At 41.1% G+C, this 230,443-nt stretch overlaps 3 protein-coding genes and 1 non-coding gene across 5 annotated transcripts; 2 read left to right on the top strand and 2 right to left on the bottom strand.

Annotated features, from left to right (window-relative positions):
* Positions 1–28,380: 28,380 nt before the first annotated feature.
* Positions 28,381–28,453, bottom strand: trnar-acg (transfer RNA arginine (anticodon ACG)). Its single transcript has one exon. It is a non-coding gene; the product is annotated as a tRNA-Arg (tRNA).
* A 13,431-nt stretch (positions 28,454–41,884) lies between these two features.
* kbtbd8 (kelch repeat and BTB (POZ) domain containing 8) lies at positions 41,885–52,482 on the top strand. The gene is made up of 5 exons (XM_085456041.1): positions 41,885–41,977; positions 47,658–47,865; positions 48,078–48,384; positions 48,879–49,698; positions 49,866–52,482. The coding sequence occupies exons 1-5, from the start codon at positions 41,962–41,964 to the stop codon at positions 50,327–50,329; spliced, it is 1,815 nt and encodes a 604-aa protein (XP_085312167.1). The 5' UTR covers positions 41,885–41,961; the 3' UTR covers positions 50,330–52,482.
* Positions 52,483–54,217: 1,735 nt separating this feature from the next.
* LOC146709094 (monocarboxylate transporter 2-like) lies at positions 54,218–68,239 on the top strand. 2 transcript variants are annotated; one of them, XM_085456040.1, is made up of 5 exons: positions 54,218–54,564; positions 55,140–55,360; positions 58,882–59,025; positions 62,210–63,013; positions 66,794–68,239. In XM_085456040.1, exons 2-5 carry the CDS (start codon positions 55,144–55,146, stop codon positions 67,066–67,068), a joined length of 1,440 nt encoding a protein of 479 aa, XP_085312166.1. In that variant the 5' UTR covers positions 54,218–54,564; positions 55,140–55,143; the 3' UTR covers positions 67,069–68,239. The 2 variants fall into 2 exon arrangements, with proteins under 2 accessions (XP_085312166.1, XP_085312164.1); XM_085456038.1 differs by lacking the exon at positions 54,218–54,564 and having other exon boundaries at positions 54,667–55,360.
* A 42,599-nt stretch (positions 68,240–110,838) lies between these two features.
* suclg2 (succinate-CoA ligase GDP-forming subunit beta) lies at positions 110,839–217,041 on the bottom strand. The gene is made up of 11 exons (XM_085456037.1): positions 216,932–217,041; positions 199,833–199,974; positions 175,332–175,431; positions 174,177–174,267; positions 172,430–172,582; positions 170,301–170,390; positions 168,315–168,411; positions 162,163–162,324; positions 160,885–161,027; positions 120,778–120,898; positions 110,839–111,711 (listed from the first exon to the last, which is right to left on the bottom strand). The coding sequence occupies exons 1-11, from the start codon at positions 217,013–217,015 to the stop codon at positions 111,599–111,601; spliced, it is 1,296 nt and encodes a 431-aa protein (XP_085312163.1). The 5' UTR covers positions 217,016–217,041; the 3' UTR covers positions 110,839–111,598.
* Between the last annotated feature and the right edge of the window lie 13,402 nt (positions 217,042–230,443).

Raw genomic sequence — 230,443 nt, 5'->3', positions numbered from 1 at the left:
TTGTTTTCTAGAGCAATTATCCAGTTAATTAGCTGGAAAGTGTCACCTCCAGCAGGGTGCGAAACAGCATATGAACCACGATGCCAGGCTAATTGACATTCTGACTCCATAATCTGCTAAATAAATGAAACACCCTTACAGAGATGTAAATTATGATGCCTAGATTGCAAAATCCCTCTGTGCTATGTATGTGCTGCAAACAATTATTGATCATTTCAGAGTTGAGAACTTCAAAATTCAGAAGTAAAACAGAAACACAGCAGTGTGGAAGAAGCTACGTTAAACAGTTAGTTTGCAGGATGCTAACTTGCAGAGATGTTTACTTGTTGTTGTTTGTTTGTTTTAGCAGTGTGTATTATGTAAGTGCTGTGCATTAAAAGAAGCGAGACAGGTGAGTCTGAACCTTTTTTGTATTGACCATTTCCTATATTTGATCTTTAACCTATAGCATATTTAAACATCAGACATTGACCCAAAGTGCTTTAAATGGTAAATGGCCTGTATTTATATGGCGCTTTAGTCTAGTCCCTAAGGACCCCAAAGCGCTTTACACATCCAGTCATCCACCCATTCACGCACACATTCACACACTGGTGATGGCAAGCTACATTGTAGCCACAGCCACCCTGGGGCGCACTGACAGACACATTTACATTCCAGGTCAGCCCAGTTTCAAAATACATGAAAAGCTTAAAGGTGTGTGTGGTTGTTGAAACTAATTATTATGGAAAGTAAAAATCTCAGTGATTTCGTGGTCATTAAAAGGTGTTCAGAATTTGCAAATTGATGATGAATCATCTCATAAATCATGACACACTGCTCTGCCGTACTTGAGCTGCCTCCATAGGTTAAAATAATGAGAATCGGTATTGATATCAGCAATACTGGCTGATATCAATACTGATACTGATGTACCACTAGCCTGTATCTGTGGATACAGGTACAGGCTAGTGTACCATTCACTTGTCATGTGCACACCTCGAGTCCAACGTGCACAGCCCATCAGGCTCTAAGCGGGAGAAAATTACTCCACACTCATGCATGAGCGCACTCAATCCGAGGCAGATATTCACTCACCTACGGGTGAGGAACAAACCCCCCGTCTGACCTCATGAATAAAATAAATAATCTGCTTTTTAATGTCTTAGAAGCAGACAGTCTGCACACAGAACTGCCTATTTTTACGCCGGTCACACAGCTTGGTTGTAAGCTTGTTTTTATTTATTTATTTTTTTAAGGTGAGCTTTACAGCTTTCTCTTCACTCCACAAATCAGCAGCAGTGCTTCAACGTGTGCCGCTGCGTGACTCCTTTTCAGAAACCTTGACGGAACGCACGCTGTTTTCTTTCACACATAAGGTGACGTAGTTTAGCCGCACAAACAACCTCACTTGCTGTACATTCACTTGCAGAAGCCCATTAAAGTGTGCGGATGCACAAGTGCACACAAGCGCACACACGTGTAAAGATATTGAATACATTTAGATAGCTATGGCGTCATGCGCAAACAGACATTCTGTAAGAGTCATAAAACATTTGTATGACTCCTGATTCAGATTGAGAAACCCTGCGCTGGAACAGTTGGGCTCTGTGAGTTGCAGCATACCACCAGGAACACGTAACGGCTTGTATCAAGCTGATACAGATGCAGAGAAATGCTGCAATCCAAGACTGTGCTGCCAAACGCTGCTACAAACAACAGCAGCAGCACCTGCTCGAAATCTGGGGAGCGAGTGGCGTGTAATGCCTTGGCTTCGGAGTGGATGTCTGCATATGTTCTTTCAGGAGTGATCGTGATGAAACAGGGCTAGTATTAGGTCATCACTTCTCCTGGCGTCTCTACAGCTGCTGGGCTTGACTGGTGGAGACATGTCCACATATGGAGGTTCTTGCTGCTCTCAAAATATTTTATACTAACGACGTTTTGTGCTGAACTGGAACCAGAAAAGACCACTTTTTGCTTTCAAAGGGATCAGTAATAAACTTGTTATTAAGGTGGTTGGTATGGACTCTAATGTTGCACATTGTATGAATGGACACAAATTTGATTTTCAAAGATTTTTAAGAATAGTTTCAGATTTTTTTTCATTAGATTTTTATTTTGTGTCTTCTTCAGTAAATAGACAGTGAGAAAAATATGCAGATTGCCAAATAAATGCATTTTCATTGTTCCATGCTATGTGTTCTTTCTTTTTAGCTCTGTTTCCCATCTGATTGCAGTTAAACCAGGACAACGCTCTGACTCATCAGCCGTTACAGTGGCGTACTTTCTTGCAATCCATATGTGCAACAGGCAAATCACTCGTGCACTCGTTTTGCGCCCTCGCACGCGGTCCAACAGCATCAGTGCCGTCGAGCTATTCCGCTGCCGGGTGCGAATCTGTGCTGTGTTTAGCGCATGAGATTGTGTATTTTGAGTTTGAGAGTGTATTGGGAGTACAGCGGGTCAATAAATATTTGATGACAGCGCCACCTCTCCTCAGCGCCCAAGTCCAAGCAGATGATCTCCTGACCTTCAGACACCCAAGGCCAGATGAATTATTAAGAACAGAGCTGTCAGTCATGAGTGCCGCGCCAGCTCCAGGTGGAATAGAGAGGGAGGGCTATCTGTGGTCACATCTCGCTCAGATGTCAATCGCCAGACCACCACCTGCTGTTTGGACACTTCGAGTAAGGGGGAAAAGCTCTGCAGAATGTGAGCGCTATGGATAGATGGATCACAGGATCCCTAATTGATGATTATAGAAAGCGTTCTTTTCATCTTTCGGCATTATGAGTGATGGTTATGACCTGACAAATGAGATTAATGGGATTCTTTCATCATTCTAACATTAGCATAGGCTTGCTGCATCATATGGACGGCCCGTGTTTAAGTATGCCAGATGCTTCAGTCGTCTTCTAACACACTTTCTGCTTGCCTACAGTTTTGCTATCACATTAATGTTTTGTTTGCTTTGAGGAGATTCTAAACAACTGGTCAGGACTTTGTGCGTTGAGCTGAGTTATTGTGGTCTCTAGACCAATACCAGACAGCAAACTACTGAAATAATTCTGACTTGCTAAGCTTTGTTTGGGTGGAGCCCTCCAATTTCACCACTCAGCTGTAAGAAGCCGCTGTGTTTGTGCAAGCCCATATGGATTAATCAATGAGTGTGTGCACTGGCAAATTGGACTTATGCTGAGAATGTGACTCGGTGTTTGCTTCATCTTGTGAGTATTTGTGTGTCAGTGTGAGCAGTGGGTGTTAATCTGTGTGTGTGTTTGTCTGTAGATTTGTGTATCCGTCAGCGTTTCCTGAGACTTGTGGTCCTGCTCAGCCCAGAGTAACCTTCTCTCATGAAGGTGTCGCATATGATACTTCCTCAGGCTTTGGCCAAACATCATCCGATCCCTCATCTGACACTCCAGCCTGATTTCTTCCATCCCCTGTATTCCCTTTCTGCAGTCCCACAGCTACCTTACTGCCACCCCTTCCCTTTTCCCAGCACTGGACATTTAGTCACCACCCCAACCTAATATCTTCTCCATGACACCCAGTCCCGGCAACAGCTGGGCTCAACTTGCAGCTGATTGGCACTTTTGCTTTGTTTGAATGAGCTTGGATGCTTCAGCTGGGTGGCAAAGGACCAGAGAAAACTGTGTGTCAGACTGAGATTTGATGAATGAAAAATGCTTGTTTTCAAAGTTATGCTTTTAATAGTGTTGAATGGGTTTTACTCTGAAAGGCCCCAATACTTCAAGAGAAGTGTTTTATTCACTTTGGGAAGTTATTGGTCTATTTAAAAGCACTGTTTAGATTGAATGAAATTCAAAGACTTAAGCTGGGCATATTTGCCCTGAGTTTAAGGAAAGATGTTTGAGTTTCTTTCTTTTCACAAGTTTTCCTCTATTGTATGTGCCAAACACATGCAGCACAGTGCAAAAGTCTTCAACCACCCCTAGTTTCTTTATGTTTTCTTTACAATGAGCCAGACTGTCTTGTATTTTTTAATGGTCCTGAGCAATATGTTTTCTAAAAGTCGTTCATAGTTTATCTTTGGACATTGCATGGTTTTTCATGCTATTTTCAGTCCAGTTCTTGTACCTGCCCATTCTTAGAGGAATATTCTTTCTTTTTTCTTGACTGGCTGAAAACAAGTGGCAACACGCCTTATGGAGTGATTGAAATTATTATCAGCATGCATGGAGGAGATCATGAGAGATGTACAAGAATGAGTGTCTAAAGCCATCTGTAAATACAACATGGTTTGGGGCTGTATTTTAACCAGTCGTGTTGGACATCTTGTCAAAGTTGATGGAAATATGAGTGCAGAAAGGTAACTTCAGGTTTTGCTCCAACATGCAGTATCATCTGGAAAGAATCTCATTGGTATCAGCTTCATTTTTTAGCATGACAGTGATCCCAAACACATTGCCAGTGCAGTAAAAGCACACAATGAAACACCATCAGTCATGGATTGGCCTCCCCAGAACCTGGATCGCAGCATTACTGAAGCAGGGTGAGATTATGTTGACAGAGAACCGAACAAAAGTCAGCCAAGATCCAAAGAAGAGCTTTGAATGTCCTTCAAGAATCCCGAATAACTATTCCTAAAAGTGCTCAAGAGAGTTCAGGTTGTGTTCAAGAATAAAAGTGGTCATACCAAATAGTGACTTTCAAACTTGTTGTAACTATACAAATTCAGTTTTTGCCTTATGTACTGTATTTTCATGCATGCTTGCATGTTTGAATAATTCACCGCACCTACGGTCCCCTTTTCCAAGCAAAATATAAAGGAATGAGGGGTGACCCAGGACTTTTGCACAATATTGCAAGAAATAAGACTATGATCATACTCGTTAGTGATAAAGGAGCTAATCATTTTACCATTACGAAGATTACTTTATTGATCCTTTGAGAGTACGTAACTCTTAATCCAGCCACATGCACTTCAAAATGAATCCATGTTAGACCAGATCTCTCCATGTGGACTTGTCATCCATTTTTCTTCTGTCCAGCTTTTGTGTACTGTCGAGTTAGGGTTTCAATCACGGCAAGAGTGTGGCATTTAGTTTTCCTTCTGAATTATATTCTGGCAGGTTCACCAAATCAGGTTTCCTGAATGTTTTTGTCCTGCTTGTGAGTGACAGGTGACATTGTTATTTCTCAAAGGCAACATGTCGGTCAATGTAAGCGAGCTGGCATGGCTGATACACAGTGGATTTCCACCCAGCTGTCATCGTGTGATTGGAATGTAAACATTAAGGATGTTCTGCTGCTCGGATCTGACAAACACCATTACAGTGAAGCTATTGATCATAGTGGACTTGAAAAGACACAGGTTGTCATAACGATCAGAAAATGGATGGTGGATTTTTTTTTTTTTTATAGCTTTAGATAGTTTGACAGTCATGAAAAGGGTTTGGGAAAGGGTCCAGCATCATGTTAATATACAGTGTCCTTCAAATTGTGCACTTGCTGATTTGCATGACTCTTCAAATGTTTAAAAAAAACAGATGCACACAGACAGACACAGAGACATTTGTTGCAACATGAAAAGTACTCTCTAGCTGCTTTGAGAAAGTGAGCCAGCATCAGACGTATTGTGCCCAGCAGACGCAGTTTTTCTGTTTGTTTCAAACACAGTGTCCCCAGTGCCGTCTTTGCTATCTCAGCTATGGGTATCAGGGGAGACATTCTGCTCAGGGCTTGGATTCTTATGGGTTTCCTAAGTGAAAAGACAGGCCACGCCAGGATTACTCCTCCGCTTTACCACAATGGCTTTTCCAGTGACTGGACACTTACACAGTGTTTGGGGGAGGGGGGGCACCTGGGGCTGTATCTCTACTGTCAGCACTTTTTTTTTGGACAATGCCTCCACAAAAGCTCAAGTTCAACGATCTGTCTGCTTCCTAGATCTCTCGAATCTGGCAGAGAGCAATGAGACATATTTCACGTAGCTCGCTCTCAGCTGGGACCGCAGTATAATGCTTCACTGCTTCACTGGTTGCATGTGTCTGGAGTCTCGGGGCAGTGCTTTGCCTTATATACCAAATCAGCAAAAAATAATCACCCTTATCATTTTACCTACATCAACACTCAGCCAGTGAAATATTATCAAGTAAAACACACAGGTGCTGAATATGACTGATCAAATCCGACGAGTCCAGTTTCATAACCTGTGAGGAAGACATACGGCTGGCATCAGACTCTTTGGCAAATGATCACCCCTCCTCCATTTCTTGCTTGATATTCAGTTTTATATAGCTCACTCTCTTGGTGTCTCATTAACACGTACTCCTGTCCATCACTTCTCCCCTTTTCACCTTTACCATTTCTCATCTTCTCCCTCCGCTTTGCTCTTTTTTTTAATCATCGCTCTTCTTTGCCAGTACCTTTGCATCTGCTATGTTGCTGTCTGGCTCCTCCCAATCCTGCTGTGTGTGTATTATACGGCGTCTCCTAGTTTAAGCCTGAAAAAAGAAAAAATGCTTATTTCACATTTAAGCCAAAGAGTATATATTACCACAGGACCCCACAGGCACGGCAGAATAGTGATAAATTGGTATTTAGTTGAACGAGGTCCTGTTATGAACATCTATTTGGAGTTGTTAATGAAGTCTGGGGACAAAGACTTTGCTCTGGAAATTTTCATGCATCGGTTGAAGTGATTCCCGAGACAAATAATGGACTTTTTCAACTTCATTTGGCGTTAATAATGTGATTTATTCCCGCTTTCTTTAATCAGCACTCTCTAACTTCCTGTCATGAAAGTCATGAGAATACCAGAGAATTACTGTAGACAAATCCGAGGAACGTACAACTCTCCCCATCTTGTATTTCCTTGGAACGCTATAAGAAAGAAGAAGCGAAGAAAGAGGGAGTGAAAAACAGTTTGGCAGCTGTGATTGTGAACTTTTCCCCAGTTCCACCTGGCTGCAGCGGAGCGCTTTTCAGCCACGACAGGCCCCCGGGATCTGGCGCTCAGTGGAGCGGACCATGCATATGGGCTGTGATCCCATTTGTATGTGTGTCTGGAGAGACAGCTGTCCAGCTCATCTTCCCCTGTTGCGGGCCTGCCTCATTTATAATTAACCCAGATGACCAGGTGGCTATGTCCTTCTGTCCCTGCCAAGGCATGCTTCATTCTGACCTCTGAACTTCTATCAGACATTCTTTGGATCATGTTTATCGCCCATATACTGTTTGAAACAGAGCACTGTGCATACATAGAGTGAGATTTTTAGTTTGCTTTAACTGAGGTATTTGACTGTTATCTTAATTCATTATCCTGGGCTTATAAAACATTTAGTTAAGCCACATCACTTGTGGGTTTTGGATTTAAAGGCATTTAAAGATGAGAATTAAGGGGAAGATAAAGGGAAGTGATTGTGGTTAACAGAAAGACTGCAACAAGGAATGGTAAAAAGTTTTACTGAGTCACACTGGGCTCTGAACCTTCCTGAAGTCCTTGGCTTACTCAAGGCCAGGTCAAGGCAATAGGAAGTTTTATCGCCACCTGCTACTCTCATTCCTAGTGTCTCTTGCTGAGTACCAGGCTAGTCATTTACAAGCAGAGAGCACTGTAGTTGCACTACCGTTTGGCTGTTGTGTTGTTGGCTTCCATTTCATGCTAGCATTAAAGAGTTTCCCAGATGTGTCCAGGAGATTTAGCTGCTTTTGGGAAATCTCCACAAACCTCCATGTAACCGATTATCCACCAAATGTTGCCCTTGTAGCCGAAGAAGCTGCCCATCAGTGTTCGGTCCAGAATAGATTAAAGCTCACACTTTTTTCTGTGCCCTTCTTTCGTCGCCCTCATAATAGTGCGAAAGGGGCTGAGGGCAGGACAGAGACCCAAGGTTAGCGAACAAGGCGTATCCAGTTTCTGTTGTGTAACAGCTATACCTCCAAGTTTCCTGTGCACATGTTCTGTGTAATGCTCATGTCCTGGTGATTGGGTGGGCCATTAGAGGACATGAGGCAAGTGAAACTCTACCTGATTCATACTTCCTCCCGCTGCTGCCGCTGCAAGTTGGAGCCGGACTTCAAAGTTGTCCTACAAGTGCGAGCAGATGAAGAGTTGATTGCCGTTCAAACACTACCTCTTTGTTTGGCCGGGGAAATGAAAGCTGGCTTTGACATTTCTCATTTTGCCTTGTGTTATTTTCAAGCTGAACTCTGCTCGCCCCCCCTTGAAAACACACGGGGCATGATGCGGCAGAATGTGACCCTTTGTGCTGTCACCCCTCTTTATCACTGGTCACACCTCTCTAAAGGGCAGGCCCATGGCACACTAATCTCCCCATACCCACTTTACTGCCCCACCCTGACCCCACCTTGCCTACCCGTGTTTGCTTTGGCACTCTCCAGAACATCCGTCACAGCACCTGCCACTGTGGCCTGCAGCCTGCCTTCACACCCCACCCCTCACCGCCTCAAGCATGCTAAAGGGTGAGCCACATGTACCCAGCACCTTCTAAACGGGTGACAATACCGCTGTCTGGATTAAGCACAATGTAATCAAATGGCTGCTTCAAGGGTAGTGCTGGAGAAGTAGTTTACAACAGGTGTGCCTTTTGTTGTTGTTGTTGTTTTTATTTTCTTAGCTGTCTCCTGTGGGCTCTGTCCCAGCAAAGCAGCACTGGGGAGGGGAGGCTGGTTATAGTAAAGCTACTTTCAGCTGCTCCGTTGTTCTCAAAGGGTTGCCACAGCGGGTAGCTCTGCTTATTTGATTTGGCAGATTCTTTTTATGCCAAATAGCCTTCCTGACAGAACCCAAAAGGGATTTGTGTCTTCTCCCAGGATCGAACCAAGGATCTCTTGTTTGTTTGGAGGCTTACAGTCAATGCTGAAATAAATAAGAGTGGGAATGTAACAGAATGAAATGGATCTAAATATGAATATAATTGAATTCTAGTACATCATCAAGCTAACCTGTAGGGCGGTCTTTTTTTTTCTTGCTCATGTAGAAGTAGGCCTTTTGGGGCGTCTGCTGCTTTATCCTTGGATAGAAAATAACCTAAAACAAGGGTTGAACTCAGCACACAAAGCAGTCAAAATCACTGGCACCTTTTGACACCTGCATTAAGGCCTCTTTGCCTGGGCACCCATATGTGGAGCACAGGGAAGTGACTAAGCCATGGCCACAACTAGGCCAGACTGTAAGGGAGAGAAGCTGCTTTTGTCCTTGGGGGTCTGTAATGGACTGATAGCATCTTGCTGACTTCCCTACTTCCCCACCTGCTTCTATTCTCCCCATTCTAGTCTTTGGCTGTTGGCTGTTAAAGGGCCCATTTAGGGTTGCTGATACTCTCAACTTTTGCCTATCAGCAACTGATGGGCAGGGAGAGGTGCAGATTTTGTGTTGTAATAGATGAGGTACCAGTGGGTAATGGATAGAAAACAGTGCATTCTTGTCCATCTTGAACAGTGGCTTTAGCTGGTATTACACATTCTGTAACATTATATGGTCCTGTTCAGAAATAAAGCTTTAAGGGGGCAACAATTGAAATGTCACCGTGAAGGTGATATCCTACAGCTCGGCCAAACTGACAACAGCATCTTCTTGAGTTCATCAGAGGTGAATTTACAGCGTCCTTGTAGGTTTCATAGCATCATCTATTCAGACATGTCCCAAATGTACAATGGGATGACAGAAGCCTGTATATTAGACCGCCCACAGGGCTGATTTGGTCTCCGTAGCAGTGCCACAGCCAACATCATACTGTGATCCTTCCACTTTGTGAGAAGACCTCCGTTGTTAAACCCAGAATGAAAGAGAACATTTTTCCTTCCCTTGCCGGGTCATCTGACAGTCCAATCTACCAGGCCTCCAGTAACATAATATCCCCTCTTCTGATATGGGTCTCTCCACCACTCGCTTTCACATCACTTGCTTTTCTCCCTGCCTCCTTTCTTCTCTTTTGGTCCATGTTGTTGTGGCAGGGATCTACAGAGAGTGCTGATGGTTGGCAGGGCAGGTGTCTGATTTTCATTAGAATTGCAAATAACAGTGAGTGGATGCCCGATCAGATAAGAAGGAGAGGTGAGAGGAGGAGAGGAAAGGAGAGCAGAGCAGAGGAGAGGAGAGTGTTTGAGCCTTGCTTTGCTTCCTTTTATTCCTGTGGGTACAGCCAAGGCTTATCTACCTCATCACCACACCCAGGGGATGGGACCCCCCCTTCACCTCCCTCGTCCTTCCTCTTTCAATCCCCTCTCCCCCAGCAGTCCCATTCTCACTATATGATGGGTAAGAATAGTTTAGAAAGGTCGAGCAGGGTTCAGTTTCATCATATAAATTAAATGTTCATAATTACATTTTTCATGTTATATTTTAAGTGCTTACCCAGAAGTGTTTAGTAATGGTCTTCTTTTTCTTCCTGTGGCTTCATAGCTCCATCTCACATATATTTAACACCTCATCATCAGTGCTCTTTCCTGTATTTCAGACGCCACGCTTCATTATATCTGCTATTCATTTAGCAAAAATAGATGAATGAATTTGAAAACTTTTATGAGCAACTGGTCGAATAACACACGCGTGCTTATCATACGCACACATACACACAAACATCACACACGTTGCCTAACACTAACATATACCTAAACTCACCCCAACCTTAAATCATTTATCACCTTAAAATGTAATGATTTGCCCCATGGAGACTTTCTTTTAGCACCCATAATGCCTATGTGTCAACACACACACACACACACACACACACACACACACACACACACACACACACACACACACACACACACACACACACACACACACACAAAAACAGACTGAGACCAGCTGTGCCCAAAGCTGTCAAAGCCAACAGCTGGACTTTACAATTCTCCCCTCTCAGTGAAATATCACACCACATTTCTGGAACCAAAACCCAAATTAACAAAAGCATGTCTGAGCACCAAGTGGTGTGAAAATGTTCATCCAGTAAAAAAAAAATCTTTTATTTATTTATTTTTTAGATCTGATTTTTGTGCGTAATAGTCTTTGACATAGAAAACACCTTGCCATCCCCACACTGAGCAACCTACAAGCTCCCTGAGGTGAAGTGTTGAAAATCATCAATTCCACTGGGCCTGTTGCCGTGGTAAAGGCTTGCAGTGACAAGGCCGGCTGGCTGGCTGCTGCACTCCAAAACGTGCACCTGGGTGTGTTTGGGAAATGCAAAGGACAGGCCGGAACGAAGGAGCAGCTATGTCAATAGCGCCAAAATGGGAAAAACAAACACAAGTGTGTTTCAGTTATTTTTCCTGCTGAATAGTTTTCCCTCTGGATATACCCCCGCCCCCACCCCCATTTCAGGACGCAGCCTGTGTATCCAGATAAAAATATTTTCCTGCAGGTATCATGTAAACTTTAAAAATGGGAAATTATGTAAATAGCTTTTTCTTACATTTTTTCAAATTTTTTTCAGCTGGGTTGCAGTGGCTGACAGCGGCTACGTAGGAGTTTAAAAGAAGATGGGTACCTCATGAGGCAGAGCACTGCAAGCCTGCGTGGGCGAGCTGCCCCTGTGTTAAACTCTGCTCTGTCCTGGATCAAGTTTACAGTTCTGCTTGGTTTAATAATGTGGATTCCCCCCACAGATAGACGTGAACGGCCCTGGGAGCACCTGGCCGCGCTCTTACTCCCAGCGGGCTCTGTGTTCTCACGATACAGTGCCGCTCCGCACCACCTGTTGGTCAGCCCTCAAGCAGCAGATGTTTCAGCTACATTCCATCCCCAAAAAGCATGACTATTGATTTGGAGGAAATCCCTGCCAGAATCCATCATGTGGTTTGCTTTGAGTTATGAAAGCACCCTGCTCCAATTTGTCCTGCTCTTAAATGGCGGGAAGCAGGCATATTCTTCGTGAAGCACTGGAAGCTGTTTCCTATTTGCTATAAGGCTTGAAGGAGACAGGCAGGTCAACACAGGCACCCCGATGGACGTGCATTTAAACGCACATGCTTTTTACCTTTTTCTTTTTTTGGCTTTGCTTCACAATCTTTTGCTGCCTCTTTCATATCAAGAAACCAATTTACTGCTTTCTGCTATCCGCGTAGGACATTAATCATATCCTTTTGTCTCTTACCATCAACATGCCACCACTCTGTGAAAAGGTTATGTTTTTCTTGCGACTGTGGTGATACTAAACAGGGTTCAGCATGACACTGCAGATATGGATTGTAGTGTTTACTTGTTGACAGACAGTGTCATATAGGAGCAAATCCGACAGCCTCAACAAGTGGAGCAAATTGGCACACAGTTATGTCTCACAAGAAGGGGCGGGATGTTGGCGGAGCAGGGGGACCAGGAAGAAGTTCAATGACAGAATGAGTGAAGAGAGCAAAGAGGGCATTTGGCAGAAATTGTGATGAAGTGAAGGACGAGTAGGGAAAGTGAGTGAGTGGCAGAAACAAGCCAAAGAAATGTGTGAGCAGTTAGAGAGATAAAGGAGAGAAAAGCTTGATACTTTTAAAAGACAAAAAAATAGTGAGACTCACACACACACATAACCAACCCACCCCCTGGTCTTAAACGCCCTCTTTTTGCCATTACTGGCAACGGCCTTAACAGGGCCCTCTCAGAGAAGAGCCCATGCAGCTGCAAGCTCTAACGTCCTAACACACAAGTACAGGCTTTGGTTGCCTTGGCAATATGCTGCTTTCTTCCAAGCCGTGCCACTCACCGCTGTAATGTTCAATAATGCGAACAAAACCAGAGAAAGGACAAAAACAATGGACCTTAGGCCGTTGCCTTTCTTTGTCCTTCCTTTCCCCAAAAAATGACGCGCTCCCCTCCCCACCACGATGACTTCAAACGTCCCGGTTACAAAAACACGGCTGAACGTTCTGTGCATTTGGGATCCACAGACTCAGGGGTACAGAGCGTCCTCGCAGAGGCCAAGGGCTAATCAGACTTTTTTCCTATTATTAGCGACACAGGAGAAAGACCTGGCATGGGCGTGTGACATGTCCCTTGGACCGGTGCACTCTGTGTGGATGTTTCTGGGTAAGCTTGTGTGCGTGTGTGTGTGTGTGTCCCCTGGATACAAACCCCATCTGTTTGGTAGCTGGACACAGTCTGGGAAAGTGTGTGCAGGCGAAGAATTCACACACAGCACAAAGGTCCAATTATAAGCCCCCACTCGGAGAAGCGAGTGGGGGACGAACGAGGGGATAATAGGGGCTTGTCCATCTCAGGAGGGGGTATGATGGTTTCCTTGCCTCTCACCTCGCAATTCCTCTCCACTCCTTGCTCCACCACAAACAAGTGTCAACAAAGAGTGTGGAGGAAATTCCTGTGGAGAAAAACAGGTCCACTATTTTAGCATTTTGTGCATTAGGTGCTATGAGGTGGCCCTGTGAGTTAAAAAAAAGTATGTAGCAGGTATTCAAAAAGATTAAATCAGAAATCCTATACACACAGCACATTATGCTACCACTTTCATGTTTCATGTTCATCTGCATAATGTGTCGCCTGTCTGACGTGGGTTTAATCTCTGGAGTGTTGGGCTTCTGGCGTCCGTACAGCTTCACCTCCAGTCTGTCTCTACTGTACTAACACTGATTAGATTAGCCTGTACTGGGAGAAAGTGATAGCTAACTACGCTACGATCACCTTTTAAGTCCCAACGATGGCTCGGCCGGTGCCAGAGCAACTTTGATTCCTTATCGTCAACTTAAGTAACACACATTTGACAAGCTTCTGTTTGATTTTTTTTTTTTTTGGATCAGAATGCAACCGTTTTATCTCAACAAAATGTCGGGCGACTCCCCGCTTTCCTGTGACAGCCACAGTACGGCGGGAGTCATGAGTCTAGACAGTCTTTGATCTTACATGTCTCGCTTGAAGTGGTGGTACGACGCGTAAAGTCCCTTAATGGGCTATCAGTGGAAAACTGTGAGCACGAGTGCAAATTACTGCACTTGTGGTTGGAACAGAGTAAACAGCCAGAGGAACACGACCAAGCTCAGGATTATGAAGGCCAAAATTGTGGATATGTCACAATATCTTAGTTAGAGTTAAAGAATACCTACCGTTTACAGAGAAGGAAGAAATCTTACATTGTTAACAGTTTGTGAAAAGGTATGAAAAAGCTTTTGTGGTGAGCAGGTGGCCTATACTGTCGAAACACCTAATGAACAAACAAAGGATCGGCTAGATCATTTTTAACTGAATAAAAATCCCTTTTAAAGCACTTGTGTGTGTGTTTTGTGTCTCGGGAGGAGCTACGTTTAACATTTCAGTACCGTGCGTGCTGCTCTTAGAAATATGCATTCATGCATCCTAAGTTATGTGGGGCATGGAGTAGCATATGTCGATGCATGGTGCATGCACGCATATGTAAACGTGGAATTAGCAAATATACAGTACAGTGAATGTGTGCATGCATGTGCGTTTGTGTGCGTGACACTCAAGGATCAGCAGCTGGTAAACCGCTCTCACACACCAGGTGCAACCTGTAGCTCTAGGCAGTGTCAGCACATAGCGTGGCAATCTGACACTCAAAAGCACAAACACACATAGATACACAAACATTTTCCATGCATATAATATTGTAAGCACACACACACACACACACACACACACACACACATGCTAACATTCTGTTCACGGATGCATGAAAGCAGGTTTAACTATGAACTAAAAAATTCACTGCTTGTGTCACAGTGTTCATTTTGATCTGATAGGCTGAGAGCACGGGGAGAAAGAGAGAGGGAGAGAGATTGTATATGAGTTTTGTGTCATGTCGTTCCTGCAGTGTTCATGACTAATGCGATCGGGACACACAAGTGGTAAAGGGAGGCAATAAAAGGCATTTGGTTGCCATCTGCCTATGTGGCCTCGGTGTCAAAGAGTTGGCTGTCAGGCTCATGCCATAGACACACAACCAGGATAACCATTAGTCCATAAACAGGCGCCCCTTCTATAGACAAATGGTTTGGGATTTCTATGGTCATGTCTCTGGCGGGATAATGGCTGTGAAGCTTTGACATGTGAAATGCAGGCTAAATTTAACCAGAAAAGAACGAAGATCTTTACAGAGAGGGGTTTGTTTATGTGTCGAGGAATAACTGGGCTACTTACAGAGGATCATGTGGGATAATGTGATGCGGTTTTTAGCATGACGACAGGTCATGTGGAGTCTTGTGTTTGAGGTATATTTTTCAGAGCTTTTTTTTTTTTTTACCAACTACTCAGTCGCTAATGCATGTATGAAGTATCCAGTTATTGGTTCAAAAATATTTTCTTTTAGATTAAGTCTCTCTTATCTCTCAGATCTTTTGCAATAGCTAGCTTAAACCATAAATTGCGCTGCTATCCCACGTGGGCCCCACAAGGCGCAGCTTGCAGCCATTCCAGTCATAACTGAAGTCAGCATTTGGATACATTTCACCTTTGATCTGATATTCATGCTGTTTGTTTTGGGAGCTGCGCGCTTTAAACCCTGTACTGTTTACAGGTTTTGGTATAGTGCACTTTTCAGATTTACCAGAAGTGTATTGTGTGTCCTTTACCTCTATTTGACCGTCTATTATTTGCTTCTGGACAAGGCATCGGCTTCTCTCAATTACTGGCTAACAGTAAGCACTTTATTGGAGCTTGATAATCTGCAAAATTAATCTTTTTCTTATGAGGAAAACAGAGTGGGCGATAGGAGAGGCACTGACAGACATGCTGAGGACACTGACACTGCCAGCTCCCACAACCAGCCTTCTCAAAGGCAGACTTCCCAATCGTCTCCGGCTTCACATAAGCCAGTCGTGGGGATTTAGAGGTTATTACTTTGTGTTCCCTTCTTTGTCTGAGGGGTCGTCTTTCCGAGTTGAGTTGAAATCAGGGCGGGAGCACAAGAGAAATGCATTGTAACTGTAATGCAGTACTGATGCTAAACACACAATCCTGAATGCTCATCAGTGGCGATGGGTGTAATCTTTGATGACACATACGGGAGTGTTTGTGTGTGTGTTTGTGCAGGTTTGCCTCAGTATAATAGGCGAAGGATGAGAGGGAGAATGGTGAAAGAGCTTATGGAGCACTCCCGGTTGTGAGGCCCATAGTGTCTGAGCACCGAAGGTCATGGGTGACACCTGTTTCCCGTCTCATCTCCCAACATCAAGTTGGGACTCTGGGAGTGATGGTGGGGAGTCTCAGCCTCCACCACAGCGAAGCACAAAACCTCCTGTGTTTCTTTCCTGTCTCGTGAAAGAAGAAGTATATTTAAAAAAAGCTAAAGCAGACATTCAATGTGGGAATATTAAATCTGAGGTGAAAGTCAGATGTAAGAAACCAAAAGAAAAAAGGAATCAATCTGCTTTAACCCTCATAATGTCCTCCCGATTTGCATACAATGTGAGCCATCAGGGGTCAAAAGTGTCCCCACTTCATTTGACTGTTTTTTAAAGTAAAAAGTATAAATTGTCAATCAATTCAGTGTTACACCTTAGTTTTACTTAAGACCAACACATTAACACATAATTTACTCAACATTTTACATTTTAGGGCCACCAGACCTTCTTTACAAAAAATAAACCCTGTTTTTTTAGCGAAAACAAATTGAGAAAATTAAATATTTAATTGTTTAGATAATTTTGACTATCTGAATAACTAGAGAGTGCTGTATGTTGAACTTTAGCGAGAATTTTTTTTTTCAAGCGTTTATAAATTTTTAATGGCAGCAAATAATCACACTGGTGGTCCTCAGGGGTCAAAAATGTCCCCACTTCATTTGACTGTTTTTTAAAGTAAAAAGTATAAATTGTCAATCAATTCAGTGTTACACCTTAGTTTTACTTAAGACCAACACATTAACACATAATTTACTCAACATTTTACATTTTAGGGCCACCAGACCTTCTTTACAAAAAATAAACCCTGTTTTTTAGCGAAAATAAAACAAGAAAATTAAATATTTAATTGTTTAGATAATTTTGACTATCTGAATATCTAGAGAGTGCTGTATGTTGAACTTTAGTGAGAATTTTTTTTTTGAACCATTTAAATTTTTTTAATGGCAGCAAATAATCACACTGGTGGTCCTCAGGGGTCAAAAATGTCCCCACTTCATTTGACTGTTTTTTAAAGTAAAAAGTATAAATTGTCAATCAATTCAGTGTTACACCTTAGTTTTACTTAAGACCAACACATTAACACAAAATTTACTCAACATTTTACATTTTAGGGCCACCAGACCTTCTTTACAAAAAATAAACCCTGTTTTTTAGCGAAAACAAATTGAGAAAATTAAATATTTAATTGTTTAGATAATTTTGACTATCTGAATATCTAGAGAGTGCTGTATGTTGAACTTTAGTGAGAAAGTTTTTTTTCAAGCGTTTGAAAATTTTTAATGGCAGCAAATAATCACACTGGTGGTCCTCAGGGGTCAAAAATGTCCCCACTTCATTTGACTGTTTTTTTTAAAGTAAAAAGTATAAATTGTCAATCAATTCAGTGTTACACCTTAGTTTTACTTAAGACCAACACATTAAAACAAAATTTACCCAACATTTTACATTTTAGGGCCACCAGACCTTGTTTACAAAAAATAAACCCTGTTTTTTAGCGAAAATAAAACAAGAAAATTAAATATTTAATTAAATTAAATATTTAAAAAAAAAAATTTTTTTTTAAAAAATTCTCACTAAAGTTCAACATACAGCACTCTGTATGTTGAACTTTAGTGAGAATTCTTTTTTTGAACCATTTATAAATTTTAAATGGCAGCACATAATCACACCTGTGGTCCTCAGGGCTCAAAAATGACCCCGTTTGCTTTGAAGCAACAAGTATAAAATATCATCCATCTCTGTGTTTCAAGGTTTTATTCAACTTTATTCCAACTCATTGCCTGACAGTTTTCTATATTTTGGCATGGTAGGAGGGCATGAGTCTGAGTGAAGGCAAACTTTCATGAGGACAAAGGCGTGTCCATATTTGACCCAAGTGCAGGAGGAAGCTCAGGTTTATTCCTCTGCACTGGTCCCATCATGGACAGCATTCTTTCTGCAGTTGCAGGCCAAGGGGCATATACAGTAAACAAGCTGTTACAGGTGATTGTTTTCTTTTGGAAACCTGCAATGTTAGGGACAACTCGTGTCCTGACTGCAGGACAGACGGTTTGCCATTGCACACGAGCATGTTCCATGTACAGCTGGACCTGCATCACATGCTGCCCATGTTTTTGTCTCAAAGTTCCCTGGTTTACTTGGATGTTCTGTTGGAGGGGACAGAGTCCTCTGAAGGGGACTTGGTGCTCATACAGTCACATCAGTACCAGGATCTTACATCACAGCAGGAGGAACACCCACTTGTGTTTCAAGTCAAGTCAACACCAACACACATCATACACCTCAAATGGGAGCACGTTTGTGTCATGAACGACGATCATCTATTGTGTCTTTATCAAGAAATTATGTCCTTTTTGTGCTTCTATGATTAATCTTGTGTCAGCATGAAAACTTCTCTACCAGACTCAGGATGTCATAAACTGGCCGTAGCGACTCTACTGGATGCACGGCAGTAAGAATCAACACACCCACATATGCCTACAGCTGCATTCGGTCCATTTTTCTTCCTCTCTTGTTGTCCCTCCTTGTTCATCATTGAGTTGGCTGTAGAGCAGGTCATCTGCTAATTGGATGGTTGTTGGTTCAATCTCTGTGTGCTCTAGTCTGGAGTTCTTACCAAGGTGTCCTTGGGCAAGTTACTGAACCCCAACTTGGTCTCTGATGCATCCATTGGCATGTGAACGTTAAAAAGCAGAATACAAGCAGAATACACTGTGTATAATGCTTTCAGTACTCGAGTAGAAAAGCCACTGAAGGAGTATGGGACCTGGCACATGTGCTTGGACTGTGGTAGATCATCTTTCTCTGAGGCACATGAGAGAGTCAGGCATCGTCTGTCACTGGGAAGGTTAGAAGACCAGATCAGTGTTTCCTCACGTTACTGCAAATATTCCTCTGTCTCAGCTGATTCCTCTTTCCTGCTTGATTCTTTGTCTTCATCATAATTGAAATGGATGATGTGTAGTCCTCTGACACATCTTCTATTTCAGTTTCACATTCTGAAAATTCAAGAAACTTCAAGAAGCCCAGTCACTTTCTCTCCAAGCTCCTCAGACTACCATGTCCTGGATGCCTGAGAACCTACTTGAACATAGTTCAGATTCTTCATCACTTTTCTTCACTTCATAGCCTTCTTCCACTTCTGCAGGTGGCTGATGTGCTTTTTCAGAGAAAGGGTAGCATGTGCTCTAAATATTGACAATATTTTCTATATCTTCTAACCCTGGATCTTCCTGAACATTGATTCTCCCTCCTCATTATACTAGAGGACAATATGTGCTTTGTCCTACTGGTCATTGCTTTGCACAACATGGTAAAAAAAAGTATGCTCATCAAAGTATGCAAATCTCCAGTGCAATGGAGGCTTTTGAGGATACTTTCTGTGTATGTATTATTGTAGAGTCTACCTTACAATACGAAACACTTTGATGCGGCTGTTGTTGTGATTTGGCGCTGTATAAATAAAATTTCATTGAATATAGAGCACCTGCCTCCTCATTGTGCTGCCTGTTGTGGTTGTTATGACCAGTGCTTGACCCCCACACATCAGTGATCCAAGATCAAAGATGTTTGAAAACAGTATGGTGTGAAAATACGGCTCTTTGCAACACTTTGTACTTTGGGGTCATTTTTGTCCACGAGGGCCACCAACGTTATAAAATTGAATAAAAACCACATAAATAAATCAAATTACTTGAAACTTATTCCAATCATTCATAGTATAGTAATGAATAACTTCTGTTATTTTCAGCCCATTTGATGAATAACAAATACATTTTTGATAGCAAAAGATTTCTTTAGAGGACAAAAATGACCCGTGGACCACACAAGGTTAAAGCCATGTTTGAATGTCAAGCTTTGAAAGCTGTGCACAAACTTGAACCTTTGAGCTAAAGAGTTACGATAAATGGACTGGTTCTGGTTCACTGCAGGTACTTTATACAGCATGTCTCTTTGATGCATTTACACACACGCAAGGACTTCTTTGTATGTTGAACCTAACAGAGTAATAATTAGAAGTCAGTTTTCTGTAACTTTGTGTTGAACCCCGAAGCAACTCGGGGTTCAGTGTGTTGCTCAAGGACACTTTGACACACGGACAGGAGCAGCCAGGGATCAAACCACCAATCTTCTGCTCAGTAGACCTGCTCTACCTCCTGAGCCATAGCCATCCCAGTTACTCCTAAATTATATCATACTTCTAAGACAAGTGTGTTGTACTGAGTAGTAAGCCTATTGTGTTCATGGTTCCACATGCAAATATTACAGAGAGAGTTTGCCCTCTTGTGGAGAAAGACAGCACTTCATTCTGCATCTGATAATATCTGATACCTAACAGAGTAATAATGAAAAGTCAGTTTTCTGTAACTTTATAGTTCACATACAGTGAACAGAGAACACAGTCAAAGAGTTCTATAGATTCATACAGTGCAGATCGAGCCAAAACCCTTTAAACAGGCCTGTGTATGGGAAGAACTTTCAAGTCTCTTCATTTGCCGTCTGTTTCCCAGTTGCAGCTGAAGCATGAAACCGCTCCATGTTTAGGCCCAGTCTGGTCTGAGCACTCAACTGTACAGCTGTATCCTGATCGAGAAGGTTCAAACGCAGCTGGTTCTCCTTCGCTCCACCTCCTCTTCCATCATTTCTCTCCTGTACCCCCGCCTCCCCGCATCCACATGATGCGGGGAGCACTTAGAACTCAGGCTTTCTTGCACTGGGCTGCCCAACTGTCAAACAATGGATTCTGCAGCCAGATGTATGCAGCGCTTGCTGAAAAGAATAGCTGAATTAACGCTTTCATGACTTACAAAACACTGCAGCTTTAAGTATGGTGTGGTGGTTAGCACTGTTGCCTCAAAGCAAGTAGGCCATGGGTTTGATTCCACTGGATGTCTTGGGCCTTTCATTGTGGAGTTGGCATGTTCCCACTGGTCACGCTGGCTTGCTCTTGCAGTCCAAAGACAGTAATGTTAGGTTTATTGCTGTTTCTCCGTTGGTTGATGTGTAAATGTCAGCTTGAATAGTTGTCTGTCTCTCGGTGCTAGCCCTGGGATAGGCTCCAGCCAACTGTGACCCTGAATTGGACATGTGGAAATACACTGGAAAAATATCTAATTCTTAGTCCCTGACTGATTGTTTATGGACAGGAAATACTGTTATGTATGGAACTACAATTTGACCTTCTGGTCATAACATCCAGCTTTCTAACAGACAGATGGCATCCATGTGCCAGCTCAGTGTGTTTTCATCTGCGCTCCGATCTGCCCAGGCTGCTCTTAAAAGGGCATTATAGGGACTGAATGTATATCTGATTGTGACCCTTGTCTGCCCTTTGTTTGTGGATGTCAGTAAAAAAGGAACATTTTGGAGGCGATGCTGCACTTTTAACTCATTCTGGGGGACTATATCCTGGAGCGTACTCAGCAAAAGCAAACACTGTTATAAAGATGATAAAATGGAATCACGCGCACACAGTTAATATTTTCAAACCTACAGCAATAATTTTTTTTTCTAAACTTGAGGCGGTAATGACTGTAACGACAGTCTCCTCACTTCGCCACTTATTGCATCCAGGTGTTGTCGTGGGAGCACAGGGTAGATAAGAACTGACAGCTGTCTGGGTCTGGTGGAATTATTCAGCCAATCTGGCGACCCCGCCTCCTGGACAGATGGAGAGGTTGGCAAGGTAGTGATCACATTTAGCAACGTCACACATCACTCTGGATTTGTCATCAGCCAAACTAATCCTCATCATTTTATTTCCTCCGCCCGTGCAGGTGGATTGGCAGCATTTCTAGACAATAGGATCCAAGAGAAATGAAGACTTAGACACAGGATTCAACTGAAGGCCATCTGGTTAGTGTAAAGACCAGCAACTGATGCTTTGCACTGCAAAAAAAACTGCTCATAATATAACGTCTTAGGCATTAGAATTAGCTAGTGGTCCAAGTGAGTTTTCTCTCACTTTGATGATCCAAAAACACTGCACAGTAAGTTCTCTGGAAAAGCCTTACCCCGGACTGTTTGGAGGATTACTTCAAAGCAGAAGCGGCACTCACTAAATTTGGCTCATCAGAGGAACTTATCGATTTGGCCACCAAAGGCCTCATTTGTCTCCCACGTGGTGAAGTCTCAAATGACAGAGTGCTTGCATTTTACCCCTTGCGAGTGGCAGCCAACCTTAGACAGAGAGACAGAGGATTAATCAGGCCTTGCTCTCTCTGCCACCACCACTAGCTCGCCCTCGCCTCCCTGGACGCTCCAGCAGAATGGGCATCTGTTGCCAGCACTGGAAATGAGCCTTGAAAGTGTAATTAATGAGTGCAACAGTGAGATAATTATAGAGAACAAAATTATTGATCAGGCCAGCAAACTCCTGAGTCTTAAAAATGTCTGACCTGGAAAGTCTTACCTCATACTGGTGTCAGAAAATATGGTGACTGAGGTAATGTTATACAGTAGATTCTATCTGGTCTTTTTTTTATCCCCCCCTGTTGGATTATTAAAATGTACAAAAATATGTCATTTTGAGAAAATGTCTTGAACTCTGACTGATTTAAGTTCACTAGGGATGGACATCTATCCTAAGCACAATGATTGTTCTTTCATTAAAGGCGGAAGTACCCCTATCACATCAAGAAAAGAGGAAAACCGATGCTGAGCACAGAACAGAAAAAACAGACATGAAAACAGCACGAACAGGAGGAGCTAAATGGAAGGTGGGTTGCAAAGCAGCGTGCACAGGCAGCAGCAGCAATTTAAGCACAGTTTAAGTAGTGTGCCTTATATCAGATTGGACCAATATGTGCTGTTATTTTGGTCAGCTGTTATCAGCTCACATTATGGGCAGGTTTCATCAAAATGCAGTGATTATGGGATAGACAATGAAAAAGACGATGCACTGATCAGGGCTTGCGCCTAAACATAGATTCAACACAAGCAACATTAAACAAGTTACTGTATCATTTTTGAGCATCAGTCTAAGCTGATGTTAATGCTAATGTTAGTTCTTATGGTTCTTAATTTTGCTTTAATGGGGAAAAGCCATTAATCCACCAGGAATAATAATTTAAAGTTAATGAGAGATTATTAAATATTCAAAAAGTAGTATTTTTCTGTATTAACCTGTATTGCGTATGTGAATATTAGTTAGATAGACTTTAGGTAACATTTTCAAGATTTTCATACTTCTTCTATTCACATTGAACCACTGCGCTTATATTTAAGTGATATTTCTTTCTACGTTGTGTAATATAGACTTTCCTTCCTGCTTCATTTAGTGTATATTTCATATAGGTTATCTTTTTTTTATTGCTGCATCTGTTTATTTTGTTCCTTTTCATTTTTGCTGCTGTGATAATGTGAATTTCCCAACTGTGGGACTAATAAAAGCTATATCATCTTACACACTATGTCAGTGTATGTGACGACAAACAGAAAGTCTCCTTCTGTGGAAAAAAATCCACGTTTAATTTCAGTCAAAGCCAAAGTAAAACAGATTTTCTCAAGTCAAGCTTACATATTTAAAAGTAATATAAGCATATCCCTCTGTGTTTTTTTCTGGACAGCGCTTCATTGCAGATGTGCAGGGGTGGAGTAATATGAGGAAAAACCTGTAAGAGAGTAAATCAAACGCATTTTTCAGGATGTTCCCTTAAAAAGTCAAAGTTGATATGAGTAACTGTCATAAATTAACCAAACAAAACACTGTCTTCAGCGTATTATAAAAGTCTTTGGCATGCATCACGACTGCGCTTTAAAGTGAGAGCAAAAATGTAACTGAAATATTGATTACAGGACCGAGAGGAAAGATGATGATATTGCCTGAAATGAGATCAAATGATTGTCTGACATAGTGCAGCAGACCTGTTAAACAGCGTGTGCTGAACAAGGGATGAGGAATGTATGTCAACTTCTCTCTCCTTTCCTTTCCTTTCCTTTCCTTTCCTTTCCTTTCCTTTCCTCCTTCAACTGTGCTGTGCAGCTAATGAGGCTGCAAGCCGATGGCCAGATGAAAGATGGAAAGTGGGAGTGACACATTTATTTTTGGTCTTGTGGAATAACAGCGAGCATGAAAAATGACGTGCCAGCTTGAATAATTAAAGAGCTTCAGAGCTCCACTGATCAACCTGTCCACAGATCAATAGACAACATTCAGACGGAGCGTGCCATATGCTCTAAAGTAGCCCGCGCCGCCACACACCTGAGAGAGCACGCCAGTGTTATTTCTGGCGAGGATCTGTGTAGTACGAAATGCTTTAAAGACACACAGGTTATTGCTTTCAACAAGGCGAGAGCGACTGACTTGCAGAGCATAATCTTGTTTGACCAGCTGAGGTTATGAATTTTTTTGATCTAAACACAACATCAAGTATAATAAGAACAATTCTATAATGCCCTGCCTATCCTGTTCACTCAGCGGCTGATACGAAATAACCTCTTAATGTCTTTGCTCTTTTCTCAGGGCTCAATTTTTCATTCTATTTCTGTGCATTGAACATCAAATGCTTTGCAGGGCCCTTGTGTGGGATTAGAGGGCTTGTTCCTTCCTAATAGGCCCTTGACCTTCGCGGCTCCCTGACAGGGCTCTGGCATTACCCCTTTTTGCGGTAACGTCCGCTGCCAGGGCTCCCATGATGCAAATTTTATGTCACAACATCAAACAGCACGCTGATCAAAGGTCAGCCCTCCTTTGTGTAGGTGTTTGATATCAAAATTTCTATTTCATCTCCAGCTGTCAGGGGCTGTTAGAGCTGAAGAGCAAAGGATGGAGGGAGGGGGAAGTAGACCAGAAGGTAGCCAAAGCTGAAAAAAAAGCTCCCCCAAAGAAAACCTGGCAAACTAAGCTTGAAAAATAGGCGACCGAGACCCGCTGGAACTTCTGATTGGTAGATGTGCATTTACAGACACGCACTTGAACTCCTGCATAGTTTTAACATTTTTTTTTAACATTCTTCTCTGCAGATTTTTAAGCACAGGCGGGGTAATCAAATGCTACATCTGATAAAGTCGTATCCTTTTTTTCCCTGGGTAGTTCCACTGCTTTGATTGTGTTTCCATTTCTTCACGCTCTCCTCACAAGCCCTTTAAAATTGTCGAGGAAAGGGAAGAGGGAAGTTGGAATCGATGCATCATTCTGATTAATTAAGGGCACGATTTGCAGAGGCGTCTCAGAAATAAAGCGATCTGAATGTGGAATTAGGATTCACGGGAGAACAGTTGGGCCGCGCGGCATCCAGATCTGTGACATTATGCATGAAATTATGGTTAGGAAAGAAACTATCTCTGCCAGTGGTGACGACGGTGTCTTTGTACATGGATGTGCTTTATACATTTGCATGCTAATAAAAAGAAGGGGAAAAAAGTCGCACATCACGCAATCTGGCCATCTTCATTTGTGGTCTCTCACACTGGCAGGCCACTAAATAACCCGAACCCTTCAGTGAATTAGTCGGGATAAATGAAATCACATCCACACAAGCCATTGGTGGGACTTTTAGGACAGGACCAATGTGCAGCATCACCTCATCCCATGAAAATAAAACACCTGGAAGTAAATGGAATGAATAAATCTCACACTGAACGTGGAGTATTCTCATCTGAGGCCACCGTAGCAGAACTGCACACAGAGGGATAGGAGTTTGGTGTAGATGAACCCCTTTGTTGTTGTTGTCTTTGTTATTTTGGCTTATCTAGCTTCCTCGTGCTGTTGTAACAGTGATGTTTAAGGTTTTTGTGCTATAGAATACAGACAGGTAAGATAAAAACAGTGTCGTTTGTGCAGGAGAAATATTAAAAGGTTAGTTGGACGCTTTGAGGTTTTCATAGACATCAGAAAAAACCCAACTTTGAACAGCTTACATGCAACTCTTTTATTTCCTGTGTGTGCTGCATTACTGTTTCTCAGTGATAGATGGCAATGTTGCTCTTCCACAAAAAATAGGCAGCATTTGGACTTTGGATATTATCTTGGAAACGTGTGTACTCAGTAGCTGTTCAATTTAAACCTTCTAAAAAGCATTTTTAGGGGAACAATGTTATACAGACACACAAATTCAGGAGTCACTCGATGTTGTGAAGATAGGAATCGCATGATAGGAGGGGAAAAAAAGAGACGCACCGACATAATAAATGTTTTAATTTTACACTTGAGCAGCGTGTGTGAAGCATTGCATTGTTGTTCACTTCTTTTTGTGCGGATTTACTTTTTTCTGTAAAATTTCAAAGGTTTTCCGACTTAAAAAAGTTTCACCCCTCATTTCTTCCCACGGCTGCTTTTATCTATAATCTGCTTCAATGTTAATTTGTGTTTTATGATTAATATTTATACCTTGTTGCATTAATGCATGAATCTCTGCGCATGGATTATTACCAAGTGGTTGATGTACGGTAAGGATTAAAGCCCGGGCTTCAGCTAAACTCTTAGAGCGGCTGAAATTCATGCTGGAAATCAAAGATTTTGCAATCAGTGATTTAAAAAAACTGAATAAAAAGTGACTTTTGGAAAAAGAAAAGATTAAATATGCGAGACCACCTCAAACAGATTGAGAAGATGCAGAAGATGAATCAGTAGCTGCAGAAATAGATTAGCTGCACGGGGGGTAATTACTTTAACCCTGATACAAATGAAGGAGTGTGTGTGTGTGTGTGTGTGTGTGTGTGTGTGTGTGTGTGTGTGTGTGTGTGTGTGTGTGTGTGTGGGAGGGGGGGGGGGGGGTTATCTTCCAATCCATGAATGAATTGGCTTTGTTTTTAATGGAGAGGCTCCTTGTAGCCATGTGCAGGTACATTAATTGCCTGACAAGTCTAACCCTCGCCTTGTTCGAGGAAAGGCACGAGGGGCATAAAAGAAGCATAGCCGCCTTTCTTTCATTTTTTCTTTCAGGTTTTTTTTCTTCCAAGCCTCCCCACCTGCAGAGAGACAAGGCGATAGAGAGAGAAGGAAGAGGGTGGAACAGAATTAAAATGAAACTGGAAAAGTTGGGAGATGATGGGCAGAGCAAATGGGAGAAATGGGCTGCCAGAAACATGGTTAGTTCCAAAATGAAACAAACAAAAACATAACACGAGAAAAAAGGGCAGGTGAACAATGGGATGAAGAAGTAAAAAACAAACAAACAACAACAACCAAAAAACCCAGACACGCTGCTTCCAGAGGCTGTTCAGGTGCTCCTTCTCTGCCAATCCACTAAGCAGAGCTTCATCTGGAGTCCAACACTAACTACAGCATGCCTTTCAGACATGTTTCCAACAGGGGAGAAAGAATGCAAAACATTTTCCCCGTCTGCACTGACTGTCGAGATTCCCCCCGTCATCATCCACCCTTAATCCATACAGCAGGATGAATAGGGAATGAGTGGAGTTCACTATCAGCCACAACCTGTGGAGTGCAATCCACACCAGAGGTAATAAACTATGACATTTCCAGTCTTATTATGGCTGAGCTTCAGCTCCACCACTCCTTGCTCTGTGCTCTATCTCGGCACCTCAGGTCAGTAACTTTGACTCGCTAACCACTGTCATTAGTATTCTAGAAAGCTCCGTGGCAGACATCCAGTTTCTGTGCAGGGAAAACAAAGGCTGGCGGTGTAGTTGGACTACAGGATCCAGCTTCTTCCAAACTGCTGAAATATGACCATGGCAGGGCTGCATGGAGTTATTGGGATTTTTTTTAGCAAGACAGGAAGTAGTTTGTTGAACAGTACATTGATTATTTTTTTTATATAGTAGCTATATTAGCTCTAAGGTAATGTAAGGTAAAGTTAAGGTAGGTCTACAGTGCAGATGCTAATAAAATAACTTGTGGTATGTCACTAATCACATCTTGCAAGTTGTAATGTGAACATTTAAAATGCCACTTACAAACTGATGTACTGATGACATCAGTCTCGCTCTGTCCCTCCCTGCCCTGCACCCACCTCCTGTTTCTATGCAGTACCACAGTCCCTCTTCTGCCTTCTTATCATATCCTTTTTCTAGAAACATGAAGAAATAGTGAAGCTCTTTCTGACCTTCTCCATCAGCACAAAACAAGTGTGCTCTCTTTTTTTTGCATGATGCCTTAATAATGCTCACTCTTTCCCATATCTGCATGGTGTGGTTCCTCAACTGTTTCCTCTGTAGTTTCTACATGTGAGGAAATAACCCTTGTTATTGAAAGTTTCACTCTTCATCTATCTTTTGTCCATCACTGTTGTCAGCTTTAAGTAGTGCTCTCCACTTGTTAGCTCCTTTTAATCTCTATCCCTAACCTAAACTAACCTCTTTCTTTCTTCATATCCTGATTATTCCACCTCCTCCTTCAAATCAGGTGTCAAAAACACACTTCGAGCCAGCCAGGAGTCGAACCTAGAATCTTCTGATCCGTAGTCAGACGCGTTATCCATTGCGCCACTGGCCCTGTGAATAAACAGGTCATGCATTTAAATCAGAAACAACCTAGATTGAGACTGGTTAAAGCAAGAGTTTGTACAAGAGTTTGCTTTTAGCCTTTGACTGGCTTCTTTTCCTTCCTTAGATAGAGATTGAAATGTTACAGTATCCCTTGCAAAATGCTATCCTTTGACTAAACAACTTCTTTTTTTGTATCTGAGGCCTTTATTTGTTTGTGCAAGCATCTTTTCTATGAAGTTAAGCAAAGAATAATCTTATTCTGTAAGTAAAAGGATCTGAATGTGTATTAAGCTCCTGATATGAACATAAAATCAAATTGGTTCAAATAAATTATGTGCGGAGGGAAAAGAAACACAAATGGGTTCGAACTTGGCCAGAGATTTGGAGTTGTTGTACGTTCTCCCATTTGAGTGCAGAACCCCTCTGGGAGCTCTGGTTCCTCCCACCATCAATAACACCGTAGGTTAATAATCCTGTTCCGATCAAGGCACTCACTTATATATAGATTTATATAAACTCACTCTATACATGGAGAGAGTTTCCTTAATGGATCAATAAAGCTTTCATTCTCTTCCTTATTATTTGTACATTTACAGACCCCCAAACATCATGTTCTTATATACAGACATAAGAGTGTGAAGTTTTTTTAATTATCTTTTTATAGCCCCAAATAAAAGAAACTCATCACTGCGAGTTCTATGAGATGACACGAGTTGGTCATTAAAATATTGCCATACGGTTGCTGGTGTTAGCAATAGTTTAATAAAAATAACCACGTGCTGGCAGATATGTGTATTCTTTGGTTTTATGTTGTAGATAAAACACAGAGGGGAAGGGAAATAAATGAGCGCACAGATGGTAAACAAACTGCTACAGGTAATATACAGTGCACGGGCATAACTGTGATTTATTCCAAAGCATAAAAACACGTGTTCTTTTTAAATACTGTACGTCCTAAAAAGAACACTAGCTAACGCCGCCAGACGTATTCATCAAAAAAGAGCTTTTGGAAATAGCTCCTAGTTAAACAACCTTGCCCCTGCAGTTTAAATGGCACTGTTATGCCTTGCCCACTAATTCAGTGACTTGGCCTGCAGTCATGGGATTAAAAGAGATAAGCACTGGTGTGAATATTCCATTGCTTAGAATGGAGGCCTCCCATTTATCACCCAGTGAGACCAGTGAATAATACATGGGCTTGTCCAGCCCGTGCACAGTAAAACAAGGGCACTTGTGGTAAAAAAGTATTGCCCTTGTCTAACCAGTTAGGCCTCCCCGAGGCTCATTCCGACAGGTCTATTTGGAACAGTCTTGTTTGACCTCTCCCTATGTCTTCCCTTGGAGCCATGCGTGTAGCCGATCAATCACTTGATAATACACACACTGCTCTGTTCATTTCTATACATGTACACACACACGCTTTTTTTCCCTTCTTGTCATTGGCCTTCCCAACCAGTGTGACCAGCACATTAAGGCAGTATCGGATCCACTTCCTATCAAATGTGATACGTGCAGCTCTGAAACACCAATGTCTGGTATGCATGCAAGGCAATATCAATAAAGCCCCACATCACTGCTTCAGCATGCATGGTCTTCCTCAGCGGTGTGGCATTGATCACACTAGAATGACTCTGATTGCAGTGCGCTCCTCAGTGAGGAGACGGGAGTCATGAATCCAAATGTTTCAGCAGGTGTCTGCATGTAACATTGGCGCCCAGCTGTGGTGTTTTTCCGCATGGTTTGGGCCAACATACACATAGGTCTGAGTATTCACTGATCTTCAACTATGTGTGTGTGTGTGTGTGTGTGTGTAGGGGGGGGTGTCAATGGAGAAGCCCCTTAACCATTGGGGACTACGCAACAACACAGCCACCATTAACGATCTGCTTTCATATTGTGTGGAAAACCTTCTCATAGACTGGTGCACCAGGTACTGGTGAGATGATTAAGTGCTAAAGCTGCATTTTCTCCTCTGAGCAGGCAGCCTCGAGGCCAGAGAGGCTGCATGATTGCCTCTGTGTGCTACATTACATTGACATGATGGAGAATACTCTCCTGGGGCCTGAAATAATGTAAAAGGAAAGTGGGAGAGAGGGGGGGGGGGGAAAAGCCCATCCCAGCCTTTTCTGCCAGGACCTAAGAATTTTCTCCATGCAAGTCGGATTTGCTGATAGATCCACCCATGCCACTGCCTTACTGCTGATGACAGACAGAGTATTCACACATGGGCGCATGGCAGTACACACCAGGGAGCCCCGCCTAATCTGTTACCGCTCATAGACCCTCCTACAGGGTGACTAGAGCCTCCAGGACACTCAGGCTCTGCCTAATTCATAGACCGAGTGCAACCATGCTGTGGATGCACAGTCTGTGAAGATGATCACAGGAGGGCGATTTAGAAGGAGAAAAAAAAAGAGGCTAGTCAAATTGGACGAAATGTGTAGAGTGAGTGTTTTTTCCCTTAACTAATTAGCAGGAGGCTAAAAAAAGCCAAATTTTAAAAAACCAAATCCATCAGCCGGACAAGTGGAACAAATGAGTCGACCTCACAGCGGGAGGCAGCATAGCCTTATTTGTTTGCTTTTCCAACTTGAAGGGCAGACAATGCACGGTCACCCAGGAGCAGCCCATTGAAACCGTCCCCAAAGTTGGAGCAGCGCAAACCTCGGCTGCCTACTAGGCCCCGTGGCTTTTGGCAACTAGATCAGAATGCTTTTGATCCGGCGTTATTAGCTCCGTTACATTTCCGCCGCAGCAGCAACACACGCACACAAAAAAAGACCTATCCTTCTAGGGCTCGTCTCTGCTAAACTGAGGATTTTCTTTCCATCTTATAGCTATGAAAGCATGAATGGTTAATATCACCACAGGATAAGGCTGCCCACTGTGTTTGCAACAGACTGGATAATATTCAGGCAGCTTCCAAAAGACTTTGATATTTGTACAATCTGATCTCTCCTCAAATGAACTCAATTTTGAGGAATTCAGTGTCTATGTTGTTTTGAATTATATAAAATACTTCTCTTGGACCTTTAAACTCTGTGCTGCAAATAAAGTAGACCAAACAATCTTCAGCCAAACAAGAGAAAAGTCTGACATTTTGGGGAATAAGCATATTTGCTTTATTGTTGACAGTTGAAAAAGACTGATACCAGACTGATTTCTGTCTGCAAAACAAGGTATTAGAAGAAAGTACAGAGACTGGGAACAAAATGAAACAAGTTATCTCTCATAGCTATATACCATACAGAAGCTTAAGTGTAAAAAATCTAATAACACTAAGAATAATAACAACAATAATACTTTCTTAGTCCAGGACCAAGTGGAAACACAGCCTCATTCAACTTGAGGATTCACAGATTTTAATGCTTAAGGGAAATACATTGTCTGATGCATAACCTGCTCAAAACTGGTATATGGCGCTTGAGTTGATTTGACCAAGCACTGCATATAGTAAATAGATCCACCAGCCAGTTTAATACATTACTTGTTCAAATGCTCATTAGAATAACTATCTAATCAGGAAATCACATGGTAGAAACTCAGTGCATTTAGGCATGTAGACATGATCTAAATGACCTGCTGAAGTTCAAACTAAAGTGAGTTTAAACATAGCAGTGGTTGATGGTGCCAGATGGGTCTTAGTATTTCATAAAACTGCTGATCTGGTGGGATGTGGGATTCCCCCACACAACCATCTCTGGTGTTTACAGAAAATGTTCCAACAAAGAGAAACGATCCACCGGCAGTTCTCTGGGTGAAAGTGCCTACTTGATGCCAGAGGTCAGAAGAGAATGACCAAAATGACTGCTTTGAGTAAAACAACAATAACTTAAATAACCACTCATTACAACCAACAAACAACATGAAAGCATGGATCCATCCATCAACAGTTCAGGCCAGTGGTGGTGTACATTTTTGGCACATTTTGAGCCCCTTGGTACCATCATTCAAACACCACAGCCTACCCAAGTATTGTTGCTGTCTATCTCCATCACTTTATGATCACAATGTACCCATCTTCTGATGGCTGCTTCCAGCGGGCACCATGCCATCAACCTCAAATCATCTCAAACTAGTTTCTTAAAGATGATAATTAGTTCATTGCACTCAAATGGCCTCCAGAGTCACAGATCTTAATCCAATAGAAAACCTTTCTGGGAGATTCACAGCATGGATGTGCAGCCAAAAAATCTTCAATAACCGTGTGCCATTATCATTTAACTATGGCCCAAAGTCTCTGAGGATTATTTCCAGCACCTTGTTGAATCCATGCAATGAGGAATTAAGGAAGTTCTGAATGCAAAACTGGGTCCAATCCAGTACTAGCTACATGTAATTAACAAAGTGGTTGGTGAGTGTAAAGACACAGTGATTGCTCCTAAACCTTGAGCTGAGCATTTTGTATTTTCTAACTGTTATGAAGGCGCTATGGACTTAACTGAACAAACGAGGCTCATGCAACTTCTCAATTGCACGGTAGTCCTACTGCACACCCTGCTGGGCACCAAAATTAAGAAAATGTAGTGAAAAACATTTAAAATTAGCGTCTGATTAGGGCATTAGGAAAATATTTACTGCTGACCATTAAATTGAATGCTGCATTGGCTTCATTTTGTCAGATAAAGAGGCTACGTATATCATTTATATACAGTCTATGTTTGGGACGCTAAAGTGTTACCAACAGTCATCTTCTACTGCATTACTGTGCTATAATAAAAGGTCTGAAACGAAACCTAGAAAACATCTAAGCTAGAAGTTACACCGCTAAACAACAACCATTAACAAAAATCTCTGTCAGCACTTTGAGTTGCTATAGTGGGATTGTTTGGAAATTAAGGTGCTTTTGGGGAAACTCAGACCATCTGCTCATCAGCTACTCAGGTGGGGATTGCTGAGAAAGAAAGTCTGAGAAAAAGAGGAAGAAAGGGACTTTATAAAGATGGAGACGGACCTCCAACTCTGTATTTACAGCAGCCTCCCATTGTGCTCCTATTTGTCTCCTCCTGAGTGGCGTGGTGGGGGAGCCCATGGCCCTTCACAACATCTGCAGGCATTTTCCACTGCAGGCCTCCAGAGGGATATAATAACCCATTACCTCCATTTCTGACAAAAACACACATTTAAACTGCAATTACACCCCCTGCCTCATCTTCCTCATGCATTCCATCTTGTCTCCTTTTTGTTTGTTCTGCAATTTAATCCTCCCCAAATTGTTGACAAATTCTATAGACACTCGCTAACATGATTAACTGCTGATATAATAAACTCAGATATGTGCATTTACCTCACTTAGAACCAGCAGATAGTTGATAAGCATGAGACAGAAAAAACAGTTGTAACCCTGTGTATTCCCTTGAAACACCTCCTTTACTGTCATTTGCTGGGCATAACCTGTGCCGTGTTGTAAATGCACACTATAATAATATAGTGTGCATTGTTAAGAGTGCTGTTACCAGAAAATGCTGCACAAGATGGGGAGAAAGTCGAAAGAGTAGCGGGTGAACAGTTTCAATGTATCCAAAAAGGACATCTATGGGCGGGCGGTGGAGGTAATCAGAAACGAGAGCTATCATCAAATAACTGCAAACCCAGGAAGCCTTTTTCCTCTGATTCAACAGTAGCCGGGCCCAATTTCACAAGCTGCACTGTGGCTGAATGGAAAGAAATTGGAAAAAAAATGTGAAATCGATTGCTAAGATTGCAGTTGTACTTTTATTTGTCTCCTCTTCTGTCATTTTACAGTGTTACGCAGCATTAGGGTGCATTTCCAGCCTGCACAGCACTGATGACGGCACTGGAACAAAGTCCTACCTACCAATCATAAGCTGTATGAAAAGAATGCTCGGAGGTTAATCCATGCAGGAGTACTGTTAACTAGTGTTTAATAATGTCGGTTTTGACTGTATGGTTTCTGTGTAGAACTATTTTTATCAAAAAAATTATACACATCAAAGGTCTGATATCAAAATCACATCCACAGTGGATGTGAATAATGATTCAGGTCAGCAGTTTTGGTTTGTAATGAAACAACTGTAAGATTCATGTGTTTCCCCTTCTTTTAAATTCCCAGAATATTTGATTTGTACTGCATGGCAAATATAGAGCAATCTTACCTACACGCCACCCATGGAAATTCTCAAAGTTAAGCTAAGAGACGGCAGCTCACCTTCTCATTGCTCAATTTCAGGGATGATCGAAAATGTGTGACTGTACAAACACTCTGCATTGCCTAGAAAATGCTAAACTCTCTGGAAAACAAATTCAGTTTTAATGCTAAACGTTACAACTGAAAGAGAAAGACGCTACACTCAAACTTTACTTGGTACATCTGTTCAACTGCTCTTTAACACAAATGTCTAATAGCAACAGTTCAGTGCATTTAGATATGTAGACAAAATCAAGATGACATGCTGGAATTCAGCCGAGCATCAGAATGGGAAAGAACGGTGATTTAAGTGGCTTTGAACAGGGTTTACAAGAGAAAATATTCAGTGAGCATTGAGCATCCGCTGTCTGTGTGAAACTGCCCTGTTGAGGTCAGAGATCAGAACAACAACCTTAATTCAAATACTTTTTACAACCATGCAATCCAGAATGCACAATAGGCTGAACCTTCAATCAGATCGGCTACAGCAGCAGAAGACCGCACCAGGTGCTGCCCTTGTCAGCTGTGGCTGGAATTTGCATGTGGCCACAAAAACCAGACCATGAAGGAGTGGAGAAACAAGGCCTGGTCTAAGTGTTGTTGCTGACCATATCCATTCCATTATGGCCACAGTGTACAATCTTCTGGTGGCTGCTTCTACCAAGATAACACACCATGTCACAACGGTAAAGTCATCTGAAACTGGTTTCTTCAGCATCGCCATCAGTTCACTGGACTCAAATTCCAATAGAGGATCGATCAATGCGATGTAGTGGAAAAAAAGATTCAAAACATGCGTGTGTGGCAGACTACTCTACTGTAACTGTGTGATGCTATCATGTCATCATGGACTAAAATCTCTGAGAATGTTTAGAGGAACCTGATTGAATGAATGCCATGATGGTTTAAAGCAGTTCTGAATCAAACCCAGTGATGTCATCATTAACGTGTCAAGTCTTCTTCTTCTAAGAGGGCCTTTAGCATCCGTGCCATGTTTTACAGTTAGTTTCCAAAATAATTTCTGTTAGTCAACAACATTAATTATCATTTAATTGCAGGTTAACTGCAGGTTCATAAATTACCAGTTTGTCATTTATTAACAGAATCATGAAAATATGAAAAAAGTTGTAAATAAAATAAAATAAAATAAGTTGGCAAGGCCAACAGTGATAGGAGTACTAACACAGTACTTCCATATAAGCCGACACTTCATATAAGCTGAAGTGTCAGCTTATATGGAAATGCTGAGTGAAGCTATAGTATCACTTAAAGTTGCTTAAATGATAGCAAAACGTTTCAAAGAGAGGTTTTTGGGGTCTTTTTATTCAAAGGTTAAAACCAGAGAATGGAAGGATTTGAAATGTCACTTCCCACAGACTGAAGGTTAATTATTTGCTTTAATTAACTGATACAATTTCTGTTGAACTTTCAGCAATAATCATAAAAGAGAGATTTTCTTATAAATTTACTAGTAAAGGTTACTTTCAACTCCTCCCTTGCCACAACCGGTCGTTCTGATGTTTGATTTGTCAGCATTTTGCACTGGCACAACTCCAAATAGGATTTGTATCTCTGACTGGAATCAAACCAGTGACTGTTCGCTTGTGTTAACCACTACGCTATTGGGGGCGTAAATCCATTCATAAAAGCAGTAGTGATTAAAAGACAGTATGTCAATTATGGGGATTACATGGCAATCACAGTTTTCAGTACAGAGTAATTACTCTATTTCTTTTGAGGTTGCAGGTGCTGTCACATGAATGCCAAATGACCCACTGCAGCAAAGTCCCATCTCAGCTCAGACAGACAGCAAATTATCAACTGCCACAGCCACCCAGGGCTTTGCCTCATTATTGCTGACAGCATGAGAAGAGCATGAAAGATGTAATCAACATAATAATAGAGAGTGCAATGAAATAGTCAAGTTTGACTTTATTTGCAGGAGAAAAATGGTTGTTTCCCCAAGAACATATTTATTTTGGTTTATGTTAACACAGCACCCTTAGCCATAAATCAGTAAGTAATGCCACAGTATCGATCTGAACCCTTTAACACAATGTCGGAATTAAAAGGCTTAAAAATTGGCCAACATTATAAATTAATAGAGACTTAAATCTCAGCGTGAGGCTGAACGTTTGTTTTATTTTCTGCCATCAAGCCTCATTTATCTGATTAAAAAATGAGGTGGAAAGTGGGTGGGGGGTGGTGTGTGTGTGTGTGTGTGTGTGTGTGTGTGTGTGTGTGGGGTGAATACAAACAGAGAAGGATAGGATTGTGGCAACAAATATACCCATCTTTCTCATAGAAAATCACTATTTTAAAGTGATTTAATAATAAAAAACATGCCAATTAAACTTGCTATGGCACGAAGACATTTTTCATCTACTGTCATTGCTAATCAAACCTTCACCTGGTTTTTCAAGGATAAGCGTAAACATGCCAGACTGAATTAAAACTCAATTTACCCCACTTTAAAAACATCAACCACAGTACACATAGTTTGCCAAGCCATTCAAGCAACACAGTCCTGTTGCTCTAACACGTGTGTCCTGCAGAAATGAAGCGCTGCGACAAGGCTCGTTTGATGTGTTAAACTGAGAAATGTGAATTTCAATAAGGAGATATTATTTGGATGAAAGCAGAACAAATGTATTACAGGTATACGAACGAGGAGAACTGAACTATTTTGATAGCGATAGGTGAAGGGCTCCCCTGGAGTCTAGCCACTGATGCTGGTGAAGAAGAGAAAGCAGATGTCTGACGGAGACTGTGATTGTGATCCTCTCTACAACCTGAATGAGGTGGAGATGGGAAGGAGGGGCGAACTGAAAAAAAAGGGACACAGACAGAACAGGCTGATAGACGACTGGACAAGAGTAGTAAGAAAGTGAAAAGGGCCTTCTTTCCCTCAATGTTAAGCTCAATGACCACATCTAAAAGAAGACAATGTACAGAATCTGACAATGACAATGTATTTTTCAATGTGTCAAAGTGCTTGAAATGTATGTCTTGAACTCAAGTGGCATTCAGATGTGAATGTGTACTGCATGCAGACTAGGAAATGGTAAGATAACCTATCCATGAATCTGTATGTAGTTTTCTTCCAGCCTTTCACAGCCTTTCAGCACTCAAAGTTATAGGAGTGAAGATGAGATGGAGAGTGGGAACAAAGTACATGTGACCATGTGTGAGCAGGAAATGTCAAAGGGTAAAAATGGGTCAGCGAGTGGGGGGTGCGATGAGAGCAGGCTGCTGAGGTATGGGTTTGTGTGTCTGGCCTTAGAGCAATGAGAGGTGGACCCACTGAAGGACCTTCTGCTCTCAGAAAGCAAATGAAAAGAAAGTAAAATGAGCAAAGATGTAGCTTTTAGTTAGTGGTTGAGTGTTGGGAGAGTCCTGCCTGCACCTCAGGGTGTAGGGGAGCAGCCTTCATTAGCTGGTTGGATGTCTACAGGGCAGTGGTGGTGTTTTTTGGAGGAGATGAAGCTCATGAACCTCAACCTAACAATTACCTGCTCCCAAGGTGTGATGTAGTAACTGTCATGAATCGCTGTGCGGCAGGCAGGAGTTGGACCCAAAGTGCAGGACTCACAGACTCAGGGAGGTGAACTCAAAACTCAGCTTTATTTGCTGGCAGGGAAAAAACATACAAACTAATCTAAACTGGGAACTTGGAAAACTCACAGAGAGACACACAGGGAGATCTACACAGCATGAGGGACAACACGACACTGACTCAGAGAAACACAGGGTTTAAATACACTGGGAAGTAACGAGGGGAATGAGACACAGAAGGAGGGCACAGCTGGGAGAAATCAGGACTGACGAGACAAGCAAAGCAGGACGCATTCACATGAGACACGGACCATCAAAGTAAAACAGGAAGTATCACACAGAGACGCGAACTTGACACAGTGGAGACAGCAACTAAGAAATACAGAGACATAAACCATAAGGCAGAGGTCTAAGAACCAAAATACACAGGGAAATACTCAGCTGGGAACACAAGAGACTAGACTAGAGAGAGTAACAAAAAACCAACCATGAGAACATAATGCACAATGCAGAGTGACAGAAAACAAGAAACTCAAACATGCAAAGACACACAATTACACAGAACAGAGGGGACACAGAGAGACATGAAGGGCAAGGGATCAAAACTAGGAGCCATAGAATAAATCACACACAAGTACAATAATACAAAAATCACAAAGAACAAAAACGCTGGGTCAGGAGACCCAGGACCGCGACAGTAACTGACCGACAGCACAACATTTCCACTGTTTCACATACAGTTAGCTTTCCTGCAAGTTCTTCAGCACCTGGCAACCACGAAGGACATGCTCAAAAAAATAGCTGGAGAACATTTTCAGGACAGATAAAGATCTTGAAGAAGTTCCTAGAGCATCATTTACAAGGTGTTGGGACTCTGCAGTTACTGACTGAGTGCGGTGTATGAGGACAACTGTGGCAATAACCTGAAGCCATTTCATCATCATGCTTTTGTGACATCGTGAGCACCTGTTTCTCTGACCCGGCAGCCATGTTTCTTGGCTATTTAAATACATGAGAAATACTGAGTACTGAGCTCTAAACTGTGCTTAGAACACGTACACACAGTAACAAGAATGGTCGGCATCATTTCACTGAGGCCAAGAGACAGCACATAAGGCAAAGGCAGGTTAACCATAAATAGAAGTCATTATTTTAGAAGGTTTCACACATGGAAGCATATGGCCTTGGCGTGAACCAGGGATTTCACAGAGGATACAATCAGTCTTTGGCTCAATCCAGGCCAGCAGCAGGAGCACCTTCCCAAAATTGGTAAAATAAGATAATTTAACATGAATGTTAACTTACGTACAGAGGTAGCAAAAGTACAAATATTTGTCACTTCAGTAAAGTATAGACACTGAAATGTACTCGAATACAAAAGTAAAAAGTAGCTCTTTGAGGACGTTTCTACCAGGTGTTTTTCTCTGCAAAGCAGACTAAACCTTGTGTCATATTAATAAAATAATATTAATACATGGGAAGTATTTCAACTAAAATTCTAATTCTAATGAATCAAATCAATGTATGCTGAACATAAGCAGAGAAAAACCAAGAGAATTTTTTAAAAATGCATTGAACAGAAAAATTTGTACAGTCACAGGTTAAAGTGAGTCAGCAGGTTCCTAAGATTGGCATTGTGAGCGCCTGTACAGTTTGTGTACAGGCTGTGACTTGTGATGCTGACTTATGTTGTTGCTGCTCTGAGATTCACTGCTTTTGTCAATTTAACCAGACATAAAAATATGTTATGTTGCCGCAGCTACCAGCAGTATCAAGCTGGTATAATCAGCATCATCGCCTTAAATTTAATTGGATTTCTGCTACTCTTGGATAAGGTACACTTCACTTTGTTTTGCAAGATATTTCACAATATGAAATAGAAATCCAGCAGCACATCAGGTATAGATCCAACATCCAAAAAATGGCACATTACAGAAGCTTTAACCTTCTAGACTATCAAATGTCACTGAGCAGTCTTACCCTTTAATAACAATCTCTTCTTCTTCTCCTGTCGTGTCTTTCTTTCAACCCCATCTCCATCTGTGAGTGAAGTTACAGCAACTATACATTTAGTTAGAAACTGCACAGAAAGACAGTTTGTGTGTGTTTTTTATATTTGTTTACCTGTTTGAAATCTGCATTTGAAATCAATGAAAGATTATTCGTATCACAAAGTAGAATTTGCAATCAATTTTTGACTTTTAAATATCCTTTACGTATCCAGGTAAGAGGAAAAAGAGGGCAGCAGAAATGGCAACAAATATAAGATAAGATAAGATAAGATAACCTTTATTAGTCCCACACGTGGGAAATTTGTTTAACATCACAGCTCTATAAACATATTTTAAGTGGCCACAAAGGACTGGATTAGATTGATTAAGTATCAAACACAGAGTAGGTGCTATGCTGCAGATCATAAGGGAACTTGCAAAACAGGACATTTCTTTATTTTATAGTTACCATATCACAAATCCTGATAACTGGTGATAGATACACCAGAAATTGTCTTCTGTGTGTTATTGTTCCCTCTGTTCAGATTCAAATCAACTTGAAGGTGTGCAGTGACATGAAATAATAACTGCCCACAAATGTCTTTAACCTACAGTAATAAACAAGTAATGAAAATGTAAGGAGTAGAAAGGAGATATTTGTCTAAAAACGAAGGAAGTAAAAAAGCTGGTCAGAAACAAACCTTATGTTAAGTACAGATACTGCTCTGTACAGTAACAAAGTATTTGTTACTGATAATGTATTTTACATAGGGTTGCATGTGAGGTGCAAGGGATTATCTACTAACAAAGTCGTGTGGCCCCCATCACTGACATGCAATTTAACAGCAGATTTACTATTTATTAAGACAATAAAGGTAATGCAACACTGGATTGTAGGGGGTTTCATTGGTGTTTAGACTTTTCCCCCAAGATATTGAAGTACTAGAAACAGATCATATGTCTAGAATTAGGCATGCAGTCACAATGAATGTTGATTAACCTTCAAAATATACGCTGTCACGCTGATTTGAACATTTGCCTCCTATGGCATATGTTACTACAAGATCTGCATTGGAACATAACATAAATGTGTCCATCCTGCTGGCTAAATGCAAGGATGCCACAATCCACAAAACATCTTGGTTATGGCTCTTAACATGTGTCACCACATGGTTGTCAAGAATGTGGAGTCTTTTGCCTACACTTGTTATAGTAAAATGCATTATTATCTTTGCTATTTAAAAATATATTTTCCAGCAATATTAATCTATGTCGATATAATATAATTGATGCGTACAATATTTTTATATGGCATGCAATGTTTTTTCTTATTATATTACACTGAAAAAATACTCATCTATTTTTTCAGCGTTCATGTTGCACTATTTATATGAAGTCTAAATAGCTTTCATTTCAGCGCTATAAATCAATAACAGCACTCTTCTGCAAACCAAAAAAGCATGTTGTACATTGTAGAATAAGACGCTACTGTAATGTGTTTATCCCCATGTGCAGTTAGCCTTTTGCCTGCAGGTGAACTTATGTCTACCTCCACTGTTCCCACCAATATATGAAAACAACCTCTGCTTTGGATGCACCTGTTTAGATACTGCTGATTTGACTTCTTTTGGTTGGCTCTAACCGAGTGCCCTGTGTGTAATTTATCCATGCAGTATTAACTTTTTCCTATTTCAGAAAAAAGGAAAATGATTGGCTCTGAGATCCGTTCTCCTCTTGCGATTGGCTGTTCCTTGTTTCCGGGGCTCCGCTCTGCACTCATTTGACGTTTCTGTCGGTCTGCTCTGAGACAGACTGGAGAGAATGGCTGCCAGTGGAGGTTAGCAAAATCTTCATTGTTTTGTGTACTTAAATATTGCTTTTTAAAGTTAGAATATGTAAGTTTATGTGTTCACCAGGCGTAGCTTTACAGATTAAACGAAGGGGTCTTGACATGTTGCAGTTTCATTAAATAAGGTCAGGTTCTAAACGACTCCTCAAAACTGTTGGCTGTCGTTAGCCCGGCTATGTAGCTAACGTTAGCTGTGTGGCTAACTTTCGGCCGGTTAGCTCGCTGCCACAGCTGACTGTGTAAACACTTGTTTATGACAAGAGACAAAGGTTAGACAAGTTGTAGTAATGGCTATAGTCATCAAACGAATACACTAGACATTGCGCTACACACTCTTATGCTTCTATAAGATGAAGACGTCAACACTTAAAACACTTCAGATTTTTGTCGCCATTTATATCTCGCAATGTTGTGTCAAAGAAAGCTTTGCTAGCATTAGCTTGGTGTCTAGCTGTCTGCTAAAAGTTAAGCTTGCTCCTCAACTAGCTAAGCCAACCGCGAGCATTACTGTATTTTATGAAACACAAGCATTCAGGCGAAGTTGTGTACAGCGTCGCTCTTCATTAGTGTCTATTCTTCAAGTTTGTTTTCAGTCTTATTAGCTAACCAGACCGTTACTGCAGGCACAGGGCAGCGATGAGAGATGTTAGCAAGCTAGCTACCACCTGGTGTGATAGTAGTTTTCTATTTACCCACCGAGAGTCTTTGTCCTGTCAGCATTGCACAACCCGAGACATTTGTTGTAAGTTTGTATACCGTATAAGTCAAAGTGAAGCTTTACAGCAGTCATAAAGTTGGTGTGCCACTTTTATAACTTGATATAACACATGTGATAAGAAAGACGTTCACTTTGTGTACGCTTATAAGGGCAGCACTGCTGTACTCACGAGTTTCTAGGCTCATGTATTGTCCTGCTGCTTTCATTCAGTATAAGAGAAAGGGAACAATCTCTCGGTACAAGTTTAGAAACAAGCAAATATAGCGCAGGAAATAGTTATATTTATACAGCTGTATCAGTCATTATATCTGGACCTTTAATCCAGGTGGCATACATCCTTAAAATTTGGTCATCAGGTTTTCACACACTCCACACTTTATTTATGTTATTACACTATAAAAAGAATGTGTGGCTCCATAGTATAGTGGTTTAGAGATTTACCTAACAAAAACTATCCCTCAGTTTTGCTGTTTTTTGTATTTTCATTTATGGAACAACTGCAATGTTCAAGCTTTATTCAGTTGACTTTTTTTTTTTTTTTAAATAATATGTAATTAATGTTTGTATAAAGATGTATTGGTTCATATTTATGCTAATATGAATGTGGGTCAAGTATATGCATGTATATGAGGGTACCACAATGATGATCCTGCTAAATTGGCAGTGTTGAACATGGGGTACGCATAAGCATGTGCATACTTCTTTGTACTCCAGTTTGGGCTTTGATTAATTTTTATTTCATGTAATGCACATTTCTTTGTCATTTGAGTTTATTTCCTTATATATTTGAATGTCTTTAAAATCCAAAATAAAACTGTATATCATATCATGTATATCATAGCACAAGTAAAAGATCCTCAGTTTAATCCCAGAAGGAGGCATAAATCCCCTTGGGGGCTGGAAGGGCATCCAGCTTAGAAACATGTGAAGCTACCCACTTTGGTGGCCCCCTGTGACAAGGGAGCAGCTGGAAATTGCTTTATAATATAAAATAATTAGAAGGTTTTGTATTTCTTTTGAAGATTTTTATGTTAGAAAAGTAACAATATTTACCTACAATGTCTAAAATAATCTCCAAGTAAGTGTTGCTTAAAAGTTTGTGAAACATAGGGATTGAGTAAGATCACAGAAACTCTTGTATTTACACTCTAGTCATCTACACTAAGTAGAGCTGGGCGATATGAGATTTTTTCATATCACGATATGTTTTTTTTTTTTCATTTCAGGCGATAACGATATCTATCACGATATAAGCCAAATAACTATATTTGTAAGATTTAAATGTGTCGTTGCTCACAAGTAAAATGTGAAATAATCAGCAGCTTGTTTTTATTTAAATATTTATTTCCCATAATAAGTTCAACAGGGTAGATGTACTTAAGGAACATGAGACTTTTTCAGATAAATAAAGGCAAATATTGCAAACTACACAAAAGGCAGCCGCTAAAGCGTTTAAGTTTCAAAATAGAACAAACAAAACAGACTAAATTGTCAATTCCACTTAGAAACAAAATATTAATTCTAAAAATAAATCTTAGTTTGTTTTACAGAAGAACAGACAAAACTGACTAACTTTTGTCAATATCAAATAAACTGAGAACTAAAAGGAAATTCTCAATCTCTCCTTGTTGTATAGCTGAGCTTTTCAAACAGTTTTAACAGTTACTTTAGTCTGACAAAAGCCGAATGACGAATTAGCGCTTCCAGTCAGAGACTGAGGCTACGTCCACACGTACACGGGTATTTTTGAAAACGGAGATTTTCCGTTTTCGTTTTAAAAAATAATCCCGTCCACACATAAAGGCAGAAATGAAGGAAAACGCTGCTATGAACATGCCAAAGCAGCAGGTGGCGCTAGATTCCTAACCGTGCAGAAATGTTGGCCAATCAGAAGTCTAGAAGCCTCGGTGGGAAAAAGTAAACAAAGCTGGGGCATAGAAGCAGAACCGAGTCGTATGTGTGGACGGACAGTAACTGTGTGTATATGTAAGCATTTAAACACTGCAGAGAGTAGAATTAACAGTAACAGTATTGTAGAAATTTATTTCACCGAAACAATAACGTGGCGCACAGTGTGACGCATGCACCAGTTTATTGTATTTCCAGACTTGCTTTCGGCACAATTTACAGTGCACGCTACTCTGTTTTTTGTCAGACTTGAAATAGCCGAAATACCTTCACACTACGGAACTTCTATGGCTCTTCCGTTTGACAATCTCTCCGGCGTTGGAACCATCATCTGTTTTCTCTTCGGTCATGCTCGGTTGATTTTTCTAGTCGGCACACTCATTTCCTCCATTACCCGCTGGCTGCTTCCCAAACAAATACACATGTGGGGCTTGGCACTTGTGCTGTACGTAACAAGTCACGCGACGTGACGCTGCGGCTGTGATTGGTTCGGCTCTGCGCTACTTAATTTGGATTGGCTGACCTTTTTTTTTTTTTTTTTTTTTGAGGACAAGAGCGGCGAGGTCTATCGCGATAGCTTAATTTCTCTATCGAGTAAAAGTTATATCGCGATACATATCGTTATCGTTCTATCGCCCAGCTCTAACACTGAGGAAATTCAGATATTTTGAAATCTCTTAGGCAGTGGGTTAGAGGCTGTGTGCTTTATAGAGTAGTTATGATACTAGAAATTCAAACTCAATAGCACTGTCTAAGAAAATCCCATCTTCAATGCCAGTGGAGAAAGAAAATGAAATGAAAAAACTGACAACAATACAAACTGTAACATCAATGATAACACTGTTTCTATATTATTGAACTTAGTGCAAAAACCCCACAATAAAATATGACAGATATTTTAAGATTGTCTGAAATTGTGCTTTGCTTCTTTTGACTTGGCACTATATTTTTGTTGCTGATCAAGTAGAGTTAGTCTGCTAGGTTCTAACTGCTGCTGTTGCTGTCTAGCTGCAGAAACAGTTCAAACACTTCACACTGCCTATATACACTTTATATAGACACCTTTAACTAACACTGCCTATTATAACATTACACATGAGCAGGACTGATTACATTTGCTGCTTACCTGCTACATTAATGTTATCTTTTTATTATTAGTCATATTCGCTAGCCATTACCTTAATGATAACTTAACGCACAGCTAGTGCCTTTCTTATGTAAATGCTAATAGTTAGTGGTGATGTGTGTGGCTACAAGGTTAATATTCATGATAAATGTTTAATACTTTGATGTTGCTGATGGGAACTTAAATTACCTCTTAACATTTATCTTAAGAGATGTTCAGTGTTGTGAAGATTAAACTACTGTTCATGTTAGGGATGTCCCGATCATGTTTTTTTGCCATAGAGTCAGAGTCCGAGTCATTTGATTTTAAGTGTCTACCTATACCGAGTCCCGATCCGATACTTCTATAATACATAAAAAAAAGAATAAAGAAGAGCGAACAAACAGATCCTGGATGTTCCTCATTTTTTTATTTAATTCACCTTATTTTAACATTTAACAGCTCTGTTAACAAACACAGCACTTTTGTGAGGTAGCTTGAACAATCAAGTAATAAATAAAATAAATTCTTCACTTATGGACTTTAGTGCACAGTAAATATTAAAAAAAAGTCTAATATAAAAACAAATAGCACCTCAACTTAAAATATCCGGCAGGCATGTAAACAAATAAAAAAATAAAAGATCCACAGTGTTTGCAAAGCCAGTAATGTGCTTTTAGGAACTGCACTCCTAACTCTTACTGTCATCACAGTAGTAAGTTTCGCAGAAAATATAGTATGTTTCTCTTAATGAAAACTAATATCTCTACCTTGTCAGGTTTGAGCCTGTTTCTGTTCTCATCAAGGACGTTTGCAACGGCACTAAAAAGGCTCTCACTGTCCACAGAGCTAAAGGGGGCATGAGATACTGGGTTGCAACTGGGTCGATACTGGGAAGCTGATTAGCATGTTCTTTCCAGTACTGAAGTGGGTCGCTTTTCCAAGTTTACATATCTCACAATGGCAATGTTGTTGTCATCAACTTTATAATACCTCCAGACCACAGACATACTCGCGTTTTTCATGTGTTCAGCCGCTAATGAGGGAAGCATGGCTGCTTGTCTGCAGCTGGTTTGTAAAATTGTGTGTCAGCTGGATGGGCTGAAGACGGTACTGTTGGTATTGATGCTCTTCCAAATGACTATATAGCAGTTAAGTATTAAAAATGCACATTGTATAAACTGAATAGGCAAATGGTACAGAGCTCTACACTGGCAGCTAAACAAAAACTTCAGGAGAATTGGTAGCTCCAGATCAGAAGCTGTGGCTGCTATTGTCAGGTATGTTAACATCATATTTAAGTCCTTTCTTCTGTAATAATCTATTAATTTTTAATTAAAAAAATGTTTCTACATAAATGAGTGTTTAAACCAGAGCACTGTTGACTATGTACGCTGTATTACTGTTTAAAGAATTTAGTAATTATCATTATTATGTGATTATGTGTGGTTTTGCAACCTGTTTACAACTCTCCTGATCTTGTGTCCCCAGGTAACCTCAGGTACCTGTCATTAGACATCCTCTGGACCTGACCTGACCTATGTCTTATGCTAACTCAGTCAAAGGGATCTGGGTTTTTTTTTCTTTTCTGATTCATTCTCAAAATTGACACTTTGCATTCGTCAAAACAACTAAAGATACTGAGATTAAAGTGCTTTAAATACTCATACCTCGTGCACTGTCTTTATTCTGCTCTTACAGTATATTTTGTTGGCATACTGCATGTGATATTTGTTTGTAGCAAACTAGAGCTTGCATATCTAGAGTGTCTGTGAGGCAGTTTTTTTTTCTGCAGCATTTCCTTAATTTTTGGGGCTCTTTGGTATATACATGAAGCATTTTGTGTTTTCATGTCAGTTATACATGTGTTTAGAGTTGACTGAAAAAATTAAAGTGAGATGATAATAATATTTTTTTCTGTTTCTGCTCTTGTTCAGAGGTAGGGAAGCTGTTACAAGTACAAAATGGGACGCTTCCAATCACCAACTACAATGGGGTAGATGCTGTTCATGCTTGTAACATCCTGCAGCAGCTCAAAGCCTTGTACGATGAAGCACAGCTCACAGACATCGTTGTAGAAGTGGACCATGGCAAGACTTTCTCATGCCACAGAAATGTTCTTGCTGCAATCAGCCCATATTTTAGGTAGGAAATTCAGCACTGCATATGTGCCTATGTCCTTCATTTGTATGTGTTTGTTTACAAATATTTATTAGTTGCTTTCTTTCTTGGTTTCACTGTCATTTTGACTAGAGGTTGTCTAGAAAATACGATTTTCTGATAAACTTTCTCAGTTTTTAAGATGAGAATTTATAATAATCATAAAATAATTTGTGTTTTTTCAAATGTTCCTCTAGGTCCATGTTCACCAGTGGCCTTACAGAGAGCAGTCAGCGTGAGGTTCGAATTGTTGGCGTGGAATCTGAATCCATGCACCTTGTCCTAGATTATGCCTACACATCCAGGGTCTCGCTCTCTGAGTCTAATGTCCAGGCCCTATTCACTGCAGCCAGCATTTTCCAGATTCCTGCCCTGCAGGACCAGTGTGCCCAGTTCATGATCAGCCGACTTGACCCTCAGAACTGTATAGGAGTCTTTATGTTTGCTGATGCATATGGGCACCAGGAACTGAGGGAACGCTCACAGGATTATATCCGCAAGAAGGTCAGTTGAACATAAGCCTAAATTGGTTATTAACCGTTACTTTTGGACTGTGATTTAATGAATGCCTTCAGCTATTTTATACCACAATTTTTAGACATGTTGTGGTATCTACTTTTGTAGTTCTGCTTTCTTTATGACCAGGACATTTGGCTGCCAAAAAACTAAGGATGTACTGAGTGTTAAATTTCTTGGTTGGTACTAATATGTAATGATAATTTGGTAGACGACTGATATAATTTTTTTTATTTCTTTTTTGTGTTTATGGCTTTTTCTACTTTTATGTATTCCTTGTTTAGTGGCCAGGGGAATTGATAAATAATTTAGAGTACTGTTTTATAGTCTTTCAGGTCTTCATCAAGAGCTTAAAGACTTAATGTGACACAGTTCCTGCTTTTGGCAAATGTCTTATTTTTGTTGGAACAGTGGCAGTCAACAACATTGACATCGAACTTTGTAATGTCTGAACTGAAACTCTAAAACTTCTTTTGTTTTAGTTCTTGTGTGTATCACGGGAGCAAGAGTTCCTCCAGATGACCAAGGAGCAGTTGGTCAGCATTTTGAATAATGATGACCTCAATGTGGAAAAGGAAGAGCATGTCTATGAGAGCATTGTCCGCTGGCTAGAGCATGATCTGTCTGGCCGTGAAACTCATCTAGCTGAGGTTTTTTCCCAGTGTATCCGTCTGCCCTTGCTGGATGAGGCCTTTCTCAATCGGATACCTCCCCCCTTTGCTTGCGCCCTCTCCCTTTCAACAGACTCTGCTGAGGCCAAAGCTCGCCTCACTGGCACAAATGGTTGTCCACAGCGCCTGGGTATGACTGCTTCTGAGATGGTCATCTGCTTTGATGCTGCTCATAAACACTCAGGTAAGAAGCAGACTGTGCCTTGTCTGGACACGGCGACAGGAAGGGTGTTCAAACTCTGCAAACCACCTAATGATCTCCGGGAGGTTGGCATCTTGGTGTCCCCAGAAAATGACATCTACATTGCTGGTGGGTACCGTCCGAGTAACAGCGAGGTGTCCATAGACCATCGAGCAGAGAGTGACTTCTGGCAGTACGAGCATGCAGGCAACCGATGGCTTCCACGTGCACCTCTTCTGAGAGCCCGAATTGGATGCAGGCTTGTGCACTGCTGCGGGAAGCTGTATGCACTGGGAGGCCGTGTTTATGAAGGTGATGGGCGAAATGCACTAAAATCAGTAGAGTGCTATGATGCCAGAGACAACTGTTGGACTGCAGTCAGTCCAATGCCAGTGGCCATGGAGTTTCACAGTGCTGTAGAGTACAAAGACCGTATCTACGTCCTCCAAGGTGAGTCTTTCTGTGCTCAGGGGAACTTATGCAATTATGTTTTTTTTTTTGTTTGTTTTTATCTGTACAAAATATGTAAATAAAGTGATATTAATACAACAGACATACTGCATATGAAAACCATTTAAATGCATCTGATCATAACTCTGTCTCTTTGTTTCGCACAGGTGAATATTTCTTCTGCTATGATCCCCGTAAGGACTATTGGAGTCATCTGGCGCCAATGAGTGTCCCTCGGAGTCAGGGTCTGGCTGCCTTGTATAAAAACTGCATCTACTACATAGCTGGGATCTGCAGAAACCACCAGCGTACTTTTACTGTGGAGGTCTACGACATTGAGAAGAACACATGGAGCCGCAAGAAAGATCTACCCTTTGACCAAGCCACAAGTCCGTATATCAAGGCCATGCTGCTGCAAGGCAAGCTACACCTGTTTGTACGAGCTACACAAGTCATGGTGGAGGAGCATGTGTTTCGCACTAGCAGGAAGAACTCCCTTTACCAGTATGACGATGAGGCAGATGTATGGACCAAAGTCTATGAGACACCCGATCGCCTCTGGGATTTGGGCCGCCATTTTGAATGCGTGGTGGCCAAACTTTATCCACAGTGTCTCCAGAAAGTGCTTTGAGGTATTTGAATTTTGTGGACCCCATCTCTGAGGCAGAGGGGGGATAGTGTGGTCCTGCCTGCCTTGTGCCTGGTGTTACCTTGGGTTTGCACCACATGCACCATTTTTGGTTAAGTCTTAAGTTGTTCAACTTCTGGTTTAAAATGATCAAAATGGGGGTGCTTTTAAAGATTGCAGTATTTTTTTTTTCTTCAAGAAAGCACCAACTACCCACACTGAGGCTTGTTTAACAAAACCGTACAATGACTCATAAGTGCAATTATACTATTTTTTTTTTTTTGCTTGTTGTCGAGCCATGTTGTTCTATTTTTGTGTTAGGTGCATAAATACACCAGTCAGCCACAACGTTAAAACCCCTGAGTTGCAGGGTGGGGCCTCTGTGGATTGGGTTGTATTAGTGCTATCTGTAAATGGTTTTACTGTTGTGGCTGATTAATGTGTGTATGAATTTTTACAAATGATAAGCATGGAACTGAGGGTGTTGCCTCTGGAGATATGGATGCTATGTGTCAGCATAAAGTGAAACTCTATATAGATATAGAAATATACAAATAGTCATATAAACGATATATTCATACGGGTAAGATGAGTACCTTAGGTCATTAGTAGATTGCTGGCTCTGAGGTTTGTGTGGATTTTTTTCCTGTTCTGCGTTTATGCCTCTCTTCAGTTTATTTCATATGCAAGTTTTAATTTGAAGTGTGCTTGTGATTGACATTAGTGTTTTTAAAGGTTGAAAGTTAAATGGTAACTTTTTATTGCCCACTCTTCCTCCACAGGTGTCAGTGTGTCAAACATACACTATGTGCGGCTTCCAGACTTTTTTTTTTTCCTGCTTTGAGTTGGCATCCATTAAGTGAAATGTTAGAATATTCACTCTCCACATTGGAGAAACAAGGACGGAGTCAAATTTGTTGCAACACTAAGTGGCTCATTCAGACCAACAGGTTTACCTCAGAAACTTCAGAGATTTTTGATTAGGAGCAAAGGGACATTTCAGGCCGTTGTGTTGATATAAACAAGTGTTTGCTCTGAGTTTGAGCTCTGAGTTTGTTCTTTGACACCGGGTTATTAAACGCTTGAAAAAAAGGGTTCCAATAGCCTTCCTCGTAATGCCAAAAGAGCATTTGAGGTCTTACTATAGTTGTCGTGGAAGTTGGAAACGGATTTTGTGGTAGCAATAAATCTTGGAACTGTGATTAGGCTATATTACATTGTATTACCTTATTAAAAGTGCATTAATTGTTTTGTGTGCTCGTCTCTGCTAGCGAAGATCAGTAGTACCCATAACGATTGTTTGGCTGTTGGCTGAAGTGATGCGGATTTTTCGTGGAGATCTTTTGTGATGCCAATGTGCCTGCAGCTAGAAAAAAAGGGGCATCAGAATCAAAAACTGTTCCTCCTGATGAAGAATATCTGAAAAGTCTTACTCAGCGTTGCACTGAATAACTCGCCACTTCAGCGGTCCTTAACTGCAAACTTTACGAAGCACCCTCGTAAAGCTATGAATCCGTCTTTACACGTCATCACAGAGGATACAAACTTTTGGCGCTGGTGCTTTTTTCTGTTTTTTTTTTTTTTGACAATCTTGTACAGAAGAACGCCACCACTGGAGGGCGTTTGCTGTCAAAGTGTGACATTTTTAGTGCCGTCAGTTTCCTCACGCAGGTTCCTGTTTCATCATTGCACTACACATTTCTTGTGTATTTTATCTAAGCAAGGAGTGCCCTCCTATTAAGTGAAAACATTTTAGCAACCATATAGCAATCATCTTAAGAGATTTACATTGGCATTTAATACAGGAAAAGTCGCATTCATTAAGGACTTGAGGATATAATTAACTTCTCCGAGAGAAGATTCACTGTTGACTGACTTTAACCTGATTTCTAGTCAACCCAGCTTGAACAATGTTTCCCACGAAAAAGGGTCAGAGTGGGTCTGGGCTTCACTCGACTGTCCACAGACAGCCATTTGCGAACCAGGAACGGAGAACTCTCAGGATTTCTACTGATACCCAGTACTGTATTTAAGTTGTTTTTGTTATGTGTAATATACTGTACTATAGATTTGCTGTACTTGCACAGTTTTTTAAAGTTATCTTCAGTTTCTTTTATAACTTGAAAAATAGATGTGATTTCTTTTTGTTGTCTCTAGTGGCTGTTTTGTTTTTTCTTTACATAATTATCTGTTTAGTTATAATAGAGTAATCCTGTTCTGTTGAGGGGGAAAAAAAATTTACCCGCACGAGTGATATATTTTGATTTGCCCCCCTCCCCCCTCCACCCCGTAGTACAGTAGTATCTTTGGAACATCTCACTGAAACTAAGCATTACAGTTGAAGTAACTGCATTGTTACAACATATTTCAAACACCAGTCATGTAATACACAAAGCTATAAAACCTGCTTTCTCCTAAGAGTTGGCTGCCCTGTGCGGCCAAACACAGCTCGTTCTGGTCATCTTCATGCATCACCTATGGGTGCTATTCCATTGTGTCTTTTTAATCCATTTATTTTTCTGTTGGTTTTTTTTGGTTTTTTTGGGTTTCAGGTTATAGTGGTTGTTGAGCTCAACTGTGAAATTCACCTTGCACATAATTTGAAAATAAAACTATTAAAAGTGAAATGTTTTATTTTTATTCTGTTTATTTTTAACTTTCAAGTGACTGAGGCCTTTGGACCTCAATTGTATATTGTTGTGTTCCACTGTGATATTTTTGATCCTAAAAATGTTTCCTACCTTGAACTTCTCTGATACTTATACTGTAGCTGCTGTGTCACAGATAGTGGAAAGCTATGCCAGGTCATTTACATTCACTGGACACTTAGTGAGCAGTTGAACAGATGTAACTTATCTGCTCAGCTAATCAAATGGCAGTAGTTTAACACTTTGAGACTTGCAAACATCGTCCAGAAGACCTGGTGGACTCTAAACTGAGCATAAGAATGGGGAAGAAGGGTGGTTTTAATGGCTTAGCGTGTGCAATGGTTGGTGCCAGATAGGCTTGTTTCAGTGTTTCAAACTACTGAAATACTGGGATTTTCCTGCATAACCATCTATAGGGTTTACAGAAAATGGCCTAACAAAGAGAAGGTGTCCACTATTGGACGATGCCTTGATGCCAGAGGTCAGAGGAGAATGCCTAGTGTTCTTTGAGTTGATAGGATTATAAAAAAGTAGCTTAAATGATCAGTTTTTAGACCCAAGGTATGCAGAAGAGCATCTCTGAATTCACAACATGTCAAACCTTGAGGCAGATAGGTTAGAAAAGCAGAAGACCGCTCCTGTCAGCTAAGAACAGGAAGATTATGCTGTGTGCTGTGACATTTGGTAGGGTTAGAGTTTGCTGTCCATGGTCTATGCATGGATCCTTTTTGCCCCATATCAACAGTTCAGGCAGCTGTTTGTAGTGTAATGGTGTCAGGGTTATTTATTTATTTATTTTTGGCACATCCTGAGCCCCTTATTGCAACTGAGCATAATTTAAACACCAACAGCCTCCATGAGTATTATTGGCAACCATATCCATCCCTTTATGGCTATAATGTACCCATCTTCAGATGGCTGCTCCCAGCAGGATAATATGCCACGCCACAAAGTTCAGATCATCTTGAACTGGTTTTTTCTTCACTGTACTCAAATGACCTCCACAGTTAGCAGATCTCAGTTCAGTAAAGCACATTTGAGATCAGAAATATTTCCAGCACTTTGTTGAATCTGTACAATAAAGTTTTAAAGCACTTCTGAAGGCAAGAGTGGGTCCAAACCAGTACTAGAAAGCTATACCTAATAAAGTGTCCAGTCTGTGTGTATTTCACCGGGTAGAAGAGGCGGATCTTGAGTAGTTAGATTATGACCTCAATTTATCAGATCAGATGGGTCAGATTAACTCATTTTGGCTTGGAAAACGCCTGAAAACCATCATTAGGTACATGAAAACATTTTATGTCTGCCAAAGGTAAAGGACACACAGCCGTAACAGCTTTCTTCCTGTTGTAATAGCTTAGTAGTTGTAGAATTTAGTTTTTCCTTCGGCTGTCATACTGAATGCCGCCGCAGACAGCAGTGTGGCTGAAAAACGCAGAGGAGACAAAGCTCATGTCCCATTGATTTATGAATCGGATCACCTCGGGCCCATGTGTGCGACATGTGACCAGCAGTCAAATAAAGCTGTAGGCTGGTGAAACTTTGGTCAGGAACTTCGTAAAGAGAGGCTGCGCAGACGCTCAGTGAACGGTAAGATGCAGTCAGGCTTTCTGCAGTATATCCACACACGCTGGTTAACCGGTTTCTTTGTCCACGTGGTGGTGAGTAGCATTCCTGCCCCACTCTGCGCGGAACGGTTTAACGAGACGGAGTGATCGGAAAAGTTATCTTGGCTTGTAAAAAACTCTAATGTGGAATTGCAGTGTCAGACCTTTGGGTCTTGCTGTATTTTAATACGTCTAGGGAAGAAATCACACATTTCCCATTATGATGACCACCACCAACAGCAGCAGCAGTATATTACACAAGAGCTTGCTTTTTTGCGTAGTTTTGCGGGTTATTTCCCCCGCTTCTGTTTACAAACATGGCCGGTGTGGTCTAGCATGTCGCAGAATCTGAAAACAGCCCAAACTTTAAGTTCGGTGTGAGTCCATGTCTCAACTACCTGTCAGCAAGTTTAGAATGATGTTGAGACTTTTATTTTGAAATCCGACTCCTCGTTTTTAATTAATATGCGCTTGTGTGTTTTACTTAGATTGTACTGCTTTGTTCATGCATGCAGCGACTGTAACACTGTGTCCCCCTATACTGTACACTCTGAACAGGAACATGCCTCCTGCTCCAGCAGATGTTTTGGGCTCCAAGCCCCTGGATGGCGGTTGGGGCTGGATGGTTGTGATTGGGGCCCATATTTCCATTGGGTTTGCCTACTCCACACCCAAAGCCCTTTCCATTTTCTTTAAAGACATTCAAGAAGACTTGCAGGCTGGCTACAGTGAAATAGCATGGATTTCCTCTATTATGCTAGCTGCCATGTATGCAGGAGGTGAGTTGACTCTGTGTGTGCTTTATTGGTTAAACTGTTTCTAAGCTTTCCTATCCACATAGTTAGCATTACTGTATGCTTTATTTTTGTAGGGACTTTACCTTACAATATAGAGCGCCTTAAGGCAACTGTTGTTGTTATTTGGCGCTGTATAAATAAAACTGAATTGAATTTGAATAGTCTTCTGCAGTCTGTTTTTGTCAGCTGTGATGCTACATCAATAAACCACTTGGTTAGCATAAATATGATAATCTCAAACCCAGAGCTGCTTGGAATGCAGTGTAGTGTGGCCTCATACCTTTAGGCCATCACACCTTTTGTAGTCAGCACCTCTAAATCAGTACTCTTATCACTACTAGAGAACACATTTGTATTGGCTGGTAAATAATAGCCTGCAGGTTAACCAGACTGAGTTTTTTTTGGTCTCTTGTTCTTTTGTGTTTTATTTTGTTGTCCTAGGGCTCTGACATACCACGTACACCCCATACTAGCACCGATCGTGGTCTGTTGATCAGACTTTCTCTACACCTTCTGTAAGAAGTTGCATCAAGCATTACTAAAGCACAGCTTCAAACCAGCCGACAGCAGACAGATCAGTATTTTGAGAAGTCTGCTCTGTGCATTTGTACTTGGCGATAAGCATCATAAACACAAAAATCCCAGTTTCATAAAGATCGTTTGTGTGGTGTCTGTGTCCGCTGCAAAGGCACGACTGTTGTGTATGGTTGTAATTTAGATTTAGAGAAATACAGTAACGAGTATAACTGGCTTCACATGAGCGACTGCACCCGCTGCCTAATAAAGTGAACGTTGCTTCCATGTAAGTCACCTGACCTAAATTTAAGTCTCTTCACTGAGGTCCAAAGGGAATTTATGGAAGTAAGCACCACTGCATGTGACATCTATTGTACATTTGGGTTTGTAGAAGTGAAGTCAGATGTCACAAATCAGACCCTACTTAGATATATTATATACTGTCTTCAAAATACTAACGTTGAGAATAAATAAAGGTAACAAAAACTGTATTCTCTACGATTTTGTGAAGACATAAATATTTTATTCACTGCTGAAAGAAAAAAGTAGAATCTTGAGTTTTTATTTAGTGTGATTTTCTTCTTGTCTTCTTTTTTTTTTTTTTCTTTTTTTTTTAACCTGAGTTTGTTAGTATCTGCTTTCAAGGTTGCAGGACAGCACGCTATGTTACTCACCTGCACTCAACTCAGAGCGGCCTAACTAGTGAAATATTCCCCTCCAATGTGGCTCAGGCACAGGACTTTATCATATTGTCCTTGGCAAGGATTCAACAATGTCACCTAGCGGAGGAGAAGGAAAGAGGGGAATATATCAGAGGAAGGTTCAGCACAGTGGGGTCTGACACCAGGCCCCCATGGGAAAGACATGACAGCCTTTTCAGGAAACCTCTGACTCAACGAGTCACAATGATAAACTTATAATGGAAATGGATACGGTGGTAGAACAAGAGATGCCCTATTGTGACACGGCTACAGCGAAAACGATGATCTATCTTTGACCCTGCTCTGAACCTGTGTAACTGTATAAACAGCTGGGTGGATATTTGATTTCCCATACAGTGTTGTGCAGAAGTCTTGAGTCACCCTTCATTCCTTTATATTTTGCTAGAAAAATGGGACACAGGTGCAGCAATTTATTAAAACATGTCAAATCATACATGGAAATAGAGCATATATGGTAAAAAGAATAAATATTGTATCATTCTAACAAGCATGAATGTCAGTATTTGGTATGACCCCCTCTGTTCTTCACACAGCCTGATCTGTCTTAGGCACGCTTTCTTGATTTCTTTAAGTAGTCTTCAGGAATAGTTCTCCAGGCTTCTTGAAGCTGTTGTTTGGATCTTGGCTGCCTTTTGTTGTTTTCTGTCGAGAGTTTGTATTTTTATTTTTTTAAATTCAGGTATGTTTTTACTGCATTGGAGGTGTGTTTTTGGATCATGATCTGAAAAATGAAGTTTTTGCCAATCAGACACTTTCCAGACGGCTTTGTGTGGTGGATCAAAATCTGTTAATGCTTTTCTGCATTTATTATTCCATCAGTTTTGACAAGATGCCCAACACAACTGGCTGATGTACAGCCCCAAACAATAACAGAGCCTCCACTGGTTGTAGACACTCATTGATCTGAACCAAAAGTTTCACATTTGGATGAATCACTCCATAAGACCTGTTGCCACTGATTTTAAGTCCAGTTCTTGTGTAACTGGGAATACCTCAGCCTTTTCTCCCTTCGGCCTCCCTTAAGAATGCTTTTTCCCTATTTCCCAAGGACACAACTTCTACTTGTCCAGTTTTCCTAGATTTCTTTTTGGACAAACTGCACCATGTTGAGATATGCAATGTCTTCAGCTAATGGCTCTTTAAGGATCACATTGCTAGTGCAAAAATGAAAGAAATTGGAACAAAAAGATTTAATCTATCACTGCTACCACCACTGAACTACACAGCTAAAAACAATTAAAGGAACAGCTTTTAATCAGAGTATAGCATCAGTTCAGTTAAACTGCTGGGATATTGATTAGGTAAGTAGCAGAGGGGGCTGTTAATCAGTTTCACCCACTTTGGTGTTAATGAAATTAACAACAGCTGCACTAGAGGGGCAACAATGAGACAGCTGCTAAAACAGGATACTGCTAAAACTCAGTGATGCCCGGGTCCAGATCTGGGAGGAGATTATCCGCTGTCTCATTAGGAGCACACCCCAACGTTGTCACACATGCATACAGGGTAATGTGGGGACATACAACTGAGCATCATTGCTGCATTGTTTTTTTCCACTTTGATTTTTGGGGGGCAGGTTGATCACTTTTATTGCCTTCAAATGATGTGTGAACTTTTCATTCCTAACACTGTCCACATCAGAATACGTATCTTTTTTTCCCCATTGAGATCTGATGCGTTTTCAAACCGTTCCTTTAATTATTTTTTTTTCGAGAAGCCTGTGTAGTTTGCAATAAGAATATAGAGGTTTTCATTATTCTGGAGAATGACTTGTGGTTCAATGTCACTCTTTCAGGCAAGGTTATGAATGAAGGAAAGAGTGACAGCATATAAAAGGCTTTTTAATTGCTGATTGATCACTGGGTGTAGTGTTTTACATTATCAGGGGAATGTTTAATGACTTGCCAGGTTGCTTTGCTGTGGAGGTCTTCTGTCACCCTCTGTGATGTCCTTTTGCCCTTGGTTTAGATCAGGGATGCTCAACAGCTAATGTGCAAATAATAATGCTTTTCAGATAAAATGAACAGACATTAAAAAAAACATGAAACTCATCTTTTAAGTTATTTATTTTGTTTAATGAGCTATTCATTACAAAATTGTGTGGCAGAATTTAGCCCTATGATCACATGATGAATTTCACTGGTTTAGACCCATCAGTTTACCTTGAAGTAGTAGGTACCCGGATTACTAAAACTTTGGCGACATTAAGACGTAACATAATACAAGAATGTACTGCTCGTTCTCAGTGCTCATCTGTTTTTGCAGGACCGGTGAGCAGCATGTTGGTCAATCGTTTTGGGAGCCGACCAGTTGTCATCATGGGTGGACTGATGTGTGGAGTGTCTATGGTAACCGCATCTTTTGGGAGCTCCATCGCTTATCTCTACTTCTGCATTGGCGTCATTGGAGGTACAGTACTTTTATTCCTAAGCAGTATGTGTTACTGCTGCTTGAACAGGTTTTACTTTTTGTGGTCTCACTTTGGGAATTCATAATTGATCACAGACTAAAACCAAGATATCATGCCATACTTGTTTACCATTCAGTTTGCATTCCCATCAATCCTGGTCCCAGTGGGATTGGGATGTTGGCAGTCTGCATCTTTTCACATCCCTTTTAGAATCTCTTGGTTCAGATCTGCTCCCCATAACTAGACTGCCATGCCTTTCCTGAAGGCCCTGGGCATCTGCCCCGGCTCCTAGGGTGCAGTTAGAGCACCGAGGGGACCAGGACCAGGACAGTAATTAAGACAGAACTGTCTCTGATCCCAGAGAGCATGATCTTCCATGGCCCTCTGTACTCTTCCGTAAGCTCCAATCAGGTTCGTCACATGGGGGCTCTCTGCCATCCTAAGAGGCTCATTACCCAGCCAAGGGCCCCTGTGAAGGATTAATAGGCACAGCGAGTGGCTGGGCCATGTGTGGTGCCTGGGGCATGTGTGGGCTCTACACTGTTCCCCTGTGCCTAGTGCACTGACACACAGGCATTAGGCAGTTTTGCCTAGAAGTCATGCAGACATATGCTTACACATACACAAACACCTGCACGTTAATAAAAAAGCACCCCACACACAGCGAAATACATCTCAGAATTATTCCTCCTCGTATACTCCTTCATTCACTCTCTCACTGGTGTTTGTGATGCTGAGAAGCTGGTGAGGTATGCTGTCCTTGTCACTGGAATAATGAATGCTTCTGATTGGTTGGAGCACCTGCCTGGCACCGTTCAAGCACAACACAAGATCACATGAACAGTTTCACGGTTTGTCTCTCTGCACACACCTCAGCTTTAACAATCTGTGTTGCTAAGATTGACTGCATTGGTTATACACACAGTGGACTTTTATTAAATACACCAACTCTTTGAATTTTGGGCTGAAGGAAGAACAACACTCGGTGTATAAATGCTCAATCAACAATCTCTTTAATCAATGCAATTCTCTTTATTCCATACAACACTTTGAGCATTACAAATGTGCGGACGGGAGATGTGCACAGGAGGGTGTCCGGCAAATCTCGACGTGTCTGACCGATTCTCACATTCTCAAAGCTTCGGCCCCCCTCCAAACTAAACATTCAGATTCTTTCTTTTTCTCAGTGAGCGTAAGTTATGACCTTGCCTTCCTGTGCAGTATGTTCTGTTCTTTCTAATCAGAAAAATAAGGCCATGATTCTCTGGAAAGAGTATTTCTTATAAATCAGCAGTATAATGCATCACAAAACAGTTTAATATCCCACACCTGTTTTTCTCAGAATAAACAATCAGTTACAATCAAACAATCAATCTGCTGGTCCCTCTCTAGTCTAAACAACAGTGTTTCAGTAACTTTCTACTAGAAGGTGGTCCCCTGTTATCTACTTTCTCCCAGGCAAGCGTGAGCGAGAGTCTACAGCATTCTATCCCCCAAGGACATGTAATCTAATGCCTTTATTTTCAGGGCCGTGTCCACTTAATACTACACTATATGGTTATATGGCATTTTAGTTAATATAAAGCATAGAAATGAGGCACTTCAAATAATTTAATCTCAACACTTTCTAGGACATTTTGATGGTAGTACATATTTATAATTGAACTAAGAGCGTCATTTAAATAGTTTCTATAGTGCTTTTCACACACAAAATGATGACAAGATATATAGTTTGGATCTTGTCCATTTAGTCCGTATGTAATACAAGAAATTTTAGACAAATTCTAAAGTCAACTGGGAGCCAAATTAAAAATGATAAAGCAGGGTTAATGTGAGCTCATTTACTAGAATGTGTTAGTGTGGTTGCAGCATTTTGCATTGCTTGGAGGCGTTAAAGATGTTTTATCTAAGCCTGTAAATAAGGCAATACAATAATCCAGGTGTGACAGCACAAATGCATGGAAAATTCCTCTGTTACTATTTTTGGTACGTCATGATTTGGGGTTCCGTGATCATTTAAAACACACTGTTATGCATTAAAACGGGTACCAGGAACGTAGAAACTGTTTTGCATGTGGTGGCCACAGACCACAGGTTTGCCATAGCATCTCCAGACTCTTTCAGATCTGTCAGATGAGCTCTCAGCGAACCTGCCAGTTCTGATGTTCTCTGGCGAATGCCATTGGAGCTGCACGGTGCTGGTTATGAACACTTCATGGAATCTGTTTATGACACTTTGGTCAGAAACATGCACATGAGCTGCCAGCTGGAGGTCATTTTGCTGGGTCCTGTTCCTTCCCATACAAAGGAGCCGACACCACTCCTGCTGGGTTGGCACCCCTTTACAGCTCTGTCTCCTTGTGTAATGGCCTCCACACTCTTGAGACTGTGCTGGGAGACACAGCAAACCATTTTGAGAAGGTGATGTGCCATCCTGGAGGAGCTGGATTACAACTAAATGGTGCCATGTGGCTTTTTGGAGGTTGCCTTTCCAATGAAGACAACCTGTTGTCACTTTCACTTGCACCAAAACAAGTCTGGCAACAGCTTTAACATATGTTATTATACTGTGATGATTAAGTGTTCCTCTTAAGTTTTAGGGGACAGTGTCATAATTCGGTGACTTGTAGATGTCACATTTATTGGGATTGCAGTCAGTCTTTTTAATTTAAAGTCAAAATAATGTGAAATTCCTCATTAGAAAAGAAAAAATTGCTAAATTACACTTTTTATGTCCCCCTAAAAGCCTAATATAGTAAATCCCCATTTAAATGCATTAAAAAAACAACCAAACAACAAAAACTTTATGCATCGTAAGAATACCCTGACATTAGAGGGAGAAATTCTAAACACCGTAGCTATCTAACTGTAACTCTTCATCTTCTTCAAAATAAGGTCCAATTAGATTAAAAATTTCTGCATAGAAAGGCAAGTGAGTAAATGTATTACCCAGGCTCTCCAATTTATTTCTACTTGAATGGAGAAATTATTTCTGAAATAATTCCAGAGTCCTGTAATGAGATTTTAGATGGCAAAAGTGAAATGAGATGGAACCTTAATGAGCAGCCGGCAGATTTAATCTTAATTTAATTAAGTACCCTTTGGAGCTCAGGTTCAGTAGGGTTTTTCTTCCTGAGGGTTTTTGGAATGTGACTGAGATGTTTTCAATCTTTCTACATGCAGGTTGTGGACTCGCCTTTAACCTGAATGCATCTCTCACCATCATCAGTAAATATTTTCTGGCCAGGCGTCCTTTAGCCAATGGACTTGCTATGGCTGGCAGTCCAGTGTTCCTTTGTTTCCTGGCTCCTCTTAACCAATATCTACTGGGCACATATGGCTGGAGAGGAAGCCTCCTTATCCTGGGGGGTCTGATGCTCAACTGTTGTGTTGCTGGAGCCCTCATGCGACCTGTTTGTAAGACACTCGCTTGTGCACCGCAGCAAAACGTGGATCGGCCAAATAAGTGCAAGACTAAGATAAAAGGAAGCTGTATGAAGAACACAAAGAAGTTTGTGGATCTGTCCTTTTTCAGGGACAGGGGCTTTGTCATTTACCTAATAGGAAATGTCATGTTCATCTTTGGAGCGTATGCACCCATTGTGTTCCTGTCTACCTATGCTGTTAGCCAAGGTGTTGAGAAGTACTCTGCGGCCTACCTGCTCTCCATTATGGGCTTTGTTGACATGTTTGTTCGACCCGGCACCGGCCTGGTAGCCAACAGCAAGTGGATCAGGCCTAGAATTCAGTACTTCTTCAGCTTTGCCATGGTTTTTAATGGAACGTGCCATTTGCTGTGCCCTCTGATGAGGAGCTATACCCTCCTGGTGGTCTACGCAGTATTTTTTGGTGTGGGGTTTGGGATGGTTTTCGCCCTGATATTTGAATGCCTCATGGATCTGATGGGAAATCAGCGCTTCCCCAGCGCCGTTGGACTTGTCACGATCGTGGAGTGCTTCCCCATGCTGCTGGGACCACCTGCTGCAGGTAACACATCCTTCATTCATACATAATCCTTTTTCTGTCTTTCTCTTACACAAGTACACATGTTTACTCTTAGATCACTTAAGATTGCTTTACGCTGCTTCTTTCTACAACTGAGGCAAAGAGCAAGGTAATATATACTTACAAACATGCAGAAACACTTGGGGAAAAGAGAAATTTCCACCATTACAGAGGAAATAACCGCTTTCAAGCGAGAGCAGCCTTGCAAACAATATTTGTTTGTTTATCTCTTTCATTCACAGGCTGTGCATTATGTTGCAGTAAAGCTTGGTAACAGTATCATTCCTGTAAGACAGAGCCGCATTATCACGGAGTATGGATGTTTTGTATTGTATGAGACGCCCACACAAAGATGCAGTTCGTCATGGTGATTTCCTGCTGGAAAGAAGCCATCTATCCTCATGGGCACAGGCTTTCATGACATAATGGAGCATCTGGGGCAAATCCAGGCTTCATTTAAAGATAAGAAAAAAAAAGCTGCATTTTATTTACAGTCTGACTTTAACCACAGCTGGAAGAACATTTGCAATAGCAACAGGTTGGGTATAAAGAGCGTCTTAGTGAGGCACTCAGAAATACAGATGGGCAGTTTACCAGTAAGAAGCAAACTGTGTCTATATTGTGGAACAATTTCAGATTAATGTTTCTCAACATCAGATTGTGAAGACTTTGAATATCTTATCATTTACAGTACATACTATCATCAACAGATTCAGAGAATCTCTGTGCACATGAGACGAGTGTATGATGCCCATGATGCTCAGGCCGTCAATTAAAAGCGGGCACGATTCTATTGTGACAGCTTTTCACTGCAGTGCCAGAAATATATCTATAAACGCAGCCCACTGTAACATCCACAGATATTTCATTGTTGAGGCTTTACGAGGTAAAGTTAGGGTGGTATTGTTTGTATTGTGGTATTGTTGGTTTTCATTGCAGTTATAAAATCATGTTGCAAAACTGATGGGGAAAAAACAATGCCAAACTTTAAGACTGATTCACTTATGCATGAATCTACATCATAGTGTATAAACGTCACATTAGGAAGCACACAGTAAGGTTGGGCGATTGGACCCACCGCTCTTGTAAAAGCTTTTGATCGTTTTTACAAGAGCAATTTATTTATTTGCCCACAAGTAAGTTTGCTAATAATGTTGGTTGAAGCTAATAAAAGCAGTCAATGGAAAAAATAATAGCGCTGTTTTAGCAGCACCGTATTCCAGCTGCGAACAAACCCCCCCTCCTCAGAGTCACCCAAATGCAGCGATTCATTTACTTAAACTCATAATAGAAAGAAAGAACGGCAGTAGCCTATGTTCAGAAAAAACAAAAACATTTTATTTAAATTAAAAAAAACTAACAAACACAATGGTGGGGAGGGAAACAAAGAGAAACTGGATTCTTTTTTCCACTATAACCGTGTTTACAGGTCGGTCCAGTGTTTGTCTGTCTTACACACTCAACCAAACAACCAATACAAAATTAAACAAAAAGTAAGTTAAAAATCAAAATATCTCTTCAAGCGAACATTAAAAAAAACCCAAACCCTCAGACGTAAAGTCTTTTGTGTGATTCAGTGCATCTCAAATAAATAAATGATTCAATAATCCAAAAAGTAGCTATATTAATACTGAAACAAACAAGAAAAGAAGGTAAAGTATTCCCTCCAAATGAAACTTACAAATAAATTTTAAATGCTTAAATCAGTTGGTGCGTGATTACATTCCCCCGCCCATCAAAAAGTCACCTGCTCGAATATATCGCCCGTCGTCATTTATTGGATTGACGAATGTCGGCTGGAAAATTTTTACATATGCCCCAACCTTAGCACACAGTACTACACTGACCACCTGTTCAGCATTTTGGCTCATTGTCCCTGTAAAACAAAAAGAAAAAAGCTACTAACATTACTATGAGATATAATGTAATAGCCATTTTAGCCTAGAGTTGATTTTGCAATATCAGTCAAAGTATTTCCTCCTTTTGTCAAAAAAAATGATGCTTTTTTTAAATCATTTATTCCACGACTCTTACTGCTTTTCTTAACAAGTCGAGGCAGACCTATTTTGTCCGATAAATTAGTTACCATCTCCTACATATAACTTTTTTCTTAACTTGTGGCCATCTTTCTTCATGCATGTAAGGATAGACTACAATACTTGTGGGTGTACGCTCCCTAGTGTTTTCAGAAATTTGGTTTTGAAAGGTATTTATCATTTTTGGTGATGTCTGTCAATAACACATACTGTATTGCAGTGAGCAAGCCATCCTCTCTGTTGTTGCTCAACTTGTTCACCAGTGTTCATACAGGCCTAATGTCCTACATAAACAAGGTGAGGATGTACAGTAGTTTAGCTGAACATGACTTAATCAGCTGTGAATATCATCCTGCTGACAAACGCGTCCTTTGCCTCCAACCTGACTTTTAATGAGGTGAAAAGTTACAGGCCCCCCAGTTAGTCTAGAGCGACCGTGTTCCGAGGCGCTCATTTAATAGGGTAAATAAGTGCCTCCCTGCACGTCTAACAATCTCCTCCAGAGGGCTCAATCGTTATGTCTCCCCTATTCTGCTTGTTACTGCTCCCCCAAACCTTCGGGTCAATCCAATTAGGAGGAAGTGAGGTAAGCGGGTGTAATTACCCTTTTGCTTTGGGTGTTTAATGACGCTCAGTTCAAACTCTCGTCATTAAAGTCCTGTACCTGGGCCATAATTAAGCTGTGAATACATTAAAAAAGAGGTGACTATGCCAGATGGACTTAATTACTGCTTAGCCAATCAAGGGCTGTCTTAATGAGGGTGATGGTCATTGGAGTACAGGCACCAGATGAGTGCTATCAATCAGATAATACAGCCGGCATTGAGATGGTTGAAATTGATCCAAATGCAAAGTGACCCCCTCCTAGTATAGTACAGTACATTGCATTCAGTCACACAAACATTATTTTAACACAATCTTCCACTGCAAAGATGGCAGGTGGTATAGTTAAGGAGATCTGCTAAGGGAATCAGTTTAATTTCCTTATAGTTTAACATCATCTTTAATTGGTTTCAGAAGGAGACGGTAGCATGTTTGTACTAAATGTGCTTCCTAATATGTTTGACAAACATCAATTTTATAAAACTGGCCTGATGAATAAACACAGTCATCTTTACTAACTAGATGTTTAATAGTGGAAAGAGAAGGGAAGACTCTAGGAGCAAGAGAAAATAAACAGAAACTAATCCTGCTCAAAATACTTCAGCTTCTGAGGCGAGCTGCCAGGATTCCATACGGCTTTAAGGGTAATGCAGTGAGGTGGACAGTCCTAGATGCCGACACTGAGAGAGATAGCGACATTCGCCTATCGATCCGTGTCTGGAGGGGAAAACGGGGGTCGGGGCGACTTGTGGACTTAGGGCTCAGAAAAGCCGCAGGCTGAAATCTGATCTAAACCACATTTGTCACTTTTCTGCAGACTTGAGCTGGATATTTATGGTTCTGAGAATATGCCTCTCTTCTGATTCGTTTTGGTAGCAGCCATCCAAATTGCATTTCCGGCAATTCAGGAGAGCCAAGAAGGGTGTAATGGCCCCGTCATTTCCGAGATGGCTCTTCTCAAATTGGCCTATGCTCACTCTCGCTCTCTTGCACGCACTCATAAGCAATATCTGAGTCTGATCTTCCTCTTCACCTTCAAACTTGCCGTCTAGACGCTATACTCTCACTGTGCTGTGTTTTCTTTGATTAATTTTAAATATTCTTTCTGGCCTCCTCCACACAGGGTTACTGGTAGACATCTTTGGCGACTACAAGTACCTTTTCCTCATGTGTGGCTCAGTCATCACGACTGGCGGGCTTTTTCTCTTCGTCATGAACATCTACAACTACCACATGCTGGAGAAAGAAAAGAGAGCTACAGACCGAGAGCGTAACCAAACTAACATAGAGAACCAGGAGCAGATGAGCATCTCAGCGGCAGAGATGGAGCAGCCTGAAGCTGAGGAGACGGAGATGAGCGCAGCCCAGCAGGACCCAGAGAGCGCCGAAACAAAATGAAATGTGATTGCTTTATTTAGCGTGAATGCAGCGGGGTGATAGTTGTAGCTGTACAGGTTGATCTTAGCACAGATTGCTTTCTGCTTGCTCGCACTCATTTTTAACAGACTGATTTATTCGTTCAGTCAGTCGGCAATTACTTTGACTTTTGATGAACTGTAAAGTCTTTCAACCAGCAGACAACACAGAGACTACAGCCATGCTAACAGGTTGTATAGCAACTTGAGCTAATTGCTAATATCGGCGCGCAAAGCTGCTTAACGTTGTTAAACGTGGAGATTTCTCACTGGTATAGATTTTTGACTATATTCACCATGTTAGCTTAGTGTGTTTCCTTTTTTTTAATTACTTTTGCTAATTAGCACAAGGTAGAGCTAAAGCTGATGGAAGTTTTGCTGTACAAGCCATACATACATACATACATACATACATACATACATACATACATGAACAACTTTGACCTGATTATGGCTCTTGATGAAGAATTGAAGATGGTTAACCAATTTTTTTTTGAAAGTTTAAAAGTTTTTTCCTGTGCATGTGAGTTTGTGCAGCCTGTAAGTAAATATCAGTATTGGGTCAAGTTTTTTTTAAATGAGAAATGCATCTTGTTGGAGTACCTTTTGTGTTACCAAAAACAAAACCCTTTTTGCAATTCATTCTTGATCCTGCCAGTTATTTTGTTCTGAAGGCACAACTCTTATTATACATTAACCTTTTGATTTGTATTGATCTACCTCATTGCAAACCGATATGAGTGCCTTTTACTCTGTAAACAACAAAAAGCTGTTTGTTTTTCCACAGAGTAGGATGGGGAACTAAAACTAGAAGTTATTATTTCTGAGTTGACTCACTGGCACCTCTTTATCAGTGGACCTCGCCAGCAGCTGTGTTGTGAAGCTGTTGTGCTTTTTCACATTTCAAGCAGCGCTGTTTGTAGCTGAGAGACATTGTTTTCTCAGACACAGTCTGTGATTTCTTGTATTGTTGTTCTTTTTTCTGCACAATTGAAAAGTGATGCGAATATTTACTGTAAAAAATGTAAATTCTGGAATTTACAGTTTGTTGATCAGGTCTTGTTGTCAAAATGATATGATGCTACCCTGTGCATCAAGTTTGGTTGAACTCTTGATGGTTCAGGAGGGGTTTGTGGACAGACAGAGATTTCTGTTTTTATTACTTTCCTCAGTATGCTTCAAGGTTACATGACACTTTCTAGAAAATGAGTAAATTATCCCACAGCACTAAGGCCACACAGAGGAAGAAAAACTGTGACAGTGATTCTTAAAATGAAATGAAATTGTATTTTCTGTCTTTTTATATAATGCGCTAGTAATGCAGATGTGTCTGGGATTTTCTTTTTTGTTTACTGGGTTAAAAAAAAAGTTACATTTGAGTAGTAATGGATGGAAAAGATGCCATGAATTGCAAATGTGGTATGTTACCCGTGACAACAAAGAAATAAAAGAGTACTGTGACAAAGTACAAAGCTAAGACCTTTAGCTATATGTCAAACTTTAGCTGCTCTAAACAGCTAAATATCAGTCATCTCTTTAACATTCATGGGGAAATTATGACCAGCATGTTTTACTAATTTACAGTCATCTGTCCACTCTGTCAGCTCTCTAGAGGTATGACATTTGTACAACTGCACCTGCCTGGACTCTGGAGCAATGTTGAATTGTGTACTTTCCTTTAAACATGTGATGTTTTTCCATCGTTGTTTTCACCGTACTGAAAACACTGATATTTTGTTGTAGTATTGCACATGCAGTGATTACATTTTATAACTTCTACTTTCTGTATGTGAAATACCCTGTCTGCTGGTCCATATATTTCCATTTTTTTTTGGTTGGTCTTTGTAAAGTCTGTAAAGTTTAAACATACACTAACAAAGCCTGTTGTTGGAGTCTTAAACTGACTTTAATTCTGTAATCAACAGCACATGATGACACCTTTTTAACCGTTTGTCAGTATTTATTAATTTCAAGCTGAAACACAAACTAACGAGTGCCCCAAAATGATGCCATAATTTTGTGTTGACATTTAACAGTCACATTTATTTTATGGAGAAGATGGATTTGTATAAACTGTTAATCGATTTAATGCTATGTATTTGCTTTTCTTATTTGATTTCTTTATCTGAGTAACAATTTTAAGGTTTACTTTTCGAAACTGTTCTGATTCTTTTGAAATTTACACACCACATCTGACATATTTTTAAGATGTGCGAATTGTACCAATAATGGTAGATGACACTATGTGGTTTATCTATGTAGATGATTATTTAGGTCTTCAAATGAGAAGGATGAATAGCCCTGTTTAATTTCCCTCCTCACTTTTTGCACTATCCAGCGTGCTTTTTTTGCATTTCACTTTCATCCGGCGATGCTCAAGAAATGCCATCAAATCAAGATGTAGCGTGCAGCTTTTTCAATGTTGGCGCCTGTGTCCAATTTTTCACGACAATTAGAAAACTGGGGAACAAGTTTGGAAATGTCAGCCGCTTAAGGGTGTGAGCGCCTAATGAACCAAAGCCCGGCTGTTCCAGGCTAGTGCTCCTGTGTGCGGCCTCACACGCATCAGCAAATCAGTGGGCCAATAAATTAGAAATGCACAGGCGAGTACAGATACACACGTGTTTGCTATCTCCTGTCCCTTTGCTGAGTATTATACAAGGTCTTTGGACATGACAAGGTGGAAAGGTACCCGAGAGACGAGGCTGCGGTTGCAGCGGCCAGGAATCCGTTTGTCATTATTATATTCACTCTCACCTCGTGCTCCCCTCTGGCCTCCTGACCCTCCTCTACAGGCTGCCCTTGTCATAATGTTTGTTCCTGTGGAGTTCCATAAATGTTGTCCTCCATGCCCAATGGTAAAAAAAAAACACAAGACTTCTGGATCTCCAGAGGGTCTTGGAGGTGGTCCAATGACTAGGCAATGCTGGGTGAAAAGTGCTGTGGAGCAAAAAATAAACAGCCGTGAATAAAATGGCTTGAGGGTAGTTTACACTTCTGCATTGCTGTTTAGTAATTTCACAGTTAATGCAATGTTATGTGATCATGATCTCAATAAACACGGGCTATGTCCTTACTAAAGGGTTCTTTTGGTGTTCTTTCTCCTTGCATCATGGGTTTTAGTGTCTTGCCCAGTAGATCTCTGTCTGCTGAGGTTACAGCAAAATGTAATATAATTGCAAAATAGCTGGAAACACTAAGTAGCATCTGTGGCTGTAAATGTAAACAGGAAGAGTAGTGCTAGTGTTAGAGTGCTTCTTCCTTATCTGTTTATGACGACTACAATTAGAATGCATCTGCTTGTTCTAAGTGTAACTGGCAGTCGGTGTTAAAGAGGTAGCGAGCTCAGGAGTGTGTGAATCTAAGTGGGTATCACTCTTCATAAAGCATCCTACATACGCCACGAAACGTTCTTAGACTGGCGCGTGGATGCTGACTGTCAGCCGTTCTCTTGACCTTTGGATCTGTGCAAATCAGATCCTAGTTGTTTACAATAGGGGGGGCTGACCTGATGAATCTAGTGGTCTTACACAAGCGAAAAGTTGGAGACGAGCAGGAAAGAAAGAATGTACTCCCGAAGGGCTCAAAGAGCACTGGCATCTATCAACAGAAGAAATTGAATGGGATGTTTCGGAGCAGCAGAGATTAGATAGACCCGGGGTTGTTGAGCAAGCAGAGGCACCCGATGTAATGGTTTCCTGGCTGCAGTGAGATCAAACTTATAGAAGGCAGCGAAGGAGGACAAGTGTGCACACACATAAATACACAGACACACTGCGAAGCCTACAGCGGCCTTTAGGGTTAAAGAAGAGATGTGGCGCATGGTTATTTGCTCAGGGACTGCACTGTATGGGATGAGAGAAGATGACACTGGAGAGGTGCTATTTTCACATTAGCCACATTTTCATTAGCGCATGCAGACGCTAGGTTTCTTGTGATTGATTTCAAAAGTTAATCAAATCAGAGAGCTTATAGATCAAGTTTAATCGAGTACAACTGGAAATACAGTGCTGTGCAAAAGTCTTGAGCCACAGTTGAAAGTTCTCCAGGTCTCTAAAGGTTTTCTTTGGATATTAGCTTCTTTTCCACTTATTTTCAGTCCAGTTCCTGCATCTGACTATTTTTAGAGTAATGTTTTTTTTAACCACTTTACACTAAATCATTCAAAGATAAAAAAAAAAAAAGGCACCTAACACAAGGGTTGAGGCAGTGTTGTGCTGACACATACCAAAGAACACATTTTAAATTGCATCTTTAGGCACTTTGTTACGAGCAGTTTGCAACAAGAGGACATCATCTCTTGAATTAAATCTACAAAAACTGTCAAGGATAACATTCCCAGATTTTCAAAACTAGTATTTTTGCACCAACAATGTGATTCCCAAAGAGCTGTTAGCTGAAACATTATATTGGCATTGTGGACAAACTGAGCATGTGGAGGACAAAAGAAAAAATAGCAGGCCTACAGCAGATGAACAGCATCTGAAAATGATGTCAGCAAGAAATAAATACCAGAAAAAAATACCAGACACAGGAACTGAGAGATGCATCTGATCCTTGTGTTGATCCATCGACTGTCTGCTTAAGCCTCTTTGGAAATGGTTTTATTAGAAGGGGAAACGGGGAAAAAAAGGCTGAGGTATACATCAGAAAATCAGTGGTCTGTTGGAGCGATGAAGCCAAATGTGAAAATTTGGTTCAAATTGCAGGAGGTCATTAGAGGTACAACTGTCAATGTTTTGGTTGTACTTCAGTCAGTGCTGTTGGATACATGAGCAAATATGAACAGAGAAAAGTAGAGTCAGATTTTATTCACGTTTCAACTGGAAAGTGTCTGATTGACAACTTCAGCTGCACAATACTGTATTATAACATACCGACGACAAACCTGGGTTTTCTTTCCTATGGTTCATATTCAGTATTAAAAAAATTAAGCGTACCTATTGGGTCCTGAAAGTACCACAGTTATTCATTAATTCATTCAGCTGATCCAAACAACGGTCTGATGGGGGCAATTTTGCCCTACGGCACATTTTGCTCTCTTCTATGTGACAGAGAACAGACATTCCCATTGTCTAGTTGTCACAAAAAAAATTGGGGGTAAGATGCAAAAGACAAATAGGGAAATGCAAGTCACAGGATAACTGGTGCAAAATAAAGAATGAACACGCCAGAAAAGGGTGAGAGAAGGTAAAAGAAGGGGCGTTTGCTACTTGGGGAAGTAAAGCAAACCCCTTTCCATCCATCATCCCTGTCTCTGTCCCGTCGACTGAGCAGGGGAGGTAATGAAAGTAATTTAATGTGTATCTATAATTAATATGCTCTCTTTGGGCGGTGTGGTTGGGCCGAACGGGTGATAGAGTGTGTTTATTATGCGTGTGAGGGAGCTGGAGTGACGGGGCACTGGGCCACTGACATGGTAATTCACTAGCCATCACTCCTGCAGCGCCGAGGTCAGATCGGTGCAGCTATATGTGGCACCACTGGCTCAAGCGTTCCCATAGGTCCATGTAGAAAGTGGGTTTTTGTTCTTTTCATCTCGTGTCTATTCCGTCTCTCTGAGAGCCTCCTGAAGAAAGGGGAGAAAGAAGGCAAAGCACGTAGCAGCGCCCCGGGCCAGTGTTCTCCCTCTATGTGTCCCTTTTTTCCATCCCTTTCTTACCCTCCATGTATTTCACTCACTTGCCTTCCAGTCCACAACTTCCCTCCTCTCCCTGCTCCCTGCTCGGTTAGTAAACCCCCTGTCTTCACGTCTTCATAGCTCCACCACTACTTCTTTATATCCCCTAAAATTTGCTCCCTTTCTAAGAAGACTCAGTGAATGCACTTCAGGAATTAATTCTTTGCTTGTCTTTTTTTTAAAAGGCAGACTGCTTTGCACAAACACAGTTCAAACTCGGCTGCCCTCAGTGCTGTCTCCTTTTGAAAGTGCCTGCTCTTTGAATACCACCCGTTTGAAGAGAATGCCCTCTGCATTTCTTTTACAGTCACTCAGGCATGCTCTCAGAATCTTTTTATTACACACATTAAACTTTTTGCAACCGCGCCTGCATACATACTCAGATTCGTACACTTATTACACCAAATTAAACACGCGTGCACACCTAGCGCATAGAATTCCATCCGTGTAATCTCTACAGACACTCTCTTTACTTTCAACTCCAAGTCCCTCATTTGATTTCTCTGCTTCTCTCTCAGACCGCACTTATATGCATGTCCTTACCTCGGCTACTGGCTATTCTCCAGTAAAGGTCTAATTCAGGTTAAACTGCTTACATGCAGCTTTTAAACCGTACAGCTGATTATTCCTGTTGCAAAGCAGTCATATGGCTGATTCTATTAAAAACAATCACTAAACTTTAGCTAGAACCATATCAAGGCATGCAGATATAATTTGGTTTACTGCTTGAAAACAGTAAGATGAAAGTAAGAAATTTATATCTTCACTAACATTGAATAAACAGTAATTCTCAAGTGCAGTATAACAAAATAGCTATGGATTGAGTGTACTGTGCACAAAGGTTGACTGCAATGAACAGCATCAGGTAAAGGTTTGAGATCTGATCACACAAAATACAAAGCTGTTAGAAATGCATTTTTCATGCTGCTATCACTGCAACCGATAATTTTCAAAGGTAAGTTAAGCTATTCGTGTTTGAAATCATTTATAACCACAGTAGAATATGGTTAGAGTCTGCTGTCTAACATTCAAGCTCAGTCAGTAATGAGCAAAAATCCCTGCAGAGCCCACAGGTGGGCACTTCGGCAGTGGAGTGGCTGTAAGAGCAGGGAGTGTTGCAGAGCAGGGCAGCACCTCAAAGGGAGAGGGTGGAAGTTTTTTTGACTTCATTTCAACATTTTTCATTCTTTATGTTGAAAATTAAGGTTAATTACGTATAACTAAGGTTAGGGTTAAATAACATGTCACTATCTGTGATACAGCCTGATCTTTGCTGATGGATTGCAAAGATGGGATAGAACCCTATTTGGATGTCCACTGAACTCACCAAATGTTTTTTTTAACCCAATAAATGGTTAAATAGGCCACCAAAGTCTGAGGGTGTGTTTGGCATCTAATGCGAGGAGACTGAGGCATGTTATGTGCATGTGGAGCAGTGAAAATGGAGTGAAATGCCTTAACTAGCTTGCAGTCTTCAGACTCCAGATCATTCACCTCAGTTATTGGTTTGGTATAACTGTGTGGATATTCTGTACTTTACCTACTGCTATTCTCAGGCATCTGTTTAATATACAGTAGTTTAAGTCAATTCATTTGTATTTGGTGCCAGCTCACAACAACAGTCACCTTAAGGCACTTAGTAAGGTAATATAAAGTGCACACTACAAAGAAACTCACAACCCCTATAAGCAAGCACTTGGCGACTTTGGGAAGGAAAAACTCCCTTTTAAGAGGAAGAAACCTCCAGAAGAACGAGGCTCAGGGAGGGGCGGCCATCTGCCATGACTAGTTGGGGGTGAGAGGAAAGAGGAAAGAGACAGAATAAAAGAAACATTATGGGAGAACCAGGGTTTAATAATTACTATTTATTAAATACAGTAGTCGTGTATAAAAACACAGCTAATAAAGTGATGAGTGAAGAAGAAATGCTCAGTGCATCATGGGAATTACCCCAGCAGCCTGAGTCTATTGCAGTATAACTAAGGGAGGGTTCAGGGTCACCTGTTCCAGCCCTAATTATAAGCTTTATCAAACTGTTTTAGGCCTAATCTTAAAAGTATGTTTGTCTCCCAAATCCAAAGTGAGAGCTGGTTCCACAGGAGAGGGGCCTGAGAGCTGAAGGCTCTGCCTCCCAGTCATACTTTAGGAAGTAGTTTGTTCTCTCTACTTTGTTCTAGTAGAGAGTGAAGTGCTCTGTTAGGATTATATGGTACTATGAGGTCTTTAATACATGATGGGCGCTGATTAATCAAGATGTGAGGAGAAGGATTATCAATTCAGTTCTGGATTTAGCACAGAGCCAAAGAATAGAAGGTAATGTGGGACAAAAAATGATCTCAGTCAGTACTCTCGCTGCATCAGTTGAAGGCTTGATTGTGCTCCTTTGCTGTGAATGTCCAAAAACAAACCAGATCAGATGTTGTAATAAACAAGAGGCTTTTAGTTTATTCTGTGTTTACGTTACAGGTAAAAACAAAAAGAAAAGAAAAAAAAAGCATGGTGTGGAAATTAGTGGGCCTGAGGCTTCGTGCCACAGGCGATTTAGAAAGCATTGACTCTAAAAAAAACAAAATAACATTTTATCATTTAAGATTTGGATTAAAATTGCCACTAAAAGCAATACAACATGAGGGGTTTTCTGGCTGCTATCATTGCTTTTTGAATAAATTAACTCTTCAGTGAGAAACTGTAAATGACTCATTTTAAGGGAAGAGAGGCTCAGCAACACGTCCGCAGACTAATTCCTCTCCGTCCCTCTGGCAACCTCAGGCAAGCAAATCGTGAAACCCTTTAGGGGATTGTGCACATAACTGCATTTGCATCCAGTATCTGCTACTTTTATAGCGCAACCATTTTGCTGTGCCCATTGTTTCCACATGGACACATTTTAACACAGCAACTGCACACTGAAGTTGTATCTTATAACCCTATTCAATGATTAAATGGTTTGGCATCTGTCCCGATTTCTTTAATCAGTTTATGGTTGCATAAAAAGCTTATTATAGATGAATCCTCGTGGCGGTCATGTCTGCATAAACGAATTATGAATGAGTGACTCAAAATATGAGTATTTGCGCTACAGAGATTTGCCACTAACACACACACACACAAAAAAAAAGTAGTTTCTCTGTTCGGTATAAGTAATGGCCTCAGCCTGGTGAGCCCTCTATAAACAGACATGCTGTCTGACACAAGATGCCGTGAGTGATAAGAGCACATCTGTCACGCAGTTTACTCTGCTGTGCGTTCGGAAAAGTGAACTTTTAGCATGTAAACGTTTCCCTTTGTTCTGCCTCCCCTACCGACTGTCCTTTCCCCCTTCTCCATGCTGCATGTGTTTAAGACTTTGTCAACAGATGTGAGGAGGGTCACTGGGTGTGTGGACTTTGCCAGCCGAGTGCCCGCATGTCTGATTTTAATGGGCAGCATATGGAGGCGGTGAGTGATGAGTGGGACTCGACCGGTGACAGGTGCTGAGTCGTCTGTTGCGCTGACCCTCGCACCACAATGGACCAAATCAGAGGACACCTTCATTCAGCGGGCTTGACCCTAGCAGACACACAAGACGCACACTAGCACACACAGACACACACCTGCGGATCTCTCCAACTATTACATTCATTTGCTGGCTGAATAGCATTAATAAAAGCTTTTGGGGATCCCTCAGTCCTTAGTGCGCATGTGGTATCCTCATGCTTGACTTTCATTGGTTATTACATGGTTCAAAACATTAAACATTCGGCTCCTTGTTTGATTCTGTTAGTTCTCATTTGTTTTGTCTGTCTCCTGTATGAAGCATGACTTGTCTCATTGTTTGTTTCCCTTTTTTGTCTTTGCATCAGGTCTGTGTTCCTGTTTCCATGTTTAGTTACTTCCTGTCTTATTTTGGTAGTCTCTTGTCTTGTCTGTTTTATGTTTAATTTTGCTTCCCCTGCCTCAGTAGTTAGATTCTGTTCAGCTGTGTTTCCCAGGTCTCCTCTTGGTTATTTCAACCCTCAGTTTGCTTGTGTTTTTTTTTCCCTGCCCTCCTTTTTGCTGCGTTCACGGTGTGTTCTGTATGACATTAGCAGTTTCCCAGATAGTTAGCTAGCAATAAAACATATCACTGTAACACAGACAGAGAGGGGCAGGCATGCAGTCAGATTTTGAGATTTGACCAAAACAAAGATGACCAGAGGGGAAAATCAGACAAGTCACAACAAGTTCTTACAGTACATCTAATGACTAAAGATGCAATGTTGTCAGGAATAAGCCTGAATGGCCAAATGAGACTGTGCAAATGAGTCCCTGGTTATCCAATTCAGGTAGACGTTGGTAGTCACATTTCCCCTCGGGCCTTGATGTTTGTGTTTCTATTTTTTTTCCCCATGCATTATAATATGTAGTGTCACCAGCACTAATTCACAAGAGCTCTGCTAAAGCTGCTGCTTTTTAATGTTATCAAAAAGATTTATAAAGTTTATCCTGAATTTTGTCCTCTTTTTTTAATATTTGAGCTGCATTCTTCGAGTCACCGTCTGTGAGATAAACATAATCTTGTGTACAGAGTAAGCTGCCTAAGAACATGCGCCGTTAAAAAGCTATTAAATAGCTTCACATTGTGCAAGCTGACAAAAACTGAAACACACCGCTGTTTACACATTATGCAATTTACATGAACAGATCATGGACAAATTGTTCTCAAATTGCCACCTTAAAAGTATTCACAGAGCTGCGGAAGCAAGTCTGCCAATATCTCTGCTCTGTGTAAAGCTTATTTTGTTTAGTAATTGAGGGTTGTTGTTTTTTTTGTTGAGGTAATGACCTTGCAGCTTCCTGCCCTTCCTCTCCTTCCCCCTCTTTCCTGTGATTCAGAGATGGAGGAGATGCAGTTTGACGCAGGGCCCAGAAGATGCAGCTCGATTCTATGGCAACTGGCGCCTGCAATAAGGTCGCATAGGAGGTGTTTAATTAGTGGGCCACAGCCGTCCCCGCGGAGGAGCTTTTTATTTCCTCAATATGTCATAGAGCGCATCAGCTAGCAGCAAAACACACGCGGGTGCACAAGTACATGGAAACACACACACACAAAACATACCAGTGCTGCCCAGTGAGAGGACAGTGGTGCAGAAAAATATTGAATCTTGCGTGATGGAGAAAGCAATTGGAAAAAGAGGACACTGATGCAGAAGAAGCATGGGAAACGATAGAGGAGCTGAGCGAGGGTCAGCAAAATATCAAATAAGCCAGGATCAGCCCCAAAACTGGCAAGAGCAGGAAAAGGACAAACAGAAAGTAGGAGAGCGAGAAAGGCGGTCACTGTGGCGGGGCGCCACGCTGCGTTGTCACACAGCAGAGACTTCATTTCTCTCATTACTAGCTTGCTGAGATTTTTTTTAGGTGCTTAGCCAGCTTATTGCTGGGTCACTTTGGCCAGCAGAAATGAGTGGCATCTGTTCGGTCCACGACTGCGTGTGCGCCCGCTAAGCCAGTTGGACGGATCACTTTACTGGGGTGGCTTGGGGTGCCAGGACCATTAACAGGCGCCAGCCCTGTGAATGGCTATGTGGCTGCGATGCGCATGCCAACACATCATTAGTCGAGGCAGAGGATGACTGTGAGACAGAAACACACACAGATTTTTTTTTTTTTATTCAGTGATTTCTGATAACTGTTTGCACAGAAGCTGCCTGCAGTTGAATAAACTCAGTATGCAGATGGTCAAATTGAACTCAGAGTGGGACATGAAAGTGTGTGTCTCCATGCTTGTTTGGATCTTTCATCTTTGCTTATGAGCACATATAAGCATCACAGGGGTTCATGGATGAATACCAGGCCACATGCTTTCACATCAGTGTACTTGCCTCCACTTTACGGCTTCTTTTTCCCTTTTTGTTTGTTATCCATGCTCTCCTCCCATATAGACCATCATCTCCACCCTGTCTCCTCTCCAAACATGCTCAAGCTGCTGTGAGTTTCAGGTGGCATCCTCAGTGCCGGTCTGAAAACCCACTGTGGCTCTTACAGAAGAACAGAGACCTGCTCGGGTTTCTCAGAGGCAAAACCTGCATGTTCTTCCTGAATATGGATGAGAGTGAAATGCTGACTGTCATTATAAGTGCTTCATTTTCTTTAACCATCATTTCTATATTTACTAAAAGTGTGGCTGTGTTATAAACTGGAATGCACTGTTACCTCTCACCCCCACTCCCCTGGGTGACCTTTCCCTGTTGCTGTGGCAGGCAGTGTTAAACTTGGGGGGTGGGAGGGTTGCATTGTGTGTGGCCTACACTGGAGCGAGTGATTGATTACATTTTTATAAGAGCAATGTAGAACCCGAGTCAGTAATTGGCCGCGTGCTTTGTGTTTTTCCTCATTATTTCTACTCCTCAGCGTGCTCGATCTCTGTTCCCTCTCACTCACACGCTGGATGATTTAAGAAAGCAATTTTAAAGCCACTGCCGGGGACTTCGAGCGACAAAGTGACACCGACAGGAGAGGTGCGTTAGCCAGGAGAGGTCAGTGTTGCTCCACTGATGGAATTAAGGGCCGGCTTTCTTCCTCTGTCCATCATCTTCTCTCTTCGGTGTCTCATTCAGATTACTCTTTCTTACATCGTCGTCCACTCCCCCCACCATTCATCTTTCTCTCCGGGTCATGCATTAGGAGAAGTGGGAGCATTGCGTGATTATCGCAGTATGGCATACATCTTCTCTGCCTATACTGCCCCCAAATGTGACACATAACCCCACTTTGCCCTCGCTGAACAACTGTGTGCCGTAATTGCATTTGACTCCACTTAATCTAATGTCTTTAGGAACAATGGAACATAAAAGACGTGCTTTAAATGAGGAAATCCAATGAGCATCCTGGGAGAGAAATTAATAGAGTTGTGTGTGTGCATGTGTGAGAGATACTAATGGTATATTGACACACACACACACACACACACACATGAAAGGAAAAGAGATTAAAATTCCAGCATCAAAGGATCCCTCCCATCCTATATTGATTAGTGAATGTGTTGTTGTCAACGTTTAGATTTGATTACCGCTGACACGCAGGGCTGAGGGCTGAAACACAAGGCTGGTAATGACCGCCAATGCCTCGTGCATATCAAATATGGCGCGAATCCTACCGGAGTAATTAATATCGCACCGTGGTTATGAATTTCCTGGCATAAACGACCAATCGGATTTGCATGGCTTGCACGGCAGTAATTAAGATGAAGCATCAGGGAAAACCGGTACGCGAATCTTTCGGCTAATTCTCCCCTCTGTGTTCCTTTCCCCTCTCCGAGGACTTCTTTAGTCACAGCTTTCTTAAATATTTGCGGGGAAAACAAGGTGTTGACATTTTGCCTTTTCATTGTCATGCAGCTCAGAGGAGACACGCTGGGATAATTTCACAGCTGTAACACAGACCATGCAGTCATACTTATTCTTCCTTAGGAGAGAAAAAAAAGAAAAGCGGGCCTTCGGCTTATCGAAGGCAGGCGCAAAATGGTTTTTCCGCAGGTCTTGATTTTCACATTTTTCTCTTTTAGTTTTGTTTGGATAGCTCCGAGTGTGGCGGTGGGTTGGATTTTCTGTTCTTCTTCTTTTAACCACCTCTGCTCCATTACTGGTTACACTAAATTGTATTTCCCATGTGGGGTTGGCCCCAAACCACTCAAAAGCCCAAAAGCTGTCAGCATGGATTGACATCAGCTGGTTGTCATCAGGTGCGGGCAGATATTGACCTTGTGGTAGATAAGCAACACCACACACTGCTATTTTCAGATGTGGTGGTCATTCGACGATGTTAACAGCGGATTTTGTTGCAGTCACTGTGTAACTGAAAGGAGTTATGAGTGCTCCATTATTAATAGAGAAACTTTAAATACTTAAAATTGTCATTTTATTTTTAAGTTGTGTTTTATTATGTCTGCTTTTAATTAATAAACTCCTAATAAATATATAATTTTTGTTAAATTCACCCTCGAGCCGTGCTAATACAGGAAAAGAAAGCATCATTGTATGCCTGTCATTTGAGTGAACAGGCCGTTTTAATGTTAAATTAAATTAATGTTTTTTTTTCACCCTATTTTAAAATCTGTTTGCGGTATGAGAAAAAAAAATACACTCTTGCGTTGGGCCTCTCTAGAGAGCTCAAGCGCCCCTGATGTCCTGAAACCATAATCGGCCCGCATCATCTCCTGGATAATCCTTCTCTAAAGCCATATTTAAAAATCACACATAAAATATTATATTCCGGTGAGTGTGTCCGTGCATGTGCGAGTGTGTGTGAGAGTGCATGCGTGCCTTTCCCACGAGTGTGCGTACGTGCCTTGCGGTGGGGCGATGCGTCTTTGTCCTTCCTCCTCTCCCCCTGCAGATGAGATGACTGATTCTGGAGTATGGGGGCTCTTCCCTCACTCCATGTCATTTCCAGGCCAGCAGACCCCCGGGGACCCTCTATAACGTTCCCTGCCCAACAGCCCCCAGAGCCCCTCGGGCCTATGACACACATAACACATTGACTCTGTCAGCGCCACAGCTTATTTTAGAGCGGCCTCCTTGGCTGCCAGGAGAACTTTAACTTTATGTAAATCATATTAATAAATTTGCGAGCGTTAGGGGAGGAGGGGTGAAGTTGCTCTGAGGATTTCAGCACATGTGCCAGCACCAGAAGGTGAGCGGGACAGTGACAGTAAGTCAACAGATGAAGGAAGAAGAGGAGGAGGAGAGATGGCATACAGTATGGTCCAGTAAGTACTGAGGTTGTGCTGGAAATAAGGTCAGGATAAAAATTGATTTTGAATAACCTGAAGGTGGGTAACGTTACGGCTGGTAATCCTGTAGGTGAAAAAACAGAAGCCGTTGATGGATAACAGGACAGGAAGAACACAGCTGCAGTAAATAAGGGAAAATATGATGTAAAATCTGCCCAAAATGAAGAGTAGTTATTGTCAATAAATGTAAATGAAAATGGAGCAAACACAATCAAATGTTGAAATGAAAAAGTTTGTATTTTTTACAGGCTTCCACTGAAGTTGCCGGAGTTTTGAAAGTGAAATCTTCCATCCTACCTAAAGAGCTGCTGCGTGGGGAACATTCAGCCAATTTAGATCTAAAGTGGAATATTTTGTATGTGAACGTACATCTCTGTGTGATTCCTGCGAGTTAGCCGGGGTAGTTATTGGATTACATCCAAACCCATATGTATGTGCACGTTTGCACATTCCTGTTTAGCCTCTGATAGGATTGCATTGAGCTGGCTACGGTGAACCCAAGATGACAAAAGTGTTTCTATTTGTTCAATTGAGCCCCCGCTGCTGGCATCTAATGGGTCTTTCCACTGAGCTCATTTTCTCTATTTCATCTAACACCTGCCACCCTGCCAGAGATGGAGAGCGCACGAGAGTCACAGACACCAGCTCTCAGCTAGGGTCGAATTATACCGGTAATTTCTGTTTTCTTTCTACTGGATAATGAACGCGTGATAACGGAACAAAAAGAATTCGTGGAAAGACAAACTGGTGTAAAAAATACATCATTCTGACGTTTAAAGAATGATTTAAAAACATATATATTTCTTTTGATTGAGACAGAACTGCTGTTTTTAAGGACATGTGCCTGTTTTGTCTCCATCAGCTGTGAGACAGCCTGTGAGACACGCAACGGTGTCAGGACGACACGGAGTCATTGATTGTTGCGGAGAAGATATTAGTGCAATCAATGCAACGCGCTGATGAGCACGTTTGCAGGAAGCGAAGCCCATCATCTCACTCTCTCACTTCACCTTTCGTCCATGTCAAGGAGGAAGAGGTGGGAGGGAAAATATGGAGCAAATCTCCGGGGATAAATAGCTCTCAGCTTTCCTCTCACACACATTTAACCTTTATGTACTCCTGTTAATATACAGTGAACATGCATGGCCAACAAACTGTGGGATCTACGTCTCCTCCTGGGTTTGAAGCAGAGATCTTTTGCTTGTTAAGCCATTGCTAAAACCATCACACTGTGAAGCCAATGATGAGGCACAATATAGAAGCCACTGTATTTGTTTTCATGCAATAAATCCCTTAAAAAACGATGGGCATGACTGTGGGTTAATCTTTCTGTCAGTGTATTGTGACTTTAGACCCTGTTCCCTGCACTTAACCCACAGCCCTGCTTTCCTCATAATATATAAAACCTAAAAACACGTTTTACCACAATAACAGTCTTCCTTGTTCTCTTTAATAAGATTAAACTCACAGCTAATACACATTCCCACTACTGTCTGAAGAAGCATGGAGGCAGGTGACGTGTGTTGATGTTGGGGAAATGTGAAGACCGAACTACTGCAGCACCGAAATACTGCTGAATTCATAGTAAACAGTTTCTGTGCTACTGATCTTGAGTGTGGTTAAGTTAAGCCTACTCAAAGACTTAGTTAACAAAATGATGCGAGTATTAGCCCCCTGACCTGAACGCCTCAGCTTTTCAGTGCACAACTTAAAGAAGACACGACCTACAGTTCAGACTGACATGTTTTAAGCTATCTTACAAATCAAGATTCCCTTTATTTACACGAACTGACTTTTCAGATGATTTTTACAGCATTTTAATCTGTCCCTGTTATCTTCTACAGCATGCTTTATTACCCCTGTTGATAATACTCCCTCCATGTATCGCTCCATAGATAAATGCACGCACGCGCTCCCCAGCGCGTAGCTCTTAATTACAGGGAGCCTTTGGCGGGACGGGAGTGACGGCAGGCGGCGTAAGGAGGCGCTGGGGCCTGCGTGCGCCCAGAGGGTCACTGTCACACCGCTCTCACAGTTTATCGACGACACTGGACTCTTACCGCAGGGAGAGGGAGAAAATGAAGCCGCCAATAAAATTAATTAGCCACTGTCAGCTTAATAACACTATTTAGGCCAGTGATATTACAATGACTGCTGGGTTTTGCTGTATGTGTCTCTGTGGGCTATAAAAACTGATTGAATATTCCTATCTGTTCACACTCTGTAAATATAATTTTGCTTAGCACTTTCAGTTGAGAGGTTTTTGGTTTTTTTATTGCTTCTTGGCTTCTACATCTGAGCGCACGTTTATTTTGGATTCACTCGTGTTGTGGCGGTTTACCTTATTTCCCTCAAAGCACAGAGGGAAGAAGCGCATTCATTCCTTGGCAGTAGCAAGCATCCTCTCAGCCCATGTGTTGATTAAAAGGCCCGGCACACATACATATGTTCCCTGTCTGTCTGGCTCAAAAAGATGCAGGCTGGTTACATGCTTTACTAATCATTCCAACAGCTCATGCTCTCCAGGGACGCAAGCCAAACTCCGTAATTCAGCACACTCTTGTCGACATAATGGTATCAGCAGCCTTAGAAATATGACATTAAAGGAGAGGAAGAGAAACACTGTCTTGGCATGATTTCCTGCCTCCTCAAAGAAATGGAGAAACTTCAATTAGCCAGTCATCGTAAAACATTACTAACTCATGAAGGGCTGTCACAGTTGCTTTTACTAATCTGGTTATATTTTAACTTGTATTTCTTTTAGGCAAAGCAATTTATAAAAATAATGTAAAATCGAATGTCCAAACCCCACAGACACTCAAGTCAACCAGCAAAGTGGAAATCTGAAGTATACAGTGCTTGACATCTTTGCTGTGAAAATAATGACCGTAATAACCAATCAAATGTTGAACTAGGGGCTCAACTGATTTCCTATCAGTTGATTAAGTTTTTAAGAAGAAACAATCAACACTGTGGGTGAAGATCTTCTCACCTGTAATGTCCTGAAAAACAAAGATGTAACCAAGTTAAGGGTTATTATCGTTCTGCACAGTTATACTGGTGTTTGGCTCTGATATTTCTGTACTCAGAGTTTTCCCTTTGACTTTATTTTTTCTTATATTACGCTAGATCAAATTTCATTTTGGCTTCATTTTTTTCCTTCTGATCTTGATGTTGACCATCTTTCTGGATGAGGAAGTGTGCAATTATTTTCATGACATGTCCTGGAAAAGGGTTCACTACTCATGAATGTCTGAACGAATACAGAGAATATGCATGACCTGAAATCTTTTTAGTTTATGTGGAGAGCAGAAGAGGAAAACATTGTCCATAAAGCCTCAGATATATAAAAAAAAAAACAATTAAGTCTTCATGAGTCTAGCCTTATCATTTCAAATGATCATATCACTACTTCTTTCATTCCTGCCTTCACACACATATCCCCTCGTGGTACTTTTTTCCCCTCTCCATTTTTAAACATTGTACTATTCAGGCTTATCGCAACAAAAAAGGGAGATTACATGTGAAGAATGAACCCTCTTAGACATATGGTTTTCATTTCTGAGAGCTTTATTCAATTTAGATAACTAATAATATTCTGATATTATATAATCCCTCTGGACACACAGTTTAGTTTAATCTCATTTGAGAGAGTCACTTACCCAAATATCAAACATAGCTGACTTTTAGTTGTTAAAAAATCCAATGTTTTGGCACTTTACACCGAAACAAAGCAAAGCTCTAACATATACTGTGAAACGTGTTCACTGCATAAACCTCTCTGTCTCTTTGGCGTGAAACTGGAGGTACAGAGCAGTCGATCATCTTCACCCTGTCAGCACAAAGACAAAGAGCTGCCTCCGAGCGAGCAGAGCTGGTCATAGGTGAATCACACGTACACACACAGATATAGAGATAGCCTCATGTGCTGTGACACACACACACACACAGTCCCATATGCACACTGAGCCGCTAAAGACAGGGGGCTGGCTAGAAGAGTAGCTGGCTGGAGTGCCCTTGGCGTGATCTTCAGGCCACTGTCAGTGGACATAGTGGCTACACACTGCACTCTTTCCACAGACACACACATGCTTTCATCATGCCCCTCTATTCACTAACCTCTGTTGTTCCTTTGACCACCCACCTAGGCGCTCCTGCTGTCCTGTCACACTGCTGTGAGATCAACCCGAGTCTCCTGCTGGGCAGCCGGGAGGTGGTGATTGGAGTGAGGGGCACACTGTGAGTGTGTGTTTAGGTGGAAAAAAAGCGTATGTGGCACACCAGCGTTTGACCGCCAGCTGACGGTTATCAGTTGCTCATTATTTCCACTTCTCCCCCTTTCATTTGTTTATCTGTTCATTTTTTCCAAAGGTTAAACAGAAGCCAGTGGCTTGTTTGTTTTCGTTCGGGGTGCATAATGCACATAGCTGCCAGGGTGAATCATGTGATCACTCGCCACCCATTAGTAGTAGTTTGAATGACAGTGAGGGGAAAAGCTTCTCATCATTCTTCACTTGTGTTTGATCATAAACTGATGGGGGGATATGGTAAGACTGGACTAGAGACCAGTTGGCAACCATCTGGCAACCACTGTAGAATCATTGTAGCGATCACTTTAAAATCTCCTTAGGCTAGATTTCATCTTTGCTTTGTATTGTCAGCTTTGTATTTACACATATTCATACCTAAACACTAAAAGAAAGCCTTTATATCTGTCTTCATTAGATGAGGATTTGTGTTGATGTGGAGAACTGTAGCCTGAGGTTTATAGGGTTGACTGGTGCATAAGGAGAAGCCCTTGATGAGAATAGTCGCCACAGTGAAATCAGATTTGGTTTTTGGATTCATATGAGTAGTGGTATAACATTTTGCTCTCTTATTAGGGCAGATAATAATGTACACACATTAATACCATGTGTACCAATTTTTGAGATGGATAAGAAAACTGTCAGATATTTAGAGCTATAACTTATTTGTTTAAATAAACGAACAATCCAGAGACTATTCACAGAGAAATATTGTGCAAATAGACAAATGCAATATTAAAATGTAATATTAGGATGGTTCTGAAAAAAGTGGTTCCTGTTGTCCCAACTGTGGGACCTGTGATCCAGTCCATAAATGTAAATATGACAAAAACAGAAGCTGGTAACAGTTAGAACGAGTACAGCATGAAGCTAGTTGATGTCACACGTCAGAAGCAAGTATTTTGGTTTGTTTGTATGTTTTCCAGTCCAACCACAAAGCTGCGAAGTGGATTTAGGGGTAGCTGCACGTTTAGAGAGAAAGTTTTTATTGCACAAAGCTTCTAAATCTATAAATGCTTCTTGGCTAACTTTACTAACTCATTAGAAATTATAAGAAGCAAGCCTGTTAATACCAGATTTCCAAAATTCTGCCCTCCTCTGCAGTGATGAACTCCATCAGAGTCTCTGCAGCTGTGGTTCCAAGCCAGGACCACATTGCTGACCAACTGTGTTGCAGAGATATGAGGCCGTAGGAAATGTCTCCTGAAGGGGGATATTTTGGGGAAGGGGAAGATTACAGAATGCTCAGTAAAACCCGCTCAGAAGGAATCAGTAGGCAGTTTGAGCAGAGGCCAGATTATTAATTGATGTGAGTCCTCAATGGGTGTCCTCGCTAGTGTTTATGCCTTTTTCAAGACTGCTTACTTCTTGTGGGTTGGCACCAACAGTATCCTTACTTTTCAGTTTTGCAGTTTTCTCTGACCTTGTTTTTTGAGCAGGGTTTTGTTCTCTTGATATTTTTTTATCTGCTTTTTTCTGCTGCTGTCTGATTCCTCAGCTTGAAAATGTCTGACTCTGCTGAACCTGACCTATGTGAGAGTTTGCTGTCCTTGGTGAGAATGCACATTTAATCCCATGTGACTATCTCCATGTCTACTTTCAACTTTGGTGACTGGAAATATATAAAGTTCAAATTTGAAAAGTGAAGAACAAATGTTCTGGCTTGTATTTCTACTTCTGTATGCATAAGGCTCAACCACATCCATGAACAGATGTATGTACAGTAAGGAGTGTGTGCATGTATGCATTTAACATACAAATTCACCTCTCCCTACTACCTCTTTCCACAGAGTGGCAATTCCTGGCCGAAGAGGAGCCATCCAGGAGCCAGGGGACCTGCCCTCTGCTCCCTCCTCCTGTTCCTGCTTTGATTTCCAATATGTCCTCGCATCACCACAGATGGATGCAGAGGAAACATTTCCTCGGCCGACAGTGCTAGCAAGGCCCCTGGGCCCCAGAAGTTGATAGGGGGCAGAAATTGGAGAATAATGTAATAGAATATTTGATTGGGCTCTGATGTGCAGGACACTGGGAAGTCTGCCATAGTAATGTGTCTGAGCTTTGCTGGAAAGGTGCACTTCTTTCCTCTTCTTCTCACTGCCCTCCTTCTTTTCTCATCTTTGTCTGGCTCCAGGTTGTGATTTAATAATATCTGTCACTCGGTGCACACCAGAAAAAAACAAAAACAAAACGTGGGCATGTCTTTTTTTCTTCTTTTCCAGAATTCTGAGGAAAAAAGTCAGAATTCGGACCTTTTTTTTTTTTTCCGGTGGCCCTAATCCTCTTCCATATCTGATACACTTTTTCAAGAAGAGCAAAATTCAGGCCAAAGAAACATTTATTTTAAAGATTTTATAGAAAGTTGAGGCATGCAACCAAAAATTAGCTCTGCTGCTTCCTAAACAGTGTCACAGAATAAAAGAGAACCTAGGAATTTATTTTGAAAGCCAAATTGTGCAAAAATATCTTGCGTAGTGCTTTCACGAGGGACCTAGTGGACCTGGGAACTGGCTGGGATTTTTGCAGACGGGTGGCTTCAGTGAATTGGGTGGCAGCGCACGTCCTGGCAAATGAATACTGATTTGCATTTATGATTCAGGGTAAAAAAATATCACACAATGGATCATGAAAAACTCAGAGGATTGGTCTGTTACATGTATATGATGGGGCCGCTGATATTTCTGACTTGGCTTATTATGACTGTGGCGAGTTTGGCAGGCACCACCCGTGTCTTTTTTTTTCCGGCGCTGCCGAAAGAAGTGCTTCAGAAGGAGAGGATGTGTTTTTGTCACGCCTAGCCATTGTGCCAAAAGACAAAACAAGTGACAACAGGCAGCCTGCTTTACAACACTTCTATCAGAATCAACAGCAGCCACAGGTGAGCGTTTATGGATCAAAATAGTTCCATCCACGAAACAAGGCACCCGCTCACTCTTAATCGTGTCAACACTCATGACTCCTGAAAGGCGCTCATATAGAAGTTTAGATCAGCCTGCTGAGCAGCTCAATTGTTCACAGGTTATGGTTAAAGTCACACAATCTGAGAATGAGAGGTTTGGCTAGGTGAGCTTGGAAGAGGTTGCAGAGGTTCTGCCTCTCCCTTGTTCTGAGAATGCTTCTGAGCTAGTGTCAAAACGGCATCAGATCAGAAGGGGTCAGCGTGAAGTGTCTCCAAGACCTCCAGGTTTTACAGCAACTCTAACATTAAGTATTCACAATGCTATTGCTCTAGTTACGACAGAGAAATTCCACTTTTAACTACACTCATGCATTATGCACTGCTCTTATCAATGTTTACACCCGATCCATAACTTGAGTTCTGCTAATCAGTCACAGAGGCAGGAACAAAGAAGAAGAAATGCAAATCCAAGACTGGACAAAGGCTTGTGCATACTCATCTGCATAAAAACCAAAAGGTGCTCCAAAAGGTTAGGCACAAAGATTGGGAATACTGTAAGCCTTAACAACTATAATTAGTCTTTTTGGTGCCATTCCCACCCTCTAGAGCCAAAACAGATCTAAGGACTAAAAGAAAGAAACCAGTGGGTAATAGCAACTTAACATCTCTATTCAAAACATCAAAAAGAAATCTCCCTCCCTCCTTTATTTGCTTGCTTTTCCCCTGAGATAGCTGTCTAAAAAAAATGCAGCTAATCACATTCCTTTAAACCAAACAGACGTTTACACTAGCTCTCAGGTGGGTACCTGTTAATTGCCAGCTGCAACTTTGCCCACCTGGTGAGCTGCCATGGGACACAGACTGGTAGAGTGAAGTAGGAAATGAGGAAGGGGCGGAAAAGAATGAGGGATGTTTTAATGGAACAAACAGACGTTCATAACTGGCTATGAGAAGCGTGGCCAAAGAAAGCCCGATGACTTAACTCAGCCTTCACAGTACAGCACTCCCAACACTCCTAATTCCTTTGTTAATTCACTTTCACTCATCGCTGAGCTTAGTTTGCAGTCCTTCACCCTCCCTGTAAACACTCACTGTTTTGTTGCTCTGCCATCCTGGGCTACTGTGGTGATTGTCATTATGCTGGCTCAGCAGTGCAGTTCCCCCGAAGAGAAGAGCAGTCATGCTGGAGGAGGATTTTAAATTTCACACCCGTACTGTGGGAGGGAATGGGACATGGGGGGGCCTTTGGACAAGGTGCTAATTGAGAAGACGATATACCACCTATGTGTGTTCCAAGGCGAGCATTCATCCAAAAAGCTGATGCAGGGGCTTCAGACGGGGCTGTGAAGGGAGGCGTTGGCTCACTGCTTTCCTCGCCTGTAAGGATGCTGAGAAAAGCCATTCTGAATTGGACCCCAGATATGCTACACAATCTCTCTTAATTGCACTTGAATGTGGAAAACATCCAGCTTAGTGGTATTTCATGTCTGCGTGGGTGTAATACACCACAGCCTTCCAAAAGCACGACTGGTTTTTACTGCACGGGCATTTTAAGCGTACCTATGCCGCTGTTTTCAAAACGTAGAGCGATACGGGCAGCTTAAGCAGCAAGCTCTGCCAGGGGTTGGGCACTCGATGGCGGAGGGCCCAATTCCAATGTCCGCCTGGCGATTGGTGCTGTCAGATACACTGGTCAGGGGAAATCAGAGCAAAGCCGAAGACTTCTCCTCCAGTCATCAATCACCTGCCTGTAGCCAGCGCGCGAGCCAATCTGCCCAGGCCTCGGGCCAGAGGATTCATCAGAGGGGACAACGCTTGACATCCAGAAAAATGAGCTCAACCCTCCACACGTCAGGACAAATCGGGGCCCAATGTCACTGACTTGCTCAGCACGAGAGGTCTACATTCAAAAGGGATAAAAGAAAGAGAAAGCGTGTGTACGCTCACTATCCTCTTCAATTTGTCTTCAAATTATGACAGCTGGCCCCCAAAGTCTTCATTCTATTTCTACAGCAAGGAAACGTAGCTACACCGCACATGCGAATATAGGTGTGCCCGTCCCTCATTCAGCCTCACACAGGCGCTCCTCCGGGTTGAGGAGATGAAGAGGAGAGTCATCAGGCTGAAAATGATTAATGCTCCTTTTGGTCCCTTCTGGCATCTGGAGCACATCTGCCCCTCTGGGACCATGACAGCTATGGCACCTGCTTCGGGGATTAAATGCCCTTTGCCCCCTCTCTCGAGGCGTGCAGGTAAGGGATCCATCGCACCACCTCATCAACAACGCCGCCCCCCAAATCGCAAAAAAAAAAGAAAGAAGAAAAAAAGCTAAAAACAAAAACGCAGTCTAGGCCCACCCTGGAGCTCAGCACATTAAGCGGGGGTGATATTTATGATGTGGAAATGGCCTGCTATTTATTCCGCATACAGAGGAAGTGGAGATGAATCATTGTAGTCCCTCAGACCACTCTTTCTCTCTCCTTCTCTCTCCCCAACTCTTTTTTCCACAAATCCTGTGAACTTGTCTCCTGCTCCATCTGTTGGGGTTTCGTCTTCTTTCTTTTTTTCCCCTCCAAATTTGAAATTATTAGCTGTGCATTTAAAATTCTCGAACTCTGTTTTACCATCACTGCACATTTAGTCTCACAACAGACTGACCTGACTCCCAAATGGCCAAAAAAAAAAAAAAAAAAAGGTGGGCTGCCATAGTCCAAATAACACAGTCATGAGGTTAGAAGGAGAAGACATCCACATAAAAGCAAATAAAACTTTTTTATTGTCCAACTTTATCTCATATGTCCAAAAATAATAATTAAAAATTCACAATTTTCACAATTAAAGTCTTTAGATGGGTCAAACATGCCCCCAAAACAACCAAGCATGTCTAAATCTTTCTGCTTCTTTGTACCTACACACAGGGAATCAGACATCCTCTGCACAGTTTCACAAAAGGCTTGTGAAATGTTGCCCTAATTAAAGTTCAAGGAATGCAAAAAACTAATTCTAATTAACAATGATGATGATGAATTAACTGCTGGTGTGACCCGTACAGCAGGTTATCCCAACATGAAGAAATATGAATTTGTCCACTGAAAAGCATAGATATATATATCATAAAGTATAATCAACATAAAGTGCACAACTAACTCAACTTTAAAGACCACGACAACAAATTAAAAAAAAAATACATTTCTCCTATAATTTCAAACGTTTCTGTGAATAAAAATGAGCAACGTTACTACACAATGCCAGGGCGCACCTGCACAATAAAAGATCATTTTGCATTAACAGTGTGGTGCCAGTCAAGAAAGGGAAAATTAAAATTGATTTTGATAGAAGCAGAAACAGTAATAACTAATAATGCAGCACGAGGTCACCCTCCACTCTTTTCCAGGAAGTTGAAATCGTGTAATTTACAAAATGTGATCATATTTTGCACACATTCACTGCAGGCCATTTGTGGCTATAAATAGATTTAAAAAGAAAAGATGCAAAACATAATGCATAAGCCCACAGGATACACGGGACACATCAATATCCCAATACCACATCAGGGGGATCTGTGACCACTTTGGAGAGTGTTTTTTAGCCTGGCTGACACACACATAAACACACACACACACACACACACACACACAACCCAGTTGGCTAAGAGAAAAAGAGAAACGCCAAGGGGAGGAGTGTGTGAGAGCGTGACAGCGGATCAATAGTTGTGTTTGTGGCGGCACTCCCACAGGAGTGAAGCAGTATATGAAAAGCCACTGCTGATGGCTGAAGGTCCTCTCAGAACATTCCCTGTGTGTTTAGCCCACAGCCAAGGTTAACCCCAGCACAAAGACACCACAAAACCTCAGCCTGCCTCCCCGGGGCGACATACACTCACACAGGCGAGGGCCCACAGGAGCCTTTCTTCTTTTCCTGTGTGCGTGTGTGTGAGAGACAGTGTGTGTGCGTATCATGGCAACAAAACGGCGAATCCTCGAATACAGTGACACAGCCACGGGCACGAATAGAAGCTACTGCGTCATGTATCGCGCATCGCCATTAATTTGTTTCACGACGCAGCTGTAATTGAATTAAAGATCATTTCTTGTTTAATGATATTCTTGCAGTGAAAACAATGCGGAGCGAGATCGCACAAGATGACAGACACATTAGCACATTTCCATACAGGGTTAATATTCCTGTTGTGGATAAAGTAATGAATTTCACTGAAGGCACACAGTAATTGTGAGCTAAAGCAGAGTTAACCTCGGTGATTTATCCAGACTTAATTTCCATCTTAACACCTCTTTATTGCTTTTACTAGCATTAAACAGCCCCTTTGAGAGAGAGGCAATAACTGTGGGGCCATAACACTGCTAAATCATGCATTTAAAGCAGTACAATGTGTATATGGAAGTTTCACTGCACCCTGGGTGACAAGAAAACTACTCATGCTCACACAAATAAATGTAACATCGCTTTCTCTAGCTGAAGCTAGACAAGGGGAAAAAAACCCAGTTCCCTCTCCTAAGGCTCATTTTCCTCCTAAATTATATCTTTCTCACCAGATTTTCCACAGACAAAGGATTCATGTTGTTGTTGATTACAGAGATGGAGGAAAATAGGAAGCTTGTCATGCTCTCTGCAGTAATCATAGGATACTCTGTCAAGCAGCTCTCAAGGTGTCTGCATTCCTTCTCTTCAGCCGGCCTCCTCCCCGTACGGGCCGTAACTAGCTGTGATGAGCCTCGACAGGCCGTCACTGCCACAGAGGACTGATGGAATACTAATTAGCGTGCCACCACTTGAATTATTCATGCATCTTAATTAGGGGAGAGATTTCCCATTAGGCTTTTAGATGTGACTGAAGAGTTTGGCCGCTGTTTTGAGAGAGAGTTGGCGGGTGTGTAAATAGACGAGCACCCGCAAAACCATAGGGCACCACGTTCCGTGCATATGTAGGTGTGCGCCTCTCTAATGAAAGACCAACATCCATCACACACACACCCAAAAAAAAGCTTATAGTTCAAGGTTAGAAAATGTTGTCTAAAAGGTCATTTACAACTAGATACAAAAAAAATAACTGTTCCCAAAATGCCAAACAGCCACAACTTTTCAAGGAATAATTAATAGCAGCTGCTTCTCTGCGAGGCTGCACAGAAAACACACACGTCCTGATGCCCTGCTTTAGGGTTCACCAACTAACTAATGTTCTAGAGCTAAAACAGCAGAGCAGCAACCAGTGCATGATATTTCTCCTCATCTCTGTGCTTTTCTTTTATGCTGAGGCACCAAGTGCTAGCCGGTTCGAGCCAAAGCCACATCCATCTGCTGCAGTTTAGCAGGGAAATTAGGCACTCAATGTAGCATATTTGTTTAAGTAATTGGAAAGTAATTAATAACCTGAAAATATAATAATGTGCTCAGCGGCAGCTCTTCTCCTACAAGCCATTCCGGGGGATTGTAGCGTTTGAAGCCAAGTACGTGCGTGCGTGCATCTTGTCAGCATATTACACTGCAGCTGCTTTGTGAGCTTCTAGTGAGATAAACAAGAATGACAGTAGAAAAAGGGGAGAGGGGGAGAAATTAAACGTTGATTCATAGGTGAGGAACTGACGAGGTGCTCCACAAGACATCACGCTGCAGGGTGCTCACTGGGAGCCCATTTGGCTGTAGACACTGCGGCACTGGCTTCCATAACTGCAAAACGAGCACGGCGGGGAAATCGGAGCCCAAGGATTAGGCCGACATTAAACCCAGTCTCTAATTATGCTGTTCAGAGATTGTTTTTAATAAATATTTGATGAAATGTCATCTGCTGCTCTGAGGTGGTGGGAGGTGGTGGTGGGTTTGCGGAGGTGAGAATAGGGCTCAGCTTTCACATTTGCACACATACAGCGTGTGTGTGTGTGTGTGTGTCTGTGTGCACTTGTCTTCTCAAAGACAGACATTTACCTTTGCTTAACCAGCTGAATAAATGGAACTAATGATTTTAACCTCACTTTGTTAAGAAGCAGCATTATTTAAAGGCACGGCCATTTTTAAGGTAATTTAATAGAAAGAAAAATGTTGTGTTCATAAATATACTTTGATCAGTGTGTAATTACATCATCCAACAAACTGGTGTGTTACCCCAAATTTAGAATTAATCTATTAAGAGTCCATTAAAACGACATAGGAGCAGGTGCTGGTTTATGGAAGCTGCCATGTTGTCCCACCAGCTTGAGAAGAAGAAGAGAATATGTATTGATGCATTCTCAATCATCCAGGAAAGTAAATCTCCAAAAGTTGATTCTTGTCATCTGGACGTAGCGTTTTGTGGGAGAAACGTTTCGTCACTCATCCAGGTGACTTCTTCCCTTACCCTTAGGCCCCCTCCTCGATTCAGAGATGGTCTTTCCCTTTTCACGTAAATGGCCTCCTTGACTTCGCACTCAAACCAGCGTTCCTGCCTGTCCAGGATGTGTACATCCTCAGCTCTTTCAAGGAGTGACGAAACGTTTCTCCCACAAAACGCTATGTCCAGATGAACAGAATCAACTTTTGAAGAAGAGAATATGTAGTCATTTGTGTATTGTGGAGACACATTTTAATTCGTGTCTGCACCTGATGATGAAGCATCACACCTATGTGTCATTATAAGAGAAGGGCAGAGATGAAGGAAAGTGACAACACAACCGCATCTCGATAAAATGTTACCCTCTTCCTACAAGCCTCATCTCCTGAACTCTTGTCAGGGCTCTAACACATAAAAACGTGGATAAAAGCGCGTAATTATGCTGATATTGTAACAATTACTTACTATTAGCACTTAAGACATGTGTCCTTCCCATCTCTGGACAGCTGACAACAAGCAAGCTAAATAACAACAACAGCTGGATAAAAACTAACATGTATGCCAGCTAATGTCAGGCTGGAGTGTCCTAAAATCATACTTTCCCTGACAAACAATTTGATTACCCTCTGACATTATATGAGAGTTTATTTGTCCAAGTCCAGCAATGTTAGACCTCCTTCAAAGATGATTTTACTAACATTAGCTAACACCAGCTAACATAGGCTAACAGCAGCTACCATCACCAAAAACAGCAGCAGTTACTAACAACAAGCACTTATGTCATTGGAACGTCACAAAGTAGCACAAAAGTGGATATGTTATTTAGCAAATCTATAGTTATGGCTAAAAATGTATATTGCTGTAACCACAGATTTCTATTTTATGTTAAACAGTGTACCTCAAAGAGAGTTGTTTTAGGCTAGCTTGACAATGATTGCAGTGACCCGAGTGACAGAAAATCTGCAGCACCGACGTGCAGCTGCAGAGAACTTACAGAAATAATGTGATAAAAATTTGTAAACACTGAGCAGAACACAAAAGAAATGTTTCCAACATCCATGAACTGAAAAGCTAATGCTCCTTTGAGAGCAAATAGCCTAGCCAATATTAGCATGGTATTATTGGACGGACTATATAAACACTTTTTCACTCAATTAGATGCTTCTGTTACTTTTTCCACACATACCCACACACGCCTCTCCCTGAGTGGCGCCCGAGCAGCTGCTGCGTTGGGCTTTTTGGGGTCGTTGCCTACATTATTGAGCTCCTCCATGGAGTTTGCCAGGTGTCCTTGAAAGTGTGCATCGAGGGCGATGGATCCAGGTGGAGAAAGACAGGAGGGACCTCCCAGCTCACAGCCACTGCTTTGTAGCTCCACCAAGACGGTAAATTGACAGCTGTTTCACTGTTTGAAAGGGCTGTTTTGAAATTCCCATTTTCCATCTCTGTTGAGCCACAGTGAAATGACTCATGAAGAACAGTGGGTGATGCAGAAACATTGAGCCATTGCTGTGTGGTCTTGTTGTTTATTGTACCAACCTAATGTTATTATTTTAGAATATTTCGATTTTCTATCAGATAATAACGTTGTGAAATTGACAATCAACTGTTCTGGGTGTTTTATGACACTCACAAAAAAACGACACCAACAAAACTAGACTACATAATAATATTTCTCCCTCTCTTCTGTCTCCTCCTTTCCCATCCCTTCATTTACTCACCGTCAGTATAAAAAGTTTTGCTTTAAAAGTCTGTGCTGAGCTGCACTCTTTCATTTTTCACACTTAGCACATGAATTCAACTTAAACATCGTATGTAAAAATAACCTTAGACCCTTCCTTTACTGTCTCATAAGGCTTTCCAGTGAATCCCTATGCATGAACCATGAAACAATGAATTAGAGAAATAAAATGAATAGATTTTTTAATGAATGATACATTCAATTATTACATATTCAAAAAAATATTCCACATATTTCCAATTTTGATTAATACATGACACGTTTAATACATCATTTTATAGTGTATTTATTTGGCACCCTTGCTACTCCATAAAAGGCAGGCAATATTTTTACAGTACAATGGTGTTCAAATCCCATACACAATGAGTAGTTGGTTGGTTGATAGTCTCTCTGGCTGAGTTTCCCTGACATTAATTTAGTGTAGTCCTCAACTAATTTTATATTTCAGTTCCTCCTGAGTATACGGAGTATAAAATATGGAACAGTGGTGAACCTTCCCACAAGTGGCCGGTCAACCAAAATTACCCCAAGAGAGCAGTGACAACTAACCCAAGAAGTCACAAAAGAACGAAAAACGCCAGAACAACATCCAAAGAACTGCAAGCCTCACTTGCCTCAGTTAAGGTTCATGACTCCACCATAAGAATGAGACTGGGCAAAAATGGCCAGAGGTCCAGGACGAAAACCAATCCTGAGCAAAAGGAACATAAAGACTCATTTCAGTTTTGCCAGAAAACTTGATGATCCCCAAGACTTTTGGGTTGCTGTGGTAAATGGAACCACAAATTCTGCTGTCTACCAAACATCACGAAGGTGAAAGTCCCGCCATCTGTTCGTGACCTCAAGCTGACTGACCTCACTTGGGTTCTGCAGCAGGACAATGATCCAAAACACACCAGCAGGTTCATGTCTTTTTCATACAGGGCCATGTAGGTTTGAATTTTCTTTTCTCCTTAATAATAAACACTTTCAATTAGAAACAGCATTTTGTGTTTACTTGTGTTACCTTTGTCTAATATTCATGTTTAACGATCTGAAACATTTGACAAATATGCAAAAACATAAATAGATATTTAAATAGATAAATAGATAACAAAATAGATGAAAGGATTATTAGTAAAATGATTATCCACCACAGTTTACACAAGTATAGCCATAATCGATTACAGTAATGTTGCCATGTTCTTAAATTTGAATGAATTGAATTTTTCAGTATAACCTACTTGTCACCACACTAGTTGATGCTGTTCACTGGAGCACTGCATCAGTGGCACTGGAGAGAGCCACCCCTCATAGTGCACTAAAGTCTATTGAGAAACAAATTTCTATCCCAACGATCATCATCATACTTCAGTCAATTTACAAATGACTTGTTTAAATGTTTAAATTATACTTATGAATTGTACCAGTATGTTATCTCATGTTGAAACTGACCATAATAGTCCTATGATATAACGTTTGAACTGAATGCTAATAATCTGCAGCTGCTCCAGTGATATCCTGTTGTAAGAACTGACTGTATGATATATAAAAACTGACAGAATCACTTTATCATTTAAACAAGTTTTCCTGTCAAAGTTTGACTGGAAATCAGAACTGCAGAATGTAATTTGCCTCAAAGTCTCTTCTCCTTAGTGCTGCGGTCCATCAATATCTTCTAACTTGAAAAACACTGTGCACCACTCAGCGCTATTGTAGCGGTGCACCGGCATATAGTGAATCTGGTAGATTTAGGACTACTTCAGCCAATAACACAAACAACATCTCCAATTCACAAATGGGCTTTAAATTTCAATATCTTTCTGATTCAGTAATAAAGCTAAATGACCTTTTTTTGATGGAGCGGACCTGTCCCCCACCCTATGAGGTTAGGATAGGCTTCAGCCACCATGTAACCCTGAACCATAGACAGTAAAAAACATAGATGTGTCTTCCAGGTCAGAACAATTAAGCCACTATTAGTACTTTAAACCTGCAGAGTCTATCTGAAGGGCACCAGATAGCGATAGCTGTGGCCACAAAAGGTTTTCTGGTCCTATAGAAGTTTATGGCAAAGTGGCTTTCTGTCTTGACCTGTGTAAACACTTGCATGCTGAGCTTATCAGCTCAGTCACTCATTTAGGGTAATATTGAATAAAAAAACAAACCACACAAAGTCTTCAGCCAAAGAGTGGGTGGCTTCACAAACATATTGCTTTTCTTTTTTACAACCATGATGGCGACAGTAGAAACCTTCTGGAGGCTTCAAAACCACTGTGTGATGTCTAAATAGCTACAACCATCTTTTAATGCTGTTTATGCCCTGAACTAGATAAGAGGTTAAAAACAATGATAAATGAATGGCTGGATGCCAGTTATTTTTGTTAATCACTTTTGTTAACAGTTAAACACTTTCATAACAGTAACATTTTTACAGCGACTTTTTAAAGCTGTGACTTGCTGGTTTTTAATTTTTATTATTTAATTTTACAGGAACATCAAAAGCATGACAGAAATTTGAGATAGAAACAGGTCAGAGTCCTGGTGACGTCTAGTAAGCAACATGGTAGTGGTAGAAGTTTTTCACAGTGAAAAGCAGCTCATAAAGAAGCATCTGTCTACCCTATATTGCCAAAAGTATTCACTAACCCATCCAAATCATTGATCACTGATCAGGTTTTCCAATCACTTCCATGTCCACAGGTGTATAACATCAAGCAGCTAGGCATGCAGACTGCTTCTACTATCATTTGTAAAAGAATGGGTCACTCCCAGGAGCTCAGTGGATTCCAGTTTGGTACCATGATAGCATGCCACCTGTGCAATAAGTCCAGTCATGAAATGTGCTAAATATTCCACAGTCAAGTGTTAGTTAGTGGCAAAAAACAAACTGGAATGACAGCAACTCAGCCACAAACTGGGTGGCTATGTAAAATCACAGAGCAAGATCGGGGAATGCTGAGGCACACAGTGCACAGAGTTCGGCAACTTTCTGCAGAGCAAATCACTACAGATCTCCAGACTTCATTTGCCTGACTGCATTGTGCCAAGTGTATAGTTTGGTGGAGGGGGGATTATGGTGTGGGGTTATTTTTCAGGAGTTGGGCTCGGCCCCTTAGTTTCAGTGAAAGGAACTCTTAATACTTCAGGATACCAAGATCTTTTGGACAATTTCATGCCCCCAACTTTGTGAGAACAGTTTGGGGATGGCCCATTCCTGTTCCAACATGACTGCATACCATTGTGCAAAGCAAGTTCCATAAAGACATGGATGTTTGGTGTGTAAGAACTTGACTAGCCTGCACATTGAACGTCTTTGGGATGAATTAGAGGAGAGACCGTGAGCCAGGCCTTCTCATGTAACATCAGTGTGTGACCTCACAAATGTGCTTCTGGAAGAATGGTCAGAAATTCCCAAATTCCCACACTCCTAAAATTTGTGAAAAGCCTTTCCAGAAGAGATGAAGCTGTTATAGCTGCAAAGGGGTGGGTGGACATCATATTAAACCCTATGGATTAAGAATGGGATGCCACTCAAGTTCATATTCTTTTGAACTTGTGAATACTTTTGCCAACATAGTGTAGTTATACATGGAACTACCTAACTTCAGTGTTAGGCAAACTTTGTGCTAAACCGCTATTTAGCTTTTCCCCCCTATTTTAAAAAAAGTACAAACACATAGATTGTAATAAGTGAACATAATGTCGAACTAATTAGCTTTGTGCTTATGCTAATTAGTCATGAGGAGCTGTTGTGCTAAAGGATGCTGCAGTGAAAGATGGGATGTTTTAAGAGGCTTTGACTTAAGGACCCAGAAAACATTTGATTTGTAGAACTACTACAACCTTAGGTCTTACTGAAACAAATCTTATTTACAAAAAATATATATTCCATGACTTCTAACTGTTCATGCATTCTAGCATTAGCCTCCTCGGGACACGTACCTGTACAATGACACTCATGTCTATAATTCTCTCTAATATTATTTCCCTTGAAAAACAAGGGAGCTAAAGGGCAGGTTCCAAGGAGCTATCTGATTTGGTGTGAAATACTAATCCTCCACATCAATCCAAACAAGTTCATCCATGACAGCAGAGCAGATAAATATGCAGACTTTACTATGAAGCCGTACCCTGAGGCTGAAGTGGAGGCAGCGCAGGTAACTGCAGTCTCAGCAAGAGGGAGTTATACCAGCGAAATACAATGTGTGTGTGAGGATGGATGAGTTTCTGTTTATACAGACCTTGGTGGCTTTGTAGCTTGATGTGCGTCCCTACGTACACACACACACACACACAGAGATGGTGAAATGATCCAGTGCAAACACACAGAGCTAGCACATGAAAAAGAAACGATATTTCCATGTGTCTGTGCCACCTGACCTTGTCGGCTCACCAGGACTCATTACAGAGGAAAGCAGCAGTGGAATGGGTGGCAATGAAAAGCAGACATGACCCTCAGATTGTTGGAGCCAACATGAAAGCACTCCACTCGTAGGAAGAGGGAGGGGGAGGAGAGGAAGGGGTTGGTACCGCAAGAGTGAGCAAAGGGAGCTGTCCACAAACTGGAATGGGAACTGGTCTAGTTTGCATAATTTAAGGTTAATGAGGAAACAACAGCAGATGAAACCACCCTCATTCCCCCCCGTTTAGCTTTGCTGGACCCGGGTGATTTTCATTAAAAAGGAATTTGCTTTAATCTTCTTCCTCTTTGGGTCGTTCCCTTTAGGAGTCGCTACAGCGGATCACTTGCCTCCATTTCACACAATCACTAACATCCTCCATCACACCAACCCTCTGCATGTCCTCCTTCACTTCCATGAATTTTCTCTGTGGTCTTCTGTTTTCCTTCTGCCTGGCAGCTCCATATTCAACATCCTTGTCATAAAATATCTGCCTTCGCTCCTGTGCACATGCCCAAACTGTCTCAACCTGCACTATTTGTCTGGTGTATTCATTTCTAATCCAATGAAAATCTAAGCATCTTCAGCTCTGCCACCTACAGCTAAACCTCCTGTCTTTTTGTCAGTGTCAAGATCTCCAAACATATATCTTAGCATGTCTCACCATCTCGTAAACCTTCCCGTTCACTCTTGTTGCTATCCTGTCAAAAATCACCCCTAAGACTTATCTCCACCCACTCCACCCTGCCTGCACTTTGCCTTGGATGGTTAAACCTTGATATTTAATCGTATCCACCTTCTATCCACCATCTACACATATATTCAGTCTTGCTTCTACTGACTTTCCCTCCTCTTGTCTCCAGTGCATACCTTTACCTGTCCAGGCTCTGTTCCACCTACTTCACATACTCTTTCTTGAAGGTTACCCCTACTCTATTTCTCTTATCTACACCCTGGTAGAACAGGTTGAATCCACCTCTGATGCTGCTGGCTTTGCTTCCCTTCCTCCTGGTCTCCTGCACACAAAATATATTTACCTTATTTTTTCTCCATCACATCAGCCAACTCTCCACCTTTACCAGTCAGTCAATTTTATATTTAATCCCAACAATTTAGTCCCAACTCTCAGTTTCAGATTCTTGCCTTTTCTTCTCTCTTGCTAACACACCATCCCCTTTTCTCTTCCTTTGTCTTCAGCCAACAGGAAGACAAGAAGCGTTTCCACCTGCACCCTGTTGGCCAACATTACAGGAAGTGGTCGTCAACCCGGGTCCTGACCAATCTGGTATGGAAAACTACACATTTGTGGTTTTTTTGCTGGTTGCCCTTTGCGATGCCACCCTCTCCATTTATCTGCGATTGGGCCTGGCACAAGGAAAATACTGGCTTGTGGCATCTCATGGCTGGGTTCAAGCAGTGCTTTAATGATCTGCATCATCATCATATTTTTTTTAATTTTATATTTGATCACATACACAAATAAATATGGAAAACGTAAATAAAGACAATACGTTTTTGCTTGAAGGCATTTCACCTCTCATCTAAGAAGCTTTGGATGAGAGGTGAAACGTCTTCAAGCAACTTAAAGAAGTCCAGACACTTTTCTTTCCAAGCTCCTTAGACTATGATGACCTGGATGAACCTTCACAGACACAATAAGTTTTTATCTACCAGAAAAGATTCAGTGATAGCAGATAAATAAAAAAGTGCCCTCTTAATAAAAAAAAAAGGCACAAATGTAACACAAGTAGCCCTTAATATAGCTTAAATACAAAATTAATAAATACACTAATGATGAAATTATTATGTGCATTACTGGTAATTTACCAAATAGCAAGGATAGTGTGAAGCTGTGTGTTTCTTTGAATCCTGTGCTAACTACACAACCTTGACTCCTAATGAGTGTTTTGAGGCAGAGGCAGCCTTTGGCCCTCTCTCTCTCAGTTATCCTTACAGGGGTAATTGAACAGAGGGACACATTGTTCTCCTCATCCCCAGCCACGTCCTCCCTACCCCTCCCATGTGTCTAATCACACCTCCATTTGCATGGAGAGCACTGGGAATCAGCCTCAATAACGGCGCACTGCCTTGAAAGATGAGTTTTTAATCTGGGAGAGGAGATGAGTTTTTGACCCGCACCTGTTTGTTTCCGTAGTTTCTTTTTCCCGTCGAACAAAAGTGACCCGCAGGTAAATTTGCAGAGGCAGGATAGCTGCTCGCCTCCCTAAGTACTGTCACTGTGCATTTATTAATATCTCCATATCTGACATGGCGGAGAAAATGGTTCTTGGCGATAAAGGGCACTTGTCGTGGTGGGTGAGACTGCCTAACAGGCAATCAGATGGGCTGACAGCGAGTGTCAGCCGGCGCGTGTGTGCATGTTTGTGTGCAGGCAATGAAGAGGGCTGCAGTCTATGGGAGAGGGGTGGGTATTTATTCTTCTCCCATTGCCCTCTATTGACCCATGTAATAGAGAATTTTACAAGGGGAAGTGTTTGAAAGATTCTTTGGATGTAGGTAATGTGTTCATCTAGGGAAAGTAGGCTCCGCTTTCTTTCCTAAACTACGTCTTTTTCTCACACACATTGTTGCGCATGATTTGCAGATTCTCAGGAGGAAATTTCCTGAACTTTTTTCAAAGGTTTTGATTGATTGTCAGATGACTAATATACTGAGTAGTATATTGATGTCTTGGCGTTTTAATTTTTTGTGGCACAGATGCCAGGTGCTAGAAATCTCCCTTGGAGATTTCGGTCTGTACTGATATGATAGCATCGCACAGTTGCTGCAGATTTGTTGGCTGCACATCCATGACGAGAATCTTTCATTCCACCAAAGGTTAAAGCACCTTTACACAAGGATCTGGTGATTGTAGAGGCAGTTAAAATACAGGGAAATTATTAAGTTAATTAATTATTAAGAGAATTATCAAGTTCAAGAAACCAGTTTGTGATGTGGTGCATTATCCAGGGGATGGATGGATGGGTGGATGCTTGGCCGGATGATTCTGGCCCTTCAATCCAACTGTCTGAAATGAAAGCTTGTTAGATCCAGCAACATTTCTGTGGTCCAAATTTAGTGACCCCATGCAAAAACTGTAGCCTCGGTTTGTTCTCAGCTGGCAGGAGTGATACCCAGAGTGGTCTTCTGCTGCTGCAAACAGTCCACTTCAAGGTTCAACGTGTTGCATTTTCAGAGATGCTCTTCTGCATACCTTGCTTGTAAAGTGGTTGTTTCAGTTAGTCTTGCCTTCCTATCAGCTCGGAGGCATCTGGCCATTCTCCTCTGGACACTGACAACGAGAAATCATTTTTACCCAGAGAACTGCTGTTCAATTGATATTTTCTCTCCAGAGATAGTTGTGCAGGAAAATCTCAGTAGATCAGCATTTTCAGAAACATTCAAAGTCCCTTAAATCACCTTTGTCCCCCATTCTGATGAGGTCGTCTTGATCATGTCCTTGTGCCTAAATGCACTTAATTGCTGCCATGTGATTGACTGATTAGGTATTTGTGTTAAAGCGCAATTGAACAGGTGCACATTACAAAGTGAGTGTCTGATTTTCCAGCACAAATACACTTGGGCAGATAAAATGAAGATTAGTTCTTTCTTTTATTACTCTGTGTGTAACAACTATACTTTTAGAACTGCACGCCTTAGTGGAGAGATCGCTTTTGTGCCTTCAGGGCTATTTATATATAAGTTGATACTCCCTGGTGGGCTTAATGGGCGTTTGTGTTTACTGGTTACCCTGCATGGTGAAAAAAAAATCACAAAAATCTAGTTTCTGAAATATATCAACACATTTCAAATCCTTACTTAATACTTGCCTTACCCCATATTATTATCTGTTAAGGTTTGCTTTGTAAGAAACAAATAATGCCCTCCTACATAATAAACGTGTGTAAAGACAGAACCAAGAGTGTGTACCTCCTGCACAGCTCTAGTAAGCACCATCTTGACCAAATGCCATTAATATGTTTACGATCAAGGCTTTTAATCCCAAACTGCTCCACGGAGGCTGGTAAGCAGTCAAGAAAAGAAGAAGATGGCTGTGCTCTACAGTTTGAGCTCCCACTAATGAATGCGCAGTCCAGCGTGAATGCAGCGAGCCTGTGTACTCAGCAAAACAGCAGCAGGTAAACAAAGGTGAGGCAAAGTTTACAATTAGTCAGCGGATTCATATCATGCTAATCGCTACCATATGATTTAAATACTCCAGGCTGACGTGCACTAAACCGTCACGAGTTTACTTTTTTACAGAAAGCAATTCACTCGCAACCCTGAACACAAACAAACCTTCAAGCACATTTCCCTACACAAATGCCTCATCAAATCTTCCCACAGTGAATAAACACACACACATACAAACACAGGTGCAAATATGCACCAATTTGATGTTCCTGTGGATTCTGACACACATCCACAGAGCAAACATAAGAATAAACACAATCAGACCTATTCAGGCTTCCGCTGCATCCTCCACAAGGCACATCTAGCACACTTACTAAACCTCATTACCTTATTTACCGTTTCTCTTCATAGCTGGATTTGTGAGAGCGGCCTTCATTTTGCTGGTACTGCTCTGCTTTATATCGTTGCCAAAATCACAGGTGACGGGCCACTTTCCTTTGGTGCCCCCCGTTCAGCGCGCGTTGTGGGCAGAATCATTTGATGGTGATAACGCTCGACACACACACGAACACACACATTTCATATATTCAGCCTGAGCATGAGACGGCAAAGCTAACGTTACACCTATTAACTGCCAAAGTCACCTTCGCCCCGAGGGGTGTGTGCAAACACACTGCAACCAGTACGATGAACGGAGACAGATCACGTCACTGGGTGTGTACTTAATGTTCATCAGCATACACACCTTCAGCCATATGAAGAAAGATAAGGAAAATGCAAGAAGTGCAGTAAAGAACGGCCTCAAAGCATGGCATTGTGGGAAAACTGAGCGCCTGAGAGTGTCAGGTGAACACCTGCTGAGCGCTCCACCAGGATAACTTGGGAGCAATCTGAAACTGTTGCCTCCGTTTTAATTAAGCGGTGGAAGCTTTTTCAGAGGTCAACTAAATGAGCTTTTAACTACACCCACTGCAGGAGTAGATTTCTTTTCCACACTGACACACTTGATGCTGGCTTGTTGATGACGTAGGACGCTTACCAAAAAATGAGGATGCGTTGAGGGGAAGGTTTATAAGTCAGAATAGAGATGAGAAAAAGAAAGCAGGTTTATGCAGCGTTTATGTAGTTTATGTACCCTGCCTCCCTTTGTCTGTTCCTGCTGTTTGTATTGCACTCTGTAATTACAGAAGCTTTGAGGACCTTGTTAAGCCATCAGTCAGCACGTAGGTATGATGGTGATGTGGCTTTCCTTCTAGCTTTTCCTGTATTGACATCTCACCTCAAAGTGCTACAAAATAATGTATTTGGACATCTGTTAACCCACCGTTGTTCTCCATGCTGTCCTTCATGGCACTCATGGATTCTGCTCAGCACTATTGATTTGATCTGATCACTGTATGCTGCACTGCGAGCGACACAGAAAACACTTTGAAGTCTCATTTGAGATGCCAGAGTTTCCAGACTGAGTGCATCTTTGCAACTCTGATCAGGACTGCAGTTTAAAGCATGTGCAAAAATGGTTTGGAAGGGATTTCATATGTTTTTGAAATGTAGAGGGAAGGATGGAAGAGTGAAGGTGCTGAGGTAGAACCACCTGGAACCGTTTTTTGCACTAACTTCAGCTAATAACTAATTCAATTTTGTAGGCAGTAAAATACAAAATACTGTCAAGCGAGTTCAGTTTTCATGTGCAGCAGCCTGACTGTGCTTGCAGCTGATGCCTTGGACACAGTTATTCACCACACGGTCCCGCCTGCACACATGCTTCTTTTAATATTCTCATCTTTCAGGCCATTGGTGATGGTGTAATTGTGTGTGGGTTATTTTCTTGACTCATTTTGGGCCTTTTAGTAGCAACTGAACATTGCTTAAATGCCACAGCCTACCTGAGCATTATTACTGACCATGTCAATCCTTCTAGCAGGATAACACATTGAGTCACAAAACTCAAATCATTTCAAACTGATGTCTTGAACAGTGCAATGACTTCACTGAACTCAAATGGCCTCCACAGTTACCAGAGCTCAGTCTATCAGAGCACCCGTGTGATTCCAGGGAGTGTATTTCTAATTACGTAATTTCCCCCCACTGCTCCCCTACATCAGAACTTAGGGTTCAACCACAAGCAGAATTTCATGTCATATGCCCATCCTGACCTGACATAAAGAGGATGACATACCTCTGGATGGAGAACAAAGCAAAACAAAAAACAATAGATGAAGATGGGAGGAGTAAGAATGAAGGAAAAATTAGAGAGGACAAAGCCTGAATAGATAAACAAAGAAGAAGGGAGAGAAGTAATGATCACCTACAGACAATTTAAAATCTCATATTAACCTAACCTCAAGTACGTCTTTGGACTGGAGGGAAGCTGGAGCGCCCAGAGAGAACCCACACAGAAAGGCCCCGGCCTAGACTTTGAACCCAGGACTTTCTTGCTGTGTGGGAACAGTGCTAACCACGGCCCCACTGCACTACCTGGAAGTAATAAGGTTGATTAGAAATGTAAAAAAAGAAAAGGGAACCAAAGGAGAAAGTCAACAAAGACAGAGGGCAGTAGGTTTTAAGCAAAACTATTATAAATCAGGTTAGAGGGTCAGATGACAAAAAACTGAGGGAGCAAATTGGTGTTTGATGGATGGAAAGGAAGTTTAAAATGCTTTGGTCCAAATCAACAGGAAACATCCCCCCAAAAAATTATCTTGCGTGTTTAAACTTTGGAAACTGAAAGAGATGCAGAAATTGTATTGATTGTGGAAGCAGCTGGGAGACAGGCTGAAAACAAGAGATTGTCATGGAAAGAGGAGTGTTGCTTATTGCAACTTTTTAAATCTGCCTCCTCTTCGCTCAATTTCTCGAGACAGCCAAGGTAATTTAAATCGATTCTAAGTCCTTCCATTACAGACACACTGACAACAGTTTGGAGAGAGGGGAAATGGATTTTTCTGCTCATCTGTGAGCCAAGGCCAAATCTGAGGACTTCTACAGCGGCGCTGTAACAAAGCACGCTGCTGCCAGCCAAGGCTCCTCCTTCACTTGACGTTTTTACCTCGCTGTATTGCTTTTGCTCCATAAAATCTGTCGACAGCTATTTTTTTATGATTTCAGGGTTTTGGTAAGACAATAATGGCCGTGGAGAGGGCGAGGCCCGACCTTCCATCTCACTTGGCATTTCCATGACCGAGAAAAGGAAAACAATGTTTGTGTGTTTGTATGATCCCACAGAGCAGAGCTACCTTGGCGGTTTTTAGAGCTCATGCATAAACATGTGTTCACAGCACTTACAGGAACTGATATAACAATCAATTGACACACACACACACACACACACACACAGGCTCATTGTCCTCATCTATCCACCGCTTGGTCGACAGATTCACAGGCAGAAAATTGTAAATATTGAGCAACCCCTTGTCCCTGAAAAATGAAGTACAATAGCCGGAGGCAATTCATCCCACTATTGCTTTTTTATGAACTAATATGTTCATAGTTGCCGCTTCCAAATTACTCAATAAATATCCAATACTTCCTCAGAGACGGCCTTGACCCGGTTGTCAGAAAGAACGCTTTTCACGAGTGGACGCTTTTCCCCCAACACGCTTAAACACTGAAAGCAGCTTCGGTAAAGTGGCAATTACCATCCTGACATCAGTTCAGAAAGCACATAACAAATCTGCCCTGTTTTGAGAAAGCAAACTGGACAATTACAGAGGCAAATAAAGCCAGCCACCGAGAGCGGGAAAATAAAACTCCCGCGGCATAATAATTCAGCTTAATTAAAGGAGCAGCCCATCCAAAGGGTCATTTACAACAACACCCCCGTGTCTCCCACCTCCGGAGGTATTAGCAGAGTTAAAAGCAGCGGGCTACACGATAGAAGTCGTCAGACTGACCTCCAAAGCTTCTTTCCCCCCTCATCTATATTTATATGAAGGAGCGGCACTAATTTTGCCCAGTAAATCAGTGTGCACATTCCGTTGTGACCTCCAGCTTGACACTGAATTAAACAATATCAGGGCTCAAGAAGCCCGCTTTAACAAGCCTTAAATTCCTCCGTCCAATCCATCAGCGGGGATATTTCTGACACACGGAGGGAAGAGCATGAAATAAGGCAATTATTGAACCCTTCAGCCCATTTTTACGGCTTGGCTGGCTGGCACGATGCAGCACAGAGCCTCAGAGCTCCGAGTTTGTGCTGTGAGATGACTCTCAGCGATAGGGATGCTAAGAATTAATACAGTGAAAAGAAATTTCAGTAGTTAGGCAACATCTTTTTTTTGTTTCTAAATATAGCCTGTCAATAAACATGTCACAAAGACGTGTAGCTATGGCAGCAGTTTCCAAGAGGCCCTTCTGGAGTCCTCCTGACTTTGCCCAAGAAAAAAAAAAGCGCTGTAGAGAAAAGCTTCAGTTTGAGTCACACTTGGTGTTCTTCTCCGGTGCAGGCAGGACGAGAAAAGTGCTCTCTGCGTGCGTCTTTCCTGGAGGTGGCAGTCGATCCTGTGAGCCCTCTCAGATTGCCTGACAGATAATCCATCACACAGTCAGTGTGTCTGACAGGAAGAGGTCTCAGTCAACTTTCTGTAGCGCTCACACGGGCCCTATGAAGGACAATCACTCTTTTCAAGTCTCTCCTGGGACGACGTACACTTGAATTTCATTAGAAGACTGCAGGTGGATGATTTGAGGAGTTTAAGTGTACGCGTACACTGATGTGCAGACGAAAAGCAAGAAAGAAGGCAGGGTTGTTCAAAAAGAAAATGGCAAAGAAACAAAAAAAGATTTAAATGATATCATGTAGACTATATTTTTGGATACACATGAGGGCGTTTCTAGTGACTTTAGTTTTACAGTTACCATGGAATCTGTAACAAACAGTTTCTGAGCTCTGTCAAAATCCTGATTTATTGAACTACTGAAGAATGGAAAAATAATAAACGTAACATTTATACGTTCTAAACGTAAAATTCTAAACATTTAAGAAAGAAGACCTGAAAATATATGGTAGAAATCTTAAGAAACTAAATATCTTTAGACAACTGACACTTCAACACAAAGATGAGCTTTGGCCTCTGGATCGCTTAACCCCTTAATCCCTTCTGTGTCATATTTGATACATGAGTTTTTGAGATGTCTACATCTGTGTCATCCTCCTGAAAAGAAAAAGGGAGATCTATTACAAGAATGAAAAAAAAACTGCTTGTATTAAAACTTTTCACTATAAATTACATCCAAGTCTCTTTTTCCCTTGTTGGAAAAAAAAAAAATACTTGCCCATTGAAGAAGCAGCTTGATTTACTTGGAAAAACATTTGCAAAATATGTGCTCATGCAGTCAATAGTGTTAAGAAAACTGCAAACTGCTGAGGATCTGCTCTCCTCACTGACATCACATTTATTCTGGGAGTGTGCTTCCTTCAGAAATACCCGGGAAATTCAGCAGAATTTCTTTTTCCGCCTTACTTTCCACCTTCTGCCAGTTTTTCCTCCATCAGGATACTCCGATATGGGCCGGACAAATTCAACACACTAAAGTGTAGTTTTTAAAACATTTTTTGTTTAATGTCACAAATTGCATTTTCTCATTGTATTTCAGACATCCTGTCAACATCCATTCATGATTATAAAAAAGTACAATTCTTTGTTTTTAATTATTCATTTTCTCGACACCTGTGATGCCTCATTAGCTTTCACTGGACAGGCACAGGATTAGAGCAGATAATGGACGTCTCATAGTAGCACTTTATAAATAAGACATGATGCACAAATTCAGAGTGAGTACGCCATCTACTTCATTTGAAACGCAGACCAGGCTTGGTAACCAACGTGGACGAAGTAAGAAAGTGTTTACAGCTTCCATTCATCTCGGTTTCAGCAAGTACCACTGAATGATATCACAGCTTATGAATGGTGTGCGATAACATGGCAACAACTCAGTGGATGGGATGTGAAGATGGAAAATGTCTTTCCCACTTCATATTTTGCTGAAAAATAAAGACAAGAAAGCTAATGGAATGGACAAAGTGTTGGGTGTCCTTTCAATATGTTAGCCTGAATATGTCAGTGGTTCTTCCTAACTAATGCACATTTTAATGATTAAAGAAACTGCAGCTGATCTGATCTGCAGAGAGGAAACCAGTGTAATGGCAGAATCCTGTAAGTGCTCGTGATCTGGATCTCAGTTGGCATTTAAAGTGAGAAATGCACGCAAAGGCTCAAGGTTTTGGAGGTCTGCATGTGGAAGAAAAGGCTGATGGTGCTGTGCTGAGGCTGGAATGAGACGTCCTGCAGGATTCTCTATTTCTTGATGGCTGCCACCGCTTTCTTGGCGGCATCATCCAGGTCATCTGCTGCCAAGATGGGCAGGCCGCTCTCGGTCAGAATCCTTTTAGCCTCGTGGACGTTGGTCCCTGAAAAGGGGCAAAAAAAAGGGAAGAAAAACAGTGTTACAACAGGCGACAACCAACATTACAAAAATGGCTAAACAAGGGTGAACCTGATCTGCCATCTGCACGGATGTTAAAAACCACACTGTGTGAAAGACGAAGAGTTCCTCTGGAGGAATCAATCCACACAGACAGATGGAGTCATGGGTCAATGGTGGCACATGCAACTGCTGATCCGAACGTCGTAGAGTGTGAACAACGGGCAAAAGGGCAATTTGTGTGCGCGCGTGTGTGTGTCAGCTCCCCCGGCTGTAGTGAGGTCAGGGGTAGCAGGTGCTGGGTGATACGGTGATGCCTGTGCCCCCAGTAGGCCCACAACCAACCAGAGAGAGAGAAAGAGGAAGACACTCGGAGATACTCTGTGCAACCCCGAGGCTCTACGCACTGAGCTGGCTGCCTCCCAGCACTGCACACCGCTCGGCCAAATGCAAGCCTGACAAGCCTGTCACAACACAGGGCAGGGGGCGCCTCAGCGGACGGAGGGACGCAGGAAGGGGAGTGGATGAGAGCAAGAGAGAGGGAGTGAACGAGGTGGTGGTGCTGGTGGGGCAGCAGAGCAAAAGGTCAAATGAAGCAAAATTGGCCCCTTGCAGCTAAAAACAACAAAAGCCAGCTGTTTATGTGGCATTTACTGATTCGACACATGAAGAACAAAAACTGAATCTGTCTGATGTGCCATCAAAGACTCAGCACGCTGCTGAAACATTTAATTATCTTTTTTCCCCCCCGAACTACTTGCATTTGTTTGTTTTTCTTAATCAGATTTCAGATCTCATTTATTACATTTTGAGTGGACGCACCTCTCTGTGTCCATGCTGAACACTTCAACTGACGATCACTCCTGTCTGATCTTTTCTTACTTCAAATTCAAACAAACAACATTTGAAAAAGTCTCTAAAAAAGGTTCTGGAAAAACACTTTATTGTGACTTTACACGTTACGTTTGCTGTATATGGACAAAGGGTGTGTTGAGATTCTCTGTATATTAGTGTCTCCCTGTATTCGCTCGGGTGTTAAACGAGTCGATGTGCGAGTGTTTGTGCATGCTCAGACGCTCACAGGTTGACCTTCGCTCTCGTGGCTGCCGTGTAATTAAGACTGCATGATATGTGAATTCTCCGGAGGCCGGGCCACCCTGATCAATAGACCTTTCATGAGGAATTCTATTACCACTGCCACTTAACGCCTAATATTTCATCTCTTTTGTCCAGCCGTATAATAAGTAATTCCAAACACATTTCTGCAGGCTCGCACTCCAAACAATCAATTTGGCAATGCAATTAATTAGAATAAGAGCAGGAAGAGCTCTTGCTCTGCTGCATAAACAGGGGATCGGATGTCTCAAGTCGTTTTCACATCAAACAGCGGATATTCTCCGTGCGACTGTGTGCGTCTCGATTCGGACACGCAGCGAGAAGAGCGGTGCAGTACTGTATGCTTTACATTCAACAGGCTAATCCGCAAACTTCACTGAGATTGATGGATCTATGCTTGTGTACTGACAGGTTTATCTGTCACAAGATTAAAACAAAGCTGCAGCACAACAAAGTTCAAACGGCACAAGATAAAACTGACGAAAGTGGAAGCAGCCATATGGGCCCCCAGCAAATACATAATGCAGCAGGTATTCTGAAAGACAAATATGCCTATGGAAAGTGTATACAGGAACAAAAAGTAAACATGCATTTTTTTCTCCCCAAGCTGATACATATTCATGACCAGCAGGAGTATTCAGTGTATTATTTAGATTGTGTAGCATCTGTGTGTTACTCAGGACATGTGTGGTGGAAGAATCACACGTCGTGTTGGAGTCGTGCATTTGTGGGAGTCTTTTTCTGCACAAGTATGGGTGAGAGCTGACTGCAGTTCCACTGTGAGCAGTAGGGAGCACTGATAGCTCACGCCAGCAGCATCAGCAAGGGCTGAGCTCAGCTGGATACAGAATTACTAAGGCATGTGTGGAGTATATGTGTGTGAGTGTAGGGTATAACTGGAGAATGGGGATATGTGTGTGTTCACCTGCAGCCACTAGGTGCTGCCAGAGACCTACTCACAGTCTGGAGAGGGCATCAACGCACACAGTCAGCATGCACAAATAACCAAAGCAAGATGATTGTTTTAAATCTATATGATTAAATATAAGAAATGAACATTAGAGAAGGCAAAAATATAGATTTCTGCAGAAATTCATCACAACACGTATTCTCCAGACCTCGATCATTAGTCCAACTGACCTGTTAATTACTGAGAAATGTCACAGAACACTAACTTGCTAGTCTGAACTTTTTTCTTTATTAACAATCAACTCCTGAAAATTCAATCAAACTTTAATTCACTTTTCAAAAGTGCTCAATCCAATCAAAAACCGACAAAACCCCCCGAATTTAATTAGGTTCAATTCAACTTTATTTATATAGCACCAAATCATAACCACAGTGGCCTCCAGGCGCTTTATAATGTAATTTAAAGACCTTAGAGTAATACAGAGAAAACCCCAACAGCTAGACAACCCCTTAGAGGAAGAAGGTTGTGACAGTGGGAAGGAAAAACTCCCTTTTAACAGGAAGAAACTTCCAGCAGAACCAGGCTCAGGGAGGGGCAGCCATCTGCCATGACTAGGTTGGGCTAAGGGGAGAAAGACCACACCAATGAGTTCGGAGGAGAGCCTGGGATTAATAATAACTAATGACTAAATACAGAGTAGCTTATGAACACTACTTATGAAAGGAGACGAGTGATCATGGGAATCTCCCAGCAGCCTAGGCCTATTGCAGAGTAACTTAAGGAGGATTCAGGGTCACCTGATCCAGTCCTCCCTATATGTTTGATCAAAAGGGAAAGTTTTAAGCCTAAACTTAACACTAGAGGCTGTCTGTCTCCATAACCCAAACTGGGAGCTGATTCCACAGAAGAGAGGCCTGAAAACTGAAGACTCTGCCTCCCATTCTGCTTGTAAATATCCTAGAAACTGCAAATAAACCCGCAGTCTGAGACTAAAGTGCTCTAATGGGGCAAAGTGGTACTGTGAGGTCTTTAATATAAGATGGGACCTGATTATTCTAGACCTTGTACATGAAGAGAAGGATTTTAAATTAGATTCAGCATTTAACAAAGAAAACAACATAAGAGCATTCAGCAGGTGGCAAGCATCACAACACAATATTTTCACATTTATGTGGCAATTAACTAGCGTACCTGTGACTACTGTGAAAAATGACGCCTTAACGTGTGACTTACAGGCCACTAGGCTTCAGTGGGATAATAAGGGTTGGGGCTGTGCCAAAGACTTGTGCTGGAGGAGCTTTCTTGATGCTGCAAATCCTACATTTGTGAGCAGCTTTGTCCTAACAAGCTGTGCTTAGCGTTGCTGTCATCTGAGAGAAGGACACGTTGCCGTAGAGTCACACATACAAAGGAAGTCTGAAGTTGTAAAGGTTCCTTATGTGTCAAGGACACGATAAAGACTGTTTCCTTAGCAGGAGAAGATAAGGGAAACAAAAAGATGTAGAGCTTGATAAATGAACTCTTTCGCCTGCTGTTGGTAAAATCTTTGCCACAACAAAAAATGGAAACCCCTTCACCTTCTCTCACAGTCAAGCCAACCGGTTAATTAATCATGTGGTGACTGAGTGATTGTCAGTGTAAGGCTGTGTGTGTCTGGATATTTCTTTTCCCTTTTAAATATTACAATTGTCATTAATACGTGGCAATTAGACGGGCAGCTTCTGCAAGACTGTCCACTGACAGTTTTTTTCAGGTTTCCTGAGTTGGTGGCTTGTCTGCACTGCTGGTGAGTTATGGTTTGCTTCACACTAGAAAGTGATTAGTTCCCCACGTAATAATCTCCTGGCTGTCAATGAGAGCTTTTGATGTGTCACACTAACATAATTCCCACCATCTGTCAGCTGTCTGAAGATACTGGGGTACGCTGTGAAAGAAGTTCTTAGAGGACTTATTTATTTAAATTAGACACAAGCTCAGTACAAATAAAGCAAATAATTATGTATGTAAACTGTATGTATGTCATTGCAGTTGTCAGGAAATCTCATGGCAAACCAAAAGTTAACATTTTAGTCTGTTTTTGTTTCGTGCCACTGTCCTAACATACATTATAATCTGTATCATTAACTTTTTGTGTTGGGAATCTGCATAAATGTCACAATGCTACAGTCCAGTAACTCACTTAGTAAAAGCAGTTTAAAACAAAGAAGGGCGCTCTGCCTCAAGACCAGCCAGATGAACCACAGGCAGCTGATGTATACACCCTCCCCCCAAAAGAAAACTATTTAACTGACTGCATGTTGTCATACTCACTCAACTCTTAACCCAGCCCCAACCAGACAGTCTACATCAGGGGTCGGCAACCCTGGGCACGCGTGCCACGGTTGGGACGCGAAGGGTTAACTGATAGCACGACCATAGCTGGACTGGCCATTGGGCATACCGGGCATTTGCTCGGGACCCGATGATTTTTTATTTTTTGTAACGGTATAAACAATGAAAGGTGTTGGATTGGCCAGATGTGGCCGGTGTGTAAAAATAACTCAGTTGTTTGGTGGTGGCTATGGCGTAGCTTCCACAGATTCAGTAACATTAGCAAGTGGTGGAGGCCAACAGGTGGATGAGAGAAAGGGGAGGCAGGAGGAGGAGGGACCCGAGGCGGCCGCCAGTCCGAGTGTCAGGTGAACTGAATTTCAGGTATGAAGTTATGACCTGCAGTCTGTCTGGGTCAGATATAAACCAAGTTTAGGTGGAGTTTATTTTCGTTGTGCTGACTTTTTACAGTCAGTTACAATAACTCGTACTGCGTGAGCTAGCATGACGGAGTTTATATACAGCTGGGTGGGTGCTATGATGTTACTGAACTAAAGTGAACTTTATTTTATTCATAAGGTTAGTTATTAGAGTTGCCAACGGCTCCTTAAAAAATGGAATGGTCCCTCATTCAGAGAAAATATTACATGTTTCGTATTGAGCTGAGAGGGGACGCAGTTTGTCCCGTACTTCAGCTAGAATGGGGAAAAAAAGACACAAAGCTGGAGTTATTCTGTGTCTTTGCTGCACAGCTGCCTCTTCTCTCATTCTCTCCCCCTGCCTCTCCTGTTTCTACTTCAATCATGAAACTGATCAATGATCAGCTGATCGGCTTTCCTCTCTTGTTTGTTTATCTTCCACTTTGCGCCAGAAAGAAGAAACCAGCGGATTTCGCGCTAAACAACAGCAGCATGTTTAAGCTTGATCAGCTGTTGTTAGAATGTATTTAATATTAATTTCTAGTATCAGCTGATGTTTGCTGGAGCCACAGCTGTAAAAGCTGCTGGTCATGATATCGGTTTGTATATCTGGTGAGAGGGAAACATGAAGATGAAACCAGGAGATGTCCTTACTGAATCATCAGAGCTGAACAGGTGATGGAGAAACAGGTTTACCTTTTAGGTGACATGAATGAGTTGAAGGGAAGTTATGAACGGTTTCTGAGAGACAAATAACACCAGGATCCTTTTCTAAGTAGCTGACAGCTGATAGCTGTGCAGGGGCGGATCTAGCAAAGTGTTTCCAGGGGGCCAGGTAGGGCATTAAGAGGGAGAGGGGGGCACAAGGAAATACTTTACTTTCTTATTCTCATTTAAAATGTCTGGCTGTTATTAAATAATTATCTGAAGCTTACAACCACAGTTTTTATCTGATGTAAAATTTACAGAAATCATGCATATACCAACAAGACTGTACATCACTGTCACAACAGCGTTTGTTTTCATTCAAAGGCTTTATGGCTTTAATACCTGGTGGGCCGGTCTGTAGTCAAAATGCCCGGGCTGATTTTTTGTCCCAGTCCAGCCGTGGACACGACACGCAGTGAATTAATCTGAGAAGATGCATCAAAAAATAAATGGCCGCACCAGTGGTGCTCTCAGGTGTTTGGACCAATGTTTTCTTTTCTGATCAAACCAGAAATCTTTAATGAGCAGCTGGATTTGTCTCACATTAACTGGCTGAGTTGATGCCAGTTAATGCGACATCGACGTAGCTGGAATCCACAGCTGTGCGTGTTCATGGAGCTTGCATTTTCACCTGCTGGACATCACTACCTGAGAAGTTTAACTGTCTTCAGAACATTGCAGAGGCCTTATTGACAGTATTTGGCTGTACATATCTGTGTGCGCAGATTTCCTCTCACATTAGTCCTCAGGTAGCCGTCTGAATGCTGGACACTCGAAGACCTGTGTCTCTGAGTGGGAGACCAGAGATCACATTAACATGTGTGTCTCTGTATTAACAGACATGCCACATTGGCTTAGTTTATTTTTCTTATCATTGTTGTGAGGAGACCATAAATAGCATTTGTATTTTCTGTTGTACAGTTCATGTGCTGTTATGGATAAAAAGTGTCTTTTTCTTTTTTTTTGTTTCAAAATATCTGATAACTATTCACTGATAGCTGCCAAAATCTGTAAACAAATATAATTCTATAAAGTGGGTCTATATATTGTGTAACTGTTCATATAGAGCGTTATTAAATTTATTGCTAATGCAATCATATGGCACACTGACTTCTGAGGAAATTTTAAATGGCACTCGCCATTAGAAAGGTTGCCGACCCCTGGTCTACATGATTAAAACAAACATAACACATTACATTTTTTATTCAGTTTTTTGTATTATCTGTTATTTAAGAGCAGCTTACTGCACCACCAGATTTCATGTTTTCATCAGTGCTAACTCTAACAGAGAGTATCTTAGTATCTTAACACTGTTCCCTATTTGCATACTTGTATAATGTGCATGACATTCATTCTCATGATTTAATCAATTCTTGTCAGATTCTTTGTGAGAGGCAAATAGCGAGATTTACACTATGTGAGGGTAAGTTAATAGCTATTTTTAAAAAGCACTACAAAAATGAAAAAATGTGTAATATATGTGAAATCAAAGACAGAACCCCCCCCCAAATCAACCAGTGTGTGAATGTATATTACTCTATATTTATGTATGTGGATATGCATATAGCTGCAGCAATTAGTTAAGCTATAATGATGCTGTCAGGACTGATGTTGAAATCTCATCCATTGAAACAGGGCCTTCAAATCTTGCTCAAGCAGAACATTCTCCACTCTTTGACAGAGAGTTGGGGGACACCTCAGAACAGAGTTAAATGAATGTAGTCACCTTTTTCTTGGATGCCAAAGGTTTTTTAAGAGGCAGACAAACCTGCAGAGAAACACAGGATGACCATGCGCACACTGTAGCCAAAGAGGGCAGTACAGCACCTCCTTAGGTATCGCTTCCTTTCTATACCTTCAATAACGACAGTGTGTCTGCGTGTTCTCTGCTCAGTTTTCACCAGATGAGTCTAAGTGCTAGCGATGATAATTACAGACTGTTTTAGATCAACTCAATCAGCCCACATCAAACACTTCATGCATACTCTATCAACTAACACAACTCTATCAAGAACTAGACCACATGGCCTCTCTTCCCCACATATGGGAGCACATAATTCTCTGCCAGTGCAATCAACCCTGGCTCTTTAGGGCCTTTCCAATTAAAAGTGTGCCTGTTAATCCATTCTGATCCTGTTGAAGAACGTTGGGCCGTTTTCAATGCCCGGCAGACAGCCTAGCAAGCTGAGCTGATTGATTCAGAGCCAATCCTCTCCACAAGACTGCAGCCCAGGATGTAATGACCCACAACTAAGGCTTGGATTAGGCCTCGGTCAGGGTGACGTGTTTGGACCATCCGGCATCCACCAGAAGTGACTTTCTGGACTGTCTGAGAGTCATATTGAATTATGGCTACTATCAGAAATGTGTGGTGGATAATTAAGGATCCGTGCAGATTGCCAGTCTAGTTTGTTCTGTAGTTGTGTATTCTAAAGAGACAAATGTGCATCTTGAACTTGGGGTGTTTGAACTCCAGTCAACAATATTATTTTTGGTTCAGACGCAAAGTTTTTACAGCCATGGGGTAGATGTACATACCTGCATGACATTTTTATTCGACTTTAGGGGAAAGTAGTGGAAATGACAGTTAAGAGTAAAATTCTCACACTACATCGTGCTCTGAACAACCATGCCCTCACTACTGCACAGCACCTCGACACACAGATGGCTTCTAGAAACAGCTTACACGCCCTGACCTACAAATAGCAGATGTGTGCAGACATACAGCATGAAATGCTAAGCGCTAACACACACACACTCTCCCCTGCTCTGTGCTCTGGACACACCACTCGGCAGGATCTTGACAATTAAGCTAACCACCAACTGGCCCTATGCCTCTGAGTCACCACTGCCATTCCCCACACACACACACACACACACTCGGGCAAACACACACAGCTGAGCAGGTTTTATTAGCATATAGAGGTGAAAGGTGAGCCAATCAGTGCCGTCTCTACAGTTATTCTGGCTGCTGCTAATGACAGGTGCAGCAGAATGTGACATCTATGAGAAATGCACTGCTGTTCTTTCTGGGACACTGGGCCACAATGAAGATGGATATGCTCCTGAGAGTACAGCAGCAATAATACAATGGCTCCAAAGTTTAAAACTAGGTGGGGAATGAGTTTCTTTGTACCTTTGAAATTGAAAATATTCATAAAACGATACTGCAAGCTATATTCTCAGTCCATATAAACTCGAACCAGCTGTACCCTGAGCAAAGGAGACTTTAGGTACAGTTCAAGAAAAATAAAACTTACTGACACATATATGTAAAAGCAAGACAAAAGGAACTTGTGTTTACATGATGATGATGTTACTCATGCGCCAGGTCAAGGTGAACAACTGTGACGAGCGACACAGCTGTGAACCTAGTTGCATGTTATAGCGTATTAACCCCCAATCATTAAATGCTCATTAATGTGAAATTCTTTCGCTGGAGGCTAGATGTGCCTAAGAGAAATGATGCAGTCTGTTTGGTTTAACTGGAAGTGCCAACTGCCGATGACTTACTAACAGCGTCAGAGAGGCAAAACAAAAACTTTTGTGCATGTGTTCCAGTGTTGGTGAGTGTCAAGTGCTGTTTTACCTTCCAGCCTGACCACCAGCGGCACTTTGAGCTCCAGCTCTCGGCAAGCTTTGGTGATGCCGTTGGCAATGATGGCACAATTAACAATGCCCCCAAAAATGTTGACCAGGATGGCTTCAACCTGTGAAAGAAGACAATAGACAAAAAAAGAATGAACCCAACAATAAACAGCAAGTGAAATGAAATAAGATAAAGGCAAGTTTCAGCTGTACCATCTTTGTGCAATAGCAAGAAACATCATTTAAACAAACAGCAGAGCATGTCTTGTTGGGAATCCTAGCGGCTTCATTCAGACATGTACTAAATAAGACATTCAATTATATCATTAAATGATAATGTCTTACTTATAAAGACAAAATAGAAATAATCTGGTCCTTAGCTGGTCTTAAAATGAGGTAACTGCAACCTCAGATAACAAAACATGACAAATTACTGCGTGTCAGTATTTCTTTATCAAAAACTGAGCTAAAATGCAAAAGCAGTACATGAAAAACCAAGAATTCCCTTATTGCTTCTATAGGAATAAAGAGAGTAAGTAGCTGCCAGGTCCTGCTAATTAAATGCACTTGATTAACTGATAATTAGTGAGTGTGAGTGCCTCTGAACAAGCAGAAGCTTTGGCAGTTTGCTGGTCCAGAGCAGCAAAGGTGTGTACAATGCAAAGAGAAAGACAAAGAGATGTCAGCTGTGATCTTACAGACCACTGTTGCTGTTAGGGCTGGGCCATATTATACCGTTCACGGTAATACCGGTATAATGTTAGGCAACGATAGGAAAATGAAATATAGAATATAGATAGAATATGAGTAAAACGCGCATGCGCAGTGCCTTTGTTTTCATACGCACATGGCCAATTGTTGAGTGAAACAGATGAACCAGAATTGGTTTGTAAAAATGGTGCAACTTCAGTGATGTGGAACTGGTTTGGTGTTTGTCCGTCAGATACACGACAAAGCACATTTTTTTGCAGAACATGCAAGTGGCCGTCGTTATTGTATTTGTCGGACTAAGATGCTCTTAAATCTGGGAGTAATCTGGGTCCTAAACTCCGTCTTTTTCAGGTCAAACACTGCAGCATCACTTAGAGTTAAAAAATCTCTAAATTCTTTCATCTTTAATAAAACGATCAGCGTTGCTGCTTTACCAAGTGTATCTATGAAGTTTAACTTCCAGGCATCCATGAAAACAAAATGTATTACATTTAATGGAGTTAGAAGTTAGCAGGAAGCTAGCAGAAGTTAGCTCGCTAGTTTCGCTAGTTACCTAAGCATGATATAGCATGTTCTGACTGAGAGATTTCTGAAAAAATTCAAACGTACAGCTCTGCTATCACTTCCAACATGAATGAAGACAGGAAACTAAACAGCAGTGACGTTTGTAGGGTTACTGAAGTTGGGCTAGCTGGTATATAATGATGTGCTACGTGATCGCTAGCGACACAGCTACGTTAGCAAAACATAAACAGTGAAGTTGGAGGAGGAACACTACCACTTTTCCACTTATAAAAGTTAACGTGAAGGTTCCTGATAGTTAGAGACAAATGCAATCGCATGGCAGGATGCTGTAAACGGACCAAACTTCAGTCAGGAGAACAACTAAGATAATCCATCCACAATACGAGGTTAGTTATTAATATACTGCAACAACATGGGAATAGAGCAGCTGCCAGAGAAATCAACATTTATGAATCAATGGTACAGAAGTGGAGGAAGCAAGAAGAATGAGTTTAATAAAGTTTGATTTATCTGACTGCTTTGTTTCGCTTAATGTGCCTTATAATCCTGTGCACCTTATGGTCCGAAAAATACTTACTGCACACTGCAGTTTAATGTTGCAAAGCACCTCTTTTTAACTTCAGTGGATATTATACATGGTTATGCTCAGGATATGTCAGCCCATTTCTACTGGAAATGCCTTTTGGTTAAACTTTCAGCAAGGAATTTGCATTTGCACTGTTACATTTTTACAAAGCTTTAATGTACATAAAAACCAGCTTCTTGTTTAAGTGAAAATAAATGGAAGGTTGTCTTTTTGCGCTAGTAATGTTGTGGAGTTGTATTTTGTCTCGCATCAATTATATCGTCAGTTATATCATTATCGCAAATTTTCAAATATATATCGTGATAAATATTTTTGGCCATATCGCCCTGCTCTAGTTGCTGTCCATCAATGGGTTATCAAGGGTTATACAGCCATTTGCGAAAAATTTTTAGTCCATCATTCCACACTGAGAAAGATTATTCACAAGTGGAAAACGATCAAGACAGCAGCCAATCTTTCCAGGAGTGGATGTCCCAGCAAATTCACTGCAAGATCAGGCTGTGCAGCGATCAGAGAAAGTGCAACAAAACCTAAGACCGACATCTCAGACTCTACGAGCTGTTAAATGTTAAAGTTCACGACAGTACAATTAGAAAAAGCCTCTTCTCACAAAGCACAAATTTTGGAACAATGAACCTCATTGAAACAATGTGTATGCACAAGTTTATGCACGAACTATGCATACAGACATTTCAATGACAAAGGTCTGGCTGTCTTTGAAACTAAACAAGTTTTTTTCAAAGCTGAATAAAAATACTGTTAGTGCTGAAATTACTACTTTTACTAATACTAAGCCTGTTGGTTTAACATGACTGTGTTTCACTAACAGATGCACGGTGTAAAGAACACATAAGCTGGTGTGCACATTTCATGAATCTGAAAATAATTTTGCATATGGACTTTTTTGTGCAAGGTAAGAATGTCCATGCAAACACTATTGAAAGAGACTCTAATGTCCTTTGGATTGTTTGGTGAAACCCAAACATAGCGTATAAGCACAAACACCTCATACCAACTCATAACTGTAAATGAGAGTAGGAACACAGATTCTGCACAAAGACGTAAACACAAAGCTCGGACCCGCCGACGCATCAGAATCAGTGAGATGTCGCCTTTCTCACCCGACGGCACAGACACGGTCGGGGCTGAAAGCTGACGGCTCGCTGATTCAGATGTTTCGGTGGGTCCGCGCTTTGTGTTTACGCCCTTTTTGCGCTGATTCTAAAGATGTTAGTTTGATCTCTCCAAACATTATTGACCAAACCAGCAGCAAAAGAAGATCCAAACTACGCTTCACAAAAACATCGTCATGAATTCACTCTGACTTTTGCTGTTTTGCTTCCACCACACTTCATGCACAGCTCTCTCTCTCTCTCTCGCTTTCTCTGTATACTTCAAGAACAGTTTCCCATCTAAAAATCTGTTTTCTGCATTATTCGCTTGCTTGTTACGCACAAGTCTACCGTTCTTACAGCGCTGTCGGCCGACGTTTTTTTCCCTTTTACTTACTTCCGAAAAGAAAGACTAATTTCTGCCGTTCAATACTGAACAAATGTAAACTTTTAAAAATTATGCAAAATGCAAAACGCTTAGCTGTGTCTCTAATAAAACCACTGTAACTTCAGAGGTAATGTTCATATGTTGATTAATGGTTTTCTTTCGTTTTTGATGTACTGCAGAATATTTTTATAAAATCCCAGGCCAGGAAAATCACCTTCATGTTTTTGTGTTTTATCTTCAGCTACTTTGACACAAAGGCATCTGCTGTGATGCTTACACCTTTGATAAAGTCTTGCGAGTGTCAGCTTCCTTTTTATAGATACAAAAATATGTAAATGTACTGATCTGAATTATAATATTTCTCACTGTCTGAGGCAAAATTTCCCAATTTCAAATCGAATCGAATTGAATAGAATCGTGGATCGAATCGATTCGGAACCTTGTGAATTGGAATCGAATCGATTCTAGAAATCAGTGACGATACCCAGCCCTAGTCATAACAACGGTGATGGTTTGGGTTTGATTCACAGCCACAGGGCCTGGGAACCTTGCAGCCTTCGAGTCGACCATGAACTCCTCTGTATACCAAAGTACTCGAGAGTCAAACATGAGACAGTCTGTCTGACAACCATCATTGATCCCAACCACAGCAACAAATCTACAACTGAATAACTAAAACAGGAAAGAATTAAGGAGGTGCGCTGACTCAAAGTTCAGACCTCAATCTGACTGAAAAACTGCAGTGGGACCTTAAGAGAGCTGTGCATAAGCAAACACTCTGAACTGAAGTAATGTTGCAAAGAAGAGGGGATGAAATTCCTCAACAATGATGTGACAAACTGGTAAAGTCTTGCTTTTTGATTAAAAAAAATGTCCTACGTGGAGTTAGAGCAGGGCGATATGGCCAAAAATATTTATCACGATATATATTTGAAAATTTGCGATAACGATATAACTGACGATATAATTGATGCGAGACAAAATACAACTCCACAACATTACTAGCGCAAAAAGACAACCTTCCATTTATTTTCACTTAAACAAGAAGCTGGTTTTTATGTACATTAAAGCTTTATAAAAATGTAACAGTGCAAATGCAAATTCCTTGCTGAAAGTTTAACCAAAAGGCATTTCCAGTAGAAATGGGCTGACATATCCTGAGCATAACCATGTATAATATCCACTGAAGTTAAAAAGAGGTGCTTTGCAACATTAAACTGCAGTGTGCAGTACGTATTTTTCGGACCATAAGGTGCACAGGATTATAAGGCACATTAAGCGAAACAAAGCAGTCAGATAAATCAAACTTTATTAAACTCATTCTTCTTGCTTCCTCCACTTCTGTACCATTGATTCATTAATGTTGAATTCTCTGGCAGCTGCTCTATTCCCATGTTGTTGCAGTATATTAATGACTAACCTCGTATTGTGGATGGATTATCTCAGTTGTTCTTAGGGTTTCCAACCGTCCCTTAAAAAACGGAATCGTCCCGTATTTAGAAACAAAAGTACACGTCCCGTATTGAGCTAATAAGGGACGCACTTTGTCCCGTAATACAGTGAGAATCAAAAGTAGTCTATAACTTTTAATGGAATTAACACTTTGTTTGAAAACATAATTCCCAGCCCCTCTCCTGCTTTGTGACCAATGAGCTGACAGCACACTTATGACAATTCGAGTATGACAAGTCAGATTACCGCTCATCTCATTGGTTGAGGAAAGGTCGCTTACGGAGAAAATACCGGAAGACAACCGATGACCACAACAACAAGCATGGCCAACAGGGAAACAAACGCCGACACTGCGGTGCAAGTCTCGGACGGCACACTGTGCGTCCATAAAATGAAGGTTATAACAGAAAATCTGTCGCTCGCTCTCTCTGTCTTTCACTCACACAGACACACCACCACATCAACTTTGCTAAATTGCTAATGAAAAACATGATCAGGCAGCTGTGATTGAGCAACAGTGTAAATCCAACTATTTTCACGGTTGTTGTGGTCGTGATAATTTTGTGATGCCACATGGAAAAGGCTCGGATGAGCTTTCCAAAGTTCTACAAGTTGTGCCTCCATCGCTTGTGTCCAGATCACACGCTGCACAGCCGTGCTGCAACGTCTTTTTCACCGACGTTTACGTGTTTGCGCGTGAGCAGCTGCAGTGACACCCTCACGAGCGATTGATGATCGGGAGCTGGTCGTGAGGTGTTAATCGCTTCTCGTTACCCCACGTATACTACACGATGCACGATGAAGGCCAAAATCGGGCTGATCACCAAATCGGTCGCACGACTCAAAAATCGGCTCAAAATGGGCCAAAAATCGCACAGTGTGAGCCCAGCATTAGAGCAGCAATGTTTGTTCGCTCAGAGAAAGAAAAAAAAAAGGCTGCAAAAGTACAGGGAGGAATGGGAAAAGGAAAACACCTGGCTGGAAAAGTGCACTATAAAGCGCACTGCACTGTGTGCTGGCGCACTTTTTCCATAGGCATGCTTCTAGTGGTGGGCACATGAAGAACATGAGGGGCATGAAAGCTCGGGGAACCCTTTACCAATTTTTTGTCCGCCAGGCCACGGCAGAAGCAGATATGGTATGTAAACACTGGTTTGTTTTTTTTAAACCCTCTGGTTAAGGTTAATATGGGCATGTGCAGTGAATATCAGGGCTATGTGGCCAGAAGTGTAATAATATAATTTATTTTGTGTAATAAACAACTGCAAGGATAGATGATTACAACAAATAGATCACTAATACATAAAAGTAATACATAGATGAATAATGATGATGAGTTAAGATACGTAATCATGGGAACAAGTGGGTTTACAAACAGGAGCAGCTGATTAGCATTAGAAAAGCTGAAATAATACCTCAACTGAAGCCAACTGTACTAAATGCACTAAATGTGCACTGTTACAAGAATATTTTTCGTTCTATTGCTTTCTATTAATTTATATAATTTTAAGTTAAGTAGGACAGAGTTCTTTTAAAGAAAGATTTACTTATATTCTCAAAAGTTAAGCATGACAGGCTTCTGTTTAAGAAAGAGACCTGTTTTACTGTGTTAATGTTGTCATTGTGAGCTAAAAATAAATGGCTAAATGATCATTTGTTTCCCATATGGTCATATCACAAAGAATATGCATCTGCTTAAATCAAGTTCAAGTCAAATGGTTAAAAAATAATTTCACACACAAAAAAAGAGCTACCACACTGGGAAGGGTGAAGACAACTGGGTTGCCCGGCCCTGGCCACGAGGTGTCCCTTATTTATTTTTCAGGGAGTTGGCAACCCTAGTTGTTCTCCTGACTGAAGTTTGGTCCGTTTACAGCATCCTGCCTTGCGATTGCATTTGTCTCTAACCATGAAGAACCTTCACGTTAACTTTTATAAGTGGAAAAGTGTTAGTGTTCGTCCTCCAGCTTCACTGTTTATGTTATGCTAACATAGCTGTGTCGCTAGCGATCACGTAGCACATCATTATATACCAGCTAGCCCAACTTCAGTAACCCTACAAACGTCACTGCTGTTTAGTTTCCTGTCTTCATTTATGTTGGAAGTGATAGCAGAGCTGTACGTTTGATTTTTTTCAGAAATCTCTCAGTCAGAACATGCAATATCATGCTTAGGTAACTAGCGAAACTAGTGAGCTAACTTCCGCTAGCTTCCTGCTAACTTCTAACTCCGTTAAATGTAATAACTTTTGTTTTCATGGATGCCTGGAAGTTAAACTTTATAGTTACACCTGGTAAAGCAGCAATGCTGATCGTTTTATTAAAGATGAAAGAATTTAGACAGTTTTTAACTCTAAGTGATGCTGCAGTGTTGTTTGACCTGAAGCATACGGAGTTTAGGACCCAGATTACTCCCAGATTTAAGAGCATCTTAGTCCGACAAATACGACAATAACAACGGCCGCTTGCATGTTCTGCAAAAAAATGTGCTTTGTTGTGTATCTGACGGACAAACACCAAACCAGTTCCACATCACTGAAGTTGCACCATTTTTACAAACCAATTCTGGTTCATCTGTTTCACTCAACAATCGGCCATGTGCGTATGAAAACAAAGGCACTGCGCACGCGCGTTTTACTCCCATTCTATCGCGATATTTCATTTTCCTATCGTTGCCTAACATTATACCGGTATTACCGTGAACGGTATAATATGGCCCAGCCCTATGTGGAGTACACAGTATTGTACGCAACATGGCCAATCCTCTCAGTGTCTCAGGGGTAATTTATCACGATTATTTTTCTTGCTGGTAAGTTTTCATTGGGGTGAAGACTTTACTGTAAAGTTGTAGGGCAAAGTGAAAAAGGCAAACTCACACAGAGACATACAGAGTGCATCTTTGCACTCTGCTGGCAGTGAAAGGTGGAAGAAGTGTGAAGTTCACACTTTGTCAGGTGTGCATAAAAACACATTTTGTTCCACAAAGGAGCAGCTTTGTCTGTTCTGTCAGCACGGGCAGACTAAGACTGCGAGACAGTGTCAAAAGTGTGTCTCATGACAAAAGGCTGTTCTGTTTGGCTGTTTAGGGCACGATACAGCAGTGTGTGTTTCTGAACTAGGATAATCTTGTTTGAGCCTCTGTGCAAAGTGTTATGTAAATGATATATGGATATATATGTTGTACCTTTATAGAAAAGTGTCCAGTTTGTGCATTACAACACATCAGTGACCTGTTCAGATGCTGTCAGGTTATTGGAAAGTGACTTAACATCCCATCATCTTTACCAGAGCACAGCTGCCCTAAAATATCGATGAAGACACGCTCAACTTTCTTACAAAACAAGCACAAAAGTGATATCACCAAATAGAGAAGTATTGCAGCTTGTATGTGTGTGTGTTTGCATGTGTGTGTGATTACACACTGACAATCTAGCACTTGGTAATTACCCTAGCTAGCTCAGTGGAAAAGTAGACTGAGAGCACACAGGATTAATCCTCCATGTTTGTTTATAATCACTGCTAATCTGTTAGCAGCGATTTGGATGAGCAGCTTGTGGGTGTGTGTTTGTGTGCTTGTGTGTGCGTGCCTGTTGTGCATGTGTATGTTGTCAGTGTGTGGTAATGATGTTTACAGGGAGAGAAGATCAAGGACTTGGATAGCTATCAGAGTGTCGCCATGGCATTGTCCTCTATATGCTATCCAAATGAGCATCTCCGTACGAACGGCGGAGAATGGCACAAGACCAGGAGAGCGCTCCCGAACAAACACAAACATAGGCAGGACTATAAAAACTCATTTACCACGCAAAGACACCGAGAAAGATTCACACCGAGACCCATTTTGTGCTGATTAAGTGCATCGCACAGGGAATTCGCCCTGAAATGCAAAAACAAACAAACAAGAGGAAGAGGCCGGGAATCGATAGTCTCAAACTTGAAAATAACAGTTTGATGTTTCAATAAAACGCAAAGGTGATCAAATGAAACACGGCCTCCTGATTAGAGAGTAATGCTGTATGATGAGGAGCTTTATGGAGAATTATGGACGGGGTAGAGGCAGTTTGAATTATGTGTGCTGTAGTTTTTGACTCCAATGAAGTCACAATCCCAGTCTACGGGAAAGCTGACGATACACTCTAAACAATGATAACTGTGCCACTCAGCAGCTTCAGGTACTTCTAGTACTTCATCTCTCCCTGTTATAATATTCCCATCATTTAAACAGTAACAAACTAAATGCATTTTATTAAGATAATATTTACAAGCACACTTGCTCATCCTTTCCCAGAATTACAAACTGCTCAAAAATGGAAAGCACCTTTTCACTTTTATAATCATTTTGTTTTCTCTTTTACTTCTATGAGTCTAATTTCATTATTGTAAATTAACCTTACAATTCTTTTATGTTACCCATATCTGCAAAATGCTGCAAAATAACCTCCGAATGCTAAAAAAGAAAAGACTGCTGCAACAAAGGCTGCGCTCTCTGCTTTAAGGCACGGCGTTGAAAGAAAAAAATTCTGTAAAAAGGAAAGCTATTATATGTCATTACATATACATATACATATTTTCCTCATGTGAAGTTGAAACGGAAAAGGTAGGAGAGGAGGGCGTTTTATTTCTGCATTTTTCTGTCTTTTTATTTATTTTATGTTCACTTTGTACTTTGCACCATGAATAGTTTGAAAAGTCAATATAATGTTAAAAAATTCTACCTATTGTAAAACATCTAAAAGGAGAAGCTTTGAATTATCCCTGCTGTTCATTACTGTCTATGTTTACGACTGACATCACTGCACAATCATGAATCTGCTCCACCACACATTGTATGACCTGTGTGTTTGCAATAATGGGTCTACAGGGGAAGGACCACATATAGGTTAATGTGGAGGTGAAATATGGGTAAATTTACATACATTTTAAAGGAAACATATGCAATATATTAGCAATAACATTTACTCACTCGTTACCATCAATGACAAAGACTCACTAGCAGCTGATGTGATGCAGAGTTCACCAAGTCCATGCTTGTCTATATTTTTTCCTCTTTTTTTGGCCATATACACTACATCCTGCCTTAGGGCACAAGTATGAAAGTGTGTGTTTTTACATTACCCCGTGCAGGTGTGGCAAACAACAGGCAACAACAACAACTGGATATTATCCACAGAAAACATAATCAACCAAATTATAATGCTCGAGTCGATGCACGCACCCAATTTTTATCCTGACTGCCAGCAACGTACAATAGATGAAAAATAAATAAATAAAATCCAGAGCATAAACAGAGCTTTAAAGAAAGATCAAATGTGGAGAGAAAAAACGACCCGCTGAGGCAAGATAATCATTGGAGTTGTTTGTATTACCAGTGAGCAAACAATGCTCGTATCATCGGCCATGACTTCGCATGCACAGTGCAGTGCGTTAACAATGTATCGCATTTAATGTGACAGTTTTGTTGGAGTGCTCCTCGCGTTACACAGCTGACACTGAGCAACAGCAAAATGGGGCACCGATTTACGATAACAGTGCGTTTCTTTATTTCTGGTGGCTCAAGCTGCACATATTGTATCACAGTTGTTTAGTGTCGCAAACACACACACCCTCCATTATATGGAGTCCCACTTGGGGGCAGCAGAGATTTAGACGCCTTTTGCAGCTTCACTAGAGAAGCCTCTATTCTCACCCCGTCCACAGCCCATTTTTCAACTCTGTCTCTGTGGGGATGAACCATATTTCTTCCATTCATGCATCTCCTATTGACACCCATGTATATTAATGATATATAAGGCATGATTTATGTTGCTGGCCACAAAAGTAAATGCAGTTTATAGAAATATGGATGTGGCGAGGAATAAGTTGCACTTTGCTGAAAGTTCGTTTTATTTTTTTCCCTTCTTCTCCCGTTTCGTTTTATGACAATGTGTACATCCCAAAGGAGCACCTCGTACAAAGAGAAAAATAAGCAGACATTTGATATAAATACTCTTCAGCTGCTATATTTTCCAAGCAGAAATCGCAGATATACGTTAAATACAGAACCGTGCGGCAGGAGGGAACAAGGCAGCGACGGCAGTTCTAACTATTCATTTTTCTAAAGATATTCTGCCCTGGAATGAGTCACTCGGTTTCAAAATGTATAATATGGTGAGGTCAAGCGTACGGTTCCTTTGTGGTGGAATGAAAACGGCACATTAGGTATGAATTACTTTGCTTCTCCGCAGGTTAGTGAGCTGTGGGGTTAAAATGCAACAACAGGGGAAACAAAAAGAATGGGAGCCAAATTTAGTGCCAAGCCCATTTGTTTGATGTCCTGTACAATTAAACGACAAACTCCCCTGCACCACGTATCCTTTCAGCATCTCAGAAATCCAGATTTCAAGGTTTGAAATAGCGCTGCGCCCCTCAATCCGCCTCAAACCTTCAACATCGCATTTCTGTACTTCTGCAACAGACGGTAAAACGCTACAGTCTCTTTCCTTAAAGGCATTCATTTCAGGTGAGCAAAGTTGGCAGCGGGGTGGATTTCTTTCATCAGAGCTCAGCATAAAGGCATCAGGTATAATGTGCCAGCTCACTCTTTTAGAGGATCTTTGTGTGTTCTTTCAGGCAGAGTTGCAGCATGAGCTGTTACCTTCTACCTGGGTGCCGCTGAAATGATTCAAATTTTAGAAAATAGGATCATTGTTGCTGGCATTCAGATACTCTGCCAAGGTTTTTTTTGTGTCAAAGTCAAAAAAAGGGGGCCTTCACAGGAGAAACAGGCTTTTCTGCCTGCTATTATACACCCCACTAACTGCACTTAGGACAAGAAAGCTATAACTCAGACAATTCACCATGCTCATGTGGACCTTCATTGTAGTCTTGCTGTCTGAGCTTTTTATAAAACATATGTTGAATACATGTCTGGGAAAACCCCCACTGTGTGTAATTATTATGGGCACAGATCTGGATCAGTATATACTGAAACAGTCATCTGTACTGACTGAAAAATGAGGACAACTTTAGAAAGCACCATTCCATGTTGGGGATGTCTTGGTGCTCATTTCCATACACTGTTAAGTAGCAAACAAACATGATGTACTTTTCTCCTCCAAATTTTAGCCCAGAAGGGAATAAAGGCATTGTATTCCTTCTCATTCTGCGAGGCTCCTTGTCATGAGTTGTGCGTGCGTTGCTGAATTATCACTCAAATACACATTTTTATGCCCATACCGCTGTTAAGCACCGCTAATCTCTCAGCAGGATAGAAGAGGGAAAGAATCTTGTTCCCTTTGTTACCAGCAAGCAAGATAGAGTATAAAAAAAGGCAGGGATGGAGATGGGTGTGTGTCTCTCTGTGGCCTATTAAGGGCTATTGTTCTGTCTTATCTACTGAAGACAGCCTGTACTGTCACCGCCTGCTCTGGCAGGTCTTGTTTATTTGTTTTCGATCCACTGGGGGCCCAGTTCTTGGTCCTGGGGCCACAGGTTAACATGGACGGCTTCCAAATCAAGGTAGGCCTGCTGGCTCTAGTAAAACATCTTGGAATGAAAGGAGGAGCAGTTGGCGAGAAACGATTATTCTGTTTCTGCCCGTGTTTGAAGTGGAAAGCATTAAATTGTCTTAGATGGGCACTGAGTTGTTTTGGATTTCTTGGTATATGTTTAGTTTCTACACTCAAATAGCTTAAACTTTGTAAAAGAACAACTCAAAGGGAGCTAAAAACTAGATCTAGTTTCAAAAAGCTAAAAAGAAAAAAAAAAAAAACTTACCTAACTCAGTGAGGCAGAGTTAAAAAAATACCAAATAAAATATTAAATTCTAATTTTGTCACAAAATGCGAATTCATTTTTTCACATATGGTCCATTTGTGCTCACTGGATTTCAGCTTCTCCAACATGATCTGCACATTTTCTTTTGCTTGTTTTTTCAATTTTAACAGAAAGACGAATTGGCATAGATGCAAAGTATTTGCCATTATGCAGTAAGACACATTTATATTTGATTCGTTAATGAACAGCCTTCACTTGTCTGCACTGTACTCACAACCATTGCACTCAAAAGACCTTCACCATCAGCACAATCAACAAAGTCATCATCCATTTCAAAGAATGGAATAAGATGCTTTTCACCATGCCTATAAAAAAGAAAACTTGGTTCCTGCAGCCTGGAGGAGGTTTTCCTCACTGACCGTAAACCCAAGCAATCTCTTTATGCATCTGGATTACTTTGCTCTCCCCCAAATATGCTTGCAATTGTCATTGATTGAGCCATACTGTATCAGCAAGTTGAGTTGGGAAAAACTTTAAAAGTACTCCAGAAGAGCACTTTAAAAATGGAAAGAAAGACCGGCTACTTGGATGCAAAATATAAAGAAATGAGGAGTGACTTGAGCCTGTTCACAGTATTCTAGCATGCTTTCTTTTCCTTCTTTTTAGCCTTGTTTGAGATATTGAGATGGGTAAATTGCTTATAAATTCCATATTAGAGCCTAATCTCACAAATGGCAGCAGGGTCATTTACTTTATTTTGACGTTTATAGAAAAACATCTGAAAGGTCCAGGTTCAGCAGCTGGGTTCTAAAATGCTGATAAAAAGGTCCAAAAACTAGGAATTCATTCATTCAATACATCCGAATAATGCTATGTATTTCCCTCTATCAGAGTGTTTCATTCATTCAGTGAGTGGTCCAGTGAACAACGCCAAGAGGAGTAATGAGCATCCAAACTCCTGACAGCACCTACTGAATTAAATTCAGCATTTTTAAAAATCAAGGAGCTCCATCATGTAACACTGTCATCTCTGGGAAACCCAACTCTTCTACAAGCTTTGCATTAAATGACCACTTCACAGAATCAAACACCCCACACGGCAATTTTATGGAACATTTGCCATTATGACCACTGATTCTGTCAAACGGAGTATCTATTTTACCATGCAAATCTATTCTTAGAGACGATACAGAACAGGAAAGAGAGAATGACATAAAGACAGACTGAGGAAAAAAGAAGGTCTTAAAGTCAGAGAGTGAGGTGAAGTGAAACAGATGGAAGAAGGGAGATGGAGAAGAAAAGAGACAGAAAGAACTGATGGGAAGTGGTGCAGGCCCTGACTTCTATTGAAGGCTAGGATTGGCCCTGGCAAGGAGGGATAAGAGGGAAATAATTATCCGGCCTGCTGAAGCATGACAGCCCCTTCTTGGGACTGCAGAGAGACAGACTGAGCATTATGTCAAAGATTGGCCATGTCACTGGCAGAGACACCTTTTGACAGACAGTGGCGTCTGAAGTTTCAGCTGATGGTAAAAACCTACCGCAACAGGCAGCTGGATACCTGTCTGATTGATGGGGTTACATCTGGAGGACATAAGGATGTAATCACTAAACTAAGTTTACTAACTACACATACTCCTTTATGTTCCTGTTTCTGTGCCAATTTAAAAGCTGTGCAATGATTACATGCTTTCAGAGTGACTGTATTTAACCCAACTTTAACCATCTACTGAACAGCAGTTTAACAGATAGTCATCGTTTTTATTATTGGCATCAATTCTCTTTTCTGAAAACAAATCATCCTGAGAGCAACGCGACGGAGCACTATTTCAGAGCCTTAACTCGAGTATGCATCGAAATGTCTTGCACGCTTTCATCCACATCTTTGAGTCCTCTCACATATGTCCTGGCCAAGAGTCTTTTATGAGCACTCAGCCACCTCCAACCTAGAGCCCCCTGGGATTCCTTTTTTTCCCTGCAGGCGAAAGAATAGAAACCAATCAAGGAAAAGATGGCTTTGCTTCCAGCCAAAATCAGTTTGTGTGAAGGTATTGGTAGGTACAGAAAGGGAGAGGGAAATGAGGAAAAAACCAAACTGAGGTCTGGCGTAACCTGTGTGACCACAGAATGGATCCTGAAAACGGCCTTTAACATATCTCGTTTCTCATTGCTCGTCTGATCTTATTCTCACAAACTTTTGCACTGTTCTGGAATCAGTCATTGCACTCTGTGGTTTTGTCAAAGTAATGCAATGAGTATGTACACAAAAATCTCTGGCTGAATAAAGAAAAAAAAGAGTAGGAGGTGAATATACATTACAATTTCTGGGCCACTAATAGCTATGATTTGGATGTAATGACTGATTGGACCAAGTGGGATCAAATCTGTTCCAGTGTGGGCCAGTTGGTGTCGACAGTCGGGAGATAAAATCATACAGCATGTGGAGTTTAATGATTGTAATCATTTGCCTTCTGATCCAGCCACTGCCAGGCATTCCCATTAAGATTAGTTTAAACATGTTCGACAGGTGTGAGAGGCACAAATAATGCTAATTAACCAAAACTGTCTAATATGCCAAGCAAACACAAAAACTGTGCAATGTGTCGTGACTGAGAGGATTATTTTAGAGGGGCTCCACCGCCCTACAATTAAAGATTTTCTTTGATTTTTCCTCAGTAAAGTAGAAAAAACAAGCAAAGCATTTTTTCATGAAACTCATTTTGTGATTTGCTAACATTTTGTGACAAGTTTCTCTTCTTGTGGGACTTTTGGGGATCTCTAGTGACACGTCTTTACCACTTTTTCTACTCTGTCATTCAGGATGTGATTCTTTCTCTCTTTTCTCTCTCTGTTGTTAAATATAAGACTCAAACACATTTAACTGTAGACAGACCAATGTAAACACCACAGCAGATCTTACTATTAACCATCTCATTTCTTGGGGTTAAATGACTGGATCAACGTACAGTACTGCGCAAAGCTCTTGAGCGGCCCCTAATTTCTTTATATTCTCCTTCCAAGGAACCAGACGGTCTTACACTTTTTAAAAGTTCTCAAAGGCTTTATGGAGGTCTCCAAATTCTTTCTTTGGATATTGTACCTGACCATTTTCAGAGGGATGTTTTTTGTTTTTCACCAATCTGTGAACCATTCAAGCATAAAAAACGAATCTAAATCAAGGGAACCGGTGTTTTGTCTACAATCTGAAATTGTATCTTTGGACACTTTGTTACTAAAAGCCTGTTGCAAGAACATGTAATTTGTTCCCATTTTTTTTTTAGATGAATCTATGATAGATAGCAAAAATAACAGGCATAAAATAGTAATTTTGTACCAATAACATGGTAGCTATTAGACCTGAGAGATGCATCTGGCCATTCAGTTGATCCGTCTACTTTTCAATGAAGCCTCATCAGAAAAGGTCTGAGTTGAACGGTGACTGTAAAGAAGCCATTAAGAAAAGGCTGAGGTATGAGAGGTACAACAGTGAGTGTGAGGGAGTTAGCTGTAAACACTGGTTCATGGCTGCATTTCAGCCAGTGGTGTTGGTGATCCTGTCAAAATCGATGGATTTATGAAAACAGAAATACACCGTCAATTTTTCAGCAACCATGCAAAACCATCTGGAAAGCTTCCACTTGTACAATTGCTGATATATTAACTTGCTTTTGTCTTACATAATGTATTTATATGTAAGATTGCACATGTTTTAATAAATGGCTGTACAAGGAACAAGGAATACTGTAAAACTACAAGTGCAACTGTGTACAATCCAAGTACTTCTGGATTTACTACTTATGTCCTTTTTTTTCTAAGAGACATTCAGTTAATAAGTAATAGTGACCAAAGGCCAAGTGTCCACCGAGCTCCAGGAAACATCACTTCAATAAGAAGAGATATTATTCCATAATTTATTTCAATATTTTTGCACTTTACACGACTGAATATTTAAATATAAATATGCTACACAGGTAGCTGTTGTTCGTGTCATGTTGCAATTGTCTGTTTGTCTATTCTGTTTCTACTGAGACCAAAGAAAATTCAAGCCTAATTCCTTGCACATGTACACAAACTTGACCAATGCATTCTGATTCTGAAGACAAAAAAAAGAAAAAGAAAAAAAAAAAGGCTAGATCAAGAGTTTCCTGGATGCAGTTAGGTGATGGTTATCACCTGTACCAACATTTAAGAAGCTTTAAATAAAGATGTCACTGTGTAACTGAAGCTTTATTCTTATTCTTAGCTACTAAACCATCACAATGATTATGTGACCCTTTCACCTCCCCTCAGATTTATAAGCAGAATGAATATCTAGTATTCATGGAAATCAAATTTCAAATTTAAGAGAGACTCTCACAACTTATCAGACACAAAAAGTTATAAAAAACAAAACTGTATTTTCTATGAAATACATCCCAACAATACACTGTGAACTCATTCAGCTGTCATTTACATTATTATGATTCACACACACAAAAATAAGCTTTCATCTTGACAGAGTTTGAGTTTAAGACCAAACATTTCAGTGCCTTAGGCCAAACAGAATGTGTTTGTGAAGTTATATTTGGTAAAGTATGTAATCTTATCCACGCTGCTGTGTTACAGAGACAACTCTAGCATTTTATTTGAGTACATGGGTATAATAGAGTGGGGAAAATTATGAATAACTGCTCCCACAACAACACCTATAACTTTGATAATGTACACATTTTATGAATAGTGTCACAGAGTTTATGTGTATTTGTCTTTAAATGCACTTCAAGTACATGAAAACCCAGAAGGTGCCTCTGAAGGTCAGCTTTACAAAATATACTTCCTCTTTGTCATGCAGATAGGAGCAGGGAGCTGATGTTGCTGGCTTAGAGGTGCGGATGGGGAAAAACTTTGTTGTTGAAAGCTATGAAGGACAGGTTAAGATACTCTGAAAGCACTGGATAGTTCTAATGAAGCAGGAGTTGAGCAGTAAGCATGTTACTCCACATTCTTTTACGCTGCCAGTTAATCCTTTTAAACAACCGAGAAGGATGAAAGTCTCACTTAAGAATCTCCGGTGCAAAAACCACCACAGCAGACCTTGTAAAGAAGCACATTTTTTTTTGTAAAAAGCCAGGATAGCATTTTGAAGAACCTTAAAAATGTGAACGAACATTAAACATTAGCACAGTTTTAAAATGTTCACGCGTTTAGACGTGACTTTATCTGGAACACGTTTTGGGCTAGAGGAGCTTGATTAGACTAGGAATGCATACTTAGTTTCTGAATGTGTTTCAACGAATTCATACGGTGGGCCAATGTTACATTAAAGGGACGAGTACTCAAATCGTCACAGTGAACAGACAAATCTGATCCGAGTGGCACTAAGGTCATGCTAGGGTCGTCATGATACCAGAATTTCAAGCTCGATAATGACGACTCAATATTACTTTTGATTCCTCAGAGACCTATTGAGTGGGAATCACAAATGTTAATGTGGCCAAGTTAACATTTATGATAACTATTCAATACTTCAATCTTGTTTAAACGAGAGCTTTACTGGTCTCTGAGAATAACTTAAAGTGTTATTTAGTGTTATGAATGTCAGAGGAGGGGCTGTGTGTCTGCAAGTCTGCAGGTGTTGTGTGAAGTTGTGGATCAGCTGGAGGAGGCAAAAATGGTGTCGTTAGTACTGATACTGCTACAAACGAGTATCTCATCTGATAGTAATTTTTTGCATTGATTGGTGTCAGAGTATCGACTGATTCTGGGTCAGCTGTATAAGTATTTATTTTATTCCACAAAATTTCTCTTTAGACCTTGACAACCTCACAGCAGCAGAGGCTGGAGCAGCACTGCATGTAGGCTGAGAGTAGAAATGATCCCATTGGCAGCAAAAGTCATTCACTACAGGCCCTAAAGCTTACTGCGGTGAGTGAAAGCAATCCAGAAGGCATTTTTAACAGCAATGTTTGGGAGACCTTTTAGAGCCATCTATGAAAATATGTCACACTCAGAGGGAGAAAAAAAAACATGAATTTGGAAACGATGGTAGACACGAGATTTAATAATAGTAAAATGAAGGGATTTGATAATTAGTTATGAAGGCCCTAAGACCATGTTCCACTTTCTATACAGTCACCATACAAATTGCAAACTCTTCCAGGCTATAGGTTTCGGGACCTTTGAACAACCTTTTCAATCCAATCCTAATGTTGACATAATCAGGATTAAAATCCTTTTATATATTTGTGCACACTGAAGGTTACACGGAGAGAAAAAGGAAAGAACAGTTACGAGGCAACAGAGATGCCATGCATGACGCAAGGCGAGGAGAGACCGACCTCTGTGGTGAGCGGGAGGTTTGTCAGATGTCAGTGAGGGATGTAGAACTCATCTCCTGCTGTTCACCTCAGGGTATCAGAGAGCCCCGAACTGACACATGCACACGTACACACTGTAAACCTATCAGCAGGCGCACCAACATGCACACACAAACCATTTTGGTGTGAATTAGACTCAACAATAGGAGCCAGTGTAGGGCAGGCATATTATTCATCCCCGGAGGGTGTCGTGCTACTGCTGACAGGCAGACATAAATATTCCTCAACCCCTTGAACAAGGGTTAATGGCTGTCCATCACGCAGCAACGACACATACAAAGCTACACGGGCCTGGTGCGCACACACAGTGTAACCACTTTCACTGGAATAGCAAGGTCATTTGGAGATTTAAAAAAAACAAACTAAACAACAACTTGGAAGACAAGAACGCAAATGATGAAAGCAGGAATATTATTCTTATTCTTTGCCAGACACACAGATTGGTATACATCACTGACCTTTACTCGTGAAATATGTATTGAAATTTGCATAAGTGCATAGACATATGGTAGGATGGATACTTTTTTGCAAAGTCAGGCTGAAGCTTTAAAAAGTTGAGTACTGGTGTGTGTCTGTTGTGCTCTACTCTGCTCAGAGCAAGAATTATTTTATTAAACTGAAGAAATGCATAATAGTTTGGGGAATGGCATACATAATCACCTAAGAGACTGGGTACAACACACCAGGAGTTGAATATAAAAGAGCCAACATTTCCCGCTTTGTTCCTAATGCTGCACGGCCAATCAGAATTAATTTATTCTAATGTATGCACACAGAAGGTCAATTATCCAAATGATTCCAGTTCAGATAGCACCTGATCTTGGGAGCCAATGAGCCATCGAGAGGGCAGATGGGTGTGCTTTGCAAGGCAAATCATCGCCCAAACTCTCATCTTTAGTCACCTCCCCACCATTTACGTGTCCGACAGAGCAGGCCTGACTGCTCGCTTTCAGTGAAGTGCATTCCACTATAAACAACTTAACAAAAAAGTAACAGAGCAGATGACTTCTAAGTAAACATTGGTGTAAACAAATAGTTAACACTAATGCTCAAAAATGCTCAACAGGTAATCCTGGTGTGGAAGTTAGCCGGACAACTCGGAGGACAGTCAGTTAAACAGAACAAAGCGCTTACACACACACACACACACACACACACACACACACACACACACACACACACACACACTGAGCACAGGAGAGAAGAGTGATTGTAAATGAGACCAAACACAGAATAATCTTCAGGTTAAAAGACTGTAAGCTTGATTTTGCTGTAATAATTTCCAAGACTCTGCATAGTTAGAAAAAAAAGAAACAAAGTCTTTTTTTTTTAAAAGTGGAATAACTGCTCTTAAACAAGCTGACAGGGAAGGGAAAAAGATTTTTACAGAACTTCTCTAGTGTTCATTCAGGACTTCACATTCCTCCCCCTCACAATTAAGTGGCACCGCAACTACAATTTTCACCTTAACGCATCTTACAAGTACTACACCAACGCAGCGCAAGTTTTCTAAGAATACATAAGCACAAACCGTACCTAAGCTGTGAAAGAATGGAAGGGCAGCCAATTAAGCAAGGGGCAGGTGAATATGGTGTAGAGTGAGAATTTAGTATATGAAATCAGCTACGTGCACCAAAAGGATGGCATATTAGATCCCTAGAACATACTTAGAGAGAACAGTATAGTAGTTGCACTGACGTCAAAGTTCATATGTCCTTTTATAAATGCCAAAATCGAGAGAAAAGCTTAATGAAAAGCAAGCCTCTGCATACAGTACAGAGCTCCTTCCAACAAACCCACTTATTCATTCATCATTCTTGTCAATGACCAAATCACAGCAGCTAATGAATGGAGATGACGATTTCTCTACGGCACTCAGCCCCAGCTAAATGAGTAATTCAGAAATTGATAGAATAGACCCAATTTGCTCTCTATTCCAGCTTTCTCTCCTTCCCAACCCCTGTGGCTGCAACAAGGTCTGGGAAAGTGGGTGCTAAATTGCCAGGAACATCCAAACCTGGTCGAAACAGATGGGCACAATCAGGGTTTAAGGAAGCCAGACACAGATACACACACTGATTGGGCATGTTAGCAACCCCAGCTCATGCCTTTTATTCTCCTGCACTGAGAGCTCTTACATAAAAAATTCCCATGTCCTGAAGTCTCATCAAATAGAGATGTGGCCTGTTCACATATGCAAATGCAAAGGATTTCTCGTGTGTCTTAGAGGAAGGGAGGGGGTGGGGGCAACCAATGGCTTTATGGCTGACATTTTGCCATGCATACTTTGATGGAGTTCAGGAGAACGGTGCAGCATATCAATTAGCCATTAATGGTTTGCTCAGGTATTAAAGGGATCAGAGAAACCAATAAAAGCCTGGGGAGAGAAGGAAGATGCAGAGTAGATTTCAGATCAATGAAAGTCTTGTCTGGGGGCCTTGTGAATAACAGGAAGGCCATATAATGTGACCTTTGAACTTCAAGTGCAAGCTAATGTGTTACAGGTTTGGGAGCAAACAAGAAATTGATTACAATGATCTATTTTACTTTCACAGTCATCAACTTTATATATTCATATTTATACACGCAGTATTGTTATGCCTGTGTATGTTTAAATGCCTTATTAGAGCAGGTAGTTGTACTGCCCTCTACTGGAAGAGAATACAATTGTTCTGCCCGTTACTCGCCCCGATCGCTTAGAGTACTAATCAGGTGGAACCAGATAATCTTCCACAGCACACCTGATCATTTCTCACACCTGTGTGCCATGGCACAGTGGCTGGGATACACTAAACTAGAGCAATGATGCTGGAGAAGACTAGCTGTGACCTGTGCTGTTAGACCAGCAGAAGGAGAATGATCTGAAGAATGAAGCTAGGTCTGATTTCTATTCAGTTTCAATGTTCACCTTATAAAGTGCTTGCAGCTGAAATGATGAGGGACAAAATCTGTGCTGCTTTTTATGTGAAAAATCTGAAAGTTATTTGAAACAAATATGTGGCTGAATGAGACAAACACAGTGAAAATGTTCTGAAGTCTCAGTGTTCCCCTGTGTGTTGACACAGACTGTGTGCACACAAAAGACTCACTACCAGTTATCCATTTATTTATTTATTTATTTATTTATTGTTTGTTTTTGGCACTTCATTAGATCAAAAATAGTGTTGCCATTTTTGTTATTTGTGTGCTATAATTTTTTATGAAAAACACCTCTTAATCTTTTGAGTTTGGTATATAGCGGGGCGGTGTGGACACCCAAGTTTGTGAATGCAATAAGTCAAGAACGAGGAAACGCAGAATTTTCAAATCAATGACATGGCTGCATCTACTGAAAATCTCTGTAAGGTTTAAATCTCATAATTAATTATACTTGTGGCAAACAAACAAACAAGACAAAACAAAAAAACAGTTGAAAGTTGATCTCAATACTCTTTCTGCAAAGTGCTCCACTTGTAGGTTGCTTTGCTTTCATCCTTCTGTCCAGTTCATCCTACATAAACTTGTCTGTTTAAATATGGAAACTGTGCCGCTCGTCTATCATTTCAAGACCAACATCTAGTTCTTTCATTTGAATGTTTTGGGCTATCTTGCTGACCTGATATTCTGTCTTTCCTCCTGCAGTGTTGGCCTAATAATGAAACAGAGGTTGTTGTACTATTTGATATTGGGGTTGGTTGTGTTTTAACTTAACTTTAATATGCCAACTTATCCTGAGTGTATCCTGTCCCCTCACTCAAAGCTGGGAAAGACTCCACAAGCCTGTTTAAAAGCTGTGTAAGAATGACATGTTTAATGTTGTGACCTCTTACCTGGAGGCGCTAATGCTAGTTGATGTGCAATAATCACAAAACAGGGCTGTCACAGACTCAACATGTAGCTGAATCAAGGAAAGCCTTAATATTATACTGCTGATAAATAAACCATCAACAGGCATTGAAACTGGGAGTTTGAATAGCAATATCAAACTTTCAAGATAATCTATTACAATCTAATAACTAGATTACAATATCTGTTGTTATGCATCTTTTAGGCTTAAATGAAAAAAACATGCAAGGGCTGAAAGTTCCAGAGCACCTGCTTAAATTGTTCTTGTAATGAGCTCAGTAGGTAAAGTGGTCGCCCCATGATCGGAAGGTCGGCGGTTCGAATCCACTTAACGGCTACCCTGAGGTACCCCTGAGCAAGGTACCGTCCCTACACACTGCTCCCCGGGCGCCTGCTTAGTGCGCTGCCCACTGCTTCACTGAGTGAATGGGTCAAATGCAGAGAAAAACAAGTAATTTCCCCATGGGGATCAATAAAGTATCCATTATTATTATTATTATTATTATTATTGTTCAATACACTTTCCACTGACTCAGTGTAGTTCACTGTAATTACTCCATCTCACACTGGTGTGTTTATTTAAATATAAGCCTTATTCATTATAGCTTATGATACTTGGTAAGGATTAATTGTTGGTGTTATGAACAAATGCCAGAGGCAAAAGCAAACCTGTACCTTTAAGGAAACACAGTTAAGGTGTGATTAGATTTTAGTTACCATCCACTACTCTTAAGCATGTTCACTGGTGTGTCACAGCTTAGTAATGATGGGTTACTCATGTCCTACCATTCACTATGGGCTACTGCAAATACACTGTGTCCACTTTGACTAGCATTGCAGATCTAGTCACTCCTATAGCAAACACACTAGTAATGGTAAATGGCCTGTATTTGTATAGCGCTTTACTAGTCCCTAAGGACCCCAAAGCGCTTCACACAACCAGTCATCCACCCATGAATGAAATAGTCAAAGTGAGGTTTTTTTTTCTTGGTCCCACATCTCATTCATTCTGCCACCCACTGTAATAAAACTCCATTTAATTCATTTTTTGCCATGCCATAAATCCTACCAGCGGCACCTTTAAAATCACCAGCGCATTCCCCACTCCTGCCGTCAGCCAACCAGTGAGTGAGGCGCCACGCTCGCCTCCTGTCTCCACTGCTGCAGATAAAGTCTTTCACTTTCTTAAGAATAAACAGGAACACTCCCATCTTACCACTCTATCAACCCACTGTCCCATATACCAGTCAACCACAGATGGTTCCCACTAGTCTGTATATGTGTGTGTGTATGTGTGGCACAAAGTGAATGGAAGTCTTCTTCGGGAAGATGAGCTTCAGTGATTACAGGCTGCGACAGTTTTCTAATTATTCTGTCAAACATCAATCCTGCGGGCTGATGCAGGCCGTCCTGTGGCCTGATGGACAATGTAATCACTGCTAGAACTCCTCTCCCAGCCCCACTCCTCCACCCATTTTACCACCCTCTACACACTACATACACATTCCCTCCTTTTCTTCTCATCCTTTGCGCTTTCTCACTTTCCATTTGGTTGCTCTTTTCACGCCGACTCGCTTTTACTCATTTTCTCCCAGTACTCCTCACTATGCTTGCTACAACAAATAAACAAAGAATGAGTGTCATACAGCTGTTGAAATGACAATCTGTTGTAGGTAAGGAAACAAGCACACAACAAAAGCCTAATGAAAAAAAAATATCAGTGGATCAATAGCGAGTGCATCCCTTTGGGATTCAGATAATTATATTTTTCAATGGCATTTGATTCAATTCATTTAAAACCAGGTATGTTAGTGCTTTGTACCCTCTCGTTTAATGCTAACCAAAAATACACAGTGCAAGGTCCATGAGTAGTATTTGGACAATGACGCAATTTTTGTAGTTTTCTCTCTGCACACCAGCACAGTGGATTTCAAACAGTCAAGATGTGACTGAAATATAGACTGATTCAAGGGGTTTAACTAACACAGTGCATTAACAGTTTATGAATACAATCACTGTGGTGTAGTGTGCCATTTTCAGAGGCTCAAAAGTATTTGGACAGACTAACGTTTTAAATATGAGGTATGCTTGTAACAACAAATCATTTGCAGTCATTTTATTTTAATTACTGTACAGTACTCTTTTTTGGTAACTACTGTTCATGATGTAAATGTAAAAAACTATGTTTCTGTTCTGTGTCCTGTTTGCTTGTGTATGTGTTTTTCTTGCTGCTGTTACAACCAATTTTCCCCTTGTGGGACAATTAAAGGATTATTCTATTCTATTCTATTAATGAGCACCTGTAGTCTAGAGCCCATGAACATCGCCAAATGCCATTTTTACTCCATTGAGATGCTCTTCCAGTCTGTTACTGCAGCTACTTTCAGGTGCTGCTTATATGTGGGTCTCTCTGGCTTTAGTTTCCTCTGTAGTAACTGAAATATTTGATCTGTTGGGTTGAGATCAAGTGACTGACTTTGTCATGAAGAACATCGCTTTTTTTGTTGCCTTGAGCAGCTCGCTGATTGCTTTTGTGGTATGCTTTTGCTCTTGCTCTTGACTCCTCTCCCTTAGCTTCCCTGCTTAGCCTCTTGTGTCCTTGTCTAGTCTCGTGTTTTTTATTACTTTTCCCTGGAACACTCTCTCACAGTCTGTTCTCTAAAACCTAAAAGAGGAATTATGGATTTGATCAACTGGTCCCTAAATGCAATTGACACCCCTTTCTCAACGAGAAGTTTGAGCTCGGGTGAGCCTGAGTGATGAAGATATCTAACTATCTATTCGGAACCATGGTAACAGGGCTCTTGCTGATCGGAGCTGGCTTGGCCCTGACTTATCGAAGAATTAAGAAAGCGGAACTGGCTGTTCAAACCCCCACAAGGCTGCCCGCTGGGATTGAAACGATGGGACGAGGCGTGAGTTTCTCAAAACGGGCTCATTGAGTGCAGCACGGATAAGATCTTGGAGAAGCTTACGGCTGCCGTGAATACTCAGAATAAGATCTCTGAGTGCAGACTGGATTACATCTTGGAGGGGTTCGCTCGGAATAACATCACAGAGCGCAAGTTTGATAACATCACGGAGAAGCTCGCGGCTCTCCAACGGGAGATTGAGAGACCAGTGTTGGACTGTTAGAACTGCTTTGAAATTCATATGAGCTGTTCGCACTAAAGTAAAAAACACCATCACTTCATGCGGAGACCCTTTCGGCGCCAGCTGCGGTCGCAAGGCTGGAGCCGAACAAAAACACCCTGATAATGACTGCGTTTAGATTGTTCCTTCCCATTCCATGTGAGGCCACCTGGGTTGGCTGGAAGACTGTTTACTTAGCCTAGCAGGATGAAGGACACCGTCTCAGCTGAACTCTGGACACGCACACATATACATGTACACTGATATGCACACACTCATCCCCCCCTCCCTTTCCAAACGCCTTCGATGCTTGTTCCCTCCTGGGAACTGAGCCCGCGCTGGAATGGTAGCGCTGGGCAGGATGGCTGCTGTGTTTGCTTCGGATTACTCCTCACCCCCCACTTGACCCTGTGGCTTGTCACGTGTTCCATAATGTTGTGCTGCGGACATTTATGTGCTTTTTTGTGCAGAGTAGTTTTTTTGTTACCCGTTCTCATGCTGTCCTCAGTGTTTTTTCTGTAACGCTACCGATCTCCGACCTGTATCCCCATGTGATGTCTGTGTTGTGTGTGTAAGGTCGGGGGAGGGGGGGGGGGGGGGGGGGGGGTCCTTATTTAACTGCAGGGCAACCTGCACGTAGCGAATAAAGCCTTGATTGATTGATTGATTGCTTTAGATCAGAATTACGCAGTAAGCAAGCAGTTGGTTCTCCTCATCAATATCTTGGATGTGTAAATAAAGAAACTCTTTTTGTAAATTCATCATCCAACTATGCTGGTATATCAATATAAACAATATACATGATATATTGTAAACTCCTGCCACTACATTTAAATTACAAAGTGAGCTCTGAGTGCAGGCCTACTCCCTGCTGTATGAGCATGCAGTGGCCTTGGTCTCAGTCCGTTGCAACCCTTGCTCCTTGCATCCACTATGACAGCAATGGCAAACATGCTCAGCTTGAGGGACTTTAAAACCCAGTGAGTGAATCAGCAAAGTCATGGAGGAAATTCTATAAAAATGTAGAATCAGCACTTAAAAATGTGTGAATGTGACATCGTATAAGAAATGAAACCCTAGCTGCCAGCAGACTTCACCAGGTGGTAATGGTAAAGTTGAGCCCCGAACACAAACTACAGAAATGAAACTGAAATAATTTATTTTTATTTCAAACAATCTCAAAGAAATAAAAACATTTTTTTCCCGTGCCTTCACAGTACTTTTCCATTTTCCCTGCGAAAATCTCTTGTCCATCTGTATCTTCCTCTGGCAGTAGCAGATAGTGACTGAGATAATAATGGAGGAGAGCCGTGTTCAACACTGCCTCTGCTGCTTGGTGAACAAGGCAGACTGCCACAGCAGCAGACAGTCATGTCAGCTTGGACAGAGTACCAGGAATTGAACTGGATCATGCAATCTGATAGCAAATTCTTCCAACCAGCTGTCACTTATGGGGAACGCAGGGACAATAAAATCTGGATAAGGGAAATGTGCCGCAGTGCGTACTAGCAAAATGGCGATTAAGGGTTTAATATATGAGATTTTAAACATTAATAAAACCGCACACAACAATTTGCTGTGTAAACATGTAGAAGTGTAATGTTGTCCTCTGAAGAAAATGAAATCTGTCAGAGTTTATCTGATCGGAGTTTTGATAGGCGGGCCGGCCACAAGAATGGAGCGAAATGAAACTGTGAGTCACTTCACATACAGCACTGTGAAATCCAGATAGCAGAGTACCAGTCTGTTTTTAAACAACAACAACAACAATAATAATGAAGTATTTTAGTTATCGAAGAGGGAGTAATAAAGTCAAAAGCAAAACAAAAAAACAGCATCACCTGCTGAGCAAATACTAATAGCATCAGTATTGGCCTGACAATCATTATCATCATTTGGTGGTTACTCAGTTATTGATCTAATTCACATGCACTTGTTTAATTTCATTGGTGAGGGTGATGTGCGCTTTTGTTTAGGCCTGATGCTCTCGCTCTTATGCACCAACCAGCACTTCTAAACAGGGATGGAAATCCAGAACACAGTTTAAATTATCCTTTAAAATAATATTCCTAGAAACTTTGTGTTATTTGACAGCTGCACAAAGCAAAACAATGACATTAAAGTCCCATTTGAGTCAAACTCAGCAAATGTGTGATAAAGAATCAGACCTATAGCAGAACTGTTTAGGTATTGGTATCAAAAACTATTATCCATGTCAAGATCCTTTAATGTAACTTTACCTTACAATTAATACAGGAAGTATAGAAAAAGACCATTTTTCTTCTCATGTGTGCAGATCCAGTACGCCTAATGCTAGTGTGTGCGCCTCTACGGGTTTTCAGTCTTCACACAGATATAAGGCCATCTATCCTGACCCGGAGTATGGAGACAAAACGCGAGAGGCGATTTCTCTGGAGATATGACGAGCCAAGCGTTTTATGGGAGCCTCATCGTCTTTCCATTACGCTTGATAATAAAGAAGCGTGTGGATCAGACAAGAGGCTCGTATCAAATCAGGCCTGGAAAAGCCAATTACTGTGACAATAATCTCTCGCTGTACTGCTGCTGGCATGTCTCGCCATACAAAGCAGCAACTACCTGAAACATGACGAGCAGGGGCGCTGAGAAGAGACAGGACATCTAAACAGATAGTGTATCCAGGAACGGTTTATGAAGCGACAGCATCTGTGGGAAGACGCCGCATTTTAAGAGCAAATGCTTTGGGATTTTCAGAATTTGGGTGGCTTTCTTTTTGAAACTGCAAGCATTAGCACAATCCTACTTTTATTTACTTACAGTGTGGACAAAGAAGCTAAAACAGTTGTCCTTTAATGTTGCTCATTCTGAGGACATTATAGAGGTGCTAGAGGAAAGGAGATGATGTTTTAACCTGTGACCCTGTCAAAGCTCATGAGGCATCAACAGCAGAGAGGGCAGTGGGAGGGGAGGTATTTAGAGCCAAGTCTGACTAAAATCAGAAGGTTAATGTGAGTTATTCAGAGCCTAGGGCCTTGTTAGAATAAACGCAATCCCTAAGAATGAAATCTACAGGCAAACACACCACATGCATACACAAAAAGTGGTGCAGATTAAATATGTTCAGATAAATATCACAACAGCAAAAGAAATAACCTAACATATTCTTAAACTAAGCGTTGATATTTCATGCAGTTTCAGTATTTTTAGTCTGCTGTGTATGGAGGTGCTGCCTCAGCCCCAGCCGCAGTGAAAATCCAGCACAGAAAGAAGCAGCGTGACCAGAAAAGACAGTTAAGTTCACATATTTCTGGAAGCTGGCACAATTTTTCGCAGTGTACCAAAACATATTCAAGTTTCAATTTCATGATGAATAAATGCTTAAAGTGCAGAATCTCAGCTCTCATTCATGCGACTGAACAAAAATATTGTGTGATAATATTGTGTTCAGCTGCAGAATCCTATAACACAGCAGCCTGCAGGAGCTGGAAAATGTAAACTGAATGAAATTTCAGAGTTTGTTCAAGCAAATACATGCTGCTATTAAAATATTAGCCCTTTTTAAAGTACATGCATCTCCTTGAGTGATGAGTGATGAGTGATGCATCTTACAGTGACTCATACTGCAGTTAATGAGGTGCACTTTGGTCACCTCTAGCCAAAAAGAGCTAGCTAGCTGCCATGTTTGCTCGTCAAACTTTCGCCAGCTTTCACTGAAATTAACCTGCGCACCACCGACCTCCACCTTGATAGCATGAGAGCAGGAGAGGGTACAGTGTTTGTGGTGTCAATACATGGCTCACCGAGCACGATTGATCTCATCGACTGAGTGTTCGAGTGGCCACATATAATCCACCCCCTCCCGCGCCTGTGTGCACACATACGCGCCAGAGGAGCATGAAATGAGGGAGTCACATTTCTGCAGCAATGTCTCTCAGAGCTGCACAGGGAAAAGTCTGTGATGGTCATACTCTCTCAAGTCTTGGAACATGGACAGATGGAAGGATGGGAAGAGGAGGCAAAGGGTGGAGTGATGACAGCAGATGGTTTGGATGGAAGAAATCTTCATTTACTCAACACTCAGAAGAGGAGAACACTGGCTAGCAACAGCATGCCACATTTAATTTGAGCCATTATCGTGGGTGACTATGTTGAAACCCTGTGTGGTGTGTAAACACAACAAAACTGCTGCATTCACGCTGTGATATTCAGGGCGAAAAAGCATCGGGGTTTAAACTGGCACGACAACAGGTTTAAGTTTGAAGCCTTTTAATTATTCTCTGAGTTTTTTGTAGCCAATAGTGAGATGTAAAATACATGCAGATAGATGCAATGACCAATACGATACAGAGTTCTAACAAGGATCTGCCCAACGTGATAATCACTGTCGAAATGATTAAACTTTACAAAACTAAAAATGTATTTCCACTTCCTTTATCATCAGGTGAAAAGGAGCAGACGTAAAGCCGCTTTCAAAGAAGCAAATGAAAATAAATGAAGAGCGTCTTTGGTATGCCCTTCCTCTGAGTGCTTGACTTCACAAGGTTGCTCAATCACATGCAGCTCACCTCCCTGTGGCATCCAAAGGCCCTATCTGATCGCTGACTAGCTCCCCCTGGCCCCGTGGTGTGAACCAGGTGCTGTGATGACAAAATGCTCCTGGCAGCAATAAGAGAACAGAGAGAGCAGAGCTCAATTAGCTCAAGCTCCAATCCCAGATCCTCTATTGATTTCCCTCGGATGAGGAATGGCAGACAGGAGAAAGCTCAATCAGACATACCCATGGGACCCGTCTCCCTCTTTGTCTTTTCGTCTCTGTGTGCATGTGTGCACGAGTGTGTGTGTGTCTCAATAGGGGACAAATTGGTGCCAAGTCAAGGTGCTGGGATGAGGTGAATACATTAGCGATCCACGGTCTTCTTGAATACATGATGGTTAGGTTAATAGTGTTGTCTGCTGATGGTGCTGTGGAAAATGACATGAGTCTTTAAAAGCACGCTGTGCTGTTCCAACCCAGATCAAGTGGAGAAGACGACAGCTCCCTGAAGGGCAAATCAATCTGACAACTCATCAGTTCCATTGTACATGTCTGGACAGTTCGAGCCCTCAAATTAAGCACAGAAATAAGAGAGAGAGTAAATGGTAAATGGTAAATGGCCTGTATTTGTATAGCGCTTTTCTAGTCCCTAAGGACCCCAAAGCGCTTTACACAACCTGTCATCCACCCATTCACACACACATTCACACACTGGTGATGGCAAGCTAAAAGTACTGTTTGTTCTTCACTTACGGCTTAAACATCCCTTTTCTGTGGTGGAAAGCATATATTTTTGTGCTTATTCATTATGCCTGTACATTTGACTTTTTCATTCTCAGTTCACATCTCATTGACCTGTCTCAACATTCACCCACTCAATACTGCTTTCAAGAGAGCACGCTTGTGCGTGTCACAGATCTATTTCACTCTCGTTCAATCTGCATTAAAGCCACTCACGGAGCAGCCTTTAAATTATCCTTGCTAGGAGCGAGGTGCTTCGCATTTCACAGTTAAGGCTGAAAATGACACAGAATTACATGCAGGAAAAAGTTCGTTTCACCCCTCCCTCTCTCTTCAACACCAAGGTGTGCAAAATTTCTCTCTTTCTTTCCAGCTTTTTATCGCTTTTTCTCTCTCTGCCCTCATCCGTGCTCTCACTCCTCCTTCAGCCAATTGGTAAATGACACTTAAAAGTTAAGACTCTTTCCACTTCAGACAGCAACAGAAAGTGACCAAAGCTGGGCAGCATTTGACCCACATCAAACCCAGGTGGAGAGGAGGGTCAAACCACACAGACAGACCCACGGTGTTTGTTTAACCTGCATCAACGTGCCGACAGAGGATATGCATTTGTAACTCAGGCTCAAGTCCAAATAGGTCAAGTACTTCTGGCATGGTGTGCTTATACGACCTACTACAACATACTCGTTTTCTGAGACTTCTGTGATTCTGGTTAAGATAAGAAACTAGTACAGAGTTGTCATGATACTACATTTTTAAACTTGATACTGACCAGAAAATTATTGATAGTTGATACTCTTTCTGATACCATGAGGTGAAAAAAAGCAAAGGGAAAAGGCACTTTTTAAAAATAAAGATTAGAACAATACAAACAATAATGTAAATGACAGTGACAGAGTAACTGAACTCTAAGATATCCACATATGAAGTATTTGTGCAAAAAAAAAAAAAAAAAAAACAAAAACCCTGACAAAAGCCAAAATTTTGTATGCTTCTGGTGACTGGGCACCATATTTTTTGTACTGATCAAGAGTGTCGGGTTACTCAAAAAAGTAATGTATCACACTTGACTCATTAGCTTTCATAAAAGTGACACGGGATATTACTTAATTACTCACCAGAGAAAGTAATTTGTTACATTGTTTCCATGTTACGCTGACAAATGACCTGAGACGCACTCTGTAATAAAAAAGTACAAGTTAACATAAATTTTTGGCTACAGTCCCACACACCAACATAAATCCCAATCCTAATGAGGACACACATACGAGCTTTCTTTTAGTTTTTACGTAAGTAAGCAAAACTAAAAACACCAAGTAAAGATTAGAACTAGCTGAGAGAAACTTTAAAGGCACAGTGATCCTACTGTAGAAACATGTACAGGTGGAAATTTAGGGTTGATATTCAGGGTCAGGCTGCTGGGCCCTTTAACGTCAGTCTGAGTTTTTGGCTAGCTTTGTGTTAGCATGCTGGCTGTGCAGTAGTTTCTGTTTCTGGATGCAGTTCGCATTTCATCATCATACTCTTGTTCTTTCATGCAACACATATAAAAGTAAAGCACATATTGTAGTTGCTAGTAGACTTTTCTCAACTTCATTCTGGGAATTTACGAAAAGCATTAAACTTTATACACATAAATACTTGCGTTATCCTGTTAACTGCCTCTATTAGACTTAAAGACAGGCAGAACTTATGCTGTTTGTTTCCTAGCTTCCTCACTAATGTTATAGTTTAATAGTTAGCCACTGCCAACAACTGCTACCTAAATAATAACTTAGCATGTGGCTAATATGGCTAGTAATAATAGTTAAATGGCTAATATTAACGTGTTTCCGGGCGTATTAACATTTTACTGTTAATCTCAGTGTTACGGGATCTTTACTGGCCTCTCAAAATCCCTCATCTGTTCCGAGCCTGAACTGCTTCAAAACCCAAATAGAGAAAATTAAGAAAATATAGTTAGGCTGGTTATAAGCATAAATCTACTGCTTTCATCCAACACACTGCAAAGAGGTATAAGACACCATCTGCAATTCTCTCATGTTACAACTGCAGCACAGTTTACAAATGTAAAGCTAACAGCCGAAGCTAAACATGCACAAGCTGAAAACAGAAACAGAGCTCTGCCAACATTGGTATTGATTCACACACACACACACACACACACACACACAAAATGCATATATCTCTATAAACCGAAACAAGCATGAATCCATATGCCATCTCGTGTCTCTACCAATCAACACTTCAACACACCAGCTGCTGTGTGTGACATGTATTCTCTTGGTTTCATGGGTGCACTCATTAAAACTATTGGGGAAAAATGTGATAAAAAACAAACATCTGCTTCTTCCTGACTTCTCTTGTTAGAAGTCATGTTAAAAATTGTGAAACACCAAAAGTTAATTCGGAAGCTGAACTTAAAATACTGCCGTGAGGTAATGTCAATGGAAAATTGTATTTAGTAGTCAGTATAATCTTTTAGTGATATAAGTTTGCATATGGTAGAATACTGCATGTAGTTATTTGTATTAGGAAATATTCAACCATGTATACTTAGAGGCATATAATTAATTGTGTGTGATCTCTAACAGGCTGCAGGCTTGGGGTGCATCCCAGGAATGCACCCCCACGTCTGGGAGCATGAGAGCTCATACCTTGTTTTATTGTTTTACGGCAGGATTAACGTAGCTATGTCTGTTTTAGTTTAAGTGCTTCTTTACATATAGATGAACTGCTGGACTTCCTCACCATGTTATCTAGGGTGGGGGAGACTACCCCCTTTCCTGACCAAGGATGTACCTTTTGTGCTCTCATGACCCTTTGATCAGCAGGACACACACACACACACACACACACACACACACACACACACACACACACACACACACACACACCTACTGAAGTATAAATAAAGATTGGGGCAGTTTCTTAGTGCGAGTCTCAGTCTGGAGGCTGCCCTTGCTAGCAAGAAGTTCTGTGTGTTTCTCTTCTCTGAGTCTTTACTGAAGAAGTGTTTTAGAATATTTTCCCTAACAGGTAAGGTCTCATCAAGTATGTTCACCCATGCTGCCTCAGCCTGTACATGTGTATTTTATAAAGCTGCACAAAGGGGTTTTGAACTTTTGCCCTCAATCTTGGGAGCTCAGAATGGAAAGCACTGAAATTTATACGCACATGCATTCAAAAACTATATGTTCAAATAGCAAAGAAAAGGTGAATACATTTCACAGACTATCGCCAGGGTCAGTGTACTCTAAGGTTAGCCTATAATAGAAGCTTCTTACATTGCTGCACTGATTTTAAATGAGCTGGAGACGAAAAGGTCCTCAAAGACGCACACAGAACCTAACCCTATATCCATCACTACGGGACTTAAATGCACTATAAGCAAATCTGCAGGAAAACACAATATGAGATGGAGGCTTTCTCAAATGACCTACGCAACCAGTAACTGGAAAACAGAGAGCCACAGCTCCCTCGGAGCGCACAAACTGTCTGCCTGTCTCGAGCAGTGCTCACTCTTCCTGCAGCTTGGCCTCAATATAGCTGCCCCAGTGCGTTGACTGGACTAAGCATGCGTCCCTTTATGTCTGGCCCCCTATTTAGTACTTGTGTAATACTCTGCACACTGGGAATGAACCCCATTACTGAGGTAGCTTGTTTTCTTCTTTCTCTCCTTTTCTCACCAGCTCGCATTGCTTGTGTTTATAACACAGGGGACCAGAATCTCCCAAAGGCCTTTGGCTCCAGGCGGAAAGGTGATTTCTTTCCTACTAAAATAACGCAGCATGGGACTCTAATATCGCAGGTGACTGTTGTGATTAAAAGTTGTTTGGCTCCCATGAGGACTACGTGTGTGTGCGTCTGTATGATGTGGCTGTGCCACGACACAAGCATTTATCTGCACCTATTTGCATTTCTTAAGAGTGACAGGAAGAGCTGTGTGGTTTTCATTGCAAACTGTGTTGTAACACCCTTAGGAAACAGCCCTGTAACACAGAGCTCTTTTCCTTCTTTTCAGTGAGGAAAGGATGATGGGCTTTTCATGACACATTTCTCTGGCTCACCTGGCTTGGACCTGAGCCCTCTTCCCTTTTCTCTGTCTGCATACATGTGGAGCACACTGGACACGGGTACAGACATCTCCATACAGGGATGAGAAACAGTGCCTGGGCACCTGCAGGATTTAACTAGCAGGCATGAAACTGAAGGAAGCTCTTCACATTGACTTTAACAGGATTTAGTGAGATGAAAGTCTGCTGGGAAGAAAGAAGAAGCACAAAGAAGGAGAGATAAAAGGTGGAGAAGGAGAAGCAGAAAACACAAGAAGAACTAGTGAAATGACAGACTAGCAGGAGCCGACAGGAAATGCCTGGGTATACATCAGCACATAAGTAGTGGTGTATAACACCAGTAAAGACTGTTTCACAGATAACATAAGACAGAGCTGGAAAGGTAGTAATAGTGGTGTGTTCCCTGTAGAGGGTGAGATGGGGCTTAGAGCCGGCAGGGCTCGGGAGTGTCACTGCAACAACGAGGAAAGTGGTTAAAGGGGAACCACAGGTGAGTTAAAGCAGAGTCACTGAGCTGGAAAGAGGTAAAATTGTGTGTAGTTTTCTTTGAGGGCAATGAGGGGGCTGGAGCGACACGCATAATAATCCCACACAAAGAGAGCGAGAGGGAGGGAGAGAGCAAGTGAGAATGGAGGGAGAGCTCTCTGAGGGAGAAACTCGAAATTACATACACACAGGTGAGTCTCAGCATTTCAAACTGCCTTCACACTCACACTCACACACAAACCAGTGCGAGCTAAAAGATGTTTCACGATCGGCAGTGTGATTATGCAACGCCAAAAAATGAATATGTACGCGACTCTTGTTTTTGCCTCAGAGGCGGGTCCCCCCGGCTGACTAATGCTAATGTGCCCGTCTGTGCCTCTTCCACCTCATAGCGTGCCTGCTTCACCTCAAACAACGCAGAGATGTGACAAACTACTGCAGTATGCAACAAGCCTAAAGGTAACAATGTACAAAGAAGAAAGAAGAAAATCTGTCATAAGACGCAGAAACAAACACTGCCTGTATGTTTAAGGTCACAATGTAGGAATAGCTGTTTTCATTATTATCATATTTGATACATAAATGTGTAATTTCCCAGTTTTATATTATTTACAACTTTAAACACATTATACTTTTGTTCTTTCTTTATCGGCATCTCTTTGAACACACGCAGAAACAACTGAGTGGGCGGCAGAAGCCTGACAGCTCGCTCACTCTGAAAATTTAACTCTCCTTCGAGCAACACCGCAACACCACCTTATTCTGGAAGGGGAAGACGTTATCTACACCGAAAGCCAGTTCATTTTTAAAGTCGGACTGCTTTGGATTCTGTAGTTTTCATAAATTGTAAAATGGAAATTGGGAACTGTCGGTCAAGAAACAGAAAGAACCTCAGTATTCATCCCCAGGATCACCGCGCTGCCTCTCTGCTGCAGACTTTAGTTTGCATTACAGTAAATTTGGAACGAAAGGCTAATCTGTAAACACATGACATGCACAAACTCAGTGTAATGTTAACCAAGCTTCCCACACACACTCGTGAGTCAGCACGACATGTTCATTTACCGACAGGCTGCCGTACGTGCTTATTTTCTCATTCATCTGAAAACACAGAGTTTGCCGTAGTCGAGGATAAGATCAGGGCTTTAGATGTTTCGCATTGTAATAAACCTTTGAAAAAGGCTCCTTTATGCACTCGCAGTGAGACGCATGAATATGGGAATGAAAGGTTAAAGTATTACGAAAACGCTCGGCCTACTTGAATAGAATATTAATTACGTAACGGCGACACAATAAATCACAAAATAAGCCGCCTTGACAATTAGTAGGTTGATATAATGGCGGCCCTGATACGGGCATCTAGCCACAACAAGAGTGTGTTTTAGGAAAATGTCATCATTTACTCTAGCCTATAAAAATTATAGAAAACAGCCTTAAGCCCGGAGAACAAAATGGATGTTGAGTTGGACAAAACATCCATCTGCCACCTTCTTTACGGCACAGGCGCAAGGCAATAACGAGGTTATTTGGCTGTTGGTATTTGCTGCCTGCTCCTGTGCCTACAGGTGATGTGAGGGAAACCTTAATAAATTCAGGCATTCTGTCATCAAACTGTTCCACGCGTGGATGTGAAGAAAGTGGAGCTATTTATTTTAGCATGGAAGATAAATATGTTCCTGTTAAAAAAGCCGGGGGCCTAAATTCAAACAAACCTTATTGGTCTAGTAGACCCAGCTGAGCTACATAACATCTCACATAGTTAACGCGAACACGCACTTGCACACACTTGGGTAGGATGGGGTGGGGGGGCTGACATACAGCTCTATGATTCGCTTATTTTTCTCGCATTAATTTCATTCCCACTTTCTTTCTCGTCTTGTTCCCACTTCTCATGCGGTATCCCTCCATTTTATCGGTTTTCTCTTCCCCTTTCATTCACAACATAATAATTTGAAGGTAATGAATGCTTTAAGGGTAGATTCTGGGGAAGTGAGCAAACAAGAAAAGGAAGCCTTTGTCATCTCATGCTCCATCTCTGCTATTCAGTGCCAGCGGTACACTCGCGTCGCATCCACTCCTCTCAGCACAATGAGCCTGAGACATCAAAGCGGAGATTGAGAGGGAGAGAGCGCGAGGAAGACAGAGGGGAGGGAGGGAGACAAAAGCGGAAAAAGCAACCGAGGAAGAAAGCCAGAAAGAAGAGACGGACCCCAAAAATACCTGTTTTTCCCCTTCTTTTTTCTCTCTGTCATTACAGTGTAATATTTCCTGCTGAATGGGCTTCTATCATTTTTTCTTCGCAGGACATAAACCATTTTAATCTTGGCACTCAAAAGTTGCAGTGGTTCCTAATAAAAAAAAAAACACATTTTCACATATGCAACAGAACATTTCTGGCCTTCCTCACAGCAGCTACCAAACTCATTTTATTCAGTGCCAGTGGAAGTAAGCATTCCTATAAGGCACTCTATCAACACTATTATGCAAAAGCAGCAAAAGTTTTGTTTTTTTAAATCAGTAGAAAAATAATGATGTGAAATGCAAGTAGACCAGGCTGTCTGAGACTCTAAACTTTGAATAAATACTAAACAAAGGGCTGCGCATTTGAAGGAAATAAGCACTGAAGCCTTGATGTTTAAGGCAAATAAGGAAAAACAGAATTTACTGACGCTCCGAGCCGATCAATTTTGCCTCGGCACCTCATCCCATCCACGTTTACCCAGGGTATGATTTTACTGTTACTTACTGCTCATATATCCTTTAAATATTTAGGAGTAGTAATTTGTGGGGAGGAAAAAAAGAAAAACCAAATGCAAATGAGCAGCATGCTCTTATTGTGAAATGATTAACATTCCCTCCACAGATCAGAGCAGGTTTCTCAGCTCCCCTGGTTGAAATGCTAATGGTGCTTCCAACCCAGTTTAATGTCAATCCTCCTCTATTTTTTTCCCTGTTAGGGAGGAGCTTCCCGTCTCCGTTTCCATACACAGCAGCAGGAGGGACAGGCAGCAGGTCTACTCCCCCATCTGGATTTGGGGAATCAACCCAAGACAAAAAAAAAAAAGAGAGAGAAAGAGGAACAGGAGGAGTGTTTGATGGTGAGGGGGCCAGTGGATACAGACTAAAACCTGATCTCGCCTTTGAAGATATCCAACTTGTTTTAAAAGGGTATAATAATAATAAAAATGTGGCTCCCTCAGGGGAAGAGAGCAGCAAATCTCCCCTGTTGATTGCATTTCTTTTTTAACCACCATATTCATTTTTATTTTTCTCCACAGTCTGCCGGGCTGATTTTGTGAGACCAAAATCGATCACACAGTGGATTTTTCGAGTCAGGCAATGTATCACCTGCTGGAGTGTTAAGGTTAGCAAGTTTTTAACATTCATCAACAAAAGGTGTGCAACACTGCTACCATGAAAAATCCTACTTCAGTGTTTCGAATGAGCTTTAGATGAAATAAAGCTTTCTGGTATGTGTAATATATACAGAATATCTATTTTAAGACTAGACTATGTATCACATGCACTTACAGCGTACTGTAGCTGTATTGTTTAGTAACCTGTCCTGGAAAGCCATTTGAGGAAATTCCAGCTGGCAAGACAGCTTTTTAAACTAGATGCGAAGCTAATTCTTCAAAAATATTTACTGCCAAATCAAGTCAGCATGTGCTTTTTTTTAAAGAAAGATTTTTAAAAAAAAAGTGAGCTGAGGACTGAATTTCAATCTAATTCTACTCTGTATTCAACACAACCAAGTAGAGACGCCCCAGAGAGCGAACCCGTGATCATTCCTGGGATACAGGAGTGACAGCAGTGAGGGATTTAGCGATGTGATAACTGTCAACACACAATCAGCACTGCGGTATCGTTACAAGGCTTACGTTGTTTAGCTTGGAATTATTAGCTTTCCGAACATGGAGCAGAATCACTTGTAAAACACCCCGAGCTGCCACTCATTCACAGCCGCGAGAATTTCTGTCGCATGCTTTTCATTTAAAGTTTTATATGTGCATTAAATCTGAGCTGCATATGCGCCCGTTATTGCGTGTTCACAGCGCACGCGGTTGCACGTCTTAGCCTTTCTTTACAAGCGCAGTTACTGCAGAATACAGAGCGCCAATTTATCATGCCACAGTAACTGAAATGATGGCATATAATCACACAGCCTCCCAGAGTCTGTTTTCCTAAGTTAAACATGGGCATATGCCAAGGTCCCCAGACTAATGAGTTGCACTGACAAAGCTCTAACCAGACAGATAGAGCTTTATGAATGTACTGTGACAAAATACATGACTGCAATATCAAACGCAATTCAACAGGTGGTAAAATTGCTTTTTCTTCCAAGCTGTGCTTTAAAAATCAGTAACCAATTTAGCTTATGTACTCAACTGTTACAGTCAAGCTGTTCAAGAAGCAGGCAAGCGACCTCTTTGTTAACAGTTTGTTCCTACCTTTGGGTCGGCAGTGAGCAGCTTAAAAGCCTCGTACACCTGTTTCTCTTTGACTCCACCACCCAGGTCCAGGAAGTTTGCTGGCTTTCCTCCATGCAGGTCAATGATGTCACACGTGGCCATGGCCAAACCAGCTCCATTCACTGTTACGACAATGTAATGTAATAATTAGGCACTCGTTTTTATGCACTTTCACATATTTGTGTTAACGATAATTGAGGCTAAAGTATAACAATTTGAACATTAAATAAAGGCTAATATTCGGATATTGAAACAGACGTGCCTGAGAACAAAGTGCGATACATGCAGACACGAGTTAATTAAAGTAACATTACTGACACTGAAGGAAAGATGGCATGAACTATAATAACCCGCAAAGGAATTCAGTGCTAAGTCATCCACTAAATACGAGCAAATAGCTGGAAAAAAATGCCACACTTAAAAAGTGAATCTGCTGGAAATCTTCTAATCAGAAACATTCAAGTCAAGCAACACAGAGAAAATTTGATTACAACTCAGCTCCCGACTTCAGAGAAGAGAGTGTTGATTAGAAGAGGTTGTGCTATGCTTTTGGACTGTGGACTATGTCATCATTTAGCCAACTGCCTGTGCCTCTGCCCTGCTGAGTTGTGCAGGAGCCAAGTGCACAAAAATGTCCTACATAATTTGGTTTAGCCAAGCTGAACTTGCGTCCTGGCAAGCTCCCCAACCAAGGTCTCAATAAAAGGGAAATTCGCTTTAACAGCTGTCACTTTGGTGGCTTACGGAGCTCTCAAGGAAGCTGCAGGGCCTTAAAAGCTGTTGTTACTTTAGGAGAGCCTGGGAGCTGGGGATGCAGAATGGGGTTTGTGTGCAGAATGGAGGAGAAGTGTTAACAGACAACTAATGTGTTTATGAGGCTACGGGGTAAGAAGTGAGAGCACCTGTTAGTGCAGTTGTACACTGTAAAAGCTTTGATTTATGACAAGAGAGGGGGCCTTTAATGAGAATGCTAACAATCTGGCTCACAGGAGACTTTCTGGGTGGATTATAGCTAATTAGAACGCATTGGTTATGGCAGCAATCCTTCTGGAGTCTTCAGAAAGCTGCTTGTAATGTGGACTGGAGGAGAGCACAGACTGCCGTTAGTTTGACTAAGTTTTAACTGTGTCTGAGCTTTTCGCTTACTCTACTTAAGAGACACATTAAAGCCACATGGCAGGAGGGGAGAACTCCTTTATTGGGTGGTGTATGTGCAAGCAGGTGTGTCGGGTCTGATGGAGAGATTCGCTTCCTTACCAAAGCAGGCAATGTTCCCATCCAGTCCGATATATTTAAGGTCCCACTTTGCTGCAGCCATCTCCGTGGGGTCGGCCTCCGTCATGTCATCCATGGCAAACACGTTTTTCTGACGGAACTCAGCGTTGTCATCAAAGTTGATCTTAGCATCAAAGCAAACCACTACGGTAAGGGATGGGTAAAAGACAGCAATGGGGGAAAAATAGAACAAGTGAGAAAGAGGAAGCAGAATCCAGACATTAAAAAAAAAACCTAATTACCATTTCTAAAACCTGAAAGTAATGAACTCCAGGGTGTCCCCTCAGTCTGCTGGTCTTAATTATTTCAGGCTCACTAAGGTATGTGGTTTTGACACTGCCTCTAAGGAAAAGACTATTATAGCAAATGGACATTTCCTTTACACATCAAAGAGTGTGTATTTCAAAGACTCTACACTCTTAAAGCCACCTGAAAATACCGCACACTAATAATGTAACAAATTAGTAGAAGCGCTTACACTTAAATAGTGACTCTAACTGAAAGGGATAACTGGACATTCAAAAGAAATACAGTTATTTGCCGTCTTGGTGAGAATTTGAAAAGTCACGTCTATTTGCTAAATTTGTAGCTGGAGCCAGAAGTCAGTTAGCTCAGCTTATTATTAAAACCAGGAAAGTAGGGGGAAAGGTAACAAATTCACCCCGATATTGAAGCTCAATTAATTTAATACAAAACCTAAAGTATAAAAATGACATCCAAATGGAGGACCACGTCTCCTAGTTCCAGTTTTTGCTTTGCTAACCAGCTGCTTGTGCTGACTTTATATTCTCCAGTCCAGTTTTCAGTCTCAGGCCTCACAGTATTTTCCACACTTTGCTTTAAAATGAACTACGGTAATGTTCTATAGCACCTTCAATATTAACTATTCCACTTAATGGCTAATTACATTTAAACATTCAGGCAATCCTGATGCGAAACTGAGGAAAGGAAGGAAAATATTGAAATGTGCAAATATTTTATGAGTGCAACATGAGCAACATACATGGACACAAGACACATGGAGCCGGCAGACTCTCCTGGGACTGGGGAGTCGGCATGCTGCGTCCTCCAGGTGAAGCGTTTTCCTCACTACACAATTCCTTTTTGTTCTGTTTTGACACATCCATTATTGCAGTCTATCTACAAAATGTATTCAGCTATTACCAAACGAGACAAAAAAATACAAATTTTCCACCCTTGAGAAATTTTCCTTCTCCAAACACGTCTGTCGAAAGCCTGCAAGAAAATAGCTGTGCTCCCTTGCGACGTGTGAACAAATCGAAGCAAAGAATGAGCTGATGTTAATGTGAAGCCCTTCTACAAAGCCTGCTTCAATCACAACACCTGCGTCTTCCTTCTTTAAAAAAAAAAAGAAAAAAAAAATCATACCCCTCGTATAAATTCAGTTTTTTTTAAGGACTCATTTTCTGCATTAATATTCATAACGAATCACACAAAAACATTGTCGTGTGAGTGTTTGATAACTTTGAGCAAGCATCTTTTTTTTGAGGAAACTAAGGATCAAAGAAGTGATGCATCTTCAGCACGCTGTAATAGTGTATGACACATCACACTCAATCTGTGTTCAGCTCCAAAGACAAGACAATCACTCTTATTTCTTTGAGAGAAAAATAAAAACAAAAACCAACGTTTGGCAGCGTCACAAGCGCTGGAATAATGCTTTGTGACTTCCTATAACAGCCTTCTCATGTGAATGACGAGCACTTGAATTGTTTTCCTGCTAACCTCCATTTTTGTCACTAGGGGAAATCAAGGTGACTGAAATTTACCCATATCTCTGTTCTTCTGTGTGACTGGAAGTGCTTGCTTCCAACAGGGATTACGCCATACAGGAAAAATACATCAAGAAATTATAGAAGCAGAAACTTTACTCTTACATTACTCTTACTGGACACAACAGTTTGCTAGTGCCTGCTACAAATGAGAGGAGGACAGAAATGTGAACTGCTCTTGGTGACTTTCAAATAAAGTAAGGGGCCGTGAAATGGTATTTTACTTTAAAATTGAACAATCCTGGTAGATATTGGATCCAATTGTATTCTACTGTGCAAAAATCTTGAATCATGTCTTTATCTTTTTCCTCCAAGAAGACAGACTTTCTTGTAATTTTTAAAAAATTTTTTGATCAATAGTGCTCCAGGCTTTCTGAAGGCCTTTCAAAGTTTTTCATTAAACCATTAAAAGTCGCCTTTTCTCTCCAGTCCTTGTACCTGACCATTTTCAGAGGAATTTTTGTTTTGTTAAGCCCTTTAACACTGACCTATGATACATTCAAGTATATGAAAAAAAAGTTACTCGACTCAAGGATGAACTACTGTTGTGGATTCATATAACTTGTATGTGAGTATCTTGGCATTATTAAGGAAACTGGATACATGGAGGACAAAAGAAGTAGCAAGCCTAAAAAGAAAATGAACAGACTTGAGATCCATCCACTCTTCATTGAATCAAAAATTCTTAATGAAGGGAAACGGGGTAGAAAAGGCCAAATACCACTGGGCTGAAAATTAGCGGCTGCAGGGCTGACGGAGTGATGAAAGCGCATTTGAAATTTTTGGTTCAACCCGTCTGGAGGAAGTCAGGAAAAACATACAACAGTGAGTGTCTGGAGCCATCTGTAAAACACAGTGGAGGCTGTGTCATGATTTTGGCTGTATTTCATTCACTTCAAATTTTGATCCATCAAGCAATACCATCAGGAAACTATCTGACTGGCAGCACTTTCATTTTTTTTAACATTACGATCCCGAACAAACCGTCAATGCAGTAAAAATATACCTGGATAGAGAAAACACACAGTGAAACACCATCACTCAGACACAACAGTCACTGTCCCCGGGGTCCAATCAGCAACATTGCTGAACTGAACAGGCAGCCAACATCCAAAGAAGAGCTTTGAATGTCCTTCAAGAAGCTTTGAGATCTATTTCTGAGGATTACTTCAGGAAATGCCAAGAAAGGTTTGCTTAGAGAGTTCAGGCTGTGCTCAAGATAAAGTTGGTCTTACCAAATGTTGAGTTTTAAGCTCAGTAGAATTTAATTAACTCTCTCTTTGCCTTATATATTGTATTTCCATGGATGTTTGCGTGTTTCAGTAAATCATTGCACCCCTTTTTCCATTATCCTAGCAAAATATAAAGAAATATGGGGGGATTTAAGACTGTACTTCTAAATTACTAATCTAAGACACTTTTCAATGACTGAAATATCCCATCTTTTTATTAACTACTTTTAGGGCTGCCACAAACAATTATTTTGATAGTCGACTAGTCACAGATTATTTTTGCGATTAGTCGACTAATCAGATCATGCAAGTATTAGACGTAAAACTACAGCTTATTGCACCAGCAGCATCTGCTCTTATATAACTATCATTAGCTTACAGCTTTAAGTGTTTAAGGTATGTGCTAACTAAAAATAAAGACAAGATGATAGTTTATTAAATTTGAATGAAATTTGCAGATTGTTTCAGTGAAGTTTAATAAACTCCTTGCTATCTAAAATATAACAGGACACTGGAGTATATTCTCGAGCATCTCACACTTCTGATAATCAGCTGTCTGCTTGACGTTTATTCAGCTGTGTAAAAACTATAACTTTGATCTCAGCCAAACCGATTAACTCAGGAACAAATAAAACACTAAAAAAAAAGCCAAACAATAACATTTTAAGTTATCTAAGTGACTCATATATCATGTTTAACCTGAGTAGCGAAAGACCGTGGTGGGTTTGAAAACGATTTGCCGGGAGTCCGGTGTTCTCACGGGCTCTAGTGAGCCTTGCCCCCGGCTAGCTATCGAGCTAGTGGGTAACAGACGTCTCCGAAAATGTCGGAGCGCTTTTGAAAATATGTGGTGTCCTGATAAACTGAGCAGATATTTGAGGTTTACACAGCTACATTCTTGCCTGAAAATATGTTAAACGTTTATTTTGTGACCCAGAAAGAATAATAAGAGTAACATTAAAACTAACTAGCTGCCGCCATTGTTGGAAACTGAGCTGGGCTGCGCTATGAATTCTGGGACCAGTGTTGCCAACTCCTCAGTAAGGAAAATCGCTATTGGTTGTCCTAAAAGTCGCCAGAAGTCGCTAAATGACGTCATCGCCTAATTTGCATAATTGGTCATGCTAATCTAATTGTAACCTATGTTGTTGGAGAGAGAAATAACATCGTGGAAGAGACATAAAGTGAGTAAAAAACGTCCTAAATGCATTTAGAGTTTAGAACTACAAATTAAATTTCGTTTAGCAATTATTGTTTTTTTAATGTCACAATTCCAACCCTGCTCCTTTACCCGGGCTTGGACCGGCAAAAGTGACCCGAAATAGGCGCTCTGGTGGAGTTACTTTGTGTCTGTGTTTATAAGTAGTTTTAAACCTTGTAATCCACAAAACAGCATAAGAGTAAAAGAGTAAAAGAAGAACTGACTGCGTTACAGCACCCGCTGCTTGTTGAGAGTAAAAGCGATACGTGCTTTCACGTCTTATTTTAGCGATTTTTTTTTTTAGAAAAAAATTCGCTAAGGGGTCTGAAAACTCGCTAAATATAGCGACAAAGTCACTAAGTTGGCAACACTGTCTGGGACACAGCTCCTTCTTCTTCGGGGTTTAACGGCAGCTGGCATCCTTGTACATGCAGTGCTGCCATCTTCTGTTTCAGTCCGTTATTACACTCTTAAATCCTACTACTTATTCCTGCGTCTTTTGGTATCTTACAAAGCTTCAAACGACGCGTCGACTTAAATCAGTCGTTGACGATTTTGATAGTCGACGTAATCGTGACTAGTCGACTAATCGTGGCAGCCGTAACTACTTCTGCAGCAGCACAAAGTCAGACATGTTGATCAAGGCCAACACCTTAATCATTGCTTGTTTCTTAGAAAATTTAGCATTACTATTTTACAGTTTGTCATTTGGCTCATGTGTCTCATCTGATCATTTATACATGAAGTACAAAGAGTTAAGAGACAATATTTATTGCTTGACGACACAATAAATTTATCTTGAATATAATTACTGAAAGTTAATTTCAATAGACTGAGCGTGTAATAGGCTAAGCTTCACTCCAATAAACATTGTCGAGTGAAGATGATAATTGCTCAACCTTTTAATAATCTCCCTTTCATCCATTCAGAGACACTTACAGACATATTCCAAGTTAAGTACTTTTGGCTGAGCACATGCATTTGGAATAAGGCCAGTTTACAACGACACAATTATAGAAAATAATTCCTTTGAGAACAGAACAAGTGAACAGTATGATAAATTAAATAGTTTTTGTGGTTTTTAAAGTGCTTTAGGGGCATTCCCCGATGCAACGTTTTTAACTTGGGAACTACTATTTCTTCCTATTATTTTGGAAATCTTAACATTTATACTTGATATATTTATAAATATAAACAGCATTATTTGTTGTTAGCTTTCCTATAAAGATTTGCTGGGATTACACAGAACATCTTGTGTGCATGCAAAATATGAAATAAATATGAAAATAATAAATATGAAATAAACGCTGATCAATTCAAAAACTACAAACAGTCATGCAAAGTTACCTATGTCAATATATTTTTAATTATGATACTTTACTTTATTTCATTAATGCTCCACTCAGAGCCCATAAGAGTTTCACAGAACATCTCAAAGTGGTTAATCTTCGCCGACCATAAATTAAAAGGCTGCGTCTGAAGCTGCCGCTGCTGCTATTCGTAGTCCCTCATTACTTGCTGATGATAGATTATATGCCTTCAGTTAATCATCAGCAACTAGGAAACATCAACAAACATGAACATGCTGTGAATATGGAAAGCTCTGCTCCCTGAAGCCATTTGGATTTTGATCCAGACAAAGTCATGCTGACAAGAAGCTGATGTCAGTGTGTTGCAATTACAGTACACTTCACATTCTGAAATGCATTTAGACCAGAGGAGCGAAGTGCTGCCTCTGTCTCGCAGTCGGTGATTAATATGTGGCAGCATCGTGATGCTGAAATGCTGAGTTCTGCGTGTAAAATGTTTAATAGAAATTACAGACAGCAGGACGGCACACATCCAAAGACACACATGAAACAAACAAACATACAGGCAAGTATGTTTTTAAAAAATGATACAAAGTACCTTGTCCTTCGGGAGTCTCTCCGAGAGGATTGACTTCAACTTGAGTGGCGTCGACTTTCAGGAACAGATCATAGAGCCTCTTAATCTGATCTGCTGCCTGTGAGGTCCACAGAGGACAGTAATTACCTGATGGTTCGGCTCTGAGTAGTCAGCCCTGACAAGGCTGCTCAGCCTCCCACACAGGCTACATAAAACATGGCAAATCACCTTCAACATCGCCGTGTCTTTTTATGGCATTAATGTGTAAGGAAGGCAAAGTTAAATTACCTGGTGTTAGCACACCTTTCACTTGATTGCACATAGATGTAGTATCGATGCATACCTGTTTTGCTAATGTGCCTTTTGCATTTAAAAAACTGATATTTACAATGTGGAAAACAAATGTTGTCAGTGAGAATACGGGATATTAAACACGACTGCACTTAAACATTATCAATGAAATCCTCCTTTTAAAAGGAACCTCTTTTTAATTCTCTATAGCTTTGCTTCTTTAGTGACAAAGGCAGTCTGACAGTGCAGACAGACGCGCAAAAAATTGTATCTGCACAAAGCTCCCGTCGCCACACAACTCCTTCAAAACAGTAAAGGTATTTTAGAAATGCTGTAATTATGTCTGAATTAAACAGCTTGGCAACTGACAAACAGCAACCAAGGAGAAGCGCACTAACAATGCACACAACTAACCAATAATTTTCTATTTCTCCCATTCCCTGTTTAAAATCAATTTCCTTTCAGTATCCAGCAAAAACAGGCCATAAAAAAGGATGCAATAAAAATGTCATCAAATCAAGTTTGCTTCACAAAGGCAGATTTGATTTTTACTTTTTTGTAATTTATATATTTCATTATTCTATGTGCTAGGATTTGAGTTATCTGATTTCTCATGCCAGTCAGAGCTTGTGCAAAAGAAAACAAATTAAGCCCTTTTTATACTGGACAAACATCTGACTTTTCTCTACAGCGGGAAAGGGTACAGCTGCATTTATCATCAGTCAAATGACTCTAGTCTGCTTGACGGCGTTTCTGGGTATTTATCGGCTCTGCCTTCAATCTGCAGTGATGGAAACATGACTTGCAGATTTTCTGTCCTTTTCCAGCACAAAGCTGTGACGTCGGCTTACATTCTTGACATGGCATGCAAGGCCGAAAGTCTGGCTGCTGTGTGGCTTTAGGCCCACACTGTGAAGCCTTTCATAGCTCACAGACACTGTAAACACACCTGTCACCTCCCCGGCAAGGTGCCGTTAACCCACAGACACAATTCAGCCTTTTTTTATACTGTATATGGGCAACAGCCTGCATGGATTTGCTAACAATAGCAATCACACAAACCAGAAGTTAACTGTTTTTTCCAGTGCTCATGACGGCAAATGTGAAACAACACATAGAAAATCTGAATAAAAATCAAAATTTGTGTAAATTTGCCCAGAAATAAATACTTGAAATTTTGCCATAAAAATAGGGTTTAATACTAAGAGGCAAAAAAAAAAAAAGATCTAAAGTAATCTTAACCGAGCACACATTTTATTCAGACTGTGAGCTTGGCCTACTGCTGTGCTATTCTTCCTCAGCTTTATTTTCAGAGCAAATGCCTGAACATGACTCAAAACTTTGGGGAGAGGAGAGAAAATGTTTGTTTCACTGTCCTCAAAATCATAACTGGCCCACTGAGATGAGTTTTAGTGGCTAACGCATGATTCACTCACAAAATCAGTGTGTGCCATGTTCTACCAAATAATGATATCGTTAGTACTGTAAGCTCCCTAAGCCTGGCACAGTGCTGTGCCTCACTGCCAAGTATGACAACAGACCACCTGGCAAGTCAGCATAGTATAATGACACTTCACAACTTGCCTCTGGAAAACTAATAATAGCCAAAGTATGGCCTATTTATGACTGGGCAAGCATCTGCCTGCCTACATATATATGAATGTCAGAATCACTGATCCTTCTTTGTGACTTTAAAGCCTTCCATGGGCCCATTACCTGTCTCTGCAGAGCTCCTTTGAAACCCAAATTAGCTGCCATGCGAAGTGCCTGGTCGTCTCTCACACCTTCAAAGATATCTATGGCTTCCTGGTAGATTTGTAGAGAATATGCAAGACAGAGGAAGACAAACAAACGAAGACAAGAAGTAAACATTAGGCTATATCCTAAATAAACTATGCAATATATTTCTGATAATCATACACAGAATGGACCAACTCTCTAACAGCAATAGGCTGTCTATGAAGATGATCACAATACCTCCCAAAAATATATCTAAAAGTGCTCATCACACTCATCAAACTTTTTATAAATGCTTATGATTATCTTATTAATGAGTGCTTATTTGTAGTAGCTGAAGCAATCCCTGAGGTACTAGTGGAGCATCTGCACATGTACGAACTGTTTCTTTCCTAAACCATGTCATTCATTTTCCTTTGTAGACCACAAAATACGTAAACTGTACAAAACCAGAATCAGACACCAGAGTTATAGCTTGCACAAAGCAGGAGTACAGTAACATGGTGTAACATAATAAAATTTCAGGGAGCATATCCATCACCAAGTGATCCAGATCTATCCTTTTAGATCCTTTACCCACATTCCACTGGGTTTTTATAACATGCAGGTAATTTATGCATAATGCATCGACTGATCTGTGGGAAGTTCTGGGCATGTGTGTTTATTAGGATTGGGCAATTGGCTCCATATTCAAATCGTTCTATCCTCCCCCTTTAGCACTGCTGATGACTGATAGCATCATTGTTGGCAGAGGAGGTTATCCGTCCTCCATAAAGCAGAGTGTGTGACCCAAAAAAGCACATGGTTCAGAGAGAAACGGTGGCTGATCAGAAGCTGAACATATATAAATAAGACTTGCTGGCTCTTTTACTTATTTACCTCACACCTACAGTTTTATTCCATTTAAAATATCTCACCTGCTTCTTCTGCACTTTTCACCAACTATTCCTATGCACGTTCTTCACTGACAGAAACCCCCGCGGGGAAACAAAAAGTTAAGGAGACCATATATAAAGAAACTGCAGTCACATTAAGCTCCAGGATAAAGGAGGACAAAAAGTCAGCCTGGCAGCCTAATATATCCTCCTGTTTTCTCTCTTTTGATGATGATGGATCAGTGTCAAGTCCGGGCATGAACCTGTGTGCACGCTCCTGTGGAGGCACGTCTGTGTTCCAAGTGCTGGTTAGATGTGGAAGTGCAAAATCAAACTGTAGTGAAGCAGATTCAGTTTATTATGAATCTCATAGTAATGATAATTTCATGTATCAATGTGGAAATTAGGTTTTTATTTTAAAAAAAAGTCAACTTGATGGTGCTCACTTTGACACCATCATCCTTCAGCAAAACCCAAGTGTTTGCATTTCATCTGGTAGGAAACATGACTTCAGCAGCCTAATCTTCACTGCCCATCTCCTATTTACAACATCATTACTGCTTCACCTATTGGTGACATCTCATCCATCTGTACAGACAGTCTGTAGCACCAAACAGGGCTGGACAATAACTATTTTAATCATTTTGTTTGATAGTAAAACCACGCATTTCTCATTTATAGAAACTCTACAGTCTTTGGTGAAGTTAATGTAACGTAATTGTCTCAGCTTGATGTTTCACAACGCACATTAGCAAAATAAGATACACGTATATAACCTTTGGAGGTAGCCATCTGTAAACGCTTCAAGGTTACATCTGCTAACGACGATGAGGCCGTGCTGTCGAGAAGCTGTAAATAAAATCTCATTAATGGCAAAAGAAAACATCGAAGGCTGTGTGTGTTTGCACATGTTAAACTCCAGTGTGTTCTTGTATGCGTGTGCCGTGTTCAGCTTCTGCTGTGTGTGCGCGAACAGATCTCAGCTTCCATCTGGAAACTCGGTATGATTTCAACACCCCCCCCACCAAAACCTTTATCAGTTTTAAAGTAAGATGGTGAGGGGATTATAAAGAGCTCCACTGTGCCAGTAAAGAACAAGCATCATGGTAAGATGTCTAATTCAAGGAAGTTTGGACTGCTCTCAAGTTTTTTTTCCCCCCCCCCCTCTTTCTTATTCTTGTAGCTGGTAATCACTGACAACTTAGAAATGACTGAAAAGCAGAAATGTTATACCTTAAAGATGAGTTCTGGGGTGCTGGCAGCCACCTCCTCGATATCCATACCTCCCTGGGGGCTTCCTACCATGACAGGACCATTGAAGGAGCGGTCCATTAGGATGGCAAAATATGTCTCCCTGGTAATATCCAGGGCCTCAGCAACCATCACCTGCACATTGCAAAGCAAAAACAGAGGGGCTGGATAGAAGAAGGTAGCTATGTTACTGATCTGACATCACTAAGAAAACATTATTATTAAGGGGAAAAAAAGGGAAATAAGTCATTTGTGTTCCCCTTTATTCCGACCAGTATTTACAAAAACTCCGAAAATGTTTAACTTTATCTTTTAAAAGTAACACATTTACAACTAGCTGTACAAAACAAGAACATAAGCAGAGTGCAGAGATTGGCACAATCTACGTGCAACAGCTCTGAGGAAATGTCATCTGTTATGAATAAAAGAAACAGAGGCAAATAGAGAGGGATTGTGTGTTCATTCAGAAAGAGGGGCAGGAGGAAGCAAGCAAGAAGCCCATTTGAAAAGGAAAGGAAAAAAAGACTTGACAGGAAACTATCAGTTCTGTGGTGGTTAATGGGGTGCAGGTTTGGTGGAAGGGGTGTTTGTTTGAACATGCATAGCCCTTATGTTCTGCTTCCACCTTATCGCCCAGTGAATGAGGATGGATCGGCTTTTCTGCGCTCCGTGTTAACAGACAGCGCTCCTATCTTCTTGTCCGAAAGTTGTTTTCCCCACTCACTCAAACAACCTTTTAAGTTGCCTGTCGTTTGACTTATACCAGTTTCTTCTCTCAAACGAAACCTATTCTTTTCTCCACAGTCTATTTCTATCTTTCTCTGCCTCGCTCACCTGTCCCGCCTCGTTTCCTGATCTCTCATTCAGAGCTATGAGAGTGAAAATCCACACAGATACACGAGTGCTGCCCCTTATCTGTGTTGTAGGACGGGTTGAGCGTTGGTGTGTGCTCCCATTGGCAGGTTGACAGCTGAGCTCTGGCTGTCATCGGAAACGCCGGGTTCTGACTACACCGTTATTGTACTCGAGCCGTTAGGCGGCTCTTTGCCACGTCAGATTTCTGTGCTGTGTGAGATTTTCTTGGTAAGACAATGATTGTAGATGTCCAATTGGTTTTCACTTCTCTTCTCAGTCAGATCTAATCCAGGTTTTGGCCATATGTTTGTGTCTTTTATCCGCCTTTGCCTTCTGCCTCAGACAGCGAGTTAACTCTGAGCTTGTTGAATTTTCTGTAGCCGCCGTCAATAAAAATGATGTGTGATGCTCATTTGATTCAACGTAAACTTTACAGGGGAAACAGAAACAGAGATGAGGAGAGACAAAGAGGAAGGCAGCAGGACACACAAACAAGCCACAGACTGAAACGGCTTCGTCACCTGGAAAACGTCTGTTTTCAGGGGGGACGACATGCAGCATGCCAGCAGAGAAAATAGTATTCCTGCTTGTTAGTGGCGCACAGAAAGAGTTGTTTACCAGACACTTTAAATTCACAGTGGGTTCTGTTCAATTTATGCAATGAGCCATAACACCAGCTAGTGCAACCCAAAAGTAAACATCGGGGGCTAGCTACTATTAAAACTGAGCACAAAACAACAACAACAAAACTGATATTAATATGACAGAAATTAATTACTGGACTCAAAATGACTTGAAATGAGGTCAAAAAAAGGCAAGAAAAGATAGTGAGGGTAGAGATCTTTTCCTTCCCTCTGTCTCTGCAGTGGCTCACCGTTTTCACTTTCACTCCCTCTTTTGGTGTCTGCTTAGTAGTCAGGTTGAAACCCAGCATCTTATTGGCCAGCTCACCAACGACAGCGGGGCTAAAGGACAGAGGTTGTAGGTCAAACAATATCACTTCTTTGAAATAAATCTTTATCATAAAGCCAAAAAATAAAAGACTTCTAAAATAAAGGTGGAAAAAGCAGGAGGGGTCTACAGATGAAAGCGCATTTCTTCCCCTCTCAATAACTTTGTTCGGTTGAAAAGAAATATGTCTCAGCACTTTCTCGGTATTAGTCCAAAATATTCTGATGAAGGACAGCTTTTGGGTACACGTGCACACTGCTGTGAATCAAACTCCGCATTTTCTCTCCATTTAAAAGCAGCACGCATGCTGAGGCTGCTTCTGTTAGCCTGCTCTGCTTTTGCAAGTGAATACAAATGAAGCTCGGGGTTGTACTCATCCTTTGATAGATGAGAGGAAGGTGAACTGTGCACTCATGTCACTTTCTGGGGACGATGAACTTCACTGTATCTCACTTTGAAAAAGTTTCCGGCCTTTCCGAACCCCGAAGTAGGGTGATGATGATACATGCTTGGGACAATTGTCATAAATCACCTTTCTGCCTTTGCGGTGGCAGCAAGTTGTAGCTACCTTTACTAAGAAGACAGCATTTTTTTTTTTTTTATTTATGTATTTTATACGGGGGAAACTTGGTGGAGGGAAATGCAGTTCCTGAGCAAAGTAAAGCTCTTTTAAGATTTGTTTAGCCTTTTGAAAAATGCATAAGATTTCAGAGTGAGCCCTCATTGAAGAAATACATCCATCACACTTCGCAACTCTGAGCAGGAACAAAATAGTAGCACAAAACCCAATAAACCCGAGCGGGGAAACTGAAAATGGGGTGAGTAATGCTTCAGTCGACCTTAAAGCCCCTTTTTCAACATTTAATTGAGGGTAGTTGTTCGAAAACGAGACAGTGGAAGAAAGAAAAATGTTTATTTGCAGCCCGAATAATCCTGACTGTGTCTTTGTGCCTAGGGAGCATCTTCAGAAAGCTCTTTGAGCCTCCTCGCTGTAAAAGCCGCTGTTGTTGGAGAAAATAACATCAATCTATTTCCTACAGTAACTCACAGTGTGAAATGCACGTAGGGGCATACTTACTCCTTCGTTAAGTGCACTCCACCTTTAAGGCCGCTGTCGAACACACCCTTGCCTCTGCCCCCGGCCAGAATCTGAGCTTTCAGCACGATCTCTTTGGCATCTGAACAACAGAGTGAGACAGACAGAGAGATAGAGAGAGGGAACGAGACAAAAGGAGGAGAAGAGAAAGTCAGACGGAGCACTTAAGATATAAGCTCATGCCCTTGAACGCACCCTTGAGCCTGTCAATTATTTGTCCATATGATTGAAGGAAGGAAAGAGGGAGGAAGAAAACAGAAGGCTGGCTAACATTCCTTAGCAGAGTGATCATCTGCAAGACTTTGACTTTAGTTTATACTAAGGTCCTGTTGTAATGCATCACAAAGTTAACTCTATTAAGTCTACAGACAGCCGGATGGTGGAAAATAAATATCTTTTGTAACCTAATGTTATTCTTCTTGGCTCAGACAGTGACAGGTCTTAACCTTCCCACCAACCCAACAGGACTCGTGGACAACATCCTTTCATATACATTTCAGATAAGACTTCCTTAAACACCAATTATAGTGCATTCCAGATCTAAGGGCTCCCAATGAGACATTCATCTGTTTATAGTCCAGTAAAGAACATACCAGTTTTATCAATGGACACTTAAGTCCATTAATTAATGTTTTTTAAAGAAAAAGTACAGGTGGTTTAACTTGTCAACAGCATAAATGCATCTTTTAAAGATTATTTTTTGGGGCATTTTAACCTTTATTTGATAGTACAGCAGTGAAAACAGACAAAAAAAGTGGGGAGACAGAAGAGAGAGAAGGAGACACAGGTCAGCTTGAACCTGGGCTGCTGCACTATAGCCTTGTGGCATATGATCACCTGTTCACTCACTGAGGTAAACTGGATCTCTGAAATGCATTTTTTAAATAAATAAAAAGCAAAGGAAAATAAAAACCTCTGACCTGATGCTGGTGTTAGCTCAAAGGTCAAAGAAATACGAAACTAATGTGAAAAAACAAACAAACATCTGTCTCAGCTGCTGAAAATGGTAAATATGAACAATATGAAGGGACATTAGCAGGAACACAACCTGGATGAAAAAGCAGTGTTATACTTACAAAGCATTTTTGTCACTAAGCTCCATGCTTAATCATAATGTCAATAAAGCTCCTTTCAGCTGCTCTCTTATTCAAAAAGGGGTCGCCACAGTCGGTAGCTTCACATTTGATTTGGCAGATATTTATTTATTTAACATTAGACGCCCTTCCTGATAAAACCTCTCTGGAATTTGTGTCTCCTGCTGGGATTTTAACCAGGGAGCTTCTGCTGTTGGGCGGAAGTATAAAGCACTACACAATGTAGAGCCACTAACTGCGATGTCAGTACTGATTAAAATAACTGTGATGATCATTTTGGAGTTATCAGAGTATTAGTAGAACTACTTTCCCAAAGAAGTCAAAATCCTGGTGGCTATGCTAAACAGTACAGGAGAGCTTCTGAAGAACAGAAATGTCTACCAATTTCAGGTGATTGAATTTAACATATAAGCTAAAGTGGTGGACACACTGACAGAGGATTACCATTTCTGGGGTGATTGCCATTATGATAAATTTAAGAATTAAAAGATCCACATAAGGAAGAAGGAAAATAAAAACTTGGTAAAGCATTGAAGTCTTGGAAGTTTGGAAACATGACCTTGCCCTAATTACTTAACCACCCAGCATCCCCTTCGCTGTCACTGCCACCTTCCAAGCAGTCGCATCAGGAGGTCGTCTCTGAGCTCTCTCTTCCGCATCTTACCCACAATCCCGCACTATTCAAATGGATCAGAGGACACTTGATGAAAGATGGTCTACAGTTAGGTTATTATTATCTAGGTGGGGAGAGTTCAACCTTTGACAGGTGGCTGCCAGCACGTTGGGAAGTGGGTGGAGGGGGCGTAGAAACGTGGTTAAGAAGACACCTTGACCTTGGCTCCTCCCTTGATGGCATTTAAAAAAATAAAAACTCTTGACGTCTAAGGGAAGGGTGGAATAGATCGAGGACCTGGTGAAGCTGGAGGGGCTAAAAATGTTTTCCATGTTCACTGTTGCTGCAGTTTAAAACAAAAAAAAGGAGGAAAAGGGGGGGGGGGGGGGGGGGGGGAGAAAAAAGGACCCAGGGAATACAGGCTTGGACAGAGTGACAGGGATTAAACTAACACTGCATTAGTGAGGCCCGTTCTGCGAGGAGAGTTAAAGGCTGAGGGGAGAGGGGAAGCGAAAGCATGAAGAGATGGAGAGAGAATGAAAGGTGAGCTCGTATGCAAAAGGCTTTGAGAGCAGTTATAAATGAATAAATATGTTAATAAAAAAACTGCTACTGCACAAAATTAAAAAGAGTTCAAAGCAAGATGAGAAAGCATGTCCTGCGGGCATGTGCAGCGGAGAGGGACAGCACAGAGGAAATGACTTTTGCTTTAAAAAGAAGAAATAATATATAGAAAAAAGAAGCAAGTTAAAGAACAAGGATGTGGCCCAGCAGGGAGGTTGCGTCATTGAGGTGTGAAGAAAGGTAAAGAACTAAGATAAGACGTCATAGCAAGTACACTAAAATATATAGAAGAAGAAAAGGGTATGTGGCGTGTTAAGGAAGGTAATGGTGTGAGAACAAGGCAGGTGTTCATTCTTGCTGCACTAGTAAGTGAAGCCAATCTGCACACAATAAGATATATAAGCAATTTCAGCATTTATGAATAGCCACAGAAGCTGTAATGTGCTGATAATAAGAGAAAACTTTAGAGGAAAAACAGAAGAAGCAGATATAATGTGATAAACTGTGAGTATTACCAATCACAAAGACAGCATGATTAAAAAGGACACACTTGCCTCTTCCCATCTCTCTCGGTCTCTCTCTCACACACACCATGTAGAATCTTACAAATAATGCTGTTTAACACTGAAACATCAATCTCAGTTGAAATGCATGGAAATTATAACAATGTCCTTAAAGATCAGAGTGAAAGAGCAGTGTGACCATTAGCTGGTAGTATGGCAGACAAGAGATGGCTTCTAACACTGAGAGAAAAAGGTTGGTCCATAATGAGAGCAGCGTGAGGACAGGATGGAAAAGGAGTAATAAAATGTAAAAAAAATCTGAAACAAGTCAAAGTTTTCTTATGTCAAACTGTAAAGAAAAAGCAGAAACAAGGGCCCGTGTCTGAAGTTAATAAAGACACCAGCAAGCGCTGGTGATGAGTCACAGCTCAAGATGTTCACACAGTGGGAAAAAATGCAATATTTAGCTCTAAACATCTGAAAGGTGACACAGGTGGGTGTTTTATCACAGGAACATTTTCTATGTTCTGATTACGTTGCTTTGTTGTAGGTTTTCTTTACAGTACTGGCTAAGTGAATAATCCCTTTCTGTTATCCAGCCACAATAATTTAAAAAAAAAATCTCCTCAGACTGATATTAGTTTGCTTATCAGCTGAACGAGAATCCTCTTCTTAGTCGGAGGGAGACAGTGTTTCATAATCAGCTAACTGCTTCCATTTGTATCATGCATGGCCCTCTGTGAAGAAATGGAGCTAGATTTTCATCTTCATTTATTTTCCATTTCTTGGGGACACACGGAAGGAGATTAACATTGCACAACATCTCCGATCTCATCGTATGCAATTTGAGTAATGCGGTCATCATCCTCAGGCTTTACTTATTTCCCAGTAATGAGAGCAAATCAACTCCCAGTCTGCTTGCCAGTGAAGGCAGCTGGCAAAGAGGACGTTACTTCTGCAGTCGGTGTCTCTTTCACCCCGTTCTTTCTGTGCACTTTGAAAGGCTATTCTCTTCCCCCACCCTCCTCCCTCTGCATGTAGCTCATGAGCGGCCAACAGCAGTTAGCTTTGGTCTGATATTTAATTAAGCCTTCGAGGCTGCGCCATGAGGGGGAATGCTGCCTGGTAAGGGACAGATGCGGGCTATGCGCCAATCCGGAGAGAGTAAGATGAGGCTACCATCTGCAAGGAGAGAGAAAAAGATCAGGGTGGCCCTCCCCGACACTCGTGTGCTGTAATGAAAGCAATGCGGCGGCTAAATGGGGAAGACTAATCAAACTCTAGGGAGTAAGGAGAAAACAAACACAAGCCACGAACAGCTACAATCAAACACAGCCATTAACACCAGAGGAAAGACAGTAAATAAAAAAAATAAAAAGAAACGCAGTCAAACCCTCAACATCTGTGCTCGATTATGATGCCAGACAGTGCTGATTGCTGTCGAACAGGTGGAATCTGTTCTTTAGAAGAAGAAAAAAAAGAAGAGGCCGGAAATGTCAGTCTACAGGATCATTAAAACAAGTAGCGTAGGCACAATTATACTTTCCCAGTATAGAGCTATTTTACGATAAGTAGGAGGAAAAAAACAAAACAATCTGCACCTCCATTTGCTTCCATCTAGAAGCACATAGTGTACCTTTAAATAACTTCAATTATGCTGTCAGCTGCATATTGATGTCAAGAAAGCTAGTGACTCTGTCGACTCTAGTTTATGAGTCACTTTGCCGCAGTGATTTTTGGCTGTGTCACAACTATGTATCAGTAATATTGTGAAAATGGACTCATAATCTACTACAGCACCATAGGCAACGCAGGAAACTAATGATCCGAAACAAAGAAACCATCTAATAAGCTTTACTAATTGTTTAAGCACAAAAGTGAATGTGCGCGCCGGGTTTTTACCTTTCATGTGAATTAAAAGGCAAATTTAGGGCCAGCGCTTAGTTCTGTAAAATGCTTAGTGTAATAGCCTTATCAACACATTTTATTTTAATTACACTTAGGCACCATTAGGGCAAGTGCACAGAGCGGGTCATGTTTAATGACTGCTTGTATAATGATTTCATTTACGACTCCCATTTCCAGAAATGCTGGAATGCGATGTAAAATGTAAATCAAAACAAAAGGAAATCATTTGCGAATCATTTAAAGCCTAAATTTAATTAAAAAACAACAACACAGAGACAAATCATCAAACTTTTTTTTAGTTTTTTTAAGCTGTGCTCATAAATAACTTGTTAACGGCAAAAGATTTTTATAAACTGGTCGGCATGCATCCATCATTCCCTGCTTATCCCATTCAGGGCTGGGATACACCTGGGACAGCCTGTCTCTTACAGGGCTAGCACTTTAAAATCAGCACACTAGTCAAATAACAATGAAATTTCCCAGTTTCAGTATTCGACAATTTTTCTTTGTGCCATCAAATGTCTAATTGAATACAGTAAAATCATTGTTTTTAACAAAGGAATACAGATTTTTAGAAGATGGGGCTGTAAGCGCAGCAGATAAAGCTGACATTATCTTGGAAAAAGTTCCGCTTTCTCTAAACTTTTACCTTTTTTCCCCCAATTCTACCAGACTGTGAAAAGGTCAGACATTAAATGGTTTTCTATTCATGCAGCGATGGCAAGTGAACCAAAAGGAGAGACAGGAAAATAAAATCTCTCTGTTTTGCATCTACCTTGACATATAATGGTCTTGAAATTCTTTAAGCAGAATATGTTGCCTGTTCAGTTGAGGTTGAAAAGTCAACCAACATTTATAAATCATAAGCGCGCTTGGTAAAAGCCCTCTTACTACTGGCGCGTCAGTTCAACCAGATATATGGGCCTAACAAGACTCTAACAAACAGATTTGAACACCAAAATAGCCAAAGACTGCAACATTTATCCTCTTTGTTCGCTACAACTAAATAAATAATTATCATGTCACTGTCTTGTCTGGTTAAGCCCAGTGTCCATGTGTCTCTGCATCTAATGATGCATCTCGGTGCTACTCAGTGGGAAAAGAATATCAGTTTCCCTGACCAACAATGGCACCTCTTTGTGACACTCCTCCAGTCACGGCTTGCATGACAGCTGAGTCCTCATTAGAGGACAAGTCCACCTGAATTTCAGACACAGGACAGCACCTCTAATGACAACTTGAGATGCCCCCGGTCTCCTCTCAGTCTTTTTTCCCCCTTTTTCTTTTTCTTTTTTTTTTTTTAATTGCCATGCAAGCAGAAGGGTGATCATAATGATAATGGTGTTGTGGAGCAATGGGTGCTAAATGACCATGGAGATATCTGCAGGGCGAATCATTCGTCTCGGAGCAAAAACCAGGGTGAAGACATTTACTTGTATCGAGGCTCATCGGGAAACAGTTAACAAAAAAAAATAAAAAATAAAAATCAACTTGTTAAAGACAAGATCGCCAGAAAAAAAAGAAAAAGAGTAAAAAATAAATAAATAAATAAAAAAAAGTTTAACTAGCTGAGAGGCCCTTTTATTGACTGATACAATTTCTTCATTTCAGCATTAACAACTGCAGAGAAAAACTCTAAAGACATCTGCTGCTGCATTAGTGGGCAGGAGGAACGCAATGCCAATTCCACTGATGACTAATGAAACGTATCTAATGGCTGGAGCTCACTACAACGAAGCACAGCCGAGCTTGCACATTTTACTCCACAATTTCTGTATCTGCTCGAACTACTTTCAACTCCGGCACGACCAGGTGCCCCATGTTTACCCGATGTGCCCTGACAACAAACAATAGGCGGCACGCTCACTGGCACATTAGTATCATCCTAATACGATAGAGAAGACGTGTGAAAAATAATTCCACAACATGAAAAGGTTGTGGTGCGTAATGAGGAGGTGGAAACACTAAGCTGCTTACGGAAATCAGCTCTTTGAGAGACAGGCTGCTTTACCCTGCAAAGCCTATTTACAGCTGTTAAGACTATTTCAGATGCATTGCTTTTTTCCCCCTTTTTAAAACCAACGCAAGACCTAAGAGCCAGCTAATGTAATGGATAACAACAGGTCCTTGGAGAGGGCAGTGTAATGTGCATCTGCTTGTTTATTTTGGAACGCTCATATTGTGCTTGAAAATTCTCGACGTTTTTATGCGCATGTGTCTTCACAGCTATCATGCTGCCTACGGGTGGTTTTCTGCTTTGTCTCCAAGTCGGCGGGTCGCTGTGTCTGTGTTAATAACCTTTTGTTTCACACCCCCTCCCCACCCCCACTTTCTCTCCTCATTGCGTGCTATGCGTGTTATCTTGGCAGGTAGTGAAAAACTGCAGGCTAACATCTGTCTTCCTGTGTGACAGAGCAGCACTATGGAGGGGCGAGAGCTGTTCAGTCCATCAGCAGGAGCCCTGCAGTGAGTGAGACGCAGATATCTGCAGTTGGCTCCAGCTAACAACCTGCTTTTGTTTACTTATCCCCTCCGATGTGATTAAACTGGCAAATGAGTACCATCTATGATGATTTTACAGAAGGTCTGGGCACATTTTGAGGGGGTGTTTAGGAAATACTAAAAATAAGGGGAGCTGCGAGTAGGAGTGAGCAACAACAGCCTGAAGTAAGGGACGAATGAAAAAGAAAAATCATATGGGAAAGAAAAATAAACAAATGTACAGTAAAAAAAAAAGTTTTGCATTGTACGTCTCAAAACACTCAAAACACACTCATGCTATAATACACTCACGACTTAAATATGAATAAAGTCAACACGTATTGTGGAAGAAAAGAAAAAAGACACTTTCACACGTATATAGTATACAACATATATAACTGGATAGTTCTGTGACAAAGACATTACAAGGCTGAAAAGAGTGACTAAAGAAGAAGGCAACAGCGCACTGTGTGGTTTCAATACATAAGAAACTCCAATGCTGTTTTAACTTCACAATCACAATTTAAGAGCTATGTAACTCATCCCATTTAGAACGTGTGCAACAAGTTCTAAATGGGATGAACCAGGATTGTCTCTACACATAACAGACAATTTACCAAAGAACCCATTTTAAATTGTATCTTTAGGCACTTAAGCCTCTTGCCAAAACACAATTTGTTCTCATTTTATTATTTGACTCTAGGAAAACTGCCAAAGATAACAGTCTGACAGGCATAAAATATTTTTGGAACAGCACGGTGATTTCCAAAGTGCTATTACCCAAACATGTGGCACATCTCAGCATGGTGTGCAGTGCGTTCTTAAAAAATATTGAGGAAACTGGACAAGTAGAAGACAAAAGATGACTTGTATCTGAAAGACTTGCCCTTAACCCTCATCAGAAATGGTCTCAGTGGTAGGATGGCAATCAAGAAGTTATTATTAAGGGAAATTGGAGAAAAGGCTGAGGCATGCCAAATTACAGCTAACAGCTACAAATTTGTCAGTTTCTTATCATTTGGGCACAAATATTTCATATCAGTCTCTTAGCAGCTGCAGCCAATGACCTGACGGATTTTCCAATCATGTTTTTACTGCAAACTATACATTACACTGTGCAGTCAACACAAAGACTGAGTATTATTAATTATGCACTGTTGGTCAGCAAACATTAAATATCCAAAAGATAGTGGTGTGTTAAAAAAAAAAATGTCTATCTGGAAGCCACAGACTCAAGACATGAACCGCTTAAACAGCTCTTTCATATCGTTAGCTTCATAGCATAAGTGCCTAAGTCATTGACTTAGTCAAATGACTTAGGCAATTATGCTATGAAGCTAACGATATATAGGCTTGCATGTCAAAAAAGAGGTAGTGAGCTAGCAAATACATCTTCCCCTGTGTGTTTGTTCAGTGATTCACAAGCTCACCCATCTGAATGGTTGACACCAAACAGACCCAATCTCAGCACAGCTCCACTCACCACATAATGTTTACACTGGAAACAGTAGAGGTGGAAATGACAAAGACTCTGATGGAAATTGCTGGCAGCAAGAGCACAAAGATGGCAGCGAAACAAGCGCAAAATTCAGAGGCTCAGGCTGCATATTCTCATGAAGTGCGAGAACCCGTTGTAACATCAAGTGGCTTGATAGATGAGCAGCTGCTTCGGTGTCCTCTGTCCAGCAGACCAACGAGGAGAGGACGCAATGAGGGCTCCAGCTGGTCTACACAGTCACACAGACCAACTTCTGAGAGGGTCGTCTCATCTCTCAATACTTCAGACAAAGACAGAAGAAAAAGAGCTGTGGCTGAGCCAACACTACTCAACGCTAACTGCTACTGTCAGCGCTTTTCACCAGAGACTCTGCCTCATTTTCAGAAGGGGGAAGATGAAAGTGGTCTTAAAAGGCGCTTGAAATGTTGAAGTGCATGAAGCAGCTCCAGTGGGGACAGTGTGAATGAGAAGGGAGGATGTGCACAGCGAGGAGAGGTCTGGCCATTTTTCGTGTTTTAACCATGTTTGACAGTAAAATATTTGTCTGTCCCTCGCTGAAAAGGAAGAAGGGCCCCATGTGCACGCGATGTGTACAGTACCTTTTCCCCCCGTTTTCAACCCTCTATTGAAGTGCAAGATATGTCCAAACATTTGTCATTGATAGAACGGGAGAGTTATCACACACAGAGCTGAGTATAATAGAATTTGATGACAAAAGACCCAGGTCTTACACAGCACTGCTATCCAAATCAAGGTAGGCAAAAATTGGATGTGAACTGGAGAGAACACGCACACACACACACACACACACACACACACACACACACACAACAGAGAGAAAATATCACTGCGTTGCTTCTTACAAATTCACTGCTCAATGAATCATGGAATAGCCTTAATAAAACATGCAATTTAGGCTGAGTATTATTCAGATAATGGCTCTACAACTGCACAAGTTTTGGGACACAAAGGCATAAAAGAGCTCAAGTGAACTGAAGCATGAGTAACGCTAATGTGCCATATAAATACTCAAAGCCCACGACAAGGTTTCAACATATTTCTGATTGTCAAGTCCTACAATACATATATGATACCAAGTCAATCAAAGCTCACGTTTGTACAGTGGGTTAGATTCAATTACATGCATTGCAGTTTGTTCATCAATTCAATTTTCACCATTTTTGCTTAATGTATATTTATGCATATAAAATCTGTTAGTTCACAGTCTGTTTCATGCAGGTCAGGTGTAGTAGCTGCCAAGCACAAGCTTTCGAGAAGTCAGCAATATGTGCAGATTTCTATTTATTTCTCTGGTTGAAATCCAAAAAAGGAAGAAGAAAAAAAAAACACAGTTGGATTGGCACTCGCATTCATTTTTCATTCAAGTTTGAATTAAAGAAAAGATAATGAAATGTATTTCACTTCATTTGAATGCATCTCATGTAACCTAATTTTAAACTACTTAAGATGTAGAATTCATTTCATTTAGTAAAATTTCCACTAATTCAATGGCAAGCTAAGATGCAGTGTTGGATATGTTATTGTGGTTGTGTCGATGCAAGACAGTTGCCTTTATACAAAAGAGCAAACTGTCTTTCCTCCAGCCACACCCTTTCGATCTGTGGTGCTGAATCCAAAATGTTTCCACTCATAACTTCCCAGGATGATTCTCCATTCAGGCCTTTACTTCATCCTCTGACTGCATGACATTTGCATCCAGTATTTACTGCTCTTTAAACAAATGCCGTCTTCCCTCTATCCATGCAATGTTTCCTCTGCCACTACAGTAGCTGCCTTAGAGGCTTAAAGTCGAGAATTTTTCACTTTAATTCTTCAAGCTTTTCTTTTCATAAAATTGTAAACCATATTTACTCTAATCACACCTTTGGTGATCATGGCCAAAGTACTAAATTTTGACTCATCCAGACCTTGCTTACAAATATCGCTTCATATAGTGCCATTTACAGCAGATGTTCATTTCTGAGACGAGGTGGCAGGTTGGGTTTCCCTCTGATGACTGTTAAATGTACCTATTTGTGCAAGAAACACTGCTACTGAAAAAGAAAGACCTCATTTCCAACCTGCCAGGCTTTGCTGACTAAAGCAGTGATTTTTAACACTTAGAAAAGTCTGTGCTCCATTTTCTGACTTTTGCAAACAAAAATACCGACTTTCATCAGTGGAGTCTGCTATAATGTAACATTTACTGCCTCACTGGGGAAAAAAAAAAGCTGTGTAATGGCACTAGTTTGACAGACTAGTCTACCTAGTTTAACCATTGAATCGAGTAATTAGTCATATCCCCCAACTACACTACAAAGTACCATAGCGGAGCATTAAGCCTGGTGAAATGTCAGGAAGGTGTGAAGGTTTGGAAAGAAATAGAAACCACCCGAGCCTGATCTGTTTGCTTCATTTTTAGATCCTCAGTGTGAACAGCACACGGCTGCCGAGTGTTACCATCAAGTCTGTCGAGTCATACAATTTATCAGCTATGAAGGTGTGATCAGCTGAATAAGAAATCTTGACCTTCACAACAAAAGTTCTAGCCCGTCAGTTTAGCCCCAATGACTTTATGCAGTTCTGGCACTTTATAATTGAACAGTAACTGAACACACATACAATAATTGCTGTTAAATTATTTTTCACTAAGATTTAACCAGCACACATTTTTACTTGCATTATTCATTAGGAAAAAAACAAATCTGATGTAATAGGGAATTTTAAGAATGCCTCATGCTCACCCTTTTGTATTAATCCAATGCAACGATGTCCCATGTTCATTAAGAAATAAAGCTACAATAAAACAAGATGTTCAAGCAGCTATAATGATCGACAAACACCCCAATTATCTAATATTAAATAAAAATAAGAACAAAAAAAATAAACACAGAAAGCACAGCACAGAATTTCTGGTGGCAAACAGGCCAGTCTAGACAGATCGGAGGGGAGCGTGATGGAGGACTCAGGTGAGGTGCGTCATGGTTGGATAAGGAACTCCTCAAAATGACTTGTGGTGATGCCCATGGTGGAAAAGTGCATTTTCGTGACAGATGGCACTGGCTAGGCCGTGTGTGGGGTTGGTGTAGAGGCATATGGTACCCTCTAGATGATCTCATGCAGCAGCGCCAGGCTCAGTTGGAGGTGTAAATGTTTCTCTGCACCCTGCCAGAGGAAGTGGAACCATTCGCATCACCAGCAAAAGTGTATGTGTGTGTTATGTCATACCTTGTAAGACTGGCAGTTTAGTTAAGACTAATGAACTATTGTGATGTATCAACACGTCTGACGTGTGGGTGTGCGTTTGTGTTGACCTGAAATGCACTCAGTTTCACCTCTCACCTCACCAGCTAAACCTTGTAACCTTTCCACCAGACCGAAGGCACGCACGTACACAACTGAAACTATATGTGTAATATATTGAATAAAGCTACTGGTCCGGACGGGATTCCCGGCCGCGTCCTCAGGTCATGCGCGGCTCAGCTGGCTGGAGTGTTCACGCACATCTTCAACCTTTCCCTCTCTCTGTCTGTAGTCCCAGCCTGCTTCAAAATGGCCACCATCGTCCCTGTACCCAAATCCTCCACCATCTCCTCATTGAACGACTGGCGACCTGTAGCCCTGACCCCCATCGTAAGCAAATGCTTCGAGAAGCTGGTCAGGGACTTCATCTGCTCTGCACTACCCGACTCACTGGACCCTCTACAGTTTGCATACCGCCACAACAGGTCCACTGATGATGCCATAGCCCTGACACTACACACTGCCCTGTCACACCTGGAGAAGAGAGACACGTATGTGAGGATGCTGTTTGTAGATTACAGCTCAGCATTCAATACCATCGTTCCCTCGAAGCTGGACAGGAAACTGCAGGATCTAGGACTGAGCAGCTCCCTCTGCAGCTGGATCCTTAGCTTCCTGTCTGACAGACGCCAGGTGGTCAGACTGGGCAGCATCACCTCATCCCCCATCACACTGAACACTGGTGCTCCACAGGGGTGTGTACTGAGCCCTCTCCTGTACTCACTCTACACCTACGACTGCACAGCCACTAACAGCTCCAACATCATTGTGAAGTTTGCGGACGACACTACAGTGGTGGGTCTTATCACCAACGGTGATGAGACGGCTTACAGGGAGGAGGTCAGTGCCCTGACCCACTGGTGTCAAGACAACCATCTCACCCTCAACGTCGCAAAGACAAAGGAGTTGATAGTGGACTTCCGGAGGTGCAGAGAAGTACACACCCCCATCACCATCAACGGCGCTGCTGTGGAGAGAGTGAGCAGCTTCCGGTTCCTTGGTGTACATCTGGCTGAGGATCTTACGTGGTCAGTACACACAAACAAAACAGTGAAGAAGGCGCAGCAGCGCCTCTTCTTTCTCAGGAGACTGAAAAGATTCGGCATGAGCCCCCGCATCCTCAGGACCTTCTATCACTGTGCCATTGAGAGCATCCTCACTGGATGCATCACCACCTGGTATGGCAACAGCACCGCCTACAACTGCAAAGCTCTCCAGCGAGTAGTGCGGTGCTCTGAACGGATAATTGGAGGTGAGCTTCCCTCCCTCCAAGACATCTACAGGAAGCGCTGCCTGAGGAAAGCGGGGAGGATCATCAAGGACTCCAGTCACCCCAGCCATAAACTGTTCAGACTGCTTCCATCAGGAAGGAGGTTCTGCAGCATCCGGTCCCGTACCAGCAGACTGAGAGACAGCTTTTTCCACCAGGCCATCAGACTGCTGAACACGTCATAGACACCTCAGCTTCACTACTGGAACTTCAACATTATGCACTCCACACTGTATATAAATGCCACTTGTTTTGCACATATTCAACTCTGTATATTTTATATATTTTATTATTATTATTATTATTTTATTTTATTTTTACTATTTAATTTGTAAAAATGTGTATACACACACACACACACACACACACACACACACACGTAGGAAAATATTTAGTATACACATCCAGAAATGCATACACTATTATATATTGTACATATATTTATTAGTTTCAGGTTGGCCATTCTTGTATTTTGCTCGTTTGTGTTGTTGTGTTTGCACATCTCTGTTGCTTGTGGGGCTCGCACACAAGAATTTCACTCGCATGTGCTGTGCCAGTGTGCCTGCACATGTGATGTGACAATAAAAGTGATTTGATTTGATTTGATTTAAATGTTTTAATCAAATGATACTACTTAAAACTTAATAAAAGAATATAAAAGAAAAAGATAACAATGAACAACCTGGTTATTCAAATAGCCTCATCCAGACAGCTCCTCAAAATAACCACCAAAAAATGCACACTTTACAGAGGAAACAAAGACATTTCAGAAGTATACTTCCTGACTTATTCTGAGTCATCTGTTACCAAACAAACTCAAATGCAGCAGGTTGTTGAATACACTCAGGCCTTTATTCAGGCCTGTTTCTAGATTATATGTGATATATGTATTGTAAGCCTGTATGCAATCTTTCCATAGCTCTAGGCCACTTTACTCAATAGATCGGCCGGACATCGCGCCGGATGAAGCTTCTGACCATCAATTAACTGACCGAGCTTCAACTCTTTAATAAGAACCAAAATGCAATGTGTATAAAATGATTACAGTTGCTCCTGCAATGAAAGATTATTATATGATTATGATACCACCTGAAATAACAGACTTTAATGTAATGTTAACAGCTTCAATATATGCTTTAATGCAATGCTTGTTACGTGGTTATAATGCAATAATAAAATAGCAGTAAAATAACTTGTTCAATCCTACAATTGCTAAACAAATAGTGAATCAAAATGTCAGCAGTAACTGTTTCAGCATCTACTGAAATATCAAGCCTTTCCCACATATATTTTGGCATCTACACAGAAGTGGTGCTTTGCCTAAAGCGGTGCTTTACCTAAAGTCTGTCAAATATACTCTTGTTGAATTTCCACATTTTGCTGAATTATGAAGAAAGACAAATATAAATAATACACCTGCAAGCAACAATTACAGGAGCCAAGTAGTTCAGAAATGGAAAGACCTTTTTTGTTGTTTTGTTCCAATTTTGTTGAAGAAAACTTGAAAAAGAAAATGCTAAACTTGCTGTGCAGGAAATCAGCTAAGCACTCACAAAGTACTCAGTCGACCCTGAAAATCCAGATTCCACGAAAAATGGATGAAAAACAAAATGCTCATTCATGCTGTTATTCTTCCGATGTTGAACGGATGGAGCATGTACTACAAATCAAACGTATATCTGATATAAAAAAAAAAAAAAAAAGACAGTTCAAAACCAGTCACACAAAACTAGGATGGTTGCAGTGATTATATCAGAAACTGGCTGCTGGAGCAACATTACACATACAAACACCAATCTAAACGAGCATATAACCTACATTTAATTCATTTACTGCATCTGGAAGCACAGTTTCTGAATTCACTACACTAAGCATATTTCATATGAATTGTACAGAAAGTGTTGGTTCAACATACCGTAAATATAGGTTGAGCTTTGATGAGGTTATGCTGCGTATGGAAACTTGAGATACGGAGATGTGGCGGTTAAGGTTTGGTTAGAGCATGACAGTCTGATGAAAGCTCTAAGGTTTAAAGATCATTCAAGTAAGGAGTGAACAGGAAATACAGCGGGACACTTTTTTTTCCCCACGACCGAATTATGATCATGTTGTCATGCATGTGATAAAAATATAGTACTTTATAATACTACTGTAGGGCTGTGCAATATGACCAAAATCTCATATCCCGATACAAGACATCTATCGTCCCGATAACGATATAAATCACAAAAATTTAACATTTTCTGTAAATTCTGTGAATCTCGGGCAGCTCGACTTGCGTGAAGTGTTTCCAGCTGCGCGTCATGTACCTGAAGTCGAGTGTTTCAACCGATGCTTGAAACGATACATTTTTAGACATAAGTTGTAACGGCCGCCGTTTTCTTTGTGAGTATTCATTAGACGGCGTGCTGCGGGGAAAAGCCTGTTCTAACGTTTGAGTCCAAGGTTTATTTTTTAGCACCTGACAGCTCCTTTTTACTTCTCATCCGTAAACACTCTGCATCTTTCACGTGATTCAGTTTATTTTGAAAAGTCTCAACAGGATCTTGAGCTTTATTGTGAAAGGTTTATATGGAAAATAAACAAGCGGACACGCGATGGTTTTACCGTCGTTGTTGCTAACGACAACACATAAAAACAGGCGCTTGTCCGTCCGTAGTGTGGTTATATTACAAGAGAAAGAGAGCACTTTAAGAAATTAATACAGCCACTACAGTGACCATCAAAACGATGAAAAAATATTGCCGTAAACAGTTTATTTTATTTTGATAATTTTGATACTAGCAGCCTATCACAAAAACAAATTTGTTCCCATTAGCAATGAATCTAGGAAAAAAAAAGCCAAAAACAGCAGAGTTTGACAAGCATAAAAACAGTACCAGCACCAACAAGGTGATTCCCAAAGAACAATTTAAAATAAAAATAAAAATCTTCCTAACAAAATACTTTTTAAAAAATGAGGGGTGGCTTAAGACTTTTGCAAATTTCCACATCTGACAGAATTTTTGGCTTTTACAGCCCATGTAACTATTGTATGCAGCTGTAATTAGGTTGTTATTTAGCTGTTGTTTATATTGGGTTTTTTGTTCACTTCAAAGTTCAACAAAATGTATGGAAGCTAGTTTTACTGATACAATACGTACAAAAAACAATATGAGCTTCTTTCCCTTGAGTACAATAGATCCTGCCCAACAAAAGAGCCTCTTTCACTTCTAAGAACATAAACCACTATATATAGAATAACCCCCTCCCCCACACACACACACGGTTTTTATTCTGAGATTGACGTCTATGTCATCCGACAATCTGAGTGCTTTTAAAGTACCTCAACTTCAGAGGGGAAAAAAGTGGAAACCAATGTAAATGTGTCTGTGAGCTGGGAACATCCCATAGAGCTCTCGTTCCCTCTCCTATCCAGCAACATCACAAAATATACAAGAATAACCAAATTTGCAAAACTGCATAAACACACACATAAACCTGCCTCATCAAAGGGTTGGCTAATGTCAAGGTAGCTTGCTATTATTCAGTAAGCCAACATATCAAACCAACCATCCTTTTAATAAGCACACATGAGATTTGACAGCCATGCATAAAAACTGTTTACACTGAATATTCATAGCAGTGGGAAAAAAAATAAATTAAAATATTTCCTTCCTCTGTTAATTGTCATTCTGGCAGTGAGGCTGTGCTAAGCACAAAGAGAGGAAGAGAGCAGCAGAGGGAGACTGAGGTGAGCGAGGAGTACGAAAAGATTAAAGTATAAAACTGAAAACAAGAAAGGGAAAAATGAAGGACGCAGAGAATATGACTGCAGCACAATTTCTGAAAGGAAAGTCAGGAAGATGACAATGCTAAAAGAGAACACTTTGCCATCTGATATAAGCTGTACATATACACAAGTATATGTTGCTCCCATTCATCACACAGGCTCAACATGCGGTTAAGATAAGAATCCAGACCGATGTTTTTTCCCATCACTGCTCTGTCAATGAACGAGTTCTGTGGGAGGCAGAGGAAATGGCAGACATGAAGGGCTTTCGTACCAAGAAAAGAGAGGGAAAATGTGGTTTTGATTTAGAATTCAGACTGAAAATCCATCAAGATTTGCTCTGCAGATGCATCTGTCAGGCGGGTGGCGACACACAAAGTGGACTGCATAATCATATTCTCTTTGGCAGTAGCAGGGCACAGGTATGTGTGTTTGTATATTTGTGTGCATGGCCGTGCAAATCTGCTTCGAAGGCAAACACAAAATCTATATTCATTACTGCAGTTACTGTGACATCTTTTCTATGCTGTGGTGTGCTGGGGGAGCAGCACAGCAAAGAAGGACTCATCCAGGCTGGAGAAACTGATCAGGAGGGCTAGCTCTGTGGTCGGCATGAAGCTGGACACTCTGGTGACAGTGGCAGAGAAAAGGACATTAAAGAAACTGATGGACATTATGGACAATGCCAGACATCCTCTGCACACGGCCATAAACAATCAGAAGAGTCTGTTCAGTGACAGGTTGCTTCTCCCAAAGACAAGAACTAACAGACTTAAAAACTCCTTTGTCCCACACGCCATCAGACTGTTTAACTCCTCCCTGGAGGGGAGAGGGAGGGGAAACAGGAGGACAAAGGAGGGGGGAACAACTAAGCTGTAGTGCCTCTTCACCTCACTGTGCAATACCTTTTGTGCAATACTTTTGTAAATAGTCAACGGTGCAATAGACTCAATACTTGAAATGTGCAATTCACTTGTATTTTTATTTTTATTCCTATTTATTCTATTTATCCCCTTCGTATATTTTATTTATATTGTCTCTGTATATGTATATATATATATATATAATCATGGCAGCACAAGAACAAGCTCTGAGTACAAGATCCATAGAGGCTGGGGTCTATCACACCAGGCAAGACCCCAGGTGCAGGCTGTGTAAAGATGCCCCAGAGACAATCCAGCACATAACAGCAGGGTGCAAGATGCTAGCAGGCAAGGCATACATGGAACGCCATAACCAAGTGGCCGGCATAGTGTACAGGAACATCTGTGCCGAGTATAACCTAGAAGTCCCGAGGTCAAAATGGGAGATGCCCCCAAGGGTGGTGGAGAATGACCGAGCTAAGATCCTGTGGGACTTCCAGATACAGACGGACAAAATGGTGGTGGCTAACCAACCGGACATAGTGGTGGTAGACAAACAGAAGAAGACGGCCGTAGTGATCGATGTAGCGGTTCCGAATGACAGCAATATCAGGAAGAAGGAACACGAGAAGCTGGAGAAATACCAAGGGCTCAGAGAAGAATTCGAGAGGATGTGGAGGGTGAAGGTAACGGTGGTCCCCGTGGTAATCGGAGCACTAGGTGCGGTGACTCCCAAGCTAGGCGAGTGGCTCCAGCAGATCCCGGGAACAACATCGGAGATCTCTGTCCAGAAGAGCGCAGTCCTGGGAACAGCTAAGATACTGCGCAGGACCCTCAAGCTCCCAGGCCTCTGGTAGAGGACCCGAGCTTGAAGGATAAACCGCCCGCAGGGGCGTGCTGGGTGTGTGTGTGTATATATATATATATATATATATATATATATATATATATATATATATATATATATATATATATATATATGTGTGTGTGTGTGTGTGTGTGTGTATTATATATATATGTATATATATATATATAATATTCTGTAACTCTGTAACTTCTGTCGGTGCTGTGCTTTTTTGGAAATCGAATTTCCCAGAGGAACCCACCCGAGGGATTAATAAAGTTCTATCTAATCTAATCTAATCTCAAACAAAGCATTTGTGAAAAATCTCTGCCTATGAAAGTTTTAGGCCTTAGCAGATAAGAAACAGCGCTTTCAAAAATGCACTAAAAAGTTATTTCTTTAAACTGTCTTTATAAAGTGCAGTATGCAGAACAAAAAATAGCAATGGTGTTTATATTAAGTATGATTGCTTGCTTTTAAGACGGCACCGTTCCTTCTAGTTAGGTTTTAATTTCACTAAAACCACTTTGCCCTGTTTGGCATGGACACAGGATATCTGGGATGTGCTGTTTCTGGCGTAGGATGTTGCCCAAAGATCTTTTAGGCCCAGTGAACTGCTGGGTTGTGGCTCCTAGATAGGAATCATCTCTGGCCTGCACCTTAAATTTTGGATTAAAGGTGGCTCTGATGAGTTTGAAAGCTGGGTCAACACCTTGGGCTTTGTACACAATTGTGAGCCTGTGATACTCTGAGGCAGGCCACGCTGTCCTACTTGGGGTCCCTATGGAAAGCGTCATTGCTATAGTGTGCTGTGCTTTGTCTGCACAATGCTTAGGTAAGCAGTATGTGTCAAACTAACATCCACATGAATGCCAGGGCGCAAAGTTTCCCAGGAGAACATTCCATTGTAACAAGATCGTGTTATGCAATTTATCTGAATAAACTCAAGGAGATATAAAATAAAACTGGTCTGCAGCTGATCGGTTATATAGCAAGGATAGTGTACAAAAAGCTCTCTGTCCAATATAGGCAAGACGTACCAAAATCCACACGGAACATACAAGCAAAACTGCTCGAGAACAGCAGAGCTAAGATCCTGCAGGAATTCAACTTTAAGCAGTTCCACGGTGACATGGTGGTGGCTGACAAGCAAAAAACATTAGCAGTGATAGATGTGGTAATCCCAAGAAGGAGCATGAGAACGTCGAGAAGCACCAGGAGCTGAAGGAACAAAAAGAACAGATGTGGAAGGTGGAAGCTCAAAGTGATCCCCGTGGGAATACGAGCATCAGGTTGCTGTAAGCCCAAGCAGGGGGTCGCTCCAGGCACAGCATCTGAGACGATGCAGTCTTCAAATGACAGGATTGATTTCCTACTTGCATATTAAAATTTTTGGGTTATGGTGATGAAAATCTACCTAAAGAAAACAATCTGTTCCAAATCAGGCATTATCAGGCAATATGGTACAAACTCTAACTTTCATTTAAAGTATTTACATATTAAGGTTAGATTAAGAAATACTTAGATGGAAAAGTGTAATTTGTAGATGTAAACTGTAATCTGTACATGCATATACACACACAAAATACAAAAATTAGTAGCTTGTGAATGTGAATAGTGGATGTGGGTCACTGGTTTTGGACCGACAGCAGCAGTTAGTGTGGTAACGTTTTCAGTGTCCCAGTGGACCAGCCATCACAAAAGCTCCCTGCAGGACTCACCCAGTACAACACTAAAGAAATCAAACTCTACTTTCTATGAGCCATTACCTGGTAGCGAATCACCCATCTGACGCAATGCAAACTCTCCCCTAAGAGTGTCATTCAAGTTAAAGCGAATTAAAAGTCTGCTCCAGATACATGTTTTTAATGCTTTGATAGAGAAGGATAAAATCTGTTTGTCCTCAGCAGCAATAGAACAAATCGGTCTGTGCCCACCTTACCAGAGCTGGACCACTCCACAGTCCATGAGAGGAATGAGAGTTTTTTTTCCTGTGTAACATTGCTGTGACTGAACTGCCAATTTAACCACTTCACGGTTAAGAGAGGAGAGCAGAGAGGAGTGTACTAGTTGGTGTGAATGTTTGAGTGTTTGTGTGCTCATAGAAGCAAGCCTACTCCATGAATGTCATTCATCTGTGCCCGTGCTTCAATGTTTGATGAGTTCATTCAATTGTGTGTACGTCAGGGGTTCGCAGCAGGACATCGAAATCCATGTGAGTCACTCTGATCAGCTCAGATACCCCAAACATCCATATCTTTTGTAGAGAGCCATACCACGTGTCCTCTACAGTGGAAAGCCATGAAATAGATCTTCATCCTAGGCTGGCTCCATTCCCTGCCTTCCCATCACAGCCTCAGACACAAAGCTTGGCACAGCCTCGGCTTGTATATCAGCACCACAAATCTCAACTAAAGACTATTAATCTCTGCCTTTTTTACTTTCTAACACATTTATGTATGACCTAAAATGGCCCAGACAAAGTCAGTCAGTGTGTGTCTGAAGAAATGAACCATATGTGGATGCTCACTTGCATGCTTTATTAGCGAGCCAGCAGTAGTCAAAGGGCACAAAAAGTGCAAGACACACACAGATAAGGACCAACCAAAGCCCAGTGCATGAATAGAGATATTAGGGCAAAGCTGCTCTGAGGGACTATGGGAAGCAAGGGATTGGTTAACCAAGCTGACTTGAAATTACTGCAAAAACTTGGGTTAACATATTTGTTGTCAGGGACACTGGAAATGCATTAGTAACATAAAAAAGGTCCCAGTCAGCTGCGGGAGCTGTAATTTGAATGTGTTCCTACCAATTTTCAGCTCATAATTTTGTGACTGCTCATGCGATTTGTTTATGATATGATAAGAAATAAGATCAATAAAACTACATGAAATTGAGAACTGGTGACTGTGGAGGCCACAATGCTAAACTGATACTAAGAGTGCACCAAGATAATGCAAACCCATTTCCTCACTATTAGCACTTTAATTGATGATGGCAGGATGGAAGTTGTTTATGCCATATGACCACAATCCAAATGTAATTCGTAAATGGACTGATTCTTATATAGCGCTTTTCTACTCTCCTGGAGCGCTCAAAGCGCTTTATACAACATGTCACATTAACCTACTCACACCAGATGCGTCCCTGATCCAACACAGCTGATTTAAATGGCTAAATTACCTCCTCGTACCACATGTCTTGAAGTTCTCCAGAGGCTGGTAATGAACTAATCACTTGATTCAGGTGTGTTGACCCAGGGTGAGATCTAAAACCTGCAGGACATCAACCCTTGAGGGCTGGAGTTGCCCACCCCTGCTTTAAGTGCTCTAACATTGGCACACATTCATACTCAGATGGATGCATCACAGAGCAACTTGGGGTTAGTATCTTGCCCAAGGATGTTTGGCATCAAACCACCAACCTTCAAATCAGTAGATGACCTGCTCTACCTCCTGAGCTGCTGCCACCCCCAAATGCTGCAGCAGACATCAAGAATCAAGCCAGGCAATGTTTTTCCAATCTTCTCTCTAACTTTAATGAGTCAGTGCCACCCGGTGTGGTCTTCTGCTGCTGTAGCCCATCTTCTTCAAGGTTCTATTATGTTTTTCTTTCAGAGACGGTCTTCTGCATACCCTGGTTCTAACGAGTGATTCTTTGTTTCGTTCCTGTCAGCTAGAAGCACTCTGGTCATTCTCCTCTGACTGCTGACATGAACAAGTCATTTTTCTCCAGAGAAATGCTGCTCACTGGATATTTCTTCTTTTAAAGACCATTCTCTATGAAATACAAGAGATGGTTGTGCGGAAAAATCCCAGTAGTTCAGCAGTTCCTGAAATACACGGACCAGCCCATTAACTAATGTGGCACTTACAACCATGCCACATTGAAACTCACTTAAATCACCTTTCAGTATTTGCATGACAAAGAAAACCTGAATATGTGAATGGTTGGTGAGTGCATGTACTGTCAATGGACAAATGCTGTCTGAATTGAGAGCACACATGCCTTTAAGGCTGTCTGATGGTTTCATTAGACTGTCCATTCCACTGTTGTGCTGTAATTTAGGTGGTAGTGTGGAATGTAAACTAATGGCAGAGCTAGCAACAGAGTGAACCCCAAGTTGTTCCTGATGGCAGGTGAACGCTGCCATTTGTGTTTTAATGTGTTTGTTAATGAGTGAACAAGAAAAACATGGCCTTAAAATTCAGGTATGTGTAAAATAAGCTATGTAAGTGCAGAAAAATTACATTTTACCCTTCGAACTTTTCTGTCCAAGTTTTCCGACTCTCCATTTCATCCCCTACCAAGCAATACATTCTAGATACTGTCATGAAAATATATATTCTCTTCCCCTATTCAGTTTATCTTTGCCAGCATCTTAACCAGGGCCACTGAAAGCAGCGCCCCAGGCGCTTGAGCCCAAAGGCAGCAGTAAGAGTGGCACCTCACTGGCTGACAACCAACCTGGAGGCACTATCAGAAAGCTGCTGCTGTAGCTAGAGAGGACACTGAATAAAATATAAAGCTGGGGGTGGAAATACACACTGTACGTGTTGGACAATTTGGTGTGTGAAAGGAAAGTAGAACAGGGAAGGTAGAGGACAGATGTAGGTTCACACACATATGTATGTGTGCTTAACACTGTGCTTACAATGCATCTGTGAAAATTTGTACCACAAGTACAAAAACAGAAAAAGAAAAATCACAATTTTGGCCACTACCTTACATTGTATGACTGTGTGAGGCAGCAAGTTGAATTTTATACAACACACACACACCCAAACAAAAGCTTGACACTTATATATGAAACTTCATATGAGAGGTTGCGAAACAAATTAGTATGGATGAATGCCGTGATGAAAAACTGAGCAGGCACTACCACAAAAACACAAGCTCCCACACGTACGCAAACAGCAAAGATGGAATTTAACATGATAAAACTTCGAGCCTTGTTAAATTGCAAACACAGCCATTTGCACATTGGGTAGCAGGGCCAAAGAGCCATGCGGCACAAATAGGACCGTTAAGGTTTTACTGGGTACAGCAATACAATTACCGTTTACCATTACACTAACTCATTAAAACTACAGTAAGAGAATAATTAGGAATTAGCTTATGCCTCACTACATCTGTGTTTAAAAGAGAGCTACAAATGCAATACAGTCAAGTGCACTTGCTGAATCTATACTGCATGAAAATAATTGAAAATAACACAATTCTGACCGCTATAACACAGACTCACCAGTTTATTTGAGACTGACCTTAAACTTGCTTTTCATTAAATTGGGGGCGATCGTGGCTCAAGAGTTGGGAGTTCGCCTTGTAATCGGAAGGTTGCCGGTTCGAGCCCCGGCTTGGACAGTCTCGGTCATTGTGTCTTTGGGCAAGACACTTCACCCGTTGCCTACTGGTGGTGGTCAGAGGGTCCGGTGGCGCCAGTGTCCAGCAGCCTCGCCTCTGTCAGTGCGTCCCAGGGCGGCTGTGGCTACAATGTAGCTTGCCATCACCAGTGTGTGAATGTGTGTGTGAATGGGTGGATGACAGGTGTGTCCTTAGGGACTAGAAAAGCACTATACAAATACAGGCCATTTACCATAAATGTGAAAAACTGTGACAGATCCCAAATAATCATTGAACATACAGCTTCAAGTAATGTATCAGTGAAATCCACGAATGAGCACTGGTACAAACCAATATTAAACAACAACGTATTGCAGCTGCTGACATAAGTGAATCACATGTCTCTGTATGTGTGTCCTCTACTTACTGAGTCTCTTTGCAGCCTCCAGTGCCTCAGAAGCTGTGTCAGCCACATAGAAGCGCTGGACAGCTACGCCACTCTCTTGCATCAGCTTCTTGCTCTGGTACTCCTGTAGATTCAGCCATCTCCTCGGACTCAACCAGGTGCACTAGATGAAAGATCGAGGTAGAAAGAGTAAAAGTGTAAATGAAACAAAGTTAATAGTGCAAATAGGCTCCCACCACATCTAACAATGGCAATTTTTTCCCCTCACCTTAACATCGCCAAGCCTGTCTACTCTGCTGTGTTTTCTTTACATTAAACAATACCAAAACATGTCTAACAACACATAGCAAGTATAGGATATATCTTCTACTCCTCTCCTCCCTCCTCTCCAACTATTTTACGCTCTCTTTTCCTGTAATGAGGCAGGCATTTGGGCTTAAACTGCAGGACAGCTAAGAAGCCGTTTGCTCCATCAGCAAGACACCGGTCCTGTCAGCTCCAGCTGTTGTTGCTATTAAAAAGAAATTGGCTTTTTAATGCGACAGTGAGACATAGACTGTGTTAGAGTTAGAATCCCTCTGCACCAGCAGGCTTGTATGTGAGCCTGGATGCAAATGTTTTCACAGCAAAGGTCTTTGGGGAGTCATTAAGAAGAGAAACTCCATTAAAGTAAAGGAAAAACAAGAACTATGAACTAAATCACGGCCGGCACAGAAAGAATGCTTCAGTATTTCTATTTGTCTACCCGGTAAAGATTAAACTTACATCAGGATAACATTAGGACTGCAACACAATATGTTATTGCTGACTCAGTCGAGTTAAACTGAGATGGGATGCTGTTAGAGAATACATTAGTTATTCAGGGACACCTGCATGAGCATAAGGGCCACATAAGTGATCTAAAATGTAGAAGACAATGATCACTTGTGACATAATCCACTGCTTTTGTGTACTATTGAAACTCTGTTAGTAACAGACTGTCAAAAGATCAATGCAACAACGTCAAATGCTACAAACCAGGAACTGTGCTTAAGGAAGCATTGTCGATTTCTCGATGACTCATGGCAAGAAAAAAAACAAAACAAAAAAAATCAAAACAATGCCATTTTGTCTAAAGTTTATGACATAAGTCTAACAAATTATTTATAGACTTTTTCATAAACAGACTAAGGATTTGTGATGTGGTAAAAAAACAACAACAAAAAAAAAAACCATAACAGAATCATGTTCTTCTGCGTACTAAGTGATGTTTAACTATTTGGACCTCTTCAGATTATGGTAAAAATGTTTGCAAGCAAGCAAACATGTTTATATGTTTCTTGCTCACACTTGCAAACAGCGTGAGACCCGTGCGCAGTGAATGAATAATGTAGTTTGAATTCAAGAGGAATAAAGACAGAGGAGCAGAAACTACATTTTTGAAAGCTTCTTACAGTAGGGACCAAACAGGCAACAATAGAAGCCATTTTTTGTTCACTTGAGCGCACGCACATGGACTGTGTCTGCATTTTTAGGCTGCAATTTGATTCAGTGGTTCATGGGGCGTGAAAAGGCCACTGTGTGTTTTTTAAAGTCATCAGTCACTCCATCATTCACAAAGGGGGAACACACAAGAGTGAGGGAATTGAAAGAGAGAGATGTTCTTTCAACCATTTACTGATAGACGGAGTAAAATGTAACCCCGACTAGCACTTAATGGTTATTAGTGATTAAAGGATAATGATCTTGACATGGTCCCTTAAATAGGCAATAGCCAAGTTAAACCTTTTCAATCTACAATCATCGGTGGACCTCGACTGAAAACAAAACTGCAAGACCAGTAATCCACAATTCATGCCAAAACCAATCCTCTCTGTGCCACAGCACACTATTAGCATGCTTTCTCCATTCCAGCTCTTGTGAGAGCCTGTCGAGAGACTTCATTACAGCCAAAATAGGTTGTTTTCTTGGAGAGCAGCGCACGCTGATGTATACTGGCCTACACTAAACAGGGGCATGTTCAGGTCACCTCTGCAGTACTGTTTGTAATACTACACTATTTATATGTTTTAGCTATTACAGCTTGTACTGTACACATATATGCTTCCAAGTCTATTACCCATATCCCTCTAATGCAGCACATTCTGATAATGTCATTCTTTCACAGTGCGTGGATGGGGTTCAAAGGAAGGGCAGGAAATTAACTGTACTGCGTGGTATTGGCCAAAAACTTGGCTGATGTGTATGACTTTAAAACTTTACTCTTTTTTTCTGCCTGTCGCTCACTCCTTTATGTCCACTTTAGCGGAAAATCTCACACAGCCTTAACAAACCAAGCTGCAAAACACGTTTCCTCTGTTTTGCCGACTCACTTGACTGCTGTCAGGTACCTGCAGGGCCCTCTCTCTTAAAACATCCACTTCCGTTGCCACCCAACTGTTTGCCCCAGGAGGATCAGCTCTGCTGCCTAAATGAATAACTCCATCTGTCAATCTTTTACTCTATAATGGGCTTAAAAGAAAGTGGCAAATGGGACCCTTCCCAGGGCCAGGTTAAACACCTTAATAGGAAGTATCATCAGATCACACCAACACGTATTAACCAGACAGCTAAATGCTTTGATCCGAGTGACCTAAGACGCATCACAGTATGGTCAGATGGTATGTATATAGATACTTGCAAAGTATCCAAGCTCTTATGCTCATCAGTAATGCCAGTGTGTAGTCAACCTCAACTACACAAGTGCAAGTTTGTGCATGAAACAATTTCATGTATTAGTCTGCAGTGTATTATTCTAACTTGAGGTTTCATTTTTACAGAGGTTAAGAGTCATCCACAAATACATCAGCATCATAAAACAGCATACTAATTGAGTGTTTGTACCAGTGACTATTTTCATTAACAGTTACCATGTCAATTAATTTTTGTCTACTTAATCTGAAAAAAGAAAATAAAAAACCCAAAGTGTCAGTGTTTATTCTCCTCCACAGGAGGCATCTTCAACTATCTTTGACTTATGCATATATTATTAGAAACACTGTTGTGGTCTAGAAAAACTACTCAGGAAAGTTAAATAAATTCAAACTAATAAGGCTTCACTGTCACCCAAAGAAAGGGTGAGCGAGGGTGAAAAAGATATCCAGACTTCCTAAAATAACAACCCCTGCATACTGAGAAAGTCAGGTAGGGATTGAGGTGGCCCTCCAGGCACTGACAGTTACCTTGGGCAAAACACCAGGGAATGGAAAGAAACCTGAGGCACATTTTACTGTGTCGCAGATCCACAGACAAATAGTCTGTATCAAAGATGGGCTCTTACTGCTGATAACAATATAAAAATGGGAGACAAATTAATGTAAAAATCCACATAGTGAAGTAACGTAGGATGGTGTTGAGCAAACATGCACCCCCATAACGAGGTCACTGTGCCTTGGCATAAAATCCTCAAGTAAGGGCTGTTGATTAATACTGAAGTCTTATTTAAAATTTTGCAGGTCAATATTTAAATCATGTTTATTTGATGCTTATTTAGTTTCCGAATCTGGAAACGTAAGGTCATCAATATAACCCTGGTTCTCTGAGTAACATGGGTGAGACAAAAAGAAATGCTATGAAAGTGAACAAAAGTAATTCATGGAAATTTGCACTAGATTTTCTTGAACTTTAAATATAACACCAAGTTTTGGTTTTAGGGAGCAACAAAAATGTACCACTGTAAAAGAAGTGTGATGGATTTACAACAAGGATACACAACAGCGTGACTGCAAAGGAAATGCTGCACAATAATCTTTATCACAGTGTTGCAATTACCGTTTCTTAATTATTGCTTTCATTTCATTTTCAATTTACTTTGTTTTAATTAAAAAAGAAACATCAATTAACTGCCCGGCCTACGTTACTACTACTTTTTTTCTTTCTTTTTTTAAAATATTTAAACAGAGAGGACGGTACATTCGATCACTGACAGATTTTAAAGTACAGGAACATTTTAGTTAACTGTCATTCTGTAATGCTAATATTTATGCAAGGCTATTGCATAAACTCTGTTATTTCAAAGTTGAGTAACAGGAAAACAGTAAGGCTTAAAGAAAAGTGTCAAATGGGAATTACAGTATTGCAAAACCTTTTATACTAGCCAATTCCCCAGATGCTGCAACTCAGAGCACAGATATATTTGCCACCTTAACAATAGATACTGTGAACCATATAAAGATATCACTACTTTAAAATTCCTTTCGGACTAATCATTGAAACAGTTATGGTTTCAGCCATTTCTAATCCTGCACTCAGACAAGAAAGTCATGATAGTGCTGACATCTTGACAGGAAGAGAAATAATCTGAGTACTGCATGGTTGCCCTGGAAAAAAAACAAAAAAGCTGCAAGTGTTGGATGACAGTATGGCAGTAAGGCAGGGAGGCAAGCAGGCAGCTGGCCTGCAGTCCCTCGAGACACACTCTCTACAGTAATTATCATCAGCAGCACTCTAGAGACGATCCTACACAGTCCTTCAGCCTAACTACTGCTCTACTTATTCTTAATGCACACACAAAGATGACAAGAATAGACACAAGGTTTGCTGTGCACAATGGTGACTAGACTAGACACTGGCACAAACAAAGTTGTATGCAATGGGCCCAAGATGGGATAAAGTATTCAGAGCAAACCTCTCTACAGACAAAAGCACTCAAGATCTCTCATATGGATGCATTTAAGTGAAGGAAGTGGGGCACACTGGAGAAAGAGAGGTGGAGTGGTGACAATGATAAATAATGATCTCTATATTAATATATGAAGGTAAGAGGAGGCAGAAGAAAAAAAAACTGAAGGAACAATTTTCCTCTGTAAATCAAAAAGTCCCCTTTCTCATTCCAGCCATACTTTCGAAGAACTTGGCCCACTGACAAACCATCGCAGGCCCACACAAATTGTCTCCGGTTTTCCCTTCAGGACAGGAACACGCAAATGTCCAGGAGGTAGGAATAACCCCAAACTAACCACAAAGTCATACAGTATTAATGCCATACCACTCTATTATTAGCTCAACCTTGTCTTCTTTATACCTGTGCAACTGCATTTTAGATTTGATGCAAAAGCACGGAAAAATAACTTAACTATAAAATTTAAATTAGGCAGAGGAAAGGGAAGCTGAAGTTAAACTGAGTAAGCACTTATTCTGAGAAAGATTTTGCTTTTGGCATGCTTGCAGCAAGAGTCCTGACATTCAGCGAGTGATCAGAAAATGTCACAGCAATACACTGTAGAAAAGATGGATCCTAACAGGGCTTTTCATTTAATGCTAAAAGCAAACATCAAACATTTAGCCATATCTTGATGGGTTGTCTGCTTACTTACTTGATCAACATTTAAATTTTCTTCCCTTTAACACAGTAAAGTAAAACTCCAACAAAGTATTGGTGCACAAGGTTATTGCTGTAAAGTGCGAATAAAATTTGTCTAGAAAAGTACGATAAAAGAGAGGAGCTTTGCACACGCTTATGTTCTGATGGAATTGCAAAAATAGAAAAATCAAAAAATATGCCTTAAGTGAGTCAGTGCTCAGTGTACTGTGGTTATATTAGATTTGAAAAGACACGATGAAGTGTAATTAAACAAATAGATGATACACATTCACGTGTATGTGACAAAGAGCCAAAAACAACCTGACATGGTCCTTTGCTCCATAAGTATCTGCAAAAACGATTCACATCAAAGGCACCTTATTAGATAGTTAGCATAAATGAAAGAATTGCAAAAAGGTAAACAAATCTAAAGACCACAGTTCATACGTTGAATTCCCTGCACTAAATTCTGATGAGATTTACACGCAAAAAACAAACAAGCAAACAAGAATAGTTGCAACACTGAAATGAGCAGAATAGACATGCAGGCGCTCTCTTTCCAGAACACTCACTGGTTGTGCCCTCGCACAAAGAGGCACAGGAAGGACAGATAGTGCTATGGCAGCAGATGCATCAGATTGCCAAGTCCTTGTCGCAGCTGTACTGATCCACCAGTGGTGTTGAAGGACAAAATCTTGGTATGTACAACACTAGTCCCAAAACACCTCTCTGGCTGGACCATATGGTTATCAGCGCGGCATCGTGCAACATCAGGACTTCTCTTCCTCCTAAGAGGAACAGAATTGTGCAGTCTCAAGCTTAGTTGAGAGCAGAATGCACAATGTCAAACAACACTTGTTGTGAGAAGTGTCACCACAGTTAGGGTATGTCTGATCTTGGCACTTTGCAAAGTCATTTCAAGACATGCCACTACTTTGTCATTTGCCCTTCTGTTAAACTTAAGGAGTCAATATCCTAAGGCTAATTTAGAGCAGTTGTCTTTATCACTATGAGAGTAGAACAATGTCAAAAAGTCACCATCTGACAGAGCAGTTCCAGCTCCCTTGAAAATTTATTGGAGCCATAAGCCTTAATTTACAGGGGAAGGTTACAAAGCAGGCAATCACCTCTGATCAGGCCCATAAACAGCCGAGCGTCAATGCTGCACTGCTCGTCAATCTGTTACTCAAAAATTCAAAGGGTTGACACGGCGGGTCAAACAACACATTTGTTTCTTGGAAGTAAGTCTAGACAGGATCCAGCGAATAGTGAGTGAAGATTTGGCAGGTGTTAACAGTACAGGAACATTATCTCTCAACACAAGCGATTTATCATACAAGAGACTTAAGCACTGCGGCTGTAAAAGAAAGACTCCGCCACACGTTTTCTTTTGGCAATGTAATGAAATTCACGTATCCTCGTAGTAATTACATCATACATATGTACTCACAAAATATTAAATGGCATATTTAAAACGATTCATTTGATTATTGAAAAATCAAATTAAGAGTGGTTCTGACTCCATTGTTTATAATGCTCCCCACACTGCTGCACATGTAGCAATGGTGCACAGTTAAGCAGTGTCTTCACCTTATGTTAATATTTTTTCAAAGAGGTTGCTGGAAGGTTCATAAAAATGACCAGTTACCATTATCTATATAACTAAGATGTTGTATGCAAAGTATAATTTTGTTAGGTACATCTCTTCAACTGCTCATTAACACAAATTAGCTTATCACATGGAACCAATTCATTGCATTTAGGCATCTAGACATGGTCAAGAACCTGCTTTGGTTCAGTCTGAACATCAGTATAAGGAAAAAGCTGATTTAAGTGACTATGAATGTGCCACAGTTGTTGGTGCTAGACAGGCTGGTGTAACTATTTCAGAATCTGCTGATCTACTGGGGTATTTCCCCACAACCATCACTAGTGTTTACAGAGGTCTGAATGGCCTCTTGATGCCCGAGATCACAGGAGATCGAATCCTTCAAGCTGATAGGACGGCTCAAATAACCACTTGTTACAACTGTGGTGTGCAGAAGAGCATCTCTGAATGCTCAACACATCAAACTTGAAGCATAGGGCTATAAAAGCAGAAGACCACACACACCAAGTGCGAGCTAAAAACATCAAACTGAGGTACAGTTCACATAGGACCGTGTGAACTGTACTTGGTTTGTACAGCCGATCTGAGTATTGCTGCTGGATTGATGCCGCGAAGACAGTGGTGAGTCCAAAAAGGAGTCCAAACCCAGTACTAACAGGGTGTAACTAACAAAGTGTCAAGTGATGCATAAAGAAAATCATCTGATAAATCAATTTCACTATTTCCCCCCAAAAAACTCTAGTTTCCAGCTATCCTATTATAACATTTATTCAAACAAGCTCAGCAGCTTTCCAAAAATATTACCTTTGTAACAGTTATATTAAAACCATTCTTAAAAACAGACAAACAAAGCGATAATAAAACTCAGTACTTTATGGAAACTGTTATATAGAAATGTGAGCAATATGAGAACCTAATGGTATCTATTGTTACACTAGTGATGAAATGACTTTGTGAAGAGGCTGCACTGAAGCAGGAGACGTACTTTAACAGGAGCCACTGTCAGTCATCACCTTTCAAAACTCAATAAAAAGAAATAAAAACAAATAACCTTACATTATCTCACTGAATTATTTACTTAGTAAGTTTATACATTATATATACACAGATAAATCTCTTACATACACTGTGAAGAGCTACATTAAGGCAGTAAACAGCTGCACTGAGTCAGAAATGCACCTTGAACAAGACACCATCCCACTTACAAAAAGCCTATCATCAATCAAAAGCCCTGATGGCAGGACAAAGTGAGTTCCATTACAGGAAATTTTCAATAAGTCAACCCTGGATTGATCCTTACTAGTTTCTATGCAAAAATAAAGAAAGGCTATTGACAACCTTTGAGAGACTAAGGCAATTTTAAGCAGGCATATTCATGAGGACACTGCAAATCTGTATCGATGCAACCTGCGTGACACTCCTTTCAGAGCTCTAAAGTTTGCAACAGTCCAATCAGGACGTGTCAAAGGGACTTTTGAAATATTTAAGCATTATGAAAGACCTCATTGTTGTTCTTTTAATGACTGCTTAGAATTCCTAACTTGCCAAATTCTGAAATGGCCTGCTGTGTTTATTTTATTCTCCATTTTCAGAAAAAAGCAGACTTTTATTAGAGATGCATCGATCAATCCATGATTTAAATCAACCGATTTCCAGCATTCTCAGTAGAGACCAATGACCAGCCAAACAGCCTCCCAGATGTTTGATTACAAGCTGGTCTATAGTTGTGCGCACATTTAAATCCACAAGCTAACATGTCTTCACCATGGAAACTCTTCACTGTGAGGACATAAATTCAAGTACAGATGGACGAGTCTGAAAAACATTTATAAAGACAAACGTAGTCCAATGCTTAACTCCTCTGCATCACCTGAACGTGGACATTTTAAAGAAGCTAACAAAGGAAAAGCAGCTAACGCTAAACTCAATCTAAACCTCAGAAGTCAGCAGCCTCAGCATGAGCAAAGGACCAAAGCAGGTATGAGGAAAATTATGGAGAGAGATTTATAGAGTTAAAAAGAAAACGGGGTCGATATTTTACCTCTGAAAAAATGATGTAAGAAACTGACATTGGTTTTGTTATATAAATCTGTTGCACCTGATTTAGTCTTGTAAAGTCAAATACGTCAGGTGAAGATGAATGTACAGCAGCTCACTTTCAGTTAAGTATTTATGCCGGTTTCTAATATCGGAGCACTTTATTTTCAGATGAGTAAGTGAGAAAAGATCCTTAAACTTATAGTAGTTTGGGAAAAGTTGTGAAGTTTAATAATGTCATACAATTATTAAAATGGAGTTATGCAAAAGTTAATTTTTGTTTGTATATGCTGTCAGTTGCAGCAAACTGCCATAGGTGCACTGCTACACCTAGAATCTATTACAGTGAAAACAAAGAATTATGTTTTTATTTCCAGCAGGAAGAAAGCTCTGCAGCTGGAAACGTGAATCTGCTGGTCCCCCTCCTTATTACATGAAAGAATGTCTGCAATGAACTGCCAAAATATCTAGTGGATTTTAACTACACATATACTATGTTTTACCTTCACCTCCTGACTTTTCATATAAAGCACCATTATGAGATTTACATTTGACAGCTATTGAATTCACGCTCCCTTAAGGATGAGCTGTGATATCTCAGGGGAGCCACTGATAAGTTGGACATTTATGAACATATAAATCACCATTACCAATGTGCCAATCACCCCCAGCTGTACTTTGATATTCTGAAATAATTAACAGATGTTAGCATACTAATGTGCTTGAATAAGAAGACAGAAAAACATAACTGGATGCTGCTATGGTAAAACCATAATTGCCAACAGGCCAATGTAAATGAAAGACAGGAGTCTAACACCAGCATGTCCTGTACATCAAACACAAAGCAAACAGCAGATCTACTTCTCCCACACTGTCACCATGATTCATGGGGAAAAGAAGAAAGACAGACACAATGACATTCAGAGCTGTAATTATTTTAAAGATCCAATTAAAGATAGGACAAAGGACACTTTGTATCCATTAGTTTTCCCAATAGGTAGCACTAAACTTCCATCCCTGATGACATCTGGAACTCAACATTTAAAGAATAATGAGCGTCAAAAACAATAGTCTGTGCCTTTAAAATCATTATTATTATTAATTCAAGTGCTGAAGAACATCTTCATCCAGCTCCCCAGATATGTATCGAGCCCAGTCCTGGATTAACTTTTTAAAAATATCGACTGAAGAAAAGACCTTGAACTAAGCTTAATACATGTCTGGGAAACAGGTCCTCAAAGCAAGACCAGCGGTTTTATGGCACATAAAACATATTCTGAAGTTTTCCTAGTTTGTAAGGCTGTCAAACACTAGAAAATGAAAGGTCAGCATCAATAAAATAAAGATAAAATACATTCCTCAGTGCCAAGTCCACGTGCAAGCTCTGTAAAAAGAACAACAGATTGTTTTATCAAACAGCATCTGTAATTGCAAAAAGGATTCAGTTTCATCTAGTGTATGAATGCACTGCTGCCACATGCTCAAACCTAAGCACATATAATGCACAGCCAGAAAAAAAAGGGGAGCTCTGATGAAAATCTAATAACATTTTTCTCATCAAAAAACATTTCTTTGGTTTTAGCTACACCAGGTCACAGTCATTAGGGACTGGGCAACAATATTCCAGAACATTTACAATTAGTCTTCAGCACATTTAACAACGAAACCAAAAATCCTGTTCAGATTGTATTAGTGGGCACATTGACAAGCAGACTAGCAATAAATTTCAGTTGCGTTTCAAAGACGTGCGGGATATATTGTCTTTAAAGATGCTAAACTTAAAATGGGTGAATCTCCAATTCAGGTCTTACCGGGGTTTTTCAATTATGGAAGCCCATTTCCGCCACTAAAACAAACAAACAAACAAACAAACAAACAAAAAAGTATCCATAACTCAAAATTTCGACTTAGTTCTGCCAATCAGTAATCTACGTGAATGAGGTCACTTTCTTGTTACCCGGAAGCATATGGCACAGAGTAACATGCACTCAAAACTTGATCGCAACAAATTGGCGCTTTCGCGAGTACGTTTGCTGATAGTAACGCCATGTGATTTAGCTAATAACACAAGGATTTCATCATTTTTGAAGCCACGCTGAAAATACTCAGCAATCTGTGCATTCATGACTGGATGTAATACCGGTAGCTTAGCTGTAGCATTTGTACCCGAGGGCTTCAGCTTCCGGGTAACAAGGAAATGACGTCATTTCCAGGATCCATAACTCGAAATTTCGAGTTATGGATCCTTTTTTTTTTTAGTGGTGGAAACGGGCTTCCATATTCAACTGTTGACTCATTTTTTTTGGTTTTGTCTTCTAAATAGAAACTAATCAGTGTTTTTTGTTTGTTTATTTTTTACAAATCCCATGCTACAGTTTCAGAGTGATAACTTTCTTTTTCTTTAAGGAAGATTAGTAGAATAGAATAGAAAGTAAAATAAATGCCCAATTTGCATATATGCCTGGGGGAATAACGAAATACCAATATATTCTATTCTACTTTACATAGAATATAAGAAATAAGCATATTGATATCAGATATGCTTTGTATATCTGTTAAACCTAGTTTCAGGCTTATCTAGACACTTTACAGACAATATCACTAACTTGAGGACTGGAGCGGCATGCACTTCAAGCAGCTGCAGCTTATCACACACTCAGTGAAAAGTGGCACCTACTTCTCACAACAAGAGCTGACAAGGCCAGATTTTTAAATGAGGTTTGGTTGGCACACCGCTCTCCCCACTCATGCCCTCCCATGCACATCTTTTTTGTTATTGTTGTTATTGTTGTACAGAAACAATTACTTTTCAGGACAACAGTATGTTTCAATACCGATGCATTAAACCGTATACAAGGACATTTTTCTTTAATGTATCACAATAGAGTTAAGCATTTTTGAGCAATTTTGGCAACACACTGACATGTTATTATTGGCTGTTAAGTCCCATTTTTTCTGCACAAAAATGAGTCCTTACTCTCACCTATTACAAACCAATGCACTTGTTCCAAACTGCGAATCACAGTCACTGAATATCACATATTATTAAGTGGTATTCCCAGATGTCTGGTGAGGTTAAAATCCTCATTATTTGTCATGGCCAGTCCCTAACCCTTTGAAATGACACTGCCTAATTAGTTAAGACAAATGACTGCAGACTTAATTAACCAGAATGCTCCTTAAGGGGCATTATCAAATGTTTAAGAAATTAACAGATTGCCAGTTCATCAATTCTATGTAATTGATTTGTTCCCATTCAGGTTATGAACTCATCTCTTTTCCCCATCCATTCAGCTAACCATCCAAGGAAAAATTAAAAGGGGAAATTTATAGTGTCCATTCGCACTCGCACATGCTGAATCACATTGAGCAGTCCTCTGTGTGACTATCAGAGTCACTGCTATACTGATCGCACAGTGTTACTCTGTTAATGAGGTGGCACTTGGCTACTTCGTTGCAACTCATAAATACAAACTGTCTTGCGATAAGACAAGCGCTGCGTAGTAAGCTGTGCTAGAGGTGACATAAAATAAGAGAGATGGACGACGCGAAGAAGCTGTGTTCACAAACATGCCAGTATGAATCACAGCCATGCTTTCCATTTAAAGCAGCACGAGTATGCCTCATGAAGCTTTAGTGGACTAATTCAAAGAGCCTTATCTGCTCTAATTAATATAGTGCTTGAGTGTTCGTGGCACAAGTGCCTCTCTCTACCCCTCAACTGTGGCAGTGCCTCTATAGATTTGGATGAAAGCATGAATAGGTTATTTAGTTTATCAAAAAAATAAATAAATAAATAAATAAATAAATGAATAAATAAAATTGCAGGTTACATAACCCCCTTTAAAAAGTTATGCATGTTAAAGCGTTTCAAATGATTGGCCTATTCATTCTGTTGTAGCTACCAGAGAAAGGCACTTTATACTATAGAACTTTACTTTTTCTGAATTTACCTTTCTGATCACATGGACAAAACAAATAAATAAAAAAAGTGATAAATTAAATTTGGGTCTGGTTATTGCACAAAAGATGCGCTGTTGCTCTTATTACTGCTAGCAGCCACTTGTAGCTTTTTTTTTTTGCCCTTGCCTTTTAAAAAGGTCACGCTCAGACCATTTTAGTAAGGAGAGAGAAATGACATCTGCCTGTTACAGAGCCGGGGATAGAACAGCGGAGCAGAGATAGAGACGGAAGCAGTAGAGCATGGCTCCAGGATTTAGATCAGTGAGATTTGCATCATTGGCAGGTCTTTAGGCAGGGCAGGTCTAATCTCCTGCAGACAGGCTTAAGAAAGGAAAACCTGACTGTTGTGTCTCTACAGATAGGGATTTCAGTAATTAGCATAGTTAATATGAGGAGGGAGTCAGATTCAAAGGTGTCAGGTCTAAAGGGAAGATAATGCAGTAAATAAGGAGAAGTTAATACAAGGATGCGCAACTGTGGCAAAGTTCAGTCCCATATATCTGTGAACTTTGCCACAGGCACAAACCTTCAGTCACAGCTCATGAATTGCAAAAGCCTTCCCCTTGTGCTTTAACAGCCACGCACTGCTTTTAGCTGATGGCTTAATTATCTTGTTCATCAATAAGTTCAGATTAATATGCCGTCACCACTTTAAAAATGATCATGGCATGCATGCCAAGGTTAAGCAGGCGAGATGGTCGATATCTAGGCAAAACTGTGCAAAGAGTACTACAGCGTACTTATTACAAGTGGCAGCAGCCATTGTGCTCTGTAACACAGTCTCTTCACTCACGCAGTGCTAGTGGAATCACCGCCTTTATGGCACAGAGAGATCAGCCAGCCAGACCCAGTCAGAATTTTCAATGAATCGGATCCCTATGACTTGCACAAAGGGTAGTTCCAGGAAAACTCAATCTTTGAAGGTCTCATTTCACAGATGATAGAGAAGCTGAACATGATCTTCAATATACTGCACTTTTAATGAATTACGCCTGTCAGCCATCACTGACATTGTTTTCTCAAGTAATTTTCAGCATTACTCCCACTTCTCCCTCATTATCTACACAGGCACAACAGCATAAGTTAAGCTGATAGGAGCGCATTTACTCATTGCAGAGGCTGGCAACATTTCCTAATAACTGCAGCCGCTCTAAATTATTGAAAAAGCCTAAGCACCTCACCAGCTACAGAAATGGCTATTAACCTTGGCGAACGATATTCAAATCCAGTTAGAGCCAACTTCGTCCTCCAGTATCCCTTGCGGGGAGGAAATGTAAATGTGTTCTTGCTGAGACAGATGGGGGAGCCTCCCGTCGTTTGAAGTTCCAGCAAAAGAAGCCGTTGCAAGCAGAGGGCTCTCCACCCTGTTCTGTAAAATATTCAGGACTGAGTCTCATTGAGACACCTTTCTTCCCAGTGTACCCCTTCAAACCACGCTGGGCTTCAACACAGTTGGGGTATTACCAAGCACGCTCGCCACACAAAAAATAAAAACTTAGCAAAGGTTTACAAATTCATCCCTGTGCAGCGACAGTGAAAAACAACCCGAGGATTATCTCGGTGTGCAGACAAGAATTCAGGAGATTTGATTTATGAGAGAGAGAGAGTGTGAGAGAGAAAAAAAAATAACATCTCACTCCTCCTTTAAGGAGTATCTTGGAGCCTAACCATCTGAATATTGCAATGTCCTGTGCATTGTTGGTGACAAATCATTGCAAATTGAATTCCACAGCTTAGCTGACATACTGTCAAAGCTGATTTGATTCTATTGTAGCGATACCTGACTGTTAATCTGTTCAGGCCCTGATACTGTGCTACACACCAGAGAAAATCCCCGATCATTACTCTTATCACCTGGCCCGAACGAGAGAAAGAGAGAGACAGAAGCGAAAGAAGTGAAAGAAGCAGAAGACGAGCAGGTAAAGAGCCAGTAAACATGAGATAAAAACTTTTGTTAGAGTTTACTTTTTAAAGGAACAGTTCAGGCCAGGTCTCAGGCCTCCACTGACATATCTAAATTTTACCTTATGCAGATAGGCTGGTTATTGATGCAGGTTCCTCAATTTCAGAGATATTTCATATAGTTGGTGCTGTAAGTGCTAAAAAAGAAATACACTTCTTTTTCCACCCCCGGCTAGCAAGATAGCCAGTTGGAAAAACAGGAGTTGGAAAGGCCAGATTTTAACCGCCAAATGACCTTTCAAAATAAGAGCGAAGTTGTCGTCCACTAGCAAACTGACAGTTGCTTTCTTAGATGGATGAAAAATATATTTTTTTAAATAAATAAAAAACACTTATATTTGATATATAATAATAGCAGATTTAGTAATCCTATAGAGCATTTTTTCTAATGCTGGAGGAAAAAAATTATAATAATTGCAGCCTTTACAGGGGGTCCCATTCCCTGCTCTAAGGAATGTGTTGGTGGAAAATGAGAAAAGAAATAATGGAAATGTTTCATGCAATTTGTTGCCTTGGTTGGGACATTGTTTTTATTTAGGTAATAACATTAACCAAAGGTTTTCAATCATGAAAAAAAAACAACACAGACACAGACACATGGCTAAATAGAAGGCACAGTGTGAAGAGCACATTATCAAAGCAGCATCCAATCCAAGATGTTCCGGCAAGGTAAGCTGTAGGTCGCCCACATTTTGGAAGGACTAAGAAAGTAATGCAGCTATGTGCAATAGCCACATGAAGAAAAGGGGGGGGGGGAGGCATGACGCACAGATATATGCAGGTTTATAATCGGAGTAAAGTGTGGGCCATTACTTGGCCTCTCTGTACTTTAGTAATGGTTGCAGAGAAGCAAGCAACTAGTTTAACATAAGACATATCAAAAACACAAAAAGAAAACCTCCATGCGTTTCTGACAATACTTTGTAATAAGTCATAATATTAAAGCTGAAAAGCAATAATAATGAATTCTGATACTGAGACGTAGCATGTAATTATGTCTAATAGTTTTAGTATTAGGAGCTTACCAAGCTAATCTGGACAAATTTGGATAAAAGAAGAAGTTCAATTTACATATTTTCTTTTCTATCAGCATAAAGCACAATTATTTTTCAGTCAATCACCTTTCCTCCAGGTACAACACCTATATAAAAAAATACTCTACCACACTGCACATGAAATCTGTTTGATGATAAGTTACCATCCATTTGAATCCATCTGGGAGTAAATATGAAAGGTAAACACAGCATGAGATGTCCCTGCTTTGTCCACCCACTATGGTGATTTGTACTAATGTTCCAAATACCTATGCAAGCACCTCAACCTGAAAGACCAGTTCTCAGATACCGACTGCGCAGAAAAGCATCAAACTGACAGTACAGCATATCATGCTAATTTATTCATCTGTTCGTCCTGGAGCTTTGAAATGTATTATGAAAGCACAACTCTGTGTGACTGGGTTTGTTTGTTAGTCAATACAGTGCAGGGGTGTGGGGATTTATGTCTTGCAGCTCTGGCAGCATGTTTAAGACTCTTTGCAATTACCAGACCAAATGCTTTGTTTGCTAAATGAGAAACTGTGCAACTGTAAGCATTTGCCACTGTGTACTTAGACAACTCTAATCAGGCGAATTCTGCTGGCTGCTGTTGCCAGCTCACACGCACATGCTGGAAGCTCAAAGTGCAAGGGTTAACCTTTTTTACTCGGGTCTTATCTGAAATGGGGCCAGGCTGGAGGTTTTGTTCACTATGACTTTTGCTCATCAGAGGTCACACAGCCCACTGTAGAAGTGCTGAACCTAAGCATGCAAAATAACTTACTGACGAGAAGACCCTTGCAGTTCAATTATACGCAATAAAGAAAAAATAAAAATATCTTAAACGCACAAACTTACAGACTCACAGTTATAGTGACAGACAGTGTACACGAGTAACATTCACATGCAGGAGCGCATTAGAAAAGCTTTACTCAAACAAGCTCTTGCCGAATAACTATCATTTGTAGAGCAGCGCGTATATTTAACAGCCTCCATGATTAGAGCTACTGCAGGACTTGAAGACGGCATTGTTACGTCACCTGTGAACTGTCACACTGTTCAACTTTGATCTGTCAAACCTCTGTCCGCTCACACATGCTAACTTGCTAACCCTAGCCGTGAGACGCTGTCAGCGACGAAGCCACCCAGCCCGAGCAGCAGACCGTAACATCAGCAAGAGAAGCTGTGACGCTACCTTCGCTTTATCAAGAAGTATGTGCTTTGAAGTAGCTATCCTCAGTCCTTTCGCTACAGCCTGGGATGCCATGGAAGCCGCCATGTTGACACGCAAGTCCAACGGGAGATGACGCTGAAAGCCTATGAGCGATCATAGGTCAAGAATCAGAGGTGGGCGGTGCTTCTAAAAGACGCATGCACACGGTGGAGGCAGGTGTGCACGTTTAGCAGGCATGGACATTGTTTGCGCTTAGTCTAAACTACAGGGACAGAGGTGAGAACAGAGTAGATTAAAAATCTAACGATCTAGCAATTTCTCTTTGTCTAAAATCAAATCCTTCAAGGCGCTTTATATTGTAAAGTTAGGAGTATTACTAGTCCTAACTTGTGACTTCTCTATTCTCTATTACCCAACAATCAGATGACCCTCTATGAGCAAGCACTTGGTGACAGTGGGAAGGAAAAACTCGCTTCTAACAGGAAGAAATGTCCAGCCTGGTATGTGTCCCTCAGTGGACACTGCGCAAGATGGGCATCGCTGTTTTGAGCAATCTAGATCTTACTGAGGTCTTAATGGGGTCATCTAAGCATTAGACCAAATACTGTAACTGAGCAATATGTGGGGTAAAACCAAAGATTGTAAAACTTGTTGTTATTAAGTTTTAATGTTCATTTTCTCCCTTACACGTTACATAAGTAGTACATGTTAGCGTGTGCAGTGTTACAACTGCCACACAGGACCCTGAGTTTCTGTCCTCAGAATATCTCTGGGAATTTGTGGTTTTTAACCAACTGAAGAAGAGTTTAGATTCTATTATTAAACTCATGTTACACATGCAGGTTTTTTCTTTTTTTCCTTTTTTCTAATGTAATAAGCTTTGAATCTTAGGCTACGTTCACACTGCAGGTCTTAATGCTCAGTTCCGATTTTTTGATCAAATCCGATTTTCTTGTCTGCTTGTTCACACTACAAATAAAATGTGACAGCAAATGCGCTCTAGTGTGAACCCTCAAAGCAAAAGAAGACGTCACACACAACGCGCTCTGTTTAGACCCTTAATATAAAGACTTGTTTCGGACTTTACGTTTCCCAATTTTGCTTTAAGTTATTTTGTTATTTACATATGGCCTTAATAATTATCCTTATTGCTGTTTTGAGAGGAGCGGTGCTCCAAAGGATATTTGCAGATTTCTGTCAGAATCTGCAGATTATACAGTACAAATAAAATGTTCACGTTTCTTCAAAGTTGTTTTCCCAACAGTTTCAACATCTACACTGGATGGCCAGGAAGCGTTCACAGTGTCTTCTCGGGCGCTGATAATTGGCGTCTGTCTTGTGTCAGTGACGTAAAAGACGGATTTAATGCGACATGACCGTTCACACAGCAGTTGCTTTCTGAAACATCAGCTATGTATCGGATTCAGTACCACATACGAAAGTGACCCAGATCGGATTTGAAAATATCGGATTTGTGCCGTTCACACTGTCATAGCATGATCGCACATGGGTCGCATTGGGTCAAAAAAGTCAGATTTGATGCGCTTTCGATCTGTTCCAATTTAACACTTTTATGTGGTAAATTAGATATGATTTAAAATAGTTATGTTACTAATGTGTGATGAACAATCACAACTGAAAATCATAATAAATCATATTATTAAAAACAGCAATATGAGTTAATTTTCCACTAATGTTAAGAATCAAAGGACATAAGAAAAGGGCACAAACAAACTAAACATTTTTACTGCATATATGTATAACTTGGATTTATAATGTGCTGACTCACATAGTGCATACAGTCTTTGTTTTGCGTTTGGGGTTGATTGCTTGGATGGATGGGGAGGATGTGTGTGTGTATTAGTTTCAGTCTCATTGCTGGAAATGCATCCATTCGTTTTCTTAACTGGGGATCAACTCCACAATTAATGTAACATGCTTGGCTTTGCACTGTGGGAGGAAAACCCACACAAGCAGACTGGACATGAATTGCAGGAAGAATTTGTACAGGTTCATCTATAAGCACTCATGGACATAATTTGTTTATCCAGTGGGTGGGGAAGGTTGCAGAGTAAGTTTCAAGTTTTTGGGGGGGCCTTAATAGAAATAATATTATTTGCTGCTTATTAATGTGTCTGCAAACAGCATGTACAAGCAGTACTTGAAACTCAAGGTTAATGAGTTCTGGCAGTATTGCAAAAAAAAAAAAAAGAAAAGCTGCTGCTGGTGTAAAATATGATGGATTCATACGGCGTGCACAGATTTTGGTGGGAGGAAATATGTCTTTTATGTTATAATTATTATTTTAATTTGAGAAAACTGACCCTTTATGTTGCCTTTGCAGCTATTAAGCTATACAAAATAATTTGACAGTAGTATCGAATTGAATATTTAAATCGCCCATTTTAATCATTCAATTTCCATGTGGTGAGCAGACACTAAAAGGCCCGTCATGGATGTTGAATGCGGAGCTGCTCCGGCTCCATCCACAGTGTGACCTTGTGAGCAGGACAAACAATCACTGCACTCAGCTGAAAGGTATTGGTAGGGAGTCGAGCGAGAGAGAGCGTGGGATGTGTGAGCTGATCTTGTCTGAATAGCTAAATAGCCCACTCACATAGTTCTCCAGAGCCCTCATTACACGCCGCATCTTGAAAGGGCAGAGAGGGCAAACCGATCATAAAGAGCAGTGATTATGACAGGAGGAGAGAGAGAGAGGGAGAGTTGGATGAGATACTCACTTAGAAACCATCAGTGTCAGCAGGCTAGAGAGGACATGACGGAGGGGAGGAGATGATGATGAACAGCTACAACCAAAGGATCTTTTTTTTTTCTTTTTCTGGAGACCTTTTATGGTCAATAAGTAAGTTGAAATGATAAACCCCTGAAAAACTTTGAAAGAAGAAAAATTTGCAAATGTGAGCCACTTTGATGTCAACGGGGAGAGAATTTGCCTCATGTTTATTTGATTTTTTTTTTTTTTTTTTTGCTCTTAACCTCCCCCCCAGCTTGTGGGTGAGAGCTTTTTGGAAGTCAGTGATCCATATTTCACACATTGAAAATATTCTGTGGTTGCCAGCTTTAAAAAAAAAACAAAAAAACCTTAGCACAGTAACTGCACAAATGAAGTGAAAATTGCTGCACCAGCATAATATCTGGGTGTGTCAACAAATCCTACCGAATGTATAAAAAGTCCACCCAGTGTCTTTGTGTCAGTGAAGAGTGGCGTGTGTAACTTAAGTATTAAAAAAAACAAAATCACTGAGAGTGGGAGCCCAGCAGAATGACTAAAAGATGATTCGCGTGAGCGTTTTAAAGCATTTTGTTTCTTTTTCTCTCTCTCTCACCAGGGACATTTTCTTCTCTCCAAGGAACTGATATTCAAACAGGACTGTCAGAATATCAATGGCCCTAACTAATACAATTCAGCTTTTTTTTTAAATTTGAGATGTTGTCCCGTCGCTCAGAACAAAACCTGTGTTTTTGTCTGCACTCGGAGCAATCATGTCATTTTAATCCCAGAATACAAAGCAGCTATTGTTGCTTTGTATTCTTTTCAAAACTACCTAAACTTTCTAACACAAATTGAATTTGTTTTCAATGGGCAGTTCACAAAGTACAACGATATCTACATATATGAATACACAACTAGAAGTACGTGCTGATTTTCAAGTCAGTGATACTTTTTAAATGCACCAGAAAAGCAGGGTATTTGCTGTTTGTGCCTCCTTTCTTTGACTAAAACAAAAGTTAATTTAAAAAAAAACATTTTAATCACACATAAAATTCTTAAAATGTTTCACTAGGATTCAGGTGAATCGTGAGGTAGGATGTGTGTTGCACTGTTACCTCACAGCAAGAAGGTCTGGGGCCCTTCGGTGTGGAGCTTGCATGTTCTCCCCCCTGTCTGTGTGGGTTCTCTCTGAGTAATCTAGCTTTCTCCCACAGTCCAAAGACATGCAATTAGTGGCTTTAGGATAACTAGTCACTCTAAATTAACACTAAGTTTTAGCTCTGTGAAAGATTAGCAACCTGCCCACCGTGTACCTCATCTTTTTCCCTTCCACTTACTCTGATTTGGATAAATGGAAGAAAATGGCTGAATGTTTTATAGCACAAAACAGTGTGACTAAAGCAGCTTGTGTTCATTTCAGATACATAATACATCTACCCACAACAAAGCCAGCCCCACCCCCCACTCCAGCCCAGCCTCACATCTACTTCACAGCTGATCAGGTGAGAAATCAGCTTAAGAGGACGAAGGCAAGGAAGGCAGCAGGTCCGGATGGAATCTGCTCCAGACTGCTCAGGGACTGTGCAGACCAGCTCTGTCAGGTGGCCCTGTACATCTTCAACCTGAGCCTGAGCCTGGAGAGGGTTCCTGAACTGTGGAAGACTTCCTGTGTGATTCCGGTGCCAGAAATTGCACACCCCAGGGAGCCCAACCACTTCAGGCCTGTTGCCTTGACTTCTCATCTGATGAAGACCATGGAAAGGCTCATCCTGCACCACCTTCGGCCACTGGTGGGCTCAGTGATGGACCCCCTGCAGTTCGCCTACCATTCTGGAATGGGGGTGGATGACGCTGTCATCTACCTGTTACACTGATCCCTCTCTCACCTAGAGCAGGCGGGGAGCACTGTGAGGATCATGTTTTTTGACTTCTCCAGTGCTTTCAACACCATCCAACCTGCACTACTGAGAGGAAAGCTGGAGGGAGCCGGAGTAGGCAAACAGCTGACTGCATGGACCATCGACTACCTTACCAACAGACCACAGTATATGAGGCTCCATGACTGTGTGTCCGAGGTGGTAATCTGCAGCACGGGGGCACCACAGGGCACGGTTCTCTCACCTTTCCTCTTCAGCCTTTACACTTCAGACTTCTGTTATAATTCGGACGATTGTCATCTACAGAAGTTCTCAGATGATACAGCTATCATTGGATGCGTATCAGACGGGAATGATCAGGAATACAGGGGGGTCGTCAGTGACTTTGTTGGCTGTTGTGAGACCAACGTACTCCAAATCAACGCTGGCAAGACAAAGGAGATGATCATAGACTCCAGGAGGAAGTCACCCCCTACAACATCGGTGAACATCCAAGGGAAAGACATTGAGATAGTGGACTCTTATAAGTACCTGGGTGTTCACCTCAACAATAAACTGCACTGGACTACAAATACAGACATCCTGTATAAGAAGTCGACTCCACCTGCTGAGGAGACTGAGGTCCTTCGGAGTCTGCAGGACTCTGTTAACCCTTTAAGACCTATAGAACCAAGTCCGCCAGAGTATATTTTATAAATTTATATGTTGTAGTGCCATTTTTGGGAGCATTTCAATAATAATAATAATAATAATAATAATGGATACTTTATTGATCCCCATGGGGAAATTACTTGTTTTTCTTTGCATTTGACCCATTCACTCAGTGAAGCAGTGGGCAGCCCACTAAGCAGGCGCCCGGGGAGCAGTGTGTAGGGACGGTACCTTGCTCAGGGGTACCTCAGGGTAGCCGTTAAGTGGATTCGAACCGCCGACCTTCCGATCATGGGGTGACCACTTTACCTACTGAGCTATCCCTGCCCTTAAGATGATATACATCAATACAACGATTATAGCCCACATTTTAATAATATGCATGCATTAAGTGCATAGTAATTACATAACTTGCAAAAAAGTGCAATAAACTACAAAAAAATTGAAAATCCTTTTTGTTTTTTTAACATATATTTCTAGTTAGAGAAATTTAAGAGGCTTATCCCTCAAAACTGTAAATACAAAAAAGTTGCACAAAATAGTTTCCCACCACAGGAAATTTATTTTAAGTGTCTTCATAGTTTTATTTTTGAAACCTGAGGACGCCTTGGACAGAACCAAATGGAGAAACCTTTGCCGAAGAGCGGACCCTGCACCAGCGGGTGGTGAGTGGTACAATAGCTATATCAAGCTATATAGTTTATTGTACTTATTTGTATTTTTGTATTTCCTTCTGATATCTGTACCTGAGCTGAGGTGACGCAACAATTTCCCCGTTGTGGGATCAATAAAGTCTTATCTTATCTTATCTTATAACATATGTGATCTTGTCTTATCGTTCTTTTTTTCCCCCACCCTTTTTTTTCTCCCGGGAGCAACATGAGTAAGTGTGCAGGCAGCAGAGGTGGGACCAAGTCATTGTTTTGCAAGTCTCAAGTAAGTCTCAAGTCTTTATCCTCAAGTCTCAAGTCAAGTCTCAAGTAATGTCAGGCAAGTCAGAGTCGAGTCTCAAGTCACTGGTGTAAAAGTCCGAGTCAAGTCACAAGTCTGAAACTTTGAATTTCAAGTCCTTTCGAGTCTTTAAAAAAAAAAAAACGAAAAAATAATGTTGCAGTTATGCTAAATGTAAATATTAGGACAATTCACTATTTATGCACAATAAATAAAGGAGCATAGCGCGACAATTTCTGTTCAGCGCCAGACTTGCTTGTAACCTATATCACTAATTATGTTATGAAAATGACGTATTAACTACTAAAAAACACTGACCTTCGTGTAAATGCTTGGAGCAGACTAACCTGTGAGCTGGAGTGTTCTGGGACGTTATATTTGGTCTTTGAATGGCTGCAATCCAGACCATCCGTCGCGTCTTTGTTACTTCGGAAACATGGCTCGAACAATTTCTCTTCAACGACGTAATCCGATAACAACCGATCTCTTTACCCGTCGGCTTCCCGTGGCTGTCATGCGACCGGCTATTGCAGTTAATAATACAACAGCTTCTTGACATTTTTGTGTTTCTTTTTATCGCTGTATAACTGATTTTAATTGAAAGCCTGCATGCGCTAGTACCGCTTGCCACGAGTTCCCAGAATCCTTTGCGGTTCTACCCGTGAATGACGTCACATTTTCAATCTCTATATAATATGCATGTTAAATTTTATATTTGGGGTAAAATATCAAGTCTTTTCAAGTAAACCGGTTCAAGTCCAATTCAAGTCCCAAGTCATTGGTGTAAAAGTCCAAGTCAAGTCACAAGTCTTAGAACACTTTTTCAAGTCAAGTCTAAAGTCATAAAATTAATGACTCGAGTCTGACTCGAGTCCAAGTCATGTGACTCGAGTCCACACCTCTGGCAGGCAGGGCAACTAATTTGTGGTTTCACTCAATTATCCATTGTCAGTTTCCACTCAATAACTTGACAGCCATGAAAATACCAGGGATGAAAACTCACAGTTCCCAACAGGTTGTGCGGTTAGCCCTGATGCTTCTGTCACCAAAATAGCAGAGGGGTGGTTGGCTAACAACCTGCAGTGATCAGGCGAGGAGCTGACACACTGAGCATGCCCAGAGTCTGGACCACACTGTCAGTCTCTGCTCCTCTGCCATCTTTTTCTTTTTAATTCGTGTCTCAGGTGCCTCTCTCTTTTTCTCTGTTTGCACTGACCGTGCTACTTTAAGTCGTTTCTTGCCCTTGTTGTTCTTCCAGTGTCTCTTTGTTTCGGCTTTCTCTGCCCCTTCTTCTCTGTGTGTCTCTGCTTATCTCTGAGCTGTCTGTTAACCACACTTCCCGCATGTGAGCTCAAAAGAGAATTCTCCACAGTGATCCTGACTATACCTCTTCAAACGTCAATGAGGGCGTTTCAGCAACACTTTGCCCCTCTCATTAACGTGACTGGTTGGACAGCATAGCAGATCACACGGAAGAGAAAGATGAAACTAAAAGCATCCAGAAGGTTTGCTTGGCTGTCTGTCAGTGTCACGCTGACATAGAACCTGGACACTTCAATGACCCTTTATTTTTTGGACTGAATGCAGATCAGTGTGTTCATTTTATTCAGTCTCCATTCACACAAAGCAGAAATGGACAAGCACCAACTTACTAAGTGTGACCTCTCTGAATAAATGTATATATATATGCAGTGAGGCCAAAAGTCCATGCCGAGCATTTAAGAGTAAGGGACTAACTTTGCATACAAGTTCCAAAAGTAGGCTTGTAACAGAGCGGCGATCTCAGTGAAAACTCATGTTTTAAAGGCTGTTTTATACTATGTTTATGTACAGAATCATGTGGCATTGACTAGCCAGAGGAGAGTTTTGTTTTCTACCTGACAGAATGCCAAAGTAACGAGAGAGATGGGGAATTAATGCACCTAACTGCTGAGTCAACAAGCAAGGAATCTTGCAGCTTAGCCAAACAGACAGAAAGCAGACTGCCTGACAGGGAAATTAAAATAGGCAAGGAAGATGCTACGGAGAGCTGAGAGCGACAGAGATCGGACAAGAGAGAAAGTGAAAGAGTGGGATCGGGTCATTGCCACCCTGTGCTCAGCACATCTTTTGATATGACAGACGGCAAACATAGTTACTCATCATTTTCTGTGCTAACCCTTAGAGTTCACAATGTCACGACAATGCATATGCATGAGTCCAAGACCTTTCTTTTATCCTCATTTCTCCCAGAGAGTTTGGAAAGATTATGACACAGCAAACATATTTTACTCCGGAAGAAAAGCGGGGTAGACTTTTCCCAAGGGTCGACTGACATACCTCAGCATTACCCTCTATAACTTTCACTTTTCTACCGTAAAATCCATAACAGCCCAAGAACATAAGACTGCCAAAGCTTGGCTTGTGTCTGCTCTGAATGTCAGAGCTGGAGAGGGAATCAATACAGCAACAGGAGCTGCCACATCTTAGCTGTCTCTCTCCCCCAGATGTCTGTCAGCCATACTCAGCTGGAGGCCCTCCATTAATGTGTTGTGGAATAACATAGTCAGTCCCATGCTTAGAGACAGATGCATCAAACAAAGCTTGTGAAGTGTTGGGCCTGTGAGCGCGTGATGCTCCTGCAGGTTTTGCATTTACTTCCTGGGTGGAAATAACTAGCTTTGACCAAAGCTGGAGCGAGATAATATTGCGATAGCGCAGAAAGTCCGAGCATTCGTGGAGGTGATTGATCTGCTAATCATAAATGCTTGGGAGTAAATGCATGTAGCAACGGCGATACTAAGTAGATCCTTTGCATTAAGGGGTTCTGCTGCACTGCAGAAGGAGCGGGGGGTTAGAGAGGCTTACTTGGATTCCCACAAAGGAAAGCAAATGTTGACAAACTCTCAACTTCAACAGCACGAGGAGGGGTGACATCTAAAAAAGCTGGCTTCAATAGATGGCCCTGTTTTATTTCAGGCTTCAGTATCACACACAGCATGGCTCAGTGCACTGGGGAGCATGGAATTCATAGTCCAAACAAAACCAAGCACACAAACATGCATGGACACACAGAAAAAAACAAAAAGCTGCACATCCTCCCCACACAAACACCAACACTCAGAGCTCAGTGGTGACAAGGCCAGCAGAGGCAGAGAGAGTGCTTAGATGTGCATATGAGTGTAAGAGGAGCCAGATCCCTTCACAAGCCTCACCACCTGCTGTGCCACCTTCGTCACCAAAGGAGGACTGGGTCATGCTTTAAAACTTTTACCTGCTCCTCTGCTGCCTTTCACTCCCCTTACAGACCTCCAGCATATCAACACCCTCCTCGCCTGTGACCTCAAAGAAGAAGCAGCGGGGCGCTTGCCGTCGTTTTCCCTCTGAGGTGCTATCTCAACTTGGACAACAAGATGTGTAGGCGGACACACACAAATCTACGTTGGCCTGCTCTCTTAGCATGTGGTATGTAAAGTAAACACGTTAATAGCACATGAGCTATCATCCAAGTGCGAGTCGCTGCGATTACCATCTGCAGTTGCATGCCTGCCATCCCAGGAGAGACGTTCAGATATGCGTGCCGGTAGGGAATGACTTAAAGACACACTTTATTCAGGGGTGCTATTCGGAGTGGGCTCACATTTACTCTGGATGCAAAGGTTTTTTTTGTGACATAGTGACCTTCGAAGGGCCTCCTCCACTCTTGGGTTATTTCTTTGATTTAAGCCTTGTGTTACCGCCTCTGTCTCTCGGGAAATGATGACATATACACCCGTGGGCTTGGGATTAGCTCAATAGAACATTATTGCCTACATCAGAAAAGCTGCTACGCTGCGAGATCATTGATGGATGATGGTTCCCGAAATGGTTTTCCGGGTAAAAATGATATCCAAATGCATTTTTCTGCCCTGAAAATGTTCTCCCGTTGCTGCTCTTTCTGCATGCTGACACATGATGATTTAACTTCTTATTGCTGGAAACAGCAGTTGGCTGTTTACCATACTGCCATTTCGCATTGCCAGCTGAAACATTACTTAAATAAGCAATGACCACGAGCAGATGCAAATGTCATTTCAATGGCTAATACCTTATACTTCAGACTTCCCAGGCAAACAGCCCTTCCACCTCAAAGGCAGATGAATGAATAAAGCACAGTAACACTCTCCATGTGGATGCATGTGGATGAGGGAAAAAGTAGGAGGGAGTTATCTGAGGCTCCATTAACCTTGTTTGTGTAGAGGCACCTCCACTATCCTAAGCCCACATCGCACGGGGAACCTCGGGGGACTCTCCACTAATTAACCTTGTGAAGACACCCTCAGTAGAGGGAGGCTGGGACTAGAATAATAAGGAGGCCTTTGCTAGGCCATTAGCAGGAAGATTAACACATCCAACTTTCAAGTAGCTTTTTGACACAAAACCAATATTTGCCTGCACTGGCTCGGGCTGTGGTGTGACACAGAAGAATTCTAAATTGACATGTGTGTTTCAAGCCGCCGTTCCTTAGTTTCAACTTCTTTGAACATCTGCATGATGAATGGATGGATAGAATAAAATCATAAATATTTTCTTGCGCACTGGCATTACAGTCTGCTCTCTTCACATGCTGTGGAGGGAAGATAAAATAGTAAAGGGGTCTACAACTTTTTTCTTTCTTACCTTACTTTCAGGCCAGGGACAACTGTCTACTACCAGTTTCACAAAATGAGCCATTGTAAACATTGTCAGGACAACACAGAGCCTCGAGCAACAAACACCAGATTTTTCTTTCAGACTGATTTTAAAGCCACGTGTATGATAAGCCCAGTCAAGCAGACAAAGGACTGATTCTCAAAAGGTAACAAAAGCAGTTTCCTGTGAAGCAGCGCAGCCTGCAGTTTATATTATTAGCTGGTAATTATGTGTAATTACCAGCTAACAACAGTGCATCTCAGGCCAATTTTAAGCATAATGCAGACGTCATATAAGAGCAGTGGAACACACTGCTTTTTATGTAGAGTAAAGAAGAAAAAAAGATATACAAGCCCAAAATCTGTTGGGTAAAGATGCTTTGTCCAACAAATTATGCAATTTTGTAATTTTTGTAATTTTGCCTCTCGACACCATAACAGTGGAGTTTAAAGCAAGCAATCAAGATGCTACTGAAGTGCAGACTTTCAGCTTTCAGTCTTACAGAAGCCAGTTTACATTAATCATTTAAAAATTTCAGCTGTGTTAATACATACGCTCCTATTTTTAGAGGCTCAAATGAACAATCCAACAATATATCAAAAAATCCTCTGCAGTCAACATAAGCCTGAAGTCTACAGCCCATAGACATCACTAGTGTGTTTGTGCTTCCTCCCTTGAGAGGCTTTGCCAGACCTTTACTGCAGCTTGCTTCAGTTGTGGGTCCTTCAGTTTTGTATTTATTAATGAAAACATGAAAGCATGCTCTATTAGGTGGAACAGGTGTCTGACCTTCCACTGAAAAATATCCAATTTCTTTACCATGAGAAACTAAGATTTGGTTGCTTTTGCAGTTTGCTTTGGATCATTATCCATGTACCCTGTAAAGTGCTGTCTGATCAGTTTTGCATCATTTGTGTGAACCTAAGCAGAGAGTATAGCCCTGTACACTTCACTATATTTTCTTCTTCCTACTTCTATCAGCAGTCAGGTATACACTAGTAGCTCAGTTCCACTGGCAGCCATAAACACCCATGCTATAACACTGCCTCCACCGTGTTTGACAGTCAATATGTTACTTTTTGGATCATAACTTTTCTCTCCTTCTCCATACTTTTCTCATCCCATCATTCTGGTACAAGATAATAATGGTTTACTTTGTCAAAATATTACTCTCGTAAACCGTCCAGGCTCTTTTAGATGTTTTCAAACTCACGTTCTTGTTCTTGAGTGAATCCAGTGGTTTTACATCGTAGAACTTCACAGTGATACAGCTACCTCACTAAGAATATTCATGACTTGCTTAGATGTTGTGAAGTTGTTTTTTTGGCAGAAATAATTCTCTCATCATGCACTTCAGTTGTCTTCTGTCGTCTTTCAATCATCTTGGTCTTGCTGAGTGAATTATTTTTTTTCTAACAATGCACCAGACAGTTTTTGTCTCTGAGAGGGTTAGGTTTATTTGTTGTTTTTTTAGCTTGATGATGCCCTCTTTCACTTGCACTAACATCTCTTTGGACCTCCAATTTACAATTATAGTGAAAAGCTAAAAAGCACAAGTTCAACACTTCAATCACTTCTGATATTATGTCTGATTCATCTGTCACAAAATAACACGGGAACAGGCATCACCTGGCTGTAAAACTGGAGTTCACCAGGAAAAGTAATCCCTTTAATCTAAATCTTTGTTTTGTGGTTGATGAATGATGTCCCCTAAAATCCAGTAGCCTAAACGCAGCCCATGTGCACTTCGTTTCCTGCGTGGACGATGCGTTGATCTAAGGAGCCAAAATGTGGATTTTATGGAGTGGAAAAGGCTCTATAACCTGATATCTGGATATTCTGAAGTGTGTAAAAGACATGAATCGATTCACAGATGGAAAAAATAAGGTTACAATCATTAAAATGTTACAAAGTTGAAAATAAAGAATAGGTATACTATAGAGATGGATCGATCCGATATTACGTATCGGTATCGGTCCAATACTGACCTAAATTACTGGATAGGATATCAGAGAGAAATAAAAAATGTAATCGATCCGTTATTTCAAAAAGCACCTCACAAAACTTGCGACACGCCGTAACTCGCCTCATAACCGTAGCACGTAGGAGCAGTGTTCTCACGTGATAGAGCTGCTGTGGTTGAACATTTGGAGCCTCGCTACCAAACCGGCATTTCATCTCCGACAAATTTATCCCAGAGAAGTAAAGCAAGTGTGTAAGTCCATCTCTGAATGTTTGTAAAGCATTTTAGCGATAAGCTTAACAACATATGGAGCAACTGCCTCTCTCTCTTCCTTCCTCTCCTGCTGCTACTTCAATCATGAAACTGATCAATGATCAGCTGATCGGCTTTTCTGTCGTGAGTCCGTCTCTCTTCTTTGTTTTTGGCCCACTTTGTACCATAAAGAGGAAACTAGCAGCTGAACAACAGCAGCACGTTTCAGCTTGATAATCTGTTGTTAGAATTTATTTATTATTACTTTCTACACCAGGATCTTTTTCTATGTAGCTGACAGCTGGTAACTGTGCAGGGGCGGATCTAGCAAAGTTTAGCCAGGGGGGGCGATAGGGCATTGACAGGAAAAGCAGGGCACAAAGACATACTTTTCTTTCTTATTCTCATTTAAAATATGTAGCTTTTAATAAATAATTATCCGAATCTTACACTCA

This window comes from Copadichromis virginalis, linkage group LG5 (genome assembly GCF_057382275.1).
Source record: "Copadichromis virginalis isolate Kocher_CV1m ecotype Utaka linkage group LG5, C_Virginalis_male_GT1.1, whole genome shotgun sequence".
NCBI classification, from domain to species: Eukaryota; Metazoa; Chordata; class Actinopteri; order Cichliformes; family Cichlidae; genus Copadichromis; species Copadichromis virginalis.
The sequence above is the reverse complement of the archived record's forward strand: the minus strand, read 5'-3'. Positions and strand labels throughout refer to the sequence as shown.

Coding starts and splice junctions, on each gene's coding strand:
- kbtbd8 (XM_085456041.1), top strand. Junction 47,866..48,077: donor GCAATCAGCCCATATTTTAG/GTAGGAAATTCA, acceptor ATGTTCCTCTAG/GTCCATGTTCACCAGTGGCC. Junction 49,699..49,865: donor CCGTATCTACGTCCTCCAAG/GTGAGTCTTTCT, acceptor TGTTTCGCACAG/GTGAATATTTCTTCTGCTAT.
- LOC146709094 (XM_085456038.1), top strand. CDS start 55,087: ATGCATGCAGCGACTGTAACACTGTGTCCCCCTATACTGTACACTCTG. Junction 55,361..58,881: donor AGCTGCCATGTATGCAGGAG/GTGAGTTGACTC, acceptor CTGTTTTTGCAG/GACCGGTGAGCAGCATGTTG. Junction 59,026..62,209: donor CTGCATTGGCGTCATTGGAG/GTACAGTACTTT, acceptor TTCTACATGCAG/GTTGTGGACTCGCCTTTAAC.
- suclg2 (XM_085456037.1), bottom strand. CDS start 217,015: ATGGCGGCTTCCATGGCATCCCAGGCTGTAGCGAAAGGACTGAGGATA. Junction 175,432..199,832: donor GGAGGCTGCAAAGAGACTCA/GTAAGTAGAGGA, acceptor TCTGTTGTTCAG/ATGCCAAAGAGATCGTGCTG. Junction 120,899..160,884: donor TGCTCACTGCCGACCCAAAG/GTAGGAACAAAC, acceptor CTTCTTTCACAG/GTTGAAGCCATCCTGGTCAA.